The 260,984-nt window shown below is 44.5% G+C and overlaps 6 protein-coding genes and 1 long non-coding RNA gene across 15 annotated transcripts; 4 read left to right on the top strand and 3 right to left on the bottom strand.

The window, feature by feature from the left end:
- Positions 1–27,646: 27,646 nt before the first annotated feature.
- Positions 27,647–75,598, top strand: LOC124523228 (solute carrier family 23 member 1-like). Its single transcript, XM_047095069.1, has 13 exons — positions 27,647–27,688; positions 30,028–30,174; positions 39,962–40,119; positions 57,197–57,356; positions 63,986–64,167; positions 65,306–65,426; positions 66,499–66,655; positions 67,952–68,205; positions 72,378–72,542; positions 72,948–73,056; positions 73,152–73,247; positions 74,628–74,798; positions 75,507–75,598. Exons 1-13 carry the CDS (start codon positions 27,647–27,649, stop codon positions 75,596–75,598), a joined length of 1,854 nt encoding a protein of 617 aa, XP_046951025.1.
- Positions 75,599–77,526: 1,928 nt separating this feature from the next.
- On the bottom strand, positions 77,527–95,060 carry STRA8 (stimulated by retinoic acid 8). Its single transcript, XM_047094593.1, has 8 exons — positions 94,869–95,060; positions 90,887–90,962; positions 90,216–90,300; positions 88,143–88,364; positions 86,976–87,261; positions 82,382–82,455; positions 80,650–80,761; positions 77,527–77,601 (listed from the first exon to the last, which is right to left on the bottom strand). The coding sequence occupies exons 1-8, from the start codon at positions 95,058–95,060 to the stop codon at positions 77,527–77,529; spliced, it is 1,122 nt and encodes a 373-aa protein (XP_046950549.1).
- Positions 95,061–112,630: 17,570 nt separating this feature from the next.
- WDR91 (WD repeat domain 91) lies at positions 112,631–140,670 on the top strand. Its single transcript, XM_047095831.1, has 15 exons — positions 112,631–112,769; positions 114,301–114,480; positions 115,032–115,239; positions 116,811–116,893; positions 117,880–118,010; positions 119,098–119,263; positions 128,567–128,722; positions 130,232–130,425; positions 131,153–131,303; positions 132,864–132,958; positions 133,100–133,268; positions 135,277–135,385; positions 136,178–136,290; positions 137,558–137,755; positions 140,168–140,670. The coding sequence occupies exons 1-15, from the start codon at positions 112,647–112,649 to the stop codon at positions 140,330–140,332; spliced, it is 2,241 nt and encodes a 746-aa protein (XP_046951787.1). The 5' UTR covers positions 112,631–112,646; the 3' UTR covers positions 140,333–140,670.
- Positions 140,671–144,702: 4,032 nt separating this feature from the next.
- Positions 144,703–148,497, top strand: CYREN (cell cycle regulator of NHEJ). Of its 3 annotated transcripts, XM_047095330.1 has the most exons (5): positions 144,703–144,787; positions 145,396–145,468; positions 145,998–146,278; positions 146,533–146,608; positions 147,510–148,497. In XM_047095330.1, exons 3-5 carry the CDS (start codon positions 146,139–146,141, stop codon positions 147,765–147,767), a joined length of 474 nt encoding a protein of 157 aa, XP_046951286.1. In that variant the 5' UTR covers positions 144,703–144,787; positions 145,396–145,468; positions 145,998–146,138; the 3' UTR covers positions 147,768–148,497. The 3 variants fall into 3 exon arrangements, with proteins under 3 accessions (XP_046951286.1, XP_046951284.1, XP_046951285.1); XM_047095328.1 differs by lacking the exon at positions 147,510–148,497 and having other exon boundaries at positions 146,533–146,927; XM_047095329.1 differs by lacking the exons at positions 144,703–144,787; positions 147,510–148,497 and adding an exon at positions 145,106–145,278 and having other exon boundaries at positions 146,533–146,927.
- Positions 148,390–162,416, bottom strand: TMEM140 (transmembrane protein 140). 7 transcript variants are annotated; one of them, XM_047095326.1, is made up of 4 exons: positions 162,232–162,416; positions 159,328–159,394; positions 151,810–151,904; positions 148,390–149,876 (listed from the first exon to the last, which is right to left on the bottom strand). In XM_047095326.1, exons 3-4 carry the CDS (start codon positions 151,820–151,822, stop codon positions 149,284–149,286), a joined length of 606 nt encoding a protein of 201 aa, XP_046951282.1. In that variant the 5' UTR covers positions 151,823–151,904; positions 159,328–159,394; positions 162,232–162,416; the 3' UTR covers positions 148,390–149,283. The 7 variants fall into 7 exon arrangements, 3 of the variants coding, with proteins under 3 accessions (XP_046951282.1, XP_046951281.1, XP_046951283.1); XM_047095325.1 differs by lacking the exon at positions 159,328–159,394; XM_047095327.1 differs by lacking the exon at positions 159,328–159,394 and having other exon boundaries at positions 162,255–162,416.
- A 130-nt stretch (positions 162,417–162,546) lies between these two features.
- On the top strand, positions 162,547–236,502 carry LOC124523556 (uncharacterized). Its single transcript, XR_006965029.1, has 3 exons — positions 162,547–162,618; positions 214,107–214,237; positions 235,425–236,502. It is a non-coding gene; the product is annotated as an uncharacterized LOC124523556 (long non-coding RNA).
- On the bottom strand, positions 181,235–251,733 carry AGBL3 (AGBL carboxypeptidase 3). Its single transcript, XM_047095331.1, has 19 exons — positions 251,635–251,733; positions 250,639–250,699; positions 249,527–249,556; positions 247,709–247,894; positions 232,409–232,516; positions 229,187–229,325; positions 227,241–228,020; positions 223,010–223,172; positions 221,301–221,427; positions 220,016–220,116; positions 219,683–219,795; positions 219,106–219,172; positions 213,736–213,822; positions 210,600–210,657; positions 209,034–209,105; positions 191,992–192,040; positions 190,629–190,825; positions 185,593–185,824; positions 181,235–181,691 (listed from the first exon to the last, which is right to left on the bottom strand). The coding sequence occupies exons 1-19, from the start codon at positions 251,731–251,733 to the stop codon at positions 181,292–181,294; spliced, it is 3,069 nt and encodes a 1,022-aa protein (XP_046951287.1). The 3' UTR covers positions 181,235–181,291.
- Positions 251,734–260,984: the final 9,251 nt, after the last annotated feature.

Raw genomic sequence — 260,984 nt, 5'->3', positions numbered from 1 at the left:
CCGTCTTGTCCTCAAGACTTCCTCTCCCGGTGGCTTTCGGTAGAAGATAACTTCCCTGTTATCTGTTGTACTTCCCTGCTATTGTACTATGCAGGCCAGACCTCAACCGAGAAGACTCGTGAGCCAGGCAGGAACAGATGGGCTGATGATGTGCCGAGACGTTGGTTGGCTTGAGAGGCCTGGAGGGAGGAAGAGCCATTGCGCTGTGCAAGTAGCATTTCCTTGTGTGAGCGCCATGATAGGAAAGAGATTGGGAGAACGCTGATGTCGACATCCCACAGACACCTCTTCTGTGACCAACCCATTCCAGGGAATACCTAACAATGGGGAGAGGGTCACATCACTGACTAGCAGAGGGTGGGGGACAGAATGAAATGTTCCCTCCCAGGTTCTTAAGAATCTGCGTGGTTTGCATTTCCTGGCTTGGATTACATTGACAAGTCCAAAGATGGAGTTTGGGTATTTTCAGCACATGATTCATAAACGGAATCTTTGTCAAATGAATTAAGTAGGTCTTGTAAGTCATGCATTTCACATTGGTTTCTTTTTCTTGCCTATACTTTGTACTTCAATTTGCTACCAAAAACCTAAATAAATAAGTAAATAAATAAATACGTAAATAAGCAAAAAACACAAAAACACACACACAAAAACAATTTCCACACAGTTTTTGAAAAATGAACAGGATAATTTCAAGTGTCACCACAAAAACAGATGTTGACCAGATGAGTAGTAAATTGGTTTTGTTTTTTTTGGTTTTTTTTTTTTTGAATCAAGATGTTACTCTGTTGGAGGACTAGAAACTGCAGACTCTCTATGTCCTGTGAACTTTGCTTTTGCTTCGGTCTCCTGAGTGATAGACCAACACACGGATACTATTCAGGTAGCAGTGAATTGTGATCAAGGCTTTTGGGGGAGGAGGGCTTGGATATTCCTATTCCTGAGAGAGGGGTATATCAATACAAACGTTGCTTTTTCTGTAAAAGAAGAGACATTCTACCCTGCAATCTGCTGTGATTGATTGTATGTATGTTCAATGTATAGTCTTATACATAAGACTATAAAACTTATTTAAAGAGTAATAAATAAAAGCCTGTGTACCTCCCACCCAAGTCAAACGTAAAACCAGCAATATCTTGAGGACTCCTCTGGCCCTCTCCAGTTATGCTTCCTTATCTTTTTTCACCATCCACAAGTAACTATTCTGTTGATTTTTGTGTTCATCTTTATTTTCTTTGGAGTCTTGCCACTGACGTGTGTATCCCTGAAGAATACGTTGTTTGGTTTTAAGAGCTGAGTAGTAAACCAAAATCTAGCTAGCTGTGTAAGAATAGGGCAGTACGGTCACTATTACATCAAGGCTTTAAGGAGAATAGATAAACTAAACATTCTCTGGGTCATAGTCTGGCTTTAGCTTCACTGATAACTTATAAAAGCCAGTTCTGGGGAAGACTGCAAGTTCACAAATGAATCCTGGAAAACAGGGTCCACTGTGGGCAAGGTGTCCGGCAGGGCTGTTTTGGGACTCCAGTCCTGGATGCCTGGCAGAGACATGGTCTGGAGAAGTAGTCTGCTGTCTCTTTTCTGTGTCTAAGCTCACCGTGGCCTCCCTCCAGTCCTCTGAAGGAGCCAAAGTGTAACCCGTGGGATGGGGTGTTTAACATAGGCTGATCAATTCACCCTCCAGGGCATGGTGGAGAGAGCAGAAATTTTATTAGGTTTGGTCAAAATCAGATAAGTACGAAAAAGAACCTGAACCAAACTGACTTAGGCAGTCTTTTGGTATAAGAGCAGTGGGAGTCTTGGTGTCACCAACCCTCAGGATGTCTCTCCTGGGTCAGATCTGGTGCACAGCTGCCGTTCCTGGCATTTCCTTTCACCGCTCTCCTTTCGTGCGTGTTTCCCCACCCCATATTCCTCCTATATGTTATATCCTAGTTTTGTGTTTTTTTTTTTTTTTTAATTCTCCAATTTTGTTGGAGTGACATTCTCCACTAACTTCTTGAGAAAGGTGTGTGGGAGATAAATAGTAGTAATTCACGTACCTGGAAGGGAAATAATCTCAGTTGATAGTTTGATGGATATAGGATTCTAAATTATGATATTTTTTCTTTTAGAATTTTTTTTTTTAATGTTAGAGAGAGCTCAAGCAGGCGAGGGGCAGAGAGAGAGGGAGACACAGAATCTGAAGCAGGCTCCAGGCTCTGAGCTGTCAGCACAGAGCCCAATGTGGGGCTTGAACCCATAAACTGTGAGATCATGACCTGCATTGAAATCGGATGCTTAACCAACTGAACTACACAGGCACCCGTGGAATTTTAAAGGCATTAGTCTACTGTCTTGTTGCCAGTATTGCATATTGATCCTTTATGTGTAATCTTTTTTTGTCCCTCTCTGGGAACTTACAAAAACTATCTTTAGTGTTCTGGAATTTCTCAATGATGTTCCTTTGTATGACTCAATTTTAATTCATTGTGTTGCACGCAATTGGGTACACGGTAGATTTTTAAGACCTGGTGACTCCTGTCCTTCAGTTCTGGGAAATTTTCTTGACTTATTTCACTAGCAAATTTCTTGCTATTATTTTCTCTGTTCTCCCCTTTTAGAAATCCTGTCTTTCAAATATCAGACCTTCTGGATTTTCCTTTTGCTTTTCTTTTTTCCAATTTTCCATCTGGGTCTTTGCTCTTCTTTCTAGGAAGTTTTATTTTAGTGTTATTGTTTATATTTGTAGTTTTATTCTCCTTGGGTTGTTTCTGTTTCTCTAAGTTGGTTTTATCTGTTTGCTTTGATCTCTTTCATATTAAAGACTTCTCAGATCCTTGATCACCCGCTTGTGAATAAGACCATAAAAAGCTGATAGAAAAGTTTGGAAGGATGAAGCTTTGCTAGCTTTGAACTTCACTATTGGAAGATGTAGATGGGCTCTGTGTTGGGGAACCCCTTGTGTCAATGTCTTTAGGCCTTTTCTTTGGGGCTGGTCTGTTCTGTAGAGAAGAATTGTAAGATGGCTGGCTTACAGGGTAAGGGTCTGACTGCCAGAACTATCCTGGTAGTCTCTGTATCCGTTATGCATCTATTTACTTAATCCCTGTCTTGAGGTCTTTCCTTTCTGGGGATTAAGTCTGCAGACATCTGCCCACTTAGGAGACATGTGGTTGCACCATGGTGTTGAGTGGGGAATGAAAGTAGGGAACTAACTTCTTACCATAGTCTTCTCAGTAGTCTTTATTTAAAAAAAAAAAATTTTTTTTAATGTTTATTTTTGAGAGAGCGTGAGCGAGGGAGAGGCAGCGAGAGAGGGAGACACAAAATCCAAAGAAGGCTCCAGACTCCGGGCTGTCAGCACAGAGCCCGCACGGGGCTGGAACCCACGAACTGTGAGATCATGACCTGAGCCGAAGTTGGATGCTTAACTGACTGAGCCACCCAGGCGCCCCTCAGTAGCCTTTATTTTATCTGCACCCAGCACATTTTATCCTTGGTTCCAGGGGTACCTGGCACTATCGGCTTCTGTGTTCTTGAAGATTCTGTGGTGTAAAGTGGTTGGGATCTCAGCTTTCCCCACTGCTGGCTTGAGCTTTGTCAAAGCAGCTGAGTTCACTCAACCGTCTACTTTGTAGGTTGTCCGTTTTGTTCTGTTGTCTCCTCTCCTGTTCTCATATTTTTTTCTGTATTCTAATTTCAGTAGACCTTTAGGAAGAAATGAAGTTAAATATGTAGGTTTAATCTACATATTCACCTGCCCACACTTGTTTTGTTTACCTTCAAGTGGTTTCTCTCTTTTAAACATCCTTTTTCCAGTGAAGCTCTTTTGGTTTATAGTCAATAGTTTACTTTCCAAAAGCTCATCATACAGGGCATTACTGAGATGGTTAAGATTTTAGTCTGAATGTCAAAAGGCAAGTCTTACCGCAGCTTGAGGGGGACAGTGTTGCAAGTCATGGATGTAGGTCATTTTCTAGGCGACAGTGAATGAGGATGATTCTACAAATTGCAGCAGAGAAACGGATACCCTATCCTTAACTGTACACGAATTGTACTTTGTGAGTGGGTAATACATGTCAACAATGTCTTTCCACGAGGATTTTATCCTTTAGAGGGTGAAAATCATTATTCAATTGGGGGTAACCCAAATAAGTTGGGAAAGAACATTAATATTGGCTCAGATGTGAAGGGCACAACTGATAAGGAAGAATTGGCCAATTCCCATTTGATCCGTCCCTGCGGGAAACTGAGCATAGTAGGCCGATGTGTGTAAGTAGAGTGGTACCTCCTCCACAGCATCCCTTCATAATCGCAGGAAGTAGGTGTACAAGAGCAATAGAAACTAGGCTAAATAGAATTTGTGTCGGGGGAGCTGGATGATTTAAAAACTCTAAGGCTTATAAATAAGAGCATTTAAAGAGAAATAATGATCTGCAGCTTTCTTACTTTCGCCTTTACTATTTGTAAGACTAAAATACTGTGATTAAAATGCCGTGCCTATTACATACAATCTAGAAGATTTTTTTTAATTTTGTTCCAGGAGCATGAATTCCTCAGCTTTTATCAGTCTCTATAATATGCAAAAAGCAGATAAATAAGCCCAAAGAAGTTGGGTTTTTGTCCTGGGTCACAGATTTAATGGCAGAGCTAGGACTAGTTATTACCCATTCTCAATCACATTTATCCATGACGTGGGTCATACTCCTTTTCTGTCTCAAAATTTTCAAGTGCTTTGCCAAATTTCTTGCTTATGTTTATAGAATTACTGTGATAAGGGTGAGATTATCTGTTTCTCCTTTATTTTAGCTAAGTAGTGGTGGGAGAAAAAGGTTTGAAGAGATACCCTTTGTCCCAAATCACAGAGGGTGAGCCAAAGGTTGGTTGGGAAATAGAACCCTCAGGGACTTCTTGACTGTTTTGTGCTTATACTGAGTTTTATTTACAATAAATGAGACTACCAAGTTAACCAGTATCTTCTGGATCTTTCTACAGATAAGGAACAAGGACAAAGTTATTGTCTTCAGGTGTTTGAAGGACAGTTACATAGGAAGGAAATAGGATGCAGATGCAAGTGCAAGTAAAACGTGAAAAGGAGAGCTGGGTTTAATTTAGCCTGACACTTTTTTCAAACATATACGGTGGGCCAGGCATAATGCCAGGTTCTTCAGGACGTACAAAGATAAAATGATCTCTACTCTCATAATCTGGAAAAGTGTGGATAGTCAACTCTAAAACAAGACTGAATGTGAGTGTCAGAGGTACAAAATGTCAAAGTGGCTCAAACTGTTGAGAGCTGTAGATTAGCTGAGACTTGGGGAGTGAGGGATACAGTCTGAGCGAAGAAAGGCTTTGTGATGAGATTGCATAGGATATGTTTGGGGATTGCATCTCAGTTTGGAAGAGACCTGGGGTTTGTGCAGGGGGCTTGTGAGAGAGAAATCCTGAGGGTGCATTGGGCACTGCTTTTGTTGCAAGTGAACCTTGACGATTTCTATTTTGGGGGAGAGATATGATAGGATTGTGCTTTATAAATATACAGCCCTAGATGGAGATGGTTAAGATGGGAGAGATGCTGGAGCTTCTTTTGGTTAATGAAAGAACCCAAAGGACCTAGTGTTTGGCCCCAGAGGGGCCATTGATGACTCCCTGAAATTGTCTGCAAAATATAGTCTGTGCATATGTATTTTATCAAAACAAATAAGGTCCATGATGCAATAAAAAGTCTGGCCAATAAACTAGAGAAATGGTCCAGCTAAAGGTTATTGGTTGATAAGGGGGTTGTGAATGGAAAGAAGGAGAAAGAATTCAGGAAGGATTTCTGAAACTTGAATCTTGGCAAGTTACTGGATGCAGTTAAAGGATAAAAGAAAAATAATTTCAGAACCTTCTTAGGTTTTGCCTAGATCCTCCACCAGACTGTAAGCTCTTTGAGAGCAGGGAACACATCTGCTTGTTAAATAACCCTTCTGGCCCCAGCTCTTAACCAAGCACCCGGCACATAGTAGCTATCCTCTCACAGTAACTATTTACCTGGATGAAAGTGAAATATAGTATGGCTATGGTTGTGAGCCAGATAACTGGAAATAAATGTATTGCACTTAAAAGAAAAGTGGATTCATGAAAAGGAACTAGTTTAAAAAGAAGATGGTTCTTATTTTTGGATTTGTTGAGTTTGAGGTTTTAACAAGTCGTCCAGGTGGAGGTGTCCAGGAAATGATTGGAAATTTGGGTGGGACTTAGGGGAAAGGCCAGAGGTACAAGTATAATTTGGAGTCCTCTTGATAGGGAGAGACTGAGATAGATATACTGGGAAAAAGAGTGGTGTGAAACAAAGGAAAACAGTATATATTGTCAGTGTAGGACCTTTTCTAAGCAAGAATTATTCAAAATGGCATTCTCTATCAGGGTTTCATCAGGAAACCAGGGATTCCACACCCACTGGAAAGGCAGGGAAAGGAAAAGGCAGGAGGATCTCTGCTGGCTTTCAGGAGACCTGGAAGTTGCAGGAGTCAGAAAAACCTTCACCAAAGAGCTCTCGGCTGCTTGCAACACCAACTTGGTGATTCTCAGGAGGTCTCTGGGAAGCAGCTACCAAAAACCCACATTTGTCGATGGCCACCTACCTGTCCATAGCTGTCGCCTCTAGAAGTGAAGCCACTTCTCTCACCTTTCACATTTTACCTACGTGCCTCTTATCAGCAGGATCTAACCTGGGATCCTGATGGAAGGGATCAGAACTGTGATGCAGAGGAGAGGGGTGCAGGGTGTGGGGCTAATGATTAACTGTCAACACTCAAACTGGCTCCTATGGTTTTGCAGCATCTAGAATGGGTCATGTCACCTCCTGGTCAATACTTTCTAAAAGCTCCCCCACCTCCAGTACGTTCATAATGAAATTTAAGTTTTGCTAGTGTGGCACCCAGGGCCCCCTCCCCTAACAGACAGAATGGTATTCTCTATTTCATGAGACTATGTACCTGTTCCTTGCATATCTGGAATGCACACACCATTCATATATATATATACCCCATATATCCCTTATATATGCCTTCCTCAATGAAGGGATGATTCTTTTTGTTTACACATACACAGGGCTAAGCATACTACCCGACCTTCAGTATGAGTAAATGAGGGAAGGAAGGAAGGAAATTTTGGAGGCTAGGGTGGTATTAAATTTTATTGGCAGGAGATCAGTAATAATCTTCAAGGGCCTGGCTTTAATCCAGTGGAGGTACTAAGAAAATTTTTATAAAAGCCAATTGCAATAGGTTGAAGAATGAAGTATGACTAGGAATTAAAGAATTGGAAATAATTTACTGCAAAGAAGTTTGATAAAGGGATACTGACAACATAGCTTGCGAGGCACACACAGAGGAGGAGAGGCTCCTTCCCGCCCCGAAGGAAGTCAGGTTGGGGTCATGAGCCCGTTAGAAGTCAGAGAAGACAAACTATTTGAAAAAGTGAATTTGAATAAGATGACAATTGAACAGAATCAAGAGCACAAGTGGAGGTTTACTCTTAGGAAGAGGGATGCTTTTCCTTCCAAGCTAGTAGCAAATAAGAGATAGGATTTTGAGGTAAAGACCAGAAATGTTAAGGGAATCCATTCTTAGGGATTATGGGTTATGCTCCGTAGTATGAGGAAGCCAGGCCTAGAATGGGGATTTGGAGCTTGAGAACGTACTAAGGCACAACTACCATTTTGGTAAAAGCATAGATAAAAAGAATGGTAAACAAGTAGCAAGGGTCTAGGTGAGGTTGGCATATATCTGAAATGGACCCAATCGGAATGATTTGATGTTGCCCAGAAGGCTTATCAGTGTGGGAGTAAAAGAAAGGAAAGGAGGTGGTGCAGATCACCAGAAATAGACATGGCAGAAAATCTGGGGGACTTTGGGAGGGGTAGAGGCATCAAAGTGCTTACCATAAGGTTTGGGCCCATAGAAGGCCAACAGAAGAGGATGTTCTTAAACCACACCTCAGTCTCCTGGGAGACAGAGCCATGTGAAGGAACAGCTCACCGACTAAGAAGTTGGACCCCTCTGTGATCCCTAAACTTTCTTCCAAAATTCAGGATTTTATGATTCTTTTGGGATTACTGACAAAAGCCAGAGTTCAAAATTAAGGGTAAAACTTAACAGAATGTACACAGAAGTCTTTTATAAAATTCGCAATACCCAAATTCCATAGGTTGAGTTTCTTCCAGGGACATCTGTATTTTCTTGTCAATAATACCCGTATCACTTTTTTAGAATTCTAAACACTTATTGAACACAGAGGTACTAGGCTGTGACATGTTTTAGTGATACCGTTGAGAATAAAACAGACGTGGCTCTCTTCTTAGAGCTCGTATTTGAATGATAGAGATAACCATTAAGCCAACAGTCCAGCAGTGACTACACGGTCATATCAAAAATACAGAAGTACATGCTTATAACCTTAGGATAAGGAAAACATTTGTAAGAGAAACTCAAAATACAAGACCCAAGAGGCAAAATATTAATCAATTTACTAAACCTAAATTTTATAGACACTTTAAGACAAAACACCATAAACAAAACTAGATCAGCAACGGACTGGGAGAAAATACTTGCAAGCTATGCATTAAAAACCTTAAATAACCTCAAGATTCCCAGGCTCTCGCTAAGAGGCCCCAGACAGGAAACAGCAGAAGTGTTACTGCTTACTTCCTCTGTGGCCTGGGGAAGGACCACAGCACCCATGCCGGCCTGTGTCTTCATCTCAGCATCAAGTTCATTGTACGCAGGTGGCTGTGAGGCTCAAAGGAAATACAGTAAATGAGAGCGCTTTGAAACTGACGTGCACTACAAATGCACGGAATGACTGTTGTAATTGCTGCAAAATGCTCTCTTCTCATGAAACACCGCTGTCACGCTTTAGACTGGTGGCTGCCGGTATGGGCTTAAGATTTTAGCCGTCTGGATTTCTTTAGTGTCAGTCAAGGAGCCCCTGGGCACCCCCCACAGGCCGCACTGTACTCTGGTTGTCACTCCCCCTGGGAATGGCACCCACAGTGTCCCTTCAAGAAGACCTGTAGTTCAGGTGGCTTCCAGGTTTGAATTCTGCTACCAACCGCCCTGGGGGATGCGTTGGGTCTGATTACCTCAGACGATCAGGATGACAACTTTGAGTAATTACCCTTATTATATTTGACGCGTAGAGAGCTAATCGTAACCAGATGTTGTGGTAACAACTGTTATCCCCGCTTTTCATTTCTGCGGAAGATGCTCCTATACGGTATGTGGCAGGGTTTGTAAAGTGTATTTTGGAATCCTGTATCTCAGAAGTCTTTTACAGACCACCTAATGTGTCCTTATGTATCATTTTAACACGGTACAGATGGATAAATATTTTGTTTATTCATTCCTTGAACAAACATTGAATACCCACCAGTGAGATTACCAAGGATGAAAAGACATGTTCCCGACCACCAAGGAGATCACAGGCTTGAAAGGGGAGACTGACGTCAATATTTCTTAAAGCTTTTTGATTGAAAAATAGAAGACATCACGAAAAGCACATAAATCCTAGATCTGCAAAGTGATGCAGTAACATGGTGGAGAGAAGGTTTAGTTCAGCTATGGAGGATCAGGGCCAACTTCACAGGGGAAGAAAAATGGAAGCTGGGCTTCAAAGGATGAGCGGAGTTTGCTAGGTGAAGGCCAGGGATTTGAGAGAGGGCACAGAGGATGGAGAGGACAGGGCAGGCCAAGCAGGGAGGTGGCAGGTGCAGGAGAGTGAGAAAGGCATGGAGGGGCTTACCAGGTAGTGGGGTGTGGTTGGAGTATTGTTGGAGGAGGAGCAGGAGGTAACCCAGGAAGGTAGGTTGTGGCCAGATTTCAAAAGGCCTTGACCCTCAAGTTGAGGACTGTAGGCTTTTCCTTGTAGTCAACATGTCTTACAAAATTTTTTTAACTGATTACATTTTTTTAATTTAAATTCAAGTTAGTTACTGTAAAGGGTTGTCATGCCTTCAGGAGTAGAACCCAGTGTTTCAACTCTTACATATGACACCCAGTGCTCATCCCAACAAATGTCCTCCTTAATGCCTGTCACCCACTTATCTCATCCCCCAACCCAACACCCCTCCAGCAGCCGTCAGTTTGTTCTCTCTATTTAAGAGTCTTTTATGGTTTTGATTGTACTCGACAAACGAGCTGTGGGAGAAGAAAAACTAGAAATAAGGAAACCAGTTAAGAAGCTATTGAGAATAATCCAGACACAGAAGGACCAATACTATAAGATTCCAATTCTATGAGGTACTAAAAATAGTCAAATCCATAGAGAAAGAAAGAATAGTGAGGAGAAGAGCAAATTAGGAGTTTCTATTTAATGAGTACAGAGTTTCAGGTTTAGGGATTAAGGATGACGGAAAGGCTCTGAGATGGTTTGGACAATGAACGTACTTAATGCCACTGAACTGTTCACTCAAAAAGGGGTAAAACAGTAAATTTCATGTTATGTGCATTTTTACCACAACAAAAAGCAAAGCTATTGCTGTCGTCCCGGTGAGAAAGTGCACACAAGTCTGAATTGAGATAATGAAGATCAGAGAAAAAGAGTAACTCTTTTTTTCTTTTTTTCCTTTTCAATCAGAGTAATTTTAATTCAAGCAACATTTCTGAGAGATAACTGGCAGGACTTATGTCTGAAGGAAGAGGTCAAGTAAGAGAAGGGGGCAGAAGTGACAGAGGTCTTTGATGGAGATAACTGCGTATATGTTTGTTCAGGAGGAAGAGAATGAGGACTTTGATTTTGGGGGGTGTACTGTGCAGTGAAAAAGTAGGTGTATGTACATGTACACACACACACACACACACACACACACAAATGGAGCTCAAGTAAGAGGACAGGGGTAGAGATAACAATTTAGGGATTGTCAGCGTGCAGGTAGTATGGAACTGAAATCATTTAGGGAAGTGTCGGGGGTGGGGGAGCCATTAATGAAACCTTGGAGAACACCAGCTAGTAAGAGTGAGAGGAAATTGAGAAGAAAAGAGTGTCATGGTCAATTATGTCAAATGCTATGGGAGCCAGTTAGGATGAAGACAATGCAAATGGTAGAGTTGGAATAGGAGGTCAGAGGGAGCTTCTCCAGAGGGAAGGAAGTGATATCATCGTCGTGGGTGAAGAAGTGAATGGGAAGTGAGGAAATGGAGGTAGTTAGTGGGGACGAATTTTTTTTTTTGAATACGAGATTCTTCATCTCTTTTGCACCAGAAATTTTATTATTTATTATTATTTTATTTTATTTTGAAGAGAGAGAGAGAGGGCATGAGCCAGGGAGAGGGGCAGAGGGAGAGAGAGAGAGAGAGAGAGAGAGAGAGAGAGAGAGGGAGAGAGAGAGAATCTCAGCCTCCATGCTCAGCATGGAGCTGATGTGGGGCTCGATCCCACGACCCTGGGATCATGACCTGAGCTGAAATGGAGAATCAGACACTCAACCAACTGAGCCACCCAGGCACCCCCCAGAAGGTGTATTATTAATCTTCGTTCTTTTTTAAAAAAAATTTTTTATGTTTATTCATTTTTGAAAGATAGAGACAGAGCACAAGCAGGGGAGGGGCGGAGAGGAAGGGGGACATAGAATCTGAAGCAGGCTCCAGGCTCTGAGCTGTCAGCACCAGAGCCCGACGCGGGGCTCAAACTCACGAACCGTGAGATCATGACCTGAGCCAAAGTTGGACGCTCAACCGACTGAGCCACCCAGGTGCCCCATTAATCCTCATTCTTAATCTGTTTATGTGCTTACTCTTCAATTCAAGTCCAATCTCACCTGTTTGCCACTGGTTGACACTGTCTTCAGTGAAACCTTCTAACTCTGTGACACCCTCAGCCTCTCTTCTCTGTCTTAAACTGAAGATAGAAAACACCAAAAACCTCTTTTGTAATTACAAATGATACCGTGTAGATGGCTCCTATTTCGGTGGGAAACTGGGCCTTGTAGAGTCTCTAGAGAATCTTTGTGTCTTCCGAGAATCTCTTCAACAACATAATGATTCACTCCTCTTTGTAGATGAGGATGATTTTCTTGATTCTGAAGCGTAAGGACTTAAACTTATGTATCCAGCGCTCATGATGCACGTTGTTGACATGTGATGAGCTGGGTGTTAGAAAACCCGGATCCTACTTCTGTTTGTCTCTAGCCATCTGCGTGGTGCTGAATAAATCCTACTTCTGTTTGCCTCTAACCACCTGCGTGGTGCTGAATAAGTTAGGTCATTTTGCTCTTCTGGATCACAGGTTGCTCATCTATAAAATGAGCGGTTTAGATGAAGGGATTTTGAAAATTCTTCCCTGTTCTGATACATTCCCACTCAGTTACCTTTGTGACTATGGCACCTATTTGCCGGGTGATTGGCCAGGGCCAGGGGGGCTGTGTGCAACTGGGGAAGATGGGAAAACTACTGGCCTTTATTGGGACTTGGTTTTTATGATTCACTGTCACCAGGTATCACTTAGTCCCCTTCCCTGTCGGGCTCCAAGGCCTCATGACTTACATGGTTTCTGGCTTCCTTGGCCCAATCTACTAAGCGCTTCTCCCAAGCTGGCTTCTTAGGGCCATGGACCTGGTTGATGGTTTTCTTTTAGGCCAAGAGCTGATCTGCAAACTCTGGGGCAGAGGAGGTGGGAAGAGGACATGGGGCCAAAAAGCTCTAATGAAGTGAGTTGACATTCTCCCGATGCCCCAGTACGGGCCGTGTTCCTTCCCGTGTGATCCGTGCGCCCACACGTGAGGCCAGACTGGCTGAGGTGCTGGTGGATTCCTGGTACAAGCACCTAAAAATAGTGGATATGGGGCTGAACTTATCCATAAGTTAATGAAGAAACCTGCCAGTGATGACGAGGTAGCTGGCACATTTCCCGTTCAGATCAACAGTTCCGGATGAGCCAGCGCATGTTTGTTGGTGGGGCTGAGCTCAGTCTCGGGCTGCCAGTAAAGCTCCCTGGAGCAGGCTTCTTGTCAGACATTCAGAAAAATTCACTTGTCGCTGGTGCATGTGCTCTCAGATGAGATGACTCTTCCATGGAGGACCGTGGGGGATTTCCACGTAGGTGCCCAGTATCACGCCCGGTTTATGCCAGGCATTCTGGTTTTGATTTAGCCAAAGTTGCCTGAGGTTTCCTTTCGCGTCTGGTCCTTGCTGGTGTATGCTGGTCGTTGTTAGGTTTTACATCGACAGAGGGAAGGGCGGCAGCCTTCTCGGTGCGCTGATAGTAGGAAAAAGGCAAAATGTGGGGCAAGGGGCTAGCAAAAATGTGGGGGCAAGAAACTGGTTCTGAATGCCGGAAAGAACAACCCTCCAGTACTGCAGGGAACATATTTCTGGGGAGAAAACCCAGAGTGATTCTGTCACGGAGCGTCCCAAATGATTTCAGTAAAGTCACTCGATAGTCCCCGCTGTCCCCGAGTTGGAATACAGATCTGTTTCATCGTCTGTTGGTGAGGTCTGCAATGGAGTGAAGCAACCTCCTTATGTCTATGCCAAGAAACTGTGGGGGAAGAAAATGTGTCGTCAAGTGTAACATCAACCAACCTGCCATCCACTGGGACTATGACACGGTTTCACCCCGCAGAACCATCCTTTGAATTGTAACCGCTTCCATGGGGACACAGAGTGGGGGGTCCAATGGAGAGAGCAGGCCTTTAACCTGAGCCCTTGGCCCCTCCATGCCTCCAGTTCTTCCATTTCACAGCCTCCCTCCTTCAGGAAGCCCTCCCTGGCTGCAAGAGACCCAAGCATTTATAAATGCAACTCTCCCCCAGGACATCTGGCTTTGTCTCCTCTGGGACTCATTTTTGTCAGATTCCAGTCACCTCTTTTATTCTCTAATGTGTTAAATGGCCTAACTGGGATCCCAGAGCGGTCACTGGTCTGGGAACACGTTTTAAGCTAATTATTGGAGGCTTAGTGACAGTTCTCGGAGCCAGGCTCGTCACCTTTCAGTGTTCAGAAGCAGGGGCTCTGTTGCATTAAAACCACTGACTTTTTGGGGCACCTAGGTGGCTCAGTCAGTTAAGCAGCCCACTTCGGCTCAGGTCATGATCTCCCAGTTTGTGAGTTCGAGCCCCACATCGGGCTCTGTGCCGACAGCTCAGAGCCTAGAGCCTGCTTCAGATTCTGTGTCTCCCCCTCTCTCTGCCCCTCCCCTGCTCACACTCTGTCTCTCTCTCTCTTTCTCTCAAAAACAAAAAATAAATAAATAATAAACATTTTTAAAAACCTGACTTTTTAAAAAAATTATTTATTCAAGTTCAAGTAACTTAACATACAGTGTAGTAGTGTTGGTTTCAGGAATAGAACCCACTGATTCATCACTTACATATAACACCCAGTGTTCAGCCCAACAAGTGCCCTCTTCAATATCCATCATTCATTTAGCCCTTTCCCACCTCCCCTTCAGCAACTCTCTATTTGTTCTCTGTGCTTAAGAGTCTCTTGTGGTTTGCCTCCCTCACTGTTTTTACCTTATTCTTCCTCCCCTTCCCCTATGTTCATCTGTTGAGTTTCTCAAATCCCACACAGGAGTGACATCATAGGATCTTTGTCTTTCTCTGACTTATTTCACTTAGTGTAATACACTCTAGTTCCATCCATGTTGTTGCAAATGGCAAGATTTGATTCTTTTTTTTTTCAATGTTTATTTTTATTTTTGAAGGAGAGAGAGACAGAGCGAGAGCAGGGGAAGGGCAGAGAGAGAGGGGGGGAGACACAGAATCCGAAGCAGGCTCCAGGCTCTGAGCTGTCCACATAGAGCCCGATGTGGGGCTCAAACTCATAAACCGGGAGATCATGACCTGAGCTGAAGTCAGACGCTAAATGACTGAGCCATCAGGCGCCCCAAGATTTCATTGTTTTTGAGTAGTATTCTAGTGTGTGTGTGTGTGTGTGTGTGTGTGTGTGTGTGTGTGTGTGTGTATACCACATCTTCTTTATCCATTCATCAGTCGATGGACATTTGGGCTCTTTCCATAATTTGGCTATTGTTTATACCACTGCTATAAACATTGGGGAGCATGTGCCCCTTCCAATCAGCATTTTTGTATCCTTTGGATAAATACCTAGTAGTGCCATTGCTGGGTGGTAGGGTAGTTCTAATTTTAATTTTTTTGAGGAACCTCCATTCCAGCTTGCATTCCCACCAACAGTGCTAAAGGGGTCCCCTTTCTCTGCATCCTCGCCAACATCTGTTGTTACCTGAGTTGTTAATTGTAGCCATTCTGAAAGGTGTGCGGGCGTACACCATTGTGGTTTTGATTTGTATTTCGCTGGTGATGAGTGATAATGAGCATCTTCTCACGTGTCTGTTAGCCATCTGGATGTCCTCTTTGGAAAAGTGTTTATTCATGTCTTCTGCCTATTTCTTCACTAGATTATTTGTTTTGGGGGTGTTGACTTTGATAAGTTCTTTATAGATTTTGGATACTAGCCCTTTATCTGATATGCCATTTGCAAATATCTTCTCCCATTCTGTCAGTTGCCTTTTAGTTTTGTTGATTGTTTCCTTCACGGTGCAAAAGCTTTTTATCTTGATGAGGTCCCAAAAGTTCAGGTTTGCTTTTATTTCCCTTGCCTCTGAAGACGTGTCTAGGAAGAAGTTGCTGTGGCCGAGGTCAAAGAGGTTGCTGCCTGTTTTCTCCTGTAAGGTTTTGATGGTTTCCTGTCTCATATTTAGGTCTTTCATCCATTTTGATTTTACTTTTGTGGATGGTGTTAAGTAAGTGGTCCAGTTTCTTTCTTCTGCATGTAAAACAACTGACTTTGGGCCAGGGGACAATGGGGCCAGGACTTCAGCGGGGGAGGGATAATTCGTGAAGGACAGTGGTTGTGCCCTTTGAGACAGGAGTGCAGATGAGACCCAAGCTACAGCTCAGTCAGGAGGCTTTTATGACAGAGGGCTGTCCCGCCTGTGTCCTGCCCTAGCCCCATACTTCCACCTGTGACTCAATCATTTCAGACTAAGACAATTACTTCTAATTCCCAAGCCTCCTAACCCTACGTTTCCACTTATACAGTGTATGATTCGAACGTAAACTGTTGGTGGGGGGGGCCTGGGTGGCTCAGTCGCTTAAGTGTCTGACTCTTGATTTGGGTTCAGGTCATGATCTCACTGGTACATGAGATAGAGACCTGTGTCAGACTCTGCTCTGACAGCTCGGAGCCTGCTTGGGATTCTCTCTCTCCCTCTCTCTCTCTGCCCCTCCTGCATGTGCCCTCTCTCTCTCTCTATCTCTCTTTCAAAAGTAAACAAACATTTATAAATAAATACATAAATAAATAAAACTAAAATTTAACATGACCACAAGCAAACACCTAAAGCTGAACCCACTATTATGCCTTTTGATGTCTACCTGGTCTGCTCCAGGATTTCATGTTTGTTCTTCTGCCCCCACCACGATTCTCCAGACAGACACCCACAGCACCCACAGGAGACCCTCTGGTCAGCGAGGCTGTCCCAGCAGTAAGGCACTTTTACCAGACTGTCTTAGAAGACATGTGCTTGGCCTGATGGCCCGAGGCTCTCAGAACCCATCTTCGGAGCTGTGAGCATACCCCCCAATTCTTTAAAGTGTGGGTCCAGTGAGTGGAGTTGTAGGACATCAGACACAAGGCAAATAAAGATCCAGCCCCTTTCACTTTCATGCTTCTGCGAAGAAAAGAAGAAAACAAAACCAATACCGTATCAGGAGGAGGGCGTGGAAACTTATGCAGGTGTGTGCAAGTTTCCCGCAGAGAAACTTCTGGGAGATACTGGATCTCCTGAACCTGTGAGTTCAGCGTGGGGAGATTCTGTTCAGGTAACTTCTAGTTACCCTGACCAGCGCGCCTTCCTCCTACTCCCTTCTCCTGTTTGTAGTTTTCAGAGCTGTTTACACAATCTCTTGATATCTCTCCGGTCCGTAAGCCTGATCCATGCTGCTGCTTTGATATTGGCGACTGTGTTCCCCAGCCCTCTGTGTACCTTGATCCAACCCAGAGCAGATCTAAGGGAGGATGGGAGACATCAGTGAGGACTGACCCTTGTGACTGTCCCGTTGGATGCACAGACCAAAAGCCAAGTGATGATGAAACAGGTGACTGAAGCCACATTACCCAACTAAGCTCCAAGCTATTTTACACCCACTCTCCTCTGAGATCTCTGGCACTCTCTCCCTCCTTCCTCAGCTCTGATGTTGGTTGACTGTTTGTTTGTTTTAAATCATGCTGCAAAGCCTACTCAGAAAGAATGGCAAGGGAAGGTTTTATTTAACACTCTCACTTCTTCTCCCAGAAGTCTTCCTTTGCCCTTTTCCATGGACCCCTTTTATGGAAGAAGAGACTCCTCAGGTTATTACAACAAGGATGATGACAGAGGTAAGACCACAAGGGAGCTGCTTTGACGAGCAGTGTGCTCCTGAGAAATTCTCCATCTAGCGTTGTATTAACTGTGTCTTTTGTATTCTTTGTGCTCCGGCATTTGGGGCTCACTAACCAAGGAAAGACTGCCCCTCCCAGGGCTAGCTAGTTCTTTGAGAATTCAAACAACTCCCTGGTGAGTGTGCCTTTCATATGCAAACCAACCAATCCAGAGCCTAAACCCTCAACCACCACCTTCACGGTCTTCATCCGGCCAAACCACTATCCCCCCTTCCCTACTCTCCTAGGGTGGGATAACAGACAACTAGAGACAGCATCTCAGCCCCAGAGATCTCCAGTCAATGCTACACTTGTTCAGCTACTCCTTCTCCCTCACAGTGTGCCATTCCCCCCTCTTGAGACCTGTGAGTAAAAGACTATCTTTTCAATGGCAATCATCTCCTGATCTATTGGCCCCACCATATCTGAATGAAAGCAAAATCCCAGGTACCTTCTAAAACCGGCACAGAGGCCAAAGACCTTGGTTAAGCTCTGCCCCTCTCTGAGGGGCTGTGTCAACTCTCTGAAATGGAGATGAGGTCTCTTAAGTTTTAGAAAAACCCAGCTGTGTGCCTCCCCTTGTGGCAATGACAGAAGCATCTCTTGCCTTGAGGGTCCGCCCAGCAAGTGTTCAGCTCCCTCTTGTCAATCCTGGGCCGAGGCAGAGGAGACCAGAACCTGGTCTTTCAGATAATCCTTGTTGTTTTGTAGCCTGGACCTCGGGCAGCAAGAGGGGAGGCATTGAAATGTACCTCTTTCTGGATGAAGACCTGGCCCAAGTTCAGAGTCACGAGTTAAAGACTGAGACATACTGAATAGGCGTGGATAATTTGATTAAATCCAACTGCTGTTTATGGAGGGCCTACTGTGTGTGCCAGACTCCGTGCGATGGGGAGTTTTGAGCAGCGGGGCTCCAAGGAGCCAAGTCATGAAGGACAGCATAGGCCATGCTGAGGATTCGTTTTACTGTATCCTCAGGGCACAGGTGAGTCATAAAGCCATTTAAAAAGGACAATGACACGACTAGATTTATGTTTTAACAGTTTATCCAGGTTGCTGTGCATAAAATCGTAGGGACGCTGACGGTAGAATTGAAAGAGAAACGAAGAAGTTGGCTTAGATGAAGTTAATATATTTGCTACCGTTAGAGAGCGTTGGACACATGAGAGACATATTTAGGAGGTGAATGTGGCAGAACTCGGGAAGAATTGCATATGGTGGACCAAGCTCTGGTTTGGGTGTTTGGTGGACATTGGTGTCATTCACTGAGATGAGGAACGTGGACCAAGCAGTTCCCCTCCTTCTCTGGGCCTTTGTTTTTTCCTATGGTTCTTCCCAGCTTTCATAATCTAGAGTTCTTCCCAGGAAGAAAATTTCTCTGCAATGAGATGGAGGCAAAAAAGAGGGGAAGGGATGTTTACCCTAATGGGCCCTGAAGTCAGCCTTTGAACATTTTGCCAGGCTGGGATTCAGCAGAGGACAGAGGACATGGAGGTCTTGGCCAGAAACTACCCATGATGGCCACCTTGTGTGCTCCTCAGGAGAAGCATCTTAAGATGCTGCCCAAGCTCCACTGCTACTCAGCCTCCTTGGAAGTGATCGAAGGGAAGATGAATACTGTGTGCAAACAGTATCTAGGTCAAACTCCTATTACAAGGAATTGAGCAAAGAGGAGGCCAGAGTCTGAAACCACTGTTCTCTTCTTATAAAGCCAATCACACGAGAATTCCACACATGCCAAATTGTCTTAATCTATTTGGGCTGTTATAGGCTGGGGGGCTTTAACAACAAATGTTTATTTTTCCAGGTTCTGGGAGCTGAAAAAACCAAGATCAAGGCGCTGGCAGATTCAGTGTCTGGTGAGAGTCTACTTCCTGGTTTGTAGACGGCTATCTTCTCTCTGTGTCCTCACATGGCTGAAGGGTCAAGAGCGATTCCTGTGGTTTTATAAGGGCACCATATATAAGGGCTCTGCGCTTAGGGCCTAATCACCTCCCAAAGTCCCCTTCTCCAAATACCATGCCATCGGGCATTAGGATTTAACATGAATTTGGGGGAGACCAGTCTATAGCACAGATCTTAGAAGTCTGGTCCTGGGCTCCCACACCTCCCAGCTGCAACTGGTTCATGAAGAGGACCTGGTGCTCATGGTAGAGTGGGGAGGACGTGCAGGAGCTGGGAGGGTTCTCAGAGCTGGGCCCACACCTGCTCCACCTCAGTGAGGCCCTGGATAGCAGAGGAGCTTCGAAGGAGCCCAGGGCCGGACGCACCTGTGTGAGTGGGATGGTGCAGTGATGGGCCAACCGTGGGCACCCTCCTTGATGACTGAGCCCTGATTTGGACATCTAACGGAGGTGGTGTGTGGGAAGAACAGACACTGACTCTGCTTTGTCCGTGGCCCAACAACCATAGCTGCTACCCCTGGAGACATTTTCTGGTGATGCAGAGGCTCAGCCCTCCTTCCTCCTTAAGATGTTCGTAGCAAGTATGAATTTCCATCCAAAAATGCAGGTGGGCAAAAAGCAAAAATGATCATTTTTATTGCGAACCCCCATTCTGCTGGACTGGTGGACATTCAGCCTTCCAGTTGGGGCTCTCCCCCTTTTCTGGAGTTTGTGGCTAAATTTGGGAGTACTTGGGTGGTGCAAAGGCTTAGGGAAGGCCCCAGCTGGCCCTGAGACACCTGTGCTCCCAGGCGTCCCCTGAGGTGTCTCCTGTACATCTATCCCACGTTCGTCAATTCATGCGTGTCCCACTGAGAAGGCCTTGTCTCTCGGACCCATGGGCCGGCTTGACCACGTCCGAATCTCTGCTTCAGTGTCCTGGTGGTGCCACCTGTGACCCTGCTACTTGGACCTGTCAGACGAATGGTCCTTCTCTGAGGTCTCGCTGGGGCGCAGCCACCTCTTGAAGACAGCCCCCCCCCCCCCCCAATGCTCTTGCTTTTCCATTTCTCCTCACCGGTGACTTCCTCAGCTACCTGCACGGTGAAATCCCTCCCTCCGTAAATGGTGATTTTTTTTTAATTTTTTTTTGCCAGGGAAACTTACCACTGTTATTATTTCCAAAACATTATTCTTCCACAGTATCTTCCTAATAAGTTCCTGTGTCCCCACAAAGAAGGGAGACACCGGGCTCTACCCCCACCCAAACTGTGCCTAGCTCTGTGGGTGAATCATTCCCCGGGGTCATCAGAGAGAGCTAGCCAAGATTGGACAGTGGGCAAAGATCTCTCCTCCCTCCTCCTGGTGCTGTACTCTTCCCTGATTGGAGCACCGAGTCCTCCCCAGCTAGGGGCCCAGCAGAACTTTTCTTGAATTTGGATTCGCTTCTGAGTGTCTCCCTCAAATGGGGACGCTTTCCCTGTAGACTCTGCCTTAAAAGCAGCAGTAGATGCACACTGCCTCCTGCCCTCGATCTCCAGCCACATCTGCTTCTTCCTCAGTTATCGTCCCATCCCTGGGCCTCAGCTGCCTGATGTGGCAGGGGTGTGGGGTGAGCTGGGTCTAGAATCTTGTGGGACTCTCATGGCTCCTGCCTCTGCTCCCCCGGTCTCCCAAGACCTTTCCAAGCACACCTCACTTTCACACTTCCAGCTGAAAGTTCTGGATTTATGGGTCAAGACTCCCATGAAATGTCAACAAATCCTAGAAGACAGCCCAAGAGGACACTTACAGGTCCTAAACTCTAGAGAGTGGTCTTAGCACTATGCCTTGTTCACTCTAGCTTTGCTGCGGGTTCAGAATCTTCCCCTGAATTCCGTTTCTGCATTAAGCTTCCCTGACTGTGGACACTCGGGACCCTCAGTCTTACCTGCCTCATGTAGAGAGGCTCCCGCCCGATGTCTCGTGACATCTGCTAAGTGCCAGCCAGGGTTGCTGGTTCTTATAAAAACCCTTCTGCCCTAGAGGCAGACCCCTGGCAGGTGCTTTTGGAACTGCTCATTTCCTCTCTGAGAAGAGGATCAGTTCTTTTTTTTTTTTTTTTAAGTTTATTTATTTATTTTGAGAGAGAGAGCAGGAGAGGGGGGAGGGGGGGGCAGGGAGAGAGAATCCCAAGCAGGCTCCATGCTGTCAGCACAGAGCCTGGTGCAGGACTCCAGCTCACGAACTGCGAGATCATGACCCGAGCTGAAACCAAGAGTCAGATGCTTAACCGACTGAGCCACCCAGGCACCCCAAGAGGATCAGTTCTTTGAGAAAATTTCAAGGCTGGCATAGGAGGCTTGAAATCCACCCTGCATGCCCCTCTTTTTCGAGTATCCTCTTGTGATTTAGAGATTAATCTGGACTCTAAGGTCCATACCATCTGCTTTCTTTGTCCTGCCGATAGCCCTGGATCTGCCCAAGCCATTTACTATTCTGTGGGCTGTCCCCCATGCAGCCTGGAGAGACACCCTGAACCCACCCCTCCAGGAGGCTGCAGGTCCTCAGGATGCTGCCCAGCTCCCCACAGTCTCGGCATGACTCTCCCTCTTGGAACTGATCAGTCCCTTCTGCCTGAGGAGTCTTGGCAAACTGGGTGAGTCCCCATACTGGAGGGTAAGCCTCTCAGTCTGAAAAACCAGGGCTGCAGGAAATTAACAATATTCTAAAACTCGATCCGTTCAGGGTTCCTGCCTGCTTCCTTAGAAATGTATCTTCTAGGGGCACCTGGGTGGCTCAGTAGGCTGAGCGTCTGACCTTAGCTCAGGTCATGATGTCACAGTTCGTGAGTTCGAGCCCCACCTCGGGCTCTCTGCTGTCAGTCAGCGCAGATCCTGCCTCAGATCCTCTGTCCCGTTCTCTCTCTGTCCCTCCCGTGCTTGATCTCTCTGTCTCTCCCAAAAATAAATAAATACTAAAAAATAAAAAAGAAACGTGTCCTCTGGAATAGGTGGAGGGTGGGGAGAGGAAAACAATGGCACAGAAAACGCACATCAGTTATGCAAAAACAGTGTCTGCTAAACTGAACTCCTGTTTTTTGGGGGGAAGGGGAGGTGGGCAGGAGATAATCACCTTCCAGGTTTGTGCTTAGTACAGGAGATAGAGGCGGAAAGCTCCATCTAGAGTGGCTGGGGAAGCGTACGAAGCGGGCACACTCTCCTGTCATACTTACCACGTGGCTGGTTCACTCACTGCAATAGAATTTGCGTGGGAATTTGCGTGGGAACTCGCGTGGGAACTCGCGTGGGAAAACTCACTGGGCTCCTCCACACAGGATGCTCCCTATCATGGTAACTGTGGGGAGTAGCCACCTCCTTCCTGTGTCTTCCTGCTGCCTTTCTTCCCTCTCCTTCGGAAAGACTGTCCTTGCCCCGTTCTGTGTACCTGTTGTAGGACCCTATTCAACCCCAATCCTGGTGGGCTGCCTGCAGGCGTGGGCACGGGCTGGGCCGATCAGATCTTGTCCCCGTGGAATTTGACTTGTGAGTGATGGTTCCAGGAACAGAAGGTGGGTGGAGCTGAGTCACCTGATAGTACTACCTTGAAAGAGAAAGTCCCAGGATTCCTGTCCCTGAATTCACTATTGCCGTCTTTCCCAGTGCCTGCTTGTTCGACTCTTCATTCACTGAGCTACCTACTAGGGTTTTTCAAATAAATGCCCATTTCTGGCTTCAGTTGGTCAGTCAGTTTCTGTTGCTTGCGACTAAGCATGCTAACTTCTAGCTTCTGGTTTACATCGATCAGGCATCCTGTGATTTCCCCGATCTTTGAATGGCCAGAGAGTAACAGGGTGACTCGTGGGTTGCCAAGAAGGACTCTGGAATACTGTCCTCTGATGACTGGCGGTCAGGCCCCGGTGAAAGGTCAGACGGGGCACTCCAACAGACAGCTTCGAGGTGATGGAGTCTGTAAGTCTAGGACCTCTCATGGCAGAGGTGTCTCTGCCTGAAAATCCGCCTGACATCCTCTGGTCCCTCTAGTCCAGCCTCAGTGGCCCAGCATGGGGAAGAAGAGTGCACTAGAAGAAAGAGCTGAAATTTCAAAGACACCAAAGCTGGTTGCAGGACCCGCTCCCGCTGAGAAGGGATTGTTTAGAGCAGCAGTTAAACTTGGGCGATCCATTGTCAAATTCTGGAATCTACCTGATCATCTTAGAGTAGTGGTTTTCTTTTCCTTTTCCTTTTTAAATATTTATTTATTTATTTATTTATTTATTTATTTATTTATTTATTTATTTATTTATTTAGAGAGACAGAGAGTGCACAGTCAGGAGAGGGGCAGAGAGAGAGGGAGAGATTGAATCCCAAGCAGGCTCCTTGCTGGCAGCACGGAGTCTGACAGGGGGCTCGAACCCACAAACCATGAAGTCATGACCTGAGCTGAAACCAAGAATTGGACGCCTAACCAACTAAGCCCCCCAGGTGCCCCTAGAGTAGCGGTTTTCAAACCTGCTCTCCATAAGCTGGTTTGGATCTCGGTCCCAGGGCAGTTCCATTCCATGAACGTGTCCAGTCCTGGTTTCCGGGACCCCACTGCCCTGCTTGTCCAACACAAGGGCTTACACAAGGAAAAACAAAGATAAGCTGAAGGGGTGAGCAGAAGCATTTAGTGACAGGAGCATATAGAGAAAAGGTTTTTATTATGACTTCCGGTAACTAGCCCCCCAAATCCTGCCTGTCCTCTACAAGAGTGAACGCAAAGAAGAGTGTGTAGTATCTTTTCTGGAAGAGAAAAGCAGGATTCAGCTGAAGAGGAGGAAATAAGTTTTTTTTTAAGTACTGAGTTATATTTTGTTTAAATGTATTTATTTAAATCATTCTTGACACTGTATGATTACAGATGAAAAATTACGTGCTGAAGACTTTCGAAGTTAAGTGTTTTTTTAAAAAAAAAAAAACAAGTTTTTGGACTGGTGTTCTAGAGCAGGGGTCAGCAAACTTTTTTTGCAAAGGGTCAGGTAGCAGATTGTTTTAGGCTCTGTGGGCTGTCGCAACCATTCAGATCTGCCGTTGTAACTCACCAGCAGCTTTAGAGAGTATCTAAGTGAATGGGACATATTCCAATAAAACTCTATTTACACAAACAGGCAGTGGGCCAGACTTGGCCTGAGTCACAGTTTGTCAACCCCTGTTAGATAAACTGAGATTCAATTAAACATGAGTATGGGAATTATTGAGGCCATGAAGTCATAAATCAAGTGCGACAATCCACTAGTGGTGGCTCTTCCGCGCTGCACATACCAAAAGTTGAAGTAAACCATTTTGCAAGTCCAAGCCTGAAAATCTGTAACTCCAATTCCTCATGAAAAAAGTCAGGGCTCCATGAGGATGTAGGAAACCCACCCTCCGACGATAAAGCTTGGTTTCTTGACCTTTCAGATCAAGAGTATATGAAATTAGATGTTCACTGGAGTAAAGCATCTCATAGACAAGTAGCCTTGAAATTGCTTCCCCAGTGCTCTCTTGGATTACTTCGGCCACATTTTCGACAATTCTGTTGTGTAAAAATATGTTGAGGTTGTTAGCATTGGAATAGATGTGGGAAGATGAGGGAGGCTCCACGGGTCTGAATAGCAAAACCAAGAGCTGTGCCTTCGGTTTTGTTGGACCTTTTCTTGAGAAACCCTGCCGGCCTCCTTCATTCTCGTTGTCAGGTGTGATTTGCCTCACGGCGGTCTCTTGGCATATTCCCTCCTATAGCGGGCAATTGCCAGTTTATCTGCAGAGGTGCAAAGGTCCAGGTCAAGCCTGCCTGCATAGCCTACTCCACACACAAAGGTGGTGCATCCAATGGGGCCGTCATGCATTATGTATGGAGAAGCCTGGTGCCTCTCCCCTCCCAAAGTGACTGGGGCTTGAGGAACTGCCTCAAATTTGGGATTAGATGTTTAGGTGTGAAAATGTAATGGGAGGGTTTTCATTCCTTCCCATGTCTGAGGAAAGATCATGGGTTCCCAGACAGGAACCCTGTTCCCATATTCTTAAATTCCTCTGTTTGAGCTAATTATTAGAACTTGATTTCCATAACTTGAAACACAAGGGTTATAAATAATCATGTGTAAATGTGCTGACTGTGTATTGAGAGCTTCAGGCTGGTGTGTGTACGGGATGGCAGGATGATTCCAGATGGGGAGGGAGGGCAAGGCCACCAGCTGGGGCAGCTGAGACTGTAGAGAGTTGTGGAATACCACAGAAGCTTTAAGGTAAGAGATGGTAGCAGAAGCCAGGCCAGGCCAATGATGAGCTGAGGGATCATAGTCTGTAGAAGTGACTCCTGAGGGGTGGAAGGTAGAGGAAAAGGAGGGGTGAAGGCTTGGTTCCTCATCTGAACTGCTGAGGGAGGTGGGGACTCCACGGACATCAGCAGCAGCCACAAGCCAAAGGACTTATACGAGGAATCACGTGAGACAAAGAGTGTCGGGCCCAGAAGAGAGGACTTAAAGAGCGAGTAAGTTTCTGGAACATACTGTATAGGCAACCAAACAAAGTGGGTAACAGGAGACCATCTTTCCGTTTTACCTCAGTTGTGTGTAGCTAAGGATTTTACCTCATAGCGTAGGGGAGTTTAACTGTATACCTGAGCAGTCGCCAGGGAGAGGAAAGAACGTAGCCACGAAAGGCAGGACCTTCAGTGTCGGGAGGATAGAGTCTTTGAGAAGTCCCCTTCTTCCATGTTATCCCAGAAGGTGACAGGGAAAAGACATGTCTGACACAAACCCAACTTTGCCCGTGCCCCCCAGGTCTGTGAGGGTAGGGGTTGTGGTAGGCAGTAGAGGCAGCCCCCCACTCTGCCTCACACCTGCCGGGTCTTCCTGGAGCAACGAGGCCTGTGCTGCTCAGGACAGAGATCCACGTGAACGGTGGCACCTGCTCTCTGTGTTCACCTCATAACTTGCCCCGCTCAGAACTGCACATTTAGTGTGTTCAGGGAAACCCAACAGAGGCCGGAATCCACACCTTCCCGAAGCTAAGTAGTCTCACTTTCACTTCTGAGGTGAACTCGTGGCCCCGGGGTGCCATTTGTAGAGGATCCACATTTCCCTTCAGGGATAGTGGGGGGAAGCCTGCTCTGCGGCCATGTCCCCTGGAGCCTCATCCTTTACATCTCCAGACCCGGAGGGCCTGTCTCCACTAGGACCTCCTTGGCCTCCACAGCCTGTGGAGCAAGACTGTCTGGGTTTTGAATCTCACCTTCTACATTTGTTATGAACCTTAGGCAGGGAGCTTAACGGGCCCATCAACATCTTACTTTCTTAATCTGTAAAAAAGGAATGGGAACGCTAGTTTGTTGTGAATGTTAAGCAAGGTAATACCAAAAAGGCGTAGCACAGTGTACATAGCCAAGTATTCAGTAAGGTCAGCTACTTACCGCTGGCTTTTCTGTCACAGCCCACAGCAGGTCTGTCCCCTCCCTTGTCAAACACCTCATTGCTGCATTTTTTCAGGGCTTCCTCTTGGACCAATGCCCACTGACATCTATGTGCATCCCACCATGTGTTTCCCGAACCTTAGGACCCAGTGCCACCCATTCCAGAACATTCTACCATCATGAGTAGCCGGCTTACTTTGGACTTCATGGAGGGGGCTTTATTCGGAGTTTTTGAGGAGGGCCCTGTGCAGAATAAGAGCAAGAGTACACCCTCCCGGACTTCTCTCTCTACAAGGTGGGTTATTAGACATTTCCGGGTGTGGGGAAGACAAACACCTAAGGATTAGAAGCACATTTCTCAGGTTCTCACCCAAGGGCTTCGCTCCCCCAACGCACCTTAGCAGTTTCTCCTGGATCCACAGTAATGCCCTTTGTTTTGTGATGATATCCTCAGAGGCCAGGCTGGTTGAACTTATCTTTTCAAATGCTCTCCATTCCGGTTCAACTAGTCACTAAGAACCGACATTCAAAAACTGCAAAGCCGTTGTGTTCAGCCCAGAGCCTCACCCTCACCAACCCCCCCCCCGCCCCCGCCTCCTAGAATCAGACTTCCAGAAAATGTGGTCATGCCGCTCCCCGAAAGGCCGTGCCCGGTTTGTCTCCTGTAGTGCCATAGAGGATCATTAACTTCTCTGCACTTACTCAAACTTAATTATGAAACATTGGCTGCACTTGAATGCACCTTGATCTCCTGTGGCGATTGGAGGGGGCAGGAGGGAAAGTCTGGAAGCCCCACCCTGCCCGGAGCCGGCCCAGGATCCCTGTCTTTCTCCCTCCCTTGCTATTTTGGCGAGCAGCGGCGAGACGTTAATCTCTTCCAACTGGAGCAGCTTCACTCTGTTTTCATCCCGAGAGGAGGCCAAAAGGAGCCGACCCCAGGTTGCCATGACCTCTGCCATCACCAGCTGTGAGCCTTCGCAAGCCTTGGTGAGTGCCCCAAAAAGAGAGGGGACAAGCTAAGGGGGCGGGGCAGAAAGGAAGAAGGACGCCTGGAGGGGGTGTCCAGGGGGAGTCCCAGTGTCCTCAATCATTATGCCGCCTGCCCAGGATGGTGGCTCACGTCCTAGACCAGAGTTTAGATTACTAGACAGGTGTGCCGCTCCCAGCCTGGCCGTCGTGCGGCAAAGATTCCTGCCTGAGGGCTAAACTCTGTGAATAAACTCGAAAGCCACGAGGAGGAGGTGGAGGAGGTTTTACTTTTATTCACGGGTTGGTCTCTGCTGGATCTAAGTTTTTTTGTTTTTTCGAGGTTTCTCAGTGTCACAAGTTCTTTGGACAGAAGGACTTTCTGCAACAAAGCAAGGGAAAGAGAGAGGTCAGCAGAGAGAGAGAATATTTACCAAACAACCGATACGCCCCCCGCCCCGGCATTTAACGTGCTTTATTTTCTTCCTTCCGAGCCAATGATGCAGGCGCTTCTGTTCCCAGGTGAGGAACCCGAGGCCCAGAGAAGCAGAGAGAAGCCTCCGGAGGCTTCTCTGGCAGGGCCTCGAGCCCTGACCCCACCACCCTTCTGACCGATTTTTGACCACCTAAAAATAACAGGGTGAACCCAGTGGAGACGCTCTGACCTCGCCAGTGGCCACCACAGGCGGAGAGAGCCCCTCTGTGCCCCGCTAGGGCTGCAGCCCAGGGTGCCTGTGGGACGGGTGTCCCCCGTGAACCTCGGCTGGGCTCTGAGAGCTGCCAGAGCCCTGCCCGCCGCTGCTCAGCCTTCTGGGGAAGAGGCCCTGGCCGTCTCTTCTGGAAAATCATGGGAGGCACCTGAGAGAACTCTCTTCGTTTCTCTTCAGAGTTCTTTCTGCCTCTACGTCAGGCAAACAAAACAAACACCTTGGGAAAGAAATCGAAGACTCCCACATTTTGGCTTCCTGGAGGCTCTCTGGGGAGTGGCCGGTCTGGGCATGTACCCACCCCTCTCTTCGGTGACCTGTCTTCCCTTCCTTATCAGCACCCATTTTTCTGGGATGTTTTTGGTTTCACATTGCAGGTTGCTCTGCTAGAAACTTCTAGGCATGTTAACAGGGAGAAGACAGCTTCCCGACCCTGAAAGCTTGTGGCCCAGCTAGGGGAAGGCAGGGTGCACAGGAATGTTTCTAGAACTAGAGAGAAAATGGTACATTATGTAACAGAGAGGTGCAGCGCGCTGGGAGTTCCTGGGAGAAAAAATCATATGGGTGGAGGAGGTCGGGAGACGAGGGGAGAAGGCATAGAGCTCTTGCCATCAGGGAGTGGGTAGGAGAAGCAGGGGCTCAAGTTGGGGGCACAGGGTAAGCTAAGGCACTGATGCAGGATAACGGAGGCCACATTCGGAGACACCTGGACAACCCCATTGGTCGGAGCCGCGGAAATCGGGAGTGTTAGGAAACACACCTGGAGGGCCAGGTGGGGGGTATGAGTGGAGCCGGAGGGGCAAGGGATCCATCTGCCCCCCCCCACCCCCCCGGGGACTCCACCTCCGGCTCTTGCTGTCCCTGCACCGGAGTCCCGGCAGCTGCAGGGAGGTGGCATTGCACTCTCTCACATTTGCACGTTCCGTCCGTTCATTGGGTCTATACTGAACACGAGCGCTGGCTGCTGTCGAAGCGGGGACGCCACAGAAGGGTAAGGCACAGTTGGTGCATTCTAGGAGCTCACAGCCCAGCAGAAGGGATGGATCAGGTAACCGACTGTTATAGAAACAGGCTGAGATGAGAGCTTCGGCAGATGTAAACAGCACCTAGAAGGGCAGCGACACCATTCGGTGTCGGGATCCCCATTTCCCTGTCTGGGAGGGAAATCTGCCCATTTTCTGACCTTGGGGTTGAACCCCACCTCTCCTCCACAAAGCTGCTTCTCTGCCGGGGCTTCAGGCAACGCGCCCGCTCCCCTCGCGTGGTCCCAGACTTCACATGCAGGCCCTACTGAAGATGTATAATGTAGAAAATCACTGGTCTTTTGAGTCTGGACCTAGAAATCCCAAGCAGGCCCACCGTTATCGCTGTCCCAGTGCCTCCTGCAGGCCGTCCAGCTCTCCACTTGAAATCGGGAAGTCCATTGATTCCTCCTAAAATGCCCTGATGTGGGGCACCTGGGTGGCTCGGGCAGTTAGGCATCCGACTCTTGATTTGGGCTCAGGTCATGATCTCATGGTTGTGAGATCGAGCCCCATGTCGGGCTCTGTGCTGACATGAAGCCTGCTTAAGATCCTCCCTCCCTCCCTCCTTCCCTATCTCTCTCTCTCTCTCTAAAAAAAATGCCTTTCTGTGCCCTTCTCATGTTCCCAGCAGAGAGAAGACGATGTGCTCAACTGTCACACTGAGGGCCCAAACAGGAAGAAGGGGGGGCAGTCCAGGAGCCCCAGCAGCAACAACCTGGTCTATAGCATCTTGGAGGTCCCACCATGGTATCTCTGCATCCTCATGGGAATCCAGGTAACGCCACCCAGCAGGCACTGCGTCCGAAGAGGCTCTGCCTCCAAAGCGACATCAGTCAAATCAGTCAAGATCCACAACTTCAGGCGCTGGTGTCCTTGTCTCCCATGCAGGTGACCTCCAGGGGAACCCAGAGCTCCTCGGGTCTCTTTCTCTCAGGTGTTGGGGATGGGGGTGAGGAATTAGGGGAAGATTCTCCCTCGTGCTAAGCTGAGAGGCCCCATCAAGGACGCTGTGTCATTTTTTTCTTCAAGATACCAATTTCAGTTTATTTCGTTTGCAACAGCTAAAAAATTTGATAACCAATGCTTGGTGAATTTGGGGAAACCGGTACTCTCAAACCCTTCCGTTGGAATATTATTTGATGCAGCCTTTCTGGATGACAATCCGGTGTAGATCATATACCCTTTAACCCAGTCCTCAGTGCTGAAGAATTTCTCGGGATATATTGGCAGGACTTGCTAAGATAAATGCAAAGATGTTCTCGTAGCATTATTGGTAATAGTAACTTCACACCACACAACAAACAAATAAACAAAACCCTAGAAACAACGCCAAAATATCCTTCAAAAAGACAGGTTAACAAATTGTGACACATCTTAGCAAATGACTTTTTTACGCAGAGAAGAGAAAAGAGAAAGATATATATTTATCTTGCAGTTAGAGAATGTGCCCCAATATATAGTAAGTGAAAAAATCTAAGTAACTGTGTATAGAGTGTTAGTGTGTGTGTGTGTGTGTGTGTGTGTGTGTGTGTGTGTGTGTGTTAAAAACAAAGAGGTGGAAAGACAGAAATAAGTATATGCAGTGATTTGGGGGTTTGAAGGACTCATAAGAAACTCATAAAGGGATTTAGCTTTGGGAAGAAGAGCTAGGAAAGGGGAGGTGGCTTTCCCCTGTCACCTTTTATTTTGTAGCTTTTTGTGACATGGATGTGTCTCTTTTAATTTTACAAACTGTTCAATATGGAATATTAGAGATGGGTTACACTTCTTTACATATTTATGCTTTTCTACAAAATAAGAAAAGTAAATACCATACTGTTTTAAAAACATCATTATGAGCCAATGAAATAGATAATATAGATAATGTAGATCTATATTCCCTGACTCAGAAAACTGTAAGGAATTTAAGAAAGCCAAAGGCTGCCGTCCAGTTTCCCCAACACCGTTCGTTGAAGAGACTGTCTTTTTCCCATTGGATGGTCTTTCCAGCTTTGTCAAAGATTAATTGATCATATAGTTGTGGGTCCATTTCTGGATTTTCAATTCTGTTCTATTGATCTGTGTGTCTGTTTTTGTGCCAGTACCATACTGTTTTGATCACTACAACTTTGCAACATAACATGAAGTCTGGAATTGTGATGCCTCCAGCTTTGCTTTGCTTTTTCAAAATTGCCTTGGTTATTTGGGGGGGGGGTGTCTTTTGTGGTTCCTTGCAAATTTTAGGATTGTTTGTTCTAGTTCTGTGAAAATGCTATTGCTATTTTGATGGGGATCTCGCTGAATGTTTAGATTGCTTTGGGTGGCACGGACATTTTAACAAATGCCTGTTCTTCCAGTCCATGAGCATGGAACGTCTTTCCATTCCTTTGTGTCATAATCAGTTTCTTTCAGCAGTGTTTTATAGTTTCCAGGGTACAGGTCTTTCACCTCTTTGGTTAGATTTATTCCTAGGTATCTTATTACTTTGGGTGCAATTGTAAATGGGATTGTCTTCTTAATTTCTCTGTCTGCTCCTTCATTATTGGTGTATAGAAATGCAACAGATTTCTGTACATTGGTTTTGTATCCTGTGACTTCACTGAATTCATATATCAATTCTAGCAGTTTTTTGATGGAGTCTTTCAGATTTTCTTTATATAGTATCATGTCATCTGCAGATCGTGAAAGTTTTATCTCTTCCTTGCCAATTTGGATGCCTTTTATTTCTTTTTGCTGTGGGATTGCTGAGGCTAGGACTTCCAGCAGTATGTTGAATAAAACTGATGACAGTGGACATCCTTGTCTTGTTCCTGACCTTAGGGGGAGAGCTCTCCATTTTTTCTCCATTGAGGATGATATTAGCTGTGGGTTTTTCTTATGTGGCCTTTGTTATGTTGAGATATATATATTGCCTCCAAACGTACTTTGTTGAGGGTTTTTATCATGAATGGATGTTGTACTTTGTCAAATGCTTTTTCTGCATCTACTGAAATGGTCATATAGTTCTTATCCTTTATTTTACTGATGCGATATATTGCATTGATTGATTTGAGAGTATTGAACCACCATTGCAACCCAGGAATAAATCCCACTTTGAGCGTGCTGAATGATTTTTTAAATGTATTGTTGAATTTGGTTTCCTAGTATTTTATTGAAGATTTTTGCATCTATATTCATATTGGCCTGCAGTTCTCTTTTTTAGTGGTGTCTTTATCAGGTTTTGGTGTCAGGATAATGCTGGCCTCATGGAATGAATGTGGAGGTTTTCCTTCCTTTTCTGATTTTGGAATAGTTAAAGAATAACAGCTATTAACTCCTCTTTTTATGTTTGATGGCATTTACCTGTGAAGCCATCTGGCCCTAGACTTGTTTGTTGGAAGTTTTTTGGTTACTAATTCAATCTCTTTTCTGGTTATCAGCCTGTTCAAATTTTCTATTTCTTCCCAGTTTCAGTTTTGGTATTTTGTATGTTTCTAGGAATCTATCCATTTCTTCCAGGTTGTCCAATTTGTTGGCACATAGTTTTTCATAATATTCTGTTACAATTATTTGTATTTCTGTAATGTTGGCTGTTATTTCTCCTCTCTCATCTGTGATTTTATTTATTTGAGACCTTTCTCTTTTCTTTTTGATCAACCTGGCCTGAAGTTTATCAACTTTATTGATTTTTTTTTCAAAGAACCAGCTGCTGGTTTCATTGATCTTTTCTATTGTTTTTTGTTTTTGTTTTTGTTTTTTAGTTTATCATTTATTTCTGCTCTAATCTTTATTATTACCTTTTTTCTGCTGGTTTTAGGTTTTGTTTGTTGTTCTTTTTCTAGCTCCTTTAGAGGTTAGTTTAGGTTATCCATTTGAGATTTTTCTTGCTACGTAAGGTAGGCTTGTATTGCTATATACTTCCCTCTTAGAACCGTTTTTGCTGAATCCCAAAGGTTTTGGATTGTTGTTTTCATTTTCATTTGTTTCTTTTATTTCCTGGTTGTCCCATTCACTGTTTAGTAGCATGTTATTTAACTTCTGTGTATTTGTGATCTTTCCAGATTTTTTCTTGTGGTTGACTTCTAGTTTCATAGCATTGTGATCAGAAAACATGAATAGTAAGACTTGGATCTTCTTGAATTTGAGGCTTGCTGTGTGGGCTGATATCTGATCTATTCTGGAAAATGTTCTGTGTGCACTTGTAAAAATGTATATTCTGCTGTTTTAGGATGGAATGTTCTGAATACATCTGTTAAATCCATCTGTTCCAGTGTGTCATTGAAAGCCATTGTTTTCTTGTGGATTTTTGGTTTAGATGATCTGTTTATTGATATAAGTGGGGTGTAAAAGTCCCTTACTATTATTGTATAATTATTGATTAGTTCCTTTATATTTGCTATTAACTGTTTTTATTTATTTGGGAGTTTCTATGTTGGGTGCATAAATATTTACAATTGTTGCAACTCCTTGTTGGATTGTCCCCTTTATTATTATATAGTGTCCTTCTTTGTGTCTTGCTACAGTCTTTGTTTTAAAGTCGATTTTGTCTGAAATAAGTATTGATACTCTGAGTTTCTTTTGACATCCATTTGCATGATAGCTATTTCTCCATCCCCTCACTTTCAATCTGCAAGTGTCTTTAGGTCTAAAATGAGTCTCTTATGGGGCGCCTGGGTGGCGCAGTCGGTTAAGCGTCCGACTTCAGCCAGGTCACGATCTCGCGGTCCGGGAGTTCGAGCCCCGCGTCAGGCTCTGGGCTGATGGCTCAGAGCCTGGAGCCTGTTTCCGATTCTGTGTCTCCCTCTCTCTCTGCCCCTCCCCCGTTCGTGCTCTGTCTCTCTCTGTCCCAAAAATAAATAAACGTTGAAAAAATAAATAAATAAATAAAAATAAATAAATAAAAATAAAAAAAAATAAAATGAGTCTCTTATAGGCAACATATAGATGGGTCTTGTTTTTTAATTCATTCTGTTGCCCTAGGCCTTCTGATTGAACTATTTAGTCCATTTGCATTCAAAGTAATTTTTTTTAATTTTATAATGTTTGTTTGTTTGTTTATATTTTTTTATTTTTTAATTTACATCCAAGTTATTAGCGTATAGTGCAATAATGATTTCAGTAGTAGATTCCAGTGATTCATCCCCTGTGTATAACACCCAGTGTTCATCCCAACAAGTGTCCTCCTTAATGCCCCGTACCCATTTAGCCCATCCCCCACCGACAACCCCTCCAGCCACCTTGTTTGTTCTCTATATTTAAGAGTCTCTTATGTTTTATCCCCTTTTCTGTTTTTGTATTATTTTTGCTTCCCTTCCCTTATGTTCATCTGTTTTGTATCTTAAATTCCACATATGAGTGAAGTCACATGCTATTTGTCTTTCTCTGCCTGACTAATTTGGCTTAGCATAATACCCTCTAGTTCCATCCACATGGTTGCAAATAACAAGCTTTCATTCTTTTTGATTGCCAAGTAATCATTGGCTATATATACCACCAGCAGTGCCAAAGAAATCCTCTTTCTCTGCATCCTCGCCAACATCGGATGTTGCCTGAGTTGTTCATGTTAGCCATTCTGACTGGTGTGAGGTGGTATCTCATTGTGGTTTTGATTTGCGTTTCCCTGATGATGAATGATGTTGAGCATTTTTTCATGTGTCGGTTGGCTATCTGGATGTCTTCTTTGGAGAAGTGTCTATTCATGTCTTTTGCCCATTTCTTCACTGGATTATTTATTTTTTAGGTGTTGAATTTCATAAGTTCTTTACAGATTTTGGATACTAACGCTTTATCTGATATGTCCTTTGCAAATATCTTCTCCCATTCTGTCAGTTGCCTTTTAGTTTTGCTGATTGTTTGCTTCGCTGTGCAGAAGCTTCAAAGTAATTATTGATACATATGTGTTTATTGACATTTTATCACTTGTTTTGTGGTTGTTTCTGAAAGTTTTCTCTGATCCTTTCTTGTCTTTCTCTCTGTCATCTTTTGCTGATTTTCTTTAGTGGTATATTTGGACTTATTTCTCTTTATTCTTTTCATGTTTATTAATGGCTTTTGATATATGGTTGCCATTAGGTTTGTATATAACTTCTGCATATAGCAGTCTCTATTAAATTGATAGTTAAGTTTGAACCCATTCTTTTCTCCTCTCCTCTCCCACATTTTAAGTGTATGTTATTATACTTTATATTTTTGTGGGTGGGAGTTCCTTAACTGATTTTTTACAGAAATATTCATTTTTACTGCTTTTGTGTTTCCTACCTTTATACTGTCACTTTTGATCTCTCCTTTCCACTCAGAGAGTCTCCTTTAATATTTCTTGCAGGGCTGGTTTAGTGATTTACAAACTCCTTTAGTTTTTGTTTGTCTGGGAAACTTTTTATCTCTCCTTCTATTCTGAATGATAGCCTTGCTGGACAGAGTATTCTGGGCTTCAGATTTTTCCCATTCAGCACTTTAAATATATCATGCCACTTCCTTCTGGTTTGCAAAATTTCTGTTGAAAAATCTCCTGCTAGCCTTATGGGTTTTCCCTTGTAAGTTAATGACTTCTTTTGCTGCTTCGTCTTGCTGCTTTTAAGATATTTCCTTTATCACTATATTTTGCAAGTTTAATTACCATATGTCTTGGTGTGGGTCTGCTTTTGTTGATTTTGTTGGGAGTTCTCTGTGCCTCCTGGATCTGGATATCTGTTTCCTTCCTCAGATTAGGAAAGTTTTCAGCTCTTATTTCTTCAAATAAATTTTCTGCCCCCTTTTCTCTCTCTTCTTCTTCTGGGACTCCTATAATACAAATGTTATTATGTTTGATGGAGTCACTGAGTTCCCTAAGTGTATTCTCATTTTGTGCAATTTTTTTTCCTCTCTTTTGTTCAGCTTGATTACTTTCCATTACTTTCTTCTAGGTCACTAACTTGTTACTCTGCTTCTGCCATCCTGTTATTCATTCCATCAAGCGTGTTTTTCATTTGGTTTATCGAGCCCTTTATCTCTGCTGTGTTATTCCTTATCTCTGTGTTAAGGGTCTCACTCCTGTCTTCCACTCTTTTTTTTTTTGTTTGTTAAGTCCGGTGAGTGTCTTTGTGATCATTGCTTTAAATTCTCTATCAGGCAGGTTATTTATATTTGCTTATATTTCCATTTCTTTAGATCTCTGGCCATGGCCCTGTCCCGTTCTTTCATTTGGGATAAATTTCTCTGTCTCCCCATTTTTCTGCCCTCTCTGTGTCTGTTTCTCTGTGTCAAGAAAGTCAGCTATGACTTGTGCTCTTCAAAGTAGTGACTTTATGACGAGGAGGTCCTGGAGTGCCCTGCAGTGCAGTGTCCCTGTTCACCAGAACCTGGCACTTCGGGAAAGTATCCTGTATGTGCTGCTTACACCCTGCTGTTGTATCTGAATCATCTTTCCTTTCAGTACAGTCGTCTGCATGGGCTCTCTGCCTGTTGTGGGCAGTAGTTCCTCTATGTGGTGTTAGTGGGACCCAGGCAGGCCGGCTCCGACGGGGCATACCTGCCAGGGAATTGGGGAACGGGGCAGTGGTGTTAGGAAAATTTGCATTGGGCCACTAGTCCTTTGCCAGATCCCCCAAAGCACTGAGGTGGTTGTTGGCTGGGGGCTGCATGTCAGGGCAACAAGGGGTGTGAGGCTGAGTTCCATGCATGTGGGAATGGGGCGGCGGGGGGGGGGGGTGGTTTGGGGGGGGCCTGTGACTGGGTGGGGCAAACACCACTGGGCGGGGCTTTAACAAAATTTGTCCTGGGCCCCGAGCTGAGGCTACAAGTGTCTGTGCAGCCCACCTCTGGCAGGTGGCTCTGTGTTCATGCTGGGGGGAGGGGGAGGGGGAGGAAAATGGCACCTGCCAGCTCTCTCTTTTTCAAAGTCCCCCGGCACACTCCAAAATCACTTTGAGCAGATCTGTCTCCTGTTTGCCCCAGAAGTTGTGTAAACTGCCATTTTTATATTGCCTCTCCATGCAGGCTGCTGGCTCTTTAAGGGCAGTGACCCGACTGTCACCTGCCTTTCCAGCTGGCCCAGTGCTGAGTCAGCTGACTTTTAAAGCTCCAGGCTCCAAGTCCCCCTGGTTTTACAAACTCACCGAATTCAGCCCCTCTGGCTTTTAAAGCCAAACGTTATAGGGATTAGTCTTCCCTGTGTGAGCTCCCTGGTGCGAGGGCCCATTTCTCTGCCCTGTATGTGTGCGCAGCTCTCTCCCTCCCATGGGCAGCCTCCCTCCACCTTTCTGACCTTCCTAAACTTTCAGATGCAGCTTCTCCGTATTTAGTCGTGGAGTTTGTTCTGCCAGTCTTTGGATCGATGTCTGGTTTATTGACTTGGATGTGGATGATACCCACTTGTAAGCGTGGGAGGGGGTGAGCTCCTCCTACTAAGCCATCTTCCCAAGTTCCAAGTCTCCTGCCCGTCTTTAAATCAGATGGTTTGGTTTTTGCTATTGAGCTCTATGAGTTCCTTTTTTGGATGAGTTAACATTTTTTGGATGTTAACCCCCTTATCAGATAGATGGTTTGCAAACTGCAAGTATTTTCTCCTATTCTTCAGATGCCTTTTTATTTTGCTGATGGTTCCTTTTGCTGCGCAGAAGCTTTTTAGTTTGATGTAGTCCCACTTGTTTATTTTTGCTTCTGTTGTTTGAGCTTTTGGTGTCATGGCTAATAATCTTTGTCCAGACCAATGTTAAGGAGCTTTTCCATTGTGTTTTCTTCCAGGAGTTTTACAGTTTCAGGCCTTATATTTAAGTCCTTAATCCATTTTTGAGTTACTTTTTGTGAATGGTGCAAGACAGGAGTCCATTTTCATTCTTCTGTATGTGGCTATCCAGATTTCACAATATCATTTATTGAAGAGACTGTCCTTTCCCCTTGAGCCTTTTTGGCTTGCTTGTCAAATATTAGTTGACCATATATGCATGGGGTTATTTCTGGGCTCTCAGTTCTGTTCTTCTGGTTTATTTGTCTACTTTTGTAACAGTGCCATACTGGGGCGCCTGGCTGGCTCAGTCAGTTAAGCATCCGACTTCGGCTCAAGTCATGATCTCACAGTCTGTGAGTTCAAGCCCCGCGTCGGGCTCTGTTCTGACAGCTCGGAGCCTGGAGCCTGTGTCAGGTTCTGTGCCTCCCTCTCTCTCTGCCCCTCCCCTGTTCATGCTCTGTCTCTGTCTCAAAAATAAATAAACATTAAAAAAAAATTTATGACAGTACCATACTGATTTTTTTGTGGGTTTTTTTTTTTAAATAACGTTCCTCCAGTTTTCAAAAACTGCCATAAAATTTAGCAAAGAGGCTGCTTATTTATGTCGTTGACAAATGAAAATCTCATATGTTTTTGTTATTTCATTTTTGTCTCACTTTTTAAACTAAGGAAAATATCAAAATATCAACCAGTTCTCAAGTACCATACTGTTTGATTACTATAGCTTTGTTATAAAAATTTGAAATGAGGGGGTTGCCTGAGTGGCTCAGTCGGTTGAGCATCTGACTCTTGATATCAGCTCAGGTCATGATCTCACAGTTTGTAAGTTCGAGCCCCGTGTCTAGCTCCACACTGAGCATAGAGCCTGCTTGGGATTCTCTCTCTTCCTCTCCCCTGCTTTCTCTCTCTCTCTCAAAATAAAGAAACTAAAAAGAAAAAAAACAAGTTTGAAGTGAGGAATTAGGATGGCTCCAGCCTTGTTCTTCTTTTTAAGGATTACTTTACAAGGAGTAATCCTTACTTTTTAAGGATTACACACAAATTATGACATTGTTTTTTCTATTTCTGTGAGGAATGTCATTAAAATTTTGATACAAATTTCATTGAATCGATACATGGCTTTGGATAGTATGGAAATTTTAATAGCATTAATTCTTCCTCCCTCCTGCTAATTTTCTGCTTCGTTTATTCTTCTTGTTCTAGTTCCTTGAGGTGTAAAGTCATTCGAGATTTTTCTTCTAGGTGTTTATCGCTATAAGCTCTTCAAACTGCTTTTGCCACATTGCATAAGTTTTGATATGTTGCGTTTCCATTTTTGTTTGTCTCAAGACATTTTTTGATTTCTTTTGATTTCTTCTTATTCCCGTTGGTTGTTCAGAAGGGTATTGCTTAATTTCCACAGATGTGTGAATTTTCCAGTTTTCCTCCTGTTTCATGCCATTCAGACCCATGGTATGATTTCATTCATGAAATTTGCTAAGACTTTTTGTGACTTAATATATGATCTATCTGGAGAATGTGTTCAGGGCTTCCTGCTCATTAGTCTTGCCCTCACCTTGTACCTTGTTTTAATTATGAGCCTCTTGCCTTCTTCTTATTCTTAAGGCCCCTTCCTTGGCTCCTGTTATGTCCTGCTATTTTGTGTCCCTGCCTTGGTTTCTCATGTAGGATATCGGTTCCCAGTGCCAGGGTTCTGCCCTTGAACCCCAGACCCTCTGGTTAAGTCCCTGTTAGTTGCTGTCTGGTCTTCCTACTTCCTACTGCTTCTCTGGATCTCTGCCTGTCACTCATGGTCCGGCTTGAGTAGCGCTCTTTCCTCTGGCGGAAGAATGGGAATGACGGTGGGATCAGGTAACCGTGGCATCTGCTTAACCGTCCACTCTCTCTGCTCCGCCAACAGCACTTCCTCACGGCCCTGGGGGGGCTCGTGTCAGTGCCACTCATCCTGGCCAAGGACCTGTGTCTGCAGCATGACCCCCTGACTCAGAGCTACCTCATCAGCACAATTTTCTTCGTCTCTGGCTTCTGCACTCTCCTGCAAGTGTTTTTTGGAGTCAGGTAGGTAAAACTCTTTTCCCGGGATTCTGACTTTTACCTGCTGGGGTATCAGCAAAATTTGCTTGGCTTACAGCTGCAGAGGTGTTTAGGTAGACATGATGGAGGCAACATGGGACTGGGAATCAGAGCCTGGGTTCAGGTCCTGGCTCCAACACTTACTTTCCATATTAGCTAGGATTCTTGATGAAAGTCCCGTAAGTCCAGATTGGCTTAGGCAAAAAATTGTTCTTTATCGGTGTATAAGGTCAAGGGAAGAGAAAGGCAAGGTTACGCCATGCATCAGGAGCACATTGAACCAGGGGCTCAAGTGCCACTGGGACTTTTTCTTCTCCTCTTGTCTCTACAAAGGCCTGCCCCCGGTATTTGCGAGATGCAGGGCAAGGATACAAATGGAGCCCCACACGCTGCATGTCTGAAACCAAACTTACAAACTCTTAAATAAGATATGTTCTGGTCATTCTACCTGGAAGGCCAGGTTTGAATTTAAAATTTTTTCACTGCTCTAAGTTCTGTTTTGGGACCTAGCCACGTGGGGAGGGCCAACCCCCAGCCTGTGGCCTTCCCCCTTGTCTTCATATGTCAAGTTTTGCTCCAGATCGTAAATGTCCTTACGCTCATGAATGTGGGCTGCATACCCACCCCCAACACACATATGCACATGCACATACACACATACACCAGATTCTCCAAATAGCTGACGCTTGGCCACCCTCCATAGGCCTAGGGGTATGTACACCTGCATCATGGTCTGCCTTCAGCAGGGCAGACCTGGGGAAGAGGCCCAAGCAGGTTCTGGAAGAGGCTCAGGGCCATTTGGGCAGAGGAATTCTTGAGTCTCAAAGGGGAGAGGCACACAGATATGAGGTGGACAGAATCCCTTGGCCCCGCAGATGCCTGCCGGAGGAGGGAGAGTGGAGCCCCCTGGGACAGCAGGCTAAGTACAGGGGGCTCTCCTTTCCTCGTCTGGATGCAGGGCTGTCTCTTCCTCACACTGTCAGTGCCTGTGCTTCATTGTCACGGTCACGCTTCCCGCACAGGACCGGAGACAGGCTGCTGGCACTCCTCACGCTTGTCTCCCAGAGCAGCTGAGGACTGCTCTGGCTGGCCTCGCATTTTAAAATTCCAGGGAAGAGCTCTGATGGGTGCGACTTAAGCCAGATGCCCAGCTCTCACCCATCAGGGCAACACATATGGCAGCTCTCGTTCAGAAAAACTTCCTAAAGAGTCAGGGAAGGAGAGTTCTGTTCTGAACAGACGAGACAGCAGGGATTCACTGAACTGTGTATGTGGTTTGGTACCCGGAAAACAAGGCCGATGATAGTATGGCCTCTTCTCCCTGACAGTAAGATTGAGATGAGCAAAATCGTTATAATCAGTGGAATCACCTTTATAAATAAATAAATAAATAAATAAATAAATAAATAAATAAAAACACCATCAAGTCCTTTATGTTCATATGTAGGTTGCAAAAATTAGCCTGAGTAAAATGGGGTTCTGTTGCTGTGGAGCTGGCCTGGACAAAATTGCGAAGCCTGGAAAATGTGTCTTCGGAACTTTTCCCTCCTCATTTCGACACATCCTCTCTTCATATTCTCCACCACCACCCCCGCCCCAGCTTGTCTCCCAGAAAGAACTCTGCACCGTGGCTCCCTTCTAGGTTATCAGGAGGGATCAGGACATCCCTCTCTGCAAGTCGTCCAGACCTCTCCTGCTCACCCAGATCTGTTAGTCGTGGGCCTTCTTCCTTTATCATTTATTTAACATCGAGTCCAAGGACATATCCAAGTTTTGTTCGGCCTGAAGGATGTCCAGTTTTCGGTGTCCCCTTTAAGAAGGACACAAAAGTACGAGTACAAAATCCTGCATGAGAGACAATATTATTACATTGAAAAAAAATCATGATAAATTACGACATTTTTTTTTAATTTTTTTTAACGTTTATTTATTTTTGAGACAGAGACAGAGCATGAATGGGGGAGGGTCAGAGAGAGAGGGAGACACAGAATCCAAAACAGGCTCCAGGCTCTGAGCAGTCAGCACAGAGCCCGACGCGGGTCTCGAACTCACCGAGCGTGAGATCATGACCTGAGCTGAAGTCCGACGCTTAGCCGACTGAGCCACCCAGGCGCCCCAAATTACAACATTTAAAAAGCAGATTAACACCACAAATGGCACAAATTCCAAGTTTTTCCAATCTTTTTTTATTTTATTTTAAAGTTATTTATTTATTTATTTTGCGAGAGAAAGAGAGCACCAACAGGGAAGGGGCGGAGAGAGAGGGAGAGAGAAACCCAAGCAGGCTCCGCCCTGTCAGCGCAGAGCCTGACGTGGGGCTCGAACTCACAAACCGCGAGAACAAGACCTGAGCTGAATAACGGGAGTCAGATACTTAACCGGCTGAGCCACCCAGGAGCCCCTACTCCTTTCTTGTTGAATTGAAAGTGGTGTACTCTTTGATCGACATTTTCTGAAGAGAAGGAAAGATAATTCAGTCATTCCGCTTCCGTGGGTCGGTCCAAATTTGTTTGTTACTACTGCTAGTTAAGATGCGTGGTCATCCTTTCACACAAAACTGTAACACCACTATAGATTTGTGCCCTACAAACACAGACATTCTCTTGTCCATGATTTCCATCAGAAATGTCTAAAATGCATGCTGCATTTAAAAGTGTAAGTGGTACACTATCAACTATATTCTTGATAGGAGAAAACTTCCATCTTGCCTGCATATCAGTGAGACTCACGTCTTCTCTGGCGATTTTGCGTATCTGATGGTTTTCGGGTTTTCCACAGACTTGCTTCTGGCACCCTACATTTCAACCTTTGTTTCTCCTCCAACGCCCACGTACGTCAGGTGCCATAGGACACATTCATAACATAACGTGACCTCGGGTTTGTGCAACTTCACGAAGTAGAGTGAGCTGGCACAAGGGGAGGTAGGAGTATTGCGAGACCCAATCATGACCCTGAGGTGGCTAGCAGGAAATTAAATATACATGGGTGGGGATGCCTGGGCGGCTCAGTCGGTTGAGCGTCCGACTTCGCTCAGGTCACGATCTCGCGGTCCGTGGGTTCGAGCCCCGCGTCGGGCTCTGTGCTGACAGCTCGGAGCCTGGAGCCTGCTTCGGATTCTGTGTCTCCCTCGCTCTCTGCCCCTTCCCTGCTCATGCTCTGTCTCTCTCTGTCTCTCAAAAATGAAGAAACATTAAAAAAAATTAAAAACAAACAAACAAACAAACGGGTGGTTTAGTGGTCTCAACCCACATAAATCTATCCTGCCACATTCAAACTAAATTGATCCTGACTCAGCTTCCCCTGGCCAAATCCTAAGAGAGCTTATGACCTTTCAAATGCCATCTGATGCAAGATTTAGAGTCCGTGAGGAGACAGTGCAAAGAGGCAGTAGCTGGCCAAATGTGGCTGAAACCATTTACTTTTACAAAGTTGACAAAGGCCTATGGCTAGAGCACACGTTGCAGGACCCCCGGGACTTGAGAAGGAGCCCGGCAAGTGAGGGTCCCTTTACCCTAAATCTCCTTTTGACCTAATCCGTGCCAGGCCTGTGTCCCGCCCTGGCGTTGCGAAGGGAAATGGAAAACATTTCCTACAATGTGCTTCTGCTGACCTATATTGATAGAAGGTGACATGACAGGAAAAATTAATATCCATCTATTCAGTGTCAATTATCTGAGTCAAACCACACAGGTATAGACGGATATGGGGCTGGCCGGTTGTTTCCAGGATAGACGGACTGCAGACAACATTCAGAGGAGTATATTCACTGCTGGCATGGCCTTTTTGCCTGAATCAAATCAAAGGCACTTTCCAAAGTGCTTCCTTTGCAAGTCATTTCCAGGCGAGACGCCAAGGCTTAAGTTCTTGCAACCTCTATTGAGGAGTGGAGACCAGTGCCCACGGCTTTGGAGGGTTATTTCCCTGCTCTCTCTTCTTCTGTCACCATCTAGGTGAGCTAAGACTTCTTCCAAATCCCCGACCAAGGACTCAGAGAGGTGCAGGGTTTGCTCTGGTCTATCTAGCAGACCCCCCTATTTTCTAGGATCGGCTCTGGGAATGTGGGATGGTGCGGTGGGATTAGGGACAGCTTGCGGTAACCTGCCTGGGTCCCAGAACACCCCGCCCCGTGGAGAGTTACAAACACAAAGCGCTTCTGGATGGGGGAGTCCCGCCCATAAACCTGAGATGGCATTAATTATAATTATGGAAGAGTACTGAGTTTGGAAACTGGAGGACGGAACTCCAGTCTTGGCTTCTGTACCATGGGAACTTAGACAAATCATCTGCCCTCTTTAAGGCTCAGTTTCTCGTCAACAAAATGAAGGAATTCAACTATACGATGTCTGAAAGTCCCTTCTGTCTCTGTTGTGGACAGCTATGATGTTGACAGAGAAGATGATGAAGCCCCGGGTTTCAATGGGATAATCAGTAGTAAAAGTGCCTCTGGGCCTAGCCTTCTGGTAGGCTCCGTAAGAAACACAAACTAATCAGCAGTTAGGGCCCAAAGAACTTGAACTTACACCTTAATTAAACATGCAGAGAAAGAGGTAAATAAAATTAGGAAATGAAATAATGTTAATGCCATTAGGGTGGGGTCAGGAATAAACATGAGTTTGGTTCTAGGAAATAAGCTTCTGTCTCAGATGCTGATGAGCAACTCCCTAAGACATTATAGATTGTGAAACCTAACTGATAGTTGATGACTCAAAGGCCAAGTAGATCTGGCCACTGGTTATTTGCTGGTAACCAAAAATGCTGATGTTGCAACAAGGTCATCGTGATTAAAACCACATTAAATAATCAAAAGGGAATGATAAGAGATGATAACTGCTGCTCTTGATATAGGAGTTCACAAGCACTGTGCCCAGTGTGGGGCAGGTGGCTGTAATCCTTGGCGACATGGACAGCTGTCTCCCTGGTACGGCTTTAAGGGTCTTGGGTGCATCCCCTAAGAGCCTTCCTCACTTAGGTGTTCACTTCTGCAATTCACGGAAGGCATACTTCTATCATTCATTTCAAAATAAGACATTAAGTTTGAAAGGAAATCACTAGAAGAAATCAGATATTGACTACATGTGATTCTAGGCCTTAATGCCATCTCTGGAATTATTCATAGTTTGTACTGGTAATTTCTTTTTCTGGAGTGGTTCCAGGTAACATGTCTCTCCATTTTCCTGGGAATAGCTCAAGTGTGGAACACGTACTTCTGGCAAAGTCCATCCGCTTGTCTTACACTTACTCGCATACAGTTTTTCCTGAGTCAGCCCTGGCCTTGATCCTTTGCATCCAATGACTTCCTGTGGCTGAGCCCAGCCCTGCCCTAGCTCTGCGCCTGTCATTGGTTATGCAGAAAGGCCATGGCCATCATCAGAGGTATGCAGCCACTTTGCTCCTGCCCTCTTGACAGCCAAGTCACCAGATGTGCCATTGGGGCTCTGACGGGAGCAGGAACAGTGGTGGCTGTTGGGATAGAAGAGTGATCTGACAATTCATCACATCAGAGGAGTCCTAAGGAGGGGGCTGGTGTGCTTCCTCTGGGTTGAAGTTGAGTAGTTACCCACAGGGAAGGCACCAGTGCTATTTCCTACAATGTACCTGCTTGGTGGAGGGAACTCAGGAAAAACATGAACAGAGTGTTCTTTGTCCACTAGTGAAGTAGTTGAGACTCAGAGTGCTCAGGATTTCTTACAACACAGTGACCCTCTTAAATTCAAGGCGAATTCATCAGTTCCATCTTACGTTCCTGAGACTCTGCTCCCCATTCTGTTCTGTTTCAAAGAAAAGTCCATGTGACATCATCCTTTGCCCACTCAGGGACTGACTCAAGAAGGAACATCACCATGATGACATGGTGAGGCTGGATTCCAGCAGATCACCCTCCAGATGCATCTGTCCCCAGCTGTTGACCACCTCCCCATTTACCCGTGTTCTTCCCCTCCTTACCCATAGGCTTCTCAAATTCCACATTCCCAACCCCAGAACTCCTCAGGGGGGATCATCCCTTCCAGGTTCCCAGGTGCTTAAGGCCCTACCTAGTGGAGACTTAATGCTCCTTCTCCTTTCTTCCCTGGACAATATTTGCATTATTTTCTCTGAGAGTCCTCTTGTTTCTGTGGAGAGGAACTGTTTTTTAATTTTTCCAAAGCCGTGAGAATTAAATTAGATAATGCATACAAAGAGGTTAGCTTAGTGCCAGGTACAAAAAATGTATTTTTCACACCAGGAAAAGGATTGTACTATACACAAAATTTTGCACCCTCCCTCCCTTTTTAAATAATTAAAAACATTTGATTGTAAGAAACAGTCCTCCTCCCCCTTTTTAAACATATACAATGCACCATAATATTTTTCCATTTCCAACAAACACATTTCTGCAATAGTTCTTTTTAAAAAATGATCACTTAGTATTTCATATTCTAGAAAATATAATTATATTCTAATTTATTTAACTATTTACTATTAAAGGAGACCCAAGTTGTTTCAGCTTTTTCACTATTGCAATAGCAACCAACGTGATTTGTTAAGTATGAGAAGTAGAAATTATATGTATACTGACAATCATTTATCTAGTTAAAGACAGAAGAAAGGCTGATAGAAATGTTTAAGATTATATTTTTCACATATATATTAAAGGTATATATTATATGTATGCTGATAAAGCTTATCTGGTTAAAGATTAAAAAAAAGACAGGAGCAAAATGTTAATAACCATTTCTGGGTTATAGAATTAGGGTAATTTAAATTTATTCTTTATATTTGTCTTGATTTGCCATTTATTTTTCTTCAGTGTTCATGTATTACTTTATAACTGGGAAAAGTAAAACCCATTTAAAAGGTATTTTTAGAAAAGTACCAGGGTATGTTTCATGAGCCACACCCTTTGAGTCTGTGCCTGAGAACAAAAGTCCAGTAGGCTGCCTATTACTGTATTGGAGGAGGGACTGGGGCTGGGAGTTATGCCCCAACCTTGAGACAAATTCTGAGATCCTGCAACCTTTTCCACTTCACCTGCTTTCATCTTCGTTTCCCCAAGTCATTTCTCCGTGATCAGCATTGAAGCCCTAAAAATAAAAAAGGACACGTGTGTTTGTCTTTGGGGCAGAACAGAAGGGAGGGCTGGAGCAATGGCTCCCAATCCAGCACGGATTTTGGGTGGTGGGGGAGGGAGGAGGTGTAGGGGGTGGTCAAAGAGTAGTAAGCAGTGATGGGTTTAAAGAAGATAGACAAATAGGCTTCCCCTTCCGATTTCACATCTTCCTATTTTTTTCCCCCTAGGCAGAGTCAAACATTTCATCCTTTTAAGCTGATTATTTAGCTCCATATCTCTAATTAACACACTTCCATTTTAGGTATTACTAATTGATGTGCCAATATGAATGATTATGATCTCCTTTTCTTTCACAGCCCACTCCCTCTCACTGCATACAAGCATACTTCCCATCCTCTTATTCTCCCATGCTCCCAACATAGATCAATATTCCATATTTACATTATAATTAATGACTAGAATGCTATTTGGAGCTGAATCACAACGTGCTTTTCCTGCCCAGATTTTTGTTTTCCCTGGAATTAACACCTTTCTTGTTTCTATACTTCATTTTCTATGTACTTATTTCTAATTCAGTTATATATTCTTTATTGTCTAAATTTCTTCCTAATAATTTCATTCACATCAGCTTCATCTTCTTAATGAACTATCTCCTAGAGCTCTCTGACTTGCTGCAATTTGGAATGGCTGCTCTATATGCCTGGTATCCATTATATATGTCATCCTGAGATGACCCTTCATCCCTATCCTGAGAATCCCCTTCATGTCAGTTTTCAGTCTAGGTCTCTTATTCCCACAGTGGTATCCTTTTTGGAGAAACACAAGAGTCCAATAGCTTCCTGCGAGAGAAAGAATGCATTGGAGATAAATTTTGTAAGACTTTGTGTATGTGAAAGTATCTTGATCCTACTCTCATGCTTCATTGATAGCTTAGCTGTGTATAGAAATGTAGGTTGGGAATACTTTTCTTTCAGAATTTGAAAGTATTGTTCCATTGTCTTATAACTTCCAATGCGATTTTAAGAAGGCCAAACCTTTATGTAATCTTTCCCCCTTACCCCACCCCAGAAGATGGAAAGAACTGCTTTACAATCCTGTGTTATAAATTTTTAGTTATGTGTCATGGCCTGAGTTTATTTTTATCCATTATACTGTGTACTCCATAGGTCCTTTTAATATGCAAATACTCGTCCTTCAGTTTCTTTGAATTTTTTTCTCAAACTCCTTTTATTCACATGCTGGATTTCCTGGACTGGTTCTCTAATTTTCTTACCTTTTCTATCCTTATTTACATCTCTTTGTATTTTTGCTCTTTTGGGGGGAGGAAATTACATCAATTTTATCTTCCAACTCTTCTGCTTAATTTATTTATACTATAATGTTTTAAAAGATTTTTTTCTGTTCTCTGAATATTCTTGTTTTTGCATCCTATTCTTGTTCTATGAATGCAAGATCTCTTACTTGCTAAAGATACAAATGAGAGTGTGTTTTAAAAGTATCATCCCCTTGCAGGACAGGTTACTTTCTTTTATTTTTTTAATTAAAAAAATGTTTTTAACGTTTAATTTTGAGAGAGAGAGAGAGAGAGGGACAGAGAGACAGTATGAATGGGGGAGGGGCAGAAAGAGGAGACAAAGAATCCAAAGCAGGCTCCAGGCTCTTAACTGTCAGCACAGAGCCCGACGTGGGGCTTGAACTCACCTTCACTGAGGTGAAGTTGGACGCTTAACCAACTGAGCCACCCAAGTGCCCCTTTAATTTTTTTTTTAATATTTATTTATTTTGAGAGAGAGCATGATCAGGGGAGGGACAGAGATAGAAGGAGAGAGAGAATCACAAGCAGGCTCTGCGCCATCAGCACAGAGCCTCATGTGGGGCTCGAACTCATGAAGATCATGAGTTTAAGATCATGACCTGAGCCAAAATCAAGAGTCAGACGCTTAACCAACTGAGCCACCCAAGTGCCCCTTTAATTTTTTTTTAATATTTATTTATTTTGAGAGAGAGCATGATCAGGGGAGGGACAGAGATAGAAGGAGAGAGAGAATCACAAGCAGGCTCTGCGCCATCAGCACAGAGCCTCATGTGGGGCTCGAACTCATGAAGATCATGAGTTTAAGATCATGACCTGAGCCAAAATCAAGAGTCAGACGCTTAACCAACTGAGCCACCCAGGCGCCCCAAGACAAGTAACTTTCATCTGTTTCTTTATTTGGGTCTCTGTCATTGACAGTCCTGCGGTTGTCTGGCGATCTTTGTATATCTGCTCATATTTTAAGGTAGGGCCTCAGAAGCTTGACTAGATGTTCTGAACCTGAGAGTGTGTCTTGTTCACTTTGGGCTTCGTCATAGCATGACATGCAGGAATGACACATGTCCCAACTGCAAGGGTCACAGTTCACATTGTAGTCTTAATATGGTGTCATGAATTTCAGCATCTTTGTGTTTTTCCTAGCATAGCTAGGGAAACCTGAATTTCAGCATCTTTATGCTTTCCTCTCAGGTTGTCCTATCCTCCAGAAAAGGACCTTCCAGTCTCTTGCCCAGAGGGTAAAGACCTGGCTGGAAGTGTGCTAGAAGCTCAGTGGGAAAGTGAGCTGGAAGTTTTCGTGTTCAGTGTACATATATTAAATGAAGCATCCCAGTGTTCAGTACGGTATCTCCACTTCAACTGTGCCCGTGTCCCTGCAGTCTTCAGTTTGCCTTTTTCATGGAATAAACTTAAAGTCTTCTGCCAAGATGGGGGAAGGATAGTTACCTGACTGGTGTTCTGAGAAAGATTTTTAACCTGTTTTAGCTCCACGTTTAACCCTACTTCAAGAACGAACTCCTGACACGTGGTGAGTTTTTCAGTATATTGTCTTTTCCCGATTGCCTCCATAGGATACCGATTCCCCAGGAGGTTAAATCAGTTACCACTGTTTATCTACTCTTCAGCTTTCAGTTTGTTGCAACTGTCTCCTGCTCAGGTCTTTTTATCCTTGTAATTTATTCTTCTAAAATATATTTTAATCATTTTATTAAGGTTTCAAGAGAGGGCATGTGTATAATCTGGCATTCTTAATCAGAAGTCATTTTTATTATTTTGTAAAAAAGTCAACACATATTAAGAATATTGGGGCACCTGGGTGGCTCAGTCGGTTATGCTTCCAACTCCAGCTCAGGTCAAGATCTCATGGCTTGTGAGTTCAAGCCCCACATTGGGCTCTGTGCTGACAGCTCAGAGCCTGGAGCCTGCTTCAGATTCTGTGTCTCCCTCTCTCTCTGCCCCTCACCTGCTCATGCTCTCTCTCTCTCTCTCTCTCTCTCAAAAATAGATAAACATTAAAAAAATTTTTTTAATTAATTTAAAAAAGACTATTAAATTTTTGTGTTTATTAATTGCCATAAACATTTTTAGTGTGCTTTAATTTTGATTAAGATATTTTTGCCATAATAAAGCTTTTATGTTTCTATGGTAAAATGTGTTACTTTTTTCCTTTGCTATTTCTTGATCTACTTTTAACTTAGAAATCCTTTCTATATCCAATAGATAAGTAATCACCTTTTAAAAAAGTATCTTGTCTGTGTGTTGTTTAGATTTTTTAAATTTAACTCTCGAATTTATTTAGGATTCATTTAGGTGCATTGTATGAAGTAAGTCCTCAAATTGATTTTCTTCTCTGTAAAAGCCAATTTTCTCAGTATCATTTGTTGAATAAACCATCTGTTCCTCATTGGGAATCAAGACTTTATTCACCACATATTAAGTTCTTATATATCCTAGGATCAATCTGTTCAGGCTACTGTTTTCTGCCATTGATTTCTTTAAGTCTTCAACCATTACTGCCCTATTTTAAAATTAATAACTTTGTAGTGACTTTATCTAGTTAGGCAAGCTTTTCCTCATTACTCTTTACTTTAAAAGTCTTTCTAATTTATTCTGGGGCAGCTGGGTGGCTCAGTCAGTTAAGCATCCGACTTCCACTCAGGTCATGATCTTGTGGTTCATGGGTTGAGCCTTGCATCGGGGTCTGTGCTGATAGCTCAGAGCCTGGAGCCTGCTTCAGATTCTTTGTCTCCCTCTCTCTCTGCCCCTCCCCTACTCGCACTCTGTCTCTCTCTCTCTCTCTCTCTCTCAAAAAATGAATAAATATTAGGGCGCTCGGGTGACTCAGTCGGTTAGGCGCCCGACTCCGGCTCAGGTCATGATCTCGTGGTCCATGAATTTGAGCCCCACGTCAGGCTCTGTGCTGCCAGCTGGGAGCCTGGAGCCTGCTTCAGATTCTGTGTCTCCCTCTCTCTCTCTGCCACTCCCCTGCTCATGCTCTGTCTCTCTCTCTCAAAAATAATAAATAAACATTAAAAAAAGAAGAAATATTAAAAAAAATTAAAAGTCTTTCTAAGTAATTCTAATTTTTAAATTCTTCCCGATGAATTTTTAAATCATTATATGAAATAAAATATTCTCATTGGGATTTTGGTTGCAATTGCATTACATTTATAGATTAACTTGGAATAAGTGGACCTTTGTAATATTGAGTTTCCCTTTCAGGGAACATAGTATATGTCTCATTTATTCAAGTCATCATACGTCTTCTATTAGCATTTTGTTTAAAAATATTATCTCAAGTTATTTTATCATGCAGCTGTATCCTCTTATATTTTTTGAACATACTCAACAATTTTCACTTATTTCTTCAAGGAAATTTTTTCCTTTAAGTTTTCAGAGCAGGAAAACACGCAGGATCTTTTTCAGTATATTGTCTATTCAACTATTCAACTAGGTTTGACTTTTGAGCTTTCATATCGGTCTCTGCATTTTCGAATTTTAGCAAGAATCTTACTAATTCAGTGTAGTCAGAATCCCTGCCCTCCATATCTGATTGGGTTCGTCAGTTCTCTACCATCACTCAGATGATGTCTGATCACCCTGACCTGCCTTCAGCAGGGTCCCCCCCTGCCCTATCCCTTATGTTTCCTCTTAGTAACTTTCCAGCCCCTGACCCAACCCCGCTCCTGGGCTATAAATTCCCGTCTTTCCTTGTTATATTCAGAGTTGAGCCCGATGCTCTCCCCTACTACAAAATCCCATTGTAGTCCCACCCTGGAATAAAATCACCTTCACATCATTAACTGGTGTCAGGAATAACTTTTCCTTAAGAGAAGTACCTGAGAGCTCAGAGGGAACGGGGGGAGCCTTAACTTCTCAATGCTTCCAAAAGGGTAGATGTTTCTGTTTTGTGGGTTAGAGTGGGACTATGAAGACAGGAGAAAAATGTTTTCTCTAATCATTAACATAAACTCTAGTTTGTTCTTACTTCACGTCTTGTTAGCAGTTATTTTTATGACAAATGTGCCGTTGCAATTCAACCTGGCGAGTCGGACTTTCTGATCACGGCTTCCCCACATCCGAGCCAGGCCCTCCCACTGGCACTGCCCACCAGAGGCAGTCTCCTCCTGTGCAGGCAAAGCAGTGTGGACCGACTGCCCTGGAGGGCTGTTGAGATAACTGGACAAAAATGCCGAGTGCTTTTTAAGATTCCGTGTAAACTTAGATGTTAGGAGTCGCCCCGGGGACACATTCCTACAAAATACTTATCCTATGAGATTCTTAAGATGCATTCCTGTGACTACAGATTTTGACATTTAACCTCTTCTTAGAAAACATGCAAGTCGTTGTTGTAAAGAAAACGGCCGGGCGTCTTCCCTTTTTCAGGCTTGAGCACACAGGTGACACGGGGAAGGGTGGAAGGAGTAGGAGGCACAGGAAGAATCGGACCACCTTTTCTATGGGGTGTCGTGAGGGCGGCAGTGGAGGTTTGCACCCAGACCCCACTCCGTCTGAGCCCAGACTGGCTCTTTCTGTAAGGGTTCATGAGGCTGGGTGTGGGCAAGTTGCCTTGGGAAGGGGTGAGAAACAGCTGGAAAGTGAAGTTGGGGGGTCTGAGGATAGCGTGGTAGGTCCTTTATTACTGTAGCGTAATATAATCATAAGCCCCCCTAAATCCTGTTTGGAGCCAGGTGAAGTGTCAGTTCTAGAGTGAGGACATAGCATGTCGGAACTTACGGGGCGTTGTCAGAGCACCTCCTTCAAATCAAATCTAACAGAAATAAAAAGAACCGGGGAGGGTAGCATCTGAAATAGATCCAACAGTACTACGAGAGCAGGAAGCTTCCAGACGATTAGTGGATCCGACAAAAGCAGCTCCATCCCAAATGATACGTGTCGTGCCATCACATGAAGAGAGCTGTGCCTCAGACATTAACAAATACTGTCCACTTTAAGAACTAGAACAGGAGGAATAATGAGGGGGAGTGAAGCAAAAGCTGTAGAGCTCTGAGCAGGTGATATCATACTACCTGCAGGGCTGAGCACTTGGCCAGAGAGAGCAAGGGAGTAATTAATACAAAGACACAGCCTTGGACCAGCCCACACACATGGATTCCAACAATACGAAAGAAAACAAGGGATGCAGAAAACAAGTCTTAGAGAACCAACCTGCAAGAGTTGGGAATGCCAAACAGTTAAAAAAAAAAAAAAAAAAAGCCCACACTAGAACATCTGTTATTGAGAGAAAACAAGAGAGAAAATGTCCTAATGTACACCACCTTCTCAGGAAGTACCCACACATTTCAGAGGGAATAACAAAGTAATGGCAGTTACGGCTCTTCGGTGGGCTCTTATTTGCCCCAGGCATGGGGCTACCCATTTATACATATTTAATCTTCGCAGCTACTCCCTGGGGAGAGTATATTATTTTATCAAAGAGGACACTGAGGCTTGCAGCCGTTGGGCAGCATACCTAGGTCACAGAACTGATGAGAAGCGGAGCCGGATTTAAACTTGGCATTCGTGGATGCCTTGCTCTCAATCGGTGTCCAGAAGCAGCGAGAAACCCAGATGATAAGGGAGGAGACCCGAGCACTCGTCCTGGTTACCTCTATGACATTGGGCCCAGATCTCCTATCTACAATAATGACAAGGCCAAGCTGGATACATTTCAAGGGACTCTTCTAGGTCTAAAATGTTGGGTTGGTTTCAAATCAATAGTCTATAGTTTATAAGAGAGACTGATGTCAGAGGCACATGTAGAATAATACTGAGCCATACTCGTGGGCAGATTTAAAAATATAGGGGTCGCCATGGTGGTGGTAGATAATTATAAAATTTAAAAGAGCACTGAGGGGCGCCTGGGTGGCTCAGTCGGTTAAGCGTCCAACTTCGGCTTGGGTCGTGATCTCGCGGTCCATGAGTTCGAGCCCCGCGTCGGGCTCTGTGCTGACAGCTCAGAGCCTGGAGCCTGTTTCAGATTCTGTGTCTCCCTCTCTCTGACCCTCCCCTGTTCATGCTCTGTCTCTCTCTGTCTCAAAAATAAATAAACGTTAAAAAAATATTTTTTTTAAAAAAGAGCCCTGAGATATACATCAAGGTCACCATAGAAGGTAAAACATACGTAGAACAATGAAAGCCCAGGATAGTACTGAGTGCACGTACCCTATGCATGTACCAGGATGTGCATAAAACAACTAGCAGCAGTGAAAGGAGAGTATGTAGATCAATATATCTTTCTCTGTTTCCCTCTTTCTATTGCTCACATCTATTTACCAAAAGGGTACTTTTGGTAAGAAGTTATACTTAACAGGGGCACCTAATGCCTCAGTAGGTTAAGCAACTGCCTCTTGATTTCATCTCAGGTCATGATTTTATGGTTCATGAGTTCGAGCCCTGCATCCAGCTCTGCTCTGACAGTGCGGAGCCTGCTTGGGATTCTCTCTCTCCCTCTCTCTGCCCCTCTTCCCTTGTGCACGTGCATGCACTCTCTCAAAATAAATAAATGAACGTTAAAAAAAAAAAAAAAGAAGTTCTACCTAACAAAATGGGGTGGGGACAACGGCAGGAAGGGATAGAAAATGGAACTGCAAGGTCTAAGTATAAAACAATAAGGGAAAAATTTATTGATACACCGTGTGAACCTAAACATAAAGCATGATAATACACTGAAGCAAATAAATGGAAAAAATTCACCTTGTTCTTGAACATAAAAGATATTTAGCAAATGCAAAAAAGGCAGAAAGTCCATATATCATATTACCCCAACTACATGTAATCATCTTGAAAGAAATGGACACAAACAGAATTAGAAAGGTGCTCAACTACTTGAAAATTTTGAAATGCTCTCTTAAATAATTTCTGAATGGGGGTGAGTTCCTGCATACAGTAACAGAAAGCATTTTTTTTTTAATGAAAAGAAAGCTCATGATCATAAGAATTGTTATTTTAACAGTATCCAAATTCTATGTAATGAGCAGACAGTTTATAGACAAGGAGAAAACAGACATTAAATCACATGAATGAGTGCACATCGCTCATAGCTTAATGAGATGCAAATTAACATTTGTTAGGACTTCCTTACACGCCTATTAAACTTAAAAAAACAACGATAAACCCAGTGTTGGTAGGTTTTCTTTGTGGCGCCAGGCTCAGTGCTGGAGGAATGGCAGTGAAAAATAACGAATCCCTGCCCTCATGGAGCCCAGCACAATGGAAATGGCTGACGTGGTGGACTGTATTTTTGAGAGAGAGAGAAAGAGAGAGAGAGAGAGAGGGAGCGGGGGAGGGGCAGGAAGAGATGGAGACACAGAATCCGAAGGAGGCTCCAGGTTCTGAGCTGTCAGCACAGAGCCCGACGTGGGGCCCAAACCCATGAACCAAAAATCAGGGGCCGAAGTTGGACACTTAACCGACTGCACCACTCAGGCAGCCCTATATGTTTGTTTTAAAACCTCAAGGAGATTTTGTAAAGATAAATAGAGCATGCTTCCCTTCTGTGTCAAGATATTTAGATTCATAGTTTTTAAATAAAAAACCAATTGTTCGCACATACCCATACACCGCTTGTGGATTCCTGCCTTATGTGGGCAATGTATTCCATTCTACTTTGGAGCCTTTTGTGGGCCTAGATTTATGGATCTAGATCAGTTGCCCTCAACCCCGGCTGCACATTAGAATCACCTTGAGTGCACTGCTAGACGAGCCTGCTAAGGTGATGCCCACCCACTGAGGGTGATGCCCAAGTGTCACTGACTCTAATATTCAGCCAGAATACAAAGGCCACTCGGGCAACAAAACTCTCATAAACTTTATATTTTCATTACATAGAATGTGCTCAGTCATTCTCGAGAATAAGCCTTTACGATATCTTTATGAAATCCTGAGTTCAAAAATACCCTTCTGGGATTGTTAAGACAAAGTGGGTGCATCATAGTGACAAATGCAATCAAGATACTGGGGTGCCTCTGTTCCACCCTAGCCCAAATTTTAGTGTCATGGGTGGGCAGACTAGGTTAGCCTTGGTGGCCTCTGATCTGATAAGAGAGGATTGTTGGAGGTTGACTTACCAGGCTGTGTTTACCTCAAAGAGAAGAAAGGTAGGTAGGCACCTCCAGAAGTTCTCACAGAGGATGGAGTGAGAGGCCAGGCAGGAGTGAGAAGGGCCTGGATGGAAAAACGCACCCTGATAATTGACCTGAAAACTGTTCTGTCCATATGATGAAAAGGAGGCTTGAAGGGAAAGGTCTGGGATTGCCGATCATTTTGGAAGACACCAAGGAGTCTGGCGACCCAGATTTTAGGCTGTGCATCTCTTGGAGGGAGAACTCCACATGGGAGCTGTGCTTTTATCCTGGACTCTGGGGAAGATTCTCTGAGACCGGGGTGGACAATGGCACCCAGTGCACATGGCCGCTGAGCTCTGTGCTGGTCTGCGAATGATTTCCCAGTGCCCGACTCTCCTCCTTAGTTTGCATCTCCGAGACTGGGGTTAGGTCTGTTGTCTTCCCCGTACTCACCTCTCCCACCTGTCCGAAGTTTGCCGGGGTTCATGGGTCTGACGTGGAGCTTACCCGCTAGGTCATGTATCGCCTCTAAATCAAGCTAGGGCTTGGGATTTTAAAAAATCCCCCATTGGGCCCAGTTTCAGACCAGTGCTAATGGATCTTTTGAGTAACTGCATCCTTTTCCTCCTCCTCCAGGCTGCCCATTCTCCAGGGAGGGACATTTGCTTTTGTGGCACCCTCTCTGGCCATGCTCTCCCTCCCCACTTGGAAGTGCCCACCGTGGACACTCAATGCCAGCCTGGTGAACACCAGCTCTCCTGAATTCACTGAAGAATGGCAGAAGAGAATCCGAGAGGTAAGGGGTTAAGGGGGGGTAGAAGGGGAAATGTATACTACTACCATATGTTTGATAATATTGCTCTAGTTCAATTTTTTCTCCCCTCCTTCCAAAGTCAGAACTTGTACCTTCGTTAATGGACTTTTAAAAAAAATGTTTTTTAATGTTTATTTTTTATTTTTGAGAGAGAGAAAGAGAGAGAGTATGAGCAGGGAGGGGCAGGGAGAGAGAGGGAGACACAGAATCCAAAGCAGGCTCCAGGCTCCAAGCTGTCAGCACAGAGCCCGACATGGGGCTCAAACCCATGAACTATGAGATCATGACCTGAGCCAGAGTTGGATGCTTAACTGACAAAGCCAACCAGACGCCCCTCTATTCTTTTTTCTTTTTTGTAATTTTTTTTTAATGTTTATTCATTTTTGAGAGACAGAGAGAGACAGAGCATGAGCGGGAAGGGGCAGAAAGAAAGGGAGACACAGAATCCGAAGCAGGCTCCAGGCTCTGAGCTGTCAGCACAGAGCCCAACGCGGGGCTCGAACCCATGAACTGTGAGATCATGACCCGAACCGAAGTCAGATGCTCAACCGACTGAGTCACCCAGGCGCCACTACCCTTGTAAATGAACTTTTAACTTAAGTTTAATACAGATAGAAAAGAACACAATAAATTTCCAAAAGCTGAACTTGCTCGTGTAACCAGCACCTGGATCAGGCAACAGAACATTACCAACATCCCAGAGGCCCCCTTGTTCCTCCTTCAGGGATAATCACTGACCTGATTTCCAATGCCATAGATTAGTTCCCCCTGGTTTTGAACGTTATATACGGAACTACACAGTACATATTAGTTTGTGTTTGTCTTCTTCCTTCAACATTATTTTTTTTATTAAAATTTTTATTTATTTTTTTTTCAAGGAAACATATACGTTTAATTGTTTCAAGTTGATTTGTAGTGCTCAAACTATTTATATCCAAATTTACAGAAAGTCAAGATAAAGCTCTCTATCAGTACTTACTTCTAAATAGATGATTTACCTAAAGTCCATGTCTCAATTGCATAATTAAAAAAATTTTTTTAATGTTTATTTGTTTTTGAGTGAAACAGAGACAGTGCAAGCAGGGGAGGGGCAGAGAGAGGGAGACACAGAATCCGAAGAAGGCTCCAGGGTCCGAGCTGTCGGCACAGAGCATGACGCGGGGCTCCAACCCATGAACTGTGAGATCGTGAGCTGAGCCCAAGTCAGATGCTTAACTGACTGAGCCACCCATGCGCCCCCTCAACATTATTTTTACAAGAGTCTTCCGTATCGTTATATGTTGGGGTAGATTCTTCACTGTGTTTACTGAGTAGTGTTCCATTATATAACTCTACAGCAATTTATTTATCTATTCTGCTGTTACCCAGATTGTGTTTATGGGTAGTTTCCAGTTATTGATAGTTATAGATGGTATTCCAGTTATAGATAGTATTGCTATAAATGTGTCCTTGTTTTTAGGTGAATGTATATTCGTATCTCCACTGAATATACAGCTAGGAGTGGGATTGCTGTCATAAGATATGTGTGCCAGTCAGGGATGACCAAAGAAACAGAACCAGCGGGATACATAGAGATACATGTAAGAGGAGATTTATTATAGGAATTGACTCCTATGGTTATGGAGGCCAGGAAGTCCTTGAGCTTTTTCACATATATGTTGACATTCATGTTGGTGGGCAACCTGGGTTGCCCGTCTTTTTGTAAGTAGTCTGGTCCACGGCTTCAGTCGCAAAATAGGCAAAGGTCAAACCAGAGACACTGTCAATGCCAGTTTTTAAAAATATTAAAACCTCCCATACTCTGTGAAATGTCCAGCACAGGCAGACTGCCAGCTCTGAGACATGGGCCATATACCCTCATATTCTCCCACCAAAGGCACATGCGCCCATTGCTATTGGCAACGGGGACCATCCTGGGCAACCTAAGTGACTTCAGATGGAGACAGGGATTATGTTGTTCATGAGCCCACATGTGCATGGATTGTGGCCCAAGCTATCATCTTGTGGACCCTAGTGACTACATTCAAAGTCATACTTCACTCCTCTTTTTAAGACTCAGGGGCATCACCATGAACCACCGATATTTGAGATTTAACTTTAAACTCGTGTGCCATAAAAGGAGCCCTATATGAGCCACTTGCCAGCCCAAACTGCTAGTCACTGACCGCAGACCAAGACCCCATGTAATTATACGGGGGCAATCCTGGGTCCATATGTTCGCCTTGTCACTCGGTCCATTGGCTGCACTTAGACTTGCTTTACTTCTCCCACCAATGTCCTTCTGTTGAAATGTTATATGCTTCTAGCCTCCATTTCTCGGTTAGGTGAGCAGTACCTTTAGCGTGGCCCCAACTAGTGCTTTCCGAATTCAAAGACTCACACAGTGAAATCCAAGTCTTTGTTGCTGGAGTCAGGTTATCTTGTGAGGTAGTGTCTGTCCCGATGGGGGCCGTGGGAGAGGACTGTCACTTGCTCGTGAATCCTACGAACGCTCCCTGTATACGTGCCTTCTCTTTACCTGACTATAACTATTTCCTTTAATCAGCGGATTTTGTGGATCTGTCCTTCCTTACTTGATGCCTTTGGGGCATCACTCGGGATGTGACGGGAATCTCCGATCTTAAAATTATTTGGTGCCATCTGCTTGTGGTCTAATTCCAAACAATGCAGACTAGTTAGTGTTGGTCTGTCAAAGGGAGAGGGGGTTGAGTAGCTGCTTCAGGCCACAATCTCACCTAAGGCCACCTGGCTTCTAACAGGGTCTGTTCTCATTCAGTGTGGGCTCTCCCACCAACACTTTTGATAGCTCAGCAAGCACTGTGCTTATAAGGGCACAGCAGATCAGTCTGAGCCATCACTTGTCGAGTTCCAGCCAGAACCTTCGGTTGTTCTTCTTCCCTTGCAAAAGCAGCTTTTTGTGCACACACCTACGCTCTGATACACAGGCCAAAAGTATGTGTACCTCCATAATCTCATCCAGTCTTCGTGCTTCCTTTTTATCTCAGAGTGAATCCAGAGTTAGCAAGGTTCTTTAATCTTTAAAGAACAGTTCTAGGTAGCTCTAGACCAAGATAGTCCTAAGAATTTCCCTTGTCAAGCTAGTGGGGCCCTGGATTTTTGCCAGGTGGATTGGCGAATCTCAGAAGGCTGTGTGTTGTACCACCTTCTCCAAATTAGGCTATGCTTCTTCAGCGAAGCCCAGTTTTATGATACCACCAACAGAATGAATCACAGAACACACGTGGTTTGTGGGTGTTTGTTTGTTTGCTTCTTCTGTCCCCCAGGGAGTCTGTATTTGGCTTCGTTAAGTCCAAATTGAAACTAAGCGAAAACAAGAATAGAGTTTCCTTACCCTGCTCTGCTAGATGCCAGGGGCAAGATTTCCCTTTCGCTCAGACCTATTGCGGGCTGGAATCCCCCCCCCCTTTTTTTGAGAGACAGAGAGAGGGAGCAAGCAGGGGGTGAGAGAGAGAATCTTAAACAGGCTCCACACTCAGCACAGAGCCCAATGTGGGTCTCAATCCTTTGACCCTGGGATCATGACCTGAGCCCAAATCAAGAGTCGGACATTCAACTGACTGAGCGCCCCAGGCGCCCCAGGACTGGACTTGCTTATGCAAGAATCTGTTGCCTTTATACCTTCCAAGAAGAAAGATGTGATGAGTTCATTTGTCTCTTCTCCCACCTAAGCACTCCTGGCTCAGATCTTTCCTGTGTCCTCATGAAGTATCTGACTCTGGCTTTACAGTGGCACGACTCACAAAGCTTTACCGCATTCAGAAGCAGCGACCTTGTGTTTTGAGGATGCTGGGAAAGAGTTCTGGAAAATAATTTCCCTGGGGCTTGAACAGTATTAATAGGGAGATGTTGAGGGATGTGGGCCACGCTGTGCCTGCATTGAACATGGGATCCCAAGTGGCAGAGACCCCATAGTTTCTTATTACCTTTATTGTGTTTATGATATATGGAGTCCTTAGAGCAGGAATCAGAAAACTATGGTTCTTGGACCAAATCCAGCCTGAGGTCTGGTTTTCTAACTGTTCACAAAGTAAGAATGGTTTTTACATTTTTAAAAGGTTGTTTTAAAAAAGAGGATGTGAGAGAAACCACACATGGCCCCCAAAATCTAAACTATTTATCATCTAGCTTTTTACAGAAGTTTGCCAACAGCTGCTCGAAAGCCCAGGGCCCGGGGTAGGGATTCCTTTTGACTGGTCTAAGACAATAGTCTCCACTATTTTCTCCCACATGGTTTCCAAGGCTCCCACACAGTAAACCAAAGCCAGAGCCTTTTCTGTGGTAGTTTAGCTCCATCTGCTGGCCCAATGTTTTTCACCAGTGCTGTAAACAGGAGAAAGTTCTTGTAAGTTTCAACCTCGTTGCATTAATAGGATGGGTTGGTTGAATCTACCCAGCCAGCCTATGGGAATTTAAGGTAGATATTCCATGTTTAACTGAGTTAGGTTTACACGCACATCTCAAGGATTGAAAACCCTGATGGTCAGCACACCAGCTGTATATCCCAATACTAGCCACCAGGGAAAGTGGTGCAAATGTACCACTGATAGGAAGGGCATTACTTGCTGGGCTATAAATAATGGAGAAATAACAGTGAACAGTGGTTCTATTTTAAGAACATGGTGGTAGCAGAAAAAGTAAAAAAATAACTGGGAAGAGAAGGCAAGTTCAGTTTTCAACACATTAGACCCATCCAAACTTCCCCTTCCAGGATCATGGTAGTTTCTATTTATATACTGATGTGTCCCCATATGTAAACGAAATACGTGCCAGCAATGATACAAGCGATGATAAGGACGGATTAGGATTACTTTGTTATTAATGTGCTCACCCTGCTCGTGAACTGGCATCTTGTTATCTGAAAGTGGACTTGGATTAGTTGTAAGTGTATGTTGCAAACTCAAGGGCGACCATTCAAAAAAGTTTTAAAGAAAGAAAGAAAGAAAGAAAGAAAGAAAGAAAGAAGTATAACTGATAGGCTAAGAAAGGAGAAAAAACGGAGTCAGACAAAATGCTCCATTAAAAGCACAAAAAGAGGGGTGCCTGGGTGGCTCAGCTGGTTAAGCGTCCAACTCTTGATCTCAGCTCAGGTCGTCATCTCATGGTTTGTGAGTTTGAGTCCCACGTTGGGCTCTGGGCTGACAGCATGGAGCCTGCTTGGGATTCTGTCCCCCCACCCCCTCCCCCCCGCTCCTCTCCCACTCACTGTCTCTCTGACTCTGTCTCTGTCTTTCTCTCAAAATAAAATAAACTGAAAAAAAAAAAACCTAAAACACACACACACACACACACACACACACATACAGAGTGGAAGACAAAAATAGGAACAAAGAAGGGCAACAAATAGAAAACAGTAATGAATAGGGTAGATACCCACCCAACTACATCAGTAATCACTTTGAATGTCAATGGATTAAATGTACCAATTAAATGACAGAGATTGTCAGAGTGCATTTAAAAAACGGGGTGCCTGGGTGGCTCTGTCAGTTGAGTGTCCGACTTCAGCTCAGGTCATGATCTCACAGCTCAGGCCCCACATCAGGCTCTGTGCTGACAGCTCAGAGCCTGGAGCCTGCTTTGGATTCTGTGTCTCCCTCTCTCTCTGCCCCTCCTCCACTCACGCTCTTTCTCTCTCTCTCCAAAATAAATAAAAACATTTTTAAAAATGTGACCTAACTAAATATTGTCTGTAAGAAACCTACTGTAAATATAAAGGCACACAGAGATTGAAAGTAAGTGGATGGAGAAAAATATACCACCCTAACACTAGTCAAAAGAAAGTAGGAGTCATTCTATTACTTTCAGAAAGAGCAGACTTCAAAACAGGGAGAGTTATCAGGGCCAAAATGGAATGTGGAACATCCAAACTGGAAGAGTAAAAAAGGGGAAGTAAAGTAAATTCAATCAGTCCTACAAAGAAGGGGTTGGCAAACTTCAGGCCATGAACCAAATCTGGACTGCTGCTTGTTTTTATATAGCTCACAAGCTGAGAATGGTTTTATATTTTAAATGGTTGAAAAAGAAGAATACTATTTCATGATGTGTCCAAATTATATGAAATTCTAATTTCAGTATCTACCCATGAAATCGTATTGGAACACAGCTAGGCTCATTTGTTCACATCTTGTCTGGAGAAGTTTCGACAGAGCCCATATGGCTGATCAAGCCTAAAATATTCACTATCTGGTCCTTTACCGAAAAAAAAAAAAATTGCCAAGGCTTGCAACAGATAGTGGGAAAACAGAAAAATAAAGCAACAAGATGTTCAACACACTACTGGGTGATGTTAGGATTCCCAGACATCAGCATCATCACTATGACCGAGAAGGACTTTTGAAGGCTATTTCCTGAAAACTTTCAAATTAAGTAAAGATGCCCAAGGTGTGGTGGGAAATCCCGAAGTGGAGAGAGGAGCGAGATCAGCGCTCTCCTTGCCTCAGTTCCTCTGGGGTTCAGCCTTGTCGCTGCACTGCCTCTGTGTGCGCCACCCAGGGGGACCGGGTTGGGAAGGGGGCTGCCACAGCTGGGTCTGCCATGGTGGCCCCTGGCCTCTGCAAGTTTCAAAGCACATGAACTGTACTTTCCCTCCTCAGTTGCAGGGCGCTATCATGGTCGCTTCCTGCGTCCAGATGCTGGTGGGATTCTCAGGCCTCATTGGGTTTCTCATGCGCTACATTGGCCCTTTGACCATTGCTCCGACCATCTCCCTGGTGGCCTTGCCTCTCTTTGATTCTGCGGGCAACAATGCTGGGATCCACTGGGGCATTGCCGCCATGTAAGTACTCTCTGGGAACGGAGTGGCACCTAAGTTCTTTCTGGTGGAAGATTACCCAGCAAGAAGAATGTGTTCTGGATATTGGCAAACTCCTGTGGTTTACGGATATTTTCCTGAATACTCCGATACCTTAAAAAGCAGCGAAACTGCCACAATTTATTATTAATACTATTTGTTGCATTTTTAATTTTTTTTTCAACGTTTATTTATTTTTGGGACAGAGAGAGACAGAGCATGAACAGGGGAGGGGCAGAGAGAGAGGGAGACACAGAATCAGAAACAGGCTCCAGGCTCCGAGCCATCAGCCCAGAGCCTGACGCGGGGCTCGAACTCACGGACCGCGAGATCGTGACCTGGCTGAAGTCGGACGCTTAACCGACTGCGCCACCCAGGCGCCCCTATTTGTTGCATTTTTAAATACTTCAAAACAATGAAGTAATCACAGGCAGCGTAGAAGAATACTTAGTGTTCACAAAAAAAATCGATACTGCTGGTCCTCTGCCTGCTGGGTTTTATTGCAAACGTCCGTAAATCTCTGGCACCTGAGAAGGGTGCAAAGACGTGGCTCCAGCTCTCAGTAAGCTTACGGCGTAGGAGAGAGATGAGCCTTGGACCCACGGAGCTGTGACACCGGGAGACAGTGACGAGAATCGCAGAATGCCAAGCACGTTCAGGGGAGGGGGTGGTGGAAGCCAACTGGGAGGGTCAGGAAGGCTTTATGGAAAAAGAGGCCTTAAGCGTTTCAACAGAGCTTCGAAGGGACTTGGGGACAGCACCGGACGCACTGCCACTGCAGTCTGGCCACAAGGACTTGCAGAACGACCCAGGAGAGAGGACAGTCTTGGACTCTCACCTCACCGGCTCCAACCACTGGACCCATCCAGCTGCCCACCCCCAGGGGATAACAGCCCCCCTCCCCGCTCTTCCTCTCCAGCCACCGGCGACTCTGAAAGGGAACAGCCCACCTTTTCAGAGATGGCAGGACGCTGCCCGCACCGCCAAGAGGGGCCTCGATGGGGACCCTCCCGGTGCGGCCACTGCCTCCCCGTCCCCGAGACAGTGGTGGCTCAGCCTCCTGGACGCTTGCTGAGGATAAGCCCCAGCTTGCCGGGCTGGGCATGGCATGTTTCTGTTTCAGGACCATCTTCCTCATCGTGCTGTTTTCTCAGTACCTGAAAAATGTCGCTGTGCCCATGCCCATTTACAGAGGACAGAAGAAGTGCCGCGTGTCTAAGTTCTACCTGTTTCAGGTCTTCCCGGTAAGAAGCACTCCCCGCCCTCTTCCGTTCTTAGTGGACTCACCCGGAGAGTGGGGGGCATCCCCTCACACTCCCAAAAGGTCCCCAAAGCAGATGCCCTCCTCGTGTGGTGGCTCCTCCCCCCCGACCTGCATTCATCCTCTGTAGAAGGAGGCCCGCCGACCATCCGTGGGAGTGCTCCCTGGCTGCTGGTGCGATGTGGTCCCCTCATTCCGCAAAGCTGCTCCCCCAGGAGCAGAGAACCCTGCCCCAGGTCACTGCTTTGGGCACCAGTGCGGGACAGCCTTCTCACGTTCCTGGGGCTATGCTCCCAGCAAGGTTCACGCCCGACTCCACAAAACTAAGGACTCTGTCGCTCAGATCACGTGCCCGTGGGCGAGCCAGATCCCTCACGGCGATGCTGGTGCCCCCTCTTCAGACACCCCGCTGTTGGATTTGCACCGGGGTTAGCTCTGTGTGGCTACCAACCACACGGTATGTTTTCTGGTTTAATTGCACCGTGAGCTACGTCTCAAATTGTACAAAGGTACTTCCACGTCTCGTCCATCTTTCACCACCCTGCAGGTCAGTGGTTCTGCGGTTCACTGTGTGCAAGAATCAGTTGGGGACATCGCTCAAAATACACATTTCTGGGGTTCTGCCACCAGGGATGAAATATCAGTATATCTGAAGACGCTGCTCTCAGAAATCTTGCTTCAGGCCCTGGAGAGCAGTGATTGTAATGCCATCGCACAGACGAGGAAACGGAGGCTCAGGGAGTTTGATTCAAGGTCATGTGACCAGCAGGCAGTGGAAAGGAAGACAGATGGTAATCCTTCCGCCCCAGGCTGTGCCTGTTTTGCTAGACATTTCTGCCTCTGTTTGATACAAGGTCTTTCCAGAGTTTATTTTCTACATTCCGTTAATGCACTAATTATGATGCAGATTGCTGTTGTCACCACCAGGGCCAGTAACCCAGCACTTGCTTATTTCAAAGAGCTTCCCTGACCTGCCTCCCTGGCCCAGCACCTCTGGGAGGTGTTGGCAGGGGCCGGGGGTCTGGGATGGGTAGTGAAGCCCCTCCCTCTGGCAGGTGCTGCTGGCGCTCTGCATCTCGTGGCTTCTCTGCTTCGTGCTCACGGTCACCAATACCCTCCCCACGGCCCCCACGGCCTACGGGCACCTGGCCCGCACCGACACCAAAGGCGATGTCCTGAGCCGGGCTCCTTGGTTTCGCTTCCCTTACCCAGGTAATGAGAAGATAGGGCCCCTTTTTGACTGGGACATGTGTTTCCCAGGACTGTCCGTGGGGCCCAGGGCACTGGATGGAGAGCTGAATAGGGGCAAAGGATGGATTTCCTCCAAAAGATCTGACCGGGAGGAGAGGCTCTGGGGAGTCTGTATCAGACCCCTAGGAGAAGAACGAGACCCTCAGATTGTCCTAAAAATCCTCTGAGGGTGGAAGGAAAAAAAAAAAGAGAGAGAGAGAGAGAGGTTAGAGAGGGAGAGAGCCAAAGCATAAGAGACTGTTAAAAAATGAGAACAAACTGAGGGCTGATGGGAGGTGGGAGGGAGGGGAGGGGAGGTGATGGGCATTGAAGAGGGCATCTTTTGGGATGAGCACTGGGTGTTGTATGGAAACCAATTTGACAATAAATTTCATATATTTAAAAAAAAATCCTCTGAGGGTGATAGACCAAAGGCTCCCATTCCAGGACCTTCCTCCAAGACTGTCTACATCCCTCCACCCCCTCCTCCATGTTACCCAGAACCCACAGCCTGAGCGCGGGCAGATCAGAGACACTTCACCCTTCTGGCTAGACCTTTGGGACTCTTCCTGGATTAGTTGCATCTACCCAAGGGATCCCTGGGCTGAATGAGAACATTTCCAGGAAGATGAGGTCACGGCCATCCCATAGCCCACTTCTGGTTGTCTTTCCTAGCGCTTCTTGGCTCGGGGTGTATTAATAACCAGGTACCAGGGAGGGAGGGCCTGGCCCCGCGGACTGTGGACCCAGAGCCTCCCTGAGTGAGAATCTCTGCTTCCAAAAGCTTCAAGATGTGCCCTGGGAAGAAGCCCTGTCGCTTGCTCTTTTGCACAGTGACCTCCAGGTCTGCGTGTCTGACTTACCCTCAGGAAGGAGTGGGAGGGCAGGAGTCCAGGCCAAAGCCTCTGGACAGTCGTGGGGTTGGAAGACATACTTCCTGGTCTTGAAAGCCTCGCGGGGGCGCCTGGGTGGCTCAGTCGGTTAGGCGTCCAACTTGTTTGGGTCAGGTCATGATCTCGCGGTTCATGGGTTCAAGCCCTGCATCAGGCTCTGCACTGACAGCTCGGAGCGTGGAGCCTGCTTCGGATTATGCGTCTCCCTCTCTCTCTCTCTGCTCCTCCCCTGCTCACGTTCTGTCTCTCTCTGTCTCTCAAAAAGTAAATAAAAGTTAAAAGAATTTTTTTAAGCTTTCCAAAGACGCCCCCGGCAAAGAAGTTATTTGGGGTTCAGCAACCCACCGCCTTCTGGATTAACATTCCCTCTGTGCTGCTCTTTCAGGACAGTGGGGCCTCCCCACCATCAGCCTGGCTGGGGTCTTTGGGATCATTGCCGGGGTTATCTCCTCCATGGTGGAGTCGGTAGGCGATTACTACGCTTGCGCGCGGCTGGTGGGGGCCCCACCCCCTCCGAGGCACGCGGTCAACCGAGGCATCGGCATCGAGGGTCTTGGCTGTCTGCTGGCAGGGGCCTGGGGGACCGGGAACGGGACCACGTCCTACAGCGAGAATGTCGGGGCGCTGGGTATCACCAGGGTAAGTCTGCTGACGGTGACTGATGGGGTGGGCTGGGTGCCCCCGAATCTGTCCTCAGTGCTTCAGTCTCTTGTCGTTGCTGGAACAAATTATCACAAACTTCGCAGTTTCAAACGACTCAGATTCCTTCTTTTACTGATCTGGAGTTCAGAAGTCCAACACGGGTCTCAGCGAGCCCAAATAAAAACCCTGGCAGGGGCTGTGTTCCCTTTAGCTTTGATTCCAGCCTTTGTTTGTTGTTCCTTTTTAGGAGCATAAACAAAACGGGAAAAAAAAAGAAATGTATTTTGATGTGGTTAAATTCTTGCCACACGTCCTGTAATGAAGACAGTTCAATAAGTAAGCTCTTAGGCTGGAAAGAAAAAGAAACAAAGGCAGAATCTGCTACTTATCGTGGCATTAATGGACTTCAGTAGTTGACGCTAGAGTATCTTTTTAAAAATACTTTAAAAAGTACTTTTCATTGTGGTTAAAGGCACATAACACAAAACCTGAAATCTGTATCAATTAAACGAGGCCTTATCCTCCTCTCTCCCTAGCACCTGTCAACCACCATTCTACTTTCTGTCTCTGTGAATTTGACTAGTTACATCACAGGAGTGGAATCGTGCAGTATTTGTCTTTTCGCCACTGGCTTATCTCCAGGACTGTCCACAGACAGCCCAATAATATTCCATCCCATGTATAATACACACACACACACCACATTTTGTTTATGCCTTGTTTTTGGATTGTATTCTAACTCCTCCCCGTGGCCCTTGACCTTCATGGAGGAACCCTTGCGTGTTCTTCATCTCGTCTCCCAGGTGCCTCTCTGTGTCTCACCGTGCTCCAGATTTGCCTTCCCACCTCCCCCCACCGCAGCTTTACTGAGACATACTTGACATGTAACGTTGTGTAAGTTTAAGCTGTACCGTGTATTTATTTGAAAATACACTAACATATTGCAACATGATGGCCACCATTAGCTAACCCTCCCATCAGGTTATATAATGACCATTTCTTTTTTTTTTTTTAACAGTGTGACCATTTAAGAGCTACTCTCTTAGCAACTTGCAAGAATACATATAATACAGTGCTGTTAACTGTAGTCACAATGTTGTACTTAGATCCCCAGAACTTATGCATCTTCTAACTGGAAGTTTATACTGTTTGACAAACATCTTCCCATTTTCTCCCCGTTTTTTCCACCCTGGTAACCAGCACTCTCCTCTCTGTTTCCGCGAATTTAGCTTTTTTTAGATTCCGCATGTGAATGATACCATACGATACTGTCTTTCTCTGACATAGTTCACTTAGCATGGTTCACTTAGCATAGCCTTCGAAGTCTATCCATGTTGTTGAGAATGGGAAGATTTCATTTGTTATGGCTGAGTAATATGCCATTGTGTATGTATACCACATTTTCTTTATCCATTCATCCATCAGTAGACGTTTAGGTTGTTTCCCTATCTTGGCTGCGGTAAATAATGCTGCAGTGAACACAGTTGCAGATATCTTTTCCAGTTAGTGTTTTGGCTTCTGTGCATAAATCCTCACAAGAGGAATTGCTGGATCATATGGTAATCCTATTTTTAATTTTTTGAGGAAAAGCCATACTGTTTTCCATAGTGGCTGTGCCAGTTTGTGTTCCAATAAACAGTACATAACGGTACACAAAGGATCCCTTTTCTACACGCCTCCACCGAGACCTGTTATTTCTTACCTTTGTAATGATAACTGAATCTAATAGACCTGAGGTGATCTCTCATTGTGGTTTTGATTGAATTTCCCTGCTGATTAGTGATGTTGAACATCTTTTCATGTACCTGTTGGCCATTTGTATGTCTTCTTGGGAGAAATGTCTATTCAGTTCCTCTGCCCATTTTTAAGTTGTTACTGTTGTTGTTATTGAGTTGTATAGGTTCTTATATATTTTGGGTATTAACTCCTTATCGGATATACGGATTGCAAATATTTTATTCCATTCTGTAGGTTGCCTTTTTGTTTTGTTTAGTCCCATTTGTTGATTTGTGCTTTTGTTGCTTACACTTTTGGTGTCATATCCAAAAAAATTGTAAAAATCAATTCCAAAGGGATTTTCCCTATGTTTTCTTCTAGGAGATTCATGGTTTCAGGTCTTACGTATAAGTGTTTAATCCATTTTGCATTTAGTTTTTTGAATGATGAAACGTAGGGGTCCAGTTTTACTCCTTGTATGTGGTTTTCTGGATTTCCCAGCCCTCTTTATTGACAAGACTGTCCTTTACCCCATTGAATATTCTTGGCTTCCTTGTCAAATATTAGTTGACCATGTTTGCATGGGTTTTTTTTTGTGGGTTCTCAGTTCTGTTCTATTGGTCTATGTGCCTGATTTTATGCCAGTACCATACTGTTTAAATTACTATAGCTTTGTAGTGTTATTTGAAATCAGGAAGTGTGATTCCACCAGTTTATTCTTCTTTCTCGGGATTCCTTTGGCTATTTGGGGTCTTTTGTATTTACATATGCATTTTAGGATTTTTTTTTCCTATTTCTGTGAAAAATGCCATTGGGATTTTGTTAGAGATTGCATTGACTATACAGATGGCTTTGGATAGTATGGTCTTTTCTTAAAAAATTTTTTCTGGATGTTTATTTATTTGTGAGAGAGAGAGAGAGAGAGCATGAGCAGGGGAGGGGCAGAGAGAGAGGGAGACACAGAATCCGAAGCAGGCTCCAGGCTCTGAGCTGTCAGCACAGAGCCCAAAGCAGGGCTCGAACTCACAAGCCATGAGATCATGACCTGAGCCGAAGTCAGACGCTCAACTGACTGAGCCACCCAGGTGCCCCGTGGATAGTATGGACATTTTAACATTAATTCTTCTTACCCATGAACACAGGGTATCTTCCCATTTGTTTGTGTCTTCTTCAATTTCTTTCATCAGTGTCTTTTAGTTTTTAGTGTACAGATCTTTCACCTCCTTGGTTAAATTCATTCTTAAGTAGTTTATTGTTTTTGATGTTATTATGAATGGATTGTTTTCTTTATTTATTTTTCCTATATTTTGTTGTTTGTAGAGGAATGCAGCTGATTTCTATATGTTGATTTTTGTATTCTGTGACTACTGATTCGTTGATTGGGTCTAACAGTTTCTTGGTTGACTCTTCAGCATTTTCTGTATATAAGATCATATCACCTCTACTGTCATATATTCATGCCTTCATTGTGTTGAGGTGTGTTCCTTCTATACCCAATATGTTGAGAGTTTTCATCATGAAAATATGTTGTATTTTGTCTCATGCTTTTTCAGCATCTTTTGAGATGATTGTATGATTTTTATCTTTCATTTTATTTATGTGGCATATCACATTTATCATTTGTATATGTTAAGACATCCTTGCATCCCAGGGATAAATCCCACTTGGTCACAGTGTATGATCTTTTTAAGGTGATGTTGAATTTGGTTTCCTAATATTTTATTGAGACTTTTAACCTCAGTATTCAGGGATGTGGGTCTGCAGTTTCTTTTATTGTCTGGCTTTGGTATCAAAGTAATGCTAGCCTTGTAAAACGAGTTTGTGAAGTAAGTATTCTCTTATTTTTATTTTTTAAATATGAAATTTATTGTCAAAATGGTTTCCATACAACACCCGGTGCTCATCCCAACAGGTGCCCGCCTCAATACCCATCACCCACCCTCCCCTCCCTCCCACCCCCCATCAATCCTCAGTTTGTTCTCAGTTTTTAAGAGTCTCTTGTGTTTTGGCTCCCTCCCTGTGAAGTAAGTATTTTAATTAACTCCCTTTGGCAGTTTTGGAAGCTGATATTTGGAGAGGTTAAGTCATGTGCCCGAAGTCATACAGGCAGTTAGGGGCAGAGCTGGCGTTGGCTCTCAAACGCCCATTCCTAAGCATTGGGTCAACTGCCTCCCAAGAGAGACCTTCGGCCTCACTGGAAAGCCTTCTTAGAGGAGCATTTGAGTCAGGACTTTAAGATGGGGATAGAGCAGTGCGCGAAGAGATGAGGGCAGAGGCCGAGACCCAAGGTCACACCTTCATCCTTTCCCAACCCCCATGTGGGAGCAGAGGGGGGCCATCTGGGCTCATGCGGCTGCTCTTTCAAGTCCGCCGGATTGTGATGTGTGGTGCCCCTGGAGCAAGGCCGAGGCCTGGCTGGAGCTGAGCGTCTTGTCCCACGTCTCCCTGAGCAGGTAGGGAGCCGGACGGTGATGGTCGCTGCCGGCTGCGTGCTTCTCCTGATGGGCGTATTTGGGAAGATCGGGGCTGCCTTTGCCACCATTCCAACCCCTGTGATCGGAGGCATGTTCCTGGTGATGTTTGGTGTCATCACTGCCGTGGGGATTTCCAATCTGCAGGTGAGGCGAGGCACCCTTTGAAGCGCGGCCAGTGCATCTCTTGAAAGGAGCCCGTGAGAATTGGGATGAAGAGAACAGGGCTGGGCAGGGGAGGAGGAGAAGGAATCCTTGGTTCCCAGAGACCACAGTGGGCTCTGAATGGAAGAAAGAAATAGCCGGATGCACCCAGACTCCTGGAAAACAGAAACTGCAGCAGTTCGACTCGGGTGGTCCCGACCACTGAGCTCCCAGGGTCAAGTGGAACCCCGGCCTGGCTTGCCGGCTGCGTGTGATACCCTGAGTCCAGCCTCCCTCCCCCATCTCCGGCGGCAGTGGGAGGGGAGGGGGCATTTGGAGGAGAGAGAGATCGCCGTGCAGTACGGGAGCTGATGGCTCTGGGCTGCCCTGGGGGCTTCTCTCCTACAGTACGTGGACATGAACTCGTCCAGGAACCTCTTTATCTTTGGCTTCTCCATCTACTGTGGTCTCGCCATTCCCAACTGGGTGAACCAGAACTCTGAGAAGCTCCAGACAGGTGATTCTCTGTCTCCTAGACTGTGACCTCTCCAGGGGCAGAGGCAGGGGGCCCTCAGCCCCTGGGAATCCTGGTTGCTTTTGTCTCCATTCTAGGGATTCTCCAACTGGACCAGGTCATCCAGGTCCTTGTGACCACGGGCATGTTTGTCGGTGGATTCCTGGGCTTTCTCCTGGACAACACCATCCCTGGTAGGGCTCACCTTCGCTCTGTAAGCTAGCGGTTCGGGTAGGCGGTCAGCATTTGGGCCACCCACATTGCGTCGCTGAGCCCAATTACCATGTCAGGCTGACCACAGCGTATGTCCAGCAGGCCCTGGGTCTGGCGGTGGGGGGCGGAGGGGGGTGTGGATGTACAGGATGGTATTAGCTTTCTAGGACGGCCGTAACAAAATGCCACAGACTGGCTTGAACAACAACTGTGTGTTCTCACAGTCTGGGGGCTAGAAGATTGAAATCCAGGAGGTGGCAGAGTTGGTTTTTCCGGAGGGCTCTCTCCTTGGCTTGCAGATGGCAGCCTTCTTGCTGCGACCTCACATGCCCTTTCCTCCATGTGGGTGCCTCCCTGCTGTCTCTCTGTGTGTCTTATTCTCTTCATGTTATGACACCAGTCAGATTAGATTAGGGCCCACCCTAAAGACCGCGTCTTTAACTGATCACCCTTTTAAACGTCATATCTCCAAATACAGTCACATTCCGAGGTAGGGGGGTTAGGGCTTCAACATATGATTTTTTGGGGGGGTGGGGGAGGGAGACAATTCCGCTGTAACAGAGCTGTAAGGTGAGAAATACGCCAGATGCAAGAAGAAAAGGACACAGCCCCAGCTGTCTTACAGTCCAAAGTCCAGTTGGCGAGGGAGAGAACACATGTATTCATTCATTCATTCATTCATTCACTCACATTTTCAGTGAAAACCCACCGAACACTTGCTGTGTTCCAGATGCTCTGGACTGAGAATACAAAGAGCAGAGAGACAGGCCCCCCGTCTTCCAGAAACCCACAGGCTAACAGGGGAGAGAGACAAGGGAACAGACAATGAGAATAGAGGGGAACCAGTGTGGTGATGAGCAAACCGAGTCTCTGGGAGCTGAGGATGTCGCCGTGAGCAGTGCAGAGCGGCCATCAGGGGTGGCTTTCAGTGCTCCCTTCTCGAACCTCCCATGGCCCCTTGAGAGGACCTCTAGGCTATCTATCACCTGCTTGACGGCACTCTGTTTTCCACATTTGTTCTCTCTACCAAGTGTAAAGTGCGCCTGCATTCTAGAGACAGTGGTGGAGAGGCCCACCCCCTGAAGGTGAGGAAAGGGTAGGGTTCAGTTAGGATTGTACCCTGGAGCTCTGCTGCACATCAGCCGCAGTGGGAGCTCCCGGAATGCTCCAGACAAGCAGCGGAGGAGGAGGAGGAGGAGGAGGAGGAGGAGGAGGAGGAGGAGACGATGCTGTCGCTGTCGGCAGCTGGTGGGCTGGCAGGGGAGACCTCCCGGGTGCCTGCGGGGGGCACCAGAGGCTCCCCCAGCCCAAGGGCCGCGTGCTCAGTGCCCAATCCTGACTGCTTGCTGTCTTCCCATTAGGAAGCCTGGAGGAGAGAGGCCTCCTGGTGTGGAATCAAATCCAGGAGGAGTCTGAGGAGACTGCGAGGGCCTTGGAGGTGTACTGCCTCCCCTGTGGGATTGGCTCCACGTCCTGCACGTCCTCCTGCGCCCAGCGTCTCCCCTTCTGGCCCACGGGGGAAGCTGGGAAAGGTGAGCAGGGAGTGAGCCTGCTCACCTGCCTCTCCCAGAATTCCTCGGGAGAGTTCTCGGAAGGCACCATAGAAACCAAGATATGAGAAGAGCTGTCCTCACGCCTGCCCCAGGGTGCTACTTGCCCCCCACCTCGGGTGCTCGTCTCCCCACGCAAGGAGGGGTGGGCACCCCACACGCTGTGGCAGCCAGATAAGTATTAGGTTAAGACTGTGAAGCGTGGGCTTTGACACAGTCACTTAGTCACCACAGTGAAAACCAGTCTCCAGTGTAATCCAGCGTCCACACAGAAACTCTCTTAGGGCATATGCGCTTGGCGACATACTGACTTGGGGGGAGGAAAAGGCCTGGGGTGGGGCAGGGGGCAGAGTTGGGGCTGTTTGCTGAAAGGTGACAGGGACAGTTCTCTTCCTCCTCACAGAGCCAGGATGCCCCAGCCCCTCCAGTCCTCCCCCTCCGTGCACCCGGCCGTCGGCCGGCTCCTCAGGAGAGGGGAGGACGACCCTCTGTTCCTCCAGCACCTTCTCTGAGCTCCTGGTGCTCCAGCCCGCGTCCGGCTCAGGCCGTTTGTGATGGATTGTTCCTAAATGTCACTTTCTTGGAATCGAGTGCACGGACTCCCGCGTAGGCCTCGGTGTGCTCCTGTAGGCTGCCGAGGGATCAGAACCCACTCCACCTGACGGCCTCCTTGTTTCAGTATTTTCATAGGTGTCAGGACTGCAGCGTTAACTCCTGCCCGAGTTTCCAGCTGGCTGGTCCGCCCCGCAGATTTCAGATTTGCAGTCTCCACGATTGTGTGAAACAGTTCCTTAAAGCAAAATACCTAAACCTATACCCGCACCTATACCCATCCCCATCCGTATCCTCTTGGTTCTGTATCTCTGACAGATACAGGACTGGCTAACAAGGGAAAAGATATCGTCAAGATACAGGTAGATACCTGACTGATGTCGGAAGAGTCCTAGGTGGGGAGGAAGGGAGGATGAGTAGCATCTGAGGGGATTTCAAAGCCACATATCCATCCCGGGCTGTGCCATATCCAGTGAGCCCTGCGGGGTGGGGAGCAGACGGCCGCTGGGGCTGAGGTGTGAAGGCAGGGGCGCCCCTCGCACGTGGCTGCGGGGAGAAAGGATGCTGTATTCCCCTGAGGTCCACGCAGACGGGGGGCCCCCGTAGGACGCGATGCTCCAGGAATGAGGACTAAACAGGAGTGGGGTGGGGGCTGGTTAGAGCTGATTAGGCCCACATTGCTTGAGGACCTACTATGTGCCGGCATCTCTGTAGACATTTCTTTCTTCCTTCCCACGTGCTGCCTTGTTCTTGGCTGCTGGAGTGGCTGGGGGTGGTTGTGAGCACGGGTGCTGAGCCCCCCTCTTTCTGCTCAGCACAGCCCCCAGTGGAGAGCCCCTACCTGTCCCCCCCCCATTTTGGTTGTTTATAAATAGTGAAGCGACAGTCCTCGCGTATCCCCCATGGGGGGGCCTCGGGGGTGGGCTCGTGACAGGACATGAGGTGAGGGGCCAGCACTGGGGCTCAGGGCAGGCAGGACTGCGCTTGGGTCCTAACCCTTAACCTGCGCCTCAGTTTCTTATGTGGTCGTGATGGGAAACGGTAAAAAGCCAGGGAATCCTTTCTGTGCACGCTCGGTGTATTGGTGAGGGGTCTCCAGAGAAACAGAGCCAATAGGATGTAGGATGTGTGTGCACGCACACGTGTACACGCACGTCCACACAAGCACGTCTACATATTACATACGTGTGCAGACACACGCATAGAGATTTTAAGGAATGGGCTCATGTGATTGTGGACGCTGGAATGTCCCAAATCTGCAGAGTAGGCAGGCAGACTGGGAAGAGTTGCTGTCTGTGTCCAAAGGCAGTCACTGGCGATTTCCCTCTTCCTCGAGCTCAGGCTTCAGGGCTATCCGATCCTTCAACTGATTAGGTGAGGCCGACCCACATTAAGGAGGGTAATTATTCTGTATTTACTCAAAGTCTACTATTGTAAATGTTGATCTCATCTGAAAATACCTTCACAGAAACATCTAGAATAATGTTCAACCAAATACCTGGGTTCCGTGGCCCAGTCAAGCTGACACATAGAATCAACTATCACATCCCGTATGTGCGGCCAGGAGCCTCACCAGAAAGCACTCAGAACACTCTGGGATCTGGCTTGAACTCCATTTAGGAGTCTTCATTACCAGAAGCAGCAGAGGAAGCTGGTTCTGCCCCGATGTCCTGTAGCTCCTACAGCACACGAGTGGTCAGCACCGTTCCTGGGCTCCCAGGGCATGCAGGATGAGTGAGTGGCCTCCAGAACTCTCTAGAACCCACCAGAACTATGTCGTGACTCCAAGGTGTGCTGAAAGTACCCAGTGTCATGGCACCTCTGGGGACAGACCCCACCTGTCCTTTCTTGAAAGGCCCGTGGCCCGGGCTTCAGCCAGGCTGCCCCCAGGACCCCCGTGAAGAGGAACACAGCAGGAGCAGGTGTGTGCCTTGGCATCCGGCCAACCCCTCACACCAAACAACCCTGAGGGACTGACACAGGGCCACACTACTTTGCAAATACTTTATAACAATCGGAAATGGAAACCATCCAAATGCTCTGGGACAGCCACTCCAAAATGTCCCGGAAGGCTGAGGCAGGTACGGCTTTGGCTGTCGGCATAGTACTTGGAAGCTGCCCACCCCCGTTCACCCCCTCCCTTCCCAGCCCTTGTGCGTCACAGGTCTTCATCATCGAAGGTCTCCATGCACCTCAACATGATCATCTCATCATCAACGGGGAGGTCTGGTTCCTGCAAAACACAGGGTGGAAGAGGATCAGTTTTTATTTAAGGAATCCAGTCCCCAGGCAGATGAGAAGGCCCCCATGTCTCCCCGAGAGTCCACCCCATCTCTTGCTGCATCTTCTCTAGCTTCTCTAGCCAGGAAGTAAGGGCTACGGGGGAGGGCGGGGGGCAGGTCCCTTTTCCGTTTCACTCAACTCCACACTCTATGATCTTCAGAAAGGGTTTTCTTGGCTGCTTTTCCATCCTGGGGGTTTCCAGGATCGCGTAAGAGGTGGGGGGGGGGTGGACAGCATCAAAGCATGTTCCAAATGCCCATCAATGGAGGACAGTGAGTTATGCCATGGTGCACCCACCAAGGGAATACCATGCAGCTATTTGAAATTAAAGGAATGAGATGGTTCTCTCTCTGTGGGGTATACTATTTAAAAGGAAAAGAGTGAAGTACAAGGCAGTGTGCAAAGTAGACTATCATTTGTGTTTGAGAAAGAATATACAAATATCTGTAGAGTATCTCTGGATGGCTGCACAAGAAACTGGTGACGGTGATTGCCTTTGGGGAAGGGAATGGGGGCATAGCCAAGGGACGCTGGTAGGAGACTGAGTTTTCTTTGTATATCTTTTGGTAACTTTCAAGTTTTAAACTATGTACATGGGTTGACTATGAGATAATTTTTTTAAGCAGCATCACGGTGTGTGTTTAGCAGGGGTTTTTTATTCCCTTTACAATGACCCCCACCGACCTGACTCGCTATTACCTCTCCCCCTAAAAGTATGTTCCTGGGTTTTGCTCTTCCTGTCTTTCCCCACCTTGGCAGAAAGTGACCCCTGTAGTTTGTTACCCTGCTGGTCAGGGGCCCCGGGAGGCATCCCTAAGCCCAGTCAACCACCTCGTGAATGTGGGACATAGTCCCCCGGGTGATGGCCAGCTTGGGAGAAGACTTTGCTGACGTCCTCACTCACGGTGCTCTACCGAGGAAGGCAGGGTGCGTGGGGAGCCAGCGTATCCGAGAGGGAACTAGGTGGTCTCTAGGAAAGTCATGTGGGCCCTCATTCAGGGTGAAGACCACAGCAAAGCTTGAGAAAAAGACAGAGTGGAGCACAAGGGGTGCCAGGAGGCCAAGCATCCCAGGAGGGGCCACATACTCAAGTCTGTGTCACACCAAGGGCTTGAATGTCGTTCAGAAGGGTCCAGTTCCCTAAGCCCCCGAAAATGGTGTCCAAGGCATTTTTGAGCTGCAGATTTGCAAAGGCAGCAGGTCGCGAGAGGTATCTGCTGGTCTCGGGTGCTGAATAGTAGCCTATCCACCCCAGTTCACGCCCACCTGGGACCCTATTTGGAAAGAGGGTCTTTGCAGGTGTAATAAGTTAAGGATTGCAGGATGAGCTCGTCCTGGATTTGGGGGGGGGCCCTTAATCCAAATGACTGTTGTCTTTATAAGAAGATGCGAGGGACTGGGAGACACATGGAAGAGAGAAGGCCATGTGAAGACAGAGACCATGAGTCGAGGGAGTCAGCTGCAAGCCAAGGACTGTGGGGGCCACCTGAAGCTAGGAAAAGGCAAGGCAGGACTCTTCCCTAGAGCCTTCTGGGGCGGCGTGGCCCTGCACCTTCTCTAGCTTCTGGCTACATTTGGCCTTGATTTGGTCTTCTGGCCTCTAGAACTGTGAGAGAAGACATTTTTGTTATTTTAAACCAGTCCTAGGTGCTGTCCAGGTGCTGAGTGCTAACATAGCCTTCCTAGGACACCATACAGGTGCTAATTAAAATTTCATCCAACGACCTCGGTCAAGCTGACAGGGGAGGTGGATGGGGAAGAGAATGAGATTTCCCTCTTTATACAGCGTATGGTAAAGGCTGGCGGCCTCCTGCCCCAGAGCCACCTGGCCAGCTTGTTCAAAATACGCATTCTTGGGGCCCTGCCTCACAACAGTGAATGAGAATCTCGGGTGCCGGGGCACCAGGAATCTGCATTTTCGGTTAGCTCCCGAGAGGATTCAAGTTCGAGCATCTCTCTGCTTTATACGGATACTCCAGTCCTGCTTGGTCTTTCTTTTCTACCATATGCGGGGAAAAGGAAGCAGGGAAAGCAAAGACTGGCCTCGGTAAAGTGGACTGACTTTCCGGTGTCCAAGAGAAGGCGGACACAGCAGTAAGGGCCGGACGGCCAAGAGCTGATGGGTGGTGCGGAGCAAGCGGAGGGGGGGCCCTGGGCCCCAAGTGGAGATTCAGAGTGGTCGCGGCAGAGGCAAGGAAGGGTCAGTAGGAAAAGGGCCACTAATAGGATGATACCTTAACCTATTGAAAAGCCGTCCTAGTTAATTTTAGACAAGCATTGTCATTATTACTGCTTACTTTTTTATTTCTTATAGTTTTTTTTTAATGTTTATTTTTGAGAGAGAGAGAGAGAGAGAGAGTGAGCACGAGCAGGGGAGGGGCAGAGAGAGAGGGAGACACAGAATCTGAAGTGGGCTCCAGGCTCTGAGCCGTCAGTACAGAGCCTGACGCAGGGCTTGAACCCACGCCCTGTGAGATCATGACTTGAGCCGAAGTCGGACGCTTAACTGACTGAGCCACCCAGACGCCCCTGTTGCTTACCTTTTTAAATTAACAGTTGTGTCTTTGCTAAATTCGGAGAGAAATTCCTCGGTTATGAATCTGAAGCGGCCTGTGCCCTTGGTGCCTCACGCCTCACTCCCCTCCCCGCATGAAAATTTCTGGAACGTACCTTCTAATGAAGACACAGTCAGCTTTTGGGAAGCGGAAATTAATGCCCTTCAAAAGCTGACAGCAAACATTAGCACAGGGGCTCAGAAGATGACAGAACAGCTCAGCCCCTCCAAAAGCTGTCACCCAGTCACACAACATTTACAAATGCCTGCCAAGAGCCAGGTCCCCATCTCAGGCCTGCCCGGGGAACATCCGTCAGTCTCGTCCCTCAGCTTCCCTGGACATCTATTCCCCAGGGTGCATCAGGCTGACTCTCGTCTCGAGAGTCCTTTCTGGCATCCTGCGGGAGGTGAGCGGAGGCCTCCCATCACTCTGCTCGGTCCTACCTGTTTTAACTGAGTGTTAACGCAGCAAAGGCCTTTAAAAAAATCGACGATCTGCATGTAGAGCTGAAACTTCTCCTCTGGATTTTCTGGGTTGCTGCCGGCAAATGCTGAACTGACAAAGGAGAAGAAACAGCAAATATTTAGAATCCTAATCTTCGGCCTCGGCTGGTACCCCCTAAAATATGTGGCTTACAGGGTGAACCACGCACTTGGAAGCACCCGGCTGAATTCTCAGACAGCCTGGAGGTCTGCCTTGCCTCGGCTTCAATGGAGCCCACGGGAAAAGAGAGACTACAGGGAGACTGACTCCTGCGCCCTAATTTAGCGTTCTGAGCTGTGGCCTCTGGAAGAAGGGAGCTAAACTGCCTCTGTCCCTCAGGCTCGCCCTCGCATAGCCGCGCTCCACGGTCCTGGTCCCCCTGTGGCAGCTGACGGAGCTCAGGGGGCATCCACCACACTTGGGCTCAGTCCCCTGAGATGCCTCCCCTCTGTAGGTCTAACACAGAACGCAGCCCTGATGCAGGGAGAAGGCCTGCTTTGCAGACTCCTTCCCGCTGCCTTCCCAACAACTTCAAAGAAGCCTTAAGTCATGCGGGGAGAGCCTGCATGTTGACCTCACTTCCCTTGGGACCGAGGTCCCACAAGCCGTGTAGGAACCCTCCGGCAGCAATCCATGCCTTTTCCAGGGAGAGCAGGAAACGTTTTTAATAGGTTGTTCTCGTGTTCCATCGTCATAGTAAGGAGTTCCAGGTTGGCGAAGTTGTCTCCACAGCCCAAGCCCAGCTCAGAAACAGGGACATCCATCCGCTTCCAGCCCGTTTCAGCAGAACCAAACCCCACACACAGCTGAGAGGAGCTTGAGTCACCTCATCAAACTGCTTTGGAGAGTTTGGGCAAGTCTGTTGAGGCCGAGTGGAGCAGGCAGGCGGGAGGGACACAGGCTGATGTCAGGTGACCGGGGAGAGCCTGGCCGCATGGCCTTGGCAGAGAGTGGGGATATTTGTTGGGGTATGAGGACAGGAGTGTCTCCTCACTCCCAAAGAAGAAAAACTAAATAATTGGGATTTTTTTTTTTTTTTTAGCCATGACACGGGCGCAGGTACCTGTGCCTATAGGTTAGAAGACCACAGCTTTCCAAAGCAGCAAAGGAATTTGCGTCCCAATCAAGCTCTCTTTGCGAAAAGCCCCTGCGCTACGGATTTAGTCAAGCTGCTTGTTTGGGAGTCTCCCCAGATCCTATTTTGTGTCTTCTCGCTTCATGGGGTCAGCTGTGCCCTCCTCCCCTCTTCCCACCTCCATCCCCAGAAGCACCGTGAAAAGCCACTTCTCCCCCCTGTCCAGCTCAGGGCACGGCCCGTTTCCACATTGGCCTAGCCTCTCGGGGTGGGGTGGGGGGGCCGGAGCCCCTGCCCACCTCTCAGACCAGACAACCGCAGCAACCTGCCCGTGGCCCCCCTCACCCTGGGAAGATGGTGCAGTGTGAACAGCCTCGAGCTCATGACCCGCTGCGTCTCAGCCCTGGGCCGGGATGGAAGCATTTTCTACGTAGAAGAAGCCTCAGCTCCGTGGCATGATCCTAGGACCAGCCCGCTTCGAACCACAGACAAAAGTGGATCTCTAAGAACTTCTGCGGAATTTGGCGCCCCTCTGTGGGGCTGCAGGGGAGCGGCCCCTAAGCATCCGCGCAGGGGTCCACACACACAGTCACACTCTTTCATACCTCTTTCCTCACCTAGAGCTAGAAGTACTTGGAGCCTCACTTTTGTCCAGGAAACTTGCCACATCGAAGGCGTCTTCAAAGAGTATCTGAAGGAAGGCACAGAACGTGATGTGTCAGCACTAGTTTGGCACCTGCTCTGGGCTGCTGGCGGACACGAATAGAAAGGCTCTCTCTTTAACCCTCACTCCCCAAAGGATGGGTATGTGAAAGTCGGGGCCCAAACACAGGATCTCTGCTTGGTGACCTTCCCAGGCTGTGCACAGTAAGCGCTTGCCCGCCCAGAACAAAGTGCCAACCCCAGAGGTGGCCACAAGGGACGGGGGAGCGCCAAGGACTGCGGTCTCCTCTTTCTAAAGAAGGTGGGAGCCCAGGCGTGAGACGCAGCAGCCAGAGTCAGGCTTCAGTTTGCCCTGGGAGAGGGCTCATCTACACCTCCCGAGATGCAGAGGCTACACGAGCCCAGGATCCCCAAGTTGGCAGTCATCTGTCAGCCAGGACAGCCGGAGAGAGGTTGGGGGTGCTGGGGTGAGGCTGCAGGAGGGCCAGCTCCCAGTCCTGCCACTCACTAAGCCGTGTGACTTCAGACAAGTGACCTCATTTCTCGAATCTTCCTCTTATGTAAAGGGAATCACAATAGCGCCTACCCACAGGGACACTGCAGGAATTAAATAAGATGAGGTCGGTGAAGCACCCGCCTCCAAAACGTTAGCTATTATTGAATATCAATCTGCTTTGTAAAAGAAACACATGTTCATCGTGAAGATTTTGGAAAATAGAAACAGAAAGAAATGAAAACCACGGAGAAGCCGCCCACCCAGAGAGGTCTATTGTTGACACATTGACCTGTTTCCCTCTGGTCATTTCCTGGGGCGTGTTACATTGGATATTTCGATTTTGCAGTCTTGTTATTTAGATGGCTTTCAGTCCTGCTTTTGTTTACTTTCTTGAAGAATATTAAATATTCCACAGGAATGTGATATATACACTTAGGAATGCAAGGATTAGCAAATAAAAATGCAGGATGCTTCGTTAAATTTGAATTTTAAATAAAGAATCGTTTTTGTTTTTTGTTTTTAGCATAAGAATGTCCCAGATATTGGGTGGGACATTCTTACATAATTTTCACCAGGGACGCCTCCCTGTGTCTGATACCCCATTTACGAGGGCAGTCACCCTGAGAAGAGGAGAGGGAGCTCTCTGGCCCATAGCTGGCAGGTTCTGGGAGGTCCCATAGGGCCTCTCCCCTTACCTGAGACACTGTTCTATCTCTGGAGGTCTTGTGTCTGTCTTTCTTATCTTCTTACAATTTGCTTCCCCTGAACTGAATCCCTTGGGACTCTGGCCATGTGGATGGCCCTTCTTCTTCTTCTTTTTTTTTTTTTTTTTTAATTTTTTAAATGTTTATTTTTGAGAGAGAAACCGATGGCAAGTGTGAGAGGGGCAGAGAGAGAGAGAGACGGAGACACAGAATCCAAAGCAGGCTCCAGGCTCTGAGCTGTCAGCACAGAGCCCGAAGTGGGGCTTGAACTCCTGAGCCAGGAGATCATGACCTGAGCTGAAGTCGGAAGCAGAACTGACTGAGCCACCCAGGCACCCGGATGGCCCTTCTCCTGATCTTTTAGATATTTTATGGTGAAACTTCTTTCTAATATCCCTTTGCTTATCTCCAAGAGGGTCTGGGAAGAGGTCACTGAAAGGACCAGCCCAGAAGCCCATCCACTCTGTGTTCTTCCCCTGCAAGTGGGAGGCAGGGTCCTGGGCCCGAAATTCCTGCCTTTGACCAGTCAGCCCACTGAAGTTCCGGGCCACACACTGTCCTCAGCTGTGCACACGACTCTCGCAGCTAGCCTGGCCGGGGGTAGGGGTGCCCTGCCAGGCTCTGTGGCCCTTCTGGAGCACCCAGCACACTCACGGGGCCTTGGTTCTCAGACCCTCCCAGGCACACCTGACCCTGCCTCCAGGAGCTGGCCCCAAACACAGTTGTTCTGCAGCACCTCTCCAGATGGACCACGACCTATAAAGACTTCACTGCAACTAAGTTAGAAGCCAGAGTAGTGACTGGCCCTGCCCTGGGCGTAACTGTTCTCTCTTCTGTTCACCTGGTCACCCAGCCCTGGGTTGGCCCAAGCCTAGGGATGGCAGTGAGGCAGAGCCCTCATCTGGGCACTGCTGAGGAACTCTGCTGCCAGAAGAATGTGAGCCCTTAGCCCTTTCTGGAAAAGATCAGCTGCTTCCATGATTTGGGGACATTAGACTCTGGGTTGGGTCTGCCCTTCCCTGAGGAAAGGTTCGTGCCGCAAATGCACATACACGCCTGTACACATCGGTTTGCAGCTTGAAACACTTGTCCGCACATTTGGCATATGTTTTCCTTTTGCCTTCTTTGTGTGAGACCTCAGGGCCAGGCGATTCGGGGCTACAAAGACATCGAGGCTGGCTGACATGCCTTGGGTATGAGGTCTTCAGCGACTGGTTTCCTGGCCCCGCTTTGACCACTATGGAGGAGAACTCAGGTCCTCTCGTGGTGAAGCCAACATTAATGGACAAATAGGTGAGAAGCCCAAGTCCAACTGGGGCAGGGGAGGGGACATACACAAAAGGTGCTGACTGTTGCATATCTGCACTGAGAGTTCCTTCCAAAATGCCCTCATGCATCAGTCACCTGGGGTGTTTGTTAGAAATGTAGGTTCTGGGGCGCCTGGGTGGCTCAGTCAGTTGAGCTTCCGACTTCGGCTCAGGTCATGATCTCGTGGTTCACAGATTCGAGCCCCACATCAGGCCCTGTGCTGACAGCTCAGAGCCTGGAGCTTGCTTCGAGTTCTGTGTCTCCGTCTCTCTCTCTGCCCCCCCCACTCGTTCTCTCTCCCTCTCTCTCTCTCTTTCAAAAATAAACAAACATTTTAAAAAATGAAGGTTCTGAGCCACCTGAGGGGTCAGGTACTCCGCTTCAGTGGGTCTGAGGTATTAGGCAGGTACCTGCCTTTTTTTTTTTTTTTTAATTTTTTTTTCAACGTTTTTTATTTATTTTTGGGACAGAGAAAGACAGAGCATGAACGGGGGAGGGGCAGAGAGAGAGGGAGACACAGAATGGGAAACAGGCTCCAGGCTCTGAGCCATCAGCCCAGAGCCCGACGCAGGGCTCGAACTCACGGACCGCGAGATCGTGACCTGGCTGAAGTCGGACGCTTAACCGACTGCGCCACCCAGGCGCCCCATGGTACCTGCCTTTTTACTAGACTCCACTTGAGAAGGATCAGGGGAGATCACGGAAGGCTGACCACAGACAGGTGACCAAAGAAAGATTTGAAAAATTCTTTGATGAAGGAGATACAACCTCTGAAGCAGGAGCTGAGCATCCTGGACAAGCCACCTCACTCCTTAGGCCTCATCAGTAAACCGGAAGCCCTGGACTAGGTGAGTGACATCCTGTTGCCGTCCGGGCCCCGGGCCCTGAGGGCTGGGCAACTTCCTGGACGATGGAGCATTTCAGGGCTGTATCCCCGGGGTCCCTGGCACTAGGAAGCTGTCTGGCTCTAAGGCTCCCCACAGAGCCACAGAACATCTCCTCAAAGGGACCACTCGCTAAGGGGTGCTTGGAAAGTCAGGGCAAGCAGAGGGGTGCGGCTGACCTGGTGGAGGCCATGGTTACTAAGTGTCCTGCAAAGCACAGGACAGGCGCAGAGAGCACAGAACTGCCCGCCCCAAGCTGGAGAAGCAGGTCAGAAGGGCCGTGAGGCAGCGGCAGCCTCCTGAGGCTGTTCTAATTCTGGAAGCGCAGCTGAGGGGCCCGCTTCGATCTCAGCATTGAGTGACCACTAATGCCACCAGACACACTGCTTTGAGAGGCCGGTAGTCGATAGTGAATTCCTCTCTTTTCACTGAATGGCAGCAATGCTCTTGGGGGTGGGAACTGACCTCCTCTTAGGGATTGGGCCTAACCGGTCCAAACATAATACTTTCTCGATGATGTCAGTCATTGGCTCGGTAGTCTGGCAATCTGGCCAATGGGAGGGCAGGAGAGGTATGGCAGAAATTTCTGGAAAAGGTCTTCCTTGACCATTAAGAAAGAGCCACATGAATCTTTCTCTCTCTTACCTGATGTGGAGGAGGGACTATACAGCTCAAAGGCTCCTAGCTGCCATTCTACAGTCACACGGGAAGGTGGGGAGGGGAGACAAGGTGAGGAGTCAGCCTTACGATGAGGCAGAGCAGGGAGAGGGGAAGGACCAAGTCCACGGTGACCTCACTGAGACTAATGGGAAGCCCTCCTGACCTTGGGACCTCCCTGCATGGGAGAAGCACTTTTCCCTTCATGGTTTAATGAGCGAGTAACTGGCAGCGAAAACAATCCCAACTGATAATGACCTTTTAAGCCTTCTCTTCTATGGTCCCCGGGGAAAGCTCAGGAAGCAGGACAAAAAGGAATGCCATTCTGCGGTGGTGGCGCTTAGGCCGGGAAAATCAGAAACACATGGCTTGAGTCAGAATTTAAACACTACCCCACATTTGGTAAATGACCCCAAGCAGACCCCTGGTGTCTCCAGGCCAAAGGCAACGGAATCGTTCCCGCGCACTCCTCCCCCTGACCCAGAGACGGTCTGCTCACCTCCTCTGGGGTAGAGACGAGTGAGCAGCTGGCTCCTTGGCTGTCAACCCCACTGTCCTTCATGCTGCCCTCGGCACAGCCTGCCTCCTGATAGGTACCAGCAAGGCCCAGGAGGCCGCTGTTCCTCTGTGCCCAGGCCTGCAGGAGACTGGTCTTCCTCTCCTCAGAGAGGTTCTGCCACAGGTGGGAGATGGCTGCAGAGACGATGGGGAGTGTCACCTCCTGTGAGGAGACAATCCCATTCCCGATCAGAAGGTCCATCATCTGTTTGTAAAAGTTGAGATACCTGGAACAGAAATGGCGTCATCTCCCAGACCTGAAGCCAGTGGCCGAAGGTCCCTCCCCAAACCGTCTCCTCAGGTGTCCATTAGTGGGGTGGTCCACGGCACACGAGCAGTGCCACAGCTCTGTGGTTTACCAGGGCCTTAGCCTTTCTAGTCTGCATGCCCCTGACACTTGGAGAGCAGAAGCCATCTGGGGGGCCGTGGAATGATATAGATCTGGGCTCCAGGGTCCTTCCCCCACGTCTTCCCAGAGTTCCCGTGGAGCTCTCTGCCTAATAGAAGAGAAAACAAGGAGCCCACGCTCCCTGCTCACCTCTCAACCCATGGGAAAAGTGCTTATAATTCTAAGCCCCATGAATGTGCAGCCATGATATGACGCTTGCTTTATTTCAGGGCCAGAAAGGCTCAGCTGTGGAGCGAGCCTCCTTCTATTGGCCTCCAGAAGCCAACATGGCTGCCATGGGTCTTAAGTCTGTGGAGGGGCACTGGGTGGCTGTTGGGGAGTCCAGGCCAGTCATCCACTGTATTTCTTACTATAAGACCAGTAATGCAGCTGGTGTGTGTGTGTGTGTGTGTGTGTGTGTGTATGGGGGTATTTGGTCCTCCTAATCCCCATCATAGCCCCCACAAAGTCACCCCAAATAAATACCCAGTCTAAGCAAACTCAGTGTATGTGCTGTGCAATGCAACTTCAAGATTGTTTCTCTAGCTCTTCTGCCAACCCCACCCCAAGCCCCTAACAGACGGAAATTCTGGAGCTTCCTCGATTTGGGGCCTGGTCTGGAAGTGCACCGGGGATGCAGCCTACTGCAGACAGAGCCTCTGACCCCTTCCCCACAAGAGTTCAGGCCATGCGTGAAGCCACCCTCCCAGCCGTTCACACCGTTCAAATTCCATGAGGTCTGGCAACAAGGTGACTGGGGAGTGTAAGGGCTCCACTTTCTTCTCTTCTTCCTCTTCCTCTTCTTCCTCTTCCTCTTCTTCCTCCTCTTCTTGGTCTTCCCCCTCTTCTTCCTCCTCTTCCTCCCCCTCAGCATCCTTCCCAACTGCCTCAATTGGGCACCAGTTGGCAGAGCCATTATGACAAAACTTATTTGAGACCAGGCTGGTGAGAAAACAGAAACAAGACAACCACAAACTAATGCCCCTCACGAACACTGACACTGACATTCTGAATACAATTTTAATGTGAGCGTGTGCACGTGCGTGTGTGTGTACACATCACGACCAAGTGGGGTTTATCCCAGGAATGCAGGATGGCTGGCTCACTTTGATGAAATTCCATCAGTGGAATTCACTGTAACAACAGACTTAAAGAAGAAAAACCAAACGATCCCCTCAATAGATGCCGAAAAGCACTCCTCAAAATTTAACATCCATTCATGACAAAGACTCTCGGCAAACTAGGAATAGAAGGGACCTTCCTCAACCTGATAAAGGGCATCTATGAAAAACCTACAGCTAACATCATACTTAACAGTAAAAGACAAAACATGTCTCTGCTAAGGTCAGGAACAAGACAGGGATGTTCACTCTTACCACTTCTAGCCAATATAGTGCTGGAGATTCTAGCCAGTCCAACAAGGCGAGCAAAAGAACAAAACGATACACAGATTGGAAAGGAAGAAGTAAAACTCATTTTATTTGCAGACGACACAATAATCTATGTAGAAAATCCCAAAGAATCTCCAAATATGTGACTAGAACAAAGAAGCGTGTTTAGGAAGGTTGCAGGATACAAGGTCAATATATGAAAACCAATCGTATTTCTATATTCCAGTGATGAACAACTGGAAATTGAATTTTTAAGAAGTGCCGTTTATAACAGCACCCCAAAACACTGAATACTTAGGTTCACACCAAAACCTCAACCTCCAAAAGAAAAAATGGGTAAGTTAGACTTTATCAAAAATTTCAAATTCTGCTCTTCAAAAGGCAGTTTTAAGAGAGCAGAACAGCACGACACGATTTGGAAAACCAGGATTTGTAACCCAGAATCTCTTCATCTGATAGGAGTAATCTCCTAGGCATCATGTTGAGTTAAGAAGCAAGTGCACCAGAAGAAAACCTGGGAAGATTCTTTTATTTTTAACATTATTTTTTTAAATGTTTATTTATTTTGAGAGAGAGAAGCAAAAAAAAGAGGGGTAGAGAGGGATTCCATGCTGAGTGGGGAGCTGGACGTGGGGCTCAATCTCGGTACTGTGAGATCATGACCTGAGCTGAAATCAAGAATTGGACGCTTAACCAACTAAGCCACCCAGGCTCCCTTCTTTTTTTTTTTCTTTTTTAAATTTCAGAGCACAGGAAGCCTTTCTGAGTAACCATAACAGATGGACAGATTAGACTTCATTTTTGCGTGGCCAAAACAAAAAGCAAAAACATAATAATAATAAAGCAAAATAATAAAGCAAACGACCAAAGGATAATTATTTGCAAGTCATATCCTAAAAGATGGCTGGCTAATTGCTTGGTCTATACAGAGGACTTCTACAGCCATGTGGGAAAAAGACCACCAACCCAACAGGAAAATGGGCAAAAAATAGGCACTAAAGGTTGCCAGGAAAAGAAATACAAATGATCTTGAAGGAAGACACTGAATTTCACTCCTAACTTAATGAATTAAAATACAATAACTATAAAATATAATTAATCTATTCCTGAGCTGATGCCACACTTTTAATTAATAGGTCTATAATCTATCTAGAGAAAAATCCTAATTATTATGATTTAAAAAGAAATGTAGCCATTCTCACATGGGCACATGATATAAGTATCGATAAGATTTCAGTATGGGATACAGGGTGTATCTTAACTTGGCAGGGGAAGGATGGCTTATGGAAATGGATGGGGTTGGGATCAGCGGCTGATCATTTGGGAACCGCCAATGCAGTTGTCTGCCTCAATGAGATGATCCCTCCTTTGCTGATTGCACGGTGGTGCCTGGGAGTCTTACCTGTGATTTCCAGAGTACATGCTGGCATATTCTGCCTTGACCTCCTCTAAGCTGTTTGCATTCCCGTCCTCCAGCTTGAAGGATTCTATTGGGGAGGTGAAGGCAAGGGTCACAAATGGGGAGGCCCAGCCTCTGTCGACTCCCTCCTGCCCTTCTGATCCAGGTGGACCATGAGTGGTCCCTGAGCCCACCCAGATTCGGGTTAGGGTGTCAAGGGTGTAGTTTCACCTCTTCTTCTAGAGGTAAGGGGGAGAAGTTTCTTAAATCGGCCCTTCTCAATCAAGACACCAAAAGTATCCCTTTTAGAATTCAGTTTCCACCAGCTTAGTAAGCCCAAATTCCTCGCCAGCCACCGTTCCCACACTGAGTGCCAAGAAAGGGAGCCAGGCTCTGCTTTTGGGCGTGATAAGTACCGGTCTGCTTCCTCTCTGGTCTCTCAAGATGGGATCAGGTACCTGATGGCTTCCGTCTGTCCTGCCAGACTGTAAGCTCCCTGAGTGCAGGGGCACGAAGCTCCTTGCACTCCTGGCTTCAGCACAGTGCCTGGCACACGGTTGGCACGCAGGAAATACCTGCTCACTTGGCTTAATCCAATCGCTCTGCTTTCGGTGGAAAGACCAACCAGCCTTTCCCTGGGAAGGAGACGGGGGTGGCCGATAGGGGTCTATTACCTTTCATCTTCAGAAGATTGTCCAAGGTTTGCTCCAGCTCCTGAATATGATTCTTCGCCTTATTCAAAACCTGCCACTGGGAACCGAGACAGACAATGCTGAAAAGCCAGCCTTCCACCCCTGAGGCTGCGGTCTCGTGGACACAGGAGTCCGTTCCGTAGGCTGACGCCATGCTCCCTCAGATGCAAAGTCACATTCCTTGACGTTGTCAATAAAAAGGTCGGGAAGTTTGTTCGGAAGCATTCAATTTGTATTCTGGAGACGGTTCTCACAGAAATGCTAAAATATTTGGCAACAGGGCTGTGTTCTGCAAGCTACTAGGGCTTCCGAAGGGCAAACAGCTGTATATGCTCCTTGAAGATGGAGTGAACTGTGGCCGAACAGCAGCCCCAGGCTGGCGCCAAGACCCAGAACTAACTTCTGCTCACTTATCGCAATGAGCAACTGGCTGGTTAATATGAAATAAATAGTTCTTATTTGCTAGATGCATACACTTCAGCTGATCAAAAAACACCAAATGCCCTGTCAACTTGAACTCTGAATTTTCTGTTGCTGCAGGGCTAAGTCACAAGCATTCCCCTCCTCCTTCTCCCCTTCCTTCTCTCCTGTGTGTAATATTCCTTTAAAAAATTTTTTTAACGGTTATTTATTTTTGAGAGATAGAGACAGAGCATGAGCGGGGAAGGGGCAGAGAGAGAGGGAGACACGGAATCCGAAGCAGGCTCCAGGCTCTGAGCTGTCAACACAGAGCCCGACGCAGGGCTCGAACTCATGAACCACGAGATCATGACCTGAGCCGAAGTCGGATGCTCAACCGACTGAGCCACCCAGGCGCCCCTATTCCTAAAGTCAAACGGTGATTGCAAGATTACGCAAACACAAGAAATGCTAAATACTGTTTATTGGCTGACCACCGATAGCTGTCCAGAGTTCCATACGTTCATCAGGCAAGTGCAACAGGCAGAGCTGTGCGTTCGGCCCCTGGGGACACAGAGTAAATCAGATGGCACCTGCTTTCCAGCAGGAGGACAAGGCAAGTGTGGAAACGACTTGTAACACAGGCTAGAATTCAGTAGGCACCAAAGGTAGTAGAAGCAGAGGGCCATGGAAACGCATGGGAAGGGGCACTGATTCCAGCTGGAGGCGTCCAGACGACTTAGAGCACGGCAGCCAAGCAAGCAGGCCGAGCTGAGCTCTGGAGAGCGCAGTGACACAAAGGCAGGCCTCCACGCAGGGACAGAGACGGAGCGGCTGGGGACGTGGGCTGCCCCAGGGGACTGGGGAAGCCAGGTGTGGCCAGGGCCGGGGCGGGCAGTGCGAGAGGAAGCCAAAGCAGCCACGGGCGCACAGCCCCGGTGCCGTCCCAGCGTCCCGCCTGGTGCACAGAAAGGAGGCTTGAGGGGAGCGAGAAGCACGACACTCTGCTGCCCCCAAAACCGCGACAGGAGAATGCACAAGGAGCCCGATGAGGGGCTTGAACTCACGAACCACGAGACCATGAGCTGAAGTCAGACGCTTAACCAACTGAGCCACCCAGGCGGCCCTCGAATACTCCTTTTACCTGGTTCCCAGCATCTCAGGCTTGTTCTTAATCAGGATGAGGTGAGGCCTTTCTGGCCCTCTGGCCCAGACACCCCATGCTCATTTGCAGTCTTAGAGGGCCAACACAGAGCCATGGAAGCCGGGTGCTTCCAGAATGTTCTTGGCAGGCTAATTAGGACCTTAGTTCTGGGTTGAATTATATCCCTCTGAAAAAGATATGTTGAAGTTCTAACTCCCAGAACCTGTGGATGTCACCCTGTTTGGAAATAGGTCCTTCGTAGACTAAAGCGAGGTCAATAGAATGGGCCCTAATCCATCCAACGTGGCTGGTGTCCTTATTAAATGGGGAAATTTGGATGCAGAGACAGATGTGCACAGAGGGAGGATGAGGTGAAGACACAGTGAGAAGACGGCCAAGAAACTGGAGGGGGGCATCTCTAAGCCAAGGAACGCCAAGTAATTGCTAGCAAACGCCAGAAGCTGGGAGGCAGGCAGGCTTTTCCCCTAGAGCCTTCAGAGGGAGCATGGCCCTGTGGACACCTTGATTCTGGACTCTGAGCCTCTAGGACTCCTAGACGATACATTTCTGTTGTTTCAAGCCACCTATTCCTGGTATTTTGTTAGGGCGAACCTTTTCTTCATGCCTATGACGAAGGCAGAATTCAGGGCTGTCCCTCAAGCAGGATGAGGAAAAAAGGAGAAGAGAGAGAACACCTGGTCTGCCTGCTGTTTCCTGGCTGTGCCATTCCAGGCAAATTGTTTACCTTTCTGGAGCCTCCATTTCCTCTTCTGTAAAATGAGATCAGAACGGAATTGTGGCAGATAAATGAGGCAATACACTAGTAAGTGACCAAGACGGAAGCCATTACGACAATGCCACATCTTTCCACGCAGCGATCTTATTAGGTGCCACGACAGGCCTCTGAGGAAGCCGTTACTGTTGCCCGTGTTTAAGGGAGGTGGTGACGGGAGCCTGGCAAGTACCTTGTCTCACATGGACCCAGGCCAATCTGCCAGGCTCTCCACCACCACGTCACGAGGTACAGACTTTAGGGGGTGCAAATACAGAGGAAAATATAGTTTTCCTCTATATTTGACTTCGATTATTTACTTGGGGGCCCTGTTCTTTCTCTGGTCACGCTGCCAATCTGTGCACACTACTTCACTGGCCAGTGACGGGGACTTTGGGTTTTCGGCGCATCCCCGGGCACAGGTAGCAGATTCCACCTCGGTGAGGGGACACGGCGCAGAGCTATGCCCGGACGGGCTCTTTGCCCTGAGCTCCCGAGCCTGGCTCAGCAGAGAGAGGAGGAACAGTGGCCCCCGCACCTCTCACCCTCCACACCCTTCTACAAGAGCAGGCAGGATCTCTGTTCAGATTCTTTCACCCAAAAACCCTCTCGGCCCTACTCGGCGTCTTGCACAAAGGTGCTTGAGGTGCCACTCAATCAAGCCACAGTCACAGAGGCCCTGGCCCCGTGCCAGCTGAGGAGGAATTCTTGTGTTGGCCCTCAGTGAGAGAAGGCTGTGTTAGCTCCGGCAGCAGGAGGCTGGGGGCTCATGCCCCTCAAGCGGTCCCTGTCCTTAAATGCGGCTCCGCTGAAACCCACCAGCCCACCAGGGAAAATCTGCTGGCTAGAAACTGTCGCAGGCAACCGGCTGGTCTCTGGAAAGACCACCAGGTCTGGAGCCGGGAGCTGAGGCCCTCCTCCCGGCCCTGCCACCAACTAGCTGACAGGTCCCTTCGGACCCCTGTGCCTCCGCTGTTCCAAGAGGGCAGGGGGAGCGAGAAGATCTCAGGGCCCTCTCCCCTACTGGAGACCTCCTATAAGGCTCCTCCAATAACACGAGCTCCGTTCCTTCTAGCACCACCACCCGAAACACCGGAACCTTCCTCCGTGCTCTGCCAGAGGCACTAACAGGCAATAAAGAAGCTATCGAGGGAGAAAGGCAAAATCAAGAGCAGGAACAGATAAATGCTTACCCAGAGGGCTCTGCTGCCTTGCGGAAAAGATCTGGTTGGTGCCCAGAACCAAGTCGCACGCACGTGCGTGTGTCTGTGTGTGTATGTGCACGCGTGTGTGCATGTGTGCGTGTGTGTCTGAGTGGAGAGGCAGGGTCCCGGAGCAGATGCCGGAGGTCACCCCTGTCCGCTCGAGGGACAGGCACAGGAGCCGCTGGCTAACCAGGCCTCTCGGGGCGTTATTTCCCTTCTGATGCCAGGCTTGTCTGCTGCGGGCAGGGAAGGTCCAGCTCACGCGTCACCCACGTGCAGCCACACACCGTGCGCCACGAGGTGCCGGCCTCTGATCACTGACCCCATCCCGGCTGCAGTCCTGAGGGTGGGGGTGGGGGGACTGGGGGCTCCAGGCCGGTCCCCACCTCACCCCACAGTCCCTCCACGTTGGAGACTTTTCCTCCCACACCCAGGTCCCCTTACCTTTGAGGCTGTGAGATCAGACTGGGAGTAGACCATTTTCCGGAGGTTGCCGAACAGCCCCACCAGGGTGGCTCGGTGGCGGGCCTGGGACAGGCGTCGGCGGGCCACCCTCGGCTCAAGCTCCCACAGCTGTGCCAGGGGCCAGGGTATTGCTCTGCCACTGGGGTTACTGCCTTCTCCAGAGGTCGCCATTACAAGCTGCTGTGTAATAGTATGCCCTTCTTTGGCCCTAAATAATAAAAATACAGTACTAAAGAAAGAGGAAGGCAGACTGAAACAGAAAGGGGTTACCACTCCCAAGCAACAGGTCCCAAACCGACGAATATAATCAAGGACACAGAGGACACAAAAATCCGGAATTTACACTGGACTCCTAAGAACACAAGCTGCTCATATTTGACTTACAGTTGAGGGGCACTGCTGCTTTACCCCAGGGATTTTCCAGAACGTTGCAGGTACTCACCAGACACTTGTTAAATTGACTGGCCGTGGCCAAGGAGAGCAAGCCATACCCCTGAGATCTCATTCCTTACAGTCTGTGAAAAGCTGAACAGGCATGTGTCCGCACCCTTTGAGGTCTTTCCTCCCATGAGAATGCACCCCTCTTTGATCTAGGTAGCGGTTACACGGGTATATGTACAAAAAGAAATCCATCAAGGTGTGTCCTTAGATTCGTGAGTATATATATATATATATGTATATATATATTCATGAATATATATATAATCTCAAAAAAGGAGAGATGCACTTTTCTACCTGTGAAAGCAAAAAGTCACATAATGACAGAGATTTAGAAGCAGGTGTCCCTTGGCCTGCTGTGCGTTCTGAGGATGATCATTAGGTTGTCACATCTGAGTTTACAAAGCAGGAGCCCTCCCCTAGGAGAGGCAATTCTGGGATGGATCCATAACAGTTTTAATAAAAGACAGGGACCAAGGTCTCTTACCTGAGTCATAGACTCCTCCTTCAGGCACTCACCCCACCACCCAGAGGACAGCCAGCCCTTTGAACAGAGGGGCCACATCTTCATCACCTCTGTACTCCCAGAAGGTGCTCAGTGCTGGGGTTTTGAGTGAATTCTAATGGAAGCCCTCCACTGGGTCCCAGGCTTCCCTGAGCTTGGTCCTGCCTGCCACCCAGGGACATTCCGTGACCTCAGCCTGGGGTTTGCTTGTTTTGATGTATGTTAATCACCTGGGGGACTGTAGAAAATACACACGCCCAGGCCCCACCTTGAAAATACTGGTTCGGAATCTACTGGGCCCAGGCATCTGGTGGGCAGCCCACTCCCCAGGTGATGCTGATACCTTCACGGTTTGAGCCATCACTAGGGCCCATACAGCAACACCTCTCTCCAAGCACCACATCTGGCAGCTGGGAACGAAGTCTCCTCCATAGAGGGAATGTCGGGGAAGGGGGCTTGAGAAAGCATTCCCACTAAGTTCTACAGGGAGAACCAGCCACAGAGATAGTGAACCCAGTCAGGCAGCATGGGATTTGTAAAACACCATTTAGATCAGAAAACAAATCTACCAACAACATAATTTTCACCAATGGGTCTATTTTCCCTCTCTTCGCTTCTCAAAACAATGGCAGGAAGATAGTAAGTGGGTGCCACTACGTCTGTGGGTGTCTGTGCCACTGATCTGTGAAGTTCCTGTAACATTTATTACCCAGAATGCCACCATCGGTGCACAGAGGACAGCCGCAGAATCTGCACAGGCCCATCCGGCCTGATGGCTGGGTTAAAAACTCTCTATAGCCTCACTTCCCAGACACTGACAAATCTTTCATAGGGAGCAAAGTGAAACAAAGAAACTTTTGATTTGCCTGGGGAAGAAATAAAAATCTTTTGAACCGAAGAGCATAGGTTTTCTTTAATTGCTTAAATTAAGAAGAAATGAATGTGCCTGGACACCAGGGAATTTAGGTCAGTGAACAGAAGTAAAATAAACACTAGGATTCTCCCAGGATCTAGAATTCTCTAAGGGTCTCAGAATACTGACACCAAAGGCCCCTGGGCTTATGGGAAATCTGAAGCTCTCACGGTGCCAATGCTGGTAATTGGGGTTTCCTCCCAGGCTTCTCCCCAAACACACTCCACCCAAATACCTGGAGGGCTGTGTGGTTTCAGTCACAGGATAAGGGTTGTGACCCCCTGCCTCTCGCAAAGGGGACGGACCCCCTGGGCCAGTCTTCACTGCCTGCCACTAGGGGTGAAGCCAGTCCCAGAGCATCCTGCCCACCTGCCGAGCCGGGGCCTCTGCCTCACCCTGCCTGCCCCAGGCGCCCCGCGATCAGGAGTCTGAGATAGTTTCCCCCTTGAGGCAGGAGCAGGGCAGGACGCAGGGATGATGGGAGAGGATCCTTCCCTCAAGCCAAGCAGATATGAAACTTGATAAGGCCCTGGGCAATTTTAAATGTCCTGCTCCTAAATGCCATCCTGCTCTCTGCTAGGAATGAGCTGGTAGGATCTCCAGAAGGCATGCGTCTCGAGTTGTCTTTATTGACTTGCGCTGTGCACCTAACAGGAGCTGAGGCGTAAGTATTGTTCAGACAGAGCTTTTTGTTGGGATAATACAGGTGGATCTGGCCTGTCCACACCTGTGGTCTGTGCCAGGGGGTGGCTCACGGGGTGAGTACCGCAGAAGCCACAGTCTCGGTGGGGAGGGGAGAGCAAGACCCTCTTTCTGCCTTTTCCCCAGGTTGGCTCTTTTGCTAGGAAAGGGGGAACCAACTGTAAAAATGAGATTGAGAAGGGATCTTTTATTTACGACAGAACAAAACAAAAACAAACCGTTTCCCCTAAATGTCCTGTGCAGGGGCCACGTGTGTTAAGGAAACTGCCCCCAGAGGTATAAGGACAGCAGAGTCCCAGACTCTATCCCCGGGACCTGGAAATCTGCATTTTGATAGCAGACTCTCCCATTTTCCCTTCCCTCACACCAATAACAGAAACATTTGCTCTCCTGCCCACCACCCTCTATTCTGTGGCCCCTGCCTGTCTGCCCTGGGATGCCGCCCCTCCTTCTGTCCCCTGCCCCCCAGTCTCTACCTATTGAGAGTCAACCTGTCCTTTTATTCCTAGTTTAGGCCCCAATTCCTCTAAGAAGTTGGCCAGCCCCATCCACACTGGTTTCTAACTCAATCTTGTTTTGCCAACAAATTAGTAAAATCCTTGGCTGGGATTAACGTATCGGCATCTAAACCGTCCTTCGCACGGCAGGTCAGGGTAAGACACGATAGGATGACGAAAAGACCTTGGAGGCAGGGAATAACAGCTAGTCCGACCAAAACCCAAAAGCCCTCTCTGGATCCTAAGCATAACGATCTCTTGAATTCAGTTTTTGGCCAGATCCACAGTGAGAGGCACACATCTCGGAAGCTTAAAAAGGCTTCGAAGGGGATGCGGGCCGGTTGCCACACAGGAGAGGAGGGGAGGGATTACCCAGGGGCAAGAATCTGGATACCTCTCCTGACTCCAGAAACTGGCCACGTTTGGGGGATGAGTGTAAATGTTTGGGCAACCAAAATGTGTGAGAATCTTGGGAATTCAGGACAGAGCTAGTGGGGGGGGGGGCAGGACACTGGGCCTAAGAACCCACCGTGGGTGGGATGACGCTGCACCCAGAGATGGAACCCGGCCAGTGGATGAACTGGTGTAGGGCAAGGCCGGCTGGATTACCCACCGGCTCAAGACCTGGACTGGACCTCCAGCTCCGTGTTAATCTCCCGTGTGACTCTGTATGAGCCAAGAAGCCCGAGGTCTTAATTTGTCTGTATAAAGGAGGGGAGAAAGTCTTTATAAAGTTTGCTGCCTCTGTAAGGTCACTGTCACGATTCTATGACCACCCGGAGCAAAGGCACGCAGCACGAGCTACTCCTTTTAGCAGAAGTGGAGCACACGACGGAGTGGGAAGCTGAATCTGGAGGAATTCCGGGCTCTGCAGCCCTGTGGACAGAGGTTTGCTGGACACTTTTTCTGTGAAAACCCCATTCATTCTGCAGGAAACCCGGGCCAAAGATAATAGGCATTTCAGAATGCCTGACATATATTCCCTTTTAAAAGCTTTTCACTGTGTTCAAACCTGTGCGTCAGACCAGCAAGCACATCGCTCTGCCGTCCAACAAAGTCAGCAGACAGCCTCACTGACGAACTCTTCTAGAAAGGCACTGGGACGGTTCATACCGTCCTGCCTTTTTTTTTTTTTTTTTTTTTTTTTTTGCTACTCCTCATCTGTAGAGCAAAGCACACTTTCAAGTTACCTTTCTCGACTTGCCTGTTGAACACTAACCCGTTCCTATCAAAACACCACTTAGTACACCCTTGGAGTCGACATTTTAAAAACTCCCTACACTAAATTTTTGAAAAATGTGACCTCTGCCTCTTCTGCGATTCAGAGAAATTTTCATCAGTTTTTAGCATCACTCCACAAAACGTTTGAGTGTGACGCTTATGAGCGCACCCTGCGCGAAAGTACACAATAGGCTGGATAATGTTTTGCAACTCCCAGGCAGCTTCCTTTGGTTCCCTATGCTTATTACATCGCGTAAAAGAGAAAGCCAAAATCATTCTCAGAACTCTGTAATTTGTCACGATGCCATACACAAACGCCCGCTGAAGGTCTGGCCCCAGACCTCAACGTTCACCTGCTTGGATCACGGGCACGCACAGCCCATACCTGTGCATGAACACCCACATGGCCAAGTGCACCTTTGCGAAGATGAGCCGGCGCAGTGATAGCAGCGGTTGGTCTATACTCACGCGCTGCGGGAGGTGGGTGCCCGTGCACACGACGTCCCCTCTCCAGGACATGCGGGAGGTCGTCCGAAGCCCTGACAGCCGGGACAGTTGTCGCTGGCCTCGCGCGCGAGCCAGACTGGGGACTCTAGATCCTACCCCCACCAGGAGACAGACCTAGCGCCTGGGCACCAGGATGGGGACCAATCACGGCGCGTCCCCGGCCAACACAGCCAATGGGGAAGCGCGGTGGCGGGCCAATGAAGGTGCGGGCCGTGGAAGAAAGAATGTAACAAGTTGTATCAAGGACACACAAAAGGGGGAGACTGACCTTCTCACCTTGCCAGGTGGCTCCTTTTCAAGTGGAGGTCACGCGGGGACAGGGAGGGGGTGGGGGGATGCCTCTGCCACCCCAGGTGCCCCACACAGCCCACAGAGGACTGAAGGGAAGTTCTCTAACTGGTTCCACTCACCGGACACTGAGCCCAGTTTTCCTCATCCGTCAAGTGGGACGATGACACCTACCTTACAGGGTTATCTTGAGGCTTACAGAAGACACCTTAAATAAAGGGTCCAGAGAACTAGGGGCTCCCCATCTCAGGGAAAAGATGAAAACATGTAGGTAGGAAGGAAACCGGCATAAAGGGGGTGGGCCAGGGGAATGATGTTTTAAATAAGGGGAGAGAACTTTGGGGAGGGGGGCGTAAGAAGGTTAGAAAAGAGACCTTCAAGAGCTTGGATTAAAATATCAAGAAATAATAAAAAAAGGACTCACTCTTTGGGACAACAGGAAGCAGGCATTCTTTCAGTTGAGGGGGAAAAATTCCTTTTCCCCAAATCTAGATATACTCTTGTCTTTTGGCCTCTTTTTGCTTGATCCCCTGCACCCGTAAATATTTCCTGATGGTCGTGACCCCATCGCATCAGCTGTGCGCCAGGGGCAGTAGCCAGGCCAGGTGCCCCCTTGCTGCCCTCTGAGGGGGCCGAACTTCACCCCGGGGCAGGGGTCACACAGAGGTCTCACACCCAGCTGTGGGCTTGGTGGTGCACAGATCTGGATCTCTGTCCAGAAGTGCCCTCCCCGTGACTGTGAGGACCCTGAGTGAGCCAGCCCTAGCTAAACCGTGCAAATAGGCCACCTGGCATTCCGTCCACACTCCAGAAATTCAACTGCAGTGAGGGCCAGACTCCTCTTTAAAAAGGATTTTGGGGGATTATTGAATTATGTGTTGTGTACAAAGAAACTGTCACATAGAAAGCACCTGGTAAGAATCAATTACCCTCCTTTTCAGGGTAAATGTCAAATGTTCATTTCAGTTCAATTCTGCTTAGGTCCGGGCTCTCGGGTGGCCTTTGATGCAGGGTCTCTGAGGGCCCCTGAAGAACTCCCTTCTCCCCCACCCCTTCCTGGTTTCTCTCCCCCCCACCACTTCTTGCCTCCCACCATCAGCCCCTCCCCCCACCCTCCGCAGCACTGCTGGGGCCCCGGGGAGCAGAGGGTGCTGGGAAGTCTGCAGCTCCGACCTGGAGAGCCTCCCCTTTGCACCGAGAGGACACAGAGGGGCTCAGAGACCTACCTGCCTCAGGTTTTCGTCTGATCAGTGCCCCCCCCCAACCTCACCCCTCAACCCACACCACACTGCCTCCCTGGATGCGCAGCCCTGGGAGAACCAGATCTGCATCCAGAAGAAATGCAGTCGGGGGGGCAGGGGGATGTTACTAGGAGACCCCTTTACCTGCAGCAGCCTGATTTCTTGATTGGAAATGGAGATCTCTGTCCACAGAGATCTCTGTCCACGTCAGTCAACCTTCCCCACAGCTGTGAGGAGGAAGGCTCTGCTCCTGAACCCTGGTACCTCCCGGTGGCTCTCTTCAGCTTCAGATACAATCAGAGTTGTCCTCGGCAACATTCACACACACTGTCACTTTTGACCCTGCCCCCTCCCTCCCAGTAGCATAGATCCTTCCCTGAAATACCGCCCCCTCTTACACAGTAGCATAGATCCTGCCCTGAAAAACCCCCCTCCCCCCATCGGTTGGAGGGCACTCCCTTCTCCTGGATCTAGCTGACCACCAGTCCACCAGGACGCCTCTAAGATCCCTGCATTAATGCCACCCCTGTGGGGCCACCCCTGTTCTGCGCCACTTGGCCTTGACTTTCTCGTTAGAAGAAAAGCCTTTTGCGCTTGTTCCCCATTGTTGGTCTATCAACTTCATGTGGTAAAGGGCAGAGGCCTCAGACCCTACCATTTTTACATCCTTCAAACTAAATGAGAGCGATGGGTTGTGTATTGGGTACCCACTATGTTCCTAATCCTTACAGACAAGTCTGTGAAGAGTCTTAACTCCATTTTATAGATGGGGAAGCCAGACTCCGAGAAGGGCAGTGATTTGTCTAAGATCTCAACATCTAAGGTTCTTTCTGGTTCTTTGCTTTCCATGGCTTTTGGGGTGACATCTAGTGAGATGACTATCAACTACCTTAGGCCAGAGAGAAATTTACCTGATTTGATAAGCTTCCGAACGAAAGACCCGCAGCTTTGAACTGAGGGCTGTGGACAGTGGCTCTTGGGCAAGGATGTAGAGATACCGGAACCCTGTGCCCTGTTTGCGGAAATGTAAAACGGTACAACTGCTGTGGAAAACAGTATGGAGGATCCTCAAAAAGTTACAAGTAGAACTAACTGCCATATTATCCAGAAGTTTCACTTCTACGTATTTATCCAAAAGAAATGAAAGCAGGATCTTGAGGTGTTGGCCTCCCGTGTTCATCTACCATCATTCACAACAGCCAAGAGGTGGAAGCAACCTAAATGTCCATCAACAGATGAATGGAAAAGAAAATGTGGTGCACACACAGTGGAATAGTATTCAGTCATAAAAAAAGATGGATGAATCTAGAGGACATCATGCTAAGTGAAACAGGCCAGTCGCGGAATGACAAATACTGCATGAGTCTACTTGTAGGGGCTATCTAGAGTAGTCAGACTCATAGAAGCAGATTGCTAAAGAGTGGTTGTCCGCAGGTGGGGGCAGTAAAATGCTGGTTACAGGGGCTGGGGGCAGTCACCAGGGGGAAATAGGGAGCTGATGTTCAATGGGTATAGAGTTTCAGTCACGTGAGATGAAAAAGTTCTAGAGATCTGGGCACGTAGTTAACAATGCTGTGCTATACACTTAAAAATTTGTTAAGGGTAGAGGCGCCTGGGTGGCTCAGTTGGTTAAGGGTCTGACTTCAGCTCATGTCATGATCTCATGGTTCGTGAGTTTGAGCCCCTCACGGGGCTCTGTGCTGACAGCTCACAACCTGGACCCTGCTTCAGAGTCTGTGTCTCCCTCTCTCTCTGCCCCTCCCCGCCTCAAAAATAAATAAACATTAATATTTTTTTTTTAATTTTTAAGGGGGTAGATCTCATCTTACATGGTTTGTTGTTGTTGTTTTTACTACAATTAAAAAAAGCAAGTTGAGGCTAAGTGATTTACTCAAAATTCAAAAGCCAACCAGTGGTGTCTCAATGTGGAGTTTTTGCCATTTTTATAGTGTCCTTCATGAAACTATGGATATATTCTTTACTTAATAAATATTTATTGTGTGTCCATTATGTGCCAAACAGTGTTTTAGGTGCTGGAAATATAATGATAAACAAAACAGACATAAAAGCTGATTCTTGTTGGGTTTTAACTCTAGTGCTGGGGGAGGGAATAAAAAATAAAAGTGTTTCTAGTATATTAGAAAGTTTGATAAGGAGGGAAATAGGGAGTACAGGGGAGAGGGTCCATTTCAAATAGAGTGGTCAGGGAAGATCTCTCAGAAAAGAGATTTGAGCCAAAACTTGAAGGAGGCCAAGAGTAAGCCAAGTATATAACAATGGGGAGAGTGTTCTGGGCGGAAGACTCGGTACATGCAAAAGCCCTGGGGCAGAAGTGTGCTGAGTGCAAGCAAGGCGTCCCTGTGGCTGGAGCAGAGTGAGGCAGTGAGTGAGGGGCAAAATAGTGAGACATGGGATCAGAGGGGCAAAGGAGGGGGGTGCAGGGTTTTCACGCGGCCACTCTGGCTGCTGGGTTGAGACAAGACAGGGAAGCCAGGGTGGAATCAGGAAGATCAGGTGAGCCGTTAGAATTATACAGGAGAGAAAATATGAAATGTGGTGGTGAGGTTGAGAAATCACTGGATATTGAAGGGAAAGCTCACAGAATATCCTGATGTGTTGACGGCGGAGGTGGGGGCATGGCAGAAAGAGGGGAGTCAAGAGTGACCCCCCCCAGGTTTTGAACCTGGACAACTGGAAGAAGAAAATGAAACAATGGGGAAGACCATGGGCCAGGTGGCGTCAGTCCGTGTGAGTCAAATCATTGGTCAACCCCTTTATTAATTTTCTAGATAAGCTTAATTTTAATTGAGCAAACAATACACATTCCCCTTGTGAAAAACGAAAACATCTTGAGTGCACTCCTAGAGTTCCGTCCACTTTGTAGAATTAATTGCCGTCATTAGCTTGATACGAACGCTTCCAGATCCTTTGCTGGATGTTTACATGCCTACAGACGGTCCCTTGGAAAATGTAGTTTGGTTTTGCAAGTTTTCAGAGGAAAGAATGTTTCCATAAACGTATCACTCTGAAGCTTGCTGTTTTCACTCGACCAGGTAGGTGGAGATCTACCTCATTCATTTACTGCTGCGCAGTATTCCATAGATTCCATAACTAGGGCGGAAAGGTGAATCCATTTGAAAGCGAAGAAACCTCTTGCAACGTGTGTTAGGGTCCTTTAGAAGATTAGTATACATACGCACATTCATTTACATATATGTGTGTATACACATATGTACACGGGGTCGGCAGGGGGGCTGCCCCAGTTATTGCAGTAGATAAAAGCAGGACTGCAGAGCGCAGGGAGTTACTTTTTAGGAAACATGGCAATCAAGGTGGGATTCCCCCATGCAGTCTTCCCTTGTTTGTGAAGGCAGTATTACTTATTAACCTGGGAGTCTTGGATTGTTCTAGCAGTGAAAGTGAATGATTTTATAGACTCATAAACCTATGGACTCCTACTGCTGGCAGCCTAAGGATGCCATTACTGGTGGTTTACTGTCCTGTGTAAGTGGGACTTGGCTGCCTTCTGGGATAGAAGGCGCAGGTGTGGGAGAGGGGCGGGGTCTCTGATTTGAGCTACTCCTCAGGGGGGTATGGTCACAGTGGTCTGAGAAAGGTGGTTCACTTTCAGCCTCGGGGGCCCATGATCACTAAACAGACAGGCCAATGTTCCCAGCAGGTGCCTCATCCCAGCATGGGCTAGTAGCGCTGGAAGGACCTCAGGGTCCTTCTGATCCAAGATCTTTACGTTGCAGATGTGGAAGGGGAGCCAGGGAAATGTCACAACTTGATGATCAGAGTTCATGTGTGAGGTCCTATAGTTGGTTCCCCAAACTGAACTGTAGAGGCACAGAATTGGGAATTCCCGGTTTGGCAGCAGCTTATATTTATAAGTTTTGGGGAGGACAGTTGTAAAAGCTTCGTGTGTGTCAGCACTAAGATATGGCCATGAAAAAAGAACGTGCTGTGTTTAAAGACAGTCATTTATATTTATAAAAGAAAATCAATATGGGTTTGTGGTAAGGAATCTGAAAAATATTAAACAGTATAAAGACAAAGTCAGGGGGCACCTGGGTGGCTCAGTCGGTTAAGCGTCCGACTTCAGCTCAGGTCATGATCTCGCCGTCTGTGAGTTCGAGCCCCGCGTCGGGCTCTGTGCTGACAGCTCGGAGCCTGGAGCCTGTCTCAGATTCTGTGTCTCCCTCTCTCTCTGACCCTCCCCGCTTCATGCTCTGTCTCTGTCTCAAAAATAAATAAATGTTAAAAAAAAATTACAAAAAAAAGACAAAGTCAGAAACCGCCCATAAAATCCACACTTCTAACACCTAAAGCCAATAACTGTAGATATTTTGTGTGTACGTATATATCAAAGATACAATCCACACACTTCTTTATTTTTTATTTTTTTAATGTTTATTTTTGAGACAGAGAGAGACAGACAGAGCGCCAGCAGGGGAGGGGCAGAGAGGGAGAGAGACACAGAATCCGAAGCAGGCTACAGGCTCTGGGCTGTCAGCACACAGCCCGATGCCGGGCTTGGACTCGTGAACTGTGAGATCATGACCTGAGCCAAACAAAGTTGGACGCTTAACCGACTGAGCCACCCAGGCACCCCCATAGCACACTTCTTAAAATTAAACTTAAAAAAATATATATATATAAATAAAACATTAAACTTTATATTTTGAAGTAATTGTAGATACATATGAAGTTGTAAGAACTAATATAGAGAGATCCATGTACCAAGTTTCCCCCGACAGTAACATTTTGCAAAACTATAGTACAGTATCACAGCCAGGATATTGAAATTTATAATCTACCAGTATTATTCAGATAGCCCTATCTTACTTGTACACATCTGTGTGTGTGTGTGTGTGTGTGTGTGTGTGTTTAGTTCTCTACAATTTTATGGCACGTGTAGGTTCACGCATCCACGAACACAGTGAAGACGGAGAACAGTTCCATCACAAGGAGCCTTCACTTTGTCCTCTTATAATCATACTTCCTTCCACACACACGTGCCAACTCACCCCTGGCCCTTGGCAGCCACTAATCTGGTCTCCAAATTCTCTAAATGTTGTCTTTTCCAAAGTGTTAAGCAAACGGAATCCTATCTTTGGTGTGTATGTTACCTTTGGAGATTGGCTTTTTTTTCAGCAGCAGAATCTGCTTGAGATCCATCCAGGTTGTGCGTGTCTTACTAATTCATTTCTCTTTATTGCTGAATAGGATTCCATCGCATGAATGGGCCACAGTCTGTTTAACCAGAGGAGGTGAGGTGGGGCGGCTCTGCTCTGGGTCCCAGCATTGCCTGTCAGCCCTGTTTATTCTAGATTCTTTCAAAAAGACATGAAGGACATTTGAATGGCTTCCAGTTTTTGACGTTTATGAATAAAGCTGCCATGAATTTTCACGTACAAATTTTCGTGTGAAGGGACGTTTTCATTTCTCTGGGATAAAAATGCCCAAGAGTACAATTACTGAGTCCTGTAGCAATTGCATGTTTAATTTATAAGGAACTGTCAGGTTTTTTTTTCCCTGGAGTGTGACTCGTATGTTTTCTAACAGGTAGTGGGACTATTTCTCTAAGTAATTAAAGAGTCTTTGAAAAAATGTGATTTTTAACAATGACATAATATTGCGTGGGATACACGTAGCATAACTTAAGCTTTTCCCGAATGTTGAACGTTTTGCTTCACGTTTCTTTGTTTCCCTGCAGAAATCATTAATAGACTTCTGCACGTGGAGTTGGTGTGAAAACCAGGCCAGCTGGAACCGGTTCTTGCAGGGGGCGGGGGTTGGTGAGCAGGTTCTGAAAGGCGGATTCAGGCTGACTTGGCCGCACAAGGGCGGGAGGGACATTGCAGTGCTGGGTCTTTCATGGTTCAATGAGAGACGCAACTGTCACGCAGGCAAGGAGGGTTCACGGTGGCACTGACAACGACGTCCCCTTCCACCTACGTTGGAAGGCTATCATAGTCGGAAATTCCCTTTTAGCTTGCCAGGAGAAAAACACCGGAATGTCACAGATCTTCATGTAGTCAAGTGCCAGGAGAATCAGATGGTCGCTGGGTGAACTTGGAGCCAGGAAAAGGGAGGTGGGATGCCTTTAATGGTCCAGTTGGGGGTGGTCTACAGCCTCCTTCTCATCTTGAGAAAGACAGGACAGAGCACAGAACGTCATCTGCTGGCTGAGCCGCGCACGAGGGCTTTGATAGGCTCTGCCACGGTCGCTCTCTGGATTTCTGTGTGTCTGTGTTTAAAACCTCTTCTAGGGGCGCCTGGGTGGCTCAGTCGGTTAAGCGACCGACTTTGGCTCAGGTCATGATCTCGCAGTCCGTGAGCTCGAGCCCCGCATCAGGCTCTGTGCTGACAGCTCGGAGCCTGGAGCCTGTGTCAGATTCTGTGTCTCCTTCTCTCTGACCCTTCCCCATTCATGCTCTGTCTTCTCTCTGTCTCAAAAATAAATAAACGTTAAAAAAATAAAAAAAATAAAACGTCTTCTGACACCATATTTATTTTGTGAGTCCTGTGAGCCTCGTAGCTTTTCTCTCTTTCCGCTGACTTTGCATCTTTGGTGTCCGATCCATCTGGGTGGTTTTTGCAGTTTGACACTCAGTGGGAAATGCACTTTTCCTCAATCTTGACTTCTTGGGGGGATATCTCACCATAGCCTCCAAATACTTACAACTTCCACTATTGTAAACCACGTTCATTGTTACAAATAACTCACACTCTTACAATTGACCCTGTTTGACATGAACCTTGTCATTTTTTTATCATTTCTTTAAGGGAAATTCTAGAAGGAGAACCATTGGGTTCAAGAACATTCTGGAGAAGCTTGATCATTTGTTAACTCATTCCTGGAAAAGTAGCTTATTCTGAAGCTTTATGAGAATGTCCCTTTCATTTTAACAATACTGGACAATACTTTTTTAATGTGATTTTGATAGGTGAAAAGGGCATTTATTTTAATTGGTATGTCATTAATTTTCAGTAAGTTAAACACCAGCATGTAAGCAGGCAAGGTTGAAGGTTATCAACAGGGACCCCACGAATTGCTACATGGGTCATGGTGGGCCTCCTCCAGCTTTCAGAAGTGCTCATAGCTTTTATGGCACTGACCCCGGGGTAGAAAAGATTCCCCTGCCCTTGGCAATGGCAATAGGTGCTCTGTGTTGCAGATGTAACCTAGAGTTCCCGGCAGTATCGTCATGTGGACTTTATTTCCTCACTCATTAATTCCCCAAATAGCTACTGAGCACCTACTTTTAAAGGACTGTGCTAGTCACCGGAGACACTAGGACCAGCAAGACACCTTCTCTGCTCTCAGGAGTTTACAACCAAGGAGGTGAGACGGATGGTTACAAAGCAATGGGATAAGCACATACAGGGTGCTATGCCATGAGAACAGAGAGAATAGCCAGTGCTATCAGAGAGAGGTAGCGTCTACGGACAACTAGACTGAGTTGAAAAGGACAACAGGAGTTCAAGCGAGAAAGCACGGCAGAGGCAGGCAAAGGACCGGGTGAAAAGAAATCTCAGAAATTGTGGGGTACGCCAAGGGCATCCCAGAGCATCAAGATTAGAATGGCAGAAGGCGGAATTCGAAGGAAACCCTAGAACCTTGGATGGCTTCAGGTGCTCTTGCTCCTCTGACCTGTTATCTTTGGCTACGGAGGGGTAAGTTGATCCGTGCCCCGGGAAGAACGCTCCAGCTACCAAAGAGACCCGGTGTGCTTAGTCTGAGTTCTAAAACTCTTCAGGAGGAGGGATAACTCCTTGTCTTTCACCTGTCTCACAAGTTGACCGATTCAATGATGCCGCTGTGAATCTCTCGGCAGAGCCCTGGAGGATTCGGAATCAGAAACGTAAATTTGAGGCACTATTTAGTCTTCCTAAACTTCAGTTTTCTATTTCTTTAAAAAATTTTTTTAAAAAATGTTTATTTTTGAGAGAGAGACAGAGTGCAAGTGGGGGAGGGGCAGGGAGAGAGGGAGACACAGAATCCGAACTGTGAGCTGAGCTGTCAACACAGAGCCCGACGTGGGGCTCGAACTCACGGACCGCGAGATCATGACCTGAGCCGAAGTCGGGCGCTCAACCGACTGAGCCACCCAGGCACCCCCACCATTTTCAACTTAAAGCCTCCATAAATGCTTCTGACTGAACTAGTACGGTTAAGTTTGAGATGGCCGTGCGTATCTGGGCAGGAGCTCAGGGGAAAGGGCTGGGCTGGAGGTAAGATTTAGGAACCATCGGTGTATAGATAATAGCTGAAGCCTCCAGGGGAGTGAGGTGGGCCAGCCGTGCTCTGTGTCCTAATATTCTTTACAGTTCCTGGGTCTCTGTTTTAGCTTTCACCAAAAACAATGTGTCTGGAAGTCCCGCAGTCTCCTCTTCCTGAGTTCTTTCTGCCCACGAATGGCCCTATCATCCACCCAGATGCCCAAGCCAGAAACTTGCCAATTACTGATCAGCCCTGCTCTTTATTTACCTTGGCTAATCAGTCACCAGGTCCAGCTGATTCCACTTCTCAGGAATTCTCAAATCTGCCCCGTTGTTCATCCTCGCTGTTACCAGCCTGGTCTCATCCCTTGCTCAGAATGCCACAGGCTCTGTCTGGCCTCCATCGCCCTTCCAGCCCTGTCCACATCCAGTCCAGCCTCCACTCTGCAGCCAAGTGTGTGCTTCAATTGTCTGGATAGCAAACCGCAACCCCCCTCCCCCCAGTGCCCCCCGGGGAGCTAATCCCGAGGGCAGAGACCCTGGTCTTCCTTATTGTCCTGTTCCTGACACCTTGCACACTGCCTGGCATCTAGTAGGTACTCATTAAATGTTTACTGGTTCCCCCCCACCCCGTCCTTCCTTCTCTCCTGACTCAAAGGCAAAGGGAGATGATTAGATTGAAAGAAAAGATAATTTGTGGGTCACCTTGTGGATGCCCCTGTAATTTTTTTTTTTTTGGTATAATGTAACTGCTGCAGGCCCCCGACCACACCTTCTTAAGGGACCCCCAGGCCACCTGCTACTTTCAGAGCAGGCTCCAGAGCATAAGCAGTAAAAGATTAATCAGATCAACTAACTGGAACTGATGAATAAGCTGGAGAATCTAGTGCCCTCTCCAGTTACATAAACACAGCTCAGCTAAACGTCTCTAGAAATCTTTAAAGAGTGAGCAAAATAATAGGGAGGGAAGATGGAAAGAAGGAATGCTTTGGGCAGGGAACCGGTTGGTAATGCCACGGAGCCTACACACGGGAGGGATCCAAGAGTTTCCATTCCCTCGAGCCGGGCTATCTTGTGTGAAGGTGGCTGGGCCCTCACTGAAATTGCCCTCATTCATACAATTCAACAAATATTTATTCAGCATTTACTACAAGGCAGACGCTGGTTTCGGTTCTGAGGATATAGTAGCAAATGATTCAGACAAAATCTCTGCTTTCGTGCAGCTTATATTTTAGTGTACAGGGAGACAGGCAATAAATAAGTCAAACATCTAGCTTGTCAGATGGTGGTAAGTGCTGTGCAGAAAGAGAAGGCAGGGCAAGGGGGATGAGAATTGCAAGGTGAGAGTACTGCTCTTCTGTACGGGATGGTCAGAGAGAGCCTTTCTGAGATGACATTAGCATAAACACGCGGAGCCTCCTTCACGCGTTGTTCAGATGAGCTGTCCGCGTGGGTATGTGCGGAAGACACTCCTGATAGAGGAAAGTGCTTGCCCGAAGGCCTGGGGGAGCTGCCTTTCACTGACCAGAAAGCCAACCTTAGCTGATTTTACGGGGTCTGGTCTGGGAAGTGCCAGTGCAGGTGGAGGTGAGGCACGTGGGACCTATGGCAGTGCGTGTCAGGTGCCTTAGGAAAATTGAATTAGTGACATTCTTGGAGGCAGAGGTCTTGGCCATTACTCCCTTTGGGGGATTTTCCCAAGCACTCTTTTGATGATCTGAGATCCCAGTCAAAGTAGGATTTTGGTCTGGTCCTCCCAGGAGTCACAGAGGTGACTCGCCTTGCCTGCCCTGTGGGGCAAGGTGTCTTACACCTGTGAAGACAGCGAAAGCAGGCAAAGGGTGAAGCTGGTCTCGCTGTGGCTTGCTCCCTGTTATCTTTTCTGGTTTCTCTAGTGTAGATCAGAGCTGCTGGAGTTAAGTTTCCATATAGTTGAGTTGGAGGGTCTGGACAAAGTGGCAGTAATGATTCTGAGTTCTACTTTGATAACTACAGAAAGCCATACCATTAGAGGGAAGACGGCAACAAACACTGCATTTTAATGATGGGCGATTGTGCTAAGTTTTTTACATACATTATCTTATTTTCATTACTCTGCAAGGTAGGTATCATTGTCACTAATTTACAGAGGAGAAATGGAAGGCTCAAAGATACTGGCTCTTTACCTGCTTACAAAAATATACTTTATAAATATTTCAAACAAGATAAAGTAAAAAATAGGAAGTGAAAGTACCTCACAGTCTCACCTCTTAGACAAAGAAACCCTAAGTGATGAGTGTATAATCTTCCTTAAGTTTTAAAATGTACACACAAACACATAACGCATCCCTCTTTTTTTTTTTTTTGGTAATGTTTATTTTATTTTTTGAGAGACAGAGAGGAAGAGCATGAGCCAGGGCAGAGCAGAGAGAGGGAGACACATTATCTGAAGCAAGTTCCAGGCTCCGAGCTGTCAGCATAGCTGATGCAGGACTCGATCTCTCAGGAACCATAAGATCATGACCTGACTTTGACCTGAGCGGAAGTCGATGCCTAACTGACTTAGCCACCCAGGCGCCCCATCCTTTTTTTTTTTTTTTTTAAACAAGAAACTGGACCATAGTATACACACTGTTCTGAAATTTGCTTTCTTTTTTCCTAACAGTGTATCTTGGTTATCTGGCCGTGTAGTTGATTACTCTTATTAATGAAAGTAAGGTTTTCTCTAGAACTCTCTGATGACTCAAACTGGTTGTGTGACTGCACGCAAGTCACTTTACCTCCGGACTCCAGACTCCAGTTCCCCTTATTTGTAAAACGAAGACACGGCACAGAGGATTCCGCGATGGAATGCCAATGAGCAGGGCACCTCACCCCCTGCCCGCCTCGTGACTATCTGGGATGTTCTCCAAGGTCCAACCCTACTTGACTTGGACGGCAGCCGCCACTTTCAATTAACTCAGATCACAAAGCCGGCGCCAGCGACGCCAGAAAACCCAGGCGAGCAATGGGTTTTCCAGCCGCTCATCCCGGAGGGTGAGGCTGACGGAAGCGGCTGGGCATGGCTGGGGGCGGGGATGGGGAGGGGCCACAGGAGAGCGACGCGCGGTGCGTGCGGACTGATAGGCGGGCCGCTGCGTGACGTGCTTGGCGCCCGCGCCGGGCCCCGCCCCGCGCGGCCCAGGCCCCGCCCCCACTCCTTCGCCAGCGGCGGCGGCTCTCGGCGCTGGCGCAGCGATGGCGGAGGCCGTGGAGCGCACTGACGAGCTAGTCCGGGAGTACCTGCTGTTTCGCGGCTTCACGCACACGCTGCGGCAGCTGGACGCCGAGATCAAGGCGGACAAGGAGAAAGGGTTCCGGGTGAGGGACTGGCGGGCGCGGCGCGGGCAGAGGCGGCCCCGAGGGAGACCGGAGCGGCTCCCCCACCCCAGCACTGCCCTCCGGGGCGGGAGTGGCGCTGTCACCGCGCCGGGGGACTGTCGATATCAGCGCGTCTGGCCCTCTCCTGACACACGAGGAACTGAGGTCTTGAGAGAGAACGCGACTTACTGAAGTTGCTCAGCGAGTCAGGAGCATCGCTGAGGCTGGAGCCCAGGTGCCCTGACTCCTGGTCCAGGTCGCGGTCCTCCGCTCCAGCCTCCCAGCAGGTGCCGGCCTGTTGGCCAGGATGGAGATAAAGGTTTTAGGAGCTAAGGATGGGTAGATAGTTGAGTTTGGGCAACAGAAACATTCAAAAGTTGGCTTCCGATGTCATTGGGAGCAAAGGGGTCTGCAGTCGAAAATGTCAGCTGGGTTCAAATATCTTTTGGTGTTTGTTAAAAATGGCTTTGCCGGTGACTTATTGGCAATTTGCCCCTGCAGTTGAGGAGAACCTTGCTGTACGTTTTAAAACATTATATTTCCCCTGCTCAGATGTGATTTTTTGTTGAGAAGTTCTTGGAGTTTGTGTGTGATTTGTGTGTTTGCTGACTCTAATTGGTGTTGGCAGGTGAACTGTGAGAGAGGCAGTGAGCTAGTAGCAAAGAACGCTGGGGGAGGTAGGAGACCTGAGGTCTCCTCTTGCCAAAGTTAGTGGTACTTAGTGGCAAAAGCAAATCATTTCAGCTCTCCAAGCCTCAGTGTCCTGCTCTGTAAAATGGGGATGTTCCTGGGACACCTGGGTGGCTCAGTTGGTTTCGGGGCCTCTTGATTTTGGCTCAGGTTTTGATCTCAGGGTTGTGGGATTGAGCCGGGGGGCTGCGTGGGCATCCCTGCTGGCTTGTGTGCTCTCTCTAAAAAAAAAAAAAAGAAAAAAGAAAGGAAAAAAGAAATGGGGATGTTTGATTGGTATTGGCATCTAAAACCTTTTACAGACTGTGTACTCTGGTGTGATTTCTCACAAGGAGGTGACTTCTTTGCCTTTCACTCTGAGCCACCGCAGGGGCTGTGGTAATACTTCCATGACTTGCGGGGGTCAGTCAGTGCTTCTCTCTGGGAGTCTTGGACTCCTGGAATGCCGGAGCTAGGAGGAAGATTATGGAGGTTCTCTCTTTTTTTGTGTGTTTTTTGAAATCTTAGGCATCCGAGACCACAGAGTCGAAGTGACATTGTCAAGTTGGTTGAGTGAGACAGACACAGATCCAAGACCTAGACCTCCTGCTTCCAGGGCCAGAGGGCTTTTACCCTTGAGCTTTCCATGCTTGCTGGAGGGTCAAATCCATATCTAACATCAGGAAATAGCTCAAAAGCTATTACGTTACTATGTTTTGAATGTTTTCTAGATTGCTGATTTAGAAAAAATTCTCATACTCGAAGCCCAAGCAAGAGGAGAAAGGTGTATTCACTGTGTGAGGTGATGGGAAAATTCCCTCTTGTCCTTCACCATCACCTCTGTCCCATGTTTCTCCGCCAGGTGGACAAGATTGTGGACCAGCTGCAACAATTAATGCAGGTGTATGACTTGGCTGCCCTTCGGGATTACTGGAGCTACCTGGAACGTAGGCTCTTCAGCCGCTTGGAGGATATATATAGACCCACCATCAACAAGCTGAAAACCAGCCTGTTCCGCTTTTATCTCGTCTACACGATCCAGGTGCTTGTCAGTTCAGGGATTCCTCGGAGAGAGTTCTTTGATCCCGAAATAGATTTTAACTTCTGGGGAGACCTGTCTGTGTTACTTTGGGAGAGGGTGGAACCGTCACAAGGCAAATTATTTCTTGACTGTTTTCCTGGTTTTTTTTCCTTCTCATGTGTAGATCATCTGACTTGTCTTCCTCATTCCTGTTTCCTCTCGTTTTCAGCACATAAGCCTGGGTGGTGTTTTAAAGAATATAAGTAGGTGGGTTAAAGCTTGGGGAATAAAGATTATAGCCTACCCGGGGGAATAAGTCACTTAGATTATTTGAAAATCAACGAAGAATTAATGTTTTTTAGGGTGGCTTTTATCTTCAGGACTTCAGTTTGAACGAGCTTCTTTAAAATTATAAGGAACTTGAGAAAACAGTGATGTCATTTATTTTATGGAGTTTGTAGACTATATTTGGCCACTTACCTGGCAGGCTGATACCCAGAGGCTGATGAAGAATCTTACTTCTGGACGTCTGTCTCTTCCCCCTTCTTGCTACCTCCTCATTGTCTTGGCAGACAAACAGAAATGACAAAGCTCAAGAGTTCTTTGCAAAGCAGGCCACAGAGCTCCAGAACCAGGCTGAGTGGAAGGATTGGTTTGTCCTGCCCTTCCTGCCGTCCCCAGACACCAACCCCACCTTTGCTACGTACTTCTCTCGACAGTGGGCCGATACCTTCATTGTGTCCCTGCACAACTTCCTGAGCGTACTGTTTCAGTGCATGCATATCCTTTCAGCTGCCTGGGGCCGGGGGCCTCCTCTGAGGCTTCCAGACAACGTGATCAGTCGCTGCTGCTCTCGATGCAATTGCTTCTGCAAAATGCCCAAAGACGGCTGTCATGTGTTATGTGAGGGGGCTGGACAGATTGTGATTATTTTTGTCAGTAGGCCAGGAAATCGTCGACCTTCGTCCGGACGCTGCTAAACAGCTGATGGGCATGAGCAGGGACTGCAGTGGCAGTGGGGGACAAGTGGCTGGCCCTGGGAGGAGCCCTCAAATCGGGCTGAGCAGGGGTTGCTGCTGCTTAGCAGAACTGGCCAGCCGAGAACACCCTTTCCGTGCGTGCCCTGTGCCCCCGAGGATATTACTTGCCTCTGTTGAGATTAGGTAGCAGGTCAAAATACTTCTTGGGCTAGAACTTCCTTCCTGTGTTTGCATTTGGGTCACACTCTGACAGTGACCTCAGAGTTCCTCAACTTGCCAGAAAACAGAGCAGTGGTAGCAATATACGTATGGGTATTGAAGAGAGAGAGAAAGAATATTGATATTTATAGCCTACCCTGTTTACCATTTTGTCATGGAAAGCCTGCATTTTTGAGGCCCAGGAGATCCCCATTGCTCATGCTCTCTAGGCTAGAATTCTAGAGGAGGAGAAGGGAGTCCGGTTTGAATGGAGCTGCTTGGTGAGTCACTGATAAATCGGGTGTTGTAGAGGCCCGCCCACGGGTGGCCATTTTGGCCTCTGGGAGGGGCACCGTTTGGTGGAGGTAGGAAGGGTGCCCTTTCCTTTTGTATTGTGGGTCTGGGTGTCAGTTCCACTCTTGCCGGGTACAACTGCTCCTTCTGCCCCCTGCTCTTTCTCCTGAGGACTTTCAGGCTCAACTAGGAGGGGGCTCTGCCCAGTAGCATTTTGCATGACCATGTGGGCCTTCTAGGTCTTTTCGGTGTAGGACAGTGCCCTGCAAACTAGGTCACATACATTTGAGCACAGTTCACGTTCCCAGTACTGAGGCCCTGCCTGCTTTGTGCTCCTCCTGACTGAAGCAGTTGAGGGTTGTTGGGAAGGACTGACCCCCTGATCTAGAATGTGGATATTCATAGGATGGCATGTTACTGTCCAATCTGCAGAAAGCTCTCTGTTCAGTCTCAACCTTTGCTAGGGAGAGGTTCGGTCTGGGGAGGGGAAGGCCATGTGGCCGAGCCTTCGGCCCAGCTGGTAGACCAGCCGGCCCCTGGGGTGGCTTCTAACTGAGTGTCTGCACTGACCTTGCTACAGCTTAGACAGGCCGTGAAGTCCACTGAATGCTTGCTCTTTCCTGCTGGTATTTGGGAGAACACGCTCAGGGTTGGGTTTATGTCCTTTCTGTGGGCTGACCAGCCAGATTGTTATGAGTGTCTGTATGTCTGAAGAAAGGCCAGAGCCGGCATCAGGGGAGGGACTTTCATACAGCCGTGGAGGGCCAAGTCTGTACTCTGTTCCCTCTGACTTATGTTCAAGGGTTTTGCTGCTGGGTCAAGAGTTTGGGAAGGACTTTTAATCATTTTCAGTCAGTCTTTTTCTTTAACTTTGTGCACCTGTACCTGTGATTCTGAACTTTGATGCGGAATGCCAGAGGACCAACCAGGTTCAAGAAGAAAATGAAGTTCTTCGCCAGAAGGTCGGTTCTGAAACACACTTGCTTCTTGGGTAGAACTTCTGCTTTTCCTGTGTGAAATGAGGTAGTGGTGGTGGAGGGCTGATTAAAAATAGGAAAGCACTGATCTCAGATGGAGGTGAGCCACCAGAAAGTCAGTATGGGAGATTTGGGGTCTGGAGCAGTCTCTGAAAACCAGAGGCCAGGTTCATATTTTGAGTCCTGTGTATAGCACGAAAAGCATAACAATGGTAATGAACTTTCAGAGGAGAAGGACCCATGTGCTTTCATGCCTTATAACTTTTGTATGTCTCTTTCATACTTCCAGTCCTTTTCCATATACATCCACATCTATGGTGTTTACAGCCCAGATATGAATTAATTGTTCTGCTCAGCTCCATGATCCTCTAGGTGTATAAAACAATAGAGCCAGGGGACCCATATTTGCCTTTGCATTTTGTCTGAGGAGCATTTCTCTGTCCTTGAAGTTAAGGCATCTGTAGGTCTTTTTTTTTTTTTTTTCCAGAAAAAGGAAGATTATAAGCTGTTTACATTTTGGGTGCATGTGCCTATGTAATTTTTTTTTTCCAGGCATAAAAGTCAAAAATGCTGAACTTTACTGAAAAAAATTTTCCGTGAGAGTTCCAGAACCTGATTTTGTAGATTTTATAGATTCCAAAGAGCAAAGGATGGCACGGAGCTCTTTTTCTCAATGAATTCAGGAAGAAGCAAGTCAAATGATACAAAGAAAAAAAGTGGGATTTGTGTGTCTAACAGTTGTTGTTTTCTCACCTCATGGTGGTCAAGTAACAGGTGCCACTTGCCCTTTTTCCACCCCCCCGCCCCCCGACCTCTGCGGTGAGCAGAGGGTGAGACGGGCGTCCTGGGGCTGACGCCCAGTGTCCTTTTGAGCCAGTGCAGTTGAGTGTTGGATGTGATGTGTCTCATGCGCCTTGGCAGAGGGAAGGCAAGGTGAGTTTACCACCCGACTCGTCCCCACCCCTGCGCAGCTTTTTGCCTTGCAAGCCGAAATCCACCGCCTGAAGAAAGAGGAGCTGCAGCCAGACGAGGAAGAGGCCTTGGTCCAGCACAAATTGCCTCCTTACGTCTCCAACATGGACCGCCTGGGGGACTCAGAACTGTGAGTGTGTGCCCGCTTCGGGGGTGGGAGGGCCTCCCCCTCTCCCATCTGCCCCTGTGCTCTCAGCTCGCCCCGGCCCTCTCACTCCTGGTGACAGGGAATGGCCAGAGAGCCTCCTTGGCCCTCGCTGTTCCTGTCTGAGCTTTCTGAGTAAGGTCCCCTGGCCTTTCGGGCCCCCAGCCTCTGAGCCCGCCCCGAGGGAGGGGGACTGCACATCCAGATGTGTGCAGCAGGGATAAATAAACCCGACGCTGTCGTGCAGCCTGGGGAAGTCTGTGTGTTGAAAGGGGTGCCTCAAGGGTGAAAAGGTTGGCACTCAGGAGGCGGTGGAAGCATGCACCTGTCTGAGGGCTTGAAGAGGTAGGCAGATGGGGAGAGAGGTATCTGAGCGACCTTAAAATATAGCAAGTTAAAGCAGAAGTCCCAGGTGATGCTAACGGTTGTAGCCTTGAAGAACCCAAGGCACACAGTGGTCACCCAGCCATGGACTGGTGAGTGAGGATGCAGATCCAGGCAGGCGTATTCCACACCTGCACGTGGCCAAGGGCTGTCCCAGGAGCAGCTGGTCTGGTTTCTGAGCTAGCAGGGTCTGGTGGAAAGCAAAGGCAAGCCAAAAATGTAACTTAAACATTTTTACTTCAAGTAAAAAGAAACAAGTGAAGGTAATTTTATGATATATTTTATTTAGCCCCATATATTCAAAACATTTCAACATGTGATAAATGTAAACAAAGTATTGATGATGAGCTATTTTACACTCTTTTTTCATGCTAAGGCTTGCATTCTGCTGTGTGTTTTGTACCTCCAGCACGCCTCAGTCTGGACCAGACACATTTCAGGTGCTCAGTGGCGCATGTGGCCAGTGGCCATTGGCCCGCACAGCTCTGAGCTTCACCACGGCCCTGCACACTTCACCGCTGTGCCAGATAGGCTGCTGGCTCCCTTGGGTACAAGAAATAGTACCGAGGATAATGCCGACTTAGAGCACAGGCGTGTGCCCCTGGAGCCGTCCACAGCCCAGGAGGCCTGTGCTTCGGGTTTCCCCAGGTCCCCTCCAGCCCTGTGACCTTGTGTGTCTGCTTTCCAGAGCCATGGTGTGCAGCCAGAGGAGCACTTCCCTCTCCCAGTCGCCTCGAGTGGGTTTCCTGTCCTCGTTGCTGCCTCAGAGTAAGAAGAGCCCCTCGAGGTTGTCACCTGCCCAGGGTCCCTCGCAGGCTCCGAGCTCGGCCAGGAAAGAGCCCTTCAGCAGTCAGGTGAGCACACAAGACCTGCCTTTCTAACTCCTTCCTGGAGGCCCTTGACCTCTGACTGGGCTCTCAGACCCACGTCAAGTGCGGTCTTGATTGCCCTGTTGTTAGGACTGATTTCTCTGCTGTGCTGATGAGATTCCTATATTCACATCCCGTCCGCTTTCTTCCTCCCTCCCGCCTCTCCCTCATGCATAAGCGATGGCTCTGCAGGATGAGGGCATAGATAAGACCATAGTGGGGGATCCGAGACAGTAAGGAGGGAATCCACTTCACACATCCCGCGCCTACCCGCGTCCCCTCTTCTGGTCAGAATTGCAGGTGTCGTGGGCAGAATGAGACAGTAGGCAGGTGTGTGCTGCTAACCAAGGGTTGAGACAGGTCACAGCCCCACGTCTCACCCAGAGGGACCTTCACCCAGCACGCTGCCGCTCTCTGGCACCTGCAGTCCCATTCCAACCGTCAGAGGTCTGTGACACCCTGCAGGGGAGTGGGTACATGGCCGCGATGAGGAGTGTGCTTGAATCTCTTCTCTTTTCTCATAAATTCCTCTGAACTCCTGAAGGCTTGTGACTGGGATTTGGTGGCTCAAGGGTGAATTCGAGCCATTCTGGAATTTTGAATTTTTGGTGATATAAAGTGGTGTGTAGAGAAAGAGTAAATTAGAGTTACTTCTGAATCAGTGTATTTCTTCTACAAGTTGGTATTCACTGATTCAGCAAAGGACTTTTTGTTATTTTTCACTTTTATAGAAGCTTGCAAGAGAATTCTTTTATGCCAGTTCACACCCCAAACAGCCGTGGGTCCCACTGAGTAGTTTTCCTGTTAGAGATGGTCAGAATTCATTGCTTTCCGCAATGCCTTCCAGAGTGAAAGTTTGACAGACCCACAGTGACACTCCGTTGCTTGGGCAGGGACCCTTTCTCTTTTAATGTATTTTTTTTAAGTTACAGGTAAAGTCAGTTGTCATAAAGTCTGCCTTCCTCTCCTACCTCCCCTGGCTTGTGAACAGTTGCAGGTTGGGGCCGCCCTCTGCGGCAGGGAAACGGGGGTCTACTCCAGGCCGCCATTGGGACGGCGGGGCTTTCAGCACAGCCCTTGGCTTTGGTATTTCTGTTGAAGCACAGATGCTGAGCAGGACACTGGAGAGGAAAGAGTGCGGGCTCGGGAGGCCAGCGGTGTACTTTCAGCCCTGGCTCCTTGTGTCTCATCCTTGCTTAGATCGCTTGAACTCACCCCGATTTGCCTGGGCTGATACTAATACATAATTCTCGAACTGCTACAAGAGCCCTCGGTGTATGCAGGGCCCGGCACATTGCACACAGTACATCTTAGTAGTGCTAGTTGTATTAGTGAAGGTACTGGCCTACTTGGGCACCCGACTCAGCCCTGAGACCTGAGGTGCCAGCAATGCAAAATGATTGTCACCTGGCATTCATGAGGCCTATGGCAGTCAGAACAATCCTGGTGATTTCCTATGGCTATTTTTCTGAATTCCAAACCTGAAAATTCAAATTCCAGTTACATGGAATGTGGCTGAGTAAGTTTTACTGTTTGCTTTGCAGATCTCTGTCACAGTGCGATATTTTCTAAGTGTAATAGACGATGCGTGGGATGCTAGGTCTCTTGAAAAATGCAGGAAATCATGAAATTCAGTTTCATTAAGTTAAAATGAAAGAAAACACAAGGATGGGTTCCTTGGGGTTAAGCCGGTGGCCTTGTTCTTTATGAGCTCAGGATGTAGGTGTCACATGGTGAGATTGGAATGGGATTGGGAACTTTTTGTGCAGTTCGTGTTCAAGAGATGAGGGTAAGAATTTGTAATTTGCGGCAGGCCACGTGGCTTAGTCAGTTAAGCATCTGACTCCTGATTTCGGCTCAGCTCGTGATCTCCCAGTTCCTGAGTTCAAGCCCCGCATTGGGCTTGTGCTGACAGTGTGGAGCCTGCTTGGGATTCTCTCTCCTTCTCTCTCTACCCCTCCCCTGCCCACCCTCTCTCTCTTTCTCTCTCTCAAAAAAAAAAAAAAAGAATTTGTAATTTGCAGCAGGCAGTCCTTGCCTCTAAAATATATTCAAATAGAACTTGGGTCACTGTGTGGCATATTAACAGAGCAAAGGTAGCTCTCTTTCCGTTTCATGAATGGAGGTGATAGATATCTCCATCTGAAAAATCCAGTGGTTGTGGGTCACTTGCGGTTTTATTAATTTATTAACTAGACTCAGCATTCAATTCTGAAAACAACCTGAACTTTGAGGTTCAAGAAAATCACAAAATTTTAGAGTTAGAAGAAGCTTAAAGGTCATCTGGCCCCCCTTCCAATTGTATAGAGGAGCACATCGGATTGATTGCCTCCTGTGATGTGGAGCTCACTACTTGCCCATGTAGGGATGTTTGCCTGTTAGGAACCTGTTTGTAGAAACCTCTGTATAATTATTACTTGCTAATCTTAGCTTTGCCCTTTGAGCTACGTCGAATAAGGCTTCTTATTAGGACACTTCCTATCTTTCCATGTGAAGCACTCACTGTTCATTCTTCTCTCTCCCCTCCACTCTTTTTGCCATATGATGTGATTTCTAGACCCCTCACCATCCTGCACCCCTTCTCTGTGGGACATTCTGGTTTTTTAATTCTTCTGTTACAATTGATATGCTAAATTTGAGTGTACAACTCAGATTGTGCGCTCTTACCAATAGCAAATGCAGTTAGTTGTGTGATCACTTCCTGTGATTTTAATGATGCATAGCTTTTAATTTAGTAGAAAATGACATTGGCTTTTTTAATAAACCACGTTGCTTTGTTAGCACATTTGAAGCACCTAGTCTTTTTCTCACTGTTGCCACACCAGAGCTCTCTTTCTTTTTCACTAGTGAATAAGCAAACAAAAAACATAAACTGTGTTATTAACTTAGCAATAAAAATGATCAGGCCTTTCCTGTTTTAAATGTTGTTTATATGTAACATTGTAAGTTTCAATCCCATCAGCGTTTTGCCCACTTGTGATGGGTCATTGTAACTGAAATGTTCGTGGCATTGTAGGTGGTAAAGTGTATGGTGATGCGCTCTCTGTGCTTTTATGAATCTGGAGGCAAAATGTAAGAAGCAAGCGGACATAACTCTAAAACCACAGCTCCCAACTCTTCTGGGGTGTCCGTTACAATAGCACCTGAGGGCAGCTCCCCCCTGGCTCATGCTGCCTGCGCTTTTGCTCCCTCCTTCCCTCCAGCCATGTGATACCACTTCTTCCTCACCCACTCAGACTGCGGTCGTCACAGAGACAACCTCTCATTGGCTGTAATGTAAAGAAAGCAAACTTCTGTATTTGTAATTCTTATTAGTATCAAATTACTAATAAGCCGTCAGTGACAGCTGCCCCTGGGGCTGTGTCCCCGGATTGTATGGGGATGGAGGACAAGGGGGTCCTCTTCCACGACCCTTGTTCTATAATTTTATGTGTTATGAGGGCCTGTCTTCTGGGTGGCTTTATTTTTACTTCAGGTGAGACCAGATTACTGGAATTTGTGTCCTGCCCCATTTGGATGACCACCTGGTAAACACTATTCAGGCCAGTGAAAATTCTGTCTTTCTCCAGAGAGAAATGCAAAGGCAAAATGATGGAACATAGGTTAAAATATCTCTTCTGGGGGCGCCTGGGTGGCTCAGTCGGTTGAGCGTCCGACTTCGGCTCAGGTCATGATCTCGCGGTCTGTGAGTTTGAGCCCCACGTCGGGCTCTGTGCTGACAGCTCAGAGCCTGGAGCCTGCTTCATATTCTGGGTCTCCCTCTCTCTCTCTCTCTCTCTGCCCTCTCCGGCTCATGCTGTCTCTCTCTGTCTCTCAAAAATAAATAAACACTAAAAAAAAAAAATTTAATATCTCTTCTGAACTGTAGGAGACAGGTAGGTTGTGATAGAACATGACAGAATTTAATCTGGGCCATTTGGACTGTTCTATAACTCTGGTAGTTGAGACTTTGATGAGGTTTGCTCTTACAACTGTGGATTACCAGTATTATCACAATAAACATTGTTGGAGTTATGTATGTTTGTAGCGAGACACAAGTTTACTTTTTTTTTTTTATTTTATTTATTTATTTTTTTTTTTTAATTTTTTTTTTTTCAACATTTTATTTTATTTTTGGGACAGAGAGAGACAGAGCATGAACGGGGGAGGGGCAGAGAGAGAGGGAGACACAGAATCGGAAACAGGCTCCAGGCTCTGAGCCATCAGCCCAGAGCCTGATGCGGGGCTCGAACTCACGGACCGCGAGATCGTGACCTGGCTGAAGTCGGACGCTTAACCGACTGCGCCACCCAGGCGCCCCGACACAAGTTTACTTTAACCTACTTATTAAAGTGTTTTGTGGAGAGCTGCATTCATCAGCTTTTAGCACCTTATTTTTTGTTGGTGTTGTTCACCCTTCTTTAGTGAATAACTGAGATCTATTTGAGGGAGAAGTTCTCTTTAAGCAGGATCTGACAGGTCACGTGTAGGTCCATAGCTCTCTTGCTGTAAACTACCCTATCGTGAAGAAGGTAGTTCTTCTTAATTTGTCGTAGTGCCTTTTGTTAACACCTGTTGGAATTTTCATTTTGGAGTATGGTCCAGCCCTTACCTGATGATCTACTGGATAGCTTCCCTGCCATCTTGACTAGGCAAACACTGCCTTTGCACTTCTTAATGTTGCATTTCCTGTCCTTGCTGGGGAAGCACTACACGTGGCTTTTGTGTCAGCTAAGGGAATTTGAAGTCCATCCCAAGCCTCTCTATTCTATCAGTATGCGCTAATTGAACGCTGTTAAGACTTAGCACTGAAAAGGGAAAAGACACCATTTCTCCTATATAGTGGGCGAGTAAGGGAAGAAAAAGAGTGCCACAGAGTACCTGCCTGCCCTCTGTAGCATTTCCCCCCCTTCGTCTCCAGGCTGGATCCCCTGTGGTCCGTGTACTTCCAGGGCATGAATGCAATAGTATATGGATTTTTTTCCCTTTTCTTCTGAGATATCCAGTGTAAAGATCTCTTGGTCAGGTTGATTAATCTGTCAAAAGTGCATAATAGTTGTTCCAGGCTTTTTGAGACTTCCTCACTTGCCCGGATCCCATTATTTTGGAAAATAGCTGTCAACCTGGGAAACTGATCTTCCTTCTCCTTCCACTGCTTATGTAGCTAGCTCTAGGGTTGCCAAAGCCACCTTTTATTCAGAAAACATGGCCTCGACTGCCGACTTTTTTGGTCTTTTCTATCAAAATGTTAGAACTTTTAGAGATATATTTTGGAGCTCTCCTTTTCTAAATTTGAGCCCTCTTTTTCTCTTGATAAATGTCTATTTTATCTTTTTTAAAAACTGGCTGTTTATTGATCATTTATATTGTCTTTTTAGTCTCTATTTCATTAATTTTAATTCTGATCTTTATTATTTCCTTTTTCTAACTTTGGGCCTCATTTGTTTTTCTAGTTCCTAAGGAGACTGTTCATTTAAGATCTTTCTTTTTTCTTAATATAGGCATTTATTGCTATGCACTTCCCTCTTAGAACTACTTTGGCTGCATCTCATAGGATTTGGTATGTTGTGTTTCCATTTTCATTTGTCTCAAGATATTTTTTTAATTTCTCTTTCGATTTATTCTTTGATCCATTGATCAGGAACATGTTTAATCATCACATATTTGTGAATTTTTAAATTTGCTTCTTGTATTTGATTTGTGGTTTGATACTGTTGTGATGCTTGATATGATTTCAGTCTTCTTAAATTTGTTAAGACTTGTTTTGTGGCCTAGCATGATCTATCCTGGAAATGTTTCGTGTGCTTAAGAATGATGTGTATTCTGCTTCTGTTGGAATATTCTATGTCTTTTAAGTCCATCTGATATAATGTATAGTTCAAGTGCAATGTTTCCTTATTGATTTTCTCTCTGGATGGTATCTGTATTGTGGAAAGGCAGGTACTAAAGTCCCTAACTATTATGCATTGCTGCCTGTTTCTCCCTAATGTTTGCTTTTTATATTTGCTCCTTTATATATTTATGCTCCTCTGTTGGTGCATAAATACTTAAAAGTATCATATCCTCTTACTGGATGGACCCCTTTATCATTACGTAATGACCTTCTTTGTCTCTTATTACAGTCTTTTGCTTAAAGTCTATTTTGTCTGATGCAAGCATAGCCACGCCTGTGGAATTCTTCAGTCTGATTTGCCCTGTTGATTGGAGATAGAGGAATCAATGGATTGGTGTAATGAGGCCTGGCACCATTGTGTCACGTCTCAGGGAGTGAGTACTGCCCCCCCGGGACCATGTGAAGTACGCCATGGTTTCAAGACCTCTTTGTTAACAGTTATCTTGACCACCTCTTACTTCTGGGCAGGTAAGATAAGTCTTCTCCCACTTTCTAAAGCTGCGGAACCTCTTCCGTGTTCCATGAACCATGGGTTACTTCTCAGAAATGGATAGAAATGGAGAAGGGCCTTGTCTTTGTTAGCTCTGGAATTATGATATTTCTTCTTATCTTTTTTACTCACTGTCACTTTTTTTTGTGCTCTTTTCATGATATTGCTTTCATTAGGTTTCTTAGAGCATGGGGTTTGCCGTCAGATTTGGGCGTGAATTCCACCTCTGTCTAGTTTTCCCTACACGAGCAGTAACTTAAGCCTCAGTTCCTTGTGTTAAAATAATGCCCTCATCTCTATTTTAAGGGGACATTTGTAAAATTCTTAGTTCTTTTTCTTTTTTTTTTTTTTTTATGTCTACCTATTTTTGAGAGAGAGACAGAGCACCAGTGGGAGAGGGGCAGAGAGAGAGGGAAACACAGAATCTAATGCGGGCTCTAGGCTCTGAGTTGTGAGCACAGACCCTGACGTGGGGCTCAAACCCACAAACTGTGAGATCATGACCTGAGCTGAAGTTGGATGCTTAACTGACTGAGCCACCCAGGTGCCCCAAGTTCTTAGTTCTTATTAGCATGGTGCCTTGCCTATGGTAAACATTCAATGAATAACATGTATTGGTTATTGTTACTGTTGGTTTTCTTGTTAGGTTATTTCTTTTATCTTGACTGAGAACCCTACTTCTCTCAGAATAAGGCAGAATGTGGAGAGTCAAATACTTTTCCCGAGAAGAAAGTTCTGTCTCAAGCAGAAGTTGATACCCCTGACGATCACCTCAGTCAGAAAAACAGAAATAACAAATACACTGAAGGTCAGCCTCAGTTAGGCTCTACATGAACTAATAGTTCTTTAAAATTTCCTTTTTAACTCTTCTGATGACTCCAGGGTTCCAAGGAGTCTGTGTTAATCATTTTATTTATTTATTTATTTATTATTATTTATTATTATTTATTATTATTTATTATTTATTTATTTATTTATTATTTAATTATTATATTTAAATTTATTATTATTTTAAAATTATTAAAATTATTTAAAATAATTATTATTATTTAAATAAAAAATATTGTTTTATTATTTATTTATTATTTTTATTATTTATTTATTATTATTTAAAATAATAAATATTATTATATTATATATTATTTATTTATTATTATTTATTTATGATTATTTATGATTATTTATTTATTATTATTTATTTATTATTTATTAAAGATTATTTATTTACTTTGAGAGAGACAGTGCAAGTGGAGGAGGGGCAGAGAGAGAGGGAGAGAGAGAATTCCAAGTAGGCTCCATGCTGCCAGTGCAGAGCCTGACGCAGGGCTTGAACTCACGAAACCATGAGATCATGACCTGAACCGAAACCAAGAGTTGGACACTTAACTGAGCCACCCAGGCACTCCTGTGTTAATCATTTTAAGTTGTTTAGCGTTAACATAAAAAATAACAAACGGGGTGCCTGGGTGGCTGAGTCGGTTGAGCATCTGATCTCAGCTTGGGTCTTGATCTCAGGGTCATGAGTTCAAGGTCTATGTGGGGCTCCACGCTGGGCATGAAGCCTACTTAAAAAAATAATAAGTAGAAGTAGAAAACAACAAGTGGACTTTGGTTAAGCTTATACTCTTGACTTATGTCTTATGTGCAAATGACTTGCAGGTTTTAGGTCTAAAACCTGAGTGGCTGTTTGCATCCGAATCCCTTTGCTAAGAATATAAAATAAGGCAGAGGAAGGAGCAGTTTTGAGCATCACACTTTGTGGGAATAAGGTTGGGAAAAACCCAGCCAGATAATCTGGAAAGATGATGTGGTGACAACTCCTTTTAAAAAGGCTCTAGATTCTGTGTCTCCCTCTCTCTGACCTCCCCTGTTCATGCTCTGTCTCTCCCTGTCTCAAAAATAAATAAAACGTTAAAAAAATGTATTAAAAAGGCTCTAGAGGGACGCCTGGGTGGCTCAGTCAGTTAAGTGTCTGACTTTGGCTCAGGTCATGATCTCACGGTCTGTGAGTTAAAGCCCTGCGTTGGGCTCTGTGCTGACAGCTCAGCCTGGAGCCTGCTTCAGATTCTGTGTCTCCCTCTCTCTCTTCCCCTCCCCTGCTCTCTCTCTTTCTCTCGCTCTCAAAAATAAACAAATGTTAATAAATAAATAAATTAATTAATTAATTAAAAATTAAGAGGCTGTAGATTACGAATCTTCTTTCCATGGAAGCAGGGTGAGGATTATTAAATTCATTTGCTATATAGCCTTGGTCGACTTTATCACTCTTGTCATGCAAAGGGGCCAGAAGATGCCAGTTTCTTTCCTGCCAGTTTCTTATCTTGCTCATAGGTCCTTGAGTTTCCAACAATTTCTGTTAAGAATTTCTGGTTGCCTAGTAATCATTTCCACATACCTCGGTATTTAACATTAGCTGGCTTAGTCATTAGGTTGGCCCAAAACAAGAGCGGGTATCGTGTTCATTTTTGCCTCCAGGGAGGTGATTGTATGTTGCATACATTTTTTTGTATTGTCCAAACATACGGTTGCTTGAAGACGTTTACAACATAGGACCTGACTTGCCTCATAATCATCACTTAGGATGCACTGGTCTCTTCCCCCTTCACTAGAGTTAATTGTTCTGATTAGAGGAAGGAAATGTGTGCGTCTGTCTCCAGGTGATGCTTACGGCAGGCTGAGGAGTGCTGGTGACTTACCTCCTAAAACAGGGAGAACAGAAAGGGGGGCGTCCACACTGCTCGTGCTCCACTCTGGACTTAGCCCGTAGGCTGAGATCGGAGCATTCTGGCCAGGAGGACCCTTTCCCGGGAGCTGTGGGCTGAAGGAGCTGCTCCCTGGCTTCTGCCTCCCCCTCCCCCCAGCGGAGGTGCCGTGGCCTGGGCGCAGGCAGCAAGTGACTTCTTACAGCCCGCATGTCGCCCTGTAGACCGCGAAGGGAAGGGACCTGGCGTGCGGGCCCAAGGACGGGAAGAGCCTCTTCGGCGGGCTGGCCTCTGGGGAGTCCAGCTGGTCCCAGCACCGGCAGCGGCGCCTGCAGGATCACGGCAAAGAAAGGAAGGAGCTTCTGTCTATGACTTTGCAGGTATGGCTCAGTCTTGGCATCACACGAGTGCCTGCAGGGACATCCCCGTGGCTACCGTTGGGGGCCACGGAAGGAGGTGGGGTGGCGCAGAGCCTGCCCGTACCTCTCTTGACTTCTACGTAATACGGCTAGCGTGTCAGAGGCTCTGGGAGGCTTGGCAGAAGAGGCCCGTTTCCCTTGGTTTAGGCCAGAATCACCCAGCCTTGCTCCTTCACAGCCTCCCTTTCTCCCGCATCGCCTGCTGGAGATGCTGCGCTGACACACGGTAGTGCGGCCCCGGGCCGTTGCCACGCTAAACCCCGGGACTCTCCTCACCCTGGAAATGGGTCGGAGTCTACTCTTTGTGGCAGTAAAGCTGCTTCTCCTTCTGTCACCTACTCCAGAGTGAAAGGAGAAACCCAAGGGGTTTACTGGCTGAGTCATCCTGTTGACCATTTATCTCGTGATCGGGACTACTTTTAAAAGCACTGCTGCCAGTTACCAGCCCTGTGCCGGTTCCAATTTGATGGCATAGACCCTTAAGCCTCTGATCTCAGATTGTCCTCTTCCGACACCGTAGGATTAAAGGCACACCTGAGCTCGGCCGCTCCCGGAAGGCACCTGTCTGAGCTCAGAGGTCTCTCTTCCTCTGTTATTTTTGTGCTGTAGACCCGTGGTTTCTGCTACCCTAAGGAGCACTTAGAGGAGCCTTGGGAGCCAAGAGGCTGGTGGAGATTGCCCTGGCTGATGCTGCCTGGCCTGGGTTATGTGTGGGTGAAAGGCTAGCAGTCATGGCGGTCAGCATTTAGTGCACCAGGGAGGCAGAGACCAGGGCAGCTGCGGACGCGCCAGGTGGCAGAGGGGCAGGTGCCTTCTGGTGCCCGGCCTTGTTCCGGCCTCTGCTGCTCCTTGAGTCTCTATCTTTATGCCCAGCCAGTCACCTCAGTCTCTTGGTACCTCCTTTTCAGGAGGAGGTGCGGGTAGGTATGGGGGAGATGCTGGTGAGGGGCTAGGCTTGCCCCTGATCTGGTTTCACATCTGAGTCCTGCCCATTGCCAGCTCTTGACCTTGGGTAAGTTATTTAACTTCTGCTTTCAGTCTTTAGTTTCCACAGTTATTAAATGGGGTTAATCATAGGATCTCAGATGGTTTCAGGAAGGATTAAATGAGAATCAAATGTGGTCACACAGTGCTTGGCACCTAGTAGGTTCTCACTAATTTTTATTGTCGGCCAGTCCTGGGTCCTGTCAGCTGTGACAGGCAGAGGGTACCCATGGCCCACTACACCTTCAGCAGGGTCTCTAGACAGGGGCCATCAGCAGAGCGGGAACCTGCCTCTCCTGGGGCAAGCTGGGTGCTGCTCTTGGTGTTCGGAGCTCTTTCTACAGGTCTACAGACCCTGTACCCACTGAGAGCCCCCCCACAGCGTGCCGTAGCCCGGCATCCTAGATGTCCTGCAGTGTGTCCCCGAATGGCTGGGCCCAGTGCAGACCCTTCACAGGTAACTCGTCCCCACTTTGCCTGTCACAGAGTGCAGAGAAGAAGCCTGAAACTAGTGGCCCGGAGGCCGAGTCCTGCCCAGAGCTCCACGCGGAGGCGCTGGAGACATTGACGCGGGCTTCTGCAGCAAGCGCCGAGGGAGGAGGGGTCCGTCCTGAGCAGCCGTTCATTGTGCTGGGGCAGGAGGAGTACGGGGAGCACCACTCCTCCATCATGCACTGCAGGTGGGTGGGGGTCTGGGGGCAAGGCCCCGGCAGGAAAGTGCTGACTGGGGCGGGGGCTGGTCTCCCTGGGAAGCCTGGGTTATGAGGCTGTGTGTGCGAAGGTGTGGCAGACAGGAGGTACGCCTGGTGGGCTGGTCCCCGAAGGACTGTGGCCGTCCCTCCAGAGTCACAGGAGGGCTGGACAGCTGCCCTTGGCCTGGGCAGCCTCTCTGTCCTCTCTAGCTGTGGGACTCTGGAGTCTCAGGAATAGGCTACCTTTTATTGGAACTCCCTAAGACTTCATTTTAATTTGCCTCACGTTTGTACTTTTAGGTAAATATTTATCATGTACAAGTTTTTAGTCACACGTGGTAAAAGCTTGACCTTTATAAGAAGCCCTCACGGAAGGTAGTTTTCAGACAATGAGTGTTCTCCCTGCCCCGGGAGCCGATGGCTCTGGAGTGTGATGCAGGAGGCACCCCAGTGCTCCGGGCCGGGGCCGTGCCTACCTTCCCTGCTGTTCTGTCCCCGTCGTGGACCACAGGGCTCAGCACATACTAGGTCCTTTGTAAGCAGTTCCTGGGCGACCAAACACATGAATACTTCTAGAAGTAGTCCACACCCATCCTTGGCGTGTAGGCAGTTTGAGAAACAGTTGAGAAGTCAGCAAAGCAATCTGGGCACTAGCTGAAGAGGACGGTGCGCTGAGGCAAGGATGGTAACAGCTTCCTTCTCTCTCCCGTCTTAGAGTGGACTGCTCGGGGAGGAGGGTCGCCAGCTTAGACGTGGACGGGGTCATCAAAGTATGGTCCTTCAATCCCATCATGCAGACCAAAGCGTCCTCCATTTCCAAGTCGCCGCTGCTCTCTCTGGAGTGGGCCACCAAGCGGGACAGGCTGGTGAGTGACGAGCGATGCGTGCCTCATTGCGGTCTAAGTGAGGAGTTTCCAGCTTCTGGCACCAGTGGCTGAGCCGAGGCAGCTAGGCCAGACCCCTCCCTTCTCTCTTCCTGGGAGTCGGGGGGGGGCACACCTCCAGACTGTCCGATCAGGGCTCCTGCTTGGGGGCGGCAGGGAAGCTATTGGATTAGCAAGAATTGAAATCAGATGGTCGTGGGACCTGCAGGACGCTCCTGCCAGTTGGTGAGTGTCTCTCCTGCCCCCTGCTCTCCCCCATCAGCTCCTCTCGTCTGTCCCCTCTGACAGCCCAGCACAGATGTTCCCAGCTGCCCGTCCTCCTGCAAGACCCCTCCCCGGGCCAGGCCCTCTGGGAAGTGGCTGAAGCTGGTGGGGCTGGTGTCCTGTTTGGGGTCCCCACACGTCTACGACAGTGCTGTTAGTACAGCGCTCTTTTTCTTTCTGGACGTTTTTAATACTTGAGACAGGATTTGCAGTTGAAGAGGTCAAGTTGATTTAAGTGTTTTCTTTCCTTGTATTCTGTTTTGAGGGGATGATGCAAGGCAGCCCAAGGGACAAACCTCATTGTTTTTTTAAATAATTTTTGACAACCTGCAGGGATTATCCTTATGCTACTAGGATCTCAGGACTTAGCCTATACAAGTGTTATCTGCCAGTGTGAATTTGAAGTTAGAAAATAGGTAATATTCCTGGGGGACACCCTCAGACCTGCCTCTGGTTCTTCTTCTGGCATTACCCATTATTATCTTTTAAGCTTTTTACCCAATCAGTCACAAATGCCTGAAGGCAAGGATAGCCTCTTGTATTTTTCCTGGAGACCTTTACAGGCCCAGAGCCAGAGCTGTCCCCAGAACATGCAAACGGAGCCTCACCCAGGCCCGGCAGGCTGCCAGTGGTGGCGGGTAGATGAGGGAGAAGGAAGGACGGGAACAACTGACATTTAAAACTGACAGGGAGCGAAGATCAGAGCATCTCATTTAATCAGCCGGCACCTTTCCAGGTGTATCTGAGGTGATCTCTCTCTCTCTCCCAGTTCATAGATGCCTTCTGTAGTTTTGTTTCTGTTCAAGGTCACCTCTAAGGTCTCCACGTAATTTTTTTAAAATTTTTCAAATCTTTATTTTTGAGAGAGAGAGAGAGAGAGAGAGACAGAGCGTGAGCAGGGGAGGGGCAGAGAGAGGAAGACACAGAATCCAAAGCAGGCTCCAGGCTCTGAGCTGTCAACACAGGGCCGGACGCGGGGCTCAGACTCATGGACTGCGAGATTGTGACCTGAGCTAAAGTCAGATGCTTTAACCAACTGAGCCACCCAGGCGCCCCAGTCTTCATGTAGTTTTTAAATGAGGTCCGTTGTAGCCAGATATTACCTGGTTGCGTGGAGGTGTGTTTAAGTGGGCCTCGCCCCTACTGCCTGCCCAGACCTGCCCCTCACAGGAGTGGGCCCAGCCCCGCAGTGCTCCTCCCTGACACACTCCCCCTCCTCCCCCCCCGCCCCGTGCTGTCCTCTGTCCTTCGTGCCTCCCGCCCCGTTCTCAATTCTAGCTCCTGCTGGGCAGTGGTGTGGGGACAGTGCGTCTTTATGACACAGAAGCCAAGAAGAATCTCTGTGAGATCAGCATCAATGACGACATGCCCAGGTGAGTGGGAAGCCACTGCCCACCCCTGCCGTGCTCTGTGGGGGGGCCTGCTTCTGCGCCGGGCCTTTTGGCCCGTCTTCTGTGGCAGGACCAGCCTCCGGGGGCCGGCGGAGTGCTGACCCAGCCCTGCGTCTGTTGCAGAATCCTGTCTCTCGCGTGTAGCCCCAACGGGGCCTCTTTCGTCTGTTCGGCCGCGGCTCCGAGCCTCGCTTCCCAGGTGGACTTCTCAGCTCCAGATACCGGCAGCAAGGGTACTGACCAGGTTCCCGGCAAGCTGCTGCTGTGGGACACGAAAACCATGAAGCAGCAGGTGCAGGCCCTGCCCCTGTGGGTCTCCCCGTGGGTCTGTGTGGGGTCACACTCCGGGCTCGCTCTCCCGTCTTTCCGACGAGCCGCCTCCTCTCTTTGCTCTGGTCTCCTCTGATTTTGATTTGTGAGGCGGGTTCGGAGTGGAAGTGTTGAAAAGCAGTAACACTCGGGTTGGGCAGCTTGCTAGCGACTTAAGTCATTGAGAATTGTGCCCCCGGCTGAGAAGTCATACGCAGCCTATCAGAGGGCCCTTGCGGCTTATAAAATTTGTTTACTTTTGTTTATATTGAAAAGCTTTAAAAATTTTTTGAGCGGTTGTGGTTCACAACAAAATTGGGAGGAAGGTACAGAGGTCTCCTACATGCCCCCTGCCCCCACGTAGACACACCCCTACTGCGTCCCCCACCAGAGCATCTGCAGTGACAGCCCAGTCCCCTAAAGTTCAGAGTTGATCTCAGGCCTCAGTCTTGGTGTTGTACGTTCTCAGGTATTGGACAAATGTATGAGGACAGGTACCTACCACTGTAGTATCACACAGGCCGTTTTCACTGCCTAAAAACCCTCTGTGCACCTCCCGTTTGTCCTACCACGTCCCCCCAAACCCTGGCAGCCGCTGACCTTTGTACTGTCCCCGTAGCTTTGCGTTTTCCATAATGCCATGTAGCTGGGATCTTACGGCATTTTCGCATTACCTTCTCTCGCTTATTATTAGGCATTCAAGTGGCTTAGTTTTTAGGAGACAGATGTGGACTCTCTTTCTGATTCCATTAGCTTAGTATTTCATAAAAATGACAGCAGCAGCTGAAAGAGGTGAGGACACATGCGTGTTCTTGAGAATTGACAGCCACGTGAAAGCTGACTTGTGGGCCACGTGGCCCACCTTCCTCAGGAGCTGAGGACGTTTCCCACCTAAAGTGGCAGATTCCCGCAGCTGTGACCCTCAGCCCCTAGAGAGAGAAAGGATGTGTAAACTCACACGTTTAAAAGGCGGTGACGTTGCTCATTAAAATTAGTTTTGGGACACAAACATGGCATGGCCCTTGCCTCGAACAAATGGTTTTCTGATGTCACTGGACACTGGGAAGGGTCCCTGTTCTGTAGACGGGCCGTGTTCCGAGGGTCCAGTTCGCACCTCCCTGCGTCTGCCTGTAGAAATGGTGTATGTTCCCAGCAAGGGGTCTCCCTGGAGCTCAGGTTTCAGGGCCACGCCTGAATTCTTGACCACCGTGTCCTGCCACGTCTGTTCTCCTCTCTAGTTTTCCTCATCTTGCCAGATGTGCTCCACTTAGAAACGGGGTGCCTCTCTGGAGCCGTCCTTCTCCCTCACTCCACGTGGTCAGTCCGTGAGCAGACAGCCCCACCTGCAGAGGTTTCTGCCCACTTCTCTGCACTTCCAGGGACGCACCCTAGACTCGCGCCCCCGGCCCTCCCACCGGAGGGAATGGCAGACCCTATGGCATGTCACACCGCTCCATTCTTCCAGATTTCCCACCCACACTGGCCCAGGGCCTTGCACGGTCTGCCGTCCCCGCCCTTCGGCCTTGTGGAGTGTCCTGCGGCCGCAGGCCCTACCCACGTGCTCTCCCCTCTCTAGAGAGTTCTTATCCCACTCAGTCTGGCAGACATCTGTCCTCCAGTGTCTCTTAGATGCTTTCCCTTCTCCAGTTTAATTAGATCCTTCTTAATCTCGTTCTTTTCCTCAAAAGCACTTCCTGTAATTTTATGTTCACTTGTTATCTTCAGAGTTTTAATGAAATACTGAGTACGTACAAAAGAATGTTGCAATCGAAGGTGTATAGGGTAATGAGAAGAGAAGCTGTAACGTGAACCCGTACATATTGTCACAGTTTGAAAGTGGAACCTTCAACACTTTTTATGCTCTCGTGTGCCCTTTGCATTCTTGGCCCCCTTGCCCTTGCAGACAACCTATTTTGAATTTCGGGTTGTTACTGTTTTACAATTTCCAATTTAGTTAGTTGTTTTCTGTTTTGGTTTTTGTTTGTAACTAGCTCCAGTTCTCCCTGGACCCCGAGCCCATTGCCATCAACTGCACAGCCTTCAACCACAATGGGAACCTGCTGGTCACAGGGGCGGCTGATGGCGTCATCCGCCTGTTTGGTAAGTGGGTATGCTCACGGCAGTCTGGTCCCCTCCTCCGGTGTCTCAGAGAAGAGAGTTGGGTTTTTGCCGGCTGGACTAGAGGCTACTGCAGAAGCCCAAGTCAAGATGCTTGAAATAGAGCTTAACTTTGGTGCGAGTCTGCTCTTTTCAAAACCTCCGGAACCAGTCACCTTGCACGCAGTCAGTGTCGGCGGGCCCCGGCAGTGCTGGGGCTCAGCAGTCCTTGAGTCTGGACTGTTTGATCGGAGTCCTATGGCCTGAGTGAGATCCAGGAGGACACGTGAGAGTAATGCCGTGCTGTCCGCTTGGCGTGGCTCGTGCGTTCTCCTGGTAAAGGTGTGTCACCGTTTGAGGATCCCCGAGGCAGACCTGCCTCTGGAGACTCCGGGTCAGAGAGTCTGGGAGGGACCTAGGGACTGTGTCCAGCAGATCCCCCAGGCGCCCTGGTGGGAAGTTACCTAGGAAGCGGTGGGAGGCCTCCTAGGAAGGATTTGTGTGTCCCCCTCAACTTCTGGGCTCCCCAGAGGAGCTCAGGCTCTGCCAAGAGATTCCTGAACCTCATTTTTGACCCAGTGTTAAAAGCTTCTATTTTACATTTGTTAAACAGACGATTAATACATTGGCGGAGAGAACTAGCAAACTGAAAGGCCTTTTTGGCAGGGCTCAGCTCCGAGATACCTGTAGTTTCCAGGAGGCCCTCTGCCTCCAGAACAGCTTCTGCCCTTCTGTCAGGGGCGGATGCCTCCCCGGGGCCCGGGCGGGGGTCTTAGCGGCACCTCATTGCCTCAGATATGCAGCAGCACGAGTGCGCCATGAGCTGGAAGGCCCACTGCGGGGAGGTCTATTCTGTGGAGTTCAGTTACGACGAGAACACCGTGTACAGTATCGGCGAGGACGGGAAGGTAGGTGGGAGCGGATTTGGATCGGGAACTTCCCTTCCGCTGGGTTAGCCATCTGAGATTCCAGAGAGCACCAGAGAAGCGTGGGGGGTGAGATGAATCCTGACCGTGCCCTTTACTGGCACTGTGACGTTGGGCCCCTCTCTGCCTCACCGTGTCCCGTGTGTAATAGGGGTATAGTAGTAACCAGTCTCTTAGGACCCTTGTGAGGTTTGCACAAGTTTAGTGGGAGCTGGCGGTTATGAAAGGGAAGAACCCAGCCTCCCTCCTTGTAGCAGAAGTGACTCTTCCCACTACAGGTGCATTAGCGGCGTCCAGATTAGGGCCGGGCTGTGCTGCATTGACCTTGGTGGTTGGGTGGTCACAGCATCACGTGTAGAGTTTGCTTCCTAGAGTCAGTGCTGATAGGCCTGAGTGGAGTCAAGAAAGGTAAAATAAGCCGGGGGTAAAAGCAAAGAGAAGTGCCCCCTTGTCTATTCTTTCTGGAAAGACACATTAGGACCTGTGGAAAGGGAGCTGGGGGTGGGAGGCAGGAAGGCAGAAGTGGGAGAAAGTCTTGGTTTTCATGTGTACCCTCCAGTATGTTTGGATTTTATACGATGTACCTGTAGTATTCATTGAAAACTGTAATTACAAAATAAATCCTTCATTTGAAAACTGTGGGAAGGGAGTTTTAAATTAAAGCTTGACTTCCTATTTATGTGAGTAGGACTCTCAGGTAAGAGGTGGTCAGACGGGCCTGTCCGTGATGTAGGCTAAAGGATTATATACACTATAGTGCGTGAAGCTAGTTGATGATGATACTGCACGTGTTCAGTTGATAACAATGCGGGGACATCGGGAAGATATTTGGGATGTGTCCTCTCTTTGCTTCTAAGTCAGAAGGATCTGGTTGGGTTCTAACCCTAGAAACAACAACGACAATCGCAGTAATAGTCATGATCGCTTGGAGCATTCCCCTGCTTCAGAGACAGGAACCCAAACAACGGCAGCTGCCTGCCCTTTTCCTCTCCTGGAGTCAGGCCAGAGAGAAAGCCCAGGCTCTCATGTGAAGTTACAGACTCTTTCTAGATGTTCTTCTCTGAAAGAATGTTTAAGTTGTGTTGGGCAGGGATGCACTGAGGGGTCATCCCGCCACCTTTCCTGGTGGGCTGTAGACCCACGGCCTCTGCTCTGGGATCCACCTTTGCTCCTCCTCCCGGGCTGGGTGCCGGGGAGCCACGGCCAGCTCCTGCTGGAAGAGCATTCAGGTTGTGCTTTGTGGTTGCAGTTCATCCAGTGGAACATCCACAAGAGTGGCCTGAAGGTGTCTGAGTACACCCTCCCCGCCGACGCCACGGGCCCCTTTGTGCTGTCAGGTTACAGCGGCTACAAGCAGGTTCAAGTTCCCCGGGGCCGACTCTTCGCTTTTGACTCGGAGGGAAATTACATGCTGACGTGTTCTGCCACGGGCGGAGTCATCTACAAGGTACCGGGGGTGGGGGGGCTGTCACGGTGGGCAGGGAGGTCCCCTCTGGAGGTCTGGGCCAGGCTGAGCATGGGCCTCCATCCCTCTCCCTGCCCTGTGTGGCCCCAGAGAAGCCTCTGACCCCGGATGGATAGCTCCTGGGGTCTCCTTGCTGCAGGCTGGGCAAGGGGGCCGATTCTCAGCTCAGGAGTGGGGACAGAGTATGGCACACCTGTCCTTTTCTCTGCTTGTCCATTTGCAGATTCTGGACCTTTTCTGCTTTTGTTCCTTGGGAATAATACCTATTATAGAAAACATGAAGAAATAGGGAGAAGGGTTGGAAAGAGTGTTGGTTTGGGGAACATGCCTCACACAAGCAAGAGCTTTCTGTGGTCTGCTTTAGTTACTCTAATGTGGTATAGATTTATTAGTTTATTGGGGATCCCATGGATCATGGATATTCCAGTCCCATGGCCAAAGCAGAAATCTGGGGGTGTGATTGATCACAGCATGATGTAAGTTGTCCGCTTTGGTTTTGTCCCTCAGTTTATACGCTTGTTTTAATTCTCGTGTCCGAGTTTCTCTGGTTCATGTACTTTGTAAAATATAATTGTATGAATTTATAAACGTCTTGTATTTTACTAATATTATCAAACGGACTAGTGATGAGGATTTGAGTTGTAGCCTAAGCACATGTTTATGGTAACCACACAAACCAATTCTTAGCCTCACTGTTAACTCTTTGCCTAATGGTGGTATTTAGGCTGTAGGGATAGAGTCACAGGTGGAATGTCCTCTGCTTGGGGGCTCTCCATGCCCTCATTGCCATGGCTCATCAGTCAGTGGACCGCACGTGGTGTGGACAGAAGCTGTGCGCAGTTGTTGGTCTAGGCGCTGTGGAGTGCACGTGGGGGAGAGAGCGCGATCCTGTTCTTCTGGGATTCACACTCGAGACACCACCACCAGGGACAGGGCAGTGTTGGGGTTCTGAGGGGAGGGAGCTGGGCAGGGGCCGAGTCCTCAGGGAAGATTCCCTGGCAGGTTGTGGGAGGTGGGCTATGGATTTGAGGCCAGAGGAGAGACAGGGAGGAAGGCAGGCCTTGGGGCCCCACAGAGATCAAAGGCATGTGAGAGCACTCAATGGGATGGGGTATAAGGAGGACTCTGGAGATGTAGTGTCAGGAGCCTTCTAGACTGTTGGCTTGGAGCGTGGCCCTGGGACATCTGGGTTTACCATCAGTGAGGCTCCTCTTTTCCACACATGATGTGTCTAGTGGCTCTTGGCCTTCTTAAAATTAGCTCTGCAGTTTCTTGTAATTGCTGTTGGGAGATGCTGTAAAAATAAGAGCTTTCTGTTTGCAAGCCTAATTGTAGTTTATTTTATTTAAAAATTGAGTTTCAGTTAGGTTATACTTCGCTCTCTGTATGATTTTATGTGTGTTGCATGTGTTGGTGTATTTGTAACGATGAGCCTTTGTCACTTGTTATTTGTCCTGATCAGCCTTTGTCATTTGTCCCAATCAGCCTTTGTCATTTGTCCCAAATGCCTCCTCCTCTCCTGTCCTCCTGCAGCTGGGTGGGGATGAGACGGTTCTGGGTTTCTGCCTGAGCCTGGGTGGCCACCAAGCCTCTGTGGTCACTATGGCCTGATGATTTGCAGTCAGACGTGCTCTGTAACCAATTAATGGGTCTGAAGATTTCCCTCTGTACAATTTTTGAAATGCCAGTTATGGGGTCTAACTTACTTAAGCAATATAATGAACTTTGGATCCTGTTTTTATGATCTTTAAACAACTTATGATTTAAATTTATTTTTTTATTTGATATTGATTTATTGGTTTATTTTTTAAACAACTTATGACTTTTAAAGATGTTTCCTCCACAAAGGCCAGAGACTTCTGTGTCCTACTCCTGGGTGTTATCCACAGCCGGATTAATCATTATTCATCGTGCTCCTGGCTTCCCCTTCCTCGTTACCTGCTGACTCTTCATAGCTGTGGGCTTGGGGGGAGAGGGGGAGCCTGTGCATGTGTCCCCAGGGGCCTGCCTGTGCTGGGCGCCGCAGCTCGCATTCCTGCGGGAAGCAAATGGGCAGCCGAGCAGCAGATCCAGGATCTAATGCGGGGGAGCAGTAAACCATGTAGGAAAAGAACTGGGCGGGGGGTGCCGGTTAAAGGTGGCAGAGAAAATTCTCTGGTCCTTGAGAATGTATGATCTTGTTTTCCACCTGAGACGAAGGAGTAACTATAGTTGAGGTAGGGAAGGCGCTTCCTGGCCCAAGAAATTAAACTGAGATCTTCTGGAAAGGTGGGCATGTGTGCCCGGGCACGTCCTCAGATTGGGGTAGCAGCCACCAGGCTCGAGGCAGTTTGGTGAATAAAGTAGTTGTGTTTGTGAACAGTGCCTGCTGACGCCGCCTCTCTTGTCTTGCAGCTGGGTGGGGATGAGAAGGTTCTGGAGAGCTGCTTGAGCCTGGGTGGCCACCGAGCCCCCGTGGTCACTGTGGACTGGAGCACCGCCATGGACTGTGGGACGTGCCTCACTGCCTCCATGGATGGCAAGATCAAGCTGACCACCCTCCTGGCGCATAAACTCTGATGGGGCCCAACCCGAGGGATGCCCACGGAAGCAGTATTATTCTGGGGGGTGTGGGGAGATGGGACGGGAAGACAGGGCAGTCTGCTTCCACTCCTTGCCAGTGCGGGGGGTCTTCAGGGAGAGACTGGACGGGAGCCGCACGGAGCCGTGGCACGAGTGCCCCGGAGACCCACAGGCTGGGCTGTGCCGCAAGCCTGCTCCGGGGGCAGGAGGAGAGCTTGCGAAGCAGGAGACGCATCGTGATGGCTGCTCTGTTGGCCCAGGAGAGATTGACAGTATTTTGTATATATTTGCTCGTTTTTCATCATTTTTTTAAAAAAAGAATGCTCTCGCGGTCACCTGGTATCTCTTTCTGGAACGTGTGTGTGCAGCAGAGCGTGTCCCTTCACCCCTTGTCCTTGAAGAGGCACATGTTCCCGCAGGGAGCCGGTCAGCCGCAAGCCTCCCCTGCGCACCCACTGCTGCAGGGCTGAGCCTTGGGGGAGGTTTGCTCCGCCTTCGGGGTAGGACGGCCTCTCCCGCACCCCGCTGGCCAGCTGTGGCATGTGCTGTTCTGTTTCTTTGAGCTCCAGTCAGGTCACAGCGTTCCTTTTCTTCCCTGCGTCGGTGGAGCTTCTCAGGATGAGGTTAGGGTCCCAGGCTTCTGCTCCCGGCTGCCTTCTGCACTCGGGTCCCTCTGCCACTGGGGCTCCTGTCATTCTGTCAACTTCACATCCTTGAGGTTGACCGGAGCCTGGTGCCAGCGCCCTCTGCTGGTGAACGGCGAGAGCACCGGAGCGGGTCTCCCTAGCTTGCTTTTCCATCTGAGGCGGGCCAGGCGTGGGCCTGTTACCTACCTATGGAAAATCGGGAAGAAGTTGGTGCTGACGCCTTGGCACCCTTCTGCTGGGATGTGGAGGAAAGTAGGTATTTATGTGGCTCCATTATGAGAGAACACCAGAGACTAAGAAGTAGTGACTTACACATTTTTACCTATTTCTACCTTGGTGACCCTCTACTCAAACGAAGAAAACCAAGACTCTCCATTTACAGTTTCCCCATCTTCTGCACTGAAACAGCAAATTGTTCACGTCCCCCAGCGATGCTGTAGGACGTTTAAGAAGCGGTCATGTGTTTCGTTCGAGTGAGAACATGGCCTGTTGAACTTCAAAGTTTTGTCTCACTTTCTATCTTGTACCCATTCTCTCTCGTCAGTACTGTCTCCACTGCTACCGAAACGTCTTCAAGGATTGCAAAGAAACACTTGAAAAGCTGTGTCTTCTGTCTTTTCCTTTATGCTCTGGGCATTTGTTTTCAGTTCAGTTTAGGATTGTGTGGGTTTCCACAGCACTGCCTAAAAACACAAAACCCAAACCCTTTTGAAATGAGCAAATACGGAAACCTGCTCCCTCCTGGTCTGCTTCTCCCCAGTCTTCGCGCCATCCTGAGGGCTCGTCAGGATGCATTCGCCCTGGCCTTCCTCCCGGTCGCACCCATACCCCCTCCAGGACGCGCTTTCATCCTCCAGTAAAACATGTCAAAACTTGAAATTTCCCTTCTTCACAATAGCTGCTTGGCACCTACCCAGAACCCCAGCAAGACCCCTCCCCTTATTTGGGGCAAGGGCAGGGTAGCGGGGAAGCCATCAAGCCAGTCCAGCCTCGGGTCCTGGAGCCTGTGTCCCTGGTGCAGGTGTGGACCCCGGCTCTGGCCCAGGCTGCACGCCCCTCGCTGTCCTCGGGACCGGTCTGCTTGCCGCCTCCTCTCGGCCCCAGGAGCACGGCTTTCAGAGCACTTCAGCGGTTCGCTTCAACCCATCCAGATGCCACCGCTCGGGTGTTCTCTCCCCTGCCTGGGCTTCTCTCCCTTCAAGCAGCTTCTATGCAGACGCAAAGGTTTCCTGCTTCTCAGACCTCATTTTTCGGCTTGCTGGGAAGAAGTTTTAGGGAGGCACATATGGGGGGAGTGGTTCCACTGATAAGTATTTTCTTTCATTCACACACACAAAAAATGACGCTTCACCAGTTAGACTTGGGTTTGTTCTGGCTCCCAGCTTGAGAGCAGAGGACCCTGGAGGTCAGTGGTTCTAATACTTCTGAGGAACCAGAGAGGTGGGTCCTGCCCCTGGTGTGGCCCCCCTGGAAAGACTGCAGGCAGAGTCCGGGTGCAGCCTGCAGCCAGGTGACCTCGGTGCTGGGGTTGGTTTTGTGACTTGAAACCATTGGTTTATCTCTTCAAGCCTTGATTGAGTTAAACTCTCCTGGCCCAGCAGGTGAACGTGCTTTAGAGAAACCAAAAGCGCCACACAACTTAGTAGAGATCTTCAGGGTAGGGAGTTTCCAAGCTTCGGATCAAGGTCCACAGTTGTGCACCTCTGGCCTGCGGAGGGTAATTATTCCATTGGTGGATCTGTTGCAAATCACATTTCAGATGGTGTCTTGATAATTTCACATTTTGGGGCCAGATGGTCAGTTCTAATCATCCTTTTACCTCAAAATGCGGTAGAAGAAGATTCCTCTGGTGGGAGAAGTTTCCTCTGTGTTTTTGTCATGTCTGTCACATCTGCGACCTGGGGTTTCTTTGCTGGCCTCTTTGAGGCTGCTGTACGCTGTGATTTAAAAAAAAAAAATTTTTTTTTTTAAGTTTATTTATTTTGAGAGGGACAGAGATAGTACGAGTGAAGGAGGGGCAGGGAGAGAGAGAGAATCCCAAGCATGCGCAGAAACCTACCTGGGGCTCTACCCCATGAAACAGTGAGATCATGACCTGAATTGAAACCAACTGACTGAGCCACCCAGGTAGCCCTGAGTGTGACTTTTTTTTTGAGAGAAGGCACAAGTGAGCAAGGGGCAGAGGAGGGCAGTGAGAGGGAGGGAGAGAGACAGAGAGGGGAGGGGAGGGAGGTCAGCCCCACCCGGGGCATGAACTCATGGAACCCTGAGATCTTGACCTGAGCCGAGGTCTGATGCTTAACTGAGCCACCCAGGGGCCCCAAACTGAGTGTGATTTTAATTAAAGCTAGATGCTAGCTCCACGTGTCCACCGCAGTGCTCACATCAGGCTGAACCAAACTGAGTGTGATTTTAATTAAAGCTAGATGCTAGCTCCACGTGTCCACCGCAGTGCTCACATCAGGCTGAACCAAACTGAGTGTGATTTTAATTAAAGCTAGATGCTAGCTCCACGTGTCCACCGCAGTGCTCACATCAGGCTGAACGCAAACACCGCGGACTCCTGGGAAGCTTCGTGGAGCTGCCGGGTTGGAAAAGGAACACCTGGCCACCAATCTGAATGTTAAGTGTTAGTGAAACCTACTTACTTTAAGATAATTTCTTTTCCTGCACCTGAGGGTCTCACCCTGTACCCCCTCCTTCTGGGATGCCTACACCCCAGCAGAGAGAGTTGAACTTGGACCCTGTGGGAATCCTGAGCCTTAAAATAATGCAGGCCCTCCTCCCCTCACCCTAATTTCTGATTTGGGGGCTCAGGAATTGACACTCTAATATTAAAATCCGACTAGCAGACCTCAATTGGAGCCATGTTTGGGACTGTTAAAGAAAAAATATTCTATTAAATAGAAAATTACTGACACTTGTTAAAAACTTAAAGGCAGACTTTATTCAAGGGTGTGTATTACAATTGGGTTTTATAGTAAGGGAGAGCCATCAGGCTTAACTTGAATACAAGAGGGAAAGGGACTTTATAGCCAAAGAGTGGATGGAAAGCTGCTAAGAGGAATCACCAAAGGTAAAGGGGGCGTGGGAGGTGGGGGGAGGGGAAGGGTTGGAACTCGCTAAACTCGGCAACCAGGATTCTTGCTGAAGGCAATCTAGGCGATCCGACATTACCTGGGGAATGGTGAAAAATCAGGAGCCCGCCCAAATTTGAGGGCGATCAGGATTGGAGGGTGGGGCTCCTGGCTAAAATGACTTGGTAGGATGCTTGCGAAAATTGGACAATGCAGAGAGGAGCAGGGAAGCTCCAGAGGCAGGGCCTAGATGAGGGTTCAGAGGAGCCCAACGAGAGCGAGAGCCGGGTCAAGGAGAGAGTGTCGCGGCCCCGGGACAGCTGGCGACTCCCGCTCGGGTTGGGGGCGGGGACGCCGACTGCGCGGGCTGCCTGCAGGGGGCGCGCCGGGGGCCGGAAGTGGCGAGGCCGCGCGGGGCAGAGGAGGTGCGCGCGGGGCCGAGCCGGGTCCCTCCGGCCTGCCAGGTGTGGGTGGGGTGTGGGTCCGCGCAGCCGCCCCGCACCGCCTCTCGGGCCCGCCCCGGAAGCCGAGAGCAGCGCGCGGGCCCGGGAGGCTGGAGGGCAGGGCCGGAGGGGCGCGTGGTCCGGGACTCGGCTCCGCCCCGCCGTATCCCGAGTGACGGGGCCGCGAGCCTGCGGGCCCGGAGGAGGCGGTTACGGCCGTTCCCGCGGCCGGCGAGGCCTCACGTGGCTGTCCGCGTGCTTCCGCTCCGCCCTCGTCCCCCGCAGGTTGGCACGCGTCTCGCAGCGGCCCCGGTGGCGCAGGGTCCCCGAGAGCGGGGCGGGCCTTGCTTGGGGAGCGCCGGGCACGTCACGAGCCGGCGGGGCCGGGTTTCACCCAGGTAGCGCGGGCTCTGCCCGGCTTCGCGGGCTCCCCGCGCCCGGCCTCTGCGCTTCTCGGAGCCCCGGTAGCGCGGCAGCCCTTAGGCACAGGGTTCGGTCTGCAGCACCCGGCTGCGAGGCCTGGCTGGCCGTTCCGTTTTTGTTTTTGTTTTTTTTGGAACCTTGGGCACATTGCTGTCAGTTCCTCGTTTGTAAAAATGGGCTTGATAATATCTGCCTGCGGTGGGATAAATGTCGATGTGCCTGACTGCGGGGCTGTGTCTGCGCCTGGCGGTTAGCAGGGCTCGGGTAGTTGTGGGAACAGTCGGCTATCATCACTGCCTGAATTTTGACAGCAACCAGGTACACTGGCCAAGCTCTGCCCTCTGGCCGGACAGGTTAGGATGACGTCATGCTCATTTTTTTTTCTTAAGTTGTAAACAGTCTTCTAAGATGAGCAATAAATGACTGTGATTCAGAGAGGGATCGCTTATTCATGGTTGACCCTTTTCTAGGCAAACCTCTGCTCCAGTAAGAGCCTCCCTAGGCGGAGCTGACTGCTTTCAGAGTGGACTGCCAAGTGGAAGGGTGAGACTTGCACCCCGAGTCCCTGGGTGGGGACTGAGCTGTAGGGGGAGGGGCTGTGGCGGTGGTAAGTGGGGGTGGGGAGAAGAGAGACCAGGTTAGATGAGACAGGCTGTCAGGGCACCTTCTGGATTACCTCCTTCCTGGAGCAGGTCCGGTTGTGGTTCCTAATCCCTACTGCTGGCTAAAATCTGGCCACCCAGAAGTATTTTTGGATTAAGGGAGGGAGTGTTGGCCATTTAAACCTTGCGGGGACTCAAAATGGTCTTGGAGTTGTCTGTAACCACACTAAGGTAGAGGAAATGAGAAGTCTGGAGTTGGGGAGATGAGGGAGAGATCATGAGAGAGATTTTCAGGGTAGGCTAGGCACCCTGGGGACAGCGAGCATCTTGGATGGCAGGGAGAAGGGGAATGGGCCATCTTAGTCTCCTGGGGCCTGCTATCCATCTCTGGCCTGTCCTGACCAGTAATTTCAGCTGGTGACTGGAAGTATTCCAGCTTATTAGAGCTCACTGGACTTTGTTCTTTGTAGGATTTCAAGCGTGACTCCCATGCAGGACAAACAGACCTAAAGTTCCCGGTTGGATGAGAGTGGGGTTCCCCGTCCTGAATTAGAAAAGCAAGTCATTAAGCCTGGGCCCTGACTCGTCTTCCTTCATGAGAGAAAAGAGAGATGGAAACCTTCAAATCTGGGGATAAAAAGAGGGTCCTTCCCACATGGATGACAGCCCAGGTGGCCGAGAAGAGAAAGGTGCCCGTGAAGACCCCGAAAGCGAGGACATCGGCAGCAATGCCAAGGGCTGCTGCCGCAAGGTGGGACAACTTCCGGTCGGGGTCCTGGGGAATGAGGAGGGAGGGAGGGTTTGGAGGCGTCACAGTTGCTGGCGCTGAGTCTTGCGGTGCGGGCAGAACGGTGAGGTGGGGGGGTGGTTTCAGCCCCACAGAGGTGCGCGTGGCAAATCGGGAGGCCTGGGAATGGGACTCTTGCCCTCATTTTCTCCCCCCTCGTGAGACCTGAGACCCGAAACCCGTCTGTCCCCATCTGTAGCATCGTGCCTTCCTTTCAGACTTCCTGCCACGAGGACTGTGTACTGCATGAGTGAGGCCGAAATGGTGGATGTCGCCCTGGGGATACTGATTGAGGTAAAGTCCACTGTGTCTCTTCTTACTCTCACGACCAGAAACCGGACCGGGCCCTTGGTTAATGGCAATAAAGGAGACGCCCTGCATTCTCAGTCGGCCTTGGGGAGCCCTGTCATCTGTCATCCCCCTTCGTCCAGCTGTCCCTTGTCTAGTGCTTCTCGTGCTCCCCTTGGCCTCTCCCCATGTCCGGTGTCACTGAATGTTTGGGGCTGGACACCTGGGGAGGGAGTGGTCGTGGGTGGGAGAGCAGCTCGCTCTGGGTGACTGTGTGTGGTATGTGGAGGGGACGGAAGTTTTTCACTGCTATGTCTTCTGAAGGGTCTCAGGTGGGTGAGGTGACTTCTCAGCCGAATGCCACCCAAGTCTCCTGGCTTTTGAAGCGAATAGTAACTGCCACCTTAGTGTTGTGGAGTACTTTCTAGTTGACCAGGTGCTTTCCTAGGTTGTTGCCTCATTTAATCCTTGCAATAACCCGGTGATAGTGATTGCAGGTATTACTGTCCCCATTTTACAGATGAAGATATTAACACCCAGGGACTTTCCCATAGTTACACAGCCGATAAGTGACAGAACGTAGGCCCACACTCAAGTTTTGTACCCGTGGTCCTTCCGTTCTGTCACCCCCACCTTTCCAGATACGCTTTTCCTATTTTTCTTTTCCACTCTGCCATTCCTCAGGCCCCTGCCCGCCTCTCTCCCAAGGGGGTCTTGACTTCTTCTGGAGCTGTGAGGGGTGGCCGGGGGAGGGGGGGTGGAGAGGAGGAGGCTCTGATTTGGGGCGGTGCTCGAGCCGGTCACACGCTTCACAGTGGCTTCCGCATGTGTTCTGCGTCGCCGGCGGTTATTTCATTTGGGAAATAGCACGATGTCTGTTTTGCCCCTCATTTCTCCTACCCGGCAGGCCCGGAAACAGGAACAGCCCTTGGAGCCACCGACTCCGGCTGGCGCTGATAAGCCGGAGCTGTCCCGGGCCCACTCCGCTTTGTCACCGTCACCGAGCTCTCCTGGGAGGAGAAGTGAGGACGAGGACAATGAGAAAGACGCCCTTCCTCCAGGCCACAGCCCTCAGGGGCCCGCGGGGTCTGACTCTGCCCGCAGCAGAAGCCCCGAGGAGGACGAGGACATGTTAAAATACGTCAGGGAAATATTTTTCAGCTGAACGGACAGGCTTCCCAGGATTTTCTACCCAGAGTGCTGGTGGAAGCTGGCCTCCCCTCCCTCCCGGGGCCTGCCAGCCGCTCCCGCTCCTCCCCTCGTCCCGCTCCTCCCCGGCAGGCAGTCACCTCCTTGGGGAGCTGCCCTGTTGAGTGTGTGCAAGTGAGGAGTCCAAATGTGCTTCCGTCAGAATTTCTCCCTGCGCTGTGCCTTCTCCACTCGGAGGCCGTGGTTTTATTGGCCTTCCAGGTCCAGGGAAGGTGGGGACATGGTGGCCAAACTTAGTGAACCGAAGAGCCAACTTAATAATTTTCAGCGAAAAAGAGGCATTGCTGCTAAGTGCACTGGAATCCCCACTGTCTGGTCCCCCTGATCTCTCCCTAAGGAGGACGGCTGTTCTGAACACAGTTCCCGTCACTCGCGCAGCACCCCCCCAGGCAGGTGCCCCGCCCACAGTGCTCTGCTCTGTGTGGGATCTTGAAACTCCGTGTGCAGATCGGAAGCCCCCCTCCCCCAGGCGGCCACCGTCCTGCCACTTGGCGGCTCAGCCTCAGTCCCTGGGCAGTTGTAAAGCGCCAGTGGGACGGGAGCCCTGCGAAGACCCTAAAGACAAGATCACACCGGAGTCCGTGTTTCTGACTCTATTCAGTGTGGTTTTTGACAGGCACAGAATAAGGCAGTCATTTGCTGTATAGGTTTTCCAATATATAGGTGCTGAAAAATACGAACAGTTCCCCAGTGTGTGAGCTGTGTTTATGTCCTTTCCAATTCTGGGTGGAGAAGTGAAGGCCTCGACATCTGTATGGAACCCCTCAGTTCTTTTCACCTTCCTCCTGCCCAGGGATTCGGCGTTTTGTGTTCCCAACTCCCAGGTCACATGCTGGGAACGATTTGCCAGCTGACGCCCCTGCTCTGTCTGGCTTCAGGTCTGGGAGACTTTTCGGGAGAACCTTCAAAGCCACCAAGGCTTGTCTTTGTGCCCACGTGTTCTTTCTTTAGTGACTCCCTCAGGGATCACTCGTGGGCCTTTGGGAGACGGGCTCGTCACTTCACACCCACCGTGGGGAGGGGGAGCCTGCTAACCAGGGCCCCAGGGAGGCTGAGGTGCACTCTCTCATAACGTCCCCCCTTTGTTGCCATGAACCTTCACTCGGTTCCAGTGTGACATGTGGCTAATTATCCTAGAAATCAGGCCTCGTGATGGGAATCCTTATGTCAGTTAAAGGAGTTCTCGTGACAGTGAGCTTTTTGTGGTGTGTCCTTGGGAACCTCGGAAGTCCCAAAGGATGGACAGCCCCACGCTAACAAGCCGCAGGTACCGCGGCTGCCACTGCTGCGCCCTTGGCCTTCTCGGCACTGGGTACCCCCACCTCCTCCGTGGTGGGTCCCGTCTGCCAGAGCTTGAGGCCGGCATTTGCTATGAAACAGGCTGAGAAGACATGCCAGCCCATGAGTTTTCTGGCACCTTCTCTGAGCATAGTTCAAACTGAACTCTTGCCATCGTGAGCCTCTCGACAGAACTAGCAGCTGTCAAGCTTGACCTTGTCCTCTGCTCTCTGAGGGAACACACATGTGGCCATAAGCAAGAGGAGGAGTAAGGCCTGGGCAGTGCCCAGAGCCAGAAACCCAGGCTCCAGGAGGGAGAGCCGGATCCACTTCCACGTGTAGGTGAGGAAGAGGCCCAGGCCGCTGGCCAGCAGCATGGAGGACGTCGCCAGGAAGCCCCCCGCCAGCCGCCACTCGGCCTCGTTACTGTTGCACCAGGCCAGGAAGAGGGGCAGGGGGACGAAGAGCGAGAAGACCAGGGCCCCGTACACACCGAGCCTGGCCAGGGCCAGGCCGACCCGCGGCACCCCCAGGGCCTCCAGCTCAGGGAACTGGCGGCACTGGAGGGAGCCGGTGCCCTCGTTCCACAGGCAGAAGTTGTAGAAGCCGATTCTGAGGTTGGGCGAGTCCACGAGGTTGCCGGCCTTCCAGAGGAGAGCGTAGAACAGCAGGAAGATGACCGCCACCGTGACTGTCATGATGCCCAGGAACAGCAGCTGCTTGCCCCGCCTTGGTCTTAGGATGGTCATCGTCTCCTGCCCTTTTGCAGGGCCGCCTTCCGGGGCACCTGAGGGAAGTCACACCCGTGAATGTCCGGCCTCCCTCCCGGTTTCCTCACAAGCTCGCCCTTCTCCCTTCTGGAATCCCATAAACACCTGTGGCAGCCTTCCCTCCAACCCCAGCGGGAACAAGAAGTCAGAGGGAGCCTGCAGGCGGGATGCACTTGGTAAGTCACCGCGAGCCCCCTCTCCGGCCTTGTTCAGGAGGAGGGGCTCCCTGGGCCGCTGAGTGCCGGAAAGCGGTGACAATGATGGATGCCCTTTGAACAAAGGCTTTGCTGCCCTTTAAACACCACAAGCCCCTGGAAATGTTTGTGAGGGAGTTTCTCAGATCCTTTCGAGGGTGGGTTTGTCTGGGGTGAGGGAGGAGGCTCGCTGTCCCTGGGGGCCTGAAGGAGGAGGAAGGCGCTAGAGGCACAGGGCCCCCCCCAGGGGGTGCTGTGGGAACTACTGTCAATGGGCCACAGACCCGGCACATCAGAACTTACAGGTTGGGGTGGGGCACTGGTGTGTTCTAGAAGCCCTGTATCCTGTTCTAACACAAGCTCGGGGGGACGAGGTCTGCTAGACTTCTCTGGGAGCTTACCTGCCCTGCTCTGGGAGTCATTACTTGGTGAAGGCAAGAGGCCACCTGCTCATGAAATCACACAGTGGCACTCGCTACCTTTTAAGTGTCTCCGATTTTTTTCCTGAGAACAGGAATCATAGAAATCTTGGAAAATAATACGTAAAAGAAAAAAATACATAAAAAATAACCTCTTATCCCACCACGTACGTAGAACCACTGTTAATTTCTTACCAATATTTTTTTCCTATGTGCTGATGTGTTTTTAAATAGTCACGCTGTTGACCACAATGATTTTCTCGCTGAATATTATGCACATTTTTCAAAGCTGTTACATAGTCTGCAGAAACATGTTTAATGGCTGTGTGATAGTTCGTGTCGTAGATTTATCCGTCACGCCATTAGGCAGATTGTTTCCATTTTTACCATTGTAAGTGACAGATAAGGAAGATGTTTGTATGATTCTTGGTTGGAATCTGATTTTTCCTTCAGCTAGATATCTAAAGTGGAGCCAAAGGTAGAAATACTTTTGAGTGATCTTACTGCATATTGCCAAATTGATCCGCAGAAAACTTACTTGTAGTCCCCGTAAAATAGTATACACCGTCCTCATCGTATTTGAACAGTCTTTTCACTATGATTTTAATCAGAAGGACTTCTCCAAATTGCTCTTCTACCACAGTAGTCTGCCTGCGACACCTTTGTATTTGTAAAGTTTCGACTACCCAACAAAATAGCCATTTGCATGCCAAAGTGCCGCTAGCCTTCCAAGACACAAGGTGCTGGGGACAAAGGACGGAGGGCCATCCTGTCAGTGCACCCAGCCTGGGGCGCCAGGTGGTTTCCTGCAGCCAGCTAGCGGTGGCCCCGGGGAGAGGCTCAGGGGACGTGTCCAGCCCTGGGGGGCGGCTTCTGAAGGGAGCCCGTGAGAGGAGCAGCTGCTCCCTCGTTCCCTCCGCTGGCTGGAAGGAAGGTGCGTCCCACCACATCCCATCTCTGTTCTGCTAGAACAGGAAGTGCCCCGAGGGAGAAAGAGAACAAGTGTGAGGGAAGAGGAGATGGGCCCCGCTGAGGGAGAGGGCGCTGCGCCAACTACCACAGACTGGGCAGCTTATAAACCACAGACATTTATGTCCCCCAGCTCGGGGGGGGGGGGGGGCTGAGAAGTCCAAGATCAAGGGACTGGCTGATTTGGTGTCTGGTGTGCCCCCTTCTTGGTTCATAGAGGGACATCCTTCCCCAGTGTCCTCACATGGTGGAAGGGACAGGAAGCTGTCTGGGGCACCTTTATTTTTTTCTGGGACCTCTTTCACAAGGGCACTGATTTCATTCATGAGGGCTCTGCTCTCAACCTCATCACCTCCCAAAGGCCTCACCTCCTACTGTCATCACCTTGGAGGTTAGGTTTCAACGTAGGAAATTTGAAGGACACAGCGATTCACTCTATAGCAGGTGGCTCCCTTCAGAGGACCTGAGTCAGTGCAGACAATGAGAATAAAGATTTATCAGCAAGCAACTCCTTTGACCGAGAGCCGGGACAGCACCTTGTGGGGAGGCCGGTGCCCGTCAGAACAGAAACATACACCTGTGCCTGCAGTGAGGTTTTGAACTCCTGTCGCCACTGTCCACCAAGGGCCTCTGCCCCTGGCTTCTCCTTCAGGGGAGCTCGGCAGGGAAGCGCCGAGGTGGCAGAGAAGGGCCATCCCGCGGAGGCCCTGGGACCTCCCGCTACCCCCCTTGCAACAGCAAGGCTTAGCAGGTATGGAAAGGTGTCTTTGGTCCATGCGTTGTGAGAGTAGCATAGCCGAAGTTCTAGCTGGCCCAGCCCGCGGTGCGGGAACATCCCCAGCGGTAGGTGTTCTGTACGGTTTTCGTATTTCACAAATGCTTGTAGAAACCTGTATCTACGTTTTTAGTGGGTTTAGGTGTTTCAGGGTGCGAGATGGATTTCCAGGGCTGGAACCCCGATTTGTGCGCGTGTGCCGTAGCAGATGAGCTTTGACTTGCCTCTGTTGGTTGGGAGTACGGGTGGCCTTACGTGGATGTTCCCTCTTCTTGCCCCTATTTCAGGCCTGTTACACTTGGGTTCAAAAAAATCGCTATTTTTAAGCATTTTTGACTTGAAGACAGAGCCAGGTTCAAAAGGCGTGGCGGCCTGAGGACATCGTATCAGCCAACTCCGGCTGTGGCTCCCAGGCGACCGGCCTTTGTTTTTGACTTCCTGTCTTTCTCTCAACTGCCCTTTGGGAGGGTTTCAGTAGAGAGTGAAACAAAATAAAACCGGACCTGGGAAGCCCAGGAGCACAAATATGGGGAAGGTGGTCGCCCCTGGTTCCCCTTCTTCTCCCCGGTCTTTATAGGCACAGAGTTCAGCTCCACCGCCTGGAGCTTGGGGCTCAGCGCCACTGGGCAACTTTGAACTTGTACTGGCAGTTAATTCTCTGTAGGGGGCGCCTGCTCCCGGTGCTCTCCACTCTGGCTGTGCTCAGGCGGCCCCCAACCCCATCTGCCCTCTCTCTCAGTCTCCCTGAAACTCCTGAGGTCTTGCCCTGCCCCCTGCCTCCAAATCCTACTGATCCCTGCCCCCTTTATCCACTTGGCCGTCCATCTTATCCCCTGAACGGTGCCTGACACACAGAAGGAACTTCTTGTTAAGAAAGAAGACAAGAAGAGGGGGGAGAGAGAGAAAGAATGAAAGATGGAAGGAAGGAAAGAAAGAAAATTAAAGAAAAAGGAAAGCCAAGCCCTGTGGTACCCCTCAGTTATTGTGCGTGTACATCTTGTGTGCGTGTCCTGACAAGCCAGCGGGCTTCCTGAGGCGAGGGGCCGTGTTTCGTGTGTCAGACACACTCAGCACGGCGCTGGGCTGGGTGCTCCCCGTGTCCCCCCAGACATCCGGACAGACTTCAGGACCTCAGGGACCGAGAGGCTGGAGGCTGGTCGCAGCTTCTTCGTCTAAACATTTCGTAGAGGATGTCCCTGGACGTTCCGTTGGAAAACCCCATGGCGCTCTTCTCTGTTGTCCTAAGAGCCCACCCTGGCTGTCGTGGCTTTTGACAATCCACATGATCTCGTTCTCGCCACCACGAGCTTTTGAATTCCCTCTCGTGACGAGCCTTGCCTCCTTCAGAGCGTGAACCAGCAGGCCGCTGCGTCACTGCTGCCATTTTTAGCTGAACTTTTTCCTGTTTATAAGACAGCCACACGTGATGATTGTAGAAAACTGGAAAAATATGTGAATGACCAAACCTCATCTGTAACTTTGGGTTGTAGAAACCACCACTCTCAATGCATTTCCTTCCGTCATGTTGTTTTACACGGCCAGGCTCATGCGAATATATATGTTTGCATCCCGCTTTGTCAACATCATTACGGCGTGAGCGTGTCCCTATGTCACGAGAAGTGTTTCCTGCACGATGTTTTTTGTGGCTGCCCGTACTTTAGGACATTACTCTGTAAGACTGGAAACAACGCTGTGGCGATGTTTGTGAATCACCGTCCCTTACCGTTGGCACTTGCTTCTCAAGACGCCTCAAGTGCCATGGCTCTCCTGAGTCACAGAATCAAAAGGAACTGTCCTAATGCCTTCGTTCCCTTTCCCGGAGGCAGGTTTGTAGCTCCGGTCTCCATCTCCCGAGTATACTTGGCACCTGTCTGTGATCTGCGAGAATACCCGTCCACGTGATTGTATATATATATACATACACACACACACACACACAATATATGTATATATTGTATATATTATATACATACATATATACATATATACAATATATGTGTGTGTATATATATATATATATATATACACAGCCCCCCTGCGACTGTCTCTCATGCCAGGCAACTGCTCACTCACCACCCGTGGAAATTCTACTTCGCTTATTAAGTGTTTGGTGAACTCTCAGAGTAAGCCCTGCGGAGGGGAACGGAGTACCCACGAAGAACGTCCCCTTCAGAGTCCCCCTCCAGGAGCGTGGGGACTAGACTGGAACTTCTGAGTTCTTCCACCGGGAATATATCGTATGTTCTACCTGGAGGGGTGTATATGTTCCGGAATGTGCTACCAAGGATGACTTCTGCCCAGGGTGCCCTCTTTCCACGGCAACATCAACGACGACCTGGTATTCTTCCTGCTCCTTTAGGAACAGGACACCTCGATACTGTCCCCTCTTGGACCTCTCCTGTTATCCTCGCCCCTCACTCCCTCCCTCAGCTTCGGTTACAGTGGCTTCTTCCTTATTTTCCAAGAACTTAAGGCAAGTCAGGACTTCCATGCTTGCCATTTTCTCTGCCTGGAATGCTCTTCTGTTATTACACGCCTCCCTTGGGCCTCTCTGCTCCACTGTCCCTTTCTTACGGAGGCCACCCCTGGTTAGCATCTCCACCTGTGACAACCCCTCCACCGGCCCCACAGCTCACACTGCCTGTGCCCCTTTCCTGCTCTCTCCCCATAGCTCTGGTGCCATCTAACATTCTCAACATTTCTTGTCCCCCCCGACCCCGGTCCCCAGTAGACTGTAACCTCCATGAGGGCAAGGACTTGTATCTGCTGCGCATTTTTATGTGTCTGTGGTTAGCTGGTCTGTTTATCTGTCAAAGACCTATATTTCACTGTTCCGTCCCCCATGCCCGGGACTACGGGCCACACGGGAGGCACTCAGTAAAAGTCTGTTAAAGGACACGCGAGTGACTGAATGAACGTCAGCAACGGCACATAGAGTTGCTCAGACCCCTCCCTGTGTCGATTTTTTCCATCTGCTTCCCTGTCCTGGTCCTCCTCCTTCTGGCCCCTCCCTCTTCTTCCCGGTTTCTAAATGTGAGCTCTCTACAGGATTCTCCTGTCTCTCGGATACGTCACGTAGGCCTACAGCTGTGAGAGTCGCACAGCGAGAGCCCTGATGATGGACATGAGATGTGGGGACAGCGGAGGTCAAGGGCACACCCACGAGCGGTCCCTACCGGGGCCCCCAGGACCGCCTGGTAGAAACTGATGGTATCATTTTGTTGTCAGAACAGAACAGAAGCTTGAAAGAAAAAACAGCGAGCTGATGGGGTTGTTACTAGTTGTAAATTCACCTCCCGGCCTTCCTTTTCACTCGTGATTTAAGAGAGCTCTAGGGGACAACAGAGGGAAGAAGTTGCTTTGAGAATTCTCTTTGACCAGTGAAGGCGTCCAGGGAGAAATCGAGTTTGACTGAGAGTTGATTAATAGTTAAAAACAGATTTCAGAAGCTCTTTGGGCATTTACTCTGGGCCAGGCCCTGTGCCGAGCACTTAGTAGATACCATTTTATTAAGTTCTTACGACAACCCTGTGGGAGCAGGTTTACGATTGCCATCCCCATTTTCCAGAGGAGTAAAACCGAGGCTCGGTGAAGGTCAGGAGCTTCCCCAAGGTCCCCTGGCCAGTGGACAGTGACAGTCCATCAGGCAGGCTGGTCGTAATCATCTAGAACCTGCCTCCACTGAATTGTGTGCGTGCCCGCTGAGGCCTGGCGGACGCTGTTGTCGTTATTGGCTCTTCGTGCAGTGGAGACCATGTGGAATGAGTGTTCTGGGAATACACTCTGCCGCTGTGTGTCCTGGGTTCCAATCCCAGTTCTACCATTGACTTAACATCCCAGCGCCTAACATTCCCATCTGTAAAATGGCTACAATAGAATTTATCTTGTAGCTTATGTACAGCACATGGAACGTGACCTAGTAAGTCCTGTGTCAGTCATTATTGTCATGGAGAAGAAACTGGAACTCGGGGAAGGGAGCCCGGCCGCGGTGCGGCCCTAGAGGAGACAGACGGTGCCTGCGTCCAGCGGCAGAGCTCTGCTGGGGGACCTGCGCCCCGGGGAGCTGTCTTTTGTGCCCTTGGACGCTGATGCGGCCGCCACACGTGGTGGGGAAGGGCGTGGACCCAGGGGCTGAGCGCCTGGGCTCAGGGCCCGTGAGCTCGAGCAGCACCCGGCTCGGCCTCCGGCACCTGCTCCCCGTCAGGACCCTGTCGCTGGCTGTCCCCGGGGGGCTGTGGCGAGACTGAGGTGTGGCAACTGTCTCCACGCCCACCCGTAGGCCGGGTGCGCTGGGCCGGGTGCCAACTGGAGCCCTGACTGTGGAGAAAAGGGAGGTGAGGGAAGAGCGAGGGGAGGGGGGCTGGGGGTGCGGCACCAAGGGGGAGAGAGCAGCAAAGCAGGGGGAAGAAAGAGTCCGGATTAAGCCAGAACAGGGTCTGAGCCGAGCCGCCAGCGGCCCTGCCGAAAACCTCCCCGCCGAACACACGCAGGACAGGGTGGCTGGCGGTGTGGGTGCGGCTCTGACAGAAATAAAAAGGGAAGAAGAAAGGGAAATGTGTCATGTTTCCTTTGGCAGAAGCATGAGCCCAGGTTCTTATTTTTCACAACCGGCCCGCGGTGGTGCGTCCCAAAGGTGCGGAGGCAGCCCTCGGGGGTCGCCCGCGCTCTGAGGACGGCCAGGCCGGAGGGCAGCTTTGTAGGCAGCGCGTGACATTTGGGTTTGCTTGCCTGTGCCAGGGAAACGAAAAGCAGCTTCACCAGCAGAAGCACGACCACGCCACGAGACCGCCACGCAGGGTCAAAACCGTCCGTCTCCAGACCTCCACGAACACCGAGCCACGGACGTGGGCCGTTTCAGCGGTTCCGTGAATGTCAACTAGCTCTTTGTTCGTTTGTTTTGTTGCTTGTTAGCCTCGGCGGGCAGATGATGCAGCTGGGAACGAGGGTCAAAACATAAAAAATCTAGAGGGAGAAAAAATGCTTCACCACAAGAATGCACCTGCGTCTTGGACCCGTCCTTACTTGGTGTTTTTGTTTGTTTAATGTTTAAGCATTTTTTTTTAATGTTTATTTTATTCATTTCCGAGACAGACAGAGCGTGAGCGGGGGAGGGGCAGAGGGGGAGGGAGACACAGAATCGGAAGCAGGCCCCAGTCTCCGAGCCGTCAGCACGGAGCCCGACGCGGGGCTCGAACTTACGAACTGTGAAATCACGACCTGAGCCGAAGTCAGATGCCCAACTGACTGAGCCACCCAGGCGCCCCTCCTCACTTGGTTTTTAGTGGCGGGACTCCACAGCTAGCTTATGGGAAGCTAAGGACCCAGAGCAGAGTTTGAGGGTAAGTAGTACCAGAAGGCAGGACAGCCTTTGGCTGTCACTCTTGGTTCTCCTGCCCAGCCCTCTCCTGCAATCCCGATAGACATTCACAGCCCCCCTTCTACTGAGGAGGCCAGGGTTTCATCTTGTGACTCCACGAAAGGCACGTTTTGGAGAGTTCCCTGAGCCGTAGGCCCTGTGGAATCAGTAGCTCTCAGGGCAAACCAGGAACCTGGCCTCATGAGCTTGCCTTCCGGTTGAGGACACAAACACCAGTGGTGTACTTTTAAAAAGACCGTTCCAAGTTTTGAAAAGATTTGGGAAGGAAACCAACAGGATGAAACAAAGGAGAGAAGGTGCTGGAAGCCGTGAGTCTAGATTAGTGGGTCAGGGAAGGCCTGTGTGCAGAGGAGACATTTGTTTGAGGCCCGAGGGATGTGACAGAGCCATCCCGAGTTGGGCTGGGCAACAGCCCTCCAGGGAGACAGTGCGGCTGTTATAAACACCGGCCTGGGAGAGGATCAGATTTCCGGGGCCAGGGTGGCTGCAGCCCCGTGACTGAGGGGAGGGGAGCCAGGTCCCTGGGGGCCTTGTAGGCCAGGGTGAGAGGTGTGGATTTCATCGCTCGACCCGAGTGTTCTATTAACTCCTGTCCCTCTTCCCTCAGACACGAGGCTCTAGGCGCCCAGACAGATCTGTGAGCCGGGACAGACGCGCGGAGGCCAGGGGTCACCTCACACCCGTCCTGCCGGCTGGGCCCTCGGCAAGCACCCAGGCCTACTTGGACGTGGCTGGCACGCAACCGTTGGAAGAAGGGGAGGCAAAGAATAATAGACCCAAAGACTCGGACCTTCAGTTTTGCAAGAGGTCTTTCGAGGGAGGCTTGTAATACATCAGAAAGGGCTTCAAAACACATGCAGATTAACTCAAAGAAAGCAGATCGAAGCTAAGTTGAGTAGCAGACGCTAGGGGCCCTCCCCCTCTACCCTTCAAGGCCAGTTTCGGGAACCTCAGAAAGCCAGTCTTCGGTCACTCTGACGAGTCTTTGCCTGGTCACCCTGCTGGCGTCAGCTGTGGCCTCTGCCTCCCGGTTGGCCGGCTGCCTGAGGAGGGGGCCGAGGCTGCGGTTCCTGCTGCTCTCCGCTCTGCCCGGGGACTTGGCCGTCGGTACCTCCACTGCCCCACTGCTGCCCAGCGGACAGAGGGTACCTCTCCACAAAAGCGCGGGGGACCCAGGGCTCACCTCCCAAAGTCTGTTGAAGTCCAGGTTTGGGCTGACAAAGTGAATTCCTGTACCGGGACCACAAAATGGAGGCGGCCCTGGTGGCCCAGCCCGTGTCACAGTTCCAAGCCTAAGTCATGTGAAACACCTGTCAGGGAAACCCAACACCCCCCCCTTCCCCCCAGCACAACCTTACCCTAGAAAACAGGACCTGCCCGCCTTCTAAGGAAACCCCGACCTCCTGGCCAATCATGCCCATTCTTTCCCACGTTGCTGCTTCTCTACACAACTGGCTCTTGCCCCAAATCCTGCCAGACTGCTCCATGCTTGGGAGGCGCTATACTCCCCCAATCCACGGCTTGTCTTCCCTCAGATAAAGGAAGGGTAAGCTCATCACTCAATTGTTTCCGTTTTGTCCTTTGACAGGGCCGAGAACGCTGAGGTGGCGTGACCCAGGGGCACCGAGTACAGCTCTGAAGATCTCAGTTGCTAATGAGAACATACGGCCCATGTGCCGGAAGATGACATTTGCAGACGCTTGTTAATGCTTGTGAAGTCACTTTCGGGCGTACCATTTTGAGGCCTGTGGCAGGCTAGAGTCACTGAAGTAGTCGCAGTACCCAGCTCCTGGGTAGATTCCTAGAGATGATGGGGGCGAGATTGGGCCCCAGCCCCCAGAACGGTACCCCCCCCCCCAGGGCTACCGGGATGGACAGCTCAAGAGTGGAGTGTCTCAGAAAAGCCACACATGCGGGGTTAATACGTGACCAAAGTATTAGAGTTCGCTGGAAGGTTTTTCATGAACGGGTGCAGAAGCCGTCGATTAGCTTCCTGAAAGCAAAACTAGTTTAAGTCCTCATGTCCACCTCACATACCAAAATGAACGTCACATGGATGCAAGAGTGAAATGCCATGAACAGAGGGAAAAAAAGATCTAAAAACAAGTCCAGATTCGATTACGAATGAGAAGGAACACTTTGAGCTTAAAAGCACACTGAAATTACAAAAAAAAAAAAAAGTGCAGATTTAACTATTTAAAAGAAAGACACATTTCCGTATAATAAAAACAAACTAATAAAAGTAAAAGCCAACGAGTGTGGGAAGCATCTGCGACAGATATGAAATGATTAATATTACCAATATGTCAAATATTCATACAAACGAGTAAGAAAAACATTAACCGTCCGTCAAAACGGACAAGGAACAAAGAGATTTCAGGGAAGGACTGCCAAGTAGGTAAGTGTAGCTGTCATATTTCTACCAAATGTGTGGGCGTTTTCCTCCACCAAGCAGTTCTCTGTGACACCAGGGGGTGTCCTACTATTTAAGCCAATTCTGACATTATCTACAGGAAGAGAGTGTCAGATCCTGGGGCTAAGGGTTCAGTCCCCAAAGCCGTCTCCCCTTCCTCCTTCCCGGCTTCTGACCAAGGCTCAGTCACCTGGGCCCGACTGGCGAAATGAATCCCTGGGTGTTGGTGACTGAATCTCCAGCCAGTCTGCCTCCCTGGAGGTTGTGGGGGGTGGGGCTAAAAGTTCCGACCCTCTAATCACAAGACCCTCTAATCACAAGGCTCTTTCTCCCACAAACAAACCCCATCTATAGGGACTTTCCAAAAGTCAGCTCATTAGCATAAACCCAGACGTGGCTGGACGGAGCTTGTTAATGAATAAAGAAGACACCTTTATCGCTATTCACACTTATTCCTAAGTGTTCCAAGGGTTTTAGGAGCTCTGTGCCAGCAAGGGCAACAAAGTCCAAATATATATTCTTATTATATAAATCACTATATCTCATGAACTAACATGAGAAAAAACGTCTATGCCTTTGTAGCACAAGCAAAGAAAAGCCAAGTCAAATATCCTGTGAGTTTCCGTATCAAAACCGCGGCTAAGAACTTTGGATGGCACCTAGCTCATGGCAAGCTAGCCTTGTCATACGGTGACGGTGACAGTGGCCCAAGTGACCCGTAAACATTTGCGCAAACTTTCCAGGAGGCGATTTGGCAATATGCATGGAAACCCTTAAAACTAAAAGACAGTCCTATCTTTTTGGCCTGGTAATTCCACTTAGGGGTTTACCCCAAGGCAGCAATCAGAAATGCAATCAATGGTTTATACACAGGAGTGTTCATCACCGCATCTTGCAAAAAACGGGAAGCAGCTTGAATGCCCACCATTGGAATTAAACTGTGACGCACCAAAGTGGTGAGACTGCAGACTTTAGAAAAGCCAGTCTAAAATCACACTAATAGAGTATGACTGCAGGAAGGAGACTAAGGGAACATTCTAAAATGTTAATGCATCTGTCTCTGGGTGGTGGCATTGTGAACAACTGTTCTCTTTTTGCCTGAAAAACATTTCCAGAATTATGTGTTGCATTTATGTAAAAGTGAAATGCAGAAAACAAACACAAACGGACTTCGTGATCAGGTAAGGTAAGGCAGGAGTCGGCTGGCGAGAACCTGAGAAAGGGGATTACGTGCAGAATCGAAAGGGATGTCTTATGAACAGATTCTTAGGTCTGGGGCTTGGCGAGGGTTGGGGTGTAGGAAGAAGATACTGAGGAATGCACACTAGTTGTCAGGAGTTGAGAAGGAAAGAAGGAATCAGATAATGTGTGTGTGTGTGTGTGTTTCCCAAAGGAACCTTTGATTTTACAGGTGAAGAAGTATAACGGAAGTTATTAAGGAAACAGTCCGTATTTAAGAAAATATTTTAAGATCAGCACTGGCGGGCATGAGAAGCACTGTAGTCTAATGACATAGGCTCTGAATATGTTAGACCCTGTTCAATTCTGAGTCAAGAACACGGGTCTTTCTGACAATCTCAACTCGCGGTGTATGTTTTAAGCACTCAGGGTGTTTCTGTAACTCGGAATAGTAATAGTCGAGCCACTTCGAGTCAGTGACCTGCTTCTGTCTGGCTGCCCGTTTCTGATGAGCAACCCGCCCCGCGGGCCATAAACATCTATTTGCACAGACCTTGCAACACCCTGTCGCCAGGTTATCCCTGTGTGTTCCTTTTAATTATTTTTTTTTAATGTTTATTTATTTTTGAGAGAGAGCAAGCAGGGGAGGGGCAGAGAGGGAAGGAGGCACAGAATCCGAAGCAGGCTCCAGGCTCTGAGCTGTCAGCACTGAGCCCGACCCGGGGCTGGAACCCACGAACTGTGAGATCATGACCTGAGCCGAAGTGGGACACTTAACCCACCGAGCCACCCAGGCGCCCCCATCGCTGTGTGTTTCTAACCGGGTGCGCTGGCAGTCCCCTCACCATCTTGGGGGCCGCAGCCCCCCAGGATGATGGTGGCGGGAGCCGAGGGAAGGAGGGCAGAGCGGCACCCGAGGTCACTGGGGGGGGGGGCGGGTGTGCGGACACGGCCCGGCGGCGTGGCCTCGCTAGGACACGAAAGGCCGGAGCCCACGCTGAGCCCAGACGCAGGCCAGCTGCGCTCCACGCAGGGTGGGTACTTACGAACAAGAAGAGGCAGAACGCACAGGCGCTCGTAAAGAGGACGGGCAGGGAGTCAGGTTTGGCGGAGTCTCCTTTCTCGCTGGCTTCCTAACGCCAGGCTCCGGAGCCGGAGCCGAGGCCGGTGGAGAGGGGAAGGGCGGCCGGAGGCCGGCCCGGGCTTCCCACCCGCTCGCGCTTGCAGTCGTGCCCAAGTAAACAGCTCGCTGAAGGTCAGGGCACTGATGCCGCCGACTGGTGTCACATCAGCTGATTTCACTTTCATTTCCTCACTTGCCGGTGGCTCGTGACTTTTCAGAAAAAGGGAACGTAAACAACGTTGTTGTTGTTCACCAGATCGCGTACTTTACCCACGCCCGAGCCGCCCGACCAGTTGACCCAAGGAGCCAGGTAAGGGTCCTGACGCTGTCACACGACAGCTCCGGAAAGGGAACTGCCCAGGACACTCTCAAAGCTCCCAGTGATTTAGACTCCGAGTAAACACGACCTCCAGTTTTACTCAGAAGGGGCCTTTAAGATCATCTGGTCTAAGATCCCGGACCCGGGTCCCCCCCACCCCCACCGGGAAGCACTCAGGCCCTCTGTCCCCTCCTTTTCAGGAATCCTCGCTTCTCTGGCCACAAAACCTTGTGGGCTTAGCGTCCTCGCGGGGGGGGGGGGGGGGTGTTTGGCCGGTGCTGGAGCAGCGGGAACATCTCTTCCTTCAGAATAAGAGCAGAACCAAGCTTTTATTTTGTAACCACAGGGGCTCCCGGCCAGAGTTTAAAAATTGCTTCCTTTGCCCACATGACCAGCTGGGAACTCCAATTTGGAGCCAGGCTTGGTTAAGTCAGTAGAAGCTGCCCTAGTAATACTGCAGAACGCCTGGCCTGGCGGGTTTCTTCGGGTTCCTCTTCCCTCCCCGTCCTTCCCCCCCCTCCCCACCCCCCACCCTACCCCCCAGGAGTTCTTTGAACTGCCACATGTTTTCCCCTTTGGAGTTCCTTTAAACTCAAACCCTAGAAAGATGAGGTCTGACGAGGCTTTGGGGTCAGGGCTCCCAGCTACAGAGGAGCAAATTATTTAACCAAGCTGAGCGTGAGTTTCTCACCCGTGAAATGGAAGCGTGGCTGTTGTGGGAACCCAGAGAGAGTGTGGAAGTGCTGGGCACTCAGTGCTGGGCAGGTCATGATGGCAGCTGTTACTAGGGGAGGGGCAGAGGGAGAATCCCAAGCAGGCTGACAGCCCCACCTCGGGGCTCAGTCTCGAAAAGTGTGCCTTGATGACCTGAGCTGAAGTCAGAGTCGGCCGCTGGACCAACCGCCCAGGCGCCCCCGCAGCTGTTACTATTAAAAAGCAGAATTTCTAAATATTGAGAGTAACCTTCTTGGTAATGCCTTCAAGGCAGAGACAAAAGGAACTTTTCGGTACGAATATAAAGCAGTTACTCTGAAAATTAAACACCGGTGAGTAAGGGGATGTAGTGGAAGAGGGAGAGAAACATATATTTATACATTCAGTACAGGTTCCAATGCACATAGTTGTAAGAGAGCCAAACAGAGCTTCAACGTTCGTTGTGAAAAGCAGCGACCACATTCTCCCTTCTTCTCCAGAGCCAAGCACTTTCACCTGGGTAAGCGGATTCTTCAGGTGTTCACCCCAGTTCTCAAAATAACCTGCTTGTCTCCGTGCTCTCTGGTTTCTCAGCTTCAGGCATCATCTACTGACTCTCAGCTTTCTTCTCCCTGATTCCCTGTCCACAAGCATGAGTCTTATCTTCCTCCTCCTTCCAAACTGGTTATATTAAGATTTTGCTTAAATGAATACCCAGCGTCTGCACTATTGTAACTATGTAAATACCACACACAGCAGTGGAGTCGTGTAGAAAATTGTGATTCCTCCCCCACCCCTTTCCCGGTCTGTTAGTCTTCTCTGGAGATAATTGTCTTAATTCTGTGTTTGCTTGGATTTCTATGTACTTAATACCGATGCAACCCGCAAAACTTAAATCTTTTTTCAAGAAATGTGTATGAGTGGTGCTTGACCTCTTCCTGACAAAAGCTCCCCCAGCGCCCTTGAACCCCCTTCTGCTCCGGGCTGGGTCTTGACACCCAGCACCCAGCAGTCTTCCTGAAGGACCCTCCCCACCACCCCAGGGATTCCCTCTGCCCCTGTCCTGTGCTGGAGTTCTTATTGCGGGTATCAAGGCTTTTATCCATTTAGTGTTTATCCTGCCCTTAAACTTGATCAATCAAAGGTCGATCGAGTACAGAATTTTAGGCGAAAATAACTTGCCTGTATAATTTTGAAAGCTTTATTCCATTCCATCTGGCCTTCCTGTTATTTTTGAGAGTTTAAAACTGGTCTATTTTACAGTTTCCCATATCGTCTCCTTTCCTCTTCTCAGCCTTGCAGCTTTGTCTTCAGAAACAAAAGTGGTGAAAACAACAACAACAAACAAACCAGAAATGATTTTTGTGGGTTTTTTGAGAAGGAACGAAATTAAATGTGCCCAGGGGCCCCTTGGTGGCTCCGTGGGTAAAGCGTCGACTTCAGCTCGGGTCATGATCTCACTTGGTGGGTTCGAGCCCACCTTGGGCTCTGCGCTTTCAATGCAAAGCTCGCCTGGGATCCTCTGTCTCCCCCTCTCTCTCTGCCCTTAACCCCCCCCCCGCTCATGGTCTCTCTCTCAAAAATAAACTTAAAAAAATTAAACGTACCCAGTTTGCCATTCTTAACTGGAAACGTAATTTTTCTTACACCCTGGAGGCTCCTCCTAGCGGCCGTTTCGCGGGCTCCCCCTAGCGGCACAGCGCGTCTGGCCGAGCCTGTTGCTCGCGTCAAGCTCAGCCTCTTCTTCGCTTACCACCCCAACCTCCAGGCTGTGACTGCACCCTCGCCCGGGCGCGAACTTTCCCGCACTGCTCCCCACGCACCAGCTGGCTTGGGGAGACCCTCAGAGCTCCCGGTTCTCAGGGCATGCCCCTCCTCCCGGGGCGAATTATCGGAGGCGGTGGCGGCTCCCTCTGGTGACCCCTCTGCTGGTGGAGCGATGCCCTGGGGCAGTCCCTCTGGTCTTTTCAGCTCGCTTCCCTCCCCGCCCCGTGAACACGCTCGGGCAAAGGTGACCAGGGCTCCGGCTTTCTTGGCCTGCTGGCTCTGGGGACGAGCCTGTGCCCTCTGGCTGGACGGAGGGAGGGAGGCCCTGACTTCTCGGCGGGGCCCGCCGGGAACCGAGTCCCTGCAACACGGAGGTAGGGACGTGAGCAACGCTAGCAGCCTGCCCCTCCCGGGGAGACACCGCAGCCCTTGGCTGGGAGCTGGGGGCCTGAGGGTGACTCCCGTGTCCTTGGCCACCTGCTCTGGGAGGGGGGAGCTTCCCTCTTGCTGAACTGCTGGGAAGGGAGCAGTAGCTATGGCTCAAGTCAGATTTTAGTAACTTTTCTTGAGTGAATGTTTCTCCATCTGTTGTGTGTCCTCACGACGGTTTCCCGAGACTTTACAGGAGGGTTTTTGTTGTTGTTTTGAAGTTTTAGCAGTTATGGTATTCTCGGCGGGGGAGGGGGAGTAGATGGAGGGGCTTCTGGGGCTGCTGTTCTAGAACTGGGTGTCTGCCCCTTGTTTTTTAAAGGGAAAAGTTTTGACTGAATAAAATCTAAGGACATTTAAGTATTGAAGAATACATGAACAAATCTGAAATGGCAACATTTCAGAAAATTACAAAGTAAGAAACAAATGGTTGTAACTCACAAGTCCCTTCGTCTGTGAATTTAGAACTTTAACTGATAAAAATACTGATAGGTTTAACTGTGATGCCTGTTTGGGTTTTTCAATTTGTTTAATAATACCAATAAAAGTTTATTGAGGTAACTATTAAGAAGCTACTTTTACAGATTTCTAGTAGTATATCGAAATAGTCTTTTCTTTTTTTCCAAATATCCTGCCTGGTTTTGTTAAAATGTCAGTGATGGTTTAAGTAATAGTAAAAAATGCAGTATTTATATCTTTTCATTGTAGGGGACACAATGAAATGGAACTAATGTATCATAATGAAGTTAAACCCATCTATGTTAATTCTTTTTAAAGATTATTCATTTTGAGAGAGAGAGAGACTGCGAGCAGGGGAGGGGCAGAGAAAGACAGAGAATCTGAAGCAGGCTCCACTCTGTCAGCACAGAGCCCATGCGGGGTTCGAACTCATGAATCTGTGAGATCATGACCTGAGCTGAAATCAAGAGTTGGATGCTTAACCACCTGAGCCATGTAGGTGCCCCAAAACCCATCTATGTTTAAAAATGCTTTGAGGAGTTATAATTCTATCAAACATCAATAAGAACAAACAATCAAATAGCAACAGTGAAAGTGTTCAATAGAGGTAAATCTAAATTGCTTTTTAAATGTTTTCCCCCCAGTTTTACTATGATTGACAAATAAAAATTGCATATATTTAAAGTGTACAACATGATAATTTAGTATACATACATACTGTACAATGATTACCACAATCAGGTTAATTAAGATATCCATCACTTCACTTATTTTTTTGTGGTGATAACACTTGAGATCTATTCTCTTAAGCAAATGGACAGATGAATGAAGAAAACATGATCATATGTATATATATATGTGTATGTATATATATACATACGTGATTATATGTGTATATATATAAATCACATTTGTGTATATATATACAAACGTGATTATATGTATATATACGTGTATGTATATAAATACACACACACACACACACACACACACACACACAGGGATCTCCCTTCCCTGTAGGCTTGCTTGAGCCTTGTTTGGTCAGTGCAGACAATATATATTATATACCCTTATATATATATTGGGATATCACACAGCCATGAGAAAGAAATCCTGCTATTTGCAACAATGTGGATGAAACTGGAGAACATTATACTAAGTGAAATAAACCAGACACAGACAAGTACTGCATGATGTCACTCACATATGGACTCTAAAAAAAAATCAAACATACAATAATGTAGAATATAGTTGAGTTTATCAGAGGCTGATTGAGGGGAAAAGGGGAGATATTTGATCAAAAGATACAGTCTTTTAATTTAGAAGATGAATCTGGAGACCTACTGTACAGCCTGATTAGAGTTAATAACTATGTATTGTGTACTTGAAATCTAAATTACTTTTGAGGAGACAAAAAACCCCAATGTCTTGCAGTGGGTGTGGATGTTCAGGGGCAGCTGCATTGACCTCTGAATTACACCTGCATGTGAGCCTGGGTCCCTATGGAGTAACTGTCCTCTTCTCCTTGAAAGGCGAACTGTTATCATCTCGGTGATTATCTCTAAAGAGAGCAGGTAAACCTCACTCTCAGCACAGTTTCAGTGAGAGAGTTTATGGGCTCCTTTCTCATTTACAGCCTGTGTCGTTCATGGGTAATACTTTCAAGGTTTTTATTTTTGTTTGTTTGTTTTGCCTTTGAGTCCCCACACTTTTCGTTCCTTATCTTCTTGGAAAGCAGGCTTAGGTTTTGTTATTGATGAGTGTTTTCATCCAAGCCATCCATTATTTCCCTCTGAAGTTGTTCTACATTTTTTTCTGAGATGCCTTTAGCATTAGTTAGTTGGGACTGGAAGGGTTTCAATCCCTCTTTGACTGATCATGTCTGTTCTTAAATTAAGATGAGCCATTATCACCCAGTAACATGACAGTTCGGGGTTTCTTTTTGATTGTTTTTTCAAAGGTGTCCTCAAGTGAAGAGGTCAACCCATTCACATTTCTCTGAAGTGTTGCCAAACACAGAGTTTGTGCCTTCAGAGGACTGGCCTTTATAAGAGGTGACCTGCGAGATCCATAGACTTGTATAAACTCATTTTAGTCTTTTCACTGACAAAAGATATTCTTTAACCAAGACAGAAGAGCATTTGGCTATCTCTTTATTCCTCCTTAAAGTATGTTGGCTACTTATCAAAAAGTAAAAAATCATAGCAGCATATACTGAAGGGAAACCCAAAGAGCTTTGTCTCAAGTAGCCAGATACTACCACCAGAGCCCTGCTCTAGGACCAGAATGGAAAGATATTTCTGTGGCAGTCCAAAGGCCCTGCATGACTCCAAAGGCACTGAAGCTTGGTTGCTGGCTATTGGTATCCGGTGGACCACAACTATCTGCTTGGAACCCTGTGGACTGTTGTATTTCTTTTTATTTTTCATTTTTAATTTTTTTGGAGAGTGTGAGTGGGGGAGAGGGGCAGATGGGAGAGAGAGAATCTTTAGCAGGCTCCACGCCCAGTGCGGAGTTCTACACGGGGCTTGGTCCCACGAGCCTGGGGTCATGACCTGAGCTGAAATCAAGAGTTGGACAGTCTACTGACAGAATCTCCTAGGTGCCCCTGGAGTGTTCTATTTCTAAAACAAACTAGTGCCTGGCAACCTAGGCCAGACTACCGGTAGGGAGGGCAAGTGAGGCCTGGTTGAATAAAACACTATGCCCTAATAAAACAAAGTACACTCTTTGTTCACTGCTGCACACACAGAAAGCGTATTTCTATTGTGCCGATAGCATCCAGAAGAGACTAGCCCATGAATTTTTGCCTCTCCTGACACTACGCAAAACCTAGAGGATTAAAGTAGCTTCATGCCATAACCTACATTCTCTGCATGCAGGTGTGTCAGAACACAATGGTGAGACATGCCCACATTCTGGGGTGAGCCTCCTTCTGAGTTAGTCTCCTCCTGCAGCCTTGAAGGCAGATCCTACTTATCAAGGTTACAGGGATCTCCCTTCCCTGTAGGCTTGCTTGAGCCTGGGTTTGGTCAGTGCAGACAAGCTGGGTCAGAGAAATGAAGGGCCTCGCCAGAGGTGCTACTTCACTGATAAGAACTCAGGAGACATGAAGGAGAACTGTTGACGTCTTAGCGTTTCATGTATTTTCAGTGGAAACTTGCTGTAGTTCAATCCAAGTGCCCTTAGCGAGGTGACTCAATGACCCAGGCTCCTACCATCATGTGGCCCTGCCACCGTCAGCACAGTCATCTTCAGAACCGTGGTTGCCTCCGTGGAGGGAGTACATCATTCTGTCAGCTGGATTTGCCATCTTTTGTTTCTTTAAACAAAATCGTACTCTCCTCGTATCTCTCTAGCAGATTCAGGCCCAGAGCCTCTTTTGTCCATACCCAGGACTCTGCCATGAGCAGTTCTCTCCACACAGCCTTTGTTCATAGGAGAAAGAACAATCAGCAGAGACTGATCTGGAAATCCTGCCGCATCAGGGTTTGGTTCACCTAAGAATGTGGAGAATAGAGGCTCTTACCAGGCTTGGAGGTGGGGGCGAAGATGGTCAATGTTTGGTAGAGTGATGACTGTTTCTTTGTTTATAATTTATTTGAAAGAGAAATCACAAATTAAGAGTTTATAACATGTTTCTAAAAGTAAAGAATTCAGCCATGGTACAGAAGATCTTTATTATGGAAAAAATTACTTAAGCAAATCCGTTTTATATGCAGAAAGGGTATTCGCTCTTCTGGGATACAAGTGAAATATAGCTTATTTGGTGGTGATAGGCAGATCATTCTTATTTTTTAAAATGCTTATTTTGAGATAGAGCCTGCATGTACTAGTGGGAGAGGGGCAGAGAAAAAAGGAGAGACAGAATCCCGAGCAGGCTCTGTATTGTCAGTGTAGAACCCAGTGTGGGACTCGATCTCATGAAATGCAAGATCATAACCTGAGCTGAAACCTAGAGTCAGACACTTAACTGACAGAGTCACCCAGGCTTCCTGAGATCATTCTTAAGCCTCATGAGTACAGAACAATTTAATGATGTCAGGATGAAGCCCCAGACTCAGTTTCATCTGATCAAGCCCTTCTGCCTGAGTCAGTAGTATCAGTGCCATCTCCAGAAGCCCAGCTCCATGGGCATGGGGAGTCAAAGACAATACAGTCTGGGTCACGTTTGCCAGAGAGGATGGGGTCACAGTAGACACTCAAAAGCATTTAGCCCTCCTTTCATAGAAGCCTCAATTTAAAAAAAAAAAAATTTTTTTTTCAACGTTTTTTATTTATTTTTGGGACAGAGAGACAGAGCATGAACGGGGGAGGGGCAGAGAGAGAGGGAGACACAGAATCGGAAACAGGCTCCAGGCTCCGAGCCATCAGCCCAGAGCCCGACGCGGGGCTCGAACTCACGGACCGCGAGATCGTGACCTGGCGGAAGTCGGACGCTTAACCGACTGCGCCACCCAGGCGCCCCTAGAAGCCTCAATTTTTAAAGGGTTTTTTGTTTGTTTGTTTTTGATGGACCTAGAATTCTAGGTTGTCCGTTTTCCTTCTTTAAAACTGCAATTCCATTTTCTTCTGGCTTCAATAGTTTCTGTAAAGAGATTAAATCTAATTCTCATAGTTTTCACTGGAAGGAAATGTGGCTTTCCCCCACCCTCTGGCTGCTGTCACAATGTTTCCTTTATCTTTGGTTTTTACCAGTTTGACGATGATGCATTTGAATTTGATTTTCCTCATATTTATCCTCAGCGCTGCTGAGCTTCCTTTTGGCAGCTTTCTTCAAACATTGCGTATCTAATTCTCTTCTCCTTCTGGAACTCAGCTACACATGTTAAAACTTAAGAGACTGTATATCCCAAATCTCTCTTACCCTCTATTCTGGTGTTTTCTTTCCTTTTCTTTTTAAAATTTGTTTATTTGTATAAGATGCATTCTGAATAAGTCTTGTTGACGAGTCTTAAAACTGATTTGGTCTTCTGCTGTATCTAGTCTGCAGTTAAATCCATGTAATAAATTATTAATTTCAGATGTATTTTGAAGTTCTAGAATGTCAATTTTTTTTAAATTTTTTAATGTTTATTTATTTTTGAGACAGAGAGAGACAGAGCATGAACAGGGGAGGGTCAGAGAGAGGGAGACACAGAATCTGAAGCAGGCTCCAGGCTCTGAGCTGTCAGCACAGAGTCCAATGCAGGGCTCGAACTCACAGACTGTGAGATCATGACCTGAGCTGAAGTAGGATGCTTAACAAACTGAGCCACCCAGGCACCCCTAGAATGTCAATTTATTTCTTAAAATAAAGCCTAATTCTGTGTTTAAATGCTCCATGTTTTCATTGTTTTGTTTACCTTTTCCTGTATAATTTTTAAATGATCATTTTGAGGTCTTTTCTGTTAACTCCATTTACTGGATTATCTCTGGGTCTGCTTCTGTTGTATGTTTTCTCACTTGACTATTGGTCACTTTTCCTCTCTTTTTTGATGTCACCTAATTTTTAATTACATGTTAGACATGGTGTTGATACATTATAGAAGGCTGGACTATTGTTATCTTCTAAAGAATAGTTTTGTTTTGGAAGAATTTATATTACTAGCAGATTATCTTGTTGGGGTTCTATTTCAATCTTTGTTAGAATGTTCTATCCCAGTTTTGTCTTTAGTCCTAGGATGTAGCCCTTGCTCCTATGCATGGTCTTTATTCACAGGGCATAGTTTTTCTGGGGTTCCAATTCGATGTTGGGGATGCTCACTAAGATTTCTGTACTCTGGTTGAGTTGAAACTCCTGGGAAGAGTCTTCCCAGGATTCTTTCCTACTTTGCTTACCATACTTTTGCTTTTACATAATCATTTTTGGATATGGTCAAAGACCTGAGGAGAACTTCTACATAGATTTTGGGGGCTATTTTTCTGTGGTTTCTTCTTCTTCAGTACCCTGCCTCCAAATTTCAGCTATTGCAGCAGGTTCAAACTCTGATCTCTATTTAGTCTGGTCAGTAAGACTGTTGGATTCCACTTCTCTGAACTACGGTTTAGAAAATGTCTCTAAGGGAGAAAGTTGGAGTGAATTTAGGGTTTATCCCATATATTCCTTCTCACAAGCATTTCAGTCCTGTGCTAGTCACCATATATTGCCTGAAATCAATTATTTCATATAGATGGTCTGGCTTTAGTTTATAGAGAGTGGGTTAATGCATTACCAGCTATCCTGTAATGGATGAAAAAGGACACCTTCATTTATTTTTATAAATAAAAGCTATCATGACTTGATAGCTCATTTCCTTTTAGTGCTAAGTAATTAATTGGCTGGATGTACCATAGTTTATTTACCATTCAACTACTAAAGGACATCTTGGTTTCTTTCAATTTTTGGCACTTATGAAACTGCTATTAACATCTGCAATAGTTTTTGTGTGGACATAAGTTTCAAATCCTTCAGGTGAATACCAGGGAGTGTGATTATATGGTAAGAGTTTGTTTGGTTGTGTAAGAAAGTGCCAAACTGTCTTACAAAGTGGTGGTACCATTTTTCATTCCATACACTGTTAGGAAATATTCTCTCTGCTTCTATCTTTTGTTAACAATTATAGAGATTTCCTTAAGATTTTTGTAGAATTCGTCAGTCAGTCTAATCTGGTCTTAGTGATTTCTCTTTTGGCAACTTATTTATTGATTCCTTTTCTTTAATGGATATAGGCCTATTCGGCTAGTCTATTTCTTCTTGTGAATTTTGGCAGAATTGGTCATTGGTCTCTTTCAGAGAATTGGTCTATTGCATATAGGTTATCCAATTTGTGGGTACTGAGTTGTTCATGATATTTTTTTAAATTTTTATTTATTTTTTAAATTTTCATCCAAGTTAGCATATAGTGCAAGAGTGATTTCAGGAGTATATTCCTTAATGCCCCTTACCCACTTAGCCCATCCCCCCCTCCCACAACCCCTCCAATAACCCTCTGTTTGTTCTCCACATTTAAGAGTCTCTTATGTTTGTCCCCCTCCCTGTTTTTTTTTTTTTGCTTCCCTTCCCTTATGTTCATCTGTTTTATATCTTAAAGTCCTCATGTGAGTGAAGTCATATGATATTTATCTTTCTCTGACTAATTTCGTTTAGCATAATACCCTCTAGTTCCATCCATATAGTTGCAAATGACAAGATTTCATTCTTTTTGATTGCTGAGTAATACTCCATTGTGTGTATGTGTGTGTGTTATATATATATATATATATATATGTGTGTGTGTGTGTTATATGTATAACATATATGTGTGTGTGTGTGTGTGTGTGTGTGTTATATACAACACACACACCACATCTTCTTTATCCATTCATCCATTGATGGACATTTGGGCTCTTTCCATACTTTGGCTATTGTTGATAGTGCTGCTATAAACATTGGGGTGCATGTGCCCCTTCAAAACATCATACTTGTATCCCTTGGATAAATCCCTTGTAGTGCAATCCTGGGTTGTAGGGTAGCTCTATTTTTAAGTTTTTGAGGAACCTCCATACTGTTTTCCAGAGTGGCTGCACCAGCTTGCATTACCACCAGCAGTGCAAGAGATCCTCTTTCTCCACATCCTTGCCAACATCTGTTGTTGCCTGAGTTGTTAATGTTAGGCATTCTGACAGGTGTGAGGTGGTATCTCATTGTGGTTGGGTTTATATTTCCCTGATGATGGGTGATGTGGAATATTTTTTCATGTGTCGGTTGGCCATCTGGATGCCTTCCTTGGAGAAGTGTCTATTCATGTCTTTTGCCCATTTCTTTGCTGGATTATTTGTTTTCTGGGTGTTGAGTTTGATAAGTTCTTTATAGATTTTGGATACTAACCCTTTACCTGATACGTCCTTTGCAAATATCTTCTCCCATTCTGTCGGTTGCCTTTTAGTTTTGCTGATTGTTTCCTTCACTGTGCAGAAGCTTTTTATTTTGATGAGGTCCCAGTAGTTCATTTTTGCTTTTGTTTCCCTTGCTTCAGAGACATGTTGAGTAAGAAGTTGCTGCAGCCAAGATCAAAGAGGTTTTTGCCTGCTTTCTCCTCGAGGATTTTGTTGGCTTCCTGTCTTACATTTAGGTCTTTCATCCATTTTGAGTTTATTTTTGTGTATGGTATAAGAAAGTGGTCCAGGTTCATTGTTCTGCATGTCGCTGTCCAGTTTTCCCAGCACCACTTGCTGAAGAGTCTATCTTTATTCCACTAGATATTCTTTCCTGCTTGTCAAATATTAGTTGGCTATACGTTTGTGGGTCCATTTCTGGGTTCTCTATTCTGTTCCATTGATCTGAGTGTCTGTTCTTGTGCCACTGCCGTACTGTCTTGATGATTACAGCTTTGTAATACAGCTTGAAGTCTGGGATTGTGGTGCCTCCTGCTTTGGTTTTCTTTTTCAAGACTGCTTTGGCTATTCGGGTGTTTTTCTGGTTGCATACAAATTTCAGGATTGTTCTAGCTCTATGAAGAATGCTGGTGTTATTTTGATAGTTATTGCATTGAATATGTAGATTGCTTTGGGTAGTATTGACATTTTAACAATATTTGTTCTTCGTATCCAGAAGCATGGAATATTTTTCCATTTTTTGTGTCTTCTTCAATTTATTTCATAAACTTTGTATAGTTTTCAGTGTATAGGCTCTTCACCTCTTTGGTTAGATTTATTCCTAGATATTTTATGGTTTTTGGTGCAATTGTAAATGGGATCGATTCCTTGATTTCTCTTTCTGTTGCTTCATTGTTGGTGCATAGGAATGCACTGATTTCTGTGCATTCATTTTATGTCCTGCAACTTTGCTGAATTCATGGATCAGTTCTAGCAGTTTTTTGGTGGAATCTTTTGGGTTTTCTATGTGGAGTATCGTGTCATCTGTGAAGAGTGAAACTTTGACCTCCTCCTGGCAAATTTGGATGCCTTTTTATTTCTTTGTGTTTTCTGATTGCTGAGGCTAAGACTTCCAATACTATGTTTAATAACAGTAGCAAGAGTGGACATCACTGTCTTATCCCTGACCTTAGGGAGAAAGCTCTGTTTTTCCCCATTGAGGATGATATTAGCATTGGGTCTTTCATATATATGGCTTTTATGATCTTGAGGTATGATACTTCTCTCCCTACTTTCTTAAGAGTTTGTATCAAGAAAGATGCTGTATTCTGTCAAATGCTTTCTCTGCACTTATTGAGAGGATCATGTGATTCTTGTCTTTCTTTTATTGATGTGATGAATCACAATGATTGTTTTGCAGATATTGAACCAGCCCTGCACCCCAGTCATAAATCCCACTGGTTGTGGTGAATAATTTTTTAATGTATGGTTGGATCTGGTTGGCTAATATCGTGTTGAGGATTTTTTCATCCATGTTCATCAGGGAAATTGGTGTATAGTTCTCCTTTTTAGTGGGGTCTTTGTCTGGTTTTGGAATCAAGGTTATCCTGGCTTCATAGAAAGAGTTTGGAAGTTTTCTTCCATTTGTATTTTTTGGAACAGCGTCAAGAGAATAGGTGTTAACTCTTCCTTAAATGTTTGGTAGAATTCCCCTGGAAAGACATCTGGCCCTGGACTCTTGTTTTTTGGGAGGTTTTTGATTACTAATATGATTTCTTTACTGGTTATGGGTCTGTTCAAATTTTCTATTTCTTCCTGTGTCAGTTTTGGTAGTGTATATGTTTCTAGGAATTTGTCCATATCTTCCAGATTGCCCATTTTATTGGCATATAATTGCTCATGATACTCTCTTGTTTTTATTTCTGCTGTGTTGGTTGTGATCTCTCCTCTTTCATTCTTGATTTTATTTATCTGGGTTCTTATCTTCTTCTTTTTGATCAGATTGGCTAGTGGCTTATCAATTTTGTTAATTCTTTCAAGGAATCAGCTTCTGGTTTCATTGATCTGACTTTTTTTTTTTTTTTTTTTTGGTTTCGATAGCATTGATTTCTGCTCTAATCTTTATTATTTCCTGTCTTCTACTGGTTTTGGGTTTTATTTGTTCTTTTTCCAGCTCTTTAAGGTATAAGGTTAGGTTGTGTATCTGAAACCTTTCTTCCTTCTTTAGGAAGGCCTGGATTGCTATATACTTACCTCTTATGACTGCTTTTGCTGCATCCCAGAGATTTTGGGCTGTGATGTTATCATTTTTATTGGCTTCCATGTACTTTTTAATTTCCTCTTTAACTTCTTGGTTAGCCCATTCATTCTTTAGTAGGATGTTCTTTAGTCTCCAAGTATTTGCTATCTTTCCAAATTTTTTCTTGTGGTTGATTTCAAGTTTCATAGCGTTGTGGTCTGAAAATATGCATGGTATGATCTTGATCTTTTTGTACTTGTTGAGGGCTGATTTGTGTCCCAATATGTGATCTGTTCTGGAGAAAGTTCCATGTGCACTGAAGAAGAATGTATATTCTGCTTTAAGATGAAATGTTCTGAATATATCTGTTAAGTCCATCTGGCCCAGTGTGTCATTCAAAGCCACTGTTTCCTTGTTGATTTTCTGTTTAGATGATCTGTCCATTGCTGTAAGTGGGGTGTTGAAGTCCTCTACTATTATGGTATTATCAATGAGTTTCTTTATGTATGTGATTAATTGATTTATATATTTGGGTGCTGTCACGTTTGGAGCATAAATGTTTACAATTGTCAGGTCTTCTTGGTGGATAGACCCCTTAATTATGATATAATGCTGTTCTTCATCTCTTGTTGCAGTCTTTATTTTGAAGTCTAGATTGTCTGATATAAGTATGGCTACTCTGGCTTTCTTTTGTCAACTATTAGCATGAAAGATGGTTCTCTATCCCCTTACTTTCAATCTGAAGGTGTCTTTAGGTCTAAGGTGGGTCTCTTGTAAACAGCATATAGGTGGATCTTGTTTTCTTATTCATTCTGTTACCCTATGTCTTTTGATGGAGGATTTAGTCCATTGACGTTTAGAGAGAGTATTGAAAGTTATGAGTTTATTGCCAGTATGTTTCTTGTAGAGTTAGGGTTTCTGGTGTGGTCTCTGGTCCTTTCTAGTCTTTTTTTTTTTTTTTTTTTGTCTTTTCTCCCCTCAGAGAATGCCCCTTAAATATTCTTACAGGGCTGGTTTAGTAGTCACAAACTCTAATTTTTGTTTAGGAAACTCTTAATCTCTCCTTCTATTTTGAATGACAGCCTTGCTGGATAAAGAATTCTTGGCTGCATATTTTTCTGATTCAGCACATTGAATACATAATGTCATTCCTTTCTGACCTGCCAATTTCTGTGGATAGGTCTGCTGCAACAAACCAGATCTGTCTTCCCTTGTAGGTTAAGGACTTTTTTCCCTTGCTGCTTTCATGATTCTTTCCTTGCCTGAGTATTTTGTGAATTTGACTATGATGCGCCTTGTTCATGGTCAGTTTTGGTTGAATCTTATGGGAGTCCTCTATGCTTCCTGGATTTTGATGTCTGTGTCTTTCCCCAGGTTAGGAAAGTTTTCCGCTATGATTTGCTCACATAACTTTTCTACCCCTTTTTCTCTCTTCATTTTCTGGGACCCCTATGATTCTGATGTTCCTTTTTAATGAGTCACTCATTTCTCTAATTCTTAAATTGTGCTCTTTTGCCTTAGTCTCCCTTTTTTTCTGCATTATTATTCTCCATAAGTTTGTCCCCTGTATCGCTGATTCGCTGTTTTGCCTTGTCCATCCTTACTGCCATGGCATCTATTCGAGATTGCAGCTCAGCAATAGCGTTTTTTATTTCATCTTGACTAGTTTTTACTTCATCTCTTCAGAGAGGGATTCTAATCTATTTTTGACTCCAGCCAGTATTCTTATTATTGTGATCCTAAATTCTGGTTCAGGCATCTTGCTTGTATCTGTGTTGATTAAGTCCCTGGTTGTTGTTTCTTCCTGCTCTTACTTTTGGGGTTAATGCCTTTGTTTTGTCATTTTGAAGGGAGAAAAGGAATTGATAAGGTAAAAAGAATTAAAATAAAAAAATTAAAAAGCGCACACACACAAATAAGATAAATGATGCTAGATTCTAGGTGTGTTCTGGTCTGGCTAGTGAAAGGAGCTTGATAGATTAGAGAAAAAAGGGAAAGAAAAAAAGAAAACGTTTGAAAATTTCAGAAAATGAATACAATGAAAGAGAATAAAATGAAATGAAAGTAAAACAGAATTTGAAAATTTTATAAAAAAGTAAAAAATATAGTAGAAAAAATTAAAGCAAAATATTTTTAATAAAAATTGAAAATGAAAACTTTCTTTTTGTATTCAAGAAAAAGAAAACAAAAAAGAAAAAAATGGAATAGATGGACCAGTTAGCAGACTGAAATACAATTGAAATTACATTGTTTTCCTGTAGAAGTCAAACTGTGAAGCCCTTGATAGTCCACAAACTAAGTAGGCGCACAAACTAAGTAGACTAAGTCGTCCACAAACTAAGTAGACTTGTGGTGTTCCTGAAGAGCGAGGTTGGCCCAGTTGGGCAGGGCTTAGTGTAATGGCTCTGTTCTCCACTAGATGGCGCTGCTTAGCTTACTGGGATGGATTATTGTGGCACTTGTAGGTGTGTACGTGCATGCGCGGGAGTGGTGAAAATGGCATACCCAGCCACCCGGTCTCCAGTATCGGAACTCTATTCTCCTCAATCAACAATTGCGCACCCATCATTTGTTTCTATCTTCCTTCCACTCCCCGCTTTTACACTGTGACCAAGCTGTCAGGTTGCCAGGGCACTTCCCTCCTGAGTTTTATCTCAGAGGCAGCTGTGTTTCTCGACCCCTCACTTCTGAGGGACTGGCTTTGACCCGCTCAGATTCTCTGGGAGGAGGGTCTCACTGAGCAATGGCTGGGTGCTGGCCACACCCACAGAGGACTGTGCTGCTGCCCAAGCCCAGAGGCTGTGGCTGGGTGCCAGCTCACCCCCGAGAATGTTCTCGTGATTGTGTAGTAGCAGCATTTCAGGGATTATGGAAAATCACAACATACATCTGGCACCAGGCTTCACCCTTAATGACCTTGTTCCAGCACCAGTGAATGTGGTTTATCTGGGGTCTGCTGGGACTGGATGGCCACAGAGCCTCTTCCAAATGTCCTTCCAGCAGTGGAATCACTTCTCCCTGTGTGGCCCGAGAACCTCCTAGACCCCACTATGCTCCTGGGCATTCACTCTTCCCACCAGAGCACCACCAGGTATCAAGCTGAAGAGTTTCAGACTCTGTGCTCCCCCTGTTTATACAGTCTTAATGGAATTTAAACCCTCTCCTTTCTCCCTTTTTAGTTCAGTCCCTGTGGCTGTTTCCACTTTTCCACTTTCTCTCCAGCTGCTTTTGGGGGGGGTGCTTTTCCCATATTCTCCCCCCATCTCTGTCCTCTCTCTGCAAGCAAAAACAGCTCCCTGCCCTCCGTGGCTTCTCTCACCCCCATTTCACCTCTCTGCTCTGCATACCTTCTGAGTTCTGTAGTTCAGGTTGTGCAGATTGTTGTGTTAATCCTCAAATCAGTTTTCTAGGTGTGCAGGATGGTTTAGTGTTGATCTGGCTGTATTTCATGGATGTGAGATGCAAAAAAAAACACAAAAACTTCTATGCTCTTCTGCTATCTTGGCTCCCTCCATAATATTCTTGTATTAACCTTTTAATGTCTATGGGATCAGTCCCTCTTTCATTTCTGATATCAGTAATTTGTGTCTTTTTTCTTAGTTTTTATTGCTAGTGGTTTATAAATTTTATTGACAATAGAATATTATTTAGCATTATAACAAATTGGCTGTTAAGCCATGATAGAATTTATATGCATATTACTAAGTGAAAAAAGCCAACCTTAAAGGCCACATACATACTATATGATTCCAACTATGTGATATTCTTGAAAAGGTTAAACTATAATGACGGTAAAAAGATGAGTTGTTGCCAGGAGTTAGTGGGGAGAGAAGGATGAATATGAAGAGAGAATATTTAGGGCAGTGAAACTATGTATGATACTGTAATGGTGGATATACTTTATTAGACACTTGTTCAAATCCATAGAATATACAACACCCAGGTAAAACTCTAAGGTAAACTAGGGACTTTGGATGGTAGTGATTTATCAGTGTAGGTTGATCAACTGTAACAAATGGTGGACAATGGAGATAATGGGGAGGCTATATATGTGTGGGGGTCAAGAAGTTTATGGGATATCTCTGTACTTTCAGCTCAGTATTGCTGTGAACCTTCTCTAAAAATTCAAAACAAAAATAAAAATAAAACAAAAACATAGTAGCTACTCTTTTAATATCCCAGTGAGCTCTCCTTGAACCTTTGGCTATTGGAATTATTGTTGAGAGTAGACTACCCAACTTTAGATTTTCCTAGTTTGGGCTTGCTACCATGAGCTAGGTTTGTAGCTTGTAACTTTTATGTATCTCACCTACCAGATCCTCATTCTGCTTACCTTACCCTGTAATGGACACCATTGGTGACCTGTGGCTCTTGTTTTCTCACTATCACATCCATCTTTATTATTTGCCCGACCTGTTTCTCTATAGTGTCCTCAAGGAATCCCACCAGTGCTCACTGTCTTATGAATGATAAACTTGTGAGATGCTCCACTTGCTTTCCCATGAATGAATGGCTGGAGATGTACATTTGTCCACTCTAAAGGAAACTGCACATCTAATCTTTTACATTTTTGCTATACTTTGAGAAGTAAAAGAACTATTATGAACCATAATCTATGCATTTCGGTGTTATTTTGTGACACACGTTTGCTCTGTGTACTTAACATCCTTATATAGTATTTTAATTATTGGAGATGTACAACTTAGCACTTCACTATGTACTATCTTATTCTATAATTATTTTAGTCATGTGTGCTTTATATGTACAATTATACAATAACCTTCCAGTGGGGAGAAATGTCTTTTATATCATTGGTGGTTTCCAGCACACTAAAGACGTAACAGAAAATCAAGAAATGATGTTTGCTGATTCATTACGGTGCCTTGTAGGGATGTTAAAGTCATAGTATATGCCATTCCTTCCTTGAGTTTTATGCATAAGTTGTTTTGGGAGAATTCAAAAGTTCATAGATTTTTTTTTCCATCTTGACAAAAATTATATATAAATAAGTAATTCTAAATTTTCTGTATTTTCTTTGGATTTCTTTTTAAGTCTCTAAAAGATGTTCCGACTAAAGAAGAGCTATCTAGAATTTGTAGTTTAGTATATGTATGTGTAAGGGGAGGGATAGAGATAGAGGGGTGGGGAGGGCTTTCTCATTTTTCTTTCTTTTCCTTTTCTTTTTACTATTTAGGCATATGTTATTTTTCATCCACAGTTTTCAGAGTAGTATAAAGCTAAATTATTTGTCCCTTTGGAACTTCAAATGGAAGTAGGTTGTCCATAATTCCTATTTGGTTGCTCATCCCTATTCCTAATTAGATGTGGAGCTATTTGCTTAGAGTTTTGGTCACTGGATCCTTCAGCTTGAAGACTCTTTCCTTTGATATCTGCATCTTTCTCAAAACTTGAGGGAGCAGTCTCCCATTTGCTGCTGAGAGGTTTCACATCTTGAGTCTTTGTGGCCTTGATTTGAGAGTGTTTTTTCTTCTTCTTGGGCACCTTGAGAGGTGACAAACTTTCAAATGACCGCTGGGACACAGACTGGAGCCACTCCGAAGAGCTTACCACAAGGTTACTTTGGCTTGTAAAACGGGGATTTCTGGGTTGTGTCCAGGATGTGCTGTATCTCTTTATATTTATGAAAGTAGCTGGCTTTAATCTAGGAAAGAAATAAAATACATGAGTTTTTGTCCACACGTACCTTAGGTGTTTGTAGTCCTTAGGTATTTGTGATAGCTTAAGTCATATTTTTAAATTCTTTGGTGAGTTCCTCTTCCCTTAAAACTTTCACCATTATTTCTATGAGAATGATCTATGTCTTCATTTCTGGTCACGATTTTTCAGAAGTACTCCGTTCCTGTACTTCTGAATGCCCAGAGGATATGTTTATTGAGATGCCTGCCCTGACCCAGGCTTCCTGATATAATGGCCACTCTGGGCCTCCGGGCCTTACCTATACATCTAGTTACAATAAATGTTCTCTAAAATTCCACTTTTCTCTAAAAATCGACTTGTTTATCCTATTAGAACGTGCTTGGTATACTGCTATAGGTCTTGGCTTTTTTCTATAGTCAGGAAAAAGATCAGTATGAATCCCAAAGAGGGAAGCTGCATCTATTTCATCTTCCCAGAAGTGAAAACTCTCTCCAATCACATTTTGATCTATATAATCCTTCACAAGAATTTGTATCTTTACTAGATGGAATGTCAAACATGAGATTTATTCCTCAATGTCTGACTTCTGACCAGTGTTGGACTGGAGGTAAAGTTAAGAGACGTAAATTGTCTTGCTAATATACTAGACTCTATTCATTTTGGTTAAGAACAGAACAGACCACTTAAGTTCAAGCCCTATGTTCAGATGTTACATTCTTTAATATGATAATTCTGCCATAAAATACATTAAGTAGTCTCTCTCTAGTCTAAACCTGGGTTGAGGTGTAAAGTGGTTTAACAAAGGTGTGATTTTCTCATTTTTTGTTTATTCTCACTTTACTCAGTAATCACTTACTCTGGGTATGTGTGCTGAGCCAGTCAGGCCAAGTATATATAAAAGAGAAAGGCAGCCATAAAAAAGTTCAAAGAACAAAAAAGATTTAATTATTATAAGAATAGTTTTTAAGACATTTTTTTAATATTTATTTTTGAGAGAGAGAGAAACAGAGCGTGAGCAGGGGAGGGGCAGAGAGAAAGGGAGACACAGAATCCGAAGCAGGCTCCAGGCTCTGCGCTGTCATCACAGAGCCCGATGTGGGGCTCAAACTCACAGACTGTGAGATCATGACCTGGGCTGAAGTTGGTCGCTTAACCGACTGAGCCACCCAGCCGCCCCAATTATAAAAATAATTTAAATATACAGTGAATCCATCTGTTAAGAATGGTCTTGCTTGCTACTTTCGTACTCTTTCTTATATCCATGTATACCTACATTAGAAACTTTGGGGAAGTGTCTGCCCCAGGCACAATTTGCCCTTCTCTGGGGACTGCCTCTTGATCCACAGAGCTAGGCCTTCCATCAGCCATATTTGTAACTGTCTGATCTGTAACCTACTGGTATGGCTGCCAACCACATTGCCTTTCCCTATAATTTAGAATTGGCAATGAAAGATAGCGTGTCTTGTAAGTTAAAGTGTTATAGGATGCAAATTTGTGAGGGTAAGAGGTATGAAAACACTTTTGTAGAGCAAGAAAAGCAGAGACTGACGATGGATAAAGAGCCCTGGTAGCTTTCCATTCCCCAGTGTCAGTCCTTTTCTGAGACCTGGCTGAATCCTCTCTCCTCTTTATTTCCATAAATAGTCTTGGATTTTCTCAGAACTCTTCCCTCTTACTCTACCTTATGCTTTTTGATTAATCTAGCTTAAATTGGTTTCTGTTATTTGCAACCAAAGAGTTCTTAATTAATATAACCTACTATATATCTACTCTTCTAGATTCAGGGTAATCCACACTAAGTAAATTTCTGGGTTTGAAGGATGTAAGAAATCTCTCACGAAAATAATGATTAAAAAATCAAGCTATGTCTTAGTTGTCACCTTTGCCTAGGTCCATTGTATTTTGTTATTAGTTTCCTGATTTTTGAGTCTGCTGATATTATATGTGACGGATCCCTTGTTTGCCTAGGCCTAGGCTATCTGTTTCTTGCATATTAACTGATCCATTAGATAGAATTTCTGTTAGGCACTGCCTTCAGTGATAGCTATCCCATCTGACTAAAAACTGTTACCAGTTGCCTATTTTTTATAATTTTTTGACTTTGCTGATTATATAATAAAGAAATAGGCATTAATCAAAATTTAAGAAAACAAAGCATAAAGAGTAGTATCATCCTCTGCCAATATTTTATCCAGAGATAATTATTGTTGGGACTATGTGCTACCAGAGATTTTTCTAGGTATCCTTGTGTTTGAGTGTGTATAATATGCACACATTAAATGTATTTGCATAGTGTACAAATGCAACCATACCAAAGCTGTTCTGTAGCTCTTATTCACTTATGCATCATGAACATTAGCCCCTGTTAATTAATATGTACTTATAATATTTAATAGTCACATAACATTTCATTTTATGGATATAATTTATTTCAGCAATCTTCTGTTGTTGAACATTCAGAAAGCTCTTACCTAGGTTTTTTTTCCTTTTAGAAATTAGGTTTAATTTCTAAAAGTGGAATTTTTTAGTCAAAATGAATGTATGACATTGAGGATTTTTCATTTATATTGTTGGACTGCCTTCCCAAGCCTCTGTATCAGTTCATATTCCAATCGCCAGTAAGTGAATTCTTCCACTTGGAGGCAAAAATGAACAGTATTTCATGATTGTTTTTTTTTTTTTTAATTTTTTTTTCAACGTTTATTTATTTTTGGGACAGAGAGAGACAGAGCATGAACAGGGGAGGGGCAGAGAGAGAGGGAGACACAGAATCGGAAACAGGCTCCAGGCTCCGAGCCATCAGCCCAGAGCCCGACGCGGGGCTCGAACTCCCGGACCGCGAGATCGTGACCTGGCTGAAGTCGGACGCTTAACCGACTGCGCCACCCAGGCGCTCCTCATGATTGTTTTAATTTGCACTCCTTTAAGTGAAATTAAACACTGTAAATGTTCGTTGGCCATTTTTTTTTTCTTATGTGAATTTATGGTTCATAGGCTTTGCTCATTTTCCTATCGAAATACTGATGTGTAGGTGGTCTGTGAATATTAAGTATATTGATCTTCTGTTTTTCGTTTGTATTTTAAAAGCTTTTAAAAAATGTTTTTTATTTATTTTTGAGAGACAGAGAGCACGAGTGGGGGAGGGGCAAAGAGAGGGAGACAGAATCTGAAGCAGGCTCCAGGCTCCGAACTGTCAGAGCCCAACGCGGGGCTTGAACTCACGAACTGCGAGAGCAGTCAGACGCCCAACCGACTGAGCCACCCAGGTGCCTATCATTTATATTTTAAAGAGAAATATCAAAGCACAGTGATGATAGACTCTGAAAGCAGAGTGTCTAACTGGCGTAGCAGTTCTGCTACCTGTTGGCTGTGTGACCTTGGACAAATTACTTAACCTCGTTGTAGCCCAATTTCCTTATGTGTAGAATGTAAAATATGTGCATGTGTGTATATAAACATAGAATCGTATGTGGCACATAGAAAGCCAGGCGCCCTAATCTGGTCTTATCCTTTGTGCTTTCTTCTGAATATCCATAAACTGAAGTAACTCAAGTTAATTTTTTCTAATTCTGGTTGCTCCCTAGGATTATAGGGCTTAAACACATTGGAGAAATCTGAAGTCAGGCTATGGTCACACTTTATTCATGCATACTTTACTCATAGATTCAAACTAATGAGTAATGTCATGCAAATAGACAATCAAATAAGGCTCGATAACCTACTCCCTTCACATAGCCAATGTTTTTTGATGGCTTTGGGCTTTTGTTCCTTTGTCAAATGTGATATAGCTGCCATTTTTAAGAGGGTATGTTTGTTTCTTAACAATTCTTAATGAATTAATAAGCATTCCTTCTTTACCAAAAATGTATTAAATAGCTGAGAATGACAAAATTGTATTGACTTACTGATGTTGAATTTGGAAGTTGGTTCTTGGATTGAGTATCTGTTTTATCTGGGGGTTTTGCACAATTTTAGTGCTTTCCATGATAGGGAGCAAATACTGCAGTATTTCTTGAGTTTGAGCTATTCTTTTATCCCTGTAGATTCTTTTCTCATCATCTGTCCAATTTATGCCAGTCTTCTTGCTTTGGAAAGAAGTGCATTCTTTCATTTTTCTTTTCAAGTTGTGATGCAGATCTGTGGAGCAACCACAAAAATATGTATAAATACATGAACTGAATTGACTCAACAATTATTTATTGAACATTATGTGCCAAGATCTACCTAAAGATTCTTATCCATTTGGAGCTCATACTTTAATTACAGGGTCAGAAAATAAGCAAATCAAAAGTAAAATATATGTCGGGATACAATTTATGAGGTAAAATAAAGCTGGGGAGGGGAATAAAGAATTCTTAGGGGAGAGATTTTTATTTTTTTTTTAAGGCGTTCAGGGAAGGCCTCCCTGTGAAGCTGACATGTCAAAGGAGTCAGGGAGTGAGTCAGGCAGATACCAGAGGGAAGAGCATTCTAGGCAAGAGGAAGAGTAAGTGTGAAGGCCCTGAGCTAGGTGCATGGTTGTGCATTGAAGGATCACCAAGATGGCACAAGTGGCTACAGCAGATTGATTCAAGAAAGAGATAAGATAGCAGCTCAGGTAGGTAATTTGGACTCTGTTCACATGAGGCCTCACAGGCCGTTGTAAAGACTTTGATTTTACTAAGTATGAAATGGGGAAGCACTGAAAGATTTTGAGGAGTGTCACGATCTAAGATTTAACAGGATCCTTCTGTTATATAATCCTATACAGTAAAACCTTGGATTGCGAGGAACTTGTTCTGTGAGTGTTCCGCAAGACGAGCGAACATTTCTAAGAAAATTTTAACTTGATAAACGAGCGGTATCTTGCAATACGAGTGGTAGGTGATGCCGAATGTCATATGATCACAACTGAGCCAATGGTTCTTGAAATTTGCTTTGAGAAATGAGTGCTTTGGATTACAACCATGTTTCCAAAACAAATTATGCTCCACTATCAAGGTTTTACTGTATTTTGAGATTTTTTTTTTTTAATTTTTTTTTTTCAACGTTTATTTATTTTTGGGACAGAGAGAGACAGAGCATGAACGGGGGAGGGGCAGAGAGAGAGGGAGACACAGAATCGGAAACAGGCTCCAGGCTCTGAGCCATCAGCCCAGAGCCTGACGCGGGGCTCGAACTCACAGACCGCGAGATCGTGACCTGGCTGAAGTCGGACGCTTAACCGACTGCGCCACCCAGGCGCCCCAATTTTGAGATTTTTCTAATGAATTAATGTGGGATGAGAGAAGAGAGGAACCAGTGGTGACTCCAAAGCTTCTCATCTTGGGAAACAGAAGGATGGAGATATGGGAAAAACCATGGAAAAAGTATGTTAGAAATCCCTTCATTACATGATATGAAGGAATTGTTTATTTTAATTATGATAATTAGTATAATGTTTTAAAAAAGTGTTTATCTCCCCTCTCAATTACTAAGACTACCACCAAAGAAAACCCAGAAAGTAAGTGTTGGTAAGGATGTGAAGAAATTAGAACCCTGGAGCACTATTGGTGGGAATGTAAAATGCAGTCACTATGAAAACCAGTATGGTGGTTCCTCAAAAATTGAAAATAGAATTACTATATGATCCAGCAATTCTACACCGGGGTATATGCCCCAAAGAGTTGAAAGCAGGTTTCAAAGAGTTATTTGTATAACCATGTTCATAGAAGGAGTATTATTCACAGTAGCCAAAAAGGTGGAAGCAATCCAAGTGCCCACTGATGGATGAATGGATAAATAACATATGCTATGTACCTACAATGTAGTATCATTCAGCCTTAACAAGGAAGGAAATTCTGACACCTGCTACAACATGGATGTAACTTGAGGACATTATGCTAAGTGAAACAAATGCTAAGTATTTGTCTTCCAAATACTTGATTACACTTAATATAAGGTACCTAGAATAGTCAGAGTCAAAAAGACTCAAAGTAGATACTTGCCAGGAGCTGAGAGGAGGGAGAAATGGGGAGTTGCTTAATGGGTATAGAGTTTCAGTTTTGCAAGATGAAAAAAATTTTGGAGATTGTGTGCACAACCATGTGAATATACTTAGCAAAACTGAACTTTACACTTCATAATGGTTAAGATGGTAAATTTTATTTCATGTACATTTCAACACAATTCTTAAAAATTCAGTGTACGCAGGAAGAGATAAGGGATAAAAGGAAACCATGAATAAAGCCTGAAGAAGACTAGTAGACATTTTAAAGGATGTGGCAGGATTACTTAGGATGCTTAAGGTGGTATGTAGACCACAGAAGAAAAAGGAGAATACACTTAGAATAAAAGCAAGAAATAGGTTATGCTTTGTTAAAAAATAAAAAGTTTATCTAGAGACCTACATTGAACTATTTATGGGAAAAATGACATGATTTGCTGAACTTGCTCTAAATGCTCTAGATACTTTAAATGCTCTAAATAGCACACACAAAAAAAGTAGTGGGAATATAGATGAAAGAATAGCAGGATGCCGATAACTACTAAGGGTGGGTCATGGGCACCGGTGGATTATTATATTCTACTTTTGTTTATGTTTGAATTTTTCACAATTTGGCTTTTTAAAAATGGAAGCATCCATTATTAAAAGTGAATGTTGCAGGGCACCTGGGTGGCTCAGTTGGTTAAGTGTCCGACTTCAGCTCAGATCACGATCTCACTGTTCAGAGCAGGACAGAGCCTGCTTCAGATCCTCTGTTTCCCTCTCTCTGCCCCTCCCCTGCTTGCGCTCTCTCTCAAAAATAAACATTAAAAAAAAAATTAAAAGTGAATGCTGCTATATTTTGAGAAAGTGAGAAAGAGGGTAGTCATTAGAACTATGTCCCTGAGGAAATTGATGGGTACGAGTTCTAGGGCACCACTGATACCTGGGAGAGAAACATTTGGACTTCGTTTTTAAAAATTTCAATATCCCCCAAAAGAGAGAATAGTATAAGAAACCCTCTTAAATCCATCACTCAGCTTCAATAACTGGATTTCCTTTTGCTGTTAGGATTGACCAGTATTTAGAGTCCATCGATGGCACTAGATGAAATGTTTATAGGCAGCTAGTAATATGAATCTGTGCAGGGAAATCATGTTCTGAGGAAACAAATGATGCCTGGAATACCATGACTCACTTCTGGGTGTTGGTGGTCCAGCTAAATAGAAGACTGGATACTGTGTTTGTTTACCAAATTCAAAGAAATAATTTGGATATAAACCTGTCTGCCAGGATTTATTATGAATTTACTCCTCCCGTACTCTTCTCAGTCAGCTGAATCTCTGTATTTGTACCAAAGCTCATCAGTAAATATGAACTCTTCCAGAACTGAAGTCTGCCTAGATCTCTCACTATTCTCTGACAGAATTCATCTCATTTCCCACTTGGTAAGTTCAGTAAGGGGAAAGGACAGAATTCCTTCTGTAATAAACAGATAATGAAGCTAGGAATTTAGAGGAAAATGTACAGCTCTAAATGTATATATTGTAAAGAAAGGGGCAACAGAAAAGAATTAAAGACAAATCCCTCTGAAATGACTTCAGTAAAAAAAAAATTGTAGAGTTTTTATTCATATGTCATCAAGATTTATGAGGACATATGCCTGTAAGATAATGTAATCAGTAAGTGATGAGACTCTCGGCTCAGCTCAGGAAAGGCTGAATGAGGCTGAAAAACGTAATTTTTAGTAGCTGTGGAGGGGGGGCACTGAAAAAAAAATCTCCCTTTTTCAACAAAATTCCATGAAGACTACCTGTCTCCACTCTCTCTCCTATTTTAAAATATACTTTAATTAGATTTGTGCTTCTGTCATTCTACTGAAATTTCTCTGATCAAGATCCTGAATAATACTTCCATGTTGTAAAACCCAAAAGTAAATCTACTTCATTTATCAGAAGCATCAGACTGAGTTGATTATTGCCTCCTCTTTGATACACTTTCTTACTTAGCTTCCGGGACAACACATCCTCTTGGTTTTCCTCCTAGCCCACAAGGTGCTCCTTATGCTTCTTTTGTTGGTTCTTTTCTTTTTCTGATCCATCAGTACTGGAATTCTTAAGGATTTGCTCCTTAACCCTCTTCTATTATCTGTACTCATTTAGAAGTCTTGTCTAGGTTCACACCCTAAAGTACTATCTTTATCTGAAAATTCCCAAATGTACATCTAGCCCAGACCTCTTCCCTGAACTCGACTCCTATCCAACTGCTTAGTTAGTACCTGTATTTCAGTGTCTGAAAGGCATTTCAAAACCAAGTCTAAACTGAATTGCTGCTCTGCCCTCAGTCTTTGCCGTCTCAGCAGAGGATAACTCTACCCAGCTTGTTGCCCTGGAAACTAAAACCCTGGTAGTTCAACAGTTGTAAACAACTGTGAAACCCATCACCACAATCAAGACCTAGAAAATAACCCTAAAAGATTCCTTGTGTTCCTTTCCAGTCCATTCTTGCCTTCATCTCCTTCTTCCTCCCTTCTTCCTCCAGGAAACCCTTATCTGTTTTTTTTGTTTTTTTTTTTTTTTGTCTCTGTGAGTTACTTTGCATTTCATATACATGAGATTTCATATAGCATTTACTTTTCTGTATCTGTCTTCTTGTACTTAACACAATGATTCTGAGATTCATTCATGTCATGTGTATCAGTTCATTACTTTTTTATTCTATAGTATGGAAAGGACACCAATAACAAGGGGGTATTGGGAATAAGGCAATTAGGTTTTTTTTCAAAGCTATATTAAACTGAAATAATTTTTTTCTGTAATAGACTCATATAGAAATTAAGCAAATATTTTTCAGAATCAGGAATAAAATGGCTATTAATCCTCTCTGTTTATAAAAGCAGTTCTCATAATCCAAACTTCATAGGATTTATTAATGATACAGTGAAAACAACCTTTGTTTTTATTAAAATCTGAAACAATAAGAAAAAACCCAAAACACCTCCTCTTGGGATCCTTGTCTTCTCAGTCCAACTGGGAATTTGTGTGCTCATAGGACACTTGAAGGACGTCACTTTGAAACAGTTTCCATACAAATCAGTGCTCTTGGGCTGAATTATTTCCTGGATTGACTTCTCACCAGTTTCTACCAATTGTCTTTGTTGGTCTTTGCTGAGCCTGTGAATCTTATTTTGGGAGCTGAAAGAAATTGGGTACTCAGATTTCAGTGTCAACCACGAGCTATCTAATCAAGAGTAATGTATATTACACCTCAGAGTATGTAAAGGATTCTTACAGCTATTACTTTACTTGGAGATCTTACCAGTCCTATGATATAGGCAGGATGGCCAATGTTATCCCTATCTTACACCAGAGAGGGAATATTAGGGAATCAGAATGGTTAAACTATTTTCTTAAGATCATGCAGCTAATAAGAGGGAGGGGCAGGTCTAGAATTCACATCTTGTAACTCGAACACTTTACTTTCTCCTATTTTGATATATCATTTGATTGCTTTCCATAGATATGATAATATATTTTTAAAAATTGTTTTAGTTTGATCAATTCTAGATCCAAGTACAGGTATGCCTAAAGATGGTATCTTACCTAATTTTATAAGTTTTTGGGGCAGGAGAGTCTACATATTTCTACAGAACCCATTATGCTAAGTAGAAACCAAGTTCTTAGAAGAGTTGAGGAAGGAAGAAAGTGCAGACCATGTTTCCTCTGTTGGATAAATTCAGTCTATCCTCAGATAATTACTCTTCCACTGCTTAGATGGTTGTTCATGTCACTGTTTCTAACTTGCCAAGGGGACTGGTGATATAATTATTCCTGGCTTAGACAAAACTACACAGTTTATCTGTTATCCCTGAATTCACTTTCTATTCTTTTTCCAGTTTTTTGGTGCTAGTATTATACGTGTTTTAGGTACGAGTATCAAAAAATAGGTGGCCAGTGCTCCAACTGCTATTACAGATAGTAACACATTTGATAGTCATCCATTGTAAACTGTTAAATAATTGCCTTATGCCAGAAATGTTTCTTTTCAAAAAGAGAAACTCAGATAATGCAATGATAAATGCAGACAAATAAATGTCTAATTGTAGATTTTAAGGCATCCAAATGCGGACAGTTTGGGAATACTGAAATCTCACAACGCTTCAAAATGCATCATGTAAACACTGCTACGTACAACACTGGCCTAGTCACAGATACTATGGAGAATATAAGGAGACTTCAATTAGCAATTGTTATAAAAAAGTTACTTTTACCTGTTGCTTTAACTCAAAATCAAAATCACAGAAGCCAGAGGGAAAGGAGTAATGTAGTCAGGTGGAAGAAATCAAGTATAGTTCTCCTACCTTACATATCTTTTTAGAAGCCAAGAAGGAGCTCGTGCGGGTATTTTCACTAAAAAAGAGAGTATACCATAAAATTTCTAAATGGAGATTTAAAAAAAAATTTTTTTTTTTTAACATTTATTCATCTTTGAGAGACAGAGAGAGACAGAGCGTGAGTGGGGGATGAGCAGAGAGAGAGGGAGACATAGAATCTGAAGCAGGCTCCAGGCTCTGAGTTGTCAGCACAGAGCCTGATGCGGGACTTGAATTCACGGACTGCGAGATCATGACCTGAGCCGAAGTCAGATGCTTAACCCACCGAGCCACCCAGGGGCCCCATAAATGGAGATTTTTTTAGAGATTAACAAAACTTGTTTTTACTTCTTGACAATTACCTCATTCATACATTTAATGGCTGGCTTAACTGAGCTTATTTTCAATTAATCTGCCATTGTTTCATCCAGACATGAAGTATACCTGTACATATTTCCCCTAGAAGCCTTTAAACTCTTTCAAGAGAATAGTAGACAGTAGAAATACCTATCCGATAATTGTCAAACAATTCAGAATTGAATATATATATTTATATAAACATCTATGAAGGATGTTTGTCTACATGTATAGTAGACAGCCAACCTAGGACACAGCCATCCCAGACCCCCCCCCCCCCAAAAAAAGTATAGTATGTAATAGGTAGCTATACATCACATATATTATGATTTTAACAGTAAAATATAAAATAGGTATTTAAAATTAATATAACAGTCTATATTTCCTTTTCTGATATATAAACACTATTAAGCAAAAACAATTGGAGCAGTTAACAGTGGCAATTAGTAATTTATGGAAGAAATTACGCAAATAGTATGTGTGATAATAATATATTAATATCTTTGTTTCTGATACAGATTTTAACTCCTTGTTGGATATTTAAATTTTATAAGCCATATTATTGTGTATTCTTAAGACACATAAATATTGACTTTTAAAAGTTGAAGGTAAATATAATGAGGCTAATAGATATTTCCTATATTTAATAAAAATTAACAATGATATGGTTATGTCCCATGATAAAATAGAGTATTTTTGCATTTTGTATTTCCTTTTCTGATAATACTCTCTGAACTCCCTGCAGCCTTTAGGACATCCCTCTTCTGTGTAGTGGTAACACTGAACACATTCAAAGTCAAGTTCTCTCTCGCTTGCAGGTCTCTTATCAAGCCCACTTTACACTGGTCCCTGGTGGCAGTCCAGTGCAATGACATCAAATTAGATAATCCCGTCAACAGAGGAGTTTGAACATGGAATACGATTTTACTTACTAGCAACAGCAGGTTTTTCAACTTGTAAGGAATTAGTTTCCAGCCCTTCAAAAATGTCCATCCACTTATTATCTAGTAGACTAGCTTTTTGGCATTCAGGCCGTTTGCATCTTTAAATTTTTTTTTTCAACGTTTTTATTTATTTTTGGGACAGAGAGAGACAGAGCATGAACGGGGGAGGGGCAGAGAGAGAGGGAGACACAGCATCGGAAACAGGCTCCAGGCTCTGAGCCATCAGCCCAGAGCCCGACGCGGGGCTCGAACTCACGGACCGCGAGATCGTGACCTGGCTGAAGTCGGACGCTTAACCGGCTGCGCCACCCAGGCGCCCCCCGTTTGCATCTTTAAATTCATCATGTAGGTTCTGCATGTCTGGATTGTTCATTGTTGTTAGACACTGAAGCACACTGGAAGTCACCATAAGTTAAACTTGGGGAAAATGTGTACTTTTTTTTTTTTTTTAATTTTACTTAAGCATTTTTTAAAATTTTATTTAAATTCAAGTTAGTTAACATATAGTGTAATAATGATTTCAGGAGTAGAATTTAGCATTCATCACCACATATAACACCCAGTGTTCATCCCAACAAATGCCCTCAAATGCCCATCACCCATTTAGTCTATCCCTCCACTCCCCTCCCCATCAGCAACCCTCACTTTATTCTCTGTATTTGAGTCTCTTATGGTTTGCCTCCCTCTCTGTTTTTATCTTATTTTTCCTTCCCTTCCCCTATGTTCATCTGTTTTGTTTATTACATTTCCACGAGTAAAATCATATACTTATCTTTCTCTGACTTACTTTGCTTAGCATAATACCCTCTAGTTCCATCCATGTTGTTGCAAATGGCAAGATTTCATTCTTTTTGATCGCTGAGTAATATTCCATTGTATGTATATTCCACATCTTCTTTATCCATTCATCAGTTGATGGACATTTGGACTCTTTTCATAATTTAACTATTGTTGATAGTGCTGCTACAAACATTGGGGTGCATGTGCCCCTTTGAATCAGAACTTTTGTATCCTTGTATACCTGGTAGTGCAATTGCTGGGTCGTAGGGTAGTTCTATTTTTAATTTTTTGAGGAACCTCCATACTGTTTTCCAGAGTGGCTGCACCAGTTTGCATTCCAACCAGCAGGGAAAAAGTGTTCCCCTTTCTCTGCATCCTCACCAACATCTGTTGATTCCTGAGTTACTAATTTTAGCCATTCTGATAGGTGTGAGGTGGTATCTCATTGTGGTTTTGATTTGTATTTCCCTGATGATGAGTGATGTTGAGCATCTTTTCATGTGTCTGTTAGCCATCTGGATGTCTTCTTTGGAAAAGTGTTCATGTCTTTTGCCCATTTCTTCACTGGATTATTAATTTTTGGGGTGTTGAATTTGATATTTATTTTGGGGGGGGGGCAGAAACTAGGGGAGGGGCAGAGAGGTGGAGAGAGAGAATCCCAAACAGGCTCCGTGCTCTCAGTGCAGAGTCTGACTTGGGGCTTGATTCCATGAACCATGAGATCATGACCTGAGCCAAAATCAAGACTTGAATGTCTAACTGAGTGAGCCACCCAGGCACCTGCAGGGAAAATGTTTTTAAAGCACAGGGGTAATCTGAACTTAAACTGAAGGTGGATTTCAAATAAATTAGTTTTCATGGCTGTTTCATTTGGCTGCCCCTTCTGGTGACACCTTTGAGTTTTGAGTCAGTCTTCTTTCCCCCCAAATGTCATTCCCCACCCCCCCCCCAACACTGAGTTTTTGTCACAATCTACACACAATACCAAATAGCTCAGGTGTAGTGAATCCTTTTCTACAGTCCTTGGTACTTCTATAAAGATCATCAAACAGTTTGAGAGAAAACAGAATGTAAATTATTTTACTATAGTGCTTTCCTATATTCTCACATTCAAACTACTTCCAAATTAGAGGACATTCTTCTCCCACATGTCAAAAATGTGGTTTATTGGCAGACCAACGTTTTGATATTTGACAACCATGATAGACATCTTGTAGGCACAGGTACAAGGAGGCTATCTTCTTGCATTCTATAAAGTTAAAAAGTCTCGTTAAGTGTTTCTGCAAGTTTTGAGGAAATTAAAAAGTGACCCAAAACTTTCATTATGAAAGACTCAATATCACAGGATAGAAAATCACACTATTTTTTAGTATAAGGTGTGCAAGATATTTTAGAAGGTAAGATCTTTTCATTTTCTTTGGTAAAAGTTTATAGATGGAATGAAAGTTGCCAAATTTTACCTTTTAACTGCCAAGCATGCAGATACATGAGCAAAGTATAGTTTATATTTTGACAACATATTAACAATACAAATATTTATGTTTTCTGTGCTCCTGTTCTTTTTCCTCTCCTCCTGGTATTCCAATTATGTGTACTTTACATCTTTTAAAATTGTCCCACTGGCCTCTGATATTCTTTGTTTTCCCCTTCCGTGTTCCTCTTAGCATTTCAGTTTGGGGAGTTGGTCTTACCTATCTTCAAGCTCACGGATTCTTTCCTTGACCACTTCCAGTCCACTACTGATGAGGCCATCAAAGGCATTTTTCATTTTTGTTAGTGTTTTTGGTTTTTAGCATTTCATTTAGATTCTTTCTTAAATGCTTCCAGATCTTTGCTTATATTGCCCATCTGTTCTTACATATTGGTTACTTTTCCCATTAGAGCTCTTAACATTAATCATAGTTGTCTTTTTAAAAATTGTATTTAAGTCCAGTATAATTAACCTACAGTGTTTTATATTAGTATCATGTGTACAGTAGTAATTCAACAATTCTATACATTACTCAGTGCTCCTCATAAGTGTAATCCTAATCCCCTTTACTTATATCGCCCATCCCCCCCTCCATTCTATAACCATCAGTTCTTTATATTTAAGAATCTGTTTTTTTTCTTTTCTTTGTTCATTTGTTTCTTAGGTTGAACATACTAGTGAAATCATATAGTATTTGTCTTTCTCTGACTTATTTCACTTATACTCTCCATCTCCATCCATGTTGTTGCAAATGGCAAGATTTGCCACACACACACACACACACACACACACACACCCCATATCTTCTTTATTCATTCATCTATTGATGGATGTTTGGGTTGCTTCCATATCTTGCCAATTAAAAATAACGCTTCAATAAACATAGGGGTGCTGCATAGATCTTTTTGAATTAGTGTTTTCATATTCTTTGGGTAAATACCCAGTAGTGGAATTACTGGAGCATATGGTAATTCTGGTTTTCATTTTTGAATCTCCATACTGTTTTCCACAGTGGCTGCACTGGTTTGCATTCCCACCAGCAGTGCACAAGGGTTCCCCTTTCTCCACATCCTTGCCAATACCTGTTGTTTCTCATATTGTTGATTTTAGACATTCTGACATATGACGGGATAGCTCACTGTGGTTTTGACTTGCATTTCCCTGATGATGAGTGATATTGAGCATCTTTTCATGTGTCTGTTGGCCATCTATATGTCTTTGTTGGAGAAATTTCTGTTCATGTCTTCTACCCATTTTTTAATTGAATATTTGTTTTGTGGGTTGAGTTGTATCAGTTCTTTATATATTTTGGATACTAACTTCTTATTGGATATGCCACTTGCAAATACCTTCTCCCATTCAGAGGGTTATCTTTTAGTTTTGTGGATTGTTTCCTTTGTTGTGCAAAAGCTTTTTATTTTGATGTCTTAACAGTTTATTTTTGCTTTTGTTTCCCTTGCCTCGGGAGACATATCTAGAAAAATGTTGCCATGGCCAATGTCTTTCTTGGTGTAGACTTTCATAATGTAGACTTTTTATGGTTTCAGTTCTCACATTTAAGTCTATGTTTTCTTAGTGTAGACTTTTTATGGTTTCGGTTCTCACATGTTTTCTTAGTGTAGACTTTTTATGCTCTCTTAGTTTAGAATTTTTATGGTTTCAGTTTCACATTTAAGTCCTTATTCCATTTAGAGTTTATTTTTCTGTATGGTGTAAGAAAGCGGTACGGTTTCATTCTTTTGCATGCAGCTATCCAGTTTTCCCAGAACCATTGGTTGAAGAGACTGCCTTTTTCTCATTGCATATTCTTACCTCCTTTGTTGAAGATTAATTGCCCAAATATTTGAGGGTTTATTTCAGGGTTCTCTATTCTGTTCTACTGATTTATGTGTTTATTCTTGTGCCAGTCATACTGTTTTATTACTATAGCTTTGTAGTATATCTTGAAATCCGGAATTGTGATACCTTTACTTTTGTTCTTCTTTTTCAAGATTGCTTTGGCTTTTCAGGGTCTTTTGTGGTTCCACACAAATTTTGGTGTTACTTGTTCTAGTTCTATAAAAAAATGCTGTTAGCATTTTGATAGGGATTGTATTAAGTCTGTGGATTGCTTTGGGTAGTATAGACATTTTAACCATATTTGTTCTCCCAGTCCATGATTATGGAGTATCTTTCCATTTGTGTCATCTTCAGTTTTTTCCATCAGTGTTTTATAGTTTTCAGAGTACAGGTCTTTCACCTCAATTATGTTTATTCCTAGATATGTTATTATTTTTGGTGAAATTGTAAATGGGATTGTTTTAATTTCTGTTGCTTCATTATTAGTGTGTAGAAAGGCAACAAATTTCTGTGTATTGATTTTGTATCCTGTGGCCTTATTGAATTCATTAATCAGTTTTAGTAGTTCTTTTGTGGAGTCTTGAGGGTTTTCTATGTATAGTAATATGTCATCTGCAAATGATGAAAGCTTACTTCTTCCTTATAAATTTGGATACTTTTATTTCTTTTTGTTGTCTGACTGTTGTGGCTAGGACTGCCAGTACTATGTTGAATAAAAGTGGTGAAATGGATGTCCTTGTCTTGTTCCTGACCTTAGGGGAAAAGCTCTCAGTTTTTAAACTTTGAGTATGATGTTAGCTGTGGGTTTTTAAATATATGACCTTTATTATGTTGAGGTATGTTCCCTCTAAACCTACTTTGTTGAGGTCTTTTATCATGAATGGATGTTGTGCTTTGTCAAATGATATTTCTGCATCTATTGAAATGATCATATAGTTTTTATCCTTTCTCTTATTTATGTATCACATTGATTAATCTGTGAAAACTGAACTACCCTTGCATTCCAGGAATAAATCTCACTTAACTGTGGTGAATGATTTTTTAAATGTATTGTTGGATTTGGCTTGCCAGTATTTTATCGAGGATTTCTGCATGTGTGTTTATTAGACATATTGGCCTGTAATTCTCTTTTGTAGCGTATTTACTTGGTTTTGGTATCAGTTTAACACTGGCTGCATAGAACGCATTTGGAAGCTTTCCTTCCTTTCTATATACATATATATTTTTGGAATAGTTTGAGATGAGTCAGTACTAACTCTTCTTTAAATGTTTGGTAGAATTTACCTGTGAAACCATCTGGTCCTGGAATTTGTTGGGAGTCTTTTGATTACTGATTCAATTTCACTGCTTATAATCAATCTGTTCAAATTTTCTATTTCTTCCCGATTCAGTTTTGGGAAGTTATAGGTTTCTAGGAATTGATGTATCTCTTCTAGGTTGTTCAATTGGTGGGCATATAATTTTTCATTAGATTGTCTTATAATGCTTTGTATTTTCTGAAGTATAAGTTGTTATTTCTCCTCTTTCATTTCTGATTTTGTTTGAGTCCTCTCTCTCTCTTTTGATGAGAATACTGGCTAAAGTATTCTCAATTTTGTTGATCTCAAAGAACCAGCTCCTGGTTACACTGATCTATTCTGTTATTTTAGATTCTATTTTATTTCTTCTCTAATGTTTATTATTAATCTTTCCTTCTACTGGTTTTGGGTTTGGTTTTGCTATTCTTTCTAGTTCCTTTAGATGTAAGGTCAGATTATTTTTTTTTTTAAATTTTTTTTTTTTTTCCAACGTTTATTTATTTTTGGGACAGAGAGAGACAGAGCATGAACGGGGGAGGGGCAGAGAGAGAGGGAGACACAGAATCGGAAACAGGCTCCAGGCTCCGAGCCATCAGCCCAGAGCCTGACGCGGGGCTCGAACTTACGGACCGCGAGATCGTGACCTGGCTGAAGTCGGACTCTTAACCGACTGCGCCACCCAGGCGCCCCAGGTCAGATTATTTATGTGAGATTTTTCTTGCTTCTTGAGGTAGGCCTATATTGCTATAAACTTCTTAGAACAGCTTTTGCTGAATCCCAAAGATTTTGGAAAATTGTGTTTTCATATTTATTTGTCTCCATTTTTTTTTTTATTTTATTTTAGAGAGGGAGAGTGAGTGAGCAGGCTGGGAGAGGGGCAGAGGCAGAGAGAGAGAATCCCAAGCAGGCTTCCTGCTCAGCATGAAGTCTGATGCAGGGCTCGATCCCACAACCTGATCTGAAATCAAGAACTGGACGTTTAACTGACCAGGCCATCCAGATGCCCCTGTATCCATATATTTTTTTGATTTCCTTTTTGATTTCTTGGCTGACCCATTCATTGTTTAGTAGCATGTTATTTAAGTTCCATGTATTTGTGTTCTTTCCAGATTTTTTTTCTTGAGGGTGCTTTCTAGTTTCATAGTATTGTGGTTGGAAAAAATGCATGGTATGACTTTAATCTTTTTAATTTGTTGAGATTTGTTTTGTGGCCCAATATGTGATCTATTTTGGAGAATGTTCCACGTACACTCAAAAGAACATGTATTCTGTTGTTTTAGAATGGGATGTTCTGAATATATCTGTTAGATCCATCTGGGCCAATGTGTCATTCAAAGCCACTGTGTTTTTGTTGATTTTCTGTTTGGATGATCTACCACTGATATAAATTGGGTGTTCAGGTCCCCTACTATTATTGTATTACTATTGATTACTTTGTTACCAGCAGCTTTATGTATTTAGCTGCTGAATACCCATAGTTGTTATATCTTCTTGCTGGATTTTCTCTTTGATGATTACATAGTATCCTTCTTTGACTCATTACAATCTTTGTTTTAAAGTCTATTTTCTTCTGATATATGTATTGCTATCTCAGCTTTTTTCACTTAAATTTACATGATAAATGTTTTCTCATTCCTTCACCTTTCAACGTGCATGTGTCTTTAGGTCTGAAACAAGTCTCTTGTAGGCAGCATACAGATGGGTCTTGCTTTTTCATCCATTCTTTTACCCTTGGAGCATTTACATTCAAAGTAATAATTGATGCTATTTTGTTACTTGTTTTATGGTTGATTCTGTAGTTCTTCTTTGTTCCTTTCTTCTCTTGTTCTCTTCCCTGATGGTTTGCTAGCTTTCTTTAGTAATATACCTGGATTCTGTTTTCTTTCTTTCTTTCTTTCTTTCTTTCTTTCTTTCTTTCTTTCTTTCTTTCTTTTTGCATATCTCTTACTGATTTTTTATTTGTGGTTACCATTAGTTTTGTATGTAAATCTTATGTATATAACAGCCTATATTAAATTGATGGTTGCTTAATTTTGAACCCATTCTTTACTCCTCTCCCCCCATTTTAGACATATGGTATTATATTTTACATTTATTTAGTGAAGTCCTTGACTGACTTTTATAGTTATACTTAATTTTATTGCTTTTGTATTTCCTACTTTTCTCATGCCTGCTTTATGGTCTTTCCTTCCCCTCAAAGACTCCCTTTTAATATCTCTTCAAGGATGGTTTTGTGGTCATGTATTCGTTTAACTTTTATTTGTCTGGGAAACTCTTTATCTCTCCATTATGGATGATAGCCTTGCTGGGTAAAGTATAACTGACTGCTAGAATATTATTTTTATCTTTCAGCACTTGAATATATTATGCTGCTCTCTTCTGGCCTTCAAAGTGCTGAAAAATCAGTTGATAACCTTATGGGGCTTCCTTTGTATGTAACTGTTTTCTTTTCTCTTGTTGCTTTTAAAATTCTCTTGTTATCACTACTTTTTGCCATTTTAATTATTATGTGTCTTGGTGTGGACCTCCTTGGGTTGATTTTGTTGGGGTCTTTTGTGCCTCCTGTACTTGGATTTCTGTTTCCTTCCCCAGATTCAGGAACTTTTCAGCTATTTCTTCAAATACATTTTCTGCTCCCATTTCTCTCTCTTCTCCTTTTGGGATTCCCTATTAATGCAAATGTTACCATCCTTGATGGTGTCATTGAGTTCTTTTAGTCTAATTTCAATTTCTATTATGTTTCTCTCTCTTGTTCAGCTTGATTGCTTTCCATTATTCTGTTCTGCAGGTCTCTGATCCATTCTTCTGCTTCCTCTAGTCTATTTATTCCAACTAGTGTATTTTTAATTTCAGCTGAGTTCTTCATCTCTGGTTGGTTTTCCATCTCTTTGTTGAGGGTATCACTGAGGTCCCTCCATGTTTTTCACAAGCCCAGTGAGTATCTTTGTGACCATTACTTTAAGTTCTCTATCAGGCATTTACTTACCTCCATTTGCTGTGATTTTGCCCTGTGCTTTCATTTGGAACATATTTCTCTGAGCCTATTTCTACGTGTTAGGAGTCAGCTGCATCTCCTGCTCTTAAAATTAGTGGCCTATGAAGAAGGGGCTCTGTAGTGCCCTACAGTGCAGTGTCCCTCGTTCACCAGAACCTGGTGCTTGAGGGATATCTATTTGTGCACCCTACTGTTGTGGTTGAGCCACTTCTGCCTCCAGTCTAGTCATCTGCTTTGGCTCTCTTTGCCTGTTGTGGGTAGAGTCTCTTCCCCGTGTTTCTGGTGTGCCAGTCAAGGCTGCCTTGGGCTTGAGTTGGAGTCAGACAAGGCAACTGCCAGAGATACTGTAGTACCAAACTGCTGGGCATTTTCTCTGTGTTGTCCTCTGAGAAGCTTTGGCTGGTGGATGGGCCCTTGTTGTCAGACTGCATGTCTGCCCCCAGCACACTGCTAGGGCTGCAGTTGGACTGGTGTATGTGCTTATTTTCCAGTCTCCCCTGGGTAGGGGTCACTTTGGAGTGGTGCTGGTCTCTGTCATGACTGCATGTATCCTTTCAGGCCGGTAGCACTGCTTTAGGTGGGTTCCTGTCAATACTGTATTGGAGGAGAACGCAGGGGCAGTTCATGTGGTGTTAGCAAGGGTTGTGCAGGTCTGCTGTGGGAGACAATCTAGAGCTAATGTCTGGTTAGAGGGCTGTGTTTGGAGGAGGATGTGGGGGTGGGGCACACCATTAGTAAGTTATGTAGTGAGTGTTGGCACTATACTGTTTCCCACAGGTGTCCATGTGTCTAGGCTGGGAGGTGGGGAAAGGAAATGGCACCCACCAACTCTTTTATTCTAGGAGAAGTCCCCCAAAGATCTCTGCCCCTCTAGCACATGCTCTGAGATGAGTAAACAAATCTCCCTCCTGTATACCCCATGCGTTTTTCAAACTGGTACTTTTATGCTGTATCTCAGTGAGGCTCTTGTGCTGTCTCTTTCAGGGTGTGGACTGAGTTTCCTATTGCCCTCCTTGCTCTGCCAGAGTTGAGTCAACTGATTTTTAAAGTTCCAGGTATTAAGCTCTGCTGATTATAAGAACTTGCAAAATTATGCCCCTCTTGTTTTTTTGCAGCTTCTCCAGGCCTGGGGTGCTTGGTGTGAGGGTCTGGTACTCTCTCCTTTCCACATTCGTGGCATTCCTCCCTACAGCAAACAGTCCCACCCATCTATTTAGCTCCTGACCTTGTCTCTGCCTTTCCTATCCTCTTTGATATGTCCTCTTCTCTACACTTAGCTATGGAGCATCTGTTCTGCACATCTTTGGGTTGTTTTCTGGGTTATTTACACTGATGTGGGTGTTACCTAGTTATATCCATGAGATGAGGTGATCAGAGGGTCCTCCTACTCCACTATCTTCCCTGGAAGTCTACATTGTTTACTTTTCATATGTTAAAACAATCTTGCATTTCTGGGATAAATTCTATTTGGTCATTGTGCATAATCCTTTTAATATGTTGTGGGATTCAATTTGCTAGTATTTTGTCTTAATTCTTAATAGATTCAGATCTTGGTAAAGAAAAATGATTATATATTTGGCCCCTGGAATCCTAACAATTGCCTTCTTGAGAAACTTTGTCTCATACACCCCTGTCCTCAAACAACTGCTACGTAATCCTGTAACACAGCAAGTAGCACTTATCCCATTATATTTCTGCTGTCTCTTTACCTGTTTGTCACTTTCTGCTTCTTGAGAACAGACTATATTTCCCATTGTATCCTAGTATCTAGTACAATCTTTGACTAGTATAACTTGACACTTCTGGGAAGCAGACAGCCATCAGATCCTTAAAAAAACATGAACAAAGATGGAAAGGAGATTTTTTTAACAAAGACTGATTATAAGAGAGTGTCTGAGACATAGAGGAATACTGTTAGGAAGGTTAAAACATCAAGTGAGTTAAGATATGAATAAATATTTGGCACAAGAATAGACATTCAGATCAATAGAACAGAATAGAGAACCCAGAAATGGACCCACAAACGTATGGCCAACTCATCTTTGACAAAGCAGGAAAGAACATCCAATGGAATAAAGATAGTCTCTTCAGCAAGTGGTGCTGCGACAGCGACATGCAGAAGAATGAACCTGGACCACTTTCTTACACCATATACAAAAATAAATTCAAAATGGATGAAAGACCTAAATGTAAGACAGGAAGCCAACAAAATCCTCGAGGAGAAAGCAGGCAAAAACCTCTTTGATCTTGGCTGCAGCAACTTCTTACTCAACACATCTCCGGAGGCAAGGGAAACAAAAGTAAAAATGAACTACTGGGACCTCATCAAAATAAAAAGCTTCTGTACAGCGAAGGAAACAATCAGCAAAACTAAAATGGGAGAAGATATTTGCAAAGGACATATCAGATAAATGGAACATCTATAAGGAACTTATCAAACTCAACACCCAAAAAAATACTCCAGTGAAGAAATGGGCAAAAGACATGAATAGACACTTCTCCAAGGAAGCCATCCAGATGGCCAACCAACCCATGAAAAAATGCTCAACATCACTCATCATCAGGGAAATACAAATCAAAACCACAATGAGATACCACCTCACCCCTGTCAGAACGGCTAACTTTAACAACTCGGGCAACAACAGATGTTGGCGAGGATGCGGAGAAAGAGGATCTCTTTTGCATTGTTGGTGGGAATGCAAGCTGGTGCAGCCACTCTGGAAAACAGTATTGAGGTTCCTCAAAAAACTAAAAATAGAACTACCCTATGACCCAGTAATTGCTCTACTAGGCATTTATCCACGGGATAAGGTATGCTGTTTTGAAGGGACATGTGCACCCCCATGTTTATAGCAGCACTATCAACAATAGCCAAAGTATGGAAAGAGCCCAAATGTCCATCAATGGATGAATGGATAAAGAAGATGTGGTATATATATACAATGGAGTATTACTCGGCAATCAAAAAGAATGAAATCTTGTCATTTGCAACTACGTGGATGGAACTGGAGGGTATTATGCTAAGTGAAATTAGAGAAAGACAAAAATCATATGCCTTCACTCATATGAGGACTTTAAGAGACAAAACAGATGAACATAAAGGAAGAGAAACAAAAATATAAAAACAAGGAGGGGGACAAAACAGAAGAGACTCAAAAATATGGAGAATAAACTGAGGGTTGCTGGAGAGGTTGTGGGAGGGGGGATGGTCTAAATGGGTAAGGGGCACTAAGGAATCTACTCCTGAAATCTTTGTTTCACTATATGCTAATTTGGATGTAAATTTTAAAAAATAAAAAATAAAATAAAAAAATATTAAAAAAAAAGATATGAATAAATATTGACAACAAGATGTAAATTTTAATCCGGGTGCCTGGGTGGCTCAATCAATTTAGCCTCTGACTCCTGATTTCGGTTCAGGTCATGATCTCACGGTTCATGGGTTTGAGCTCTGCTTTGGGCTCTGTGCTGACAGCATGGAGCCTGCTTTGGATTCTCTTTCTCTGCCTCTCCCCTGCTCACTTTCTCTCTCTCTCAAAATAAGTAAACTTCAAAAAACTTATAAAAAAGATGTAAATTTTACTTAGCTATATTCAGAATGAAAATCTATCACAATTTTTAAATCTGATCTTCTGGGATTATTTTAATGATAATCATCCTGAGTGATGACAAAGAGCAGAATCCCTCAGCTCTTAAGTTGCTTCTGTCTTTTCTATCAAATAGAGTTTTCTTTTCTCTAGAAAGAGGAGACTAAATATTGGTAAGAGATGACAGAAGTCAAAAGGCTTCGAATGGGTTATTTCCAGTCCCGGACATATTACATCTCAAGTAAGGAAAAAATTTACACATAAGATCACAAAACCACTGACAACAATTTTTTTTTTTTTTTTAAGAATTCAAGGAAGGTACTCTCTGTTCTTGCTAAATGTCTAACTTGTCACTTAAGACCGCATCATAATTTAAGTATCAATTTCTTCAAAAAAACATGCCCTGAGATTTCTAGGCTGGATCTGATCCTTTTCTCTGAACAATCTGAGCATAAACTGTATATGAGTCTTACTAAAATTTGATACTTTCTCCTTAAGTGATGAGTAGCTAATGTAGTTGAAGAGAGGGAGAATTAAGTTTCAAGCACAGGAGATGGCATGAGGAAAGGCAAAAAGGTAAGACTGATTTTGAGGTTACAAGATTATCTTTGCTGAAGTCTAAAGTAAAAGGCAGAGAATGGCAAGGGGTAAAACTGGAGCGGTAGTCAGGAGCCAGTTCATTGCAGTTCTTGTACATCATGTTATAGAATCTGGTTTCTGCGCGGTAGCTAGTGGTTGTCAGAAAATCTTTTTCTTGGGGCGTCTGGGTGGCTCAGTCGGTTGAGCGTCTGACTTCGGCTCAGGTCATGACCTCACAGTTTGTGAGTTCGAGCCCCGCATCAGGCTCTGTGCTAACTGCTTGCTTAGAGCCTGGAGCCTGCTTCAGATTCTGTGTCTCCTTCTCTCTCTGCCCCTCCCCTGCTCACGCTTTGTCTCACTCTGTTTCTCAAAAATAAATCAATGTAAAAAAATAAAAAAAAATCTTTTCCTTTTGAACTAACAATATTATCAAAAGAAAGAAAGCTAGTCAGGATGAGTAAGGGTTGGATGGGCTAGGTCCTAACTATTTGGCCTTTTGCCATCTCTCATTTATAGTCTCCTAAGTGGTGAGTCACAATGTATGGTGTGCTAATTGCCAACATCAGAATTATCTGAAGTGCCTTATAAAAATGTAGATTCAGGGGCTGACAACAAAGACCAGCTCAGAATCAGAAGCTGGGGTTTCCATAAGCTCCCCAGGTAATTCTCATGTACATTAAAATTTTAAAGCCAAACATTCTATAAGACAACTGGCCCATGATCTTCAAAAATGCCAGGGCTATGAATGAGAAAGAAAAGCTGAGGGGCTGTTCCAAATTGAAAGAGAATAAAGGTATGTGACCTTTAAATGCAATTTGTGATCCTGAATCAGGGAGAATTTTTGCTCTAAAGGATGTTACTGCTACATTTGGCAAAATTTAACTGTAGTATATAAAATAGTATTGCATCAAAATTGAATTTCTTGATTTTAATGTAAGACACCATTCTTGTTCTTGGAAAATATGTATTGAAATTGTTTAGGAATAAACATGTCTACAAAAAATGGGTTGGGGAAATATAGGTAGACATAGTTCTTCATACTATTCTTGAAATTATTTTGAAATTAAAAGTTAAAAAAAAATGGGCGCCTTGATGGTGTAGGCAGTTAAGTGTCTGACTTTGGCTCAGGTCATGATCTCACAGTTTGTGAGTTCAAGCCCTGCATCGGGCTCTGCACTGACAGTGTGGAGCCTGCTTGGGATTCTCTCTCCCTCTCTCGCTGCCTCTCCCCGACTTGTGCTCTCTCTCTCTCAAAATAAATAGATACACTTTAAAAAAATTAAAAAGAGAAAGCCTAGGGGCACCTGGGTGGCTCATTCGGTTGGGCATCCACCGACTCACAGTCTGTGAGTTCGAGCCCTGCGTCGGGCTCTGTGTTGACAGCTCAGAGCCTGGAGCCTGCTTCGGATTCTGTGTCTCCCTCTCTCTCTGCTCCTCCCCTGCTCATGCTCTCTCTCTGTCTCAAAAAAAAAAAAAGAAAAAAAAATTTTAAAAAATTAAAAAAAAAAGAAAGCCAAAAAAAAAATTTAAGTCTTAGGACTGTGCCAACTTCAACCACTATTAGGAAACTGGTATTACTGAAAGGCTTTACATACTAGTTTTACATCATCTGATTGGTGTTTTTGATAGATCACTTTTATGGTAGTAAGAAAGACGGAATTAGGATGACAATATTGGTGGCAAGAAAGCCAATTAGAAATCTCCTTGTAAACAGGTGATGAGTGAAAAGAATGATGACATAATAGGAGATACAGAGATTATGAGGTAAAATCAGTTGGATTCAGTGGCTGGATCTGAGGGATGGAAATGAAAGGAAAAAAAAGACTGTCATGTTTCTAGGTTAAAACGGGTGGTTCTGTATCTAATACTGTGACCAAGGTTACAGAGAATACAGGAGGAACAGCATTTAGTGTGGAATTAGATGAATTTGAATTTGGATATGTGGGACATCTCTGTGGAGATGTTTACGAGAGAGTTAAATACAAGAGTTTAAAGCTCTGACAAGAGGTCAAATGTATATAGAGATATGTCCATCTGTATACGCACACAAATATATATATATATATAGCAAGTACAATGACATGACACACTTAAGATCGAGAGTTCATGAAAGGCTAAATCTAAGATGATTTAACTTAACAGGAATAAATTTAAGACCCAATAAATAAATAAATTTGGTTCAATAAACATTGAATCAAAATGCCAATTGAAGAAGTAGAAAATGGAGGAGACAACACTGAGCAGCAGCAAACTTTATACGTTTGAGTGTATATAAATGCAATTTATCAATGTTTTAGGATAGTTTCCAAAAGAACAGATGCAACCTTAGACTGCATTAATGGGAATCTAGGGTGTAGAAAGAAGCAAATGAAAGTGATGATTTGTTGTATACTCATTAACTGGCGTCTACAGTGCTGTGTTCAGTTTCAGTCAAGCTTGAACAGTGACAGAGTGACAGGAAAGAAAAACATCATGTGGTAAAGGACTTGAATCATGCTGTATTATGGATGGCTGAAAGAAATGGAAGGAAAGTTTCAAGGAAATAAATGATTGCTTAAAAAAATACTTAACATCTACTATGGGGAAGAGACATTGCATTTTTCAAGGAGAATCAGGGAAAATCAGAAATATTTACCTTTAAGGTTACTTCACTCTTCGTTTTGTGTAATTAAAGAGGTGGATGAAATTTATAGGGACACATGTTTTTAGCTTAACAGAAAAAGGATGTTCTCAATGCTATAGCTCTCAAGCAACAGAATGAACTGTACAATTGGGTAAACTACTTGTCACCAAGTGTCCTCACTCAAAGGTTGGATGAGGCTGGATACTGTAATGAATAGGTAAGACTAGAGGACTCTCAAGGTTTCTCTCTTTAGGATTCAATGTGATGGGAATGAAGAGATTAGATAATGAGATGAATATTCTTTTTGTTTTTTGAACAGATAAAATTACAAGGAATCAAATTGACATGTAATGAATTTCTACTGGCTTCCCTTACAAATTTCTTGGGCTTGAGAGAAAAATAAAAATTTGAGGTCTTAATTTCTGGGAAGGCGAATTGCTTCTTGGCTATCCATTTTGAAGACAAGCTAGTTACTTACATGTAGATTTTGATCAGACACACATGGTTAAAAAGCTCACATGTAGATTCATTACTGCCTCTATTCCTATTTTACTCACCTAAACCTTGATTAGGGAATGGTCTTCTGAAATAATCAAATATACTGTCATCTGATACATCAGGGTTTGTAGCTAGAAAAGATGATAAAAGATCATTTGTAGCATGAAAATAATTTGAGTCTTTTACACTTCATATTTTTTATCTTTTTCTAAACAAAAAGGCTAGAAGATAATGTAAATAGCTTAGCTCAATTAGCACAGTTCTCAAATATTATGAATTTTTGTTACATTTTTGCTTTTTATTGTTAAAGTATAAAAAAATGTCCATACTCTTTAGGTCAGCGATTCCTTTCTAGGAATCTAGTATAAATAAATAAGAATATACACAAATATGGAGTTTTAAGGTCTTTGTTATTGTTTGTAATAGAAAAAAATGTAAGCAAAAATGTTTAACAAATACAATGGAATACTTTGCCACCACTTAGTAACATGTAAAGGAGTTTATAATATACTTCAATTTTAAATGAAAATGTAGATTGCAAAACAACATGAACACTCTGTGATTAATAGTATGTGCACAGATGTAGAAAAAGATCTAAAGTAAGTATTCTAAAGTGTGCTTTTCAGTTCTAATTTTTGGTATTAAATTTTCAACAGAGGAATACATTATATATAAAAAGTGATTTGCTTGGGGAGCGTCTGGGTGGTGCAGTTGGTTGGACATCCGACTTCAGCTCAGGTCATGATCTCATTGTTCGTGAGTTCGAGCCCCGCGTTTGGCTCTGTGCTGACAGCTCAGAGCCTGGCGCCTCCTTCAGATTCTGTGTCTCCCCTCTGTGTGCCCCTCTCCCCCATTCACACTCTGTCTCTCTCTCTTTCTCTCTCTCTCAAAAACAAAGATTAGAAAAAAATTTAAAAAAAAGTGATTTGCTTGGATGATCACTATGAGAAAGAGTAGTTAATTTAAAGTTCAAATCAATTAACCACATTAGTTAGAATTTTCCCCTTTCCTTGGTGTGGTTCTTATTTCCATTTCTATTTCTAGTTAGCTTGCTAGATCATAAACTAAATGGATATATATACACATGTATGTATGTGTGTGTGTATGTGTATATATATATATATATATACACATATATACATATATATATATTTTTTTTTTAATTAGGTCATCTCAAATAGAGTCAAATTCATATCCAACTTAGCAGATTCTAGCAAAAGCAAATGGTCCATAATTTTATTTCCCTCCTGGGATCATCCTCTATTAAATTATGAAATGAGAGGAACAAGATGGTTTTTAAAACAAAATCCCTATATTCTGTTTGGGGAAAAATCTCTCATATCAGAGAGATCCCTCAAGTACATGGCCCACTCACTCCAACCTTCTGTTCTTTGCGTTTTCTTGGAGCCCTGTCTAGACTACTGGCATTACACCTGTAACACTGCACTTTGTTTATTTACTTGTTTTTCTCCCCCTATTAAAGATGAGCTCCTGGGGGTAAGAAATGGTAATAGTATACTACTTAATGTCCCTAGCACCAAGCACAGTGGTAACCTCAAAGCTGTGGCACGAAAGTGTTGAATAAATGCATTAATTGGCTAGAGAGAGTACAAGCAGAACATTACCTTTCACATCAGAATTTGATTGTTTGTGTCTTTGCACTAAATGTCCTTTATCACAAACCTAATGGAACACAGAACCAGAAGGAAAACAATATGTTATAAACATGAAAAGGAAGTATATTTCCTGTATCATCTTTGGTATAGTAGTTTTCAACATTTCTCATTTTATCCTCATAGGTTTAGAATGGGCAAAAATACCTCTTAAAACAGAGCCTTCTAATACCTTTCATAACACTACTTTTCTCCTGCAACAATGAGTAGAAGAAAATATTGATATGGTTATTTTGGCACTAAAGAGAGTTAAAAATCTTTTTCACTTCATAAGAATTTATTTACAATAAGAGACAAAAAATGGATGGTTATAATCTCACTTAATGAAATAAAAATAAAGATGTAGGAAGATAATATGAAATGAGTGAAAATATATAAAATTGTATGAAAAATGTATAATTGATTACAAAACTGTGCTTATATAAAAAAGATGAAAAATATTTTGTAGAAGTCCATAGTAAGGAAGAGCATACACATATTGTTTTCTACCTTGAAAAAGGAGTTGCCAATAATGACCAGGTACACTAAATGAGACACAAAACACTACAGAATTGTAACAGCTAATCTTGAATAGTCTACAAATCACGTAACCATGAAAACACTTTAAACTTTTGTTTAAAAAGTTTCCAAACTTTTGTTTCTGCATCTGTGGTATGTGGATATTATAAAGAGCTTTCTGAATGGGCATTAGAAAGGGGAAAAAAAACCTGAGGACATCAATATTTTTTTGCCAACGTGTTATCCATATCAACTCATGATGAAAAGTGGACTATGGAGTAGTTAAAAACTAAAATCCCCCTTTTTTTGTAGATAAAATTGGCAGCAAAAAAAAAATTGATAGAATCATAAAAATGAGAGGAAAGTATAAAAATAAAAACTTGATTACTGAAGGCAGAGAGAAAGGAAATATTCTAGAAAAAATTACACAAAGTTAAAAGCAATACTATATAATCAGAATTTGGAGAGACAAGATGTGAAATTAGGCTAGAGAAATTCACTTGATTCGATGAACTCCATGTTATTTTTAGCCCTCTTCCCTTCATTGAAATGATGCTATAAGCCATTATAAACTATTCCATTCATCCTATAGAAAATCACCAGGCCAGTGTCCTTCCTTATGAACATGATCTCCCAATTCTAACCACAGTAATCTATAATTGTTTGTTTTTGCTTAAGTCTTCTGAATTATTGAGAATGTCCAGGTATGAAATATAGTTACCTAAAATACTTTAAAAATAACTTACAAATATTGTTTTCAGGATGTATGGATATCTTACAAACAATTAAGAAATAATTCAGAGCATGAATTTAAGTTGTCCTTAGGCATTAAACTCGGTTAAGATGACACTGTTCACTCTTTTTGCCAAAGACTGTTAAATTTCAAGATCAATGGCTAAGAACTCCTATTAGTTTATAAGAGCACTTATGTATGCAGCTTTTCAAATAACCAAATGATAATTGTTTTCCACCTGGAAAATCCAACATTAAATACAGATTATGATTTCATAACAATTTTGAAGCTCTAATCAACCAAGGGGAAAATACATAAATATTTTAATGTAAAGGAGTTTACTATATTTTGCCTGAAATATAGCTTGGGTAGAGGAGAAAAGCCACTATGTGGAGATGTTTATGAAGAGTAAATATGTGTCTGACAAAATCTACATACAAAACAATAAAAAAACAATCTTCCAAACAAAATCTACTTCGGTTACTGGGTTCTGCAAATGACTTAACACATTGAGATCAATTAGAGAGTTTGTTTACCAAAAACTTTTTTATAATCTTGGCCCTCTCCCAAGCATACTCACATTGCTTAGATTGCACAATTTACAAACAATATAAAAATATGCAATATTACATAACAATGTGCTTTAAAGACTAGAATTAAAAATTTATGAGGAATACACACAAATGAGTGCGTGCATCCTGATAAAATCTGAATAACTGCTGTGGACTAGATCAACATCAGTTTTGTGTCGATATAGTATCATGATACAGGCAAGATGTTAACAATGGAGAAGTCAAGGATGCAGCAGAGCTCCTACACACATTTCAAATAAAAATTCTTAAAAACTATCTGTTTTTGTCTGATTCTCCCCAAAGGCAAAATTTCTGACCTGTCTCTGGAGCTGGGGGTGGGGACAATGGCACTCTTCTCTCAGTGACACCCACTTTAGGAGTTGAGCTGTACGTGGAAAGCGGGCAGCAGTCTCAGGTCTTCTCTATTTGCCTCTAGTGTGATATCACCATTTCACAAGCTAAGGTAAGGGTGATTAGGGCCAAAATATTCTGGGTAATGCGGCACCCCAGGCAGAATCTCTGTCTCCTGAATGGAGCGTGGGTAGAAGAAGGGAGCCCCCACCTCTTGGCTGCACTCACTCCGAACTTAGCCCCAGCAACAGGTAGCTGGAGGCGGGATAAGAACTACTGATGCCCCACCCCTTTTGGGAAGACAGCCCTCTGGCTGGCATGAGTGGAGAGAGGGGGTTCTGTGTTCTTGGCTGTGCTGGTCTGGGGTGGAGATTCAGTCTCACTGAACTGGGAGGGGGAGGAAGGAATCTTGCTTCAAATGCCACAAGCTCTTACTGTTTTCTTTTTACCAAATTTTAGGAAATTTTCACAAATAGATGTTTTTCATTTGCTATCTGCCCTTAGGGCAGTGGTTGTGTTCTTTTAGTATCACCAATTTTTGTTAGGTGAATGAATTTGCAGAGCTTCTCATGCTGTTATGGTAGAAGTCAATCTCTCAGCACCATCTATTCTTACACTCTTGTATTGCCATTTAATTTTTCTTAATTTTAATTTATCTCTTCTAGTTATCCTAGATGTATCTTTGTAAGATACCTCAAATACTTCTCAGAGTAAAGTAAGTAAAAGTGAAATTTATAGCACCTATTAATAAAATCCACTTCTCATCTGTCAAGGTTCTCTTATATTTTTATAAACAGCAAATAACATAAGCAAAGTTTTAATCACTAACATTTCCCAGGGCAAAAATTTGGGGATAGAAAGTGTAACAGGAAACAACTTGCCATTCTCTTGCAACCATTTTTCAAAAACTGTTAAAAACCAGGTCAGTGAATACCTCTGGTTCTTCTCTGGTGTTTTGATTACTTGCTATAGTAGAATTTCTTTCCTTCTTTGTTTTCAAGTGTTTTTTCTTGTTTTTTAGCTAAGTAAAAGAATCATACTTGAAATCAATATTTAATCAACACACCAAAGACAGTATATATGTGGACATAAAGCTATCTTGAGACTTCCACTTCTAGGAAGATAAAGTACTTCTTCTATCCCTCCCACTAAGTACAACTGAAAATCCTGGGTATTCTACACAAAATAAGCATAAGAGGCCCTAAAAAGCAGAAAGAAGAAGGTAGTCTGGTGAGGGACTTCAGGAGCAGAGGACAGAAGAATAGTGAGTAATTCCTGTGTTTTGTTTTTACTTACATATCCCAGCTTTAGAGCCAGAGAAGCCATCAACCCAGAAGTGCCAATGAGTGAAGAAATAATGGATGAAAATTTGATGAAACTTCCCAAATGTGATGAAAGATATAATGTAAACATCCAAGAAGCTCAATGAGCTCCAAGTAAGATGAACTCAAAAACCCGCAATGAAACACATTGTAATTAATCTAAGAGAAAGAGAGAATCTTGAAAGTAGCAAGAGAAAAGCAAATTGTTACATGGAAGAATCCTCAATAAGATTATTAGCAGATTTCTCATCAGAAACTGGAGGCCAGAAGACCATAAACCAATACATTCAAAGTGCTTTTAAAAAGTGGCATTATTGTCCTTCAAAAGTTAGGAAGAAATTAAGACATTCCCAGATAAACAAAAGCTGAAAGAGTTCATGACCACTAGACACATCCTGTAAGAAATGCTCAAGAGAGTCCTACAAGGTGAAAAGACACTGGAAACTAACTTGAATCTGTAGGGAGAAATAAAGATCTGAACACAGGCAATTATAAAAGCTAGCATATCACTGTAGCAATGGTTTTAAAGAGCACTTTTTGTTTTCCAATACATATAAAGAAAAACAAAGCAGTTAATAATACAGTTTCATCCTGTTGTGATCAGATACTCTGTAAGACAGCTAGCTTTTAAAATCTTACTTATTAAGACTTACCTATTAAGACTCACTATTAACAATTATATAGCAACAAATTAGATAATATAGATAAAATGGACAAATTCCTAGAAACACAAAACCTACCAAGACTATATCACAAAGAAATAGAAAATATGAACAGACCTATAACTGATAATGAATCAGCAATAAAAAAATCTCCCAACCACAAACTGTAGACGTGATGGCTTCACAGGAGAATTCTACCAAACATTTAAAGAACTAACATCAGTACTTCTCAAACCTTTCTAAAAAACTCAAGCGTAGGGAACACTTCCTAACTCATTCTATGAGGCCAGCATTATCCTGATACCCAAAGCCAGACAGACACTACAAGAACAAAAAAATTTATAGATCAGCATCTCTTATGAACATTAATGCAAAAAATCCTCAACAAAATACTAGCAAATAAAAATCAGCAGCATATTAAAAGGATTGTACACAATGACCAAATAGGATTTATTCCTGGAATGTAAGGATGGTTCAACATAACCAATTGATCAGAACGTAAGGATGGTTCAAACGTAAGAAACTAATGAACGTAAAACACCACATCAACATAATAAAGGAAAAGACCTCACATGAACATCTCGATGCAGAAAAGGCATCTGACAAAATTCAACACCTTTTCATGATTAAAAAACCCAACAGACAAGGCATAGAAGGAAACCACCTCAACACAATAAAAAAAACTATAGCTGACATGTTTGATGGTGAAATGCTGAAAGCATTTCCTTTAAGATCAGGAACAAGTAAGGATGTCTGTTTTCATCACTTCTATTCAACACAATACTGGAAATTATAGCCAGAGCAACTAAGCACAAAAATGAAATAGAAGGTATCCAAATGGGAAAGAAGTAAAATGATCTCTGTAGATGATATGATCTTATATTTTAAAAACTCTAAAGAGTCCACAAAAAACCTGTTTGAACTAATAAATTAAGTCAGCAATACAGCAAGATACAAAGTTACCACACAAAAATCAACTGCATTTTTATACACAATTAGAGAACTTGAAAAGGAAATTACAAAAGCAATTCCATGTACAATAGCATCAAAAAGAATAAAATACTTAGGAATTAACCAAGAAGGTGAAAGAAAACTTCATCTTCTTGTACAAAAAAACTACAGTGACTATAAAACATTGTTGAAAGGAATTAAAGAAGACATAAGTACATGAAAGCATATCTCTTATTCATGAAATGTAAGTCCTAATATTATTAAAATATCAACATTACCCAAAGCAATCTATGGATTCAATGCAATCCCTATCAAAATCCCAATGACTTTTTTTTGCAGAAATAGAAAAATCCATCCCAATATTCAAAGGATCCCAAATAGCCAAAATAATCTGGGGGGGAGGGTGGCAGTGGGGAAGGAACAAAATTGGAGGGTTCATACTTTGATTTCAAAATTTACTACAAAGCTACAGTAATCAAAACAGTGTGGCATTGGCATAAAGATAGCCATATAGACCAAAGAAAAAGAATAGAGAGCCAATAAAGAAATCCTTGCATACAGTCAAATGATTTTTGACAGGGGTGTCAAGACCATTCAATGGGTGAAGGACAGTCTTTTTAACACATGGTGCTCAGAAAATTGTATCTCCACTTGCAAAAGAATGGGCCTTTACCTTATACCAAACACAAAAATTAACTCAAAATAGATCAAGGACCTAAATGTAAGACCCAAAAGGATAACACTCTTAGAAGAAAACAGGACAAAACTTCACAACACTGGATTTGGCAATGACTTATTGGATATGATACTAAAGGCTAAAAGCCAATAAGGGCAGTACTGAGGTCTTCAGCCCAACAGCTTTTGAAGAACAGCTTTTGAATTTTGTCAACAATCATGTAAGTGAGCTTAAAAGTGGATCTTTTCTCAGTCAGGGCTTCAGATGAGACCACCTGACCAACATCTTCATTGCAGCCTTTTGAGAGACCTCAGACAGAAGCACATAGTGAAGCCACTCCTGAGTCCCTGTCTCATGGAAATGGCATGAAAATGAGTATCTGTTGTTTTGGGCAACTGCTTGGGGAAATTTGTTGCTCAGCAATAGAAAACTAATACAACATCCATCTTACTCCATTTCAGCTGCTATAACAAAATACCACAGACTGTGTGGCTAAAAAGAACAGGAATTTACTCCTCCTAGTTCTTCAGGCTGGAAGGTAGATGTCAATGTGCCAGTATGGTCAGGTGAGCACTCTCTTTTGAGCTGCCAACTTCTCGTTTGTATCCTCATATGGTAGAAGGGGCTAGGCATCTCTCTGGAGCTCTTTAATAAGGCACTAATCCAGAGGGCTCTGCCCCATGACCTAATAACTTCCCAAAGGGCCCACCTTCCAGTACCATCATATTGGGCATTATAATTTCAACATATGAGTTTGGGGAAGATAGAATTATTCAGACATAGCACTCTGTCTCTGAGCCCTCCAAATTCAGGTCCTTCTCACATGCAAAATACATTTATTCCATCCCATTCCATTCCAAAAAGTTAAAGGTTTCCAAAATACAGTGATGGGACAGATATAGGACAGACATTCCCAAAGGGAGAAACAGAAAAGGATGGAGTGCTGGGTTGCCAGTAAGGACATAGAAAAATCTAGCAAGGCAAATTCAACAAGATCTTAAAGCTCAAGAATAATCCTCTCTGGTTCAATGGACTGCCTTCTGGACCTACTGGAGTGGCAACATCACCCGTACGGCTTGGCAGGGTGCTGCTAATGCCTGGCTCTCTGCTAGGGCACTGCCCACAATGTAGGTCATGGCTCGAGGCAGCTTGCCTTCATGGCCTCTGTTAGAGGCTGTTTATCCTGTTGAAATCCAGGTGGTAGTGGCCCTGATGATCTCTTAGTTACCTCTGAGGCCATTTTTCCCCCTTGTCTTGAAGAAGAGTACATGTTCACAAATAGATCTATGGTACTGTACTGTAAAATTCAAGCAGTCTGATAGCCTTCCTTCATTCTGTCCTGTCTCCAACCCCTTCAGTTCAAGCTGGCAGTCTTCCTAATGGGGTGGTTGATTAGTTCTGTGGTTCATACCCACACTAATCTCCTTATCATACAGTTGATCCCCCACACTCTTACTCTTCTTTTCTGAACACACGTTCCTATTGTTTTGTAACATGGGTAGGCTGAGAATTTTTTAAATCTTCACCTTCTGGTTCCTTTTTGGTTAGCAATTCCTTCTTCATTTCTCTCTCCTTGTTTTTTACTATAAGCAGTCAGGAGGAATCAAGCTGCTCTTCAACACTTTACAAAGAAACTTTTTCAGCTAAATCTCCAATTTTATCACTCACAAGTTCTACCTTCCATGAAACGCTATAGAACACAAACTCAATACAGCCAAATCCTTTACCATTTTATAGTAAGGATTAAATTTTCTCTATTGGTCAGTAACATGTTCGTTTCTGTCTGAGATCTCATGAAAATCACCCTTAATATTCAGATTCCTACCAACGTCCTATACACTATTAGTTGTGTGTGTTTAAGATGGAAACTTGCTCTACAGCTCCCCTTTTTTCTGAGTCCTTACCAGAATCATCTTGAGAAGTCCCTTCATGGCAATATCAGCATTTTCTAACATGCACTTCAAAACTCTGCCAGACTCTACCAGTTATCCAGTTCCAAAGCCACTTCCACAGTTTTAGGTATTAGTTACAATAGCACCCCACACTCGGTACTAAGAGAGTAGTGTCTTAGTTTGTCTTAGTCACTTCCTAACACCATCACATTGATGGTTAGGGTTTCAACATGTGTAGTATTTGGTGGGGACATAAGCAGTCCATAACACCACCTAAACTTCCTTCTCCTCCTCCCACTCTATATTCCTCCTTAGGCACTTATCACATATTAGGCACATCATATATTTTACTTATCATTATTTTTTATTTCCACCCAGTAGAATATAAGCTATGAAAGAGAAGGATTTTTGTCTCATTTTTTGTTCACTGCTCTATCCCCAGCACACAGTTGAAGCTCAATATATAGTTGTTAAATAAATGAATAAATGAACACTGGATTTGCAGGCATGTGATGTATGTTATGGTACCAACTCTCATTAGCAAGTGGTTAATTTGTATTAACAAGTTGTTAACAAGTGGCTTTTGAGAAGTAATCTCTCTGGATCTTTAAAGTAAGAGTGTTAAAAATCCTAAGGTTAGAAAATTCTATGATTTAAAGATATGTTACATAATCAGAAAATAACAATTACTGTTACACAATTACACAACTGCAAGCATTTTTTTTTGCCTGATTATTAGTCATAATGAGAAGAGTACCTATTTAGTATATCCATACCATAGGCAGAAATTTTCAATCATACCTGAGAAGTTAATTTGAGAAGGTAAGTCTGAGACTCATTGGATTCTGAACTGTCAGAGCCTCGGCTACTAAAAAAAAATAACTCTGATATAGTAATTATTTTAATTATTATATTTATAATTATATTTTATATTTACAAGTAACTTATTAATTATATATTATAAATATTAAAACAATAATATTTTGGTGGCATTTTAAAATTTCAACTGTTATTTTTATTAAACTGTTATCTTATTGGAACGGTAGAAATGGTTCTAATTATAAGAATGTTTACAGGGGCACCTGGGTGGCTCAGTTGGTTAAGCGTCTGGCTTCCACTCAGGTCATGATCTCATGGTTCGTGAGTTCAAGCCCTGCGTGGGGCTCTGTGCTGACAGCTCAGAGCCTGAGCCTGCTTTGGATTCTGTGTCTCCCTCTCTTTCTGCCCCTCCCCCACTCACGCTCTGTCTCTGTCTCTCTCCCTCTCTCCTCTACCTATAGTTGGGATTTTCAGTTGAGACTGATAATTTTATATCCTACAGTTATTATTAAGGGCATAGTAAAACACAAGTTATATTACATCCACTATCTTGACTTACCTAGACTCTAGATCCAATGCAATTTCTTTCAGAGAAGTATCTGAATCCTCAAGGACTTTTTCCAAATTTATATGTTTTTCCATCTCTTCCAATTCTTTCAGGCACTGATAGTACTAGGGGAAAATGATAAATTAATTATAAATTAACTTTATTTCCTAATTAAACTAATTGAATATTTATAGATACCTGGCACAGCAACTATGAGGACATCAAGTACCAAAAACCCCAAACACTGTTAGGATAGTAAAAGAAAAACACTGCTATAGGCCCTTAGTTAGATTATGTTATCTGATAAAGTGGAGTTTGAAGCATTACCAAATGGACTTTGCTTACCTTGGTTCGGTCTGGGTCACAATAGTCCAAAAGAGAATCACAAAAATGATACCCCATCGACTCCAAGTCTTTAGTGTTGAAATGAGTACCTCGTTTATTACCTAAAACATCAATAAGTTTAACCACCATTTGTCCTTAACAGGCAGGCTTACGTTCTGTGTTTTCACAGAGTATAAATAAAACCTCTGGTCAGATTCCATCTCCTGTCCTTTGGATTTGCTTCTCCAGGGCAAGTCATTTAACAGCTTATTGCTTTCCTTCATTCCCTCTCCACATCTGGATCAAAGCTGACTTAACACATAGTAGGCTATGTTGTAGGGCTGAAGAATATTTAATAAGAACATATGGAATACTTGGTTATCAGTTATAAACATGCTCATAATCACTTAGAGAAAAACTTGGGTAAATATTTTAATGTTTTCATCATCATAGATACCATTATATCAGTTTCAAGGTGCTTTAAAGACCAGAAATACATGTGTGGGTTTCTAGCACTTTCCTTTGAGTCAATAAATTTTCTAAAAACATAACCATTATCTTAATATGGAATATTCTAAGGGTAAACCAAAAGATTTCTTAAATGTAACTACAGAGCACAATTTTAAAAACATTTTTTAAAAATATTTATTTTTGAGAGAGAGACAGCACAAGAAGGGGAGGGACACAGATTCTGAAGCAGGCTCCAGGCTCTGAGCTGTCAGCACAGAGCCTGATGCAGGCAAGGTTTGAACTCACTTGAACTCACGCAGGATCATGACCTGAGCCAAAGTCAGATGCTTAACTGACTGAGCCACCCAGGTGCCCCCCCACACTTTTATTTTTAAAGGAAACAAGTGCTTCCATTAAAATATAAATTGACCCCCCAAGGAACCCCCAACAAACCCAGTCTATTTTGACTTGCAGATAGCAAATCCACTAAAGACATGTCTATCCTGATGTTTTAAGTATGAACATTGCTTTTTCTTGCAATCAGGAGTCATCTATAAGGACTCTTTCTTAAAAACATAACAAAAACAATCAAAACTTAGTTCATGAAATAACCAGTTAGGTATTTTATCTATATGCTAAAACTCCCTTTTCTAAACAAAGGGAAAATGATGAGATGGAGATGCATATAGTGGTAGTTTGTTAATTCATCCTGTTTAGAGAATTGATTGGACACCAGCATGTTTCTAAGTAGGAAGAAAGTGCTCACTATCAAACTGTCTACACTATTAATCTTATGTTAAAAATGACTCTTTGGTTTGAAGCTCTGACAGCCATGAATGAGAACACTTGGTCTTACCCAGGGTAGATCCACAAAAAGTAGCCTCCATGGTGAAGCTGTTCTTGATTCCCATTTTCCACATTACCACCCTTCCTGTTCCCTCTTTGCTCTTCTGAACATTAAACTTGCAAGCTGAGAATGAAAACTAAAAATAAGCAAATAAAAATGAGAAAAATGTGTTTTTCTGAGTACAATGTCTTTCTCAGAACTAGGATTGAAAAGGAGGAAGTAGTGCAAAAGCAGTAATTCTCTCTAAAGTTTCACGGGCTTTTATTTCCTAAGGATGACATATTTACATTTCTGAGAACTACAGATTTGAATGCTGGTAATTTTACTTTTAATCTATATAAAACATATACCTTCAAAACCTATTAATTCTTGATACTGTTGGGATAAGATCTTATACTTTAAAAAACTTATAGGAAAGGGCTTAAATATGTTTAGAAATAAAGATTAATGTAGATTAAAAAAATTTTTTTAATGTTTATTTTTGAGAAAGCCAAGAGTGTGAACAAGGGGAGGGGCAGAGATGGGGGGGTGGGGAGGGGGAGAATCCAAAGCAAGCTCCAGGCTCTGAGCTGTGAGCACAGAGCCCGATGTGGGGCTCAAACCCACAAAGTCACGAGACCATGACCTGATCCCAAGTCAGGGGCTCAACTGACTGAACCACCGAAGTGTCCCTAATTAACGTAGATTTTTTGAATAGAATAAGGATGCTTTATTTTCACAAGATCGATCACTGGAAAGCTGTCCTAAAAGACTGTTATATCTATAAAATGTTTTAGTACAAAAAAAAAGTTTTTGTAATTTTATTTTTTATGATAAAAGTGACTTGTGTTCCATTCTGAGTTAAACACATGTAGAGATCTGTGTAAGCACTACTACAATCAGGATATAGGTCAATTCCATCACCTCTAAAATTCTCCCTTGTATCATTCCTTTACAGTCACAAGTATTTAATTTATTCTGAAGCTACAGTAAATGATACCATTTTCAGTTGTGGTTTCCAAGTGTCTGGTGTGAGTCTATAGAAATGTAACTGGTTTTTGTGGGTGGACCTTGTCATGTAGCACATCGCTGAACTCACTTATTCGAGGACTTTTTTTGTGGACTGCTTCGGATTTTCTATGAAGACAACTGTGTCATCTTTATTACTTGTTCCTTTCCAAAGTGTCTGCCTTTTATTTCTCTCTTGCCTTTCAGCACTTAGAACCTCCAGTATAAGGCTGAATTGAAGGGGTTAAGGCTGGCTATGCCAGCCTTGTTCCTGACCTTATGAGGAAACTAGTCTTTTACCATTAAGATGGAAGGATAAGGCACATTTTTTCCTTCACATTTCAAATTAAACATTCCCCACAGTTGCTTTTTTATGGTCAATTGTATAAACCAGGCAAAATAAATAAAAAAGCAGTTTACTAAGATGATCTATTCTGCAGTCTCACATGAGCAACATGTAATAAAAGAAAAGTTAAAAATCTTAAATGGGGGGCGCCTGGGTGGCTCAGTAGGTTAAACGGCCGACTTTGACTCAGGTCATGATCTCGCGGTCCGTGAGTTTGAGCCCTGCGTCGGGCTCTGTGCTGACAACTCACAGCCTGGAGCCTGTTTCAGATTCTGTGTCTCCCTCTCTCTGACCCTCCCCATTCATGCTGTCTCTCTCTGTCTCAAAAATAAATAAAGGTTAAAAAAGAAAAAAAATTAAAAAAAAAATCTTAAATGGTACTTACTTTATCTGGACAATTTTTGCTCAGCATAAGTGGAAAGATTTGTTGTTGTAAGTATAATGCTTTACATCTCTCACTACCGTCACAACCATACATGAAGATGTTCTCTTTCCTACTATGGCCATGAAGGTCACAATATAAAATAACCTCTCGTTTCTCCATTAATCTACCAAGGAAAAAAAAGAACGAAGTTACTAAATTTCACCTCTGCATTTTTCTTCTCTGGGTGGAACTATGGATTTACAAGTCTAATATCCAAATAAACAGAATTTCTTACATCCTTGCTTTCGACTTCTTTCTCTTATCCATACTGCACACTATTGGCAATTTTAAAACATCTCTAATAATTTCCTATTAACTATATACATTAATAAATGTGAATGTTTACCTTCCATTATAAGGATAAGATTTACCTTCCACCCAAGACTCTCCAACAGGATCCCTCTGCTTTATTATTCTGGTTTTCCCTTGCATACAGAAAACAGCTCACTCCTAGCTTTGCCCATTAGCTTTCACAGAGATTCTTTCTGACTAGAACGTCTTCTTTCTTCATCTCTGTATGTGCAAATACTGCCCCTCAAGGCTGACTTCATGTCTCACTTCCTAATTAGTCAGGGTCATAGATTTTTCTTTTTTTTGAATTCCTGTAGCACATAATATTGGTACCATTTACTTGACACTTGCCTTGGAAATTTTTTATATTTTTGATATTTAATCTCCTTATGGGTAAGAAATGCTTCAAATCATCTAGAACAGTGCTATGTACACAAGTACCCAAATATTTGTTAAAAACTGAGTACCAGACAACTTGGTGCTGAAGCCAATTATTATACAACCCTTGATTAAAATGGTAAATATCTGGGGCGCCTGGGTGGTTCAGTCGGTTGAGTGTCTGACTTCAGCTCAGGTCATGATCTCGCAGTCCGTGAGTTCGAGCCCCGCATCGGGCTCTGTGCTGACGGCTCAGAGCCTGGAGCCTGCTTTGGATTCTGTGTCTCCCTCTCTCTCTGCCCCTCCCTTGCTCATGCTCTGTCTCTCTCTGTCTCAAAAATAAATACAAACATTAAAAAAAATTTAAAAAAATGGTAAATATCATTTTGAGAAAAATGGCACTAAAGTTTGAATTTTTTTTCTGGTAAATTTTTAACAAATGAATTACTACACATTTCTTAGGAGCACAATCCTTGGCTTGTAAAACTTGCCATTCAATGAGTATTAAAGCTATAAAAAAATAGCCCCCTCCAAACTGATGAAAATAACTAATGAAGAGGCATTAAAAAGGTTAAAAAAAAAAGTGGTGTTAAGATGGTAGGATGATGGGCATTTTTTGCCTCCTCTCCCCCATATTTCTAAACTTTATATAGTGTTCTATCACTTAAATAACCAAAATCACATATACTATTATATCTGGAAGGGTAAGTACCAAAATGATAGTAATGAATGGTACTTATAGTAATATGAAATATATTACTTTTGTAACAAAAATATTAAAACCTAAAATCAAAACATAGCTTATATTAGCAACAATACTCCTTTAAACTATAGTGAAATCCCAAAGTAAAGTCTGTTACATGTATTAATTGGTTGCCCTTTTCTCATTTGGTGCCCAATAAATTCTAATGGAAAATGGAAGACTGACAGAAAGCCACTAAATGATCATTACAAGTTTTTAGATAACGAAGTAGATTATAAAACAAGAATATCAAGTTAGGGCCTTAAATATGAAATACACTAAACATTTTGGAACAAACATTTTCCCAGTTTCAATGACCTTTCAGTTTCTTATATGTAAGTTAAAACAAACTTCTAACTAATTCTCAAAGATATGTCATTACTTCTGAAGGGTCTCTCTAAATTTTACATGAATTTAAATCACTTGAGAAACATCTTGGGTCTTTTTTCTTACCCACAGGTTAAGATATTCTAAGTAATGTATACTAAGTAACCTATACTAAAACTACTTTCTCTTATTTTCATATTCTTTAACTATACGAAATCTTAGATATATTTATAGCTGCTTGCCTTCCCACACATATGTGACTTCTTATTCTACTTACCTGCCTATGATCAATTGCATTGAGGTAGTTTTCCTTCTTGGAAGTCTTTCTGAAACTTAGTAGATTCCTGCCTTAACCTTCTTACAAGGCAACCTGAGAAGAACTAAGACATTTAAAGTATTTTCTACAGAGACAAGCCAAAGGGCCTTGGCCTATAATCCATCTTGTGTTGGACCAGGGACCCTTTATGTCAAAGAGCACTAAGCAGATACTATAGATATTCTAATCAGCATCCTTTCTTATGATTTTTTAAAAAAATTCTAGAATAATTTTAGATTACCCAAAATTTGCAAAAATAGTAGTGTTTCCATGTACTCCTCACCCAGTTTCCCCCATTAACAAATTACTTAACCATGGTACAGTGTTCAAAATGAAGAAACCAACATTGGTATACGACTAGTAACTACACTCCCAACCTTATTTGGATTTCACTGGTTTTGCCATGAATGTCTTTTCTGTCCCAGAATCCAATCAGGGTCATCACATTACTTAGCTCTCTTTTTATTGTTTGTTATCCCCAGGGGAAAAAGGACGTCATAGGTTATTATATTTTTAATCACTTAATATTTCTCAGATAACTGCAGGGAATCCTGGAGACCACATCTGTGAGGGGTATGAAAACAGAGTTTTGAGTCCTTTTGGTGGGGATCTGCACCTTAGTCCCTTTGTGCCTAAGCAGATAAAAGGATTAACACGGAAGTGAAAGTTGATGCTGAACTGAGATAACTGGGGCCATCCTAAGCCTGTCAGCAGCTCTGATGGACTGGAGGTACCCTTGACATCCTCAGCCTTGAAACAGGGTTCTTGTACCTGCACTAGGGGCCCTAGCAAAGTGGGATAAGGATATAAAGTCTCTGTAATGTACTTATTATTGTAAATATTTGAATAATCCTAAATAGTTTACCAAGAGTTTTTACATCTATATCTGATTCATTATCAATTTTTTCTTTTTATATTTGAGCTAACACTGAAAACACTTAGATCTTTCAATGTTCTATATTTTATTCTGCGTACTTTTTATAATTTTTTAAAATGTTTAATTGAGCATGAACAGGGGAGGGGCAGAGAGGGAGATACAGAATCTGAAGCAGGCTCCAGGCTGTCAGCACAGAGCCCCATGCGTGGCTTGAACTCACAGACCGTGAGATCATGACCCGAGCCGAAGTCAGATGCTTAACCGACTGAGCCACCCAGGCTCCCCATCTGGGCACTTTTTAAATAACACTCTCATTTAATCCTCCTGCCTATGAAGTAAGTATTATTATTACCACATCTATATACTTTATAGATGAGAAAACCAAGCTTTAGATTTGTTTTTAAATTGCTCAAGGCCACACAGCAAATGGCATACCAGGATTCCAATCTGATATTGTAACTCCACTCCACACTCTTAACCAAAAAAGTCAAGAGGCTTTGGACTTGGAATGGGGTTCTCTGACTCCAGTAAATCTTTCTGCTCTAGCACATGCCTATTTCTTGATTGTTATTAACTGAATCTATTAAAGAATTCACCCATTCAACAAAAATTTAAATATTATGTGCATTTGCTGCTCTGGATTCTTTGGAAAATTTAAAGCTGTTCATTTCTTTTCCGGGGGAAATAAACACTATTATTCATCAAAATTGCAATAACTATGCAACCTGATAGTCAAAAGAGTACACTTATCATGATGAGCACTGAGTAATGTATAGAACTGTTGAACGACTATATTGTACACCTAAACTAATATAATATTATATGTTAACTATACTAGAGTTAAAATACTTAATAAAAAAAAAGGCTCATCAAAGAGCAATGTATGATCAATATAGTGCCAGGAGGCCCTATGACATATAACTAATTTTCACATGTAAGAGATTCAAGCATCCCGAAGTAAACATCAGTGCTACCTTTAGCAAGAAACCAGATTTGGGATATGCAAATTTAACTATTAGTTTCACAAAGCCACTAAAATGTTCTAGAAATTTATTCATTATTTAAGAAAAGGATAGTGAATCCAGTGGCATAATGCCAGAAAGAAGAGTGGAAAGAGTGGAGAAAAAATTAAGTAGCTATAGTTAAACAATTAGTTAAACTATCTTAAGAAGCTAGGGTAAAATGAATGGGATTGTGGTAACCAAATTCTCACTTCCAAGTTTACTAAACAAGCAGAGAGGTAATTTGAGGCTTATCTTACCTACGGATCATGTTCCGGGTATACCAAACAGAAGGAAATGATTCCTTTAGGACAGATGTATAGTTACGGTTTAAATCTTGTCCAGCTAAGGAACAACGATAATTTCCCACTATCACACCATCTGGATTCAGCATAGGTACCACCTTGAAGATGAAAGTGTCCCGAAGCAACTGTGCATCACTTGAGTCTCCTAAAATATAATCTAGGAAGCCTTTCATGATCCAAGAGCTGTTGGTTTCCCCTGGATGTACCCTTGCAGTCAAAATCACAGCCTTTCGCTTTCTTGAGTCAGCATTCTTCACAGGAGTAGTGATCGTTAAAACATACACCATGTTTCTAGCAATTGTGTGGCACAGGACACGTATTTTACAAAACTTTGACCGTACTGAGTCATTATTGATACTAGACAAGTATTCTTGCAGGTTGGTGTAAGTATATGGATAGCAGTGAGCAAAGTAGCAGGTATCTTTGTTGTGTGGAAATTGAAATGTCCATGTAAGAGAGAAATAATGGCGCCCCTCTTGTCCCTCGTTGTTCCTATAATATTTGATTTGGTCTCCTATTCTCTGCCAGCCAATATTATGAGCCTTGGCCTCTTTTTCAGAATAAAACAGTGGGCGCATACCCCGATTGTAAAGACTAGCAGGCTTAGTGAAATTGATTATAGTGAATCTGTAGACGATTCCTGCTTGAGTATTAGTGACTTGGAAATAGTACCACTGGGTGTGTTTATTTGTGAAGAGGTCAGGGCGCACAGTCAACTGGTATTCATATTCTGCCCTAATACATAAAAAGGAAAAAGAAACATGTAAAAATGACATTCAAATTTAAATTACATAAGGAAAATTATTTTACTTTTACCTATTCACTGAGAGCCTTTTATCCTGAAACTATTTAGGCAGCATCCAACAGCAAGTAATTGTAAAAGATAAAAGTTTTGAAATGTTCTTACTGGATATGAAATTGCTTCTGTGCTAATTCTCTAAAGCCTTTTTATTTCTTTGTAATTCAAGAGAGCACATTAAAATGGGCATTTGATAAAAAAATTCTGTATTTTACCTTGATTACATTTCCTATAAAAGAAATGATTAAAGAGCTCTTAAAACTTAAAGTCCATTGTTTCTTTTTTTTTTTTACTTCAGATACATATTCCTTTTTCTATTAGATTGAAACTCTAGAGATCTGAAATACTATCATTGAGAAAAGTTTAAAACATATAAATTAATACAACCACATACATTAAAAAATTTGAAAACTCTTTAGGGACTGTTTTTGGTAACTATTTGCATCCCTCGTACTTAATCACTATGGATACTTAAATAAAGGTAAAAATAATTTTACTGGCACATTTGTTTTACACACACACACACAATCTTGCTGGGTTATTTGTGACTTTTCTTTGCCAAGTAACCTTCTCTTCTATCAGGACTATGTACTTACTGTGTGTGTGTATGTGTTATAAATAGTGATTGAGAAATAGGTGAAATAAAGGATGCAAAACCAGAGCTGATGAATCTAGGTCATGGGTGTATGATGGTTAATAGAGAACTGTATTATTCTCTGTATTTAAATATTTTCATAGTAAAAATTCTTTTAAAGAATGCTCTTGGATAGCATGCATGTTCCCAAACATATTTTATAGAACACTCATCTCAAACACTATTCCAGTAAAAAATTTGAGAAGCAGTGTGAGTGTATGTGTGTGTGTGTCTGTCTGACAGTTCATACTGGCATATTAAAAATGTACACTACAGAAATCTGCTTAAGTTCATAGTATTTGAATCCAGAATTTGAACCTTTCATACCCCCTTCACAATCTCTAATTGGCATCTATACTTCAAGGAATTACAGTTCATTAATGAATACTAAAACTTTAATGTACCTAATACGGAAAATAATAAATAGTTGAAGGTCCAGCTCCTCAAATAAAAATAATTAAAACCTACACTTTGACTACCTTCTGTAGATTTCCACTCTCAAACCTTGCTTCAAACATCAAAGTATTGTCATAGTTATCCACAGGTTGCTTCAGGGGTGTTCGGTTGCCCCCTACTCGGGAATACACAAAACAGGGCTCCTTGTAAGCTGATGACAGAAGAAGACCATAAAGGTATCAAGCCATGTCTAAAGTACACAGATTATTCTGCACAGAGTTTGGAGCCACAGTATAACTGAAGTGTCACTAAGGATTTAAAATTTTAAAGTAATTTGACACTAACATACAGATTTGTTGAAGTCTAAGAATTTTCAGACTAGAAAAGCAATGCCTAAAATAAATTCATGTATTTGTCACATTAAAAGTATTTATCCTACTTCTAATTTTTATGAAGTAATTGGTCCTGAACTTTCCCATTCACTATAAATAACTATAAAGCTGGATAAAAAAATATGAGCTGTTTCCATATATTTGGATAACACACAGACTAGAACTATAATAATAGTTGAAAGAAGATAAATACATGAAGTATGCCCATGTTTAACCCTGGCTTTCTTCCTGGGAATACTTTCTGACTACATCCTAAGAAGGTGGCACTTAAGAATACTCTAACAGTCTTGCTGAGCTGAGGAGGCAAGACAGTTGCTTGGGGCTACGGAAATTTATGAGACAGGACACCAGAGAGATGAAAGCTACATAGATGGAGGGCCTCAAAAGTCTACATGGTGGTTCCCTGGTGGTTCCCTTCATGGCTGAGGGCTTGGCTGTATAAGCACAAGATAAGACTAAGATAGGAAAATGTTACTGTGGCGCTGAGATATGCAATTCTAGAATATACTGTAATTCTAATCTATCCGGAATGGAAAGACTTTATGGGGCATCTCAAGCATTCTTTCATGATTCAAGAAAGGGAGCATACTAGGCATATGTACCACATCCAAGGGTAAAGACCAAGACCTAGGACTAACTGAAGGACTAAGACAAAATAAAAATTTTGCCCTTACAAAAGTCTGCCCTTATAAAAAAATAAAACCAAGCCTGAAAGAAGCAAAATGATATGCCAGCAATTTAGCTGCCTACCAGAACTGTGGCATAATTTTTAAAAAGAACATAATACAGACTTCTAAAACATATTTTCACAACGTCCTGCATATGATTAGGAAAAAATATGAAACATGAAGAAAAGCAGGAAAAATGTGATCCATGGTCTCACACACACACACGCACGCACGCACACAATTTTCAACAAACCCCAAGATAACCGAGATGTTGGGATTAACAGATGACTCTGAATATATATCTAAAGACTTACAGGAAAAGATAGAGATAATGAACAAACAGATCAAGTAATCTGAAAAAAAACCTGAAAAACTACAAAAAAAGAACCAAATGAAAAGGCTAGAAATAAAAATTACAATAACTGAAGTTAATGATTTATTAGATGGGTTTAAGAAAGATGTTTTGTTATTAGCATACTATTGTAAATCAGATATGAGATTTTGCATTACTAGAGTTCTCAAAGTACAAATATCGATCTTGACTGTTAAGAACACTTTTCCTGAGGCTTAAGAAAAATTGAATACTGCAAAAGAAAGATGCAGTAAATTTAAAAACAGATAAATACAATTATCCAGACTTAAGGACAGAGAAGAAAAAAAAAAAAAAGATCCAGTGACATGTGGAACATAGCTAGAAATCCAACATATGTGTAATTGGCATTCCAAAGGACAGAAGAGAAAGAATACAGAAAAAATATGTGAATAAATAATGGCTGAAAAGTTGTCAAATTTGAAAAAAAAAAATCCAACTCTATTAACCTATGGATCAAAGAAGTCCAGCAAACTTCAAGCAGGTATCCAAATATAATGGTATCCAAATCTAGGCAGATCATACTCAAATTGCTGAAAACAGCCAGAGAGAAAAAGACACATTATATATATGTAGGGAACAATGATAAAAATTATGGCTAACTTTTTATTTAAGACAAAAGATGTCACAAGACAATGGAACATTTTAAAGAAAAAATTTTTAGAAGAAAAAAAACCATGAACCCAGAATTCTATGCACCTTGTTGTTTGGAGATTTCTCTTTCCTATAGCTACAGATCTGAAAACTATTTTGTCCTCTTACTCTTTCAGGCCTAGGACACACAATGATTTTGCTCTCTTGACAGTTTTATGTTGCTTTACCATCCCTTGTGAGTCTCTCTTAAGTCTGTCCACACTTTGGTAAGTTATACTTTCATTAAACTTTCTTAAATTACTCCCAGTATGCTATTCAGTTCCTGACAAGACCCTGATTGACTCACCTCAACTATTTTAATATTTTATCAGATCACATTTAAGTTATGTGTGGAAGTTCTAAGGCAGGTTAGCCATGTAAATATTTGAAATTAAAAAAAATCAGAGATGCTTGTCTTTACTCTGGTTCTTAAAAAATAATGTGAGTATATGATTTATAGAATTGTTTACTGTATAGGAAACAATCCTTGTACATTTTTGTTTTGCCAGCCCTTTAAATAAAATACATATGCTTCCTGAAGTTATCTCTAATATATGCTCTAAGATATAGAACTTGGATGGTGAAACTGTGCAGGAATCCCATATTTCCTTACATGGTGCTTTAGGAGCAACACAGTTTGGCATATACGCTGAGACATCTATGTTTTGTTATTAGCATACTATTGTAAAGCAGATACGAGATTTTGCATGAATAGAGTTCTCAAAGTACAAATATTGATCTTGACTGTTCAGAACACTTTTCCTGAGGTATAATCTTAGATGTTATTTGCAGTGTGGGGTATTTTCCCCCTTTTAAAGATGCAATCTCAAGAAATGCATCAAACTGGCATGAAATGAAAATAAAGTCATCTGAAAGATTTCACGAACATGAGCTATCAACAGAGAGGCAACAATAGTTGCAGAATACTCTACTGGATTTCTCTTTGAAAGGTGATGTGAACATAATTCCTTTTAAATATAATTCTCCATTCTAGTAGGCATTATGTTTTTTTTTTTTTTAAAGCAACTTTGCATAAACTGCAGTACACCTTCAAGAATATAATTAGCACTAAATCCACACTTGAATCAATCTGTAACCAAACATCTTGATGGTGACAGAGACTTCATGGTATTCTGCAGTTTCCATTATAAACAGCAAAACAAATATAATTAAGAGATGAATATAGATACCAAATTATATTTTATAGCAACATGTTTTATTATGTACCCACCATCTTCAGCTAGATAAACTACAGTATCTTCCTTGTAGTTTGGATAAAGAGGTTCTATCTCTAGACCTGTTGAGATGTACACTGGCTCAGGATAAGAAGGAGTCCAATCTGGGGGGGAAAAAAGAAAACATTATTTGAATATTACTTCAAAATTAAACAGGAAATGTTTTTAAACTTTATTTACTTTGAAAGAGTGAGTGAGAAGGGGAGAGGCAGAGAGAGAGAGGAAAAGAGAGAGAATTCCAAGCTGATAGTGCAGAGCCTCATGTGGGGCTCGAACTCACGGACTGTGAGATCACGACCCGAGCCAAAAACAAGTGTCAGATGCTTAACCCACTGGGCCACCCAGATGCCCCAATAAAATAGGAAATTTTTACCATATATTTTCAAATTATTCATTGGTATTTTTAACTCTAAAATTTAGTGTTTTATGTAGGGCTAGATTTTACCAACGGTTCATTGGAAGTGATAATGAACACTGCCACACTGTAACAAAACCCATAACATTTCATTTGTACTTTGTTCTAAATTATTAAAGTGAGTAGCTCGTGATTATTTTGTGTCATTAAGGATTTCATACTGAAGATCCCATTTTCTTGAGCATTTGATGACTTTTTGACCCACCTCTGGGAATCCTGCTCCACCTTTTGTTCTCCCTTACCCTGCCTCTTTAGCCTCCTGCTTGACAATGGTTGTCCTCTAAGCTTATACATGTTCAGATTTCTTCTATCTTCTCAAAGGAAGGCTATCCTCAAACCCCCATTTTCTTCTTTAGCTATACCAGCTTTCCTTCTCTTCATTATTTTTAGACCAAATTTCTTAAAAGTTGTCTAGACCATGCTGTAATAAATGACTTATTTTTGATCAAACTTTTGAACACGACCTATTTGACTGAAAAAAGTACTTCACAGCCCAGCTGCCCTAGTAGTTCCCACTTTTTAGCGGAACAGAATTTGGATGATGCATTCTCCTCCTTTCCTTTTATCTTTAGCTGATATGTGGCAGACATGCATGGCTGTGGAAATATGTATGCTCCAACAGAGGGAGCCATACTCTATGATCCCAAATATATTCATTAGAACAATTTTTTATTTTTTTTAAAAAAAATTTTTTTTCAACGTTTATTTATTTTTGGGACAGAGAGACACAGAGCATGAACGGGGGAGGGGCAGAGAGAGAGGGAGACACAGAATCGGAAACAGGCTCCAGGCTCCGAGCCATCAGCCCAGAGCCTGACGCGGGGCTCGAACTCACGGACCGCGAGATCGTGACCTGGCTGAAGTCGGACGCTTAACCGACTGCGCCACCCAGGCGCCCCAAGAAGAACAATTTTTTAAAATGTGGTGATGAGAAATAAGTATTACTTGACGTTTTAAGGATTGTGTACAACTGCTTTAGCAACAGAAGTGTATTTGACATGAATATGGATCAAGTCTAGCTACAGAAAAAGAATAGAACAGAATATTGATGCAAATATGCATGAATACACATAGTAGCATTAACACACAATGAAATAAATTGATAATAAGTCATAAAGAAAATTATAACTAAAGAGTGAGCCTCTCATTATTTGAAAGCCTTAACACAAATCAAATTTATTATTTTTTTTAATTTTTTAATTTTTTTTTAACATTTATTTATTTTTGAGACAGAGAGAGACAGAGCATGAACGGGGGAGGGTCAGAGAGAGAGGGAGACACAGAACCGGAAGCAGGCTCCAGGCTCTGAGCCATCAGCCCAGAGCCCGACGCGGGGCTCGAACTCAGGGACCGCGAGATCGTGACATGAGCTGAAGTTGGACGCTTAACCGACTGAACCACCCTGGCGCCCCAACACAAATCAAATTTAATCATGAACTACTAACATAGCATTGATTCTGACAATTTTGGGGATTTCAACTATTTACCTTTGTGCATGTTTATTGTCAAACGCTGCATGATTTAATTCTTTTTTTTTTTTAATTTTTTTTTCAACGTTTATTTATTTTTGGGACAGACAGAGACAGAGCATGAACGGGGGAGGGGCAGAGAGAGAGGGAGACACAAAATCAGAAACAGGCTCCAGGCTCTTAGCCATCAGCCCAGAGCCTGACGCGGGGCTCGAACTCCCGGACCGCGAGATCGTGACCTGGCTGAAGTCGGACGCTTAACCGACTGCGCCACCCAGGCGCCCCTCTTTAATTCTTAATTAAAGAAACAGAGATTTCATTAATCTGTTTATACTCTTCTTTAACTATTTACTAATAAATAGTCCTATCTGTAAAGAAGTATGAAACTTTACCACTGGAATTGGATAAAGAACTTATACAATAGGAACAAGTTTGCAGCTTATCAAAGTACCCTTATTGAGAACCATATTTTGAGAATTGGTCTAACCTACTTCAATCTAGCTTTTGCTCTACTCCATGAAAACTGTTTGCATCGTATTTGACAGACTGTTGGATGGATGAATGGATAGTTGAACAACTCCGATGGGATTCTTATGGGATCCCTTAAATTCAAATAATGTAATACTGACTTATTGCCATAAATGCTTTCTATCTGACAATACCTTCCCTGCAGAGAAGCTTGTTTGGAGCTAAAATTGTTTAAGCAGAGATATGGGCTGGGAATGGAAGTATTTCCAGATTTTTTGAGAAGTAATCCATTAAAGAATTTCACCTGTGAGGGACTTAAACATCAAATGGATTCCTGATATAGACACTTCTTTACTGCTATCTAGTGGTAACTTTTGCAGGTGTCATTAAGTCAAATAGCCAGGCAAGTTCTATACCCTTTTAGAATCTTCCTATTATCAGAATCTCCTGCCAGACTTTTTGATCTTTTCCATTCAAAACACTACTTAAAGGTGGTGGAATCACTGTCTCAAAGAAATTATATGTCTGTGCATAACAAATGTTTTGCTTCCCAGTTCTCTTAAAGCTGCAAACTTTTGAGGTACCAAAATAGCACTGCTTCAACAATGGACCAGCATGAAATTGCTAGCATGGTTCCTCTGCCCTTGTGTTCTCTTACAGATCCAGCCCACCCAACACATCCTCAGCAGGAGTCCATCCAAAGCAGTACCACAAGCACGGCAGTGTGCAATCAGCCCTGACAGGGGCCAGCACCACCCCAAAGTGCCTCCTTCCTGGAGTAAATGGGGAAGAAAATCACACATACCAGTTCAACTGCTGAGGGCAGGTATATGATCTGACTGCAGGTCCCACCCAACAACAAAAGCCTCCCAGGGGACCACACAGTGAGAGTACCCTACAGGTTGGTGCTATACACCTCTGGAAAACACCTAGTCTGACTCAACTCAAGCCCAATGTAGCCCCAGACTGGCTCATTAACAACACAGGGACCAAACCCCATCCACAATAGGGAAAAAAGAACCAATGCCGACTGATGGCAAACATGGCTCAGCCACAACAGTAGGGTGCATGTAACACACATAGGAGACAACTCTGAAGCGCCAGGTTCTGTTGAACAGGGGACAACACACTACAGGCCACTACTTTTAAGAGCAGGAGATGTAGCTGACTTTTCTAACCCATAGAAACAGACACAGAGAGACAAAATGAGGAGACAGAGGAATATCTCTCAAATGAAAGAACAGGGCAAAATCATAGCGAGAGAGCTGAATGAAACAGGTAAGTAATATGTCTGACAGAAAATTTAAAGTAATGGTCATAAAGATACTCATTGGAATTGAGAATCTTTAACTCAATGGTCATAAAGAACCATTTAACTCAATGGTCATAAAGATACTCACTGGAATTGAGAAAAGAGTGGAAGACCTCAGTGAGACCCTCAACAAAGAGACAGAAAACATGAAAAAGAACCAATAAGAAATGAAGAACTCAATAAGTGAAATTAAAACTATGCTAGATGGCATAAACAGAAGACTAGAGGAAGCAGAAAGACAGATCAGTGACCTGGAAGACAGAGTAATATAGAGTAATCAAGCTGAATGAGAGAAAGAAAAAAGAAAAAGAAAAATTGAAAATAAATTGAGAATTCAGTGACATCATCAAGCATAACATTCATACATAGGGATCCCAGAAGGAAAAGGGAGAGAGAAGGGGGGAGAAATTTTATCTGAATAAATAATAGCTGAAAACTTCCTGAATCTGGGGAAGGAAACAGAAATTCAGATCCAGGAGGCACAGAGAGACACCAACAAAATCAATCCAAGGAGTTCCACACCAAAACACATAGGAATTAAAATGGCAAAAAGCAGTGATAAAGAATAATTTTTAAAAGCAGCAAGAGAAAACAGTTATATACAAGGGAAGTCCCATAAAGTTTATATAAAGTTATCAGCTGATTTTTCAGCAGAAACTTTGCAGACCAGAATGGAGTGGCATGATATATTCAAAGTGCTGAAAGAAAAAACCCTGTAATCAAGAGTACTCTATCCAGCAAGTCTATCACTCAGGACAGAAGGAGAGATAAAAGTGTTTCTCAGATAAATAAAAGTTAGAGGAATTCATCACTAAACCAGCCTTACAAGAAATGTTAAAGAGGATTCTTTATGTGAAAAGAAAAGACTGTAGAGGTGCCTGGGTGGCTTAGTTGGCTGAGTGTCCAACTTCGGCTCAGGTCATGATCTCGTGGTTCGTGAGTTTGAGCCCTGCATCAGGCTCTGTGCTGACAGCTCAGAGCCCGGAGCCTGCTTTGGATTCTCTCTCTCTCTCAAAAATAAATAAACATTAAAAAATTTAAAAAAAAAGAAAAAAGAAAAAAGAAAAGACTGTAAGCAAGAGTAAGAAAATATTAGGAAGCACAAAAGTAGTAAGATTAACTATATCTATAAAAATCAGTCAAGGGATTCACAAAATAAAAGGATGTAAACTATGGTTACATACACCTAAAACTTGGGGCAAAGGGTGAGGTGAGGAGTAAAGAATGAGTTCAAACTTAAGTGACCATAACTTAATATATACTGCTATATGCAGAAAGTGTTGTGTACAAAACTAATGGTAACCATAAATAAAATACTAATAATAGATGCTACACAAAAAGTAAAGAAAAGGAATCCAGGAATATCACTAAAGAAAGCCAGAAAATAGTGAGACGAGAGCAAGAGAAGGAATAGAGAACTACACAAGCAACTATAAAATGAGTAACAAAATGGTGGTGAATACATACCTATCAATAATTACCTTGAATTTAAATGGAGTAAATGCCTCAATCAAAAGACATAGGATGACAGAATAGATAAAAACGCAAGACCTATCTATACACTACCTACAAGAGGCTCATTTCAGATCTAAAGACAGATTGAATGCAGATTCAGTGCAGATTGAAAGTGAAGGGATGGAGGAAGTTTTATCATGCAAATGGAAGTGAAAAGAAAGCTGGGGTAGTAATACTTATATCTGACAAAATAGACTTTAAAACAAAGACTAACAAGACAAAGAAGAACACTACATAATCATAAAGTGAACAGTCCAAGAAGATATAATAATTGCAAATATTTATGCACCCACATGGAGCACCCAAATACAGCAAATAACAAACATAAAGGAAGTAATTGATAATAATACAAGAATAGGAGGGAAGTTCAACACCCCACTTACATCAATGGATAGATCATCCAAACATAATCACAAGGACACTTTGGACAACAAGGACAAGTGGCTTTGAATAACACATTGGACCAAATGGATTTAACAGATATATTCAGAACATTCCATCCTAAAACAGCTGAACACAATTCTTTTCAAGTACACATGGAACATTCTCCAGAACAGATCATGTATTAGGCCACAAGTCTCAACAAATTAAAAAAGACTGAAGTCATACCATGCATCTTTTCTGACCACAATGCTATGAAACTGGAATTCTACAACCACAAGAAAAAAATATGGAAAAACACAAATACATGGAGGTTAAATAACATGGTACTAAACAATAAATGGGTCAACCAAGAAATCAAAGAGGAAATAAAAAAATACATGGAGACAAATGGAAATGAAAACACAACAGTCCAAAATCTTTGGGATTCAGCAAAAGCTGTTCCAAGAGGGAAGTTTATAGCAATATATGCCTAACTCAAGAAGCAAGACAAATCTCACATAAACAACCTAACCTTACACTTAAAGGCTAGAAAAGAACAAAAAAAAACCCAAAACCAGTAGAAGGAACATTAGAGCAGAAATAAAATAGAATATAAAAAGACAACAATATAACAGACCAATGAAAACAGGAGCTGGTTCTTGAAAAGATAAAAAAAAAAAATTGAGAAAACTTTGGCCAGACTCATTAAGAAGAGAGACAGAAGGGGGGAGGGAATGAGGGAGAGTAAGAGAGACAGAGAGAGAACTCAAAATCAGAAATGAAAGAGGAGAAATAACTGACATCTCTGAAATACAAGGGATTATAAGAAAGTATTATAAAAAATTATATGTCAACAAATTGGATAACCAATAAGAGATGGATCAATTTCTAGAAACATATAACCTCCCAAAACTGAATCAGGAATAAATAGAAAATCTGAACAAACTAACTACCAGTAATGAAATTCAATCTATAATCAAAAAACTCCAAACAAAAGTTCCGGACCAGATGGCTTTACAGGTGAATTCTACCAAACATTTAAAGAAGAGATAATACCTATTCATCTCAAACTATTCCAAAAAATAGAAGAGGAAGGGAGGTTTCAAAAGTCATTCTATGAGGCCAGCATTACCCTGGTACCAAAGTTGATAAAGGCACTACAAAAAAAGAGAACGAGGCCAGCATTACCCTGGTACCAAAGTTGATAAAGGCACTACAAAAAAAGAGAACTACAGGCCAATATCTCTGATGAACACAGAAGCAAAGATCCTCAACAAAATAAACAATCAAATCCAACAATACATTTACCATGATCAAGTGGGATTTATTCCTGGGATACAAGGGTAATTCAATATTCCCAAACAATCAATGTGATACACACCTCATCAACAAGAGAAAGGATAAAAACCATATGATCATTTCAACAGATGCAGAAAAAGCATTTGACAAAGTACAAAATCCATTCATGATAAAACTCTCACAAAGGAGGTTTAGGGGGAACATGTCCTCAACATAATAAATGCCATATATGAAAAACCCACAGCTAACATAATACTCAATGGAAAACAAAAAACAAGAAACAAAAGAAAACAAAACAGCACTGCTTTGAGTTCTCCTTGGGTCAAAGTCATGTCCCCAGGAGACTTAGTTAGCATTTACTATGTCACATGAGCACCAAATCAGTGCTGTTTGTGCCATTGTGTCTCTTGGATCATCTTGTGAAGTTTTTTACTCTGGCCTTCAGCTCCTTTCTCCTTTGTCTTCAGGTCTAGCTTGGAGGGTTAATACTGAGATAACACTATGCCCTCAGCCCTATACCATACATTTCATTTTAAGGAAAAAAAAAAACAAAAACAAAAATAAAACACCTCTCATGTTAAAGAAGACTCTTGAGGCCCTAACTACCAGGATAGCAGACAAGCCTAGACATGTCTGAAGAGAGCTTATATTCAAGCTATAAACTCTATGCAAAAATAAATTTAGAATGTGACACTTGTAAGACTAGCAAATATTTTGTTTTAAAGTATTTGCTTGGTGGGGCGCCTGGGTGGCGCAGTCGGTTAAGCATCCGACTTCAGCCAGGTCACGATCTCGCGGTCCGTGAGTTCGAGCCCCGCGTCGGGCTCTGGGCTGATGGCTCGGAGCCTGGAGCCTGTTTCCGATTCTGTGTCTCCCTCTCTCTCTGCCCCTCCCCCGTTCATGCTCTGTCTCTCTCTGTCCCAAAAATAAATAAACGTTGAAAAAAAAATTAAAAAAAAGAATAAAGTATTTGCTTGGTGTTTTCCCTCCTTGACTTCGTTAGTTTGTGTTAAGTTCCAATCTGTAAATGATACTATTCTTGGTAATAAGAGACTACCAGTTTCTCAGAAAGTCAATAAATATAAATTTAGAAAGTGTTTTCATGATGGTAAATCCAAATCGGTAGAATACATTTATCTGTACTATACCTATCATCTTTTTATGGAGGAAAAGCAATGAAAATTAACAGCTCCAGTACTGATTCAACCATTTACAGCACTGATTTATTTATTAAAAACATTTTTTTTATGTTTATTTATTTTTGAGAGTGAGCGAGCATGAATGGGGCAGAGAGAGAGGAGGCGGCACAGAATCTGAAGCAGGCTCCAGGCTCCTAGCTGTCAGCACAGAGCCAGATGTGGGGCTTGAACCCGCGAACCGTGAGATCTTCACCTGAGCTGAAGTCTGACGCTTAAGTGACTGAAGCACCCATATAGCACTGATTTAAAAGCCTAAGTAGATGACAGTGAATATTGCATTTTTTTTCTCTCTCTTTTTTCTGTACGACTTACCTGCCCTTCACCTTTGGTTTATCCCACTTTTTGATGACAGACATGTAGTAGAAGGAAGTGATCTTACAAAACAGATGTCTAAGAGTCACAGAAAATCTCAGGAGTAATAAAACTTGAACTAAAAGTGCTTAATTTGGATGCTTTGGATAAGTATTTTTTATTAAACAAATTTGCTGTATAAAAATTTAAAAGTATACTTTAAGCCAAAAGAAAAAGAATTATCCATAATTCATCACACAGATCTAAATATGAACATTTGGGTTTTTAGTTTCAGGCTTTGTCTTTTTCAACTATCCCATAAAGATGCTTCCAGCTACAAGTAACAACAATTCTTAAGGCAAACTGGCTTACACAGTAATTTATTATCTTACATATTTAGAAATCTAGAAACAGAGAGGATTCAAGGTCTGGTACAATCAGTGGCTCAGTGGCCATTCAAGGCACAATTTATTTATGTCTTTCTACTTTGTCATTTCAGATCTGAGGTCCTCCTAAGGTTGGATCCCTTACTGTTGTAAAATGAGAACAATGTGGCTTTCAGGAAAACAGTGTCATGGACTAACTGACATATACTACTTAACTGAGGTGAAATGGATACTTGGGAGTCAACTACAATTCCTCTTCTTGTATATTATATCACTTTATGTATAAACTGATCATCAATTTTTCCCACCCCACCTAACCAAATATCTTAGCGATTTTTCTTTTAAAAAATTTTTAAATGTTTATTTATGTTTGAGACAGAGAGAGAGAAAGAGCATGAACGGGGGAGGGTCAGAGAGGGAGACACAGACTCTGAAGCAGGCTCCAGGCTCCGAGCTGTCAGCACAGAGCCCGATGCAGGGCTCGAACTCACAAACTGTGAGATTATGACCTGAGCCAAAGTCGGTCGCTCAACTGACTGAGCCACCCAGCCTCTCCGATTTTTATTAATATATATAGATCTCCCTCATTTCTTAATAGCCGTGTAGAGTTCCCTAATTATGGATTGCCATTACCTGACCACTGACAGACATTACAGTCATTTCTTTACTGATGGACATTTTGGTTCTAACAGTCTCTTTATACTACATTACTTATAATATGCCTCGATTCATGTGTTTGAAGACCTGTGGGCTATACCTGGCAGTGGAAATGCTAAATCAAAGAACATGTGAATTTTACATATTGAAATATAAGGCACTATATACTGCCCTTAAAAATATATAGTAATCTCATATATATATTTGTGTGTGCAATTTGTTTGAAGATAACTTTTCTTGGGGTGCCTGGGTGGCTCAGTTGGTTAAGCATCCTGACTTCGGCTGGGGTCATGATCTCATGGTTTGTGAGTTTGAACCTCACATCGGGCTCTGTGCTGACAGCTCAGAGCTCGTGCTCTCTCTCAAAAGAGAAATAAAAAAATTTTTAAAAAGAATATAGTAATCTCATTTATATATTTGTACATGCAATTTGTTTGAAGATGAGTTTTCTTACTGACGTTACAAAGTTATTTCATTTTTTTCCTCTCTTAAATGCAAAAGGAGCCTGTTTAATTCTTGGAGGAATTAACCTAATGTCTGTGTATGGAATATCATTGGCTATCCCTGTAAACTTTGTCTGAGACTAGAAAATCTGTTGATATCTCCCAGAACTATATAGTATTTTATTAAAAGAAATTCTTTGGGTATTGGTTATAAAAGATATTCCTTTTCCAAGATTAATTTATGTTCCACATTTCAATGATTAATAGAAGGTTCAAAATAGATAATGGGCCAGATTTGGCCTGTGGACCATAGTTTATTATTACAGAGACTGAACTCCTAACCATGCTAGTATATGTGTTTTTACTATTTAAGAAACCACCCCCAAACTTAGTGACACAAAACAATAATCATTTATTTATCTCAGCTACATGATTCTTCTGGTGGGTTAGGTTCACTCATTTATCTTGATAAGCTGCAGGTTTGGCTGGTGGCTAAACGATGTAGGCTAATCTTGGCTCATCTCTGCTTCATGCTCATCATACCCAGCAAGCTAGCTATGGATTGTTCCACGGTGGCTGGACAGGGTTTAAGAGAAAGCAGTATACAAAGACTTTTGAGACCAATAACAAAATGGGCAAAGAATTTTATCAGTTGACATAAAAAGCCAATGAATACACCTGTTGGTCAATTGCGGGTCTTCTTTGGAGAAATGCCTATGCAAGTCCTCAGCCTGTTTTTAAATCTGGTTACTTTTTTTTTTTTTTTTTTTGCTATTGAGCTGTAGAAATTCCTTATGTATTTTAGAGATTAACCCTTTATCATACATATGGTTTGCAAATATTTTCCTGTTCCATAGGTTGTTTTTTCAGTTTTGATTGTTCCCTTTGCCACACAGAGCTTTTTAGTTTGATGTAGTCCCACTTACCTATTTTTGCTTTTGCTGTCTGTACTTTGGCATGATATCCATGGTATCATTGACAATAGCAAGGTCTTTTTCCATATATTTTCTTCTAGGAGTTTTACAGTTTCAGGTCTAATGTTTAAGTCTTTAATCCATAATAAATTGTGAGGTTTTTTTTTTTTTTGCATACTGTAAGATGTTAAGGGTCGATTTCATTCTTTTTCATGTGGATATCCAATTTTCTCAACATTTGTTGAAGGGCTATCCTTTTCTCACTGTATATTCTTGGTACTCTTTTCAAAGATTCATTGACTGTATATGCATGGAATTATTTCTGGGCTCTCTGTTCTGTTTCAGTGGCCTCTAGGTCTCTCTTTATGCCAGTGCTGTCCTTTTTTGATTACTCTAGCTTTGTAATACATTTTGAAATCAAAAAGTGTGATGTCTCCAGCTTTGTTCTTCTTTCTGAAGACTGATTTGGCTATCTGGTCTTTTGTGATTCCATCTGACTTTTAGAGTTCTTCCCTTCCCCCTTCACTTCTGTTCCCTTTCCCATTCAGTTTTCTTCCTTCCTCCCTTCCTTTTATATTTTAGTTTTTTAAAGTAGGCTTCACACCTAGCACAGAGCCCAACATGGGGCTTGAACTCACAACCCTAAGATCAAGACCTGAGCTGAGATCAAGAGTCGGATGCTTAATCACCTGGGCCACCCAGGCACCCCTAGAGTTGTTTTCTATTTCTATGAAAATGCCATTGGGATTTTGATAGGGATTGCATTGTTAACTGATCTTCAGGGAAATGAAAAATCAAAGCCACAGTGAGGTATCATTTCACACCTATTATGATGGGTATTATAAAAAAAAAAAGTTCTGGCAAGGAAGTGGAGAAACTGGAATCCCTGTACACTGTTGGTGGGAATAAAAAATGCTGCAAACACTGTGTAGAACAGTATAGAAATTCCAAAGTTAAAAACAGAACTACCACATGATCCAGCAGTCCAACCACTGGGTATTTACCCAAAAGAATTGAAATTAGGATCTTGAAGAGACTTTAGCACTCTCATATTCATTGCAGTACGATTCACATTAGTGAAAATGTGTGAACAATCTGAATGTCCATTGATGGACAAATGATACAAAGTGAATGTGCTACACACACATGCACACGCACACACACACAGAGAAACAGTATTCAGTCTTAAAAAATGAAATCCTTCAATATGCAACAACATGGATAAACCCTGACACATTATGCTAAATGAAGTCACAGAAGGACAAATACTACATGATTCCACTTACATAAAGTATCTAAAATTTCCGGAGTCCCAACTCCGAAAGTGGAATGGTGGTTGCTGGGAGCCAGCAGGAGGGAAAAACGGGGAGCTACTAATCAACATATTTAAAGCTTCAATAATACTGGATGAGTAAGATTTATAACAACATTGTGCCTATAGTTAACAATACAGTATTGCACATTTAAAAATATGCTGAGGGTAGACCTCATGCTAAGTGCTCTTACCACAAAAAAAAAATATAAAAACTAAAATAGCCAATAAATATATGTAAAGATATTCCATGTCACTAATAAATAAAGAATATAAATTAAAACATAACATATATAAAGCAAACAACACCAGATTGTTGAAAATCAGGGAACTGAACGGCGTTTATGGGTATATGGAAAAACACGCCTTCTTACGGTGTAATGAAGGATTAACTCAGAAGGCCTGGGTTGTCCAAAGTCTGCACATACCAAAGAAAAGTTAGACCCTTGTAAAACTCCTAGAAGATAACCTCTCAGACTTTGGACTACCCTGTTTGATAAGAGTCTATCGTCTACTTGGGGCTTTGGGTCACACCAGATAATTTACACTAATGTGACTTATGGTAGAGGGACTTATACCATATGCTATCAGTTTTAACAGGAGAGGTTAGAGACTGAGTAACTAAGGCCAACCATACATATACTCCATGGAGACGTGACCAGCCCCTCATAGAAATCCTGGATACCAAAGCTTGGATGAGCTTTCCTGATTGGCAATACTTCATGTGTTATCTCACATGGCTGGGAGTATTAAACACTGTACAAAAGACACCATTAGAAGGGGACAACTGGAGCTTGTGCCTGATCTATCCTGGACTCTAGTCTATGTACCTTTTACCTTTGCTGATTTTTTTAACCTTTGCTGATTTTAATCTGTATCATTTCAATGTAATAAACCATAACCATGAGTATGGCAGTTTTTTGAGTTCTAGGAGTCCTTCTATAATCATTGAACCTGAGGGTAATCTTGAAGACCCCAACCATGCTCATACAAATTGTTACAGCTCCTCTTGGAGGGCAATTTGGCAGTATTATTTTAACCGGAAATCTAGGCATTTACTTCCAACACTACACACACACACACACACACACACACACACACACAATAGGACACATATAAAAGAATGTTCATGTAGTTTTGTTTGTCAGAGCCAAAGACTAGAAACATCTAAAATTCATTAATAAGGTAGCAGTTACAGAAAATATTGTTTATCCAATTAAATCTAATAAACCAATTTATATAAAAAAAGATTGATATATGTGAGCTGATGTGGAAAGACTTTCAAGATATATAGTTGTGTAGGACAGAGTTCATTTATAGCTAAAGCAGAAAAGCTCTATTTTTATATCCGGGGAAGTATGGACATCTAGCTTTGACAGTTGGCCAAGATAAGGACAGTTAAGATTTATAATGTGCTATTTAAAGTCTGAAACTCCCCTGGTACCCACCATGGGCAGTTTATCTACTGGTGGTTTTCATTTGGCAGAATCAGACAACCTGGCTTGACCATATGACCACAGGGGCATAAACACTCAGCTGGAACTTTTGACTTAGAAGTCATCTGAAGCCTGTGTGTGTGTGTGTGTGTGTGTGTGTGTGTGTGTGTATACATATATACATACATATATATACATATATATATACATACACATATATACATATACATATATATGTAAATATATACACACACACACACACACACACACAGAGAGAGGGAGATGGAGAGAGAGAGGGAGGATGGGAGGGAGGGAGGGAGAGAGAGTCAATCAGAGAGGGGGAGACAGACTTCTCCTTTACCCTTTCTCCATCAAATAATATAAAGAGAAAAGTTAGTTTATAAGAATGTGTAAGTAGCATCTAATTTAAGTAAGTGTAGACAATTATAGTAAGTATAGATGGTTTTTAATTTTACTCACCAGTGAATGTCTAATAATATCTCTACATGGCAATAATATTATTATAGCATTATAATATGCTATAATTAACACAAAGTGGAAAACAGTGGCAATGAGGAAGTGCTAATAGGAATGTTTCTATCATTTGTGTGTGAGAATTGGGAAGATAAGGCTGTAAGCCACTGAATGAAAACTAAATATGAGAATGCACACATACAGAAACATAAAAATATTCACTGAAATATGCACACTTCACGTCCATAAAACATACATTGAAGGAAAGAAGCAGAAAGTGGGAGAGGAGAGAAAAACGACAAAGGGGCACAAAGATAGAAAATAAGAAAGGAAGGGCAATGGCGAAAGGGAGAAAGGCAGAAGGTGAAGAGGATAAAGACACACAGGAGAAGGAAGACACTCAGTGTGGTGATAGGGCAGGAGGGGAAGGAGAAAGAGGTAGGGAGAAAAAAAGAGCAGGATTACACAGCCATCTGGCATACCCTCTGTCTGCAACCTCACTCTACATAAGAGTTTGAATGTGACTGGAACCGTCATGCTATTTGGAATTGTTGAGAATTACAAAACTCTGGCACATGTTTTAAGTTCCTCTTTTAAGCACATGTGGCTTAAAACTGAAATGCAAGTGCAAATGCACACCAGAGTTTGAAGATTTCATATGAAAAAAAAAAGAATGCAAAATATTTTGGATATATTTGGCTTAAATAAAATATATATTAAAACAATTTTTTTAATGTTAATTTTGAAAGAGAGAAAGCACTCAAGAGGGGAGGGGCAAAGAGAGAGGGAGACACAGAATCTGAAGCAGCTCCAGGCTCTGAGCTGTCAACACGGAGCCGGATGTGGGGCTCGAACTCATGGACTCAGGTCGTGACCTGAGCCGAAGTTGGACACTTAATCGACTGAGCCGAGGCGCCCCTAAATTAAATATATTTTTGAAATCAATTTCACTTATTTATTTTCCTTAAAAAAATATCTTTTATGTTTATTTTTGAGAGACAGAGACAGAGTGCGAGTGGAGAAGGCAGAGAGAGAGAAAGAGGGAACACAGAATCTGAAGCAGGCTCATGCTCCAAGCTGTCAGCACAGAGCCCGATGTAGGGCTCGAACCCATGAGACATGAGATCATGACCTGAGCTGAAGTCGGACACTCAACCAACTGAGCCACCCAGGGGCCCCTTTTTCCTTTTTTAAAATGTGGCCACTAGAAAATTTTAAATGATACATACAGCTTATGTTATATTCCTGTTGGAACGCACTGTTCTAACACCATGAGTCTCCTCATGAAGTTTGGCAAAGTAAGTATGCTAATATTTGAATTCCAAAAACATCTAGGAACATACCAATATGCTGGACTTTTTCATCAATGACCTCACAGTGGTACGGCCACCGTGTTGGACTCAGTGGACCAGAAGAAGAAACACCATACAAATCTCGTGGTTCACGAAGACGTGGCACCCATCTCCCTAGTTGATATTCCAACAGTATCTGGGTAGTCCGGGGGAAAAATGGGTCACCAACAGAGTTAGCTGAAAAAAGATTCAACACAATCATGAGTGATAAGAAGCAAAGCCCCAATTTCTATAATTTTTTAATACATTCCTTTTTCCCTCCCAGTACCATTAATTTATAAATATTTGTGGATATTATAATTCATGGCACTTAGAAAATAAAATTACTGGGGCACCTGGGTGGCTCAGTCGGTTAAGCTTCCAACGCATGATTTTGGCTCAGGTCATGATCTCATGGTTATGAGATGGAGACCTGAGTCGGCCTATGCTTAAGATTCTATCCCTCTCCCTCTGCCCATCCCTTGCTCCCTCTCTCTCTAAAAAATAAAAAATAAATAAATAAAAATTACTATTGAAATTTTGTAACAATTGAGCTTTACAATAAAGTAGTTTTTGACCTCAGATACTATTATTTTATGCTAAATTCCGTGCTACTCCAAAAACATTTATTTCTCGCAGTTATTCTAGCAAACTGTTTACTGCTGAGTCTTCTTAAACTTAATCACACTGAGGCAACGATTTGTCCACGATCATAATTCCTCACCGCCTACTGGAAGAATATTCTCAAGGGTTGCTAGTGAACTCTGTCACAAATTTTTCTCAGTGCTCATTCTAGGGTCACTGTGTGACACAACCCCAAGCACATAATTCACAAAGAATACAACACAAGTAGGCAGCGCAGAGGCCCTGTCTCTTTCAATGGGATAACTGTGGGGCATCAATTTGATGTGGATAATCACCCCTCATGTACCTCGTCTTTTATGATGCTATACTTTCCTGTTTTCTCCCTTTCACATATTTCGTTTTCCATTTGTCTGACTCCTCTTGCTCTCCTATCTCTAAAATGTGGCTTTTTACCTAGATTTAGTTTTGGGCTATTTTTGTACGATAACAGATATATCAAGCTGGACTAGATGTCAGACCAACTGAGTTCTATTCCACCACTTTGTTTCTATATGATTTTTCTTGGCTAATGCAGCCTCTCGGAACATAAATTTTACTATATGTAAATAAGGAATAATAATATTCTCTGCTACTTCTCAGGATTGTTATTTAGATCCATTTTTTCAACAGTTATTAAGCATCTAGTTTTTCATTATGTGAAGAGACCACATTTTGTCTAATTTACAGTATGACTCAAAAATGGCAAGGTAGCTATGAATTAGGAAATAAAACTAGATCAATATCTCATACTGCTCATGAGTGTAAATTATAGAGAAATTAAATACAAAATTCAAAGTATTTAGAGAAAACTTATATGATTATAATAATGACCTTGGGGTAGGGAAGGCCTCTGTAGCTTAAACAGATTTAAAATAAAGAGCCACAAATGAATAATGATAAACTTAACATCAAAATAATTCTAAGTCATGGAAGCAACATTAACAAAGGATTACTATAACAGGGAATTCATTATAAGAGGAAACATAAATAGACAAGCATATGGAATAATTCTCAATTTCTTCAGCAATAAAGACCACACTGGTTAGAACAGTGAGTTACCTCCTTTTTTCCCAACAGATTGGCAAAATTTTAAAAAGCAAAAAAGGGTGGCAAGATGTCCATAAACTAGTACTACAAATATTTTATGAGTATGGGCATAGATATATGTGTGTAAGTGCAAAGAAAAAGGTCTAGAGGGATACATACCAAACTGAGAATAGTAGGTATCTCGAAAGACTTTTACGATAGAAAGAGAGAGAGAGAGAAGAAAAAAGAATTAAGGCCTTATCTTCAATTTCAGATCATCTGTGATAGATATGTGGATATTTAGAAGAAATATTTTATTTTAAAACTCTAAATGTATACATTTTTTAAAAATCAAGTATACACAAAGATTCCACATATATGTACTTTTGCAAGTGAATGGCTTTATTAAAAAAACTCTGTACAAGCATACTTCATTTAAAAAAAAGATGTATTATAGGGGCGCCTGGGTGGCTCAGTCAGTTAAGCATCTGACTTCGGCTCAGGTCATGATCTCACGGTTGGTGGGTTCGAGCCCCACATCAGGCTCTGTGCTGACAGCTCAGAACCTGGAGCCTGTTTCAGATTCTGTGTCTCCCTCTCTCTCTGCCCCTCCCCCCACTCGCGCTCTGCTCTGTCTCCGTGTCTCAAAAATAAATAAACATTGGGGCGCCTGGGTGGCGCAGTCGGTTAAGCGTCTGACTTCAGCCAGGTCACGATCTCGCGGTCCGTGAGTTCGAGCCCCGCGTTGGGCTCTGGGCTGATGGCTCAGAGCCTGGAGCCTGTTTCTGATTCTGTGTCTCCCTCTCTCTCTGCCCCTCCCCCGTTCATGCTCTGTCTCTCTCTGTCCCAAAAATAAATAAACGTTGAAAAAAAAAATTTAAAAGATAAAAAAAAATAAACATTAAAAAAAATAAAAATGTACTTTAAAAACACTGTGTACTGTAACTCGAGTCATACTGTAAATTTAAGAGCTAATTATTTAAAGAAATGCCTATGTAAATCTTTATGTTAAGCGTAGTCCTTCATAAAGTAATGACCACTTTTATTCAGTTTCATTCAATATCGGGTTTACCTAAAACCTTCACAGTTTGAGCTCCAAAAGATTCTTATAAGAGTGGATACATTTTCTATCCTTATCCAGTATCAGAATACATTCCTATATTATTCAATCTTTTTTTCTAGTTTCTTCATTTTCTTATTTTTCATGGACCTTGAGTGAATTTTTCATTTGCTATTTATTCACTCAAGGTTTTATCATAAAGGGAAGGAAGAAAATATGGATAAGTTCAAACCTGTTAAAAGTGCACACTGGTGGATATCTTCGCTTACAAATTTCATGAAGTTATCCTCATCCTAAAACAAAAAGAGTTTTAAAATATTCTTTTAAAATATTTTTTTAAAAACCAACAGCTTCCAAATCCAGAAAATTTTTACATCTATTTTAGTAGTGAGAATTGAGTGCCTCTTTTTAATCTTTAATAAATGAAAAAAATTAAAGGATTATTAGGGACTACCAGTCTCAAAGTGCCAAACACTTCAAATATCCTCAAACCTTCCAGCCTTTATCTTTCATCCTCCTTCTTTCATTGGGTAAGGTCAGATTAATGATTGCAGGGAGGGAATAAAGTTTAAAGATTCTTGGTAAACTTGGCAACCCAATTTAAACTACGAATAAAATTAAAAGAAAAGAAGTACAAAAGCCATAGACTGAGAGGGTTAATAGGGAGCTTATTTTGGGACCTTAACTTAGATACATGGTAATTTATATTTTACTAAAATGTGAAGGATATCTCTCAGAAATATGTACTAGAACCAGGCAAACTCTTTTGAAATACTGTGCTTTGTTTTTCCCTTTTTCTTCTTCCGTGTCCCTTTGTTACATCAGAGCCACATTAAACCTATTATGGTGACAAACAGTAGATTTAGAACATAGAAGGCTGCAGTATTATGATACATATTATGATGTAACACAGACGTAAGTGAAGAAGAATTATAAAAATAAAACCTTAGTAATGATTTTATACACACTTTTAAGTAAAACTGAGAAGAATCTTAGCCAAAATATTTTCTAAACAACAATACCAATCCAGGCTCTCTTTCTAGACAGGGCATACTGCACACAGCAACATCTTGGCTTTCAAATTATTTTTGAACTTCAGTGACAAGTGATTTAACATCGAATTGATTTTCACATCCAACTGATTTTGTAATATTTTTACCGGGAAATTTATATTTTATAACATACGGTTTATCTGAAATTAAGTGGAATGAAGTTGAGAAAAACATACTGATTCATCTTCATCACTGATCGTTCTGTCTGAATAGTCTTCCTTTTCTGAATCTTCTGACATTTCTGGCAATATCTGGCTTGAAATTTCTTTTATCATGTAGGTAGTCTGTAAAACAATTTCTAGGGAACTTATTTGACAGTTTTCTGTTTAAGTTGAAGGTGTTTATTACATTAAATGAGTACCCCAACCTTTTATTCAATTGTATTTTATTAATAGTGACAACAGGCTTCTCTAAAAGCTATATTAGGACACAGCTAATTAGACGTTCAATTTCAAAAAACTGAAGACATTTTCCATTTCCATGAAAAAGAGGCAAAAATCACAAGGAAAGGCTAATCAAGTAAATAATGTATTGGAAAAAGAAATTTCCAGGCTACACAGCCAAATCATTCACATCCTGTATTCCCAATACCACACAGCATAGGAAGTTCGGAATGATCCTGAGGCATTTAAAAAGATCATGGATCAAAAATAAATAAATAAATAAAGTAAAAATAAAAAAATACAAAGATCATGGGTCAAAGTAAAATTATAGTCACTCAGGCAATGATATCTAACAGCATAGCTTAAAAAAAATCTTTTTTTTCTGCTTTAGTTTTCAATTGACCAAAAGTTCAAATGACTACAACAGACTTTTCTCCTTAGATTTTGGTTACTATTCTGTAAGATACTGTCTCTTCTAATATTCAATTATTCTTACTTAAATCTCAATAGCTATCCGAAGGTTGTATTGGCGGTGACTACTTCCATGCAAACATCCTCCCAAGTGGTTAAGACAACGGAATACCAAATTCCTTGCCAGACTCTATTCTTTTTGAGACCAAAGGAATTTACCAATTTCGAATCTATTGGTTTATGCTCCTCTCTCTACAGAGAGCAAATAACTCATGCAATAGAGATGACACCTCCAGTATTAAGAGACTGAAGTTTCAGCCTGGGGGATCGTCACAATTCCAAATTTGGAAAACGTGGCATAAATCCTGGCTCTATTTCCTAACATGAACATAGGAGGCACACCAACGTGCTGACCTGAGCAGTGAAACCTGAACTTCAGGAAAGCCACACACACACACAGATTATCTAATGGGAGCTTCCTGTGTGTCTTCCACGGCTGAAGCAGACGAGGCAAAGGCAGGCGTTTCCACGCCCAGCCACGCAGGGCGGGTCTGCGGACAGGCACGGTGACTTTCTCAGTGGGAAGGACTTTTAAGCCCCAAGTTGTGTCTGCAAGGGGTGCCTCCCACGCTCACTTCTGGACCAGGCAGTGTGGGGAGGAGCTCATTTTCTGGGACGCGCGGTCTTTCCACGCGCGCTCACTTCCCGCAGGGGGCGGCCCGTCTGCGAAGTCTCTTCCTTCTGGGCCGCCTCGGCCGGGCCCTCGCCCCCGCCCCGTGTCCTCCGCCCAGGCCAGTCGTCCCGTCCCTGCGGGGCGCAGCCGTTCCGCCGGAGACACCTAGGGTCCAGCGTCTGGAAGGAACGCGGGGACAGTTCAACAGCTCCAGCCACGCCCTTCACCGAGAGGCGAAGCCCTCCGTTTCCTGAGCAACGGGACCACCCTCGCGAGACTTCCGAGCGCCCTCGGGAATCACCTAGCGACCAGCGCCAAGAAGAGCCCACGCGGGATTTCGGCCAGAGGAAGGGGAGAGCCCAGAGGATGACGGGAACTAGGGGCCGAGGAGAGGGGGGCGGAGAGAGTCCCCAAGTGCGCTAGCGTGGAGCGCCGTACCTGGGAGGGGGGGACTTAGGAGAGGAGAGGAGCCGGCAGCGATTTGTCCCTTCGCTTCTCCGCGTCGATTGTCCTTTAGCCAAGGAGGCCGTAGAACGTATTGGTTAAGACTTGAGCCTTGTTAGTCTTTATTTGCACCCACACAGAACTGCATTCTGCGCGATTGTGTGACTAGTAATCTTTATTCAGGAAACGAGACTTCTCTCTAAATACTTGGTAGAGGAGTGATAGATCTACTAGGGTGAACTCTAAATTCTTCCCAGCTCAGAGATTCTTTAAGTATCATAATTGTTAGCAAACACATCGAGCACTTCGGACCTTCTGAGGCGCTACGCACATCACTTTACGTGCATGGTCTTTTCTAATTAAATGGGGTCTTTCCATAACAGACTTAGACACCCTGGTCCATAAGAGACTTGTAGACGTTATTCCTGAAATCACCTTGATTTCCCCCTGGTCTAAACCGTTGTCCCAGTGTAGCTGAAAAAAAGTCTTAAGATGTTTGGAAACATTTTTACTCTTTTTAAATTCTTTTGGCTGGTATATTAATACGAGAAAAATAAGTTTAATTTCTTCCACATGGGCACCTTACATTGGCACGAGAGGCTCCAAGATGGGCACCTGAGGCTCATATGCCATCCTGAACTAAGGAGAGAGTGGAGTCTGGGGCGTCAAAGGGCAGGAAGACAATTCATAGGAAGAAGGGAAGAGCAAATGTTCGGTAAACAAATGTTTACCTGCCTTTGCCACGCAGAGACAATGGGACACAGAGAGGAATTGAACATGCCCTGCCAAGCTCCCTCCAACTTACTACCCCTAGCGCATACTTTCTGCAGTTATCTCTGGTGATGGCTGTTTTCCTGGACCGGGCACTCTATAAAAAGCTGCTCCTGAGCCTTTGGGCCTACACTGTCTTCAGCTCAAAATAATCTGCAGGCCAAGTGGCATGCAGGTGGTGATGCTTGCCCTGAACCCCATCAGGTGCCTTGTTGCACCTTGTTTTACGCCGTACGTATGTAACTAAAGGTGATCTGCGCAAAGAATATTTAAATACGGACTCTTTTTCTGTTGGACTTTAGAGTCATGGTTGCAAGCCATTGAATGTCAGATAAACAAGGTGAAGAAGCCCCAAGAAATGGTCTAACCAGGGGACACAGGAAATTAAAGGCAGAGCAGCGACTTAAGTCTCATGATTTTTAGTCCAAATATTTACATGATCATATTTCAAGTAATCCTATAGATGAACATTATTTTAGTACGTAAATAAATGTTGAGGAATTTAAAAAACTTTGAAAACCATAATCATTTATTCTTTCATTCATTCAACTAATTTTTATTGAAATCCCCCTACTAGTCAGAGATTGTTGCTGTGTAAGGCTGTTGCAGGAAACCAAACAGACATTCCTCATGGAGGTTATGGGAGAAGACAGGCAAACCAATTAAAAACACTCCCTCAGGTGATGATAACTGCTATGGAGAGAAATAAAGCAGGGAAAAATAAAGAGCATTGGAAGTACTCTGGGTGGGTGGGCCTTGGTAGGGGTAGCTCTCTCTCTCTCTCTCTCTCTCTCTCTCTCTCATAAACTCCACACTCAACATGGGGCTCAAACTCAGGACCATGAGATCAAGAGTCACATGCTCTGAGCCAGCCAGGTGTCCTAGGGTAGCTCTTTCGATAGGGTGTCCAGGAAGCTTCTGTAACCAGGAGTCATTTGAGCAGAGACCAAAAGCAGAGGGATGAGCCGTACTGATGTCCAGAGAAGACCTTGCCAGGTAGGGAAAGTGGCAAGGACAAAGGCTCTGAGACAAGACAGGGTTAAGAATTACACTAGGCAGTCCTGTTGAGGTGAAACCTAGCTGGAGCCAGTATCATTATCAGGAAAGAGGTTTCATTAGGGTTTCTTAAGTAAATTTTAAATGGTTTTAACTACCTGCTTCTTTTTAACTTTTTTTTTTTTTTTTTTTTTTTACTTTATTTCAGATGGTAGTATACAGTGAAATTCCTTAAGTAGAATGAAAGTAAGGCCTGGAGTGAGCTTCTACTAAGGACGTTCTGTCAGTCTGAAATTTTGTTCCCGTTTCCTATAATCTTATCTTGAGAAGCTCACAGGACGGACTCCTTATATAGACAACTTTGGCTTCTTGGCAAGGCAACTTTACTCCTGCACCAACTTCCCCTCCTCCTGTTTTCTGGTGAATTTATCTACTCTAAGCCTGCAGTATAAAAGGCACTATAACAAGAGCAAGAAAAGAGGAAAAGAAAAACTAAAACAATAAAGAGCACAATTACTAGTGTGGGAATCTGGAGGAAAATTCTCTTTAGCAACATGCCCAAATGTAAGTTGTGTTAGGACTGTAACTTATTTTGTGTAAGTTTATCACTTTGAATTTGTTGAGCAGAGACTTAAATGCAGTGACTAGGGCAATCAGGAGTTATTTGTGACATCACAGAAGTTATCGGTTATATGGCTATAAAGGTCTTGTCACAGTTTGGCTGAGGAAGCCATACTAAGTCCTGAGAGCCCTGGGGTGCTCAAGTACCCATCTTGGCTTTCCTCAGATGATCTGGGTTTAGAATGTCCTGCTATAGGGCCAGACTTCTCAAACTGTTTCCAAGCTCAAACCTTGAGATCCATCCCAGGCAATTAACTAACCAAGACTCAGCTCAAGTGTCATCCCCATAGTGAAGTCCTTCCTAATCTATCATTGGTTCAGTTAGTTTGTATTATTAGTTTGTATAATGTGTCTAAATCTGGAGACTATAGTGAAGCATTATTCTCCTAAACACTTGGAAATGAGGCTAGTAAGTAAGAATGCCCCCTGCCTGCTCAACAAATCATGGATAGGATGAATCACCTCAAAAGAGAAGGAATGGTTCCCATGCTGAGTGTGAAGTCTCAGGACAAAACCATGAAATGGTTCCCCACCCCCACCCCCACCGATAACTGCCTCTGAACTGTGCAGTGGAGAAATCCCGTTTTCCACGGAGGATGTGTTGCCACAGTCCAAAACTTGCTAGCCACTTTCAGCTACTAAAACAGTTTCATTTTTCTATTTAAGATTTTTATTCTGACATTTAGTGTTAAGCACGTTTTAAATGTCAGTTTCAAACTGGAATCAAATCTTCCTCCTCCTCCCCCTCCCCCCGCCCCCAAGCCCTGGCAGCCTAGATCTATCCCTACCTCTGATGTCTTGGGAAGTGGGAATGAGTTGGTGTTTTCCTATTTACATTCATCCTGGCTTCCTTCCACGTGCCAGGTCCTTGTGTTAGGATGAGCAGGGGCTGGGGAGGGAGAGGGCAAATGTCTCTAACTGGGCCCAATTGCAGTCTACACAGTTGGTCTCAAGTGCTGTTCTTGCTCTTTGTGGGCCCCATGAGGTTGGTGACTCTGACGTGCCCCCTAACGAGAGGCTTTCTTCAAGGCACACTCCAAGGCAGTAACAATCTCTTGTGAGAGAAGGTGGGGAATAGAGATTAGGCGCGTGGGCTCAGGAGCCAACTGCCTGGGGTCAAATATTCTGCCACTTAATAGCTATATGATCTTGAGCAAATTCTTTACCTTCTCTGTGCCTCAATTTATTTTCATGTAGGGTGAGGATAATAAAGTACAGAAAGTCCCCTACCTACGATGGTTCACCTTATGATTTTTCAATTTTACAATGGTATGAAAGCAATATGATTTCAGGAGAAACCATACCTGGAATTTTGAATTTGAATCTTTTCCTGGGTTAGCCATATGCAGGATGGTCCTCTCTCATGATGCTGGGCAGTGGCAGGGAGCCACAGCTCTCAGTCAGCCACAAAGTCATGAGGATCAACAATCAATATACTTACAACCATTCTGTCCCCATTCAACCATCCTGTTTTTCACTTTCAGTACAATAGTCAGTAAATCACAAGAGATATCCAATGCTTTGTTATCAAATAGGCTTTGTGTTACATAATTTGCCCAGCTGTAGGCTGATATAAATGTAGACTTATACATGTTTAAGGTAGGCTAGTCTAAGCAATGATGTTTGACGGGTTAGGTGTGTTAAATGCATTTTCAACCTAGGATATTTTCAACTTATGGTGGGTTTGTTGGGATGTAACCCTATCATAAGTCAAGAGAGATCTGTAGCGCCTATCCTGTAGGGTTGTTGTGAGGCTTAGATGAGTGAATAACATGTAAAGTGTTTAGAAAGTACCTGGAACATGGTAAGGACCCAATAAATGTTAGCTGTCATTATCATTTGACCAATGGACCTCCAGTTGGTGACAATGATACCATATCACTCTGATACTTGGGCATCTACTTGCCTTGTTGTGATGATCCCTACATGATGAAAGAGTGTCACCACTGACCCAGTGTCATCTTCACAAGCAGCTCTAGGACTGGTGGGCACATACGGGACCTATCCGTCTTCTGTACACTGGCACAGTGCTGTCCTATCTAGCCGGTTCTTTTCAATTCCCTGTTCTGTGAGCTCAGGTAGCATAGAGACAAATTAGCCAACTCCTGGCTAGGCAGCCATCCAACAGGAAGCAAAATGCCAGCCTCCCCTTCAGTCAGACACGTCTAGTCTTTAGTGATTCTCCTGGAAGCCCCCTCCCTTGGAAATAGCACCTCAGCTCACAGAAAAATAATGCTGGTCACAGGAGCCTAGGGTTCCCATAAAGGCAATTTCTCATTGCAAACGAGTGCACTGCCATTCTGACTTTATATAGTATACTGGGTTTCTGAGCTTGGCTAATTTACTGGTACAGCCATAAAAGAAGAGAAATAGATTCCTTCTCTGGATGCTGACCAAATCGTTTTTTCAGGCTGTAAAGCTTAATAGCAGAGCTTGAACTGAAGCATGTTAATGTTACCCAGTTAGCCTTCTTAGGAGCAGCTGGCCACCTTTGTCCCAGAAGTACCCTTTTGAGTTTCTTTTAGACAACTCTGTCCTCTGGGCCTCTGTCTTAACCTACCCCTGTCATAACGTCAACACATTATTGCATTTTACCTATTCATTTCTGTTTCCTACTACTTAATATCAAAGCCCCTTAAGGGCAGGGGCTAGGCCTTTAGTTATCTTTGTATGTCTAGTGCCTAATGTTGACTAACATTTGTAGGTCTTCAATGAATATGTATAAAAATTTTGCTGAGTGTTTAGCATGTGAAAGGTGTAGTGCTAAGAACTAAGGGTGCTGTAAGATCTGGTGATTGTCAATGAGGAAAATACGCTCTGGTTGAGCCAGCAGGATCCATCTTGAGTTGAGGATTCTTCTGCTGTATGACTATAACACTTGGTATAAATCTCTGCTTAGGACTCACCAAACAGTAATGTCAACACGTAGCTTTCTCTAACAGTTTCTGAGCCTTTAGAAGGGAAGGTCTGAGCTTCCCCTTTGCATTCTGATTGTCTAGTCCAGTGCCTAATGTTCACAAGGCAGGCGCTCTACAGGGGGTATTAAATAGCTAACCAGAATAAAGGTTCAGATAACAGTGGGTGTGCTGAGGTCATAGGGTAAGTTTTTCAGATGAAGTGGACTCAAGCTTGGTTTCAGTGAACTTGCAAAGGGAAAGAAATAAGGCTGATATGTTAGATAAGGGACAATATGAGAACACAGATCAGAATGTACAGAGCATCTTCTGGAGAGATTTGGGTAAAAATATTCAGCAAGTAATTGGAAAACACAGGCCTGATGGGCATGAGGGATGTCAGTTTCCAAGATGTATTCTTGGGAAAATTGGAATCAGTCTGGCAAAGAGGGTTGGTTTTCAGTGCGATCCTTGGGACCTGAGCAGCATTAGCATCATGTGAGAATTTGTCAGAAATGCCAATCCTCACACCTGAATCAGAAACTCTGAGGTGGTGCAATCTGTGCTCTAACAAGCCGTCCAGATGACCCTGATGCACCCTGAAGTTTGAGAAAAACTAGCATAGGGGGTTAAGAGTGTGGACTCTGGAACCAGAATACTTAGCCATATGGCCGTGGGTAAGTTATTAATCTCTCTGGGTCTCAGTTTCCTTATAGAATGGAGATAATAAATGGCACCTATGTTCTAAGGTTGATGTAAGGATTGACAGTTCATACATAAAGTGTTATATCATAGCAAGTGATCTGATTCTGTTGTTTTTAGTGAGAATCTTCGGAGCACACATTCCCACACAGAGCCTAGGGTGAGAGACCTTGCTACTTGAAATGTGTTCCCCAATGCAGCAGCCAAGCCACTGCAGCATCACCTGGGAACCTATTAGAAATGCAGAATCTCAGGCCCTCCCCACTCCTATTGTATCAGAATCTGCATTTTACAAATAGGTATTTGAATAGCAAAGCAGTATTCTACAACTCAGCTCTAGACCTACTAAATAAGAATCTCCTGGGACTGGAAACTACATATTTCCATGATTTCTACCATTGATTCTGATGTTTACCAAGGATTTAGAAACCCCAGTGCACTTAGGACAGCTGATTTCTATCATTTGAAAAACTCAAAGCACCTGTGATGCTACACTTGGCAGGCACCAGATGTACAAAAGACAGTATTTGTTCTAAGAAAAGTAGGTTTGTGTGGAAGAATGCTAGGTAAGGCTAAAAACTAGCTAAGAAATTAATCTTGTGTTCTGTATGACTATAGTTCTTTCACATAATTTTTATCTTAGTACATTCCATATGAGTTTATTGAATGAATCTTCTTTATCCAGCCAGAATTGACCAGTTGGGCCTTCTACAACATATTTTAATGAGACAGTTTTGGGTAATCATATTTCAACGTAGCAAAAGCCAACATCACTAAAAGCATGTCTTGGTAAAACTCTGCTATTAAATCCGCATTGAGTTAAGCAAGAGGCCAGCCATCTTCATGGAGCTGAAACGCAGGGCTGAGATGACAAAGTAATTATAAATCTGGAAACAAAAATGTTATTAAACAAATAAACCTCTCAGAAGTCTAAAAACTCTAAAACTTGTCAAGTCTAAAACTTGACAGCAGTACATCCAGAAGAGAGTTTATAAACTAGGTTGCTCATGAAATCACCATATCACTTATCAAACACCATTATGTGTGGTGCACTGGGTATATTTTTGGGGGTACCAAAGAATATAAGGCAAATACTTTTCTTTTATTACCCCACGCTGAAATATTTTCTCCCCTCTCTAAACAGTGACAATCATGTACTACACAATTCTTTGACAGTTATGTCCTAGAACCTTGTGATATTTTCTCTTAAATTCTTGAGTTGTTACTCAATATTTTGTAACTTTTAATATCTATCACCTATCATTTATCTCCCCACTAGAATAATACAGTTGTTCCCCAAAAGTAGGAAGGTGGCAATGTGTAAGGACCAGATTATTTCAAGCTCACCCTTACTTTCAGGAGGCAGCTCTCTGTAGACCCATAAGTGGGAAGTAGTTTCACAAGTCCTCATCTTTGACAGAATATTCTTTTTTTCTTTTGGCCCCACTGGATTGCCAAAAGTCTACCTCAGCCTTTTAGCTGCCTCTTGTAGATCACTGTATGCTCTGAAGCAGAAGTAGCCCTGGCATAAAGGCAAGAGAGAAACAGTGCATCGAACAGGCAGCACATAACTAAGATACTATTTGAATGAGAAAATATCACATTAAATATAAAAGGACTAAATATTTCAG

The sequence above is a fragment of the Lynx rufus genome, unplaced genomic scaffold (assembly GCF_022079265.1).
Source record: "Lynx rufus isolate CCGP_SWC_20201006 ecotype Redwood Valley unplaced genomic scaffold, mLynRuf1.p SCAF_4, whole genome shotgun sequence".
In the NCBI taxonomy this organism is placed as follows: domain Eukaryota; kingdom Metazoa; phylum Chordata; class Mammalia; order Carnivora; family Felidae; genus Lynx; species Lynx rufus.
Note: the sequence above shows the minus strand (reverse complement) of the source record. Positions and strands in the feature narration are given on the sequence as shown.

Excerpts from the sequence above, each read along its gene's own strand:
- LOC124523228 (XM_047095069.1), top strand. The coding sequence starts at position 27,647 with ATGACCTCTGCCATCACCAGCTGTGAGCCTTCGCAAGCCTTG. Across the intron at positions 68,206-72,377 it reads GGGCGCTGGGTATCACCAGG|GTAGGGAGCCGGACGGTGAT; the intron begins GTAAGTCTGCTG and ends CTCCCTGAGCAG. Across the intron at positions 73,057-73,151 it reads CTCTGAGAAGCTCCAGACAG|GGATTCTCCAACTGGACCAG; the intron begins GTGATTCTCTGT and ends TCTCCATTCTAG.
- STRA8 (XM_047094593.1), bottom strand. The coding sequence starts at position 95,060 with ATGGCGACCTCTGGAGAAGGCAGTAACCCCAGTGGCAGAGCAATACCC. Across the intron at positions 88,365-90,215 it reads ATGTACTCTGGAAATCACAG|CCTGGTCTCAAATAAGTTTT; the intron begins GTAAGACTCCCA and ends TTTTCTCACCAG. Across the intron at positions 77,602-80,649 it reads TTAACACTCAGTTAAAACAG|GAACCAGACCTCCCCGTTGA; the intron begins GTAGGACCGAGC and ends TGTGTTTTGCAG.
- WDR91 (XM_047095831.1), top strand. The coding sequence starts at position 112,647 with ATGGCGGAGGCCGTGGAGCGCACTGACGAGCTAGTCCGGGAGTACCTG. Across the intron at positions 118,011-119,097 it reads CGCCTGGGGGACTCAGAACT|AGCCATGGTGTGCAGCCAGA; the intron begins GTGAGTGTGTGC and ends TCTGCTTTCCAG. Across the intron at positions 137,756-140,167 it reads CGGGCGGAGTCATCTACAAG|CTGGGTGGGGATGAGAAGGT; the intron begins GTACCGGGGGTG and ends CTTGTCTTGCAG.
- CYREN (XM_047095328.1), top strand. The coding sequence starts at position 146,139 with ATGGAAACCTTCAAATCTGGGGATAAAAAGAGGGTCCTTCCCACATGG. Across the intron at positions 146,279-146,532 it reads CCAAGGGCTGCTGCCGCAAG|ACTTCCTGCCACGAGGACTG; the intron begins GTGGGACAACTT and ends CCTTCCTTTCAG.
- AGBL3 (XM_047095331.1), bottom strand. The coding sequence starts at position 251,733 with ATGATAAAAGAAATTTCAAGCCAGATATTGCCAGAAATGTCAGAAGAT. Across the intron at positions 232,517-247,708 it reads TGAAAAAGTCCAGCATATTG|ATTGGACTCCTTCTTATCCT; the intron begins GTATGTTCCTAG and ends TTTCCCCCCCAG. Across the intron at positions 228,021-229,186 it reads CTACAGAAGGTAGTCAAAGT|GGCAGAATATGAATACCAGT; the intron begins GTAGGTTTTAAT and ends TTTATGTATTAG.